The 287496-nt window shown below is 47.8% G+C and overlaps 2 protein-coding genes and 1 non-coding gene across 11 annotated transcripts; 1 reads left to right on the top strand and 2 right to left on the bottom strand.

Annotated features, from left to right (window-relative positions):
* Positions 1-7664: 7664 nt before the first annotated feature.
* Positions 7665-170303, top strand: CTBP2 (C-terminal binding protein 2). 8 transcript variants are annotated; one of them, XM_060098430.1, is made up of 15 exons: positions 7665-7885; positions 8431-8641; positions 57070-57173; positions 113696-113809; positions 117980-118139; positions 155593-155747; positions 156113-156257; positions 161446-161652; positions 164959-165173; positions 165656-165786; positions 166296-166423; positions 166845-166962; positions 168061-168204; positions 168281-168335; positions 168860-170286. In XM_060098430.1, exons 5-15 carry the CDS (start codon positions 118082-118084, stop codon positions 169058-169060), a joined length of 1557 nt encoding a protein of 518 aa, XP_059954413.1. In that variant the 5' UTR covers positions 7665-7885; positions 8431-8641; positions 57070-57173; positions 113696-113809; positions 117980-118081; the 3' UTR covers positions 169061-170286. The 8 variants fall into 8 exon arrangements, with proteins under 8 accessions (XP_059954413.1, XP_059954411.1, XP_059954416.1 ...); XM_060098428.1 differs by lacking the exon at positions 113696-113809; XM_060098433.1 differs by lacking the exons at positions 57070-57173; positions 113696-113809.
* On the bottom strand, positions 104573-104679 carry LOC132501396 (U6 spliceosomal RNA). The gene has a single exon (XR_009534230.1). It is a non-coding gene; the product is annotated as a U6 spliceosomal RNA (small nuclear RNA).
* A 99-nt stretch (positions 170304-170402) lies between the features above and the next one.
* Positions 170403-242569, bottom strand: ZRANB1 (zinc finger RANBP2-type containing 1). 2 transcript variants are annotated; one of them, XM_060098436.1, is made up of 10 exons: positions 217120-217209; positions 201392-201513; positions 197219-197406; positions 191006-191159; positions 188744-188815; positions 186001-186199; positions 177091-177211; positions 175426-175555; positions 175091-175320; positions 170403-173891 (listed from the first exon to the last, which is right to left on the bottom strand). In XM_060098436.1, exons 3-10 carry the CDS (start codon positions 197240-197242, stop codon positions 173673-173675), a joined length of 1149 nt encoding a protein of 382 aa, XP_059954419.1. In that variant the 5' UTR covers positions 197243-197406; positions 201392-201513; positions 217120-217209; the 3' UTR covers positions 170403-173672. The 2 variants fall into 2 exon arrangements, with proteins under 2 accessions (XP_059954419.1, XP_059954418.1); XM_060098435.1 differs by lacking the exon at positions 201392-201513 and adding an exon at positions 242175-242569 and having other exon boundaries at positions 170404-173891; positions 217120-217970.
* Positions 242570-287496: the final 44927 nt, after the last annotated feature.

Raw genomic sequence — 287496 nt, forward strand, 5'->3', positions numbered from 1 at the left:
ATATGTTTGTTTATTTCCTCCGTATGTTACACTACAGATTCACTCACTTGCATGATCAGCACGCTTGTTTTTGTTTTCCTAGGACTGGAGTCACTGTTTTTCAAAGGATTCAGGCAGTGTGTGTGTGTGTGTGTGTCTGTTTAACTAAAAAATAAAAGTGATGGGCTTAAACCCAAATGCCAATTAAATCCTGAAACTGAGAGCTTCAACCACTTCGTTTGGTACCCCTCACTGCATAGGGCGTGAGCATAGGAGTTTTAACACGTGTTTGAAAAAGGCCACAGCATCTGCAAAGGCAAAAATGTACTTGCTGATTAGAATTAATTACGAATCACATCATGATTATATTATAGCCACAATGAGCACAGCTCTTCCACAAAATAGCACGGCCAAATTCCCACCTCCATTCAGGACAGCGACTGAGAGCTTCAGATAATGTGGTTCTGAAGTGAGCTGAACTCTGAGCAACAGAGACAGGCGAGTGACCCAGCAACTCTCGCCACACAGACCCTTGAAATACTCAAGTGCACACGACTAGTCCATTTTATTGCACAAAACAGTTACAATAAAAGAACCCACTATTATCTAGGGCCACTATCTTTTTTCTACAACCGTTGGTTCCTGGGTTCCTAGAAATGAAACAGGAGAGAGATAGGGAGGGGAGAAGTAGGGCCCTCAGTTAGAAGTCTTTGATTAAGGCAGGGCGGAAGCTGCCGCCCTCCAGCAGTGGGTCAGTCCTGGGGGCCTTTTATAGGCCCCGGGTTCCAGAGACATCAAAGCTGCTCTCAGGGAGGTACGAAGCAGGGAAGGAGTTATGCCTTCCTGTTGAAAGGCTGCTAAACGGGAGAAAATAAGTGCCTTTCAGACTCAGCACTTCACACTGCGGCTATGGATTCCATTTTTTCCACTACTTTTTAAAAAACTTTTTATTTGGAAATAATTCTTAAATGCACAGATAAGTGCATACAACCATCGCCCTGATTCACCAGTATTTAACATTTGGCACATTTGCTTTATCTACATATTATTTTTTCTGAACTGTTTGTTGCATACATCATTTCCTTTTGCCCCTTTACTTTTTTTTTTTTTTTACATCTTTATTGGAGTATAACTGCTTTACAATGTTGTGTTCATTTCAGCTGTACAATAAAGTGAATCAGCTGTATGTATACATATATCCCCTCCCTCTTGAGCTTCCCCCCACCCCCTTTTACTTTTTTAAGTTATAAAAATAATAGAATGAAGATAAAAAACCTTTGAAGATAACCCCCAATCCTACCTCCCTTATACTAATACTATGTTCAATTAATAGTTACTTTATTCTCTTTGCCAGTTTACATATATGACTTTTGCACAGCTTGGATCTCTCTCTTTTTTTTTAATTAATTAATTAATTAATTAATTAATTTTTGGCTTCATTGGGTCTTCGTTTCTGCACGCGGGCTTTCTCTAGTTGTGGCGAGCAGGGGCTACTCTTCGTCGTGGTGCTCGGGCTTCTCATTGCAAGTGGCTTCTCGTTGCAGAGCACGGGCTCTAGAGCGCGCAGGCTTCAGTACTTGTGGCATGCAGGCTCAGGTGTTGTGGCGCATGGGCTTAGTTGCTCCAAGGCATGTGGGATCTTCCCCGACCAGGGCTTGAACCCCTCTCCCCTGTATTGGCAGGCGGATTCTTAACCACTGCGCCACCAGGGAAGCCCCAGCTCAGATCTCTTGAAATATATTCACGGAGTGATTCATTCATTCATCCAAGAAGTATTTAACCAAGCACCTCTTACAGTCCAGGGCCTACAAAATGGATCAAACCGTCAGGTAATTTCATGTTACAAAATGTGATAACCGCTATTGAGGGCAATTCGTGCAATTCTCTCCAAAGAAAAAGTCCCTTGCCCCAAGTCAGGGACGTTGATATCGTTGGGACTTTTGTGGTATTTATTAATAATTTCCCACCAACTTCCAAAAAAAAAATTTTAGGTGGTTATAGTAGAAACATATATACAACCCTACAGTTAATCAAAAAGTCAACATGGGAATCAGAAACTTCTTCCAACAGTTTCTCAGACCGGTTTCTCCAAATCCAGGAAGCGATCCTGTGTCATCAGCGCATCATCATCAAGCAAAAAAAATTTTATTGAGCTTCATTTTCCATCATATCTATCATGGAAAATACTATCAAACAACTGGTATTTTGTTGTCCAGGTATAAAATTGTTTGAAAATATTTAATATGCCTTCTCAAACAACACAAACCAGTCCTCTCTCGGAGCAAGTTCACGATCACTTTTCACGGAGGAAGGAAAAAGTTGCTTCCTGGAACACGACAATAGGCTGGTTGGCATCCTTGGACATAACATTTGACTTTGAGCTTCCTATGAGCCAGGCAACAAGGAATCATGGTGGTTTACACTTTTTAATTATCTGTTAAAAAGCAAACCCTCAGATCTTCAGGAAAGATGCCATGTACGTATGTGTGTATTTATAAACAGAACAGAGCAGAGATGACAGAAATTCCCACGCCCTGAGGAAGAATCTGGACCAGCTCTTGTTGCCTGTCCCCTCCCCTCATGTGTGTAGAGGTGGGAGGTGGTGCTGAGGCAAGTGACTGGACTGAAGGCCTGTGGGAGGGGTGCTCGCGCCGCAGTGTGTGACCTGGATGGAACCCATGGCTTCTTGGTGGACACAGAAAGTACCTGAAAGCTAAGAGGTACAGTGCATCCATGGGGGAAGGTGGCCCTGTGGGAGGGGCTGGGGCGGGTCGTGTGTGCTATGGAGGACAAGGCAGCATCTCAAAGGGTCAGCTGTGCCAGGCTTGGTCAGCAGGGAACAGCTGAGTCCACAGGAAGAATGCCCCTGCCCTGTCTGTGCTGAGAGCTATACACTTGCTCCCATACTGCAGTAGTGAGGCTCCGCTGGGCCAGGCCCCCGCCACTGAAGAGAGGACCCCTCCCCGCCACAGCACTGGGGGAAAACGCCCCTTATCCGAATCCCAAATTCATGTACCCAGAAAGGAGAGAGACTTCTTGAACAAGGGGAGAAATCACTCTGCTAAGGAGTTTGAATTTTAGGTGCCAAAGGAGACCTGTTAACCCAGAAGAAACAGAATCAAGCCAGAAGACACAAAGTTGCCTTTCATTGGCAACGTCAAGCCGGACTGGAGGCTCCCAGGCAAGTAAGTTGAGTTCCCAGAATAAAGGAAAAGCCTCTTCTACAGTACATCCCAGGGCAGTGTGTACACTTCAAACTCCTCCCACTTCAGAAGCTTGATTAACAAGAGTACCTGAACAAATGAAGTATTCTGGGTGATTGGATTTTTCTATTTAACCAAGATTATCAGGGAAAAAGTGACTACAGATCTTTTACAAGGCAAAAACAAAAACAAGAAAAACCCAAAAAGCAGTGTTAGATGCAACATTTTTGAACTCTTTATATTACTTCTTCTTCCTTGATATGAAGGTAATATGTGGAACCCTTATTCTCAGTAACCATTTATTTTCTACTTTCATTATCACAGCTTTTGATTGTCGTTCTGAAATTGATCCTCAGGAGCCTTAAAATCCACCATGCCATACCCATCTTTGTTTTTATTTCTTTAACCAGTGTCTGACAGCACATTTATTTGGGGGGCTTTCCTTACTTTTTTCCTTTAAAGATTAGATTGAAGGCTTAGTATTAAACAAACGAGGAAAGAAAAAACTTTCAAATAAGGAGAAGCTAAAAATATGTTTTAAAAGTAACTAATTTCGCTTTTTCTGAATCTATACTAATAATGAAGATATGTGTATGTAAACAGAATCAGGCAGATAGGGATCCAACCCCAGCACCTCACTCACCAGCAGTGTGACCTTGGGGAAGTCACATGAAGTCTTTGAACCTCACTTTCTCTCATTTGTAAAATGGGGATGATAACTAGCATCTCTCTTAAGCAGCTGCTATGAGGATTAAAGATGCATGTCAAGGGCTTAGCCCAGTGCCAGGCACCCTAGTGAGTCATGGACCAACATTTGTTGCTGCTATTATTATTTTTGTGACTCTTCTTTTTTGTGTCTTTCCAAATCCATGTTGGGACACTAGAAATTGAACCTGACCAGTTAAATAGGATTAGATGGGAAGAAGCATGGAGAGTACTGAACAATTAGCATTTCAGTACTATATTCTATAAAGGTAACTGGCAGAGATAAAAATTAGTAAAAGGTATTTATTCTATAAATTATCTGAAATATATTTTAAAACAAAATGTTTTGTCTTTATCTTCATGTTTTTTTCCTTACTGAAAAATACCTTTAGGGACTTCCCTGGCTGTTCAGTGGTTAAGACTCCGTGCTCTGGTCAGGAAACTAACATCCCATATGCTGCGCGACTCGGCCAAAAAAAACCCCAAAACCAACCAACAAACAAAAAAACCCACCTTATATATAGTAGTAAGTATAAACTAAGAGGTTTGTGAGACAAAAGCTACTTTGCAACATTTTTTTTTAATATTCATTTATTTATCTATTTGGCTGTGCGGGGTCTTATTTGCGGCACTCGGGATCTTTAGTTGCAGCATGCGGGCTCTTTTAGTTGTGGCATGTGGGATCTAGTTCCCTGACCAGGAATCGAACCTGGGCCCCCTGCATTGGGAGCGCACAGTCTTAACCACTGGACCACCAGGGAAGTCCCCATTTCTTATATATTGCAGTAAAATATGCATAAGATTTACCCTTTTTAGGTGTATGGTTCTGAGGCATTAAGCACATTCACAATTGTTGTGCAATCCATCACCATCATCCATTTCCAGAACTTTTTCATCACTCCAAACAGAAACTCTGTGCCCATTAAACAACTTCCCTTTTTCCCCTCCTCCCTGCCCTTAGTCATCTCTTTCATTTGTCTCCATGAATTTGCTTATTCTAGGTACCTCATATGAGTGGAAACTTATATTTATCCTTTTGGTTCTGTTTTTCTTTCACTTAGCATAATGTCCTCAAGGTTTGTCCATGTTTAGCATGTGTTGGAATTTCTCCTTTTTAAAGGCTGAATAATATTCCATTGTGTGTATAGACCACATTTTGTTTATCCATTCATCCTTTGATGGATATTTGGGTTATTTCCACCTTTTGGCTGTTATGAACATTGGTGTACAAATATTTGCTTGAGACTCTGCTTTCCATTATTCTGTGTATATACCTAGAATTGGAATTGCTGGATCATATAGTAAATTCTACATTACTTTCTGAGGAACTACCAAACTGTTTTCCACAGTGGCTGCACCAATTTATATTTATACCAGCAACGCACACGTTTTCTGATTTCTGACATCCTTACCAACACTTATTCTTTTCTGTTTTTTTGGGTTTTGTTTTGTTTTGTTTTTTGATAATAGCCATCCCGATGGACATGATGTGGTATCTTTCTGTGGCATTGATTTACATCTCCCTAATAATTAGGGAAATCTTCTCCTGTGCTTGTTCGTCATTTGTATATCTTCCTTTGAGAAATGTCTATTCAAGTCTTTGCTCATTTTAAAATGCAGTTTGAAATAACTCACATGTTGGGGGCAATATATAGGGTATCAAGTTGAAATGAGAAATAATTTTTGGCTCCGAGGATGACTTTTTGGTTTTTTTTTAATAACATTCTCAAAACAAAGAACACAGTATTCTCTAAGGTCAAATTCATAGTAGACATGAGAGTTGAACAAGTGATAGGAAAAGCCAGCTGACTTTCAGTGTTTTCTGGGTGAAAAGAGGGCCACTCAGAACCAAAGATCATCTGTGAAATAAGGAAGCAGAAAATCTTTATGGTTACCATAATGCCTAAGAAACATAGAAAAGCATATAATAGTACCTCAGTAGCCTGGGGGTGGGCGGGGTCAGGGTATAACCGAGAAGTATTTCAGGCGCCATGACTTTGAGGCAAAACTGCTGGGGAGAGGAGAGAGCTGGAGATGCGAGGTCGCCAGAAGACGGAGGTCACTGAGAGTGCGGGTCTGGCAGTTTTTCACCTGAACCGCAGAAGCCACTCAAGAGCCACTCAGCCGGCCTGGCCGGGGCCTATTAGTGCCAAGTAGAAAGCCAGCTTCGGACATTTTAGTAATTTTGTGAATTTTGTGAACTAGCGAGTGTTAATGCCTAGTCCCGCGCTGCCATCACTTCTAGGAGGTCTTCAGTAGGGTTTTAAAATCTGTTGGATGATAAAGCGATCATCCGGAGTCAGGGCCCCCGCAAAGCCGGTCCCGCAGGCTGACCTGGGCGCGCTTCAGCAAACGAGCAGTGCGCATTCCTTCCTGCTGTGAGCCGGCGTAGGAGTTTTTAAAATGTTAACAGACCGAGAGGCCTAGAGCAGCGCTCCTTGGGATGCAGAAAAGGGTTCAGAGATTCGGTGGTCCTTTCTCTGGCCCCCAGGCTCCAGCCTGTTTCCTCTGATTCACAGGGTGTGGTGCACTCCGGGTACGTGGGAGGCCAAACCCAGCGATTCGGTTCTGGGAATGGCAGTCCCTGCGGCCTGCAAAGGCCGGACCTCACACCCCTCCCCACGCCTTTCCTGCTCAACACCTCAATCCAGTTCGTAACATCTCAATATGGTTTTTAAGCAGATCGAGACTAAGGGCTCGGTTCAGCCCACACAGGGGCCCTCGGAGGACGCGCGGCCGATCTCAAGGACGTGAGATGAGAGTTTGGGGGCTTCTGGGGAGCAGGGAGAAGAACCCTCCCACCCCGCAGCCGCTGGCTCCCTTCTGCAGACCGAGTTCCAACGCCGCGGGTCGCGGGCATGGAAGTTAGTCTAGCTGCGGCCGGCGCTCCTCCTGGATTCCAGGTTTGGTGTCCAGACACTAACCTTGGGGCGTCGGAGCTGTGCTCAAGTCCAGGTCCCCGACTCTGGGGCCCCCCCGGCCGCAGATCGCCTCCGTCCCGCGAGGCCCGGAGCTCCCACCCAAGGCAAGGCTTTAAAAATAGCCCCGACGAGATCCAGGCAAGAGGAAGGAACATTTTTTTTTTTAATGTGTAAAAAATGTTTTGCTTCTGGTAGGGAACGCTACCGCTGCAAGTTCCAGCACATAGGGCTCCCTCCGCGCGCACCCACGGCCATCTCCGCCCCTCGGGCCAGGCGCGGGCACTGTCTCCCGGATCCGGATTTGGGGAGCGCAAGTGCCCCCTGTGGTCGGCCCGCGCCTGACCCCACGGGCCTGAGAAGACAGAAGCGGCCGGCGTAGGGGCCCGGGAGGAAGTTGGAGCCGCGGGGCCAGGAAGGGGGCAGGTCGGCGCCGCGGGCCTGGCGGGGGCCCCACTGAGCCAGGGCCACCCCGGGCCCGCGCGGACTCGCGTCCCCCCACGTGGCCGGCCGCCCGGGGCCCCACGTGGAAGGGGCGGAGGAGGAAGGAGGGCGAAGGGAGGGCCGGATTCGCGGCCGCTGCAGCTGGACCCCCAGCCCTGCCCGCGAGGCCCCAGCGCTTCGTTAGGGCCTCCCAGGCGGGGCCAGGCCGGGGAGTGCCGCCGCGCCCGGCCCACTCGCCCGCCCGCCGCGCCTGTGTGCACTTTCGCAGAGCCACTAATCCCCCGAGAGAGGCGATTTGTAGTGAAGAGTATCTGTAGGGGGCGAGGCCGGCCCATGTGGGGTTGTGTCATTGGTTTGCAAAGAGAGACCCCGCCTTTGCCCAAAAAAAAAAAAAAAAAAAAAAAAGCGAGGAGTGAGCGAGCGGCGACCCTCACCTCGCCTCCCGCCTCGCTCCTGCGCAGCCGGCGGCCACCGGGAGACGCGGCCGCGCCGCTTCTTTCCCTTTCCTTTTCTCTCCGTTTTCCTCCTCCTTCCCCGGAGGAGAAAACAAATAAAGAAGAGCAAATAGCCGGGAGGCGCCCGGCTTCCAGGACGCTCCCTCCCCCGATCCAAGTTGGAATTAGCATCCTCTTGGGGGTGAGAGCGGCGCGGGGCGTGTGCGGGCCAGGGACCCCCAGCGCAGCCCCCTCCCTGCGGCCGGGCGCGGGGCCGGGACCAGGCAGGAGACGATCGGGAGCCGGGTGGGCGGAGGAAGGGGGTGGGGTGGGTGGGGAAGTAGGAAGAGGCTCGGCGGCAGGGGGAGGAGGAGGAAGGGAAGGGGAGGGGTGGGTGGGGAGCGGAGATAAGGGGAGGGACGGGACGGGAGGGGAGGGGAGAGGGGAGGGGAGGGGAGAGGGGAGGGAGGGGAGAGAGGGGAGGGGAGGAGGGAGAGGGGAGGAGGGAGGGGAGGGAGGGTAGAGGAGGGAGGGGAGGGAGGGGAGGGGAGAGGAGGGAGGGGAGGGGAGGGGAGAGGAGGGAGGGGAGGGAGGGGAGAGGAGGGAGGGGAGGGAGAGGAGAGAGGGGAGGGGAGGGAGAGGAGAGAGGGGAGGGGAGGGAGGGGAGGGAGGGGAGGGGAGAGGAGGGGATGGGGAGAGATTAAGTTTTTGTGTGTGTGTGTCCTTGTGTGCGTGTGTCATTTTAAGGTGGCCCGGGAGCGGCCCAGAGGAACTGGCAGCGGCCGGAGGAGCGAGGGACGGAGCCGGGAGCCATGCCGCGCTGAGGGGGGGCCGCACAGCCGCCGCCACCGCCGCCACCGCCGCCGGGTGGGGTGGGAGGGGCGGGAGCCGCCGCCGCTGCTGCCGCCGCCTCCCGGGTGGGCGCCCTTCGCCGTGGACGCCGGCGGCCCGGGACGAGGTAAGGGGGGCCCCGGGGGAGGGCTGGGGCCGCCGCCGCCCCCGCCTTACCTGCGGCCGCGGGCCGGGGGCGCCGCGCCCGCGCCTCACTGCGCCACTGGGGGGGAGGAGGAGGAGGGCGAAGGACACCAAGCCGGCATCCGAGGACATCTTTGGTCTGCGTCCCCGGCCCGGTGTCCCCGCTCGGCGCTCGGGAGTGGGCGCCGGCCTGGGGTCCCTGCCTGCCGCCCCCCGCCGCCGATCGTGCCCGCTGGCCGCCGTTAGCGCCAGGATTTTTGTTGTTGTGATGAGAGTTGATGAATGCGAAGTAGGCGGTCACCTTCCTTCCCATCAGGATTGGCAAAAAAAAAAAAAAAAAAAAAAGAAACCCCGAGCACGGCGGCGTCCGGAGGGCAGCGGCGGCGGCGGCGTCTCGGCGACGGTTTCCTAGGCGCCCCCGGCTCCTGTTCCCGGAGGCCGGTGGGTGCGCGCGCGGGGGCCGCCCGCGACCCAGGCCGAGCGCGCGGCGCGCCGCGGGGACAATACGGCCGGATCCCCCGGAACCGGGAGTCCGAGCGCACAGGGCCTTGCGCCTGCGGGGCGGGGGAGGGGAGCGGGGGGTCCGCTGGGAAACCGGGGTGCGCGCGGCTCCGGGTCCCCAGGGGAGCGGCCCCTGCTGGCAGGGGATCCCGCGCGGCGCCCCGGGAGCGCAAGTGAAAGACGGGAAAGGAGGCGAAGTGGAACCCTTTTGTTTTGCCGGCCCCGCATTGTTGGCTCCTCCGGGCAGCCGGGCCACATCTGCCGCCGCCGCCACCACTGCCGTGGCGGGCTCGGCCCGCCAAAGTCGCAGCGGGGCGGGGGCCCGGGGCGAGCCGGGCGGCGGGCGCGGGCGGGGGCCGAGCTGGCTGGGCATTTCCTCTGCCCGGCCGCGCTCCCGCCGGCACCACTTCCTCCTCACACGCCGCCGCCGCCGCCGCCGCGAACCCGGCCCGCCCGCCTCCCCCACCCTGGCCGCACTTTTCGGGTGGGGCGAACCAAAAAGAAAAAGTTTCGCAGGAGGGGCTGGCGAGGGCGCGACCCGGGCGGCGGGGACTCGGCGCGGCGCAGAGGCAGCCGGGCGGCCGCGATCGCCTCTTCCTCCTTGTCCTCCGCGGCGCCGGACGGACCCGCGCGGCCGAGGGGAAGCGCCTTTCTTTCTCTACCTCGCGCTCTTCCCAACGACCCGGGGCAAGTTGGGCAGAGGCGCGCGGGCGCCGAGGCGCGCAGGGTCTTTCACCAGCCGGAGGACCGCGGCGTGGCCGGTCGCCCGCAGCCCACGCAGCGCCCAGGTGCCGGGAGGCCGCGGGCCGGGGAGCTCTGCGCGGTCACCGCCGGCCACGGCGAGACACACACGCGCACACACTCCCTTCGGTGGCTCGCTGGTCACGGACACTGAGTCTGCGTGTGCGCGCGAGTGTGTGTGGTGCGCCCAGCCCCCGAATACTTTTTCCGGAGGCGGCCCAAGCGACAGTTGGCTCCAAGGGCACCCAGGTTTAGTATTTTACAAGGGAAAGGAGGAATTTTTCGTAGAAATCCCCGCTTGGTCTGCGTCCTTGCGGTGGAGGCTGCTGGCAGTGGCCTGCGTCGTCATGCCGGGCTCACTTGCCCTATCCGGGGTAAACAGATCTTTCTGGATTTTTCCCCCTTTTTTCATTTTTAAAGACTGGAGATCGGGTTAAGTTCTTAGAGAGTCAGACGTGAGTGGCTTGAAGGGTAGACAAGAGAATTCTATTCTATAAATATGCATTGGGAATTTAAAATGCTAAGTGCCTTATTTGCAATTCTGTTGGATATTGTAGAGACTGGTATATTTTTATCTGACATGGATAATTTGGAGGGGACGTTTATTTTGGTTAGTTTACTAAGTGATTCTGCCTCCCGACATCGGCGAAATATATCAAACTCTGGTACTACTCTTTCAGAGAAGACACTCTTCTCTGCTAGCTAGGTGCTTGGGCTCAAAGGCAGTTTAAAATTTACCCCGTGTTCGGTACCTAAGACTGCTGTTCTGCCTCTAGGGTTCTCAAAGTAGAACTTTAGTTTTCATGTGCTTAGGAGAATTCCACTGTTTTGATTTTTTTAAAATAAATTTTCTACATTTTGAAGTAATGGGACTTTAAAGCATCTTGTTTTCATAATCATTTGATTTCAAAGCATACTTCTTAGAGCAATTATAAAGCAATATTCAAAATGCTAATTAAAGACTTTCAGAGCAGCTTTAATATAATATTGAAACAGGATTTCTTTTCTCTTTTTTAAGTAAGAGGGACTGTATCCCAGAGTTGAAACACTAAATATCCTTTTGTCTAGCATCAGATCTCTGGGCTGCTCTGACTCTCTGGTAAAAACCCCTGGTGCCCTTTCTACTGCCCCCCCAAAGAAAAGTTAATGAGATGGTAGATTTCAAGCAAAAAAGCAGGCCCTCCTTCTTGCAAAATATGTCCAGTTGCCATTGAAGTTGGATGCTAGCTGTGAATGCACTTGCCTTTAATGAAACCAGTTTAATCGTTCACACTTGATCAAGTATAACAGGAGCAAACAAAGGAAAGAAGCCAGCATATTTCTGTAGAGCATTGAGGGGTTTAGTGTTAAGTGTTGATGTTGGGTCGCCCCCTTCCCCTACTCTGTCCCCAGTACAAGGGAGTGAGGGTTGAAAGCAAAGGGAATTTATGACACTGATTGGTTTTCTGTGCCCGAGGAGTAGGGGACCCCTGTTTGTCCCTGTAGAAAGCAGTTATTAGAGGGAATTTACAAATCTTGGGTTGGGAGCTTGTTTTGGACCTGACATGGTGCTTTTTGGTTTAATTCTTTTTCCTGTTTGGGAAGATAAAGCTAAGGGGTATGTTTTCTCCCTCCTTTCTGATTGTACATTAATAAAGCTAGGTGGAGGGTGCTCTGTGTATCTCTGCAGATTTGAGCTCAGAGCCCTGTTATTTAGGATTTCACTTGGGATCTTTGAACATCCTGAACTGGGTGTTCTCCTGGGGAAGGGGCAGGGCGAATTGCCTTTTCTTAACTGTGATTTAAACAACAATGGCAGCGAAAAAATCTCTTTGTCCCTAAAATGTATTTCTTTGCCAGGCTCGAATTGCAACTTATGTCTGGCAGTTAGTCATTGACTGGGTGAAGAAATATTTGCAAAGTGTGTCACTTTAAAGTTAAAAAAGTAAAAAAGTTTGGCTACTTAAAAACAAACACTACTAGCATTGTAAAAATACACCAGTGACATACTTTGTGAGATATTTTGGCCTTTTAAGACTCGGGGCACACCTGTTCCTGTGGAGTCGAGTTTGCTTTCCCTGGCATTGTTAATCTGGTCGTGTACACAAGACGAAACAGGAAAACTTGCTATTCGTATAATTATTAACTAGCCATCAGTTACCCTTTCAGGGAATAATCAATAACTTTACTCTTGACTTGTAAAACTCCAGAAAGAAATCCTATTCATAAGCCCTGAAAGTGTTTTAATGAGAGACGAAGTGAAACAAACAGCCACAACAACAACGAACAAAACTGCAAAATCAACCTGCAACTTTTTCAGTGTTCTGAGTAGCTAGCGACAAGGTAAATGAAGGATGAGTGTGTAACATATGTACTGAGCAAGCACAGCGCTGGACTAGGAAAGGATGTTATTGCTGGGAACTGTTAAAATGCTAAAGCAAAGAGAGTTCAGGATAACTCGCACCGTTTGAAATCCTTGAGACTCAGAACCAAAAGGGCGGCCCCGCTGAGGTCTAGCACCAGAACGCCATTTGCCAACAATTCTCTTCCATCATGAATCATTTTTGAAGGCAAAGTTATCCCCTTTGCACTTAACACTTTCCCTAAATGGAAAAAATTTAAAGAGTTTACAGCAACAGCAGAATGGCCACCCCAGTTGTCATTTTTCACCACTGTCATTTTAATATAGAAGGGCTGTCATCGTAACATATGTGAGTACAAGCCTGGGTCCCTCTGTCACTGATCTTTCTATCAGTGAAAAGCAGCAGCCCAAGTGTCTCATGTCCCTGATACAGGCCACAAATATATATTCTTATAGTATGTGATTGGGAAAGGAAATTTATCTTTTCAGCAGGGCACGACTCCTGTAATATTTCCACCACCTGGCTGATAGTTCAATTACAGAGGGTGGAACACATTTCTGTAGTAATTGAAAAATGGGAGTGCAGTTTGCTGGACCCTTCAAATCGAAGTTCTTGTACTTAACACCATGTATTGAAATATCGGGGTGTCTTATTCCTCAAGAATGTTCCTGCATTTCACTACCTAAGGAATGCTTGCGTGGACTTCCACTCCTGCAGACTTCTAGTAGGCACATGAAAATGCTGGAATGGATCTGCTCTCGGAGGCTGTACTGCCTGGGCAGTATCAGTTTTCTCCCTTACAGCTGGTGAGCATGTCCTAATTTACACTCCCACGGTTAAAGTTACAGCATCCTGGGAAAGAAGGAAAAATGCAAATCTTCCCCCCCCAATCAATCTTTTGAAGTTAATCTTTATTCAAGTCTGTGTTTGATGGAATATGTATCAAAGACTTACGAAAGGGTATTTTTTTTCTTTTTTTTTTTTAAACACACCTATCTCTGGGTTTGGAAAATTACATTTAATAATTGCTAAAAACTTCAGAACCATTTTTAAGGGGTTCAGTGTTTCTTTTGATCATGATTTAATGGATAGTATCCAAAAGCCATCAATGTGACTCTAATGATCTTCACAAATTAATGTTTGGGCTTCATCTGTCGTTTGCTTTTAGCCATCATTATTAGTATTTCAAACCTAAATTATGGCTGCACTTGGGCCTTCAGGACCGCACCAGTGAAAAGAAGGGCTTTGCACATTGTGCAAAAAAAAAAAAATGGGATTCACAAATGAATACAGAATGTACAATAGGGAGCAAGCCAGGCCATTGTTTGTGTGGAATGTTGACTATGGGAGCCAAGGGGCAGTTTCGCCTTCATTCTCCTAACTGCTCGAGAACACAGAAACTTCAGGAACTGCAGACAGGATGGGAACCAGAGTCACAATCATCTGTCTTTGCCTGGCATGGAAATTGGGGCCACCGGCCTGCTCCCTTTCCAGACTTTTTCTTAGAAGGTGGTCTTTTCTGGACTTCTGGGGAACTCTGTCTGCTGCTTCTTCTCAGTGATCTGCTTTTTGGAGGAAAGATTCCAAAAGCAGATAGTAGGGTTCTTCTAAGAAAGTGTAAACGAAGCACTTCCCCCCCCCGCCCCGAAATGCGATTTTCAGAAATCACATTCAACACTTAGCAGAAACTGAGGCATCTGAAGTCATAGGAAGCAGTTGTGTTTATTTTTATTATTCTCCTCACATTAAAGTCGTTTTTAGTCTGTTTGTGGTGTTAGGGAAAGCGCGGCTAAAACGAGTGTTTGTTGGATTTTCGTATTTTGTTGCACAGGTGCTGCCATTTCTGAAAACGCTCCTCTGTATCGCATCTTCCTCCTCCATTCACAAAGCCTCCTGCTTCCACAGGGGAGCTGAGGTTCCAAAGTGTAGCCAAAACTCTGTTGCTAAAGTGGCAGGCGCTCGTGTTAACTTTCTTTTTTGCCTCTCCAGGAAGTGGGATCAGTGTAGCCCTGGCCCATTGTTGGGGGCTGATGCCCCTTCTGCCTGGAACTTTGGGGGCCGGTTGATGTTTCCATCTGTATCTAGCCTAGTTCCTCCTTGAGTGAATGTTTTAGAAATGATCTGCTTTAACTGTTTCTGTAACGAAATTTAACAGATGGTTGCCTGGGGTGGCTTAATAGTCACAAAAATTGTGATAAAATGGTTGGATTCTTTCTTATTCCTGGAGCAAATGATGCTTTTGCTTTTATGGAGAATTGTGACTTCTATCCTGGGTAATAACAGAGCCTGCATTCTCCCCAAGGTCGGATGGTGTTTAAGGGATGTTAATCCCGTATAGCTGTTGTTTCCTGAACTTGGTGGGCAGCCTCACCTTTGGCTGGTGTTCTCTGAGAGTCCAGAAATGTCCCGGGGCGGTGTGGGGAGGCAGTGCTTTTCAACAAAACGGTGTGGTTCTTAAAATTCATCCCGCTTGTGAGATGAAAACACAAAGAAAACCTTCCTTTACATTGTTGATTTTCTCCCTCTCAAAAGTGCTCAGAAACCTGCTTTTTGCATTAAAATAAATCTTTAATTATGACTTGAAAGACACTATTAACCGGCTGGAAGCTTGGTTGGAAGTAGTGGCAACGTTTCTGTGTCTCATCCCAGCCCAGGTTGTGGCAGAAACTTGGAAGGGCCTTTTTAAGGAATTTGTCACATGGATGATGTGTGGGTCTTTTTCTGCAGCTCTGGGGCTGGCCAAGGGGTTGTAAACTCACTGCTGCGCTCCAGCCATGCCTGAAATCTGGCTTCCAGCACAGGACAAACAAAAACTTCATTATGGAGTCATGGAATCCCAGGAAGTTTCTTTGGAAGGAACTGTAGACCAAGATCATAGAGGTCAGCTCCTCTGGCCTGATGGGATTTCCCCCCCCCCCCACCCCGCTCCAGGTATATGGCAATTTAAAAAGCCTAAAGCCTACCTGATGAGGCTAGCAAAGAATCACTTGTTAGGTGAAAATGACCTGAATCCAACCTGGAAGTGATAGTATTGTAGCTGACCAGGTGTGTGAGTATGTGTGGGGCTGGAGGAGCAGCAGGTGAAGTGAAGTTCCTTTGCTGTAGCGGGTGGAGGCCAGGAAACGGTTTGTGCACCCTTCCTGCTGAATGAACTCTGGCTGGGACTTTATTCTTTTGCTGATGGATGTCTTTAGTGCGGTGGGTCCAGAAGTGCAAATGAAGTTTCTGCTTGTTCAGGCCCAGGTGGGTCTGGGGAAGGGGTAGGGGTCGTGCCTGCACATCCTTTTGGATGGTGGGGAGCCCATAGGGTGTTGCAGCTTCCGGGCCTGCCCACCTGGACTGCAGCCGGAGCCCGCAGCGAGCCGGGAGGGCTCTCAGGGGCTCTGAATACCCTGTCCAAGAATGGTTGCGGGGACTGGAGTGGAGCGGCCTTGCCTGGTCACGTGGGCTTGCTTTGCTGGGAGGGACAGGGTGCTGGTGACACCACGGAGGCCTTGTTGTTGGAGCTGCCAGGCCAGATGGGCTGCCTGGGCTCCTAGCACTGGCTGAGTTTGACTGGCCGGTGGACCCAGGGTGGGAGGGCAGAGCTTTCCGAACAGCAGAGACCCCGATGGTGGCCCACACCTGGGGGCACCTGCCTGCTGAACTGAGGGGTGGGAATGCCGCGTTTTCTTCCCGGGGGTGTGACAAATATTCCAAGTTTCTTTCTGGCTCTTCTTCAGACGTTGAACTGTGGACTGCATTGCTGGCTGATTCCTCCAGCTGCCACTGCAGGCCTGGATGGAGCGGGAGGTTCAGTGTGGCTGCCACGGTTTCTACCCATATTCCTTAGTATCTCAGGAGGACACAGAGATGTACCTGAATCTTTTTTCTCAGTGCTTTCTGCTTATGGGCTAGAAGTCACTCCAGGAGGGCAATCAATAAAGAGTATATTTTGCTGTACAGTTATCAGTATGCACATGTAAGTGCCTATAAGTAAAGTCTCAGAGTGTTTTTGATCTTAAGAACATTTCACAGTCGTTAATCTTCACGATGCTCCTGCCGGCTAGGTAAATAGAGCAATTCCTATTTTATGCGAGGATGAAATATTGAATTGCCTCCCCCGAGTCATAAAGAGGCTGGTCTCCGCCTCCTGTTTCTGTAGCTCGAGTTTGGGGGCCTCGGGCGCCGGGAGCCCCAACGTTCCGCCCAGACTGACCGCAGGGCGACTTCCGGGCTCCTGCACGACCTTCTGCTGCGGGGAGGGCAAAGTTGGGCCTGGGTGAAGGCCAACCGCCCTACCTGGCTGCCCTCTACCTGAGGGGGCGTGGCCTGTGGCTGCACTACCCCGAATGCGCCCCGTCAGCCGGGGTGCTGGGCCTTGCTATAAGGACGGGTTTCCTGGCGTCTGGGGTTCCGGGATTCTAGGACCCCAGGCCCGAAGGTGAGGTCCCCCTGACCCCTGGGCCCCGCGGGCCTGGCGGCTCCGCTCCTCCCCTCCAGGCTGGCTCACCTGGAGGCTCCGCCCCCGAAGGCCGGCTACCTGGCGGCCCCGCCCGCCTTTTCCTTCCCCTGCCCCCCGGCTGGACCCCGCAGGCTCGCGTACTTATCCCCCCCCACCCCATCCCCCGCGCTGTACCGGACTCCGCCGGAAGCGCCCCTCCCCTCGCGCTTTGCCCTTTCACTTGTAAATAGGGAGCTGCTTCCCGCCGCTGGGAATTTGTCGAGAGGTGATAGAAATGGCCTTTACCCCCACCAGTGCCCACTTCCTCCTTCCTCCCGCAGCCCATTGTGCGGGGTCCCGTCCCTCGCCGCCGCCCACCCGCGGGCTCGCCCGCGCCACTCCCAGTCCCCCCGGCCGGGACGTGGAAGGAGCCCCGAGAGGACGCAGGACACCGAGGTGGGTCCCGAACCCGCGGCGAGGCTCGGAGCAGAACCAGGTACCTGGCTGGACCGTGCCCGAGCCACCCCAGCGATTGCAGGCTCCGGGGATCTTAAACCCGAGTCGTGTTGTCCCTGTCTCTACAACCCACTCCCCAGTGGACAGGGAGGTTCGATGGTGGCAGAGATGCGACAAGCGGTAAACGGCCCCATCGCTGTGACTTGGTCGGCTTGGCATCCCGTCCCAGGGGCGGTGTTGAGGCCGCGGTTTCTGCCGCAGCCTTCCAATCTGGCTCTTTCACTTGTACCAGTAGCGCGGTGGTAGTTCCGAGGGCTACCTCCTCCTCCCTCAGAATCTACCTCCTTCTCACGCCGCAGCCCTTCTCCAGGCGTGGAGCTTGATGAGCCATGTGACTAGATAGAGCTTGCAGGGGCAGTAAGTGTAGAGCCAGGATGAAACGGGGCTTTTCCACCCTGCACCCCACTTATCCTTGGTGGAGGAATTTCTGTGTGTTCGGCTCTTTCTGTCCTTGCAAACTTAAATTTGATACTCAAGAAGTCCATGCAGACCATTTAAGTAGTTCTTTTATTTTTGTGAAGGTAACACTGTAACTAGCCTTGATTGATCCTTTACTTAGAATCTTTGTCACTCTCACTGGACGCTTGGCCTGTGTTGCATTTGACCTTTACGACAAGGTGGGTGAGGTGTCAGGCACAGGGGACACTTGGGTGACTTGTCCATCGCCCTGCCTGCCCTCCAAGTGGCCGAGCTGGGATTTGAACAGGCTCTTGGAAGTGAGGACCGGGCAGGATTCCCTGGTGAAGGAGCCGCTCTTCCCGCCACCCTGAGAGCAGAGGGGAGGTGAGGGTTCAGGCTTGCCCTGAATCTGGCATGTTCTCCCCAGGATTCAGATGGCTTCTCAGAAACAATTATCTTTCTCCGTCCCAGGGTTGCTTTCTGGATCACATGGGACTGTGAGAAGTCTGGCTTGTTTTAATTTCCTTCTTTGATTAGTGGTCTTTTGTTGGGATCTCACAATCTAATGCTAAGGAAGGATTTCTAGATAGTTTCCTGGACCAGACCTGTTTTAAATTCACTACACTTTCTGAGTTAATGAACAGCATGGCTCCTGATCTGAAGCCTGAGGCAGGCTCAGGAGTTGGGGGGCCCCATTGGGTGCACAGGGAGAATTCTGCCTCTGGACCACAGACTCACTGTCCCGGCAAAGACCAGACACCGGAAGGACCTCAAGGGCTAGGCACAGTGCTATCGATTGGCCTCTTTGAGGTAGAAGTGGTAGTCACTGTTTCACCAATCAAGAAACAGCGTGGCCGGGGCGGGGGGTGGGGGTGGGGGTGATGGAGCGGGGGTGGGGGAGTTCAGCAACTAAGGGAGCCAGAAGTCAGTTCCACCTGGCTCTGGTTTCTCTGTAATTGATTGAGGCTTTTGGCTTTTGACTGGGACTTGAGTACATTTGGGGATGGCTTTGCTATGCTCGCCAAATCAGACCCCTCTGTCCTCCTGATCTCATTTCCTCCCTTGCCTCTATCTGGGTGTCTCTGGTGTGCACCTCCCCCCCCGCCCCGCCCAGCAAACACACATGTGTGTGTATGAGCACACACATACACACACATGCCCTGAGCTCATGTGGCTAGCTTTCACAGTGTTAGGTTTTTTTGTTTTGTTTTTGTTTTTTTCTGGTAAAATTGGGTTTAGGAGCCAGGTACTCGACAAGTCTGTGGTCTGGTTGAGTGATCTCAGTGGGAGTCTTCTCAAGTGAGCCCCCTCCGTCCTAGCGTGTGCCCCTCACTGGGGGGAGGGGCTGGAGGTGGATGGGGCGCTCTCCCTCCCTCCCTCTGGCTGCTTCTCACTTTCCAGCTGGGTTCATTATGCACATCTTACAGTGGGAGTTGGTTCCTGTGTTCAACATGGGGGAATTTGGGAAAAGAGACAGGGAAGATGGTGAGGATTTCACCTAATTGGAATAGTCTGTTTGCACCACTCCTGTAAAAACTGGCGAGAAACTTGATTCTGCTGGGTAAACCTCCTCTGGGTTGCGGCCCTGCATTTGTGTTGGCCTTGGAAAGGAATTTGAATTAATACTCCCGAACAAAAGGAACAGCTTTCTTTTCAAAGAGGCTATCAGAGAATTGAAAGGGAATGGCACAAAGTTGGGTGTGTCCTGAAATCTGGAGACCGGCCCTGCCTGGGTGATTAACTCACCTGAAAGGCACCCGGAGCAGGTGATGTGGGAGCTCTCCGACTGACCTTGGCTTCCTTTAGGGTAAGGTCCCCGCAAGGTGGAGATTTTCCTGAAAAACAGGCTTTCCTTTAATTACAAGATTATCCTCCTGCCTTACCATGCTTCTCTTCCTTTCGTGAACACGTGTGTGCTTGGGAAATAAATCCCTGAAGTTTTTACTGGTGCTCCAAGGCTCCAGTGGGCCTGGGTGGTGGTGGGGACACTGCAGACTCCCTGTCTCAGCCTTTGGGTTCTGCCCTGTTTCCTGGAGGTTGAGGGCAGTGTGGGGTGCGGGGTCGGGGGCTTTTGACCAGTTAGTCCGGTCCAGCTTGGGTCATGATTATATTCTGCCTATTTTAAGTACCCCCTGCAGTTTTCAAACGGGGTCTCCATTCTGCTTCACTTCCCATGGGAAAGGGTGGTGCATGGGAAGGGTGCAGGCATGCCAGGATTAGCCCTGGGCCAGCTCGTGCCTCTCAGGCCTCAGCGGTGCTCGGTGGGACCTGAGAAGGAGAAGCTGCTGCTTCCATGGGGCCCCTTCTGCCTGGAGGGTGGATGTGGCCGGGTCTGAAGGCATTTAAGCACAGGAATGTTCTCATGGCCCTTATAGTTTTGTTAGCCTTGGCCAGCCGAGAGCCAGGATTATGTGGGTGGTCCCAGAACCTTTTTTGGGTCTGCAGGTGTGTATCGCTGTCCTCTTCCAGGTTTAGGGATCCCTGGCTCTGCAGAAACGCCCCTGGGCTTGGCATCCCGAGTTCCTCCAGAAGGACACGAGGGAAATCTGATAGGTTTCCCCCACGTGCCCTGTAGGTGCCATGGTGAGTACACCAGGTTTCCTGAGACCCTATTTGTCTCGGCCTTGGCCTTGTGCAGAGTTCTGTTTATTCTCCCTGTTCCTCCAAGGTGTCTGCTTTTCTCTCAGGGCTGAGGATTTTTTTTTTTTTTCCCCCACACACAAACATCCTTTCTTCTCATTTCTCAACTAAGCCTGGGATTAAGAATGTGGCTTCATCTGACAAAAGCCAGGAGATTTCAGAATTAACGTTGGAATTCTATCTGTAGTGATGCCTTCCTGAGTATTTAAGGAGGGCTTTGAACAATGCGTAATTTTCTTCTTCCCTAAACTGGCCAGATGCGCTCCAAGTAGTGGGCAAAGAAAGCAGCTCAGAGTAGTTTGAGTGTTCTTTGCGGTAATTGTGAGCTTGCCTTACTTGAGTCTCCTGTGTCCCAGGGGCAGGAAGGGAGAGGGGCTGCGACTAACAGTTGTTTGGGTTGTGCTCTTGATGTGTGTCTCAGACGACCCAAGAGCTTAGATGCCCCTCAGAGCTCGGCAGAACCGCTAGAAATGCACATTGCAAGTATAACTCTGGTTCTTAAAAAGGTTTCTCTGCAAGGGAGATTAACGGGTTTTTTCCTAATTTATTTCATCTTCTGTAGCTGCAGTGGGCAAGCTGGGGTCTTGGAGGGAGAGCGACTGGTGGGAGTTGGGTCTGGGTGCCTTGTCGTTAGTGGGGGAGGAGGGCAGGGTCAGCGCAGGGACCACTTTTTGGCCGTGCTTGTATCTGGGAGTTTTGCAACCTGGTGATTACTTGGCATGTCAGGCTCCAGCTTAGATCCAAAAGCTTTTCTCTGGGCCGCCCTGGAGCACTGGGCTGACCTCAGTGTTACCTGGGGACTCACTCTGACGGTGAGGGAGAGGTCCCACCAAGGCAGTGAATGTCTGCCTCCTTTGCCAGGGCTGAGGCTGGGCCCAAGGAGGGACGGCCCTACCCCCAACAAAGCACGTCCCCACCAGCAGAGGAGGAGGCATCAGATGGGACAGACTGTTCTAGAAAATGTGGGAAAAAGGAGGGGTGGAACGAGACACATGATTGCATTCGGGATTTCACGAGCCCTCGGGCTTCCATTTCTGAATCGGAAGCAAGGGTAAGAATAGGGGCGGGCTACAAGGATTTGACGATGTAATATTTATAAAGAGTTTAGAACAGGCCTGACACATTGTACGTGTTTGTTAAATTTATAAAAATACAAAGTAAATAAACAAGTAAATCAGTTGCTCCTGCTGGGAGGTGCTGTGTGCCAGGTGGAGCAGATTTCCTTGTGCTCCCTGGGCCTTGACTGCCTTGGTTGTGCAGGGTGGGAAATGGGACTTGCTGGTCACAGAGATGGTGAGTGGGCCCTGTCCTAGGGGAATGCGTCCACCAGGGAAGGGGGGTTTTGTCCTTCGCACTTAAACGATGGATGAGTCTGATGGAGTCGGGAAGTGCCAGGTGAAGGGGGCGGGGCCCAGGGAGAAGGGTTTGTGGTGGGAGATCCAGATCCTGATGCTCTTAAAAACGACCTGAGTCTGCCTCACAGGACCGGGAAGGCACCGGCAAGGGACCGGGAAGGGCGGGTGGAGGCCGGCTCGGTTAGGGAGCATCCCGCCTTCTCCTCCATTCCTGGGGCCAAAGTGATGAACTGAAAACCGTTCAGGAGGTTGTTTTTAGACTGTGGAATGTGACTCGGCATTAGGTCACTCTGAGAAATGCCCAGTAAAATATTTACTTTCTATTTAAGATCTGCTTTCCCTTCCCAGAGAAGGAAGAAAAAGCGAGGGGTTGGGTGCTGCCCCCCTTTGCCTGAGGACAGCCAGCACCCTTAACCCGTGGGGGCCTCTGGAGTTCTGTGGCAGTGAACTTGCCTCCCAGAGAACGGTGTGTTGGGTTTGTCTTCCTGGCACGTGGTGGGCACTTGGTCAGCTGCAGCTTTGGTGACTGGCCCGGGTCCAGCTGGGCGGCCAATGTGCTATGGGTGTTTGTATGCCCCGATCTGGGCCTGGGAAATCTCCCCCCCACCCCCACCCCCCGCCCCAGGGCATTCACTCACTCCCAGGGATGGCTTGGGCAACCACATAGGTGTGGGCGTGACCACTCCCACCCCGCCCCCGCCCCCGGCAATGTCACGGCTCCCTGCTGCCTGTGGGCTCCAGATGTGAGTTGTAGGGTCAGGTGAGCATGAAGTGGTGAGGTGGGGCTGGGGGCCTTGTTGGGGAAGGTGTCCTTCCGAAGTCTGTGGAAGAGACCCGATTGTCACCTTCCGGGCGGCTGGTCATTTCATGGACCAGCAGTTTCTTTGGGTTTAATTCATACCATTAAAAAATCTCACTTGGAAAGCGAGATGATCCTTGAAAATGCCCTTGGGAGGCAGCCAGTGGTGGAATGCAAGGGCATTTCGGAGGTCAGGGGCCAGCACGTCCTATTTGCACATGTGCACATGTGCACAGTAGAGAAGAGGCTGATGCAGGTGGGAATGTTCGCGTTAGCTGTTGGTTACTGTTCCCGGCAGCAACAGTGGCTCCGGTGGTGCTGATGTAACAGAGAATAAGTGCCCTCCTGCCCCTGCCCTGCGCGAGCCGTGCACGCTGTGTCTTGCTACATCCCTTGAGAACAGACCATTGGAATTAGGGTCTCTCCGGGAGCAGGGAGAGAGGTCCTTTGTGCCCTGTTGTGTCAGAAGGAAGCAGGTGAGCCCTGCACCCTTCAGCTCACCCCTGAGTTGGGCGCACGTACTTAGTGCATCTAGTGGCAAGAAGCTGGCTGTGGGCTTGGTGGTTTTCACACGAGTGACTCACACAGTCCCCAGGGAGGGCCGGCTGGCTGCCCAGGTGCTTTGACAGGGTGGCCTGTGGAGCAGGTGGAGCCCCAGGGCACCCCTGGCCACGAGTCAGTCTCCTGGGCTCCACCCAGAGTTCCATTGCAGAAGCTCCAGGTGGGGCCAGAACACCTGTATTTTTTGCAAGCTCCTCCGGGTGGTTCTCAGCGCAGCCAGCCCAGAGCCTGCCAACAGCGCGCAGACTGTCTTTCTCTAAAAACAAACCACTCCCCGCCACACACCCACACACTTGAGTCTCGTTATCGAGCATTTGGCACGATCAGTGATTGAAAGATTTTATACTTGAATCCTCTCCCCCCATGTGAATGAATAGATTTGAAAGTGGAAATCTCGAGTTCTGCCTGACCCGGTCTCAGTTTTTGGTTTAAGGCGGGGGTTCTTTCCCCTCATCCAGCACCCGACATTCCTAGGGACTTGAGGGAAGTTTCGTGTGTGCCCATTAAAACTGGAGCTGGTTCTGTATTCGGATGCACTTGACATTTAACTTTTTCTCCTGACCCCAGTCAGCAGTGCTCATTGAGAGGAGGCTGGGCTGTGTCACAGCGCAGTGGCAAAGAGAGAGATTGTTTTTACAGGTCAGACTTTAGTAAACTATGAGCCGCACGCAGTGAAGCACACTTTGAAAATCTGTATATCAAAGTCGAAGACGGGTGCAGTGGAGTTGATTGACTTTCTCCTTGAGTGCAGAGATCAGCACGAGGCGCGTCCACCTCTCTGTGTAGGTGAATGGAATGTACCCCCGGGAGCTCACTTGTGCGTTATTTCATCCGTGTTGCCAAACAGATTTGGGGACGACACCTTCTGTTTTAGAAACGCAGGCAGACACATTCGCTGGCAAATCCTTTTTATCTTGACTGGTGAATTTATTAATTAGTAGGTTTCAGTGAGGCTGGTAGCTTCTGTTGCCATTTAGAGGGCAGCTTACCTTTATTCTGTTTGTAGAAGCACCTTGTCATACACGTGCTTATTTTTTTAGTGACAACCTCTACGGGAGAGAGTGAGGCAGTGTGGATACTTCCCAGTGGTTGGAATCGGCAGTCGGGTCTCAAGCCACATGGACGGGTTGACAGTTAATAAATGATGGCGCAGGGTCTGAACAGGTTCTTTTTCACCGACACCAAAAGCTGCTTAAAGAACGGCTGTGTATTCAGATGACCCAATTCTAGGGATGGGGGTGTGCGTACACATTTAAAAGCGGGGAGGCATGCAGGGTGATGCATCCTTTTTTAAAAAATTTTTGGCTGCATTGGGTCTTCGTTGCTGCACGCGGGCTTTCTCTAGTTGCGGCGAGCCGGGGCTACTCTTCATCGCAGTGCGCGGGCTTCTCATTGCGGTGGCTTCTCTTGTTGCGGAGCACGGGCTCTAGGCACGCAGGCTTCTGTAGTTGTGGCTCGCGGGCTCTGGAGTGCAGGCTCAGTAGCTGTGGCGCTCGGGCTTAGCTGCTCCACGGCATGTGGGTTCTTCCCGGACCAGGACTCAAACCCATGTCCCCTGCATTGGCAGGCGGATTCCCAACCATGGAGCCACCAGGGAAGCCCTAATACATCCATTTTAAGAGTTAGCTTTGGCACATTTCCTGTACTGGTTGAAGGGTGAACTTGAAAGGCCACGCACGGTGTCCTCAGATGAGGATTTAAGGGGTCTCCATCTGCCCCTTGATGTGAGGTTGGCAATTGTGGTCTTGGGCAGAAAGGATTTGCCCTTGCTGGTTTGGGTAACTGCTTTCTGGGGGCAGTTTGGGGGTGCTTTTTGAGTTGCATGCCAAGCCATTTATTGTGAGAGAAATTATAGCCATTACTTAACCTTTACCTGGCAGAGTGGCACAGAGCTAAGTGTTTGGGGCCACATGTTAAAAGGTTTCCAACTGTGCTTGAATGAGAAGTGGGAACCTTTGGGGCCCTAGCGGTTTCTTTTGGGGCTGCTTTTGGACTTGGGTTAGTGAAGAAATGACTTTATGATTTATGGTGTTTATGAAGACTAGCATACCTATCTATTTTCATGTAGACATCTTAATAGAGTTTAAATACAAAATGAAGCAGAATGCATGAACAGAGATATTCCCATAAGCAATGTTGTAGTGTTAGGCAGTGTAATTATGTTTTGTACACTTCCCAATTAAGCAGTTATGCACTACTGGAAAAACCACCTTTAAGAGATTGAGGAAAGCTTTATAACTTAGTAGATCAAATAAAAATAGATATATAATATTTTATGCATAAGGTTTTAAATTTTTACAGTGTATGCTAAGGTAGCTCAATTGGGATTGATTTGTGGAAATGTATGCGGTGACATTGAGATGCATTTGCTTCTTCTGAAAATTGCCTGTTGAACAAAGATCTGCTTCTTCAGCAGATAGAGCTCCTACTGTGTGCCCGATGCCAGGACTGCAAGCAAGAGCGAGGAGGATTTATCCTGAAGTTCAGAGAGCTGGGATGGGGGTAGGGGGCTTCCCAGTGCCGGGGTGGAGGGTGGGTTGTCTCCAGGCTGAGGGGTCCGGGAAGGACTGACGGGTGTTCTCGGTGCTCTCCCTGGTCTGAAGAAGTACTGTGTAGCACCTAAGAGCAGAACCCCCAGAAGTCCACTTCCGGTCCCAGAGCTAATCAGCTGAAGACCTGGGGAAGGTCCCCACCTCCTTGTGTCCTGGGTCCTCACAGCGGGGTGGTGGGCGTTCTTTTTTTTTTTTTTTTTTTTTTAATAATGAGAAGCGTGTTGTGTTTTTTTTTTTAAATTTTTTGTAGATGTTGGGGGTAGGAGTTTATTTATTTATTTATTTATTTATTTATTTTTGCTGTGTTGGGTCTTCCTTTCTGTGCGAGAGCTTTCTCTAGTTGTGGCAAGTGGGGGCCACTCTTCATCGCTGTGCGTGGGCCTCTCACTTTCGTGGCCTCTCTTGTTGCGGAGCGCAGGCTCAGTTGTTGTGGCTCACGGGCCTAGTTGCTCCGCGGCATGTGGGATCTTCCCAGACCAGGACTCAAACCCGTGTCCCCTGCACTAGCAGGCAGATTCTCAACCATTGCGCCACCAGGGAAGCCCGGTGGGCATTCTTTGTATCCACCTCTGGTGTGTGTGAGGGGCCAGTGTGTTAATGCATGACATACCCTCAACACGCACCGCTAGTGAGTTCTCTCCCGTGTGGGCACTATTGTTATTCTCTCTTTACAGGAGTAAAGAGTGGGAGGGGCTGGGACCGGAGAGGCTGAGAGAGGGCCAGAGGGTCACAGGGCGCCCTGAGTTGAGATTTACTGCCGCCAGACGTGGCATTTTAGAGCAGTGGTCGTGGTGCCTGGGAGACCCAACCAGCGGTGGACTCACCGGGTAGGTGACGGAGACAGCGAGGGTGCCGGCTGCTGGAGGAGTGGCTGGGACTCTAACAGGGCCGGGTGCCCGACAGCCTGTGGGGCAGAGAGGAGGCCGGGGCCTGCTCTCGTACATGGGGGTACATGGCTGGGTCAGTTTCAACCCAGCCTGTCTTACTCCAGAGTATGAGTTTCCATCTCACTGTGGAGCCCCTGGGCGTGATCCCTCTGTGTCCCTCCATGGAGAAGGCCAGGTGCAAGGTGGGGCCGAAGGCTGTTGTGTCGCTTTACCCTCTGGCCTCACATAGGTCATCTGTAGGGGCGTGCGTGGTGGCAGTCTCGCTAATGGAAGGGACCAGCCGGGGGAGCTCGGGGTTTCATCCCAGCTGTGCCCTTGGCTTTGCCGCGTGACCTTGGGTGAACTCCAGTGCTGCCTCTGGTTCCCCTTCAGCGCCAGGCCCTGGGTTTTCTGGATCGAGACACAGACCCCTGGGGTCTCAGCACCACCGCACGAGGACAAGGCTGTGTGTGGCCCCTGGGGGGGGGCGCTCAGGGACTCGCCCCTTGCCTGCTGCAGGCCGCAGGATGCCCATGGCAGCGAGGGCAGACGCAACGCCACCGGCTGGTGGGAGCCTGTCCAGTCCCCGCTTGCTGACCAGGAAGTTGGAGTGTGATGATGCTAACGTGATCGGTGGAACCCCAATAAGAGCAGTTAAGGCCTGGTACTGAGCAGAATCTCAGTTCTCATTTCCTGGCCGCTAAACCGCTAGAGGTCCCGAAATGACCTTCCTGACAAAGAACTGAAGTGCCGCTGAATTTCAGGGCGTCTGTGCCAGCGTGTGTTTAACAGGATCCTTCCTGCCGATGTGCAGACTCTTCTGGGTGGTTTCCTGGGGAAAGCTGGAGGGGTGGGGCAGGTGGCAGCAGGTGACAGCCGCCCTGTTTTTGGAAAGACTGCTCTGGCTGCAGTGGGATTGCAGTTTACTGCACAGGGCACGTCATTTGTTTTTCTTATTTGTTTTGGGCTTTTGAGGGGGATCAACTTTTTAAGAATGTTGTATAGATATAATTTATGTACAGTAAAATTCACCCTTTCAGCATGCAATTCTGCACGTTTTGACCAACGCTGTGTAAAAACCACGTGGTTGCAGAACAACTCCGTCACCAAGGAAGGTTCCCGGAGCCCTTTGTGATTATCCCTCCACCCTGCCCACCACTGATGCAGTTTGTCCCCTTCTGATAGTAGAAAGGCCAGCCCGGGGAAGTGTGGAGAAAGTACGTAGATGTTCGTGTGAGGTGCCAGGATTTTCTAGGACGTCTGTCATGTGCAAGGGTTTCGCCTGGCCCAGGAGGACACTCCAGGCCACAGCAGACGGACTTGCCCGAGTGGCACCACCCATGTCATCCCAGGGATGCCCGAGACTTAAGGAAGTTGGCCCAGGCTGGGCAGGTTGGCTCAAAGGCCAGTCACTGTGGCTGGAATCTTATCTGCCCCGTGAATCCACGGGCCCCCAAAGGGGCCCCCCTCCCCCCAGGAGTGGGCAGTTCCACGCCCACACCTTGAGCCTTGGTGCATCTCAGGCCATTGTCCCTGGGCTTTCCGGGGACACACACACCGTAGCTGCTTGCCCTCCTCCACCGTGTTCCTGCAGCCCCTCGTGGTAGGTGCCTGCCTGGGGGCAGGTACCTCCTCTGTCCACCACGGCCACTGGCTCCAGGTCCAGGGGGACTGGAAGTGACCGCCGGGCCACTGGCTCCTTCCTCTTTCCTCCGTGGGGAAGTGGCTTAGGAGAGGGCCAGGCAGTGTGTTTGCTTTCAGCGATCCTGTGCGCCCCACTGATCCGGGTCCCTGTGCCTCCTGGGGCGGCGCAGGGCAGCCCTCAGGTCCCCGCTGGGCTTCCTGCAGGTAGAGGCCGGCCACCGTTCTGTGGTCAAGGGGGGTGGTTTGCCGAAAGCCGGAGGGACCAGTGTGCTTTCCTGTGGGAAGGTCAGTGAGTGCCAAGGCCAGCAGTGGGTCACCTGGGTCAGCGTCCCACCCTAGAGCCGGAGTCCTGGCCTCCACTCCTAGGCTTGCCGGCTCCTACGTGTCACGTAGGATCCTGGTTTCCCGCGGAGCAGGGGCTGCGTGATGAGGGGCTGCCGCTCGCCGCCCAGAGCTCGTGCGTGTGAGTGGTCCCTGTTGCACTTTGGGAAGGAAGTCACCATCGACTCACTCTCTTCCTGGTTTTAAAATATTCTCTTTATTTTCGTTCAGTTGTGGGGAATTTTAGGAAAGGAATCTTGGGATTTTTGAAATTGTTAACTCGGGATCACCGCGTTTATTAATGTTCTGGTTGTTGCTGGACGTGTCTCTTCAGTGCTCAGTATTGCCCCCCTCCCCCCGTTGCCCCGGCACTCGGGGCACGGAGGGCGCCCACCATGCTGAGTGGCTCCTGGTGCATTCTGCCTGCGTTCACTGTGAGGAAACCCTTTGAGGCCTGCGAGAACGCAGACTAACCCTGACCTTGATTCCTGGCCTGAAATTCCTGTCTAAGCATCCTTTGGCCTCTTTGGGGTGGTCGTCTGTGAACTGCCATGCATGCCGGGAGTGCGGTGGAGACGTGGCCACATGCTTAGAAGACTTGGGGGGCTTCTAGATGCAAAGAGATTGGAGCCCAGGGTTAGTCGCACCCAGTGTTGGCACCCCAGTGGGACAAGGGCTGTTTGAACCAGCGTTTTGAGCTGTTTGTATCTTCCGCTCCCTGGCAGTTCTTACTTGGCGGGGTGGGGAACACCACCAGCCAGTGGGAAGACCCGAGTCCTCCTGGCCTGGAGGGGCTGCAGGACCCAGCTGCCGTGCAGTTCTGGGTCCCAGACCTGCTCTGACTACGCTGAGACTGCGTTTCCCTCCCAGTCCTTGCCCAGGGAAGAAAAATGGCCCGAACACTGGAACTTACTACAGAAAAAGTTGAACGCCGGATTTTATTTAAACATCAGAGAGGGGAGTGGTTTATGTCCTGAAGGGCCCTGCAAGCATCTCCAGTAGTGCCGTCCGCAGCAGTAAAGCCCCCGTGGACCTTTTCACCCAGTCTGAGCCCCGTGGAGCCGCAGCTGTGAGCACAGTAGGGCCGTGCTTCTAGGCAGCCCCAGGGCCTGCAGGCGTCCTGCCCTCGGGATGCCTCCCAGCGCCCTCCTGGGGCTCCACTCCCGTCTCCGCAGGGTAACTCCACAGGTTGACACAGGTAACAGGTGGGAAGCCGCTTCCCTTGGGTGCATCCTGAAGTTGCAGCGGACTTGGAGGGAAGGGGGTGGGCAAGCCACTGCTGTGCCCGTGGGGTGAGCAGCTTGCTGATGTGTGCCCGGGCCCAGCTGGCCTTGCTGGGCAAACATGCTTGAAAGGCCTTTGCCTTCATTCGGGAATATTAGAAATACATTAATTTGCTGGGTATATAATAATAATATAGCTACTTTTCCTTGAGTACCAGGAATGTACCAGGAGGGGAGAAGATAAAAACAAATGAATTTGCTGCATCCATAATAGAAACAGCTAAGGTGCCTCTCGGGCTGGAGATTGATCTTCAGCACACGGGGCTCTGGGCAGCTCAGTCACCTGCAGGGACACAGCTCTTTGGTGATGGCTGCTGCACGGGCACCTGGGTGGGACTTGAATCAAAAGCCCATTCCTTTGCACAGCTAACAGACTGAGTGCATCTCTGGTCGTGCAAAGTCTGTTTGGGTTTCGCTAAGTCTTGCATGTCACATCCAAGAATCAAGGTCCTGGGGGGAAGTTTCAAGGCTCCTGAAGCTGCCGGGTCTGCAAGAGGCTTGTCCTTTCTGAAAACATACATTTTCGTTTCTATGTGGGTAGTGGTTTACTGGTTTAAATTTTTTTTTTTTACCCTTTTGGCTTGGAGAAATTTTCTTTTTTTGGTTGTGGTAATTATCCTTTCCTGATATGTAAGTTGATTACACATTTGATTATCCACGAGCCTCCTCCTGCCTCTTATTTAAACTTATTTTTAGCACAGTCCTTGAAACCTCAGCGTGAGACTGTCCATCTTCTGCTGTATCTGAATGTCGTTTTAATCAGTTGCCTCACAAGTCAAGTTAACATGGTGGGAACAAGTCCTGGCCTGCTGGATGAGGTGTGTGTTTGCTCTGGACATCTCCAAGTTCCGAGCTCCTTCCTTCAACTTGGTCAGCATGGGGATGAGTGAACTTGACCAGTAGCCGCCTGGATCCGGAAGCTCCACGACGCTGGGATTACAAGGGCGCCAGGCACTGTCATGGATGCCACGCTAGGTGAGGTGGGAGGAAACCTGAGAGCCTGTGTGCCACCTGGATAGGACCCTGTTTCATAAGGCTTATGCTTTGCTCCAGATAGAATGGATGCCGCATCCCTGGCTCTGTTTGCAAAGCCGATTGCCAGCCTGGGTTTTTGTAAATCAGTGAGAGCAGTGTGGCAGGGTTTGGGGGTGCAGAGGTCTCCCCCATCCAGTCCCAGGGGTCTTCTCTGCGTCTGATTCTTCTCAGAGGCCGCCTAAGTCAGTCAGCAGCCCCGGTGGACTCCCGGATGTTTTCTGAGCCTCACCTCGATAAGAATAAAACGTTTTAGTGCTTGATTTGATTTGTTTGCTAGAAGATTAGTACAAAAGCAGGAAGGAAAAAGAATGTGTGGTGGAGGTGATTGCTGGAGGCTGGCAGAGGGTTATTTACGGATTTTTGCTGACAGTCCTTGTTTAAAGGAATTCCCTGTGAGATTTATGAAGCCTTTCCAATTTATTGTCTTTCCAAGTAAGGTAAGCAAATAAATAGGTTATTCTCTTTTATTATAAACCTAGCCAATGTGAGATTAAAAATAAGAGGAAACGGGGCTCCATTTTTTCCAGCCCAGTGTGTTTTTGGAATTTGGAAAGCGTCTTGGAAAGGCTTTTTGTTTTGTTTTTGGCTTGAGCACATTGTGCATTTCAAAGATAAAGGCTGACCCTTGATATCGTGTGTGCCGGTCCCCATCCTTGAAGAGAGCTGACTGCGGTCTGGCAGATGGTTGGTGGGGGCCACGTGTGGCCTGGTGTTAAGCCCACCACAGCCATCAAGGCCTCACAGGCCCCTTGGGAAACCAGGCCAAGGGGTTCCCAAGACCTGCTCTGAGTTCGGTCACCACTGTAGCACCCAGGAGGGACACTATCTCTGTAGGCCCGTGGTGTAGCCCTTTGTAAAGAGCAAAACCCATCTGGTTAAACCGAACTTTTCCTCCAAGACCTTTCTTCCCATTGTCTTAATTTCCCCATCACTTTCCCTTTTTAATCTCCTCCTCTGAAATTGTGGGCGCTTTTGATATTTCGGTGAATTGTGATTTTGGTGACATCGGTCTGTGAAGATCCAGATGGGAACTTTGTATTTCTAGGTAAAGAAGAAGCAGGAACATGAGACCTTGTAACAAGATAAACATCTCGTTTCCTGGTGGTGAAATCAATGCTGAAGATTTGGATGGGGAACATTTGGTGACCTGTCCCTCCCCTCCCCTCCAGCTGTAGCTCCCCCACCCTTCCCCGCCAAGAGCCCATTTGAAGTCCTGGCTCCTTCCAGGCTGCAGACAGCACCACCGGGGAGACACCCTATTATCATTTTGGGAGAATGTGTTTTAAACCTTTTTTTTTTTTTTTAGTTTTATTTATTTACTTTTGGCTACGTTGGGTCTTCGTTGCTGCGCGCGGGCTTTCTCTAGTTGTGGCGAGTGGGGGCTACTCTTCCGTTGCGGTTCGTGGGCTTCTCATTGCAGCGGCTTCTCTTGTTGCGGAACACGGGCTCCAGGCTCACGGGCTTCAGTAGTTGTGGCACACGGGCTCAGTAGTTGTGGCTGTCAGGCTCTAGAGTGCAGGCTCAGTAGTTGTGGTGCAGGGGCTGAGTTGCTCCGCGGCATGCAGTATCTTCCCAGACCAGCGCTCAAACCCGTGTCCCCTGCATTGGCAGGCGGATTCTTAACCACTGCGCCACCAGGGAAGCCCTGGGAGAATGTGTTTTATGTGTCTGTCCCTAAATGTCTGTGGCCTAGTGATGCTATTTTGGGGGGAATAATGGTCACCGTTTTGGATGGTGTCTTGTTAACAGGCTGTGCGGTCCGAGCCCATCAGCCCCTGGCATGTGGGAGGTGTATGCCGTGGGTTCAGTGGATTAGTTCGGGGGGGGTGGGGTCGCTGGGGTCGGGAGTGATCAGACCTAAGCAGGGAGGTTTGGACGATGCCCAGGGCGTAAATCCTGCAAAATGGACTCCGTGGGCTTTGTCTTCCTTCTGGCTCATGTCCTCCACGGTACCTCCTCTCTCTGATGGACCTTCTATCACCTCGGGGCTAATGAGCTTTGGGGGGATGGCGGAACAGTGTGGTCAGCACTGTGCGCGCCCTGGGGTGGTGGCCTGCACAAGCCTGGCTAGGTCCAGCCTGCAAGGAGCAGACCACGCAACCAGAGGGCACTGGGCACCCAGGGAGGCAGCAGGGGGAGGGGAGCTGGGGTCCCATCCGTACACCCGGAGGTCTGGGAAGTCCTCTTGAAGGAGGTGGGCTGTGGGCTGCGGGCTGCAGGGGGAGGGGCCGCCCTCCAGCTCTTCCTCCCTTGGAGGCTGTCACGCCCTCTTGCCCGGATCCCTCCCGCCCCATGCTTCTCATCCCCCGCCTGGACCTGGGATCACCTGGGGAAGCCTTGAAACTAGATCTAAGCAGAGCCCCACCCTCAGAGGTTGTTCTGAGTCACTGGTCTTGGGGTGGAACCTGCCTGGTAGTTTTAAAAGCTCTCAGATGATTCAAATGGGCAACCAGCTAGAGAACCCCTGCCCAACCCAGCAGCCCTCAGCTGAGGCCACTTGCCCCTTTCTGCCCGTGGGCTAGAAGACACAGGTGCAGTGAGTCAGGCAAATCCTAACTTCCTGCCCCACAGGCTGGGGGCAGCGTGGGAGGGAGACTTCCTGGGAGGTCCAGCTCCTCACGCACATGTCCGCCGTGACAGATGAGCCTCGGTCGCAGGGCCAGGTGCCAGGTGACCAGAGCCGCTCACCGAGGAGTGTCGAGAGCGGGAGGCCCGTGGGGCCTGGTTTCCCGTCAGCAGGTGAGGGTCTGTGGGGCTGCGTCATCTCTTTTGCCAGGCTCTCCTGGAGCGAAAGTGCAATCAGTTTTGCAGGACAGGTGCCCGTGAGCACGGGGAAGAGTGCGGCGGGGAGGAGGCGGAGGAGGGGGACAGCTAGCTGCTGGGGTCCCATCCACCTCAGGGCGCCCCCGCCCAAACCTAAGGAAAGGTGGTGTCGCCCGCCCCTTGAGAAGAAACTCCAGGAGCGGCAGAATTTTCCTGCCTTGGTCAGTGTGCGCCTGCAGGGAGAGAGTGGGTGTTGCCGAGGAAACAAAGCTGGAGGGCCTGCCACAGTCCTGTGGACCTCTTTGGGCTCCGTGCCTGGGAGGGGGTGTGAGCCCCGGGAATGGCACAAGTGGAGGGGGCTGGTGTGGGGAGGGTCCCGAGTGCGTTTTCATAGGGAAAGAATCCAGCGCTCAGCAGTGCCTCATGGGAGTCTAGGATCTAACGCTGCTCAGAGCCCCTGCGTGGGATTTCTTGGCCCGCGAAGGCTGGGCGGGGGACGTGTTCCGTGAGTTCACGGGGAGAGGAGGGAGGGAGGGGACCAGGGGCGCTGGGGTGCGGGGAGGGGCGCTGCTGCAGGGGGAATTGCCTTGCTTACAGTCGGCAGGTTTTTGTGGCAGGGCCTGGGGGAGGGCGGTTGGTGCCCCCAGGTAGGAGGAAGAGAACACCTGCGCGCTATCTGGACCCAGGAAAGGGTCTCTTTGGCCGGGCCACGTGGGCTGGGGGCGCCCCGGGGCCCTTTGTGTGTGTTGCCATCCAGCTGCTGCCTCTTAATTATGAATGGGAACGGGTTTGAGAGTCTGAAAGTCATAAATAAGGTCCCAGCTGACTAAACGTTGGGATGAATCCATTTTGGGGGTTACTGTGCAGGTGGGGAGGGAACGGAGCAGCCCGGCGGGCTGGGCTGAGAGGCCGCAGCTGTGGGTGGAGCGGGACGGGAGGAGAAGCAGACCACGGGGGCTGGGCGCGCCTTGGATTCTGGGTTGCGCAGGTTCAGGTTGAAGGAAGCCGTCCTCTGGTTCTGTTGGCTGGGTCCCTTCCTTGAGCATCTGCAGAGGTGGCATCTGAGGGGTGCTTCGCCTTCATTCCCCGTAGGTGCTCCTTGCTGTACGGATCTGGGCATCTGGACCTGCTGTGGCAGGCGGCACGGTTTTCCAGCCAGGTCTTTCATCACCTCTCCTCTCCCTCGGAGCAGGGATGTCCTCCCTCATGGAGGAGCCCCCAGCAGGGGATGGGACAGTAGGGTTACGGGGCCAAGCAGATTCCCCAGGCCCTTCCTGGGTTGCCTGGATGGTCCCCGAGCTCAGAGCTAGAACCGCGTTGTGATGCCCCCCTCTGCCCACATGGGTGAAGGGAGTGGCAGGAAGCAGAGGGTCCTGAATGCCCCAGGGGGTCTGTCTTGAAGCTTCGTCCCATTTTGCTGAATTCCTCCTCCTGCCTTGTTGGCTTCTGCAGAGTAGGTTACAGGTGGCCTTCCACTGGTGCACGTGAGTTGAATCTCTGCGTTTACTGCTGTGGAGGCTGGCGTGAGGCCCAGAGCCTCGGTCCCCCCACCCGTGAGCTGGGAGTAATAATAGTTACTTGATGGAGTGGCTGTTGGAATGAAAAGAGGGAATGGGTTTAGGAGTTCGGCTGTGTAGGGCTGGTCTTTGGAGGCCCCTTTAGCCTTCGCACGCACAGCGAGTGGGAGCCCCAGGACGTGGCTTTTGAATGCTCGCCTTCCTTCCTTCTGATCATAATGCTTTTAAAATCTCATCTGTAGTCTTTTGTTTCTTTCACATCATACAGGTGTCGTCTTAAATGCCTTTGTGTGCCTTTCTTTTTGAAAGCAAACTTCATTGCCCATGGGAAAAAGAAAGCTGCTTCAGTCTTGGGGCCGTGGCCAGGAAGTGCCCGTTGGACACTCAGAATTCAGTTAAGCACGCTTGGTTCCCACAGGTCAGGCTCAGGGAGGAATACGGTAGGAGGGAGGTGCTTCCTTGTCCCCACGTAGCTTGCAGTCTGGAGAGATGGGTTCACTTGGGTTTGAAGGAAGGTACTAGGCTTTGGGATTCTTTTTTTTTTTTTTTAACATCTTTATTGGAGTATAATTGCTTTACCATGGTATGTTAGTTTCTGCTTTATAACAATGGGATTCTTTTTAAAAACAACTCTGAATGTGTTAATTTTGGTTTATTATTTCAAAGGCAAAAACATCATTTCAAAAGACCAGTCCAGTCTTCTTATAGTGATTTATAGTTTACAGCTGTGTTCCAATATGTTCTAATTACAGCCTCCAAACAACAGCCTTGGTTTACAGATGGAGAAAATGCAGGGCTCAGGTGAAGTGACTCCCCAGATGCCCCTCGGGAGAGATGGCTCTGCCTGCATTCCCTGGGGGTGTCAGTGTATTTCCCTGTCTCTTGGTCATTGCATGCTTGTTTTTGTTTTAAAAAAAACAAAGTGGGAGTAAACTTCACTGCTGAGATTTTACTTGGGTACCATTTAAGAGTGATGACAGGATGGAGACACAGATGAGAGGACGGGTGTGCCTGTGAGCAGGGGTCTGGAGGAGTCTGGGCCCATCTTGGCCTGTATCCTACCATCCCAGACACTTCCCAAGCATCCAGATATTTTCTAGCACTCTTCCCTTGACACTGAGGGCCATAATGAGATGCATAGAGGCGGGAGCCTGCCCTGGGCGAGAAGAATTTGACCAGAAATCCGTGTGCCATCTTTTGTGGGTGTTGACCCACCTGCTGTACACGTATCGGAACACGCCAGGCACCTGGTAGCAGATTGTGCCCGGCAGCTTGAGCAGGATCCAGAGCTCCCCGCCTTGTCGCTTCACTCATAGCCCAAGGAGCTCTGTAGGGAAGCCAGCCCAAGGCCAAGTACAGATCCATGGACCATGAGTGGACCCTTTGAATTAACTCATCCATTCTGATTTTTCTCTTCTTGTGGTATCTGTCACTGGCTGAGAAGAGTTTGTTTTCTGGGGCTGTCATTCAAAGCATCATTTTGCACCATACCATTAAAATGTTCAGAGTGTTTGCTGATTTGTGTTCATTGAAACTAGATTCATTAGGATGATGTGAAAATAGCGCTCAACTGTTTACCAAATCGGATTCTTGTTTTTGATATTTCAGTACATCATCTGTTCTCACTTGAATGTCGTGGAATTTGTTGGTAAAGTGTTATGCAGATAAAAACTCAAATTTTAGTGGAGTTAAAAAAAAATTGAATGCATTTATAAGAGTATTATATCCGAGGTGCTCGATTTGCCATTTGAAGCAGAATCTGTGTGGATGTGAGGAGGTTGGAGCTTGGCTTGGCCTTGGAGAGTTTTCGGACATGCTGATATCTTGACCCAGATCCAGGTGCTGAGTCAAACTGGTTGGAAACCCCCCGCTCCCAACTCTGGCCCTCACTAGCTGGGTGACCTCTGGCAAGTCCCCAGCCCTGGGCTGGGCTCTGTGAAATTGCAATCCCTGTGTTTTTTTACAAGGTTGTTTGAAGGCTTCAACAGGAGCACTGTTGTTTCATTGGTTTTCAACATTTTAACGTCTCTGGGATTGAGTTCTGTCATAAAGTTGATCATATGGCATAGTTTAATTGAGGGTATTTTTTCCCCTTTTTTTCTTAGCGGCTTATAAAACATTGCTGGGTCTAAGGTTTGATGGTATCTTAGAGTTGATGGCCATGAAAGCGTTTTGCAGACTTTAAAGTTTTAGAGTTGAGCATTTTGCAATAAAAGGACAGTTGCTCAACTTTTTAAGTTGATCAGTGAGAGCCCAGTTGTGACCAGATTTCCACTTGAATGCCACGGCTGTGTGGCAACAAGAGAATTTAATAGATGCATTTCCAGAGTTGTTGGCATCTCTTTTCAGATTTGGTTCAGTGGTCAGATAACCTTGGATTATGGTGTTCAGGGAGACCCAGAGGCCTATATTGCTTCCAAAATAAGCCTGTCTGAGACTGAGTTGGAAGGTGAGTGTGGTGGAGATGATCAGAGGTCCAGCAAAGATCTGCGCTTCCCTCCTCCACTGGTGGGGGCTTAACTGCTGCGGTGGTTGCCCTGCCACCAGCCAGGCAGCTACCCGAGGCCCCAGGATAGATGTTGCCAGTGGAACACTGGTGGGAATAGGTGTCACTTCCTGGCAGAAATGGTTAAGAAGCAAGTGTGCTTTGCCCAGTTTTTCTTGCCTGGATTGTCAACTGGGTGTGGCAAGTCCAGCAGAGAAAGCGAGGATCCTGGGCCCCTGAATCGCCATGTGAAGAGCTGCTCACCCATCAGGAGCACTGATCTTTTTGTGATATAGAAATAAGCTTAGGGGCTTCCCTGGTGGCGCAGTGGTTGAGAGTCCGCCTGCCGATGCAGGGGACGCAGGTTCGTGCCCCGGTCCGGGAGGATCCCACGTGCCGCGGAGCGGCTGGACCCATGAGCCATGGCAGCTGGGCCTGCGCGTCCGGAGCCTGTGGTCCACAACGGGAGAGGCCACAGCAGTGAGAGGCCCACGTACCGCGGGGAAAAAAAAAGCTTATATTATGTTGAGCTGATACTTAGTTTTGGGTTCATTTGTTAAAGCAGGTAGTGTTAACTAATACAGTGAGTTTGAGGAGCTGATTGGCTTGATCGCCAACCTCACCAGCCTGTGTGTGCCTCACACTGCCCTTCACTGAGCAGAAGGAGAAGCAGGACCCTCGTCCCGGCCCCCAGCCTCGGCAGCCTGGCTTTCACTTCTCCATCTGCCGTGTCCATTCTTCACTAAGTCCTGGAGATCCCGTTTCCCTCCCTACTCTTGTTGGGGGTCCTCCCTGAAGATGAGCATCCCTGCCGGGCGTCCCTGCCTCACACCAGCCAAATGACAGCCAGTTACGCGTTTTGGGTACAGCCAGGTGGCCCTAGCAGTCTGACTGTCAATCTTTGGAGAAGCTCAGAAGTAAGTCTTGGGTCATAAAAGTGGAGCAGCCACCTGGCATGGTGTGGCAGCCGTGCAAAGGCACCTCTCTGGTCTTTTCCTTCTGGGAAGATAATTGACTGCTGGCGCCAACGATGTTCCACACGTGGAATCCAGCCCCGCATTCACAGAGCCCGCGCTCCCACAGGCCGCTCCCAGCCAGGGCCTGAGCACAGCGGGGTTGCCAGGCTGTCCCTGCGAGGCTTGGGACTCCTCCCAACAGCCCGTGTCCGCTTGGCCCGAAGATTCCCCTGTGGCCTTGAACTGCATGGCAGGCAAAAATCTCTCCTTCCCTGACTCCACTGAAGGGGTCAGGCCCGCATCTCCCTCTGGCTCCTGTGTCGTGTCCCCCCAAGAAGTCTCTCGTACAGTCTCTTACTAATCTTGTCTTGGCATCTGTTTCTGGAGGAACCGAACTAACACATGTTGAATTGAAAATAAAGTGGGTCAAAGGGTCAGGGCCCAGGAATTTCTTCCAGTTTGGGAAGCAAGCCATATTTCCTCTGCCCGGTTGCAGTTTGCCTGCCTCTACAGTGTGAGGTCTGTGCTTGGTGATTTCCAGGCCCTGCCCAGATCTGAGATCTTGGATTCTGTCAAGGGTTTAATTCTGTTACCCTTGCATCATAGCAGTGAGTTTTTTTGGGGGGGTGGGCCACGCCGCGCAGCATGCAGGATCTTAGTTCCCCGACCAGGGATCGAACCCGTGCCCCCTGCAGTGGAAGCAGGGATTCTTAACCACTGGACCGTCAGGGAAGTCCTATAGCAGTGACTTTTTTTTTTTTTTAGCAGTGACTCTTAAATGTGCTTTTTAATGTAGCTTCCCCGCCATCTGAGTGAAGCATCAGTAATGAAACTAGAGTGGATGCCGCGTTGACCTTTGAGAGAGTGCACGCGCTAGATTTTAACTGGGAAGTTGCATGTATTTTCTGCACTTAATACTTTAAAAGCCTCTTGGGTGACATGAGATGCTAGTAGGTGCAGTCTGTGTGTGACCTGCACTGGGAATGCAGCTTTAGGCTGACAGCATCTAACGACAGCCGCCGTGTTAAAAGTCACGTGGCACTTAGCAGTGTGTTTCCAAATGGGCCTGTGTAATCAGTTCGCTCTTTGCGAGCTGCTCCTGGGAGTTCTGCCTCAAAGCACTAGAACCTGCGGGATGCAGATGTGACTGCCCTGGGCGTTTATTCTGACTGGGCAGGGACCTCCTGTTTTATCAGCCTGCGCTGATACACACGATCCTTAGCCTCCTTGAATTCACAGGTCTGTTCACAGAGGAGAGTGGGTGTTGCCTGGACGCACGCTGCTCCCGCGCTCTGGTTTGGAGTGGTGATCCACCTGGGCCGCTGGGGTTTCAGCGCTTGGTGGGGAAATGGCACTGGTCCCGCAGGTGTTTCTGGGGTCCTCATTCTGCGGACGGAGCAGAGTCAGAGGTGCCCTCAGTGGGCACCTTTGTGCAGGGGGTACCCCCGCCCCGCCCCCCAGGCCGGGCTGTCACCTCCCCGCCCATCGGTCCATCTTTATTTCCTCAGCGTTTCTCGGCGGCCTTCAGACCTCACTGAGCTCCACCCCAGAGTCCTTGAGCGTGCATCTCATTACTGAAGCTGACTTTCTGTGGTTTCTTCAGTTTATTTTTCCTTGGAGGTAGGACTTGGGGGAGGTATTCAGGGGGCTGGGGGGGGGCATGAGGTAAAATGAAAAGCGTAGACCCTAGGCATACCAGTCCATTTGTTTTGGCAGATCCATATACCTGGGTACTCCAACTCTATCAAGATATATAGAACATAACCATCATTCCAGAAAAGTTCCCTCGTGGTAGTCCCCATTCCTATCTCCCTGATCATCTCAGGCAACCACGCCCCACCCCCACATGATTAATTTTTCGTGTTCTAGCATTTAATATACTACGTGATAGACATATTCACACGTTATACAGTGTATTATATACCACATACACCTTTTGGGAAAAGCTTTTTAAATTCACCTTTTTAAATGTGTTTGAGATTTTCGGGTGTTTTATCCTGGATCAATTGCTTGTTCCATTTTACTTGCTGTGTAGTATTCCAGTGCAGGAATCCACCAAGTGAGTTTACCCAAGTACCTGTTGATGGACACGTGGGCTGTTCCCAGCTTTTGGCTATTCTGAATAAAGCTGAAGTGAACCATTCTTGTACATGTCTTTTTATGGACGTATGTTTTTGTTTCTCTTGGGTAAATTCCTAGAAGTGGAATTGCTGGGCCATAAAATAGGTGTATGTTTAGTTTTCTAAAGCAGTTATAATGACATTTTACACTGCTACCAATCATGTATGGAAGATGGAGCTGTTTTTTAAACTACTTGGCAGAATGTTGGCTTTCTGCTTGAGGGGTTGGGGTGGGGGAGCACCTTCCTCTTCCCTGTTCCCTCCGCTAGCAGGACAGATGCAGCGTCTGCACCATTTGCTGTGCTGTGGGGTGGGCTATAAGGCTTGCCTGCTCTGGAAGAAGTAACCGTTTTATTTTGTTTAGAGGGGCCTGCTTCTCTTGGCTTTCCCTGGATGTTCAGAACAGTTGTTGATTTTTCCTGGGCACGCCTCTACCTGCTCCAACCCCCAGCTGTCTTCCTGTCCCCTCCCCTCCCCCCTAAACACTGCACCCTCTAGTGAAGCGTGAGGGTCAGGGCCTTTGGTTCCTGGTGTTTTCCTGGCCCTTTGTAACATCCGTGCCCATGTTTCTGCATTTGTAACTGACAGAAGTTCATTTTTGGAGCCCACTGATAATCCCGTGGTAGCACATGCATTTCTAGTTTCCTTCAGTGTGGGGAAACGGGCTGATGCGCAGGTGTTCTCTGCAGCTACCTGGCCACCTGAAGATCAGCCACTGGAAGATCGGCCACCCCGTGAGCTGGGCCACCCAAGAGCTCAGTGGTCAGGGTGTGCTGGCGTCGCTGGCCTTGGGGAGGCTGCTGCCAGCTTTTCCAAGTCTCTTTAGGGTCAGTGCTTCCAGGGATGTGGTTTATAGGACTTGTAATGTGTTCTCATGAATGGATTCTATTTTACTTATTTATATCCTGTCTCTTTGGAGAAAATATTTTGAGGACTCAAAAAAAAAAAAAAAAAGAAACAACAAACCAAAAAAACCCAGGGGGCTTCCCTGGTGGCGCAGTGGTTGAGAGTCCGCCTGCCGATGCAGGGGACACGGGTTTGTGCCTCGGTCCGGGAAGATCCCACATGCCGCGGAGCAGCTGGGCCCGTGGGTCGTGGCCGCTGAGCCTGCGCGTCCGGAGCCTGTGCTCCGCAGCGGGAGAGGCCACAACAGTGAGAGGCCCGCGTACTGCAAAAAAAAAACAACAACAAAAAAAACCCAGGATGCTGTAAGAGGGGATGCGATTGGGGAAGGACCAGAGTTAGTTAAAAAACAAAAAGTGGACATACAGCAACTGCAAATTTCAGGACAGTTGGCTGTGAATAGCTCTCTTCCTGTGAGTGTTGTTGAGCTCATCCTAAAGAGAAATGCTTCCTTAGAGGAAGTTAACAGGGGATAGAGGGTTCTGCCACCAACCAAGGTTTGGTAACACAAGACCTGTTTGCTTGGGCCTGGGTCCACCGGGAAAGTCAGAAGCACAGTGTTGAGGGGACAATTTAGGGGAAGCCATTCTAAGGGTATCATTTAATTTAGAATGGCATTTAAAATACTTCAAGGGCTAGGCCAGTTGTATTGGACTGGGTCATTCTTCCAAAAAGGTATTTATCTCAGCTGGGCTTTTGCTAGGTGTTTTTAGAGATGCTGGGTGGAGTTTCACTTCTTGCCCAGGAATTGGTGTGTGTTGGCCTTCTTTGCCGGCCTCTCAGGTGTGGAGGTGGACAAAAGTAGGGGGCAGGCTTGGCTGGTTCCAGGATCAGGAACTTAAGTCAGGGCAGGGCCTGGGTTTGCTTTGGTTGGAGTCCCGGACTCCACGGGCGTAAAGGAGTGATGTCCATGCCTGTGGATGAGCCAAGTCTGAGGGGTGGGTGGATGGGCAGTCAGAGGGGAGGTGTCTAGAAGGCGGCTGGTGAGGGGCATCTGGAGTTCCTTGGAGGGACCGTCGAAGAAACTGACGTGGAAGCATCTGAGTGGGAGCTGAGGTAGAGTTGCACTCTCTCCCTCTGTCACGTCTGCTTCTCTAGCACTTGGCGTTCTGTTCTTCGTTCCTTGTTGGAACTCCTTGAAGACGAGGTTATGTTTCCTTTATCTCCAAAATCTCCCTCTCAGCAGTACCTGCCCCTCTGTTGGTGCAGTGTCAGAATGGATAGGGTGGTGTGGGTCGGGTGTGTGGTACAGCTGGGAAGGTAGATGGCAGAGGAGAAAGAGCCGTTGGCTTTTACTGTCAGGAGTCCACACCCGAGTTTTTGGATGTGTTGGGCATGTGTGTATAGACAGCTACAGCTGTATGTGTATATATTGGGTTCAGTAACCTTGACAGCAAGTCTCAAACAGCAGCACTGCAGCCAGGAGAGTCCACTGTGCAGCGGGGGAGGCGGCCAGGCTGATGACTTCTGTGGGCCCCAGGCGTGGGGAGATGGGAGCACATGTGGCGTTAACTGGGAAGGCTCCCCTCTTAGTAGGAGGCTGGGGGTGCAGGAACCAAGCCGAAGGTCCCCCACTACACGTTTTGGTTCACCCGCGCTTTCTGCCTTCACTGTTGCTGCCACGGGTCAGTTTGCAGGATCTGGCCTCATGCATGGTGATGACTGGCCCTTCTCATCCATACAGTGGCGTGGAGTTTGTCACCAAGGAAGGGAATGTACATTAATCCAAAGAAAAAGAGAAGTTCCTGTTATAACTCTTCTTTTTCCACACTCTCGTTTTCTTTCAAGCCCCAGTGACTAGAGAATTGGCTCCAAGTCTCATGAGTGCCTGTTTTAAATGGAATTAGAGCTTGAGTTACAGAATCATGGTGTCTGGGTAGCATTCCTCTCCTGTCCCCATGAGAAGTTGGTTTCCCAGGGGCAAAGTGACTTGCCTAAGTTCACACGGTAGGATGAGGCAGGAAGGTGTCTGCAGCTGAGGTTTCCCAGCTCCGGCTTGGATCTGGGCTCTGGTTGTGAAGTGTATCCCGCCCACCCTGGTCCTCTCCCAGGCTGCCCGCTGCACTGTAAGTCTGTCTGCAAGGCTCCCCCCGAGTTGTGCAGGCACGGGCCTGGCCTCTCCTTACCTTCCCTCCTCCAAGGGCAGCTTCCCTTTCCCAGAAGGAAGGCAGCTGGTGCAGAGTTGGGCTGGATTGGGCATCTTCCGTTTGGTCTTTCCAGCCTCTGCCTTGATGCTTCTTCAGATGTTCTTAGGATCCTCCTCCAACACTGGTTGGGGGCAGGGTGGGGTGGAGGGGCTGACTTGCCCACATTTCATCAAGTTTGAGTTAGATACAAAGCGATTGGCAGTGAAAAGTCCCCCTCCCCCGGTCTTAGACTCTGAGAGCTCTCGCTCCTTTTGCTGTCTGTCTCCTCCGCTGGCTCCAAGAGTATTTGGTGTTGGTCCCAGAACGTTTGCGTCTCCTTTGGACACTTGGTATGCGACGTGCTTGTTACCCACCCTTAACTGACTTGAAGTCCTTTGGGCTGTTTGCTTTGTGAGCACTTGCTTTTTGCCGGGCGCTGGGGAGGCAGGCGTCACTCGCTTGTGTTCCAGCAAACATGCCGCTTACCTTTACTTTTTTCAAAAATGACCCTTGGTACCTTCTTAGGAAAACAGTGGAGACACGGACCGTACTGTTCTCTTAAGTTCCCCCAAAAGTTGATGCTGACAAGGTTTGCATTCCTTAAGTTGAGCAGGAGGGCTAGAGTGTAAGCCTGTTCTGTATCTCTAAGCATTTCAGAAGAAAGATATATCTGTGCTCTGTGTTTAAATATAGCATGGTGTTTGCTACTGAGTTGGAGAAGAAGCAATTGAATATGTAGGTCATTGACTTAGGAGAATGAGTTTGGAGTTTTCTTTGCATCTGATTAACGCTGTCTTACAGTTGGGCCGAAATTGGGTTACAGAGAGTTCAACGAGATATCTAGGAGGGAAACCGTAGGGATCATAAGAGGGTACCTTTGCCCCCTTCAGGCATTCAGGGGTGTGACTTGGTGTTGGGCCCGGTAGCCCGGTGCTTGGCAGCCAGCGTGGAGGCAGGAGCCCCTCTGGAGTTGTATGGGTAAGAGACGGGCTGGGTGCCGCTCCCCACCCCGAGCAGATCCGTCAGGAGCAAGGGAAGAGGGCTCTACTTAATCAGGATAAATGCCAGCGGTGTATTTTAATACATGCTTGATTCAGAACGCACTGTTTGGAACTGCATATTTAAAAGGAAACTGCCATCCCCCTTGGAAGGTACGTGACATTTAACAGATCTGTAGCCGGAGATAGGTTTGACAGCTTCGAATTATATTTGAAAGAGTTTTTCTTTTAAGAAAGAAAATGATTACTTCTATTTTAAATGTCATCACAAAGACATAAACATGTTTAATCAAATTATATATGTAATTTATGTAGAATGTAATTTTTATTCCCGTGGAAGAGTCGCTGGTTATTTCTTCATCAGCTTTGAAGCTGGGCAGTGTTTGAAAGCGCTCAGCTTTTTGAGTAAGTGGCTATTTAAGGGTTTATGGAATCTGAAAAAAATAGTATTGTGATTGAAATATTTTTCATCTGTACACTTGTACCTAATGGCACATTTCTGGGGAGAGGGAGGTACTTTCATTATTGTCAGTGGGAGACATTAAGGATAAACTCCTGTTGAATGGGTGGAAAGAAGTGTGACCCTGAAGACAATAAAGGCAAAACGGCAAAGATGCTCCTCCTGTAATTTTCTCCTTCTGGATTCTTTGAATCAGCAGGGAGGTGCCGGGGAGTGTTAGGACTGACTGTGCCAGCTCTCCTTAAAAGGGAGGCAACAGGGGATCTTGGAGGACAGACACAGAACGCCACAAAAGACCTTGAGGTTGATACAGTGTGATTAAGTTTTGTCACAAAAGGCTGATGTGGAGTTCGAGGGCAGCCACAAGGTCCCCAGGCTGCTGGAAAAGCAGGCATGTCTGTCGCTGTGGGTTCTCTCAGACAGGTGGCTCGCTGGCTCTGGTAATCTGCTAGAACACTCCAGCTCCAGAACTTTCTCTGAGCGAGCTGGGTGTTGGAAGGTGGCCAGCCCAGTGTACAGCTGTGTGTGTCAGCCAGGGACGGTCTTGGCCTGTTCCAGCCTGCTGCCTGGGGTTTCGATTTAGCCATGCGGGATCAGGGAGTCCTGGGTTCCCCACCAGTGTGCCCACTCGCCCATACAGACCAGCCCCGGAGGCTGGTTTTCTCTTGTTCCTCTCCAGGGCTGTTCTATCCCATGTGACCTGGGAAGCTCTGGGCGTCTGGCAGCAGCTGGGCGAGAGAAACTGGTCAGTTGTGCCTGCTCCCAGGAAAGAACTTACGTAGCAAGGATCTTTGCCAGCTCCACCGGAGAAGGTCAGGGGTTCAGGAGCCGTGCGCCCTGGCGGCCGGAGGAAGCTGATTCCGGTTCGGAGTATGAGTCCCGTCAGCGGGCTAGGCTGCCGGCAAACAACAATCCACCAAAGAAAGGAAGTGCCCTATTGATTGGTCAACATGCACCAAACTCAACAGGTAGACCAAAAAAAAAAAAAAAAAAAAAAAAAACAGGACAAAGCTACTTGTTATTTTTGTAATTAAACTTGTAGTTGTAAGAGAAATAAGACCCTTTACCTCCTTTCCCCCCAATTGGTAACATCTTGCAAAATGATAGTGACGATTGCATAACCAGGAAATTGATAATGATACAGTCCACAGATACTATCCAGATTTCCCCAGTGTTACATTCATTTGGGTGTATTCCCTTCTGTGCAGTTGTATTGTTTGTGTGGATTCCAGTGTGCCCCACCACAGTCAAGACACACAAGTTTTATTACCCCAAGGATTCCCCCACCCCACTGTTCCCCTTTTATAGCCACACCCACTTTAGGTGGCCCAGACAGTTCATGGCCAACATACATGGTTGTAAACGGGGCTGGCTGACTTCCAAGACCCAGCTCACTCAGAGAAAATTCTAGAGCTGGAGTGTCCTGGCTCCTTCCCTGTCCGTAAACCCTGACAACCAATAGTCTGTTCTCCATCTCTGTAATTTTGTCCCTTAAGAATGTTATAGAAATGGAATCAAATAGTAGGTAGCCTTCTGGGATGGAGTGTTTTCACTCAGCACAGTTCCCTTTGAAATTCATTCAGGTTGTTGTATCACTGGTCTGTTCCCTTTTATTGATGAGGAATATTCCACCCCAGAGATTTTTTTTTTTTGGCTGCGTTGGGTGTTCGTTGCTGCGCGCGAGCTTTCTCTAGTTGCAGCGAGCAGGGGCTACTCTTGGTTGCAGTGTGCGGGCTTCTCATTGCGGTGGCTTCTCTTGTTGCGGAGCATGGGCTCTAGGTGCGCCGGCTTCAGCAGTTGTGGCTTGCGGGCTCAGTAGTTGTGGCTCGCGGGCTCTTGAGCGCAGGCTCAGTAGTTGTGGCACACGGACTTAGTTGCTCCGTGGCATGTGGGATCTTCCCTGCATTGGCAGGAGGATTCTTAACCACTGCTCCACCAGCGAAGTCCCCGCCCCAAAGATTTTTGATTCAGTCTTTGACTGACTGGAATACTGGGTAAGAGGAAACCCGTCATGGAGACCTGGGAGTTGCAAAACAACTCTTCCTTCACGTGGACTCTTTCTCGATGTCTGGAGGAACAAGGCATCTCTGGCCTCTGCTGGCCTGCCCTGTTTCTCAGCAGACGTCCATGGGGTGATGTTTGAAGAAGCTTGTGCCCTGATGGCTTGGCTGGTTGGGGAAACCAGCAGAAGAGCCCCCGCTTCACCTTGTGAGTTTTGTTCACCTGTGTTGTGTGTTTTTTTGCACAGTGCAAATGGATTGAAACAAAACTTGGGATAAAGCTTATTGGATTTTGATGTTTTATTAGCACTCATAACAATAACACAGGGGGTTCTGGGCTGGCGCACGAGGGAAGTAAAGGCTGTGTGAGCATGATTTCCTTAGAGGAAGCCCTAGGCACCTAGGTGGCTTTGGCCTGCCTCTATGAGGACTGTTAAAATGACAAACCCCGAGAAGCTAATTTCACAGTGAGAACTTTGAGCCATTGCTCCTTCCGAAAGCACATTTATTTGCACTGTGTTTTAAACATATATGCGTGTGTATTTACACATGCATCATATCAGTGAGGACAGCATTTATGAAGTATTACTCCCGTGAACATCTGTGCTGAAAGGTTGTCTATACTTTCAAAGTTAATGAAATGCAACTGAGTAATTAGGCAGTGAGGAAGTTAGTTCAGGATTCCCAGTGTTATTTACTTGATAACATATGAATCAGTAGGTAGTATTTGCGTTTTCTTTAGAAACTCTGCGGTTCTTTTTTTCTAGATCAAGCCCGTTAAGCCCTGAAAACTCCACCCGGAGCTCAGGAGGGGCTCACGCAGCTGGCATGGGCTGTAGGCAGGTCTGGCCTTTGGCTTTTCTCTTCTTGTCCTGGATTCCTCTGGGTACAAGGGGGCAGCATCTGTGTCAGGGACCATCACATCCTGGTGGTCTGAACTCTGGTCGGAGGTGAAGGGGCTCTCCTGATGTGGGTGTCAGGCTGTTTGGTGGCGGGGGAGGTTCCCCATTCGTGGATGTGATGCTCTCTGAGGTCCCATCTGGCTCTGGGATTTATTCTTAAGGCTAGAATTTGTTGCCTCTAAGGGGAAAAATACTTTGGACCCATGAGTTTACTTTCCATTACACCTTTGGGGTCTTCACTCACATTAGTGTTTGCGGAGTTTCTCTGTGTATTGTTCTCCGTGACGTGCCTAGCGCTGTAAATGGATTTTCAAAAGTCAAGCCATTCCTTTGGTTGCACGTACAGCAGCTGGTCCATTTGATGGCAGTGATGCGCTTCACTTTAAACTTAAACCTCCCCTGAACCTGTAGGTTCGGCTTTGAGTAAATTTGGTTTGAAATAAAACTGAACCTAATTTCCTTTAGGCCCTTTTTTCTTCCCAGGATTCTGGGTTCTTGAATTCCCCTGGTCTTGTTAGGAAAGCATTTGTTAAACAATAGAATTGTTAGCAAGTTAAACATTTGAGCGCTTCTGGTGCTGAGCTCTTTACCTGCGGCATCACGTGCAGCCCCACATTCGAGGGGAGAATGGTCACATCCTGGGCTCGTCCTCCCCAGCTAGAGGTGAGGGAGCTTTTCTAGGGCCACTTGTGGTCTCAGTCTAACGCTCTTCACTGTTGTTTGGTCTCCAGGTCTAAGGTCAAAATCATATTCTGTCCCTGCTCACAAGGAGCTGACCAACTAAACCAGTGACAAACCTGACGAAGCAGCCGATGCGATGCCTTCTACACATGTAAAGGGCTGGGGATGGAGGTACAGTTACGGAGAGCTAGGGCTTGAGGGGCTGATACTCGGCTGAATGAACTTTCCCCAGCTTCCTCCCTGCTCAATCTTCTGCATTTAGTCCATTGATCCGTAGTGTTGGTATCTAAATCCGGTCACTCTTCTTGTGAGTAGTTTTTCAGGGCGTGCGGACTCGGCCATTTGATTCTCAAGTCACACACACACACACACACGCACGCACGCACGCACGCACACACACACACATTTTCTGCTTCTCTCTACTCATTCTTCTGCAGTCTAACCTGTGGCCGAGAACTTGGCTGGAGCCTGCTAAGTCTGCCTTGCTGCAGTGTCCGTCCCCTCCTGCAGGCCCTGGGGGAGCCAAGGGATCCCCACTGCATGGGTGCCCTCACCGCTGCCCCTCAGGGATTCTCCCAGGTTGATTGGCCACTGGAATTCAGATCTATGCATTGGCATTCCTAAGAGGGACACCCTGTTTCTAGATTAAATTTGCATGAGGTTGGAGGGGATATACCTTACTTCCTTTTAAACCCACCTTGGCAATGCAGCTATTACTTAAGGACTTAGATCCTAAATAGAGCCACTCTGCAGTGATGCTATGGCCCGGAACCAAGGCAGCAGCTGTCTCTCTGCATCCCCAGCTTCAGCTCCCTCTCCTGATGTAGAAGCCCACATAAATTCACTGTACATTTTCCAGATTGTAGGAAATCTGCTCTTTGCAGAAAATGGAGAAATAGAGGAAAATATGAAGATTAATGCACAATTTTTATGATCTGAAAGACTTAAGTTTTAAAAATCACCTTAGCATATGGAGAAATAACTTCTTTTAACAACTTGGCTGTATTTTCTGTCTCCTGCATGGTATGCATACACTAGCAAATGACATTCACCGTTTAAAGAATATTTTTAAATTTATGTTTAAGATTTGGAGTCTTATATTTGTTTTTCCATTTAACCTGTAAATGTTTTTCCTAAGTTGTGAAATATTTTTGAATTTTTAAAACTAAATAATTTGTTGAGATACAGGTATCATAATGTATGTAGGTATAACATGATAGCTATTTGTTTTTCTCTATAGTGTTATCAGGAAAGATAGTTATCCAACTATTTTCTGTTTCAGGGAAGCATCTTAGATGGTTTATTTTTATGTGAATCTTTACTCCTCTAATTACTTCCTCGGGGTAGAATGGGGTGGGGGGAATGAAATCTAACTTTTCAGAAAAGGTGCCCTTTCACACTCCCACTGAAGCGGTGGGGGGCTGTTTGTCTCACCAACCCTTCAACATTTTGCTTTGTCATTCCTGGATTTTATGTTACATATTGTCAGCTTAATAAGTTTTATGTTGCTGTGCTGAGCATCGAGAGACCCTCTGCTTACTGTCTGACCCTGTGCCCCTTGTCAATCAGAGTGTCAATGGGGGGTGCCTAGTGAAAAGGAATTCGGGGGACTTCCCTGGGATTTCGCCTTCCAATGCAGGGGGTGCGGGTTTGATCCCTGGTCTGGGAGCTAGGATCCCCCATGCCTCAGGGCCAAAAAACCAAGGCATAAAGCAGAGGCAGTATTGTAGCAAATTCAATAGAGACTTTGAAAATGGTCCACATCAAAAAAAAAAAAGTCTGTAAAAGAAAAGGAACGCAGCACCTCTTCTGCGCCCTCCTCTCTACCTGGGAGAAAACCGAGGCCAGGGCATTCATTTCAAGATGCCCTACTGGTTCGTGGTTGCTACTAGCTGGGCTGTGTTCTTGGGCCATCTCATCTCTCTTCCACTCCCAGCAGGTTCCGGAACCTCTCCTAGAGGCGCGTGTGCCTGGGCTGATAGCTTTCTTGTTCAGTTACTATTTGAAACCACAAAAGGCCACCTACAGGTGTCTCTGATTTGACTTGTGGGTTTACACCTCTGCTGCCTGATACATTGGGCTGAGACCTCAGGGGCCAGGCTTCCCTTTGAGCCGGGCTGATTGGAAGAGGGTCCTCCCCCAGCGAGGACTCCCCCACTCCTCTGGGCACTTCAAAGTTAACAAGGCGGCTTCCCAGCTTGTCTGACATTGGGACAGACTAGGGGGGGCCCAGACAGGCTTCTGGGAACCGGGAGTCAGACTGCCCAGACCCGCTGCCTGCACTTTCAGGGCCAGCTGGGCAGTTTGGGGTGTGGGAACGCAGCTTGAATTCACAGGATGACGTCGTTGTGTGTGTGGTTGCTGCTCACTGAACCACTTTTTTTTTTCTTTCAAAACTTGGCTCCTGTTGGGCCGTATTTGCAGCACCCGTTTATCGATTTGCTTTCCGTGTCCATTTTTCCAGTTGTTTCCAATTCCCCCCCCCCGCCCTGCCAGTCTGACAGCCTCATGCCCTTGTTTATTTCTCCATTGCTGGAGCCACTGAGAACAGAGCCTTTCCCCAGAGGATTGAAGCCCAGCTAATGCTGCGAGGCTAGGCCGTTCCTGGTCACCTAGCCGGGCTCAAATCTGCCGGCTCTGTAGGGTGGGTGCAAAAGCAGAAAGCTGAAAGGCAGCAAAGGAACGGACACATTAATTGACTACACCTGAGACAACACTGAGAAAATATCCTATTTTGTTTTCCTTAAGAAAGTGGCAGAGTTCCAAGACTTCCCTTACAGTTTTCCACCGCTTCTCCTTATATTTGAAGACAAGAGTTCTGAAATCTTGGCTGTTGGGCCTTTTCATGTTCTTAAAACTTAAATGCAGCTGAACATATTTAATATTACAAAATTTCCATAAACATTCTCTCTACGAAGACTGTATGTAAAGTTTGTGCCCGGAGGGCATTTTTCTTATTGAAGTTGAAACTCTTGCACATGGCGGGGTGGGCAGTAATAATGAAGCGTTGATTTGACCTTAGGTGTCTTGACACCAGTGTGGCTGTATAGGGACATGGAAAGAATTAGCTTTCAGGGTCCTCCTGCCTCAATAAAGGAAAATTGTTTCCAAGCTAATTAATATGGTTTATTCACTATTAGGCAGTAGTATGTGGAATTGGATCCTGGGAAGGAATGATGCAGCTGCGCTAAGGGGAAAGTATGTCAGGTCACACCGTGTTAATTCCGTCTTGTTCAGCGTTTTCCTCTTCAGAGGACGTAGTCTTTTCCTTGGTTTTCCCAATGTGACAAGCACACCAGAATTCCACACTGCTTCGTGCCTGATGGGCTAGGCCTTTCTGGGGGTGCATTAATAATGAGAGGCTGGGCAGGTGCATAAATACACGTGGGGAGGGAAGGGGGGGCCCTTCCCAGGTGACTTGGGCTTGTGCCTTCACTGTGTCAGCCTGAGGTCCTGGTTAGGGGCAGATCACACATGTGTGGCCCCGAGTTCTGAGCGTGGGGAGAGGGCACATCCCAGCAGCTGCAGGCCCCTCCCACTCCCCATGTTGCTCAGAGATGCCCGTCTGTGCCCCCAGCAGCCCCCCAAGCATGCAGCTCTGGTTACCCCGCCCAGTCAGCTGAGGGCAGCCCGAAGCCATCCCTTTGTGGGTCATTATGCATCCCTGGACGTGTGGCAGACCTGCTGAGGGTGGTCAGGTGTGAACCAGGAGCTGGAGCGGGTGGGGAGGGGCCCAGGCTGCTCAGGGGTCCCGTGAAATGTATTCCAGGAGCTACGGCCTGTGGCTTTGACTTGATTTCTGGCACTTCTGTCTGGGCATGTCCCTCTTTGGCCAGAAGGACTTCTTTTTTGCTGATAGGGGCAGGTCGGTTTTAGGGGGCGGACATTTGGTTTCTCTGTGGATTTCTGGGTTCCACATCTACTCGGGACTTTTCCCCACCTGCCACCCTTGAACTTGAGATAGTTGTGAGGCCCTGCTGTGGATACGTGGGCAAGCCCCTGGCACCCGCGTCCCATGTCCTCACATCCTCATCGTGATTCCACCGTGGAGGGTCACCCCCCTTGTACACAGATTGATACCCTGAAATGGTGCTGTGTGGCTAGTGTGTGCAGCAGGAGGAGTGAATAGGTTGACACAGGGCTTGCACGCGGACCTTCAGGTCACCACGGCTCCCTTGAGCTGGGGCTCCAGTTCCGCGTCTGTGGGTCCCTCTTGCAGCAGCCCATGGGCAAGCGGCTCCTTCTGCCCTGAGGCACGGGTGGGCAGCAGGTTGCCCCGAGGTAGCTGTGGGCCCTGCAGCTGTGGGCGGACCAGCATTTCCTGGAAGGCGATACATCATCACTTGAGCAGGGCTCAGTCTGACATTTGGTAACTACAGGTGCCCTCTTGAGAGGGCCAACCAGCAGTGTCCGAGCCAAGAGGACACTGATGAGGGGGAAGGCCGGGGCTTCTGGATGGTTCTTCCCCCAGTCCTTTGTTCCTTTTCTGAGCACAGCCTTGCTGCAGGACTGTCACCAAGGGGAGGGCGAGGCCACCCTGGGTGGGGGAGCGTGTTTATCTCGTGATTTGAGCAGAGATTGGTTTGGTTCTCAGCAGACGCCGATGATGACAAACTTGTCCTGTGTCCTGGAGTCGCGTGCCAAGCCTCATGATGACTGGCGTTTACTGAGTGCTGGCTGTACACGGGCCGAGCGCCGAGCTCCCCGGGCATTACCACTTTGAAGGGACCTGATCACCTGTGAAGCAGACGCTGCCTTCTCCATCTCAGACAGGACAGAGTCCCAGGGCGTTGGTCACCTTGACCCGTGGAGCCTGGGCTGCTTCTCTGCGGTGTCCTGTTAACTCTGTGCTCTCTCCTTTGTCCTTTCCCACTAGCCCCTCTATTGCAGTAAGTCTGTGTGGGCCAAGGGATGATTCTGCGGACTCCTTTCTGGTTCTCTGTTTAAGTAGTAAGTGTGCATGGGGCCCCCTGGATCTGAGGTGAGCCCAGCGTGAAGGAGGGCAGGTTCCAGGTAGGGCCAGTGCTCTCTTCAAGCCTGGGCCGCCTCCTGCTTCTGTCCACAGGTACCACGTGAGGATCTCTCTCCTGCTAATAAATGTCCAAGCCAGGCCTCGCTTTTGCTCACTGGCCAGCCGGGAGGAGAGCAAGCAGAGGCGCTTTCCTTGGAAGCAGCGGGTGAAGGGCCCCACCTGCCATAGCAGGACAGAGGACGGGCGTTTTAAAGCCTAGATGACCCAAATATGAGTCAGGCAGAGCAGAGAATTCAAGTGGGGTTCAGGCAGGCCCCGAGTGGTAACAAGAGCTGACGCATCAAAGCGTTAGAGGCGTTAGAAATAATTCATGCAGAGTAAGTGCAAGTAAGTGGGCACTTGGTGATGCCTGTCGCAGGCTGAGGGGGATGCCGGGGCGCCCACGCTGAGCCTGGGTGCCCCTCTTCTCTCTCTAGAGTTTGGATGATGCAGGGCACAGCAGAGCACAGGAGCCGTTCTGAAAGAGGGCAGCGTTCAAGTGGGGGCCAGACTGGTCCTCCTGGAATGAGCGGGGGCAGAGTCTCTCAGGACCCCCCCACTTCCAGACCTTTTTAGAGCACATCTCATTCAGTTTCAGAAAAGCAGACTTATTATCTGTAGACCTAGAAGGTAATTTTCATGTGCCCGACTCAATATAAGAAGAAACTAAAAATCCAGGTGGTAGGGACCTTTCTAGGCGATGTGTCCTGAATTTATAAGTTTCCTATATGAAAGCCCCAGCCCTGGCTTGGACTCCACCAGGCTCTGGGGACTGCTCTTCCGTGTGTGTGTGTGTGTGTGTGCGTGCGTGTGTGTGTGTGCGTGTGTGCGTGTGTGTGTGCGCGCGCGCGCGCGTGTGTGTGCGTGCGCGCGCGCGCACCGCCCCACCCCCACACCCCCTCATCGTCATCAACTATGGGTGGAACACATTTGCCAAGTGACGTTTAATAGATTCACCGAGGTTGATCATACGGGCCAAAAATAGATGCCCTTTTCCTTGGCCAGAAGCAGCAGAGTGAACCTGGAGCTGCCTGGCATTTACTGGCCGAGGCCGAGTTACTTGGTGGAACAGCCCGCTTAGCTTCCTGGGGTCGCTCGTGTAGGAGCGGTGGTGATTTTAATTAGCTAAGTCATTTCTGTGTCTCGTATCCTCCTAGAAGTTCTTGGAGGAATCCTGCCAAGAACATTTCCCCCGGCAAACCTGCGGGGCACTACTCCCTGTTGCACTGTCGTCAAGTACCTACGGAAACAAGTGTTTTTGAATTTTTAGCCTTTTGAGCCTTTTTCTGTAGCTGCATTCTTTGTAAGTACTTCTTTCCACCCTCACGTCACAATGGGCACTCGCTTTAAAGATTCTGACCGTCTTCCAAGCTTTTTAACGTTCTTAATCCACTAAATAAGCTGTCACCGTTCACTCGGGCAGTCTGCGGCCTCTTCAGAATTTTTGGCTTAAAATTCCGTGAAATGGGGCTTCCCTGGTGGCGCAGTAGTTGAGAGTCCGCCTGCCGATGCAGGGGACGCGGGTTTGTGCCCCGGTCCGGGAAGATCCCACATGCCGCGGAGCGGCTGGGCCCGTGAGCCATGGCCGCTGGGCCTGCGCATCCGGAGTCTGTACTCCGCGGCGGGAGGGACCGCGGCAGTGGGGGGCCCGCGTGCCGCAAAAAAAAAAAAAAAAAAAAAATTCCGTGAAATGTCACCGGCCGAGGTGTCTGTTCCTTGTTTAATTACTTTGACTATGAAGTATCTCAAGGAAAGAACCTGTGCCCACCAGTAAGATTAGGTAGGTGTTAACATGTTGCCTTTGTCTTCAGACCTTAGTTGAAAAGAATGTTACAGACAGGCATATGTGTGTATGTGTGTGTGTGTGTGTGTGTGTGTATATATATATATATATATATATATATATATATATATATATATATATATACACACACACACATATATATATGCAGTTAGTTAGTTCCAGATGTGGAAGACTTTGGAGATGAATAACGCGTGATCGAGGCATTTAAACATTTAGAGACTTGGCGATGGGTAGAGTATGTCACAGCCTGGCCGTCGGGAGTGAAGGTGTCACAGATGTCTAGGGTACGGGTTTTGAAGGGTGGACGAGAGTTTGCTAGGCAAGCTCTTGCTGCCTCCAAAGGCTGGTTCCTTGGCAATAATAGATGCTTAGTCAACATGAAACTACTGTGTCTTTAGAGGCGTGGAACTACTGAGAGCCCGTGCCCGTCCCTCCTTCCTGGCATTTCAGAGGCTGGGATGTCTCTGTTCTCCGCACCCTCCTCCCTTGAATTGGAAAGTTTGGGGTGTAAGGTGGTGTGGAGGCACAGTGGGAGTGAATTACTTCTTGACCTTGGGTATTATGGTAACCCTGACCATGGGGACCACCCTGTTCCTGCTGTGAACTCTTGTAATTGCGAAGTAGGAGCTGGCCGGTGTCAGGACTTGGACCCTTCCTTACATTAGAGAGAACACAGGAGTATGGTTTTCTTTTGAATGGTTTGAAAAGTAGAGTGCAGCTGGGAAACTGGTTACAGTAATTTCATACATTTAAAAGAAATATTAATCAACTATTTGTATCCTGACTGATTGTAAGGTGAGCTTGGAAATGGTCAGGGTTGGCTGCAACGGTTCATTCTCACGGGACTTGAGAAAGGACTACCTTAAAACACAGACACCCCTGGTGCCATAGCAGCTCCAATATTGAAATTGCGTCTGTCCTTCATGGGAAAGGCACAGAAAAGGTACCTGGACACGCCTACCGCCCAGGTGTTTGCCTTTTCTGTCAGCCCCGGGGAGGAGTAACTTCCTTGCCCGCCCCCTCTTACTGCTCTGTGTGCACAGGAAGTGGTTCAGATAATGTGGATGGTCCCATATATTTCCTCTTCGTTCCATGTGTAGTAAAATAAATGTGAGTGCTGTTTAATGCATCACCTCATTTCATATTGCCTTTGCCAAGAAAGTGAAGTTTTATCGAACATTAGGATTGAATTCTTAACTGAGTAATCAATTTCAGTAGTAAGTTAAAGTGGCTTCTCCTAATGACAACTGCAACCGTTCATCAGTTACAGCAGATTAACAGTTGTCAGCATTTATGCTAATAGCACTTATAAACCGTGGGCTTCTGAATTCCATATTTCTCAAACAGTTGGTAAGACTTTTTGCTCGAAGATAATATGATTGTTTTGTCCCTTTGCTTGCTACTTGGAGATGCAAAGAAGTTAAATGACATTTTCACGGCGATGACACAATATCACCTTCTGGTTTTGCACACTTGGCTTCGTGTCAGAATAACGGGAAAGCATTCATTTGTTCTGGTGCCCTACTGTTTAATTTGATCCGGTGTGTGACTAAAGCAAGACAAATAGTATTTTTAATGAAACCATTTAATAACCTCTGGTAGCTTAGAATCGAAGGCATTGGAAAAATGCAATTAAAGGATGGCTAGATGTAAACAAGGAAAAAATCACTGCTTCAGCTTCACTGATCCAATTCATTTTGCTTTCAGGGTTTCATCGCCTTAAATGGTTTTGAACCAATGAAGCTGGATTCTCTTAAAAAGACGGACAGCCCATCGTGTGAACTATAGAGTTTGTGGACAAATTTATATTGGTGAGTTACTGTAAAATATCTCCAGGTAAAAGTTCAGGTTTTTCAAAATCCCCTTTGGAATGTGTTTTCAATTTGTTGATGACTGTGGATCGCCGGCAGCCTCTGGATGTTTCATCGGGACGTCTAAGAGCGGGACCATTTGATTGTCTTTCAATTAATTGCATCTGGTATTTTCATTTATCAAAAGCAAAATACATGTAATTAACTCTGAAGCAATATAGTTCAGTGTAAAGTGATTGTTGCTGCTGCCGCTGCTGCTATAGAGATAAGTCAGTGGAAATTACACCAGGAAACTCGAGTCAGGATGGAGCCGTGTTAGGACTTCTCGACATATTAATTACACAGAATAAAAATGGATTGGGGAAACAGCCCACGCCACCCCGAGTGGCTTGGGCAAAATGGTAGATGGACGTCTTTAGGGAGCCAGCGGCTTGCTGATGGTGGCACACCTTTAATGAGCTAAGATGTTTAGACGTGCCAACCTCTAGGACGTCTTGAACATAGAATGGTTTTTTGTCTGGTGGAAGGGATTAGGGATGTGGGATGTGCGCTGAGGAGAGCCTTCAATTGTCTGCTTATTTGGAGTATGGTTGAGAAAATACCAATGAATAGAGTTCAGTGTTCCCTCCAGAGCAAGGACTTTTGGGGGTCCTGAGTTAATTTCAACATGCCTTTAGCCATTTTCCACAAAACCTAGATCTTAGACTCTCAAAGTGGCAACTTCTCAGAAATGATTGATTTTTATCCTGTTGAAAAAAATCTTTTCTCCTTGAGCTGACAGTGTCATCTTGAAGCCAGAAAAAAGAGTGTGAGTCAAGTTTCTCACTGTTCTTTCTGCCAACCCCCAGGCTTCTTCCCTGCAGTATTGAGTAGGACAGACCCTCAGGTTTGGAGAAAGGTCAAAGGCCCACAAGGAATTTGTACAACAGGATTCCCTGCCTGAGAATCCTGGGCAGATTCCAGCACACACGGTCTGGAATAAATAATAACACAGAAAGAAATGTTGGCCTTAAAATGCAGCCTTAGGCACGGCTTTAGCCGGTGACCGCCAGGGGGCCCGAACTGACCCTCAGTCTCAACCCAACCAGTGGGTGTGGCCCGGGGAAGGGTCTCACTGCCTTTTCCCATGGAGGAGGGTCAGTTGCCAACACCAGGGCTGCTGCTCCAGACCTGGGCTCACGGAGCGCACTCCCCAGCGGGTCCCTCTGCGAGGCCTTATTTGTGACATGAGTAGTTGTACTGGGGTGGTCCCCATGAGCCCCCGCCTTGTAGAAACCCGGAAACCTTTCCCAAGAGTGATCTGAGAAGGCTGCCCAGCCAAAGGCCACAGCAGAGCATGAAGTTCACAGAGGGTTACTTATCAGAGGCGACTCTGTAATCTTTGAACAATTCTAAGAATCTTTGTACTGGGGAGATGAGAAACTAGAAATATCAGTGAACCTTCTTTTGGGGGTGGGACATGGGTGTATCTATTAGTCATGATGGCCACTCTCAACCGTATACACTCAACTTTGCCTTTTAAGGCCAACATTTATTTCTTTTCTGGCTCTCACTCATTCTTCTAAAAGAAACCTTTTTTTAAAGACCCTGTGTGCTGGAGTCTGCCCGGGGTTCTCAGGCAGGGATGTTGTTGTACACATTCTTTGTGGACCTGGGGTTGGTGGGGTGTTAATTCCAGGATTGGGTAACGGCACTGAAGGTGTTTTCAGTGGGTCACAGTGATGGAAATCCATCAGACCCCCGCGGGTGTCCAGTTCCATGTCCAAGCAGTGCCAGTGCCCGATCCTCGAGTCCTTCACAGAAAGTCACCCGAGGTTCACCTGAGGGAGCGTCTTGGCTGGGTGCCAAGACCTGAGAGTGCTGCTTGGTACATTTTGTAGGCACCACGGGGTTGGAAGACTACTTCTCTAAAGATAAGAATGTGGAAATGCACAGTATAAGGATAAAATGGACTTTTTAAATATCAAGAAATGGTTACATAACAGCATTTTCATTGGACTCAACCTAATAATCGAACCACTGCCGGATCCTGTTTATCAATGATCTCTATCTCAGAGAGAGGAACATTAACATTGCATAAATGCATCCAATATCAGAATGAAATTGCAACACCATTCCTGATAGCAAATTTTTCCCTAGCACGCTCACAATTGGCCTTGTACAATGGTTCTCAGCACTTATGTGTTTTGGGCATAATTTGGGGTAGCAGTTTTTGATAGCACTCTGGAAGAGCTTGAGAAGCTCAGTGTAACGTTGGAGTTGGCCCTCATTAGAGCATGGCCACCATGCCTGGAGGATGCCGCGTGGTGTCTGTGACCTCACCCACATTGACTGTGACCCCGATGGCCTGGCTGCTCCCCAGCACTGGGCACCCTGCCAGGGGGTTAACCTTCGTCCCTGACCACCCCCGTGTACACTCCCAGGGTGTGGTTCTCGCGTGTCCCAGAAGCACGTGTTAGTTCTTGGCTCTTTTCTCTGTGGCTTGTCACTGTGCCCAGTACATTGTACCCCACTCGTCGGATGGCTGCTCATTCAGTCCCAACTGCAGCCAATACCTCGCAACACAAGAGGGGTATCTTGAATTGCAGCCAGAGCAAGGGACCACATGTTGATTTCAACCTGGTAGCTTACCTGTTGAGATCTCCTAGACAAATCCTTTTTAATGTAGGCAGAAGAGAAGGAAATAAAAAAACACAAAATTCATGAAAAGTCACAGCCTTGGAACGGCAAACCTGTGTGGTGCTAGAACCATTTATACGTCATTTTTGTCCTCTTAGTATATTTGTGCGTGCCTTCATTTAAAAGCGTTATATTTCTATTATTCTAGACCTGATAGTCTGGTTTGTGGTTTTTTTCTTTTCATAACTTCAAATCAGACATGTCAGCTTTCTCCCCCTGTGCAAAGAGGCTCATTTGGTCATCACTAATGAATGACTACATGCTACATTTAGATCTGTTGCATTTTGTTCTGCTTTTACTATCCATTCTGTACGTCATTGCTTGTTACAGTGAAAACCCAACATGCTCCGTGGTTCGCTGACTTCTGGAACCAGACTTAGTTCTCCAGTGGTTCAGATGGGTCATTGTTTTTCCCTGTGCCATTTTGTTATTAAGCATTAATATTTGTAGCGGTACCGAGTTACCTTGTAATTTTAACGAAAGCGTCAGGGAAAAATAAGCGCTTTTTGTCAAATGTCTACAGCTAAGTGGAAATGCAAATCACAGCCCTTAGCTTTTATTCTGTAAAATGATGGTGGCGTAGCGGTGGCTGTAGTTTGTCAGAGATGTGATAGCGTATCCGGCTGCCTGCACCCAGAGAAGCTTGTGCACTGCTTTATTTTGACAGATTGCGATAATGACGTGGAAGCTTGACCCGCCCCACAAAGCCCCAGGGAAAGGTGATCTGAGGGTCCCCTGGTGCTGGTGACTCAGAGGGGAGGGCCCTGCAAGGTCTGTTGTAGGGTCCAGGCTGCTCCGATCTGCGTGTGGCTTTAGTGGGCCAGTGGGGTTGGGTGAAGTCATCTCTCTAGTCATTAGGGCCTCTGCCCTGTTCTGCCAACACACCTTTCTGCCCCCAAAACAGAAGGGAAAGTATTGCTTTACTCCAGAAAGAAATGCCTACACCTTGACAGCGAGTCTGACTGTTGCTGCTTGAGGGAGGGAGGGAGCTGGCTGTGGTCACGCTGGTCCTCGTGTTGTGGCCTCCAGGGTCCCCTTGAGTTCTTGGCCTGCCCTGGCCGTCACCCGTCCACTGTTTCCATGCAGCCTGCACCAGGGACGTGTGATCCTGCTCCAGTTTTTAGACGAGAGGCACAACTGCCAACATCGGAAAACACAAACCAGAGCAACATACGCTGGGCCTTGCATCTCCAGGGGACCCTCTAGATGAGAAACAGCCAGGAGGCCGAGATGGGGGCGGCAGGGAAGGCGTTGGTGGAGCTTCAGCCCCTGCTGTCTGCGGAGAGGGGAGGAGGGGTCCCAGCCTGAGCTCTGGGGTCTTGGTTCTTGCTTGTGTTTTATCCATGAGCTGCAGATCCAAGTTCCCGTAGGAGCCCTTCTCTGGGAGGTGTTGATTCAGCCCTTGTCTTTTCCTCCAGGGAATTTCCAGATCCCAGCAAGGCTCCTGGGTAGGACCAGAGAGATGAGCCACCTGGTCCCTTTGTTCTGTTTTCACGGTCAGTCCTTGTTCGGTCACGTGAGGGTCAGGCCCCTAGCGCCCCTGCATTCTGGTGGGTCATTTTCTGCTCTCCTGGTGCTGTCCCCACCTCCCAGCCCTCAGGACTGGTTCTAATCAACCAGCGAGGCCAGGGAGGCCCGGAACTCTGTCATCCATGTGTCCGGAATAAGCCAGCCTGCCTGTACTTCCTGGGGTTCCCGGCCAGGGAGGGTCTCTACCCAGCTGTGTTCCTGCTGGAAGGCTGTGCCTGGGAGGGATGGCTCCTTGCGGCCCCAGGAGAGCAGCGGGGCCACGGCCCTGTCTCCTGGTGGAGCAGGACTTGGGTCAATACTGAGCACGCCGTACAGCGTTGTGCGCGGACACACTAGGTACGTGGCCCTCTCTTCCCAAGATCCTATAACCTTGGCTAAGATCCCTGTTTTATTAGTGAAGCACTTGATGCTGAGATCATATACCAGCACATGGGGCCCATGAGTAGACCTGCAGCTCGGACACCGGTGGTGTAACCCCAGGCTCAGGGTTCCCTTGGTCCCTGCTGAAACACTGCAGTCCTGTGACTTGCTTTGCCAGTATGCGGGATCCCTCTGTAGTGATGACTTTGTCGTGATGACTTCTGGGGTCCTCGGCTTTCTAGGAAGTTCACGTTCTCGTGTGCATGGTGGAGTCCATCCCTGCCTCAAGCACGTGGTCCATGGGAAGGGGGGCTGACCATGGGCTGCTCCTTGTCCCCAGGGGTGTGGCTGCGTGCAGGGAAAGCACCTCTAAGGCCAGCCACGATGGGAACCTGAACAGACCCCACACAGAAGCGTTTCTGCCCCTGGCCTCCCAGTAGACAGAGGAACAGCAGCCCCAGGTTCTGGGACAACTAGAGGCCACTGTCACTGGTCTGCTCCGTATCACTTCCCTGGGACTTGGAGCATGTATGTGTGAGAGGGAGGGGGAATGGGAGGAGTGGATGGAGGCGGGAGCCTGCGCAGGGTAGGGGCCAGGCATGTTGAAGGAAATGATAGTTCATGTTTGCTGTAAGCTTCAGACTGAGGATGTACCTGTCACTGTGTGAGTGGGCGGGGAAATGAGCTTTCTCATTTAAAAATGTTTGGGTCTCAATCCAGAGTTCTGGGAGTCATTAATGGGAGAGGAAGAGCTTATTTCTTTGTATAAATATTTTTGTTTAGCATTTGTACGTTACCACTGCCGCTGTAACTACTATTTCTAGAATGCATTGGGCCAATAACATCTTTTTAAAATATAATCTTACTTTTAGGTCATTTTGGTGATCATTCCATCTAGATTTTTGTGGAGGAACACAGCATCTCTCCAGGTTCAAGTGTAAATCTGGCATTACTTTCAACTTAGCCTCAAATTCCTCAGCTGCAAATGCTAAGGAAATACTCCACAGCTCAAGAAAGAGCCCACACGTGATGCGGAAAGAACCGGGGTACTTACAGAGTTCTTCATCATTTGATTTCTGGATCCTGATTTGGTACATTTTCCAAAGTAAGGCTTTAGGAAATGTCTGAGGATTCAGTGGTCCCCGGTGGAGGTTGTCTCCAGGACCGTTGCCTGTGGCTTCCCCCTTCCCTGGCGTCCACCTAACAAGCAGCTCAACACATTTGCTTTATTGATTGATTGATTCCTTTATTTTTGGCAACCTTGGCAACTCCCACCTGGCCCCGCGCTGTTAAAAACAAAGTTTTCCTGGTTAACTGAACACGTTTGCAATTCACTCTTTCTATGTAGCAATTAAGATAATTCCCTTTTTTAAAAAAAAGATAATTCTCTTAGACTGGTACCAGTTAAAGATAAATAGGAGGTTTAAAAAGAAAATGCTTCGTAATTCATTGGTCTGTGTGTGTGCAGGCAGATTGGCAACAGACGAGAATGTCTGCCCTGAGTGGACCCCTGTGCAAGGAGGTAAAATGGAACATTTTTTCTGTACTTCTCTTCAGCAGCAGCCCGAACAGTGACATTTATACATATTTCATAACATGGTTTTTCTTTAGACAGAGGGAGCAAACAAATCAATTTCTCAGCAGTATACTGTTTAAAGGAAACAGCAACAACCTGTGGGGTAAGTTATAGAAGCTGTTAAAATTAATTATATTCGGCAAGAAGTTAGAACGTTAGGGAAAAAATGCTAATGTGTGGGGGTGAAAAACACAAGCCACGGATAAGTAGCAGTTCTGAACATCTGATCCCAGTGTTTAATTTCCATTTCTTCATAGTGTCTACCGATCAACTCCAGTGGCTCCCACCCGGGACCCCCCATTCCGTCTTTTCTCGAGGCTGGTGGATCAGATGTCCTCGTGAGCTTCCAGTTGGATCCGCTTAGCGCAGCCTTGATTTATCGGACAGTATTGTGCTGTCTTTTAATATAGGAGATTTGCAGAAAATGAGTTCGTGGCAAAGATATCTGGTTCCTGTCTCTTGTAACTCAATACCTGGTCTGTGGTCGCCTCCCTTCTTCTGGTTCAGCTATACATTGTTTAACTCAAAGGAAACCTTTGTTGGCCTGGGCAGGGTGTAACCTGCAACTCCTTGAAAAATTCAGCTGAAGCAGCGCAGGGCAGCGATCCATTTCGTCAGGTCCGGGGCAGGGGGGCTGTTTGCTGGGCGGTGCTTTCGTTCTGGATACCAGAGCCTCAAAACAGGCCTTCCCCCCTCTCAGGAGGAGCTTTGGGGCAATACAGGTTTAACTGGGTGCCCCTCGGTTCATCCGGTCACGGCCACCTGTGTCCCACCCCTCCTGCAGACTGAAGACAGGTGTCCACAACCCAGGAATGGAAGTGTGGAAGAAGCAGTGTGGGAGGGTGGGTGCTCATCCTGCAAGATATTGACTCAGGATGCCCTTGGCCTCATCTGCATCTCTTAATCAATATTGATAACCTACTGGGCTTGTCTTTGCTGGGTGCCCATCACCCCCCTAACACATTTGGGTCCTCACTCATGTTCGCCGGTGCAGGAGGGTTGCCCAGTCGTTGTAACACAGAAACCCAGGACTTCAGACTCTTTGATGGTGCTGAGGCTTCTGACTCTATCGGGTGAAAGTAGACAAAGGTTTTGTAAATGGACTCGGATTCAGGAGTAGTACTCTGTTAACATAGAATCTTCCAGAGTGATTTTCACAAGCTCTCTGAGGCAGAGGTCATGTCCGCTGCCTTCATGGTCTCCTTGATTTTCTGTACATGGTCCGCATGTCACAGATGCCACAGGTCTCTTTTTTGAATGAATGAATCCCAGGCTGCAGAGGGACCAGGGAGGTGTGGGATGGCTGGACCTGTGCAGGAACCGTCCCAGCATCTGTCTGGAGGGAAGGGTTGGTTCTGCGTCAGCTGGGAGTGTTTTCTGCTGACGGAAGGCAAGCCAGCATGGTGCACTACCTGTTTGGAGGAGGTGTGTGTGCTCTGAAATAATATGTCCATGTTCCTGAGCTTTCCGCGGCAGGAGAGCATGTCCCTGCCTCCCCTACTTGCAGGTGGGACACAGGTGGGGCGGGGAGTTTGAATTCTGTGTGGCTTGGGGACCCAGCTGTCCTCTCCTGTCCTCTGGGGTGCTGTGCTTGTGGTGGCTTCCTGGGTGAGGGGGAGTTGCGATTCAGCCGCCTTGATTGCATCTGAGCTGGGATTACAAGGACCTGTAGTCCCAGGTCCCTTGGGACTGAAGGACAGATGGAGTGTGTATCAGATTCCTTCATGGACCCATCACGGTGGCTGCGTGCTTTGCCTGCCTTTGGAGATTTGGAAACTGGTATTTTGTGTATGCGTATCTGATGGCCCCAGTCCCATGTTTGTTAAAAACCCTAACTTTGAGAGTACAGGACTCCTGGCCTTTCATAATTCAGACTCACTTCCACTTCCTAATTACAGCAGAAGATGACCTCTAAACCACGACATAGGGTTGCAGCTTCCTCTAGGAAAGAGGGTTCTTGCTGATTTGTACTCTGATCTCCCACAGGCTTCAGTGGCAGCGCTGCAGAGGCCTGTTGAAGGCTGGAAAGCCTTCTGCTTGCGTGTTTAAATAGAGCAGAGTGATGCGGCCTTAGACTTGGCTGGGAAACCGCCCAGCTCTTTAGTCTGGGGTTGCATCATAACAGGCATCCCTCCAGAGCCCCATGGCTTTGGCACCGCCTTCTTGTTTTTTGTTGTTGTTGTTTTTTTTAATAAGTTTATTTATTTTATTTATTTATTTTGGCTGCACTGGGTCTTTGTTGCTGCACACGGGCTTTCTCTAGTTGCGGCGAGCGGGGGCTGCTCTTCATCGCGGTGTGCGGGCTTCTCATTGTGGTGGCTTCTCTTGTTGCGGAGTACAGGCTCTAGGAGCGCGGGCTTCAGTAGTTGTAGCACACGGGCTCAGTAGTTGTGGCTCGTGGGCTCTAGAGCGCAGGCTCAGTAGTTGTGGTGCACGGGCTTAGTTGCTCCGCGGCATGTGAGATCTTCCCAGACCAGGGCTCGAACTGTGTCCCCTGCATTGTCAGGCGGATTCTTAACCACTGCACCACCAGGGAAGCCCACCTCAGTCTTATTTTTGCACAGGGAAGGTAAAGATTCCAGTTGCCAAGGCAAAGACTTGGCCGTGGGCTTGGTGATGGATGGAGGGAAGGATCCTGAAGGCCGAGGTGCTGGTGGCAGGGTACTGTGCCCAGGTGTGACTGGCTCCCTGGATACCTGTCTAATGATGTGTGTCCTTCTCTGGGAGAGGGTCCCCATTCTCCTGTCAATGGCTCAGGTCTCTGCAGTTTGCCTGAACGTTGAGTGTGACCAGCAGGGCTGAGGCCGACTTGGCCTGACCCTCCCCAGTGGTGACCGGGTCAGCCGTGGAGAGGGGCAAGCACATGGGGCTTTATCCTGAGAGCAGCGCTGGGAGAGGCCAGTTAGCACGGCTACTTCACATGAAAGGCTGTTAGATTCAGGTCACCGGGTTTGGACTCCTGCATTTTATGGCAAAGTCTAAAAATGCAGATTTGTAACAACCAATGTTAATGAATTCAGACTGTTTGAATTTCACACTGAATAATGGCTGGAATTATCAGAGCCAGGGGCTTATGAGATCCTTGGATCGGTGTAATCTTTTCTCAAGATTCATTTGATAGATAGCATGATGTAATATCACATTACTTTTATTAACAGGCCTGGCCATAAAAGAAACACACTTATTAGGATAGGAGAATTTAGTAAAAATAGTAGTAATAACAAGACAATTTGGAATGTGTAATCTTATCCAGTAAATTTCAAGATGCCACATCTCATTTAAAATGCAGTGCTGTGCCCATAGATGTTGAACGCAATACCTCTGTACCCTAGGGCTTCCTGGGTTTTTTTTTTACATTAAAAATATTCTATTTAAATGCAGATTTTGATTTGCAATCTAGGAAGAGAAGTATAGGAAGAAGGACAACTGCATCTTTTAAATCAATTTTGGTTTCATGGTTTCTTATTCTGCCTGTCTTTCTCGTTCCCACCTTCTCCTCCCCCAAAGGGTAATCTCTAAACATACAGGTTAGGAAAATGCATAACGTTTCAGAGGATAATAGCATTGTTATAGCCTTGTCTGTCTTAGAATTTTCCTCCACACACATCCCACCACCCCAAGCTGAAGAAACACAAAGGGCTCCAGATTTCCTCACAGGGCAGAAGCTTGAGAATTTCTCTCTCTCTCTCCCTTTCTCTCTTTTTTCCCCCAGTATGTATGTATGTATGTTACGTACGTATTTATTTAGCTAGCCAGCTAGCTAGCTGCGTCAGGCCTTAGTTGTGGCAGGCGGGATATTCGTTGTGGTGCGCGGGCTTAGTTGCTTCGTGGCATGTGGGATCTTAGTTCCCCGACCAGGGATCGAACCCTCACCCCCTGCAGTGGAAGCACGGAGTCTTAACCACTGGACCGCCAGGGAAGTCCTGAGAATTTCTCTCTTTAAATTGAGCTGATTCACAGGAAATGAACACATATCCAAGGATACACATTTGTGGTAGTTAAACTATTTTCCTTTTAGAATTTATTGCTGCTAATTCTGTGTGTGTGCATGTGTATTTATTCCCTCTGAATTCTGTCCTTCCATTGCTTTTCCACATGCATTTCAAGTACCTTAACCTGGAAAACTAATGGAACAGCCATATTGCAGGGCACAAATGTCAGGAATTTGTTAGGGCTTCCTTTCTGAGCGCAGAAGTGACTTGTTTGATGTTGAGCTTCAGTTTCCAAAGAAATGGATTTATAGCTTTTGACATTCTACTCTTAGAATTAATTAGGTGGCTAATCATTATAAATACCACTTTCTTTTGCTGTTGTCTCCATTGCATAGAGCATCTCCTGCTATACGCACTTGTCAGTTTCAAACTGAGAGCTGTGTTTTGGCTTTTATGCTCTGTCAAGGGAAAATGAAAGTAAATTCTTTATAATATGCTAATTGATCTATTTGGGAATTTTTAGATACAGACAACATCTGTGCTTGCCAGTAACACAGTTAATAGCTTCCGATCTTCAACATAAGAAAATGTTTTCACTGTATGTGACCTTGCTGAGACCTGCTGTGTCCTCCCCAGGGCTTGGCCGTGTGCAATTTGGGGTCCTTTCCTTGGGACCTGAGGCCATTTAGAGGATGACCAGCTGTCGTCTTGTGCCCCCGTCCCCACCCCAGCCTAGACCAGACTGGCTGGAGTGAGGGGTTCAGAGCAAGTGACCTTGGGCTCGGGCAGTCCTCAGAATCCTTCTTTCTTCCTTGGAGACGCCGCCTTCTCTGGTAGCTGGGCACCTTTGTGTTTTCCCTTAGGCAGTGATTTTGGCAACTCAAGAGCTTTTTTTCTTGCAGACCTGTAGCTAGGAAGTGTCCTGTCTTTTCCTGTTGGGCCTGAGGGTTCCCTTTAAATGCTGACTCCTGGCAAAGGAGAGTTTCCCCAGCAGTTGGTGGGAAATGCTCCAGGTTGACTTGGGGGAGGGAGGAGGTCCCTTCAGTGTGCCTGGGTGTTGGGGCTTGCGTCACAGGCCTTCCTTGGCCGTGGAGCACAGTCGGAGGGGGGGAGTTTTTATTTATGCTTATTATTTTAATGGATAATGGAGGTTAATTGCCTTCTCTTGGCTCCTGGCAGGAGCAGAGGTGGGGTTTGAACCCAGGTCTGGGTTCGACCTGCACACCCAGCCACCCAGTTGTGCAGCATCCCCATCTCCCAAAACTGTTTGGACGTTGGGTATAAATGTGGCTTTTGCTGTTGAATGTACCTGACCGGCTGATTTGATGGCCATCCTCTCACTGTAGACTCCTAAGTCTCTTTACAAACAGACATCTAAGAGAAGGCTTCCCGACCCAGACGCTCCCAGGCAGGTGAGCTTTTTGCATTCTGTGTGTGGGGTCCAGAGCTCCATTCCCCAAGGGCCTAGCAGGGGGGGTGGCCCCAGACCCATACAAGCCTCTTGGACTTTGCAGTAGCCAAGCCCCCGGGCTGGACCACTGCAGGGAGGGGAGCTCAAACCCCAGAGTGTCCGTCTGTCCTGTTTTAGTCTCTCTGTTCAGCAGAAGCAGCCTCCACGCTGGCTCGCTGGCACTGTGAGGACGAGGCTGGGGTCTGGGCAAGTCGGGGGAGAGGAATGAACAGCAGGGTCTTCTCACCTCCCCTCCTCGGAAGCCTGGCCCTCTGATCCCCCAGGTCCTGGCCTTCCTGCAGGCTGCTGACCACAGAGACTCCAGCCAAGTGATGTATTAAGGGCCGGCCATGCCCTGGACACTGCTCCGTGCTGTTATTGTCCTGTTATCACTAATCCTCGGCCTCCAGTGATGGTGTGTGTGTAGGTGTCATCATTACAAACACAGGTAGGAAATGGGCTGTGCACGCTGAGGGGACCTGCCCAACGTCCCACAGGCCGCTCCCTGGGCCGAACACATCCTGCTTCACACCTGCCCAGTGACGGGCAGCTGAGGAGTCACAGTGACTGTGGCCAGTACTGCTTTTACTGTTGGCCTCTCTTCCCTTTTGTTTGAACCTAGACCCTTTGGCCAGAGGTAATCGCTGTAGAGGGGTAGTCACTGCGTCTGTCGCTGAGTTACCAGCACCCGTGACCTGTTCATCTCTGGCTGAACTTGGACACTCAGGCGCACTTAGATGTACACACAAATGCGCACACCCCTACACACATGCACACATAAATGCACATACTCCTACATGTGCACACTCACACCTGTACACACACACTCCTACATACGCACACGAGGTGGGGCGGGGTGTGGACCTCTTGTGGCATGTGTGCCCTGGGGGCGCCTGCGTCTGGACCGGGTGAGGGGTTTCTCGGACCCCGTCCTCCTGGGTGCTCGCCTTGGCTGCCTCTCGGGACTGGCTTGGATGAGTGCAGACTCTTAGCTCCCACGGTGGAGAGCGGAGGGCTTAGACAAACAGTCATCCGTCTTAACTGTTGGCTGAAATGTTTACAGAAATGGAGTTGGGGGATAATTAGACGGTCCTGCTTCTTTCTCTGTTTTTCCCAGGTGGACAAGTAGGGGCAGTTTAATTTGAGACCAGTAAATTTTCTAATTGGATTTAAAAGAGGAAAACGTGTGAACCTGGCACGCACATTACCTTTCCCTCTGTGGCGACAGGAGCCTCTAGGCGAGTGTGGATCAGATGATTTTATGATGCCAGCGTTAGTACTGGGCGCGCACGTAATCTAGAGTCAGCAGGTTCACACACTATCTCATTAAATTTTCAGGCAAAAGCTGCAAAAATTAATTGGAGGCATGTAATAGTTTAGAATGTGAGCCAGCTTATGGTAATATAAATTATACGAAGAGAAGACAGTTTTATATACTGAGAGGGGGAAAACCGGTTTACTTTAATGAGAAGAGATAGAAATGTAGAGCTATTTTTTCATTACAGATGCACTTGAAAGTGTTTGGACTTAGTTGATGAATAGAGTTAATTCTCTGCTACAGTTCCAGTAATTCATGTTGCACAGTTTAATGACTTCTAGATAAAAACAGGATTGAAATGTTCATTTCTCTGAAGAAATTGGGGCACCCTTGTATATCAGGCTTTCCCCCCTATTAAACCACTAGTTAATTTCACTAAACAAGTCTCCTGGAGATATTTCATGCTACCTAGACTTTTGTATTTCTTACCTGAGTTAGCTTACTGTCTTTCTCTAAGCCATGATGTACGTGACTGTCTTGAATGAGAGGATTTGTTGGGCAGAGCTGTGTCAACGCAACTTGACCCAGTAGAGCTTCCCCCACGTGGAGATTTGTAACCAAGCACAAGATTTCATCCGTATTCTAGTGACTAATAACTTTTATTTTCTTTGCTTTTGTTTGGCTGTGGGTTTGGCTGGGTAGATCTGTTGTCCCTGTTTTTGAGCTGGAAAACAAGAAATCTTGATCAATCAGTATTAGATTCCTGAGGCTTCTGTCCCAAATCATGCAGGAACTTTTCATCATCACCATATTCTTTGGTATTTTTGTTTTCTTTTTCACTTTTCATAATGCTGGGCTTTTTTTTTCCATAGAGCTGATTCAAAACTGAGTCCAGTGTCTTCTCTTCCACTTTAACCTACTCGCAGAAAAAAGATGTGCAGGAAATATTAACTATAATAACAAAAAGTTAAGTAGTAGTGGTGCTGTGTAATTATGGAATATTCAAATTTCTTGTTTATTCCCAGATTTCCTACATGTATTTCTCTATGGGTTTTTTGTTCTTGTTTTGGTTTGGTTCGGTTTTTGATCTGTTTGTTTATTTTACAATGAGAACAAAAAACCCACAAGTATTTAAAAGGGAGGGAAAAGATGACTCCAGCCCTGTTCTCCATTTTTACAGTTTGCCTCTGGATGTGGTGTTTGAAGGGCCTCCTAGAAAGGACTCCTTTAGGGCTGAGCAAGTGAAGACCTGGCAAGACTGACTTAACTCCCAGGGGGGACGCAAGGACCCCTGCCCCCCACTCCACCCCCACCCAGTTAGACCGCTGGGCCCAGAAGAGGCTACATCCCGAGAGTGGGCTGGTGGATGCTGGTTTTTAGGTTCTTGTCTGTTGAACTTGGCTTTCTGAGACCCTCCACCCCTCTCTATGCCTTTGTCAGTTAGGGACCTTCTAACATTTGGGGATTTGGTCTTTTTTCCTGAGATCTGTTTGTAGGTGTGTGTCCCAACTTTTGCTCATGGAGCAGTTAGTGGCACGGCTGGGAAACGTAAGGTGAACTTGGAGCGTGTTGAGAGACTCGCCCTAGGAGGCTGCTCTCATCCTCTGGTCACCAAAGCCCTTTGCTTTCTCAGCTTCTGCTTCAACTGTGCTGAGCTGTGGGTCAGGCACAGGGTCAGATCCTCTCCTCTGAACGCACTTGTTTCAGGACGGCATCACCCGGCCCCGCGCACCTTGGTTCCTTCTCGTGTGGCCGGGAGCTCACACTTGTCCTTCTCTGCTCTCCTCACCGGATGCACTTGGTCGATTCCCTTCTTTTATCCCCACTTGTCCCTTTCATCAGCCGCCTTCACATCAGCAATGTCTCTTCTGTCCCACATTGCAGAAACTTAACTTGTGTACCATCGACCCCAGCCATTCCTAAGCGTTCCTGTTCCTTCGAAAGCTCAGAAACTTCAGTTTAGGATTCCTTTAAGGGAGTTACTCAGCCTTTGGCGCTGTTGACATTTGGGACCCGTCAGTTCCTTTTTGGGGGGTGTCGTGTGTTGGGGGATAAATGTGGCACCCCTGGCCTCCGCCCGTCAGGTACCAGTAAGCACCCTTCCTCCCCGCCCCAGTGCAGCAGCCAAAGTATGTCCGGTGTGTCGCCTGATGTGCCTTGGGTATAAGTGTCCCCACTTGGGAGCACTGGCTTTGGGGGTGCCTGTCGTCACACTGCACTTGAATCGTGGATGTGGCGCCTGGAAATCACCTTATAGCCAGATCTGTACCTTCCGGGAAACACACGGCCTGCACACCTGTGTTGCCTGGCGCTCACTTCCTCGTAGCCTCTTGGTCCTGGTGGTGGAGGAGGCGGCGGCTTCAGCACTGGGGTGGGGGGGCCCTGCGCTGGGGTGCAGTCCTGCCTCCCGCTAACGCCCTCAGACTCACGCGGGCGTTCGCGTGTGCATCCGACAGACAGATTTGTCACCTTGTCACCGTGACATTTCGGGATGGCCCCCCCTGCTCATGTGCCGTTGACGCCGGGCCATCTGAAATTGGGCCAGAGCATCCCTCAGACTGAACTGAAGGAGCCTTATCGGCACCAGGCATAACTTACCGCCTGCTTTTCCCTGTTTCTTTAACTTTTAATTGAAACCATTTAGTTACCACCCCTGCTGCTAGGAATCTGGGGACAATTAGGAAAGTCCCATCTGTCCTTTGAACCACGTTATATTGCCTTTTTCCTCACTATCTCTGGAAGACGGCGGGTTTGAACAGCCCTGTCTTTGCTTCCCACTGGATGGTTGTTATCTCACTTGAATGAGTTACGGCAACTCTTTAATTCAATTCTTTTCTCCGTCGCTGGCTTTGAGATGATTTAGTTGAATCAGACGCCTGGTTTTCCGATGCAAAGCGGTGCCTCCACCGATGCTATAGGTGGATTTTAAAGATTTCATTTAGAGAGGAGCGCCTTCCCTGCTTGCCCCTGAGCTGCTTGGCATGAGCCCCTGTTTACCATTTCAAAACAAAGATTAGAAATGGCAGATGCCATGGGCTTTGCCAGTCTTTCCCCGAGGCGAGGAATTATCTGTCCAGTAATATTAGGTCAGTGAATTCCTACCCAGCTGTGTGTCTGGAAGAAGGGAGGGGGCGGGGCAGCCTGGGTGCTGGTCAGGAAGGACATTTATAAATCTATAAGTGGGCTAAACAGGCCACTCTCCTGCTTTGCTATTTGAGTTTGAATTAAAGCGTCACGAGTGGGAGGTGTATCGTGCAATCATTTTAACCAATTTGCTTTCTAATGCGGAAAATCTGCCTAAAATAAGACCCGCTGCTGTGGTTGTCCATAGACAGAGGATGGGTCAAACGTGCCCGGACCAGAGCAGCACGTGGGGTGACGGAGGACACCGGGGCCTGCGTGGTTTTGGTGAGAACTCTGTTACTGAGCTTGTCTTCTGTTTTGCTCGTGGGCCCCAGGGTCCCTGTGGATGTCACCTCAGAGCACAGGACACAGTGAAGATTTGTTTCTCCCAAATCTTAGGGTGTTTTTAACCCAGTACTAGGGGTGTCAGGTGCTTGCTGAGAAAGCAGGCCAGGTGATGCTGGTTCTGACTTATAGGTTTTTCCAGAAAAAGGCAGGCGCAGGGACACCAAGGCAGGTAAGAGCTGACCAGCTCGGGTCCAGCAGTCCCTGGGTGCAGGGTTCATGCAGCGTCGCCAAGCTCTGGGCACCGGTCATGCCCCACCCAGAGGTCCGAGCTGGGCTGGGGTAGGCCGTGGGCCGCCCTTAAACCTCAGGAGCAGGGGCTGCCGCCGTACCTCTGTGGGGGCCGGTCCGTGTTCCTGTTGTCTCCGCCGCTGGTTTGGTGAGCATCTCACTGAGTGTCAGTCTGGTGTGTGAACGTGGGTGTTTTTCAAGCATCCTGGCTCCTAAACATAGGCCAGCACCCTCATCTGGCGCATGATGGGAGAAACCGGTCTGCTCCAGTCTGTTCCAGTGTGGACTTGTCCAGAGGCTGGCACCTGCCGGTGGTGTTACCACCTCTGCTCTCCTCCAAGGCCACCCAGGGGCCTGACTCTACTTCAGAATTAAACCCAGTGGGACAGGACTCTGTCGTGTGTGTGTGTGTGTGTGTGTGTCCAGGCAGGTGGGCGTGTCCATGTCTGTTGTATCCATGGGAGAAATGGTAATAAGACACCATCAGATATTGTGAGTATGAAGTGATTAGAGTCTTCAGATGTGGAAACCAGTGTCGCCTTCCAAAAATTGAATGCATGCCCTTTGACCTACTAATCTCCCTTCCCCACCCAGTGCCAGAAAAGCTTTAATACACCAAGATGTTCTGCCGTCGTGGTGTGATTTGATGGCAAAAAGACAGATGCCTCTAGCACCCAACAGTGGGAAAATAGCTCATTCTTTTTAAAATGATGCTTTCACAGTTTGAAATAACATAAGTAGAAGGCTTGTCTTAAAGTGGAAAGATCCAATATTGAACGTACATTTATGAATAAAGCCAGAGAAATACTCATGGGGGAATCTGATAATGAATATTTTATAGTGCTTATCTTTAGTTGGTAGAATTTGGGGTTTTTTTTCCCCATTCTCCCATCACTCCAATCAATGTTCTGTAATGCATATATGTTGATTTTTTTTTTTTTAAATAGGGAAAAAATTGCCAGTCATCTTGATGTTTCCAGAAGGGTCAAATGCTTAACGAAGAGGGAAGAAATGCAGTACAAGATTTAGAAAAGCAAAGCTAATTGTTCTAACTCAAGATAACGTCATTATCCTTTCTCCTTGCTTTTCCTAAAAATATGCACGTGTGTGTGAACACACAGGGGTTTTTCTGTTGTCTTACCAAAAGGAGAATCCTGCTATCCCTGTATTCCCGTTTGATACAGCTGACTGTGCACAGACAAATCCAGTATTTCCCTGTGATTGTCTTTGGGCACATGTGTGGACATAGGATTCTATGTCAGTGGGTCTGTGTACTTGCTTTGTTTTTAGATTTTTGTAAACACCCCACCCCCTACCCCACCCCCGGCGCCATTTTTGTCTTTCTTGGCAGCACAGCGTATGCTAGTGTCCAGCTGCCCTTTGGTTGCTGTGTGCCTTTGGGAAAATAGTTGAGCCTCTCTGTGCCTCAGTTTCCCCCTTAAAAAAAACCAGGGGCAGTAGTGCCTATCGATAGGCTTGTAAGGACTCAGTGAGTTAACGCTTGTACGTTGGGTGAACCAGCGCCTGGAGGCCTCGTGGTTGATCACAGGACCAACCTGCTGTCTTTGTTGGTGGGGTCACTCTCCTCATCTTCCCAGTGTTTTCAACAACTGGTATCAGTCCACATTCTCCCCATGTTTGTAATCACATACACACATACAACGCTTTAAAAGCATAGAATTCAGTTCATAATACATATTCTTTGCATTTAGCAGCCCTAATACATTGGCCAAACCCTATCCCTCTCCTCAGAGCCTTTCACAGATTCTCTCTTTAAAGAAAAATCCCGTTTCGGTCGCACCTGTTCCTTCCCTGCCCCACCTCACTGCACCCCGCCCACACAAGCAGATGCTCCTGTCTGTAGCAACCACAGCTTTGGTTGTCATCTTCAAGGACTGTGGCATTGGAACTGCCCCCCGGAATCAGGTGTCCCAGCAGTGGAGAAATGCAGAAGTGGACCCGGCCAGAAGAGTTCCCGGGGACAAAATGAGCGCCGACTTATATGGGGGTGAGGGTGAGGGTCTTGTGAAAACTGAACCAGCAGAGGCCAAGGTGAGAATCCTCCTACGCCTCCATCCCACCCATAATGCGGTTCCTCTGAGCAGCTGATTGCAAGTCGTGATTTCTTTTACTGAGAAGACATTTATTAAGTGCCTGCTGTATGTGTGGGATGGAGCTAGGACGGCAGGAAATGATGTGTAGATCCATTTAGGAGGCAGCCTGGCTTCAGCCTGGTTCAAACCACTGGTTTCCTTCTGTTCTGTTCCCTGAAGGTTTACAGTTTCTCTCTCTTCCTTTGGGCATGGTGGGCCCGCCGGGAGCTGTGCCTGGTCCACACACTTTGTGTAGATTCAGGAATGGGAAGCAACAGAAATGATGACTGGGACAGTTCTAGCGAGACCTTCGGGGTGGGTGACTTGGGGCTCTAGGTTGACGAAATTGTCATTTAATAACCCTGGGTTGACGCCTCCCTGCTGGAGTCAGGCTTTCCCTGGTCAGGCTGTTGCTTTTCAAGTTCACCACATTTGGTCAGATTTTTTGAGAATAATTTCACTGATTCCATTAGACATTTTTGTTGCCCTGATTTAAAATGTTTTTTTGGGGTCAACTTTCTGTTAGGTCAGAATCTCTGGTTGTTTAAAAACAAAATCTTGTTAGTCGTGTTTGCTTTTTCACAAGAGTATTGGAAAGGAAAACAATTTTTTGTTTGTTTTTTTGCGGTACGCGGGCCTCTCACTGCTGTGGCCTCTCCCGTTGAGGAGCACAGGCTCCGGACGCGCAGGCTCAGTGGCCATGGCTCACGGGCCCAGCCTCTTTGTGGCATGTGGGATCCTCCCGGACCGGGGCACAAACCCGCGTCCCCTGCATCGGCAGGCGGACTCTCAACCACTGCACCACCAGGGAAGCCCAAGGAAAACAATTTTTATTCTAGTCTAAAATGTGTTGTCAAGGGCAAATAACTCAAAGTTAAAAAGAGACTGTTTTGCAGCACATTATCATCAGGCTCAGAAATGTTCTCTGCAGGGCTCGGCTTCTTTGGGGACACACATGATAGATACGCTTAGTGAGAGCCGTTATTCATATTCTATTGCATATTTGGGGGGAAGAAATTAGAGTGCGACCTTCGGGTCTCTAATACCAATTTTATATCTCAGGACCCAAATTGATGAACCCCGGCTAGAGTAAAAGGCACATTTGATAGGCTACAAAATTAAAATGTGTTCTCTACAGACTCGGTCGCACATCCGATCAAAAATCGTGTGTCTCTCTTCATACTTTAAACATTGTGTGTATGTGTATGCACACACGTGTGCGTGTTCTAGGCTTTGTGTGTACTGATCACAAGCTGTCACGGAACTTGTGTTCCAGAGGACGGTACACCCTTGATGACTGTCTTCCTGCAAGGTGTGTACGTCAGGCTGGGAATACGGCCTGTCTTGGACAGAGTAGCCAGTTTGGTGGGGCTGTTGAGAGCGGCCTCCGAGGAGGGAGCTGAGAGTGGGTTGGTGGGAGACAGCGGCCTCATGCAGATCTGCTGGAAGGGCCTCTGGGCAGAGCCCCTGGGGCAACAACCAGTGTGGCAGTGGCTGCGGCTGCAGCGAGGGGACAGCACGGGGCCATGAGCGCGTTGGCCGTCATACAGAGTCCTGCTCTTGACCTTCGAGGCAGTGGGAGCAGTGGTTTCAAGGACAGTGTGATACGGTCAGATGTAAGTTCTGAAAAAAGATCCACTCCCCACCCCAAAAAAGAAAGACCACTAGGTGTCTCTGGAAAATGGTTTGGAAAGAGGCAAGAATAGATACAAGGAGACCGTGTACGTGGGCCATAGGGTTGTGGGTCCATATGGTTATTAAGATTACTCATTTTAGCCCAGAATGTCTGAGTTAACCTGGAGGAGTAGATTTCCCTAAGGTTTCCCGCTGGAGGATAACGTGTCCCTGGAATAACTTTTGAGGTTTTGGGGCCCTGATTTCAGGAGTAAAGCTACCAGCTCTGCCTGGAGTGTGAGATGGAATTGTCTCTGGTTAATGGGATCTTTAAAACAGCAGAATCCCCACTGAACACTTTCTGTAACTGCTGGTGACACGGGGTAGCTCCCCTGCCATATGTCCTCAGAGCTTTCTTTCATTGTCATTAAAGAACATTAGACGTGCGTATGGGAAGAGGTGGGAGGCTGCTGTAATGACTTTGTCTTCACCACCGTCTTTTCTCAGCTGCTGAAATTGCTGTCGGGGCCTGTAGGAATCTTAGACGAGGGAGTTTTCTCTGATCTAATTATGCTGTTAGTAAAAATGTTGACGCCTTTTCTCCACTTTCTCTCTTAAGCCACTGAAATAAAACTTTATCTTTTAAAACTTCATCTGGGCAGCTGTTTGCAATCTGCCTCAGGTTTCCTCCTTACGTATTGGTGTCCTGGCTCGGGGGATGGAAGGTGACTTCTGTCCTGGTCCTGGTGGCCAGGAGCCCCAGGGTTCCGGAGCAGCTCCACATCGGCTCACCTTTGGGTTTTGCCTCGCAAGCTGTTGCTAAGGCGAGGGCTTTGTTTGCATGGAGCCTGGGGAATGTTCAAGGGCAAGTGCACTTTGGCGAAGATTTGCAGATTTGCTGACGTGGCGAAGTCAGAGCTCTCTCGGGGCACGTGTGTCCAGCACCGGCAGTAACAGGTGTCAGTAACAGTTGGAGAAGCCGGCACCTCTGGGGGTAGATTGGGGGCAGAAGTGGGGCAGCGTTTTGGGGATCACGAGGTGCCTTGGCGGGAAGGAGCCCTTAGGGTCAGCAAGGCAAGGCTGAAGGAGGGAAGGCAACAGGGAGGGGCAGGCATGAGGGCGTTGCTTCCTGGGGGGGTGGGGGGGCAGGTCAGGACCTGCCCTGTGGCCTCCCACCCTCTGCCAGTGAACAAAGGATGGAAAGGGGGAGAGGGTTGTGGGTGATTCTGAGAACCCCAGTGGCCTGGGAAATGCTGCCAGAGTGGGGCCACCATCACGGGCCCCCAAGACAGAGGTTGTGTGGACCTTGGGTTGGGGAGGTGGCTTCAGGGTACCAACCACTCCCAGTAGCGCCCTCCCTTCTGGGAGGGGAAGGAGGGGGAGGGGAGGGAGGGGAGGGGCAGAGCCTGGGGTGGGGCAGGGCTGGGCCAGGGCTGGGCCAACAGGGCTGCAGGAACACACCCTCAGGCCAGGCTCTTATTCATTAGTCATCTTTCCAAGCTGGAGGCTTCGTGGAGGAGCCTGTGATGGGCCTCAGATGTTTCCCCGAGAGTGTCTCCCTTCCCGTCTCGTCCCACATGTCTGGAGACTCCTTTTGATCCAGAGTCAAATCGAGAGCTTTTTTCTGAGCGATTGGGTATTGTGTGCTGGCCCTGGTGGTCTTACATCTGTGTTTTTGGTGTCAGATGGAAACCTTTAATTCTAAGGTGAAATACTAGTCTAACTTTACTGGTGCTAGTTTTAGCTAATTTTCTTTATTAAATGGTGTTCAGCATCATCCCCCGGGATGCAGGGATGACGGGGTATCCCTGCCGTCCTGGATCACATCTTACAGAATGGTAGGGGTGGCCACCCAGGGAGATGTTCTATGCCCTGGGTCCCAGGCAGGCACTACCCCCCATGTGGTTCAGAGGAATGAACACACAAATCCTGTTTTCTGGGCTCTGGGAAGCCCTCTCCCAGAGAAACAGCTTCTGAGCTGAATTTTCTAGCAGCAAGAACATGAAGAGTAAAAGGTAATGCTGAAGCTGGCTGGCCTTGTCCTTTGAAAACTGGCCGAAGGAAGATTATCATGGACACTTTGCCTGGCCACTGCGATCAGGTCTCGGGGGAGAGGGAAAATTAGCTGAAGATGTTACCTGAGGCAAGAGGTGTATTAAGTTTTTATAAGGATTGATTGAATGTTGGAAAGTCAAGGTTAGTTACAGGAAAAGTTTTCTCCGTGGAAAAGCTACTGACAGTTTTCTGTCCTCTCCAGAGAGTGCCCAGTTGGGCTGAATTTACATGGGGAGGATGTCAGTTAGCTGTGAGGAACGTGGGATTTTTAAGAGGTGGCGTTGCCCGGGGCCTGTGAACTGCTGTCCAGGGTCAGCCCACCCGGCTGTAGCTGGGAGCCTGGCTAGGCCTTGCCCCTGGGCCACCAGGGAGGACATGTTGAGCTCTGGGACCCTCACATCCTGCCTTGAGCCTCAGCCTTGCCCTTGGGCTGGTGCTGGCTTTCACTGTGGCCATGTGGAATCATCCCTGCCCAGTGGAGTTTGAGCGGGGAAGGAGGGTCGGTGAATTCTTGAGCCTTCTCATGCCAAGGGCCTCGCACACCACCTTGAGGTGAAGCCAGAGACCGGACCAGTGGTTGTGGGTCCAGAGACCACCTGAGGGGCAGTGCAGGCCTGGGGTTTGGATGTTTCACAGTCCGGTTACGGGGGGGCAGGTTGCTTGGAGCAGCCTCAGTTCGGACAGAAGACAGGCAGTGAGGAGACGGAGAGCCCTTTTTGCTCCGTCTCTCCAGGCTTTCTCCGAGCACCGCGGTTCACTTGAGGCCACTGAACCCCAGACTGCAGATGGCAGAGTGGGGAGGCCTCTCCTGCCTTTGTCTTAGCCCATCACCTCCGTGATGACAGCCCGCGGTGGGGCAGGTGGAGAACGGGATCCTGGGACCCTCGTTCCCTCTGAATCTACCTGTCTTTCCACCTAAAGCCCCTGACATGCTGTGAAACTTTATTTTGGATGGTTTTATTTTTAAGACTAGTAAAATCACATTGCAATAACTTGGGTCCTATGGGGGAATGTCAATCAACCCTAAAAGTTTATCACAATTGCTGTGGGTATTTATGCCCAGTTCTTCTTTTTTTTTCTCTTTAATTTTATATTTGATATAATTTCAGGCTTACAGAAGAGTTGTAAGAATGGGACAAAGAATTTCTAATTACCTGTCCCCTAGACACCCCCAAATGACATTTTACCATATTTGCTCAGTTCTTCTCTCACCCACACAAACACAGAAGCACTGTTTTTTTGTTTTGGGGGTTCTTTTTTCTCCCCCTGAACTCTCTGAGAATTATTTGCACATATGTTAAATAAGTGTTTAGGGATAAAGAAGTTAATTTTTCCTAAGTACATTCTCTTACAACACAAGTACCAAAATCAGGAAGTTAAAACCGATGATATTATCTAATCTTTAGACCTTTTATAGATTTTGCCAATTATCACAATAATGTCCTTTATGGCAAAAGAAAGTTTAGTTGCCATGCCTCCTTGGTCGTCTTTAATGCGGAGCAGTTCCTCACCTGCCTTTGGTCCATAACGTGGATGTAGTTTTCAAGAACAGACCTGTCATTTTGTAGACTGTCCCTCCATTTGGGTTTGTCTCGGGTTTTCTCCGGATTAGAGTCAATTTATGAACTTTGGGCAGGAATACTTTAGAAGTGATGTGGTGTTCTCCGTGCATTGGCTCAGAAGGCACATGGTGTCAGTTTATCTCATTACCGGTGCGGCTAACTTCAATCACTTGGTTACTGTGCTGTTTCTGTTTTCTCCGCTGTAAAGCTATCCTCCTCCCCTTTGTAATTAATAAGCATGTGGTGGGGAGGTGTTTTGAGACTATGTAGATATGCTGTTGAACTTCACACTTTTTCACCCACTGGTCTCAACGTCCATTGATAATTCTCATCCAAATCAATGATTATGACTGTTTCCAAATGGTAATTTTCCAACGCCATCATTTCTTCTACATACACTTACTTGTTTACTTTCTACTCTTTACAAGAAGCATCCTTTTGTTCCTTACATATAATAAGATAAAGTACTTTATCTCTCTATGTATATATAATGACTCAGGTTCTTACTTCATTTAGTGGGTTACGATCATCATTTATATTGATGTTCAAATTGCTTCGTGTTCAGCCAGCGGGTGGCCGGCTGGCTACAATATTATCTTGTGTTTTTGAAATGTCTCTTTCTTCCTTTGAACATTTCCTTACTTTCTGACTCAGCCTCCTTTTTCTCCCCCAAGTCATCCTGAACATGATTCTGTGTATCTTTCTCCTATATACCACATGTGGGTATGGACTGGAGGGGTAGGCAGTATTGAGTATTTCTAATTTGTGGGTAGGACACATATGTGATTGCGTGCTCGGAACATCGAGGTGTGCTCCTGTGCCCATGAATTCAGAGGCTGCTGTCTTGGGCTTCTCTCGGGCCGGCAGAGTCTCCCAGTATCGACCTTTGGGGTCCAGCTTGAGACCCAAGTCTGGCCCTTCCAGATGGACCACGGCTAGGGTTCCCTCAGTTCAGTAAATAATTTATGACTTCAGCTGCTATAGGCATGGATTTCTTCTTTTTACCACTTTTTAATTTCTTGTGTGCATCTGGAGACCTTTATGGTGTTGGAGTGTGGAGTTCATTTGAGAAAAGATCCAAAGGAGATCGTGTTTCTCATGACGACAATCGATACGGCACAGATGTCAGCCCCCATGCTGTTAGTGGTATTCTGGAGTCATTGGTGGTCAACCCCTGTCCTTCCAGAATGGTCAGGGGGCAGTGACCAGAGGTAGGGGGTGTGCACTCTGACAAGCCAGCCTGTCACTAACCCGCACCTGCCCTGGTCCAGGTGTGCTGCTGGCTACTCATCCTTGGTAAGAAAAGGAAGCAGGTGCCAGAGGTAGACGAATTGGTTGAGGGTGTAGGTGTGTGTGTGTGTTTGTTTACCCCGAAGCCAAGGAGCCTTGTGGGGTGTATTTCTCTTTAGAAGTTTTGACTGCTGTTCCCTTAAGTAGAGTTATATGGAAGCTTGATTTATCTGCTCCAAAAAATATGGGCCCCTCAGAGCAGTTAAGCAAAGGATAAAATGCCTTCATGGTAGTTAAATTTACACTCTGTTAAAATGATTTGTGCACTTTGCAGTAAGCTGTGATATTAAATGCATAAATATACAGCACAGTTAACTCGGAAGAACATTTTATTTGACAAGATCACTCAAATGCTCAGGTGCAGTATTGAAACCTTTTAGCACAGTTACTGGGATTTTAAAATTCTGCCTAAAACATTCAAAAGCAAAGGGAAGGAGTGTAAGCAAGTACTTCTTCACAGGGCGCTCAGTACTGGAAGTGTTTTTTGTCGCAGGAGAAAGGTTGTGGTTTCTAAATCAGTCTCCCTAGGTTCATCTGAGAAAATGCCTTGTAAATAAAATCACCATCGAAATAGTCACTCGTCCTTATTTTGGAACTGATTCTATTCAAATTAACAACTGTTATGGATAGTTTGGGCTTCTTTTGTCAATGAGAATAAGTTTTCCTCTGGGAACAGGCCATTTGGTTCATACTGGGACTTTGCAGAGAATTAATAATTGATGGCATGCGAGTGCATGGCCCACCCTTCTGTTTGGAGCCAGGGCTGACTTAATTTTCTGTCTATAATAAATAGGCTGTTTCAAAATGGTCTTTCCTCATTGTTTCTTAATATCCTATTGAAACCAGTCCACTGTTTGTTTTGGGAGGAAAGCCCGAAGGGTGTGGCATCCACGAGACTGAAGGGCTGTATCCCAAGTTTGGATCAGTTGAGGCTGGGGCACTCCCTTCCTGCGCTCCCTGGAGGGGTGCCTGGCACCGTGGAGGATGCCGGCTGGTGTCACTTAGCAGCCACTGTGGAAGGTGCTGCCTTTCCAGTTTTCCACCTACTAGGGACCAGGTGACCCAACAAACCAGGAGCCCCACTCACAGCGTTTGGACTCTTGGTGGAGGGTGGGGAAAATTGACCCACCTCGGGCTGGAGCTTGGGATGCTTTTCCCCCAATTTTTTGATTGGTCTAGAAGAAATTTTCTGGCCATGACCCATAGTAGGAAAACAGAATTCAAGAAAGAATGTTATCAGTGGTAGGGGTCCAATTAAGTCATGGGGCCCGCTCCCAAGGTATATGGCTTCTCCCGCATGAACTAATGCTGGCTGCAACTCCAGAGTTGCCCCCAATAAAGATGTGCTCCCCCTGCCTCCCTCCTGCCCAGGTAGAGTCACCATTACAGCGTGGCCTGCCTGTGCCCCCGCATCTCCTCAGCCCTTTCCCTTATTCCTGGAACTGACCCTGGTGGAGCTGATCAGGATTTGGCCAGGGCACTCTGGGTTAAAACAGCTGTGGAAACCAGAAGACTTACGGGTTGGCTACAGAATATCTAGTTTGGGGTACGGAGTGTCCTTGTGAACACAGCAGGTTCAGCTGCAAATAATTTATATATTTGATAATAAGACCTTACCTTCCGGCAGGCTAGGGACAAAAAAACTCTTCTCAGGCGATCCTCAAGCTTTGTCCTTGCAGCAGAAAATGAGTCCTAGGTGTTCCCTTGATTGTTGATCTTGGTGCCCACGGGTGACCTTCCTGCTTTGGTTCTTGCAGGCGCTGTGATGATGAGGTCAGAGCAGGGTTCCTCCCTTGGGCTGGGGGACATACAGCATCAGAGTGGCCCCCCTGCCCCCAGCCACACATCCAGGGCTGTCACCTGTGTCTGGATTCAGCCTTGGCCCTCTAAGCAGTAACCCAAGGTAACCAAGTGTTGAAACCGCAGAATTCACAGAAGAAACTCCAGATGGTGGCCTCGTTTAGACAAGTTGCTGTAGAGGCGACCCAATGTGGATGCAGGGTACAAAGCAGTGGTAAGACTGGAATGCAGTTGACTTGGGCACAGCTGTTTCATGGGTGATTTCTGCCACTAACCTGGGTTCCCTTTCTTCCAGGGAGGCTCCCACTTGTCTGCCCCAGAGAGCCCTTTTTCTTGGAAATCCCAAGCACAGAACTTTCCACAACGTGCCTTTGGGCACAGCTTTATTCTTTGAGCCCTTCAGAAAATTAAAAAAACACCTATCAGCGTTGGCTGCCAGGCCTCGTGAAGGAGGCGAATCACTTTGTTCTCTGAGCCCATGGCGCTTGGAGCCAGCGGCAGGGGGTGGTTTTCCTTGCCGGGCTCCGGTTCTGTCCTGTCGCTCTAATCACACCGATCAGGGAAGCGTTCCCTCTCCTACATGTGTCCACTCACCCGCAGGTGCCTTCCTATCCCCGCAGATGCCAGAACACTAAAAACTCCACTTCCTGTCAGCTCACACATGCTAGAAACACTGAACGAACTTTGTACCCTCCATCTCATTCCACGTGTCTTGAAAATGTGGCTTTTCTTTATATGTATATAAACCTACATTCACAGCTTTACACAATCAATTGCTTGTTGTCCCTTTACAATAGCTACATTTTGGTGGTAGCAGTGCCTGACACCCATTTTATTTTTATTTAACTTATAAAGCCTTTGGGGCGGGTGCCTCTGTAAACATATAAAAGCTTTCATGGAGAGCAGGGCCCGTGACTTTGCTGTTTCCAAAATGGAGGCGTGATGCAGCTGGCCTCCAAGCTGACCTGTTGGTTCACCCCAGGAAGTAAAAGTTTGGATGACATCACTGCAGGGTTATTTCTTGTTATTGTAATTAGTGGAGCAGCAGGAAGTAGAGAGACAGATGATTCTTGGCAGAAATGATCATTTAAAGGGGGAAGGATGAGAAGAGGGTCTGGGAAGGAAGAAACCTTTTCTGATGTTCAAACTCTCCTGGGAAGAAATCTAGAAATCCGCAGACAGTCCTGAGAAATCAGCTGTTTCTGGCCAGCAGGGATGTAAGATCCTTAACCCCTGCTACAACTCAATTTCTCTTTTCTCTTCCGTCTCGAAGCCTTGCTGACCTGGCTGGCGTTTGGTTTTGTGAGGTTCATTTGTGCTAAGTGTGCCTTTTACGTGCAGTCATGGGCAGGAGGGCTCGTAAACGTGAGCTGGTGCTTTGTGGAGAGGGTCTGCCTCTCAAGTCCGTGTGCTTCTCTCCTTGCGGACTGGAGGGGAACTGGAAGGATGTGGGTCAGTGACGAAAGGAGGGTAGCAGAGGCTCTGGGAAAGGGGCAACATCATGATGGCGATAGTGGGCAGGGCAGAAGCTTCTAGACCTGGAAGAGAGGTTCCCTCTTCCTCCATGTTAAGCTGCCCATGGTGTGTGAGCTGACCAAGGAGGGATGGCTCTGCTGAGGACACACCAGGGAGCCATGGAGGTGGGGCTGGCACCCATGAGTCCTGCCCATACCATCCTCCCGGGAGCAACCCAGGACTCCAGTCCCCTGAGTGGACGCGGCATGGCCGAGTCCTAGACACACTGGCTCGGGGTCATCCTCTGGGCTGGGGCGGTGGGAAGTGGCCCAAAGGTGGTTGCTGCCACGTGTTGGGGATGGCGTCTGGTAATGGGCATTTGGAGCTTGGGGAGAAGAAAGAAGGCGGCTGTTCGTGGGAGGGAGGGCAGGAGGGTCCAGCATAAGTGGTGAGACTCTTCTTATAAGTGGCTCTTTTGTACGTCTTTTAAAATGTTAGCGAACATAGAATGTACAAACGGTGCACGAATCTTAAGTGTGCACCTGATGAATTTACACGCCAAATATACTATTTAACCCCCACCCCAAGGGCACATTCTAGTGTGTTACCAGCCCCTCCGAGGTCTCCTGTGAAGACCCTTCACCCTCCTGTGAAGACCCTACCTCATAGCTCCCTCTTCCCAAAGCTACTCTTTCCGACTTACCTTAGATGAGCTTTGTTTTTTACTTAAAATGGAATCAGTTTGTACTCTGTGTCTTTTGCATTGTGTCTGTGAGATTCATCTGTGTTTTGTGTGAATGGTAGTTCATTTCTTCCGCCTGCGGTGTAATATTCCACTGTACGAATATACTTCAATTTCTATATCCATCCTATTGCTGCTGGGCATTTGGAACGGTGTAGCCTTGGGCCATCCCTGGGGTGAGAGGCCTCTCGGGTGCAGCTGTAACATCTCACCTAGTTAGCCCTGTCTGCCAACGTGAACCTGTAGCCCCAGGTGATGGGGATGGAGCCAGTTAATATGTAGAAAGGGCCAGGGCAATAAGAAGTACTGCACAGGTGTGCTTCGAGGGACGGGAAAACCACTGGAGGATGAGGATGAACAGATTGCTGTGTTTCAAAATGTACCCCTGGGTCACCCTTACTTCAGTGTCCAAAGGGCAGTGCTCGCCATGGGCTTTATGTCATGCTAGCAAGACTCCAAATCATCCCTCTGGCTGATTGTAGGGAACCCATCATCTCCCTGAGCTCTTCCATTATATTCCTCCCCATGACCACTGTTTTCCTAATGAAACCTCCCCAGCACTGCTGGTGTGTGACTGCTGGTGTGTGCTGTCAGTTACTTTGGCTCGTGGCTATTATAGCCTAAAAACGTTTCCCCCGTATTTATTTATCTATCTGTCCTAAAACTCTTGGCTAGGCAGGGTCTGAGTTATACAGAATATTAGCGATTCTTGCTGTATTCCATCTCATTCAGAATTACAAAGTGGCTCACAGGCTTTAAGAAAGTTACAACCTGTGAGGGCTGGAAGGAACCTTCTGGAGGCCACTGTGTCGCCCTCTTTGTTTTCCAGATGAGAAGACCGAGACCCGAAATGTGGCTTATTTCAAGGGATGCAAAGTATCTGAACTCTTGAGTTATGTGGCTTTACATTGCTTGCTAGATGGCTCTTTTCATTAAGATTCTCAGTGAGTCATTGGGAGGGGTATTTTGGGGAGAACAGTTACCTTCCAGGTTTCCTTTTGGGGGAGTTAGGTGTGGAAAGGGGTGAGTCCATGGTGTATTTGAGGCTAATTCTCCCAAATGGCCAACCCGTCCTCAAGACCACGCCCTGACATCCAGCCCCAACTCTTCCCCACTGTCACCATGGTAGCGAGTGACCTAGGCTGACCCGCATGATGCTTAGATGATGCTACAGTCCCTGGGAGTCATCAGTAGGGGACTTTGTTTTCCTCAGCCTGGGCCAAGGTGGTGTTTTGTAGATTGAACCCTTAGTCCCACGAACAGTGTTGAAGTTGTTTTAGAAGGAAATTCTGTTGGAAGGAAAGATCATCATCTTGCCAAAAAGTTCACAGGGTAGAAGATATCTCTAGACCCTTGGCATTAAAAATACATGTGCGGGAGACTTCCCTGGTGGTGCAGTGGTTAAGAATCCGCCTGCCAGTGAAGGGGACACGGGTTCGAGCCCTGGGCCGGAAAGATCCCACATGCCGCGGAGCAACTAAGCCCGTGAGCCACAACTGCTGAGCCCACGTGCCCCAGCTACTGAGCGCGCCTAGAGCCCGTGCTCCGCAGCAAGAGAAGCCACCGCAATGAGAAGCCCATGCACCGCAGTGAAGAGTAGCCCCCGCTCGCCACAACTAGAGAAAGCCCGCGTGCAGCAACAAAGACCCAACGCAGCCAAAAATAAATAAATAAGTAAATAAAAATACACGTGCGGGTTTTTTATGTAATGCCTTTCTAAGAACAAATGGTCATCAAATTGGACCAAATTTTTCTTTAGTTTAAAGACAGTGCTAAGGAGGAGATGTCCTCCCTTTTCCAGCCAGGTGTGGAGGCGCAGCATCATCACCACGCCCGTCCAGTGGCCTGGTGATTGTGGGAGCCCTGCTGGGCCACGGTGCCGAGAGGATCTCAGATGGGGGGGGCGGGGTTGTCCCACTCTGTCTTGAAGGGTCCTGGATGGAAGGACTAGGCTGGACTTCTGCTTGGTGGGACGCTATCGTCCTCCTGGCCCCATGGAGGAGCCACAAGTGACCCAGCACGTTGGGTGTTGCCTGCCGGCTGCATTCACCTGCCCTGGTGAGAGAGGCTGGTCCCACGATCACCCATTGGTGCTCAGCCTGGACGCTTTAGCCCCTCAGGGTACTGATGCGAGGCCTGGAGACATTTTTGGTTGTTATGTGGGGGTAGGGGTGCCACTGGCATCTAGTGAGTGGAGTCAGGAATGCAGCTAAACATAGTGTGATGCACAGACTGGCGCCCCCCGGGAAAGAATTCCCCTGCCAGACGTGAACAGTGCTAGGGTTGGGAAAGCCTGAAGGTGAACTGTTGATACTCAGCATCCTGTGTTGTTGGACAAGTTTGGGGATTAGGGTCCAGGAGATTCAGGCTGGAGGTTGGACTTAGGCAAGTCCCTGAAAACTCTCTGGAGCTGTTTCCACGAGTGGACTGTGGTTGAGAACAGACTGTCCTGTGACTTGTCCCGTGTCCTGAGTGAGAGGGCACTTGACAGCCTCCCAGCCCGGTGCTCGGCCCTGGCTGGGGCGAGTGTTCCGTCTCGGGTCACTCAGGAGTGTGGACCCATACACCGTGCCAGTAAGCCCGTTGCAGATGTCAAGTCATACTGAACCTGTATTCTAAAAGAAATGTAATCTTATCTTTTGAAAAAAAAAACAAAAAAACCAAAACTGTTGTAGCCATGATATTAGGTAACCCCTGTAGGAGTCAAGGCATTCGACTTGCCACGTAAAAATTGTTTGCCATGTAAAAATTGGTTTCCAGGGCTTCCCTGGTGGCACAGTGGTTGAGGGTCTGCCTGCCGATGCAGGGGACGCGGGTTCGTGCCCCGGTCTGGGAGGATTCCACATGCCGCGGAGCGGCTGGGCCCGTGAGCCATGGCCACTGAGCCTGCGCGTCCGGAGCCTGTGCTCCGCGACGGGAGAGGCCACGGCAGTGAGAGGCCCGCGTACCGCAAAAAAAAAAAAAAAAAAATTGGTTTCCAATTCCATTAATACGTTCACTTTGTGTAAAAGTGCCGATATGAATGAAAGAGATGCGGAAGCCAGTGGAGAAATGCAATGCTTTTGAGCTTCTAAGTGGGTCTCACCAACTTGAGATTAAGGAAAAAAGCGATGCAGTGGCCCCTGTACATGCAGAAATGGGATGGAGTCTTCAGGGTGATTTTTCAGGCAGGGTTTGACTGAAGGCCGGGCAAGCCCATGTGGAGCCGTGTTCTTTTTCTGACACCGTGTTCTCGGGCTCCGGAGGTGGATCTCAGCTGCTCGCCCTTCTGTCCTGACTCTATTTATTGCATCCAACAGTTTAAGTAATAGCTTTAACAGTGATTGCCAAAACTGCAGGCAACGTTTCTGTTCATGTTTGGGGGCCTTGCTTATAAAATAAGTGGTCATGAGGCATCTATCAAGGGGGGGAATTACCAAATCTCTGAGGCCAGCTTTTTATTGATTTGAGCTTTCAGGCCCTTCGAGGCCAGGTGGGAGAGACCTGTCACTCTGTGACTGCTCTGTATGTCCCTTTGGAGACTTCCAGGTGGTCACTTGGCACGAGCAGCTCCACCTGGCAGCTGGTGGTGGGTGGTGGTATTGGGGGGCCTGCTCTGCCCACTTACCATGAAGAGTGGAAGGCTGGTGTGGGACGGACCCAGGAACTGGCATCTGTTACTTTTCTTCTTGAACTCTTCTCCTGGTGCCTTTCCTTGCCGGACATGGGTTCTGTCCTAGTGTCCAGCACCTGGCCATAAAGCCCGTGCCCAGGCCCCAGCACGGTTGTGCGTAATGGTCCCGGTCCAGCCACCCTCGGAGCTTGGAGAGGAGGCGCCTGTCCTGACCGCCCATCTTGCCCCAAGTGCTCCGACTTCTGCATCTGTGCGCAGCCAACTGTTCTGGCTCATTCTCCCCAGTAAATGTTGCCAGATTCCATTTCCCGCTTTCATTCTGAAGTCGCAGCATTGGGTGGACATCTTTGCAAAGGTGTGGTATCTGTTTTGGGAAGCATTTGGCAGGGCAGTGTCCATTTCTGGGTATCTGGGAAGTTGATTTTTGCTGATCGCTTTATTGTTAAAGGAAAAATTATTGGAAAAATATTGGACTGTTCACTCCGGTTTCAGAGATTTATTGTCTGATCTGCTAAGGATTTTATTTTGCCGTTATTTTCCTCATGGCTCTAGTCAGCCTCGCTTCTCTGAAAGACTCTTAAAAACCTGGCCGACCGATCCTTTCTCTGGCTCCTTGGCTGGCTGTCATCTCCATTAGCTCTGTTTTAATTTGCGTCTTGTAAGTTTTTACTGCCATCTTTCTGGTCTTACTTCACTTTTGGGGTGGGCGGGTCCCTTGTTCCAAGAATTGAAATGCAAGTCTTCAGCATGTTGGATTAATTTCCTGCTCCGCATCGGCTCATGCTTACTACACAAATGACCCATTTGTTAGTGGTCTTTGCCACTTCCTCCATCACTGGCGTTCTGCATTCATTTCCTAGTTTTCCCCTTCACTCCCCTGAATCCCTAGTTGGCCCCTCTAGTCCGGCGCCAAGGACTGTCTGTCAGCCTCCTGCAAGCTCTCATGTTTGCGGACACCCCTTGCCCCTCACCTGGGCTCTGCCAGCCTGCCTGCTGTCGCCCCGTTGCTGCCTTATCCCCCCGCCAACCCCTAACACACACACACACACACGCACGCACACACACACACACACACACGGGAGGGTGCTGCCCTGGCACAGCCCACAGAAGCATCTGGATGCTGATGGAACCCTGCTTTAACACACAGAGCGAGTGTGCTCAGGGAGGGGTGGAAGCAGGTGATCGCTGCCAATGTAGGATTCCTCTTCACGGGAATGCAGTGTCAGGGAGAGGGGGTAACTTTTTTTCCCTTTGATTGAAATGTTTTTAAGTCTATTTTGCCTTGATATTTTTTAAAGTTTTAGATTTACAGAGAAACTGAGAAGATACTACAAAGATTCCCATATGCCCTGCAGCCAGTGTTCCCGATCATTATTATAATACCTGACATGGGTGTGCTATGTTTGTTACCATTAATGGACCAATATTGATACATTACTCTTAAGTAAAAGTCCATAGTTCATTAGAGAGGGTAACTTTTTATCTTTCTGTAGCACTCAATTCCTCAGGGTGTTTTGTGTTTGATTTTGTTTTTGTCTATTTTTTTTTTTTTTTTTGCGGTATGCGGGCCTCTCACTGTTGTGGCCTCCCCCGTTGCGGAGCACAGGCTCCGGACGCGCAGGCTCAGCGGCCATGGCTCACGGGCCCAGCCGCTCCGCGGCATATGGGATCCTCCCAGACCGGGGCACGAACCCGTATCCCCTGCATCGGCAGGCGGACTCTCAACCACTTGCGCCACCAGGGAGGCCCTGTTTTTGTCTATTTTTAATAATGCCGTAAAGCAAATACTTACACATCTTTGGTTTCTGTTCAACTTCTGGAGGGGGGTGTGGGTATCAGGGGAGCAGGCAACCAAAATATTCTCTGTGAAAATCTCCGTTAAAAAGGAGGTTTAGTTGGCAAACGTCTCCATTCCCTCATTAAATAGCAAAACAAACAGGAGTGTGACCATGTCGTAGCTTAGGAATTTAATACTGGAAAATAGAATTGCCTACATGGAAACTCTGAGCAAGTACGTGCTGGGTGAAACTCATTGTCGTTGATGCTTTGTAGACGAAGCTCAGCCTGCTTCTGATTTGGGAGTTGAAAACCTTGCAAAGCTGTGACGTCACTGGTCTGCGGTGCTGGTGTTCCCAGCAGAAGGGCCCCGAGCAGGGGACCAGGGAGCCTCGGTCATGGGACAGTTGAGCGGGAGGGACCGTCCTTGCATCCGTTTGCGGGGAGGCTGGTGGGCACCCGCTCTGCCCAGGGGCTTCATGGGCATCATTCCATTTCATTCTCGGGGAACAGAGAGATGAAATGCATCGTCCAGGGTCAAGCAGTGGAGCCCAGAGGAAACCCGAGCCTCGTGCAGAAAGGGACGGGCCTGGTGTGTGTGCTGAGGGGGAACTGGGGTCACAGAGAAGCGCAGGCCCGGGGGCTCCCAAGTGGCGAGGGAGTTGGTGATGTGGTGAACACCTTCCCGCAACCTGGATAGTCCCAGACTTCCTCCTCCTGCAGGGCCTGGGCCCTCGGGGCCCGAGAGCGATGGCTCAGGTCCCCTTCTTTGTGTGTGTGCGTTGTGGGGGCGGGGGGGTGGCTGGTGGCACCCAGCACAGCTCCTCCAGCCAATCTGAGGAGCCAGGATAGCTACGGGGCCAGGGCCCTTGAGCCATGGGAGCCCGCCCTCCTCGGTCCAGGACGCTGGGCATTCTCAGCACCATCTAGAGATGAGCGTGGGACCCTCTGATGCTTACTTCTTACTGTGCTTCATGCGCCATTGAAGCTGACAGCCTGTCTTTTAGGAGGAAAGTTCTCATTTTCATCGATCACTAAACCTTAGTTATTTAGAATGTACGTAACATTTTCTTTGCACCCTAAAGCACCTTATTGTTTTGAGAGAAGGAGGATGGAGGGGTTATATGTGCAAATTAACCGTTTCCTTTGGTTTCTGTTACTCCCTCTGTGCATAGGTTTTTTTGTTGTTTTGTTTTTTGTAAATGCAGGTGAAAGTTCAGATGCCTGAATTTGGGGAGAGTCATTCTGTGGTGCTTGCCCTCTGCCCAGCAGGGGCGCAGGGAACCCTGGTGCACAGGACAGACAGAAATGTCCTCCACGCACCAGGAAGGTCACTGGGACAGGGCCCTGGCTCTGCCATAAAGCAGCCCAGATCACCTGCTGTCGGGTCGGTGGGGCAACCTTGTGGATGACGGCAGCTGTTACCCGCACTTTGTTTTCTGCTGCTTTGCTGAGGTGAGACGCACCTGGTCGTCAGGGGTAGCAGGCGTCCCCCTGCTAGGGTAGCAGCGTCGCTGATGTGTGGGTCCTGAGCGAGTGGGCGGTGTAAGGCCTGACCAGACACCTGTCGGACGCTGATGGGGCCTGTAGCTCGCTGGCTCCTGGGGGCTGACCCTGCACTTGGTGGCTTCCGAGGTGAGGCCAGGGTGACCCGGGACAGGGAAGGCAAGCGGTGCCCCTGCCCAAGGTCTGCTCCGTGTTTTAGGACACGTGCATCGTATTTTGGTGGCTAAAACACGGGGCAAGTGTTGCGATGGTGAGGAATTTGAGACACATATGGAAGCAGCTTTTTTCCTTTTTAAACGAACATTGTTTTTGAGAACGCTTTCAGATTTACAGAAAAGTTGGGGGATGGCATAGAGTTCCCACTTACCCGCACCATTTCCCTATTCCTAACACTTCACGTTAGTATGGTACATTTGTAGCAATTAATGAGCCAGTAGTGATACGTTACTCACTGAGGTCCGACCTTTATCCAGATTACCTGACGTCTGTCTTCCGTCCCAGGGCCCCACCCGGGGCACCACCTGGCATTTAGTCATCGTGGCTGCTTCAGCCCCTCTTGGCTGTGACCGTGTCTCAGACGTTGCTTATTCTTGATGACCGTGGCAGTTTTGAGGTGTGTGCTTGTGTATTTTGTGGAGTTGTCCCTCTGTTGTGGTTTGTCTGATGGTTTTCTCAGGAGTAGACTGGGTTAGCGGTTGTGTGGGAACCATTTCTTGTGTACTTTTTAAATGAAGAATGCTTTAAAGGTAAAACGGTGCCAGCAGGTGATGGGCTGCCCCATGGAGTTGGTGTACTTGGGCACAAAATGCTGTCCCTCAGACCTCGGCGTGGACTGGGTCTGACCTCACCACCGCCTGGGTACGAGGACTTGCAGGAGTTTAATGGCCTTGCTGGTGTTCAGTTCATCACTGACTTTCCATGGAGTCTGAAAGACTGTCCTGGGAGGTAGAGGCCACTCACTGCTTACTGACCATGGACGTTGTTCACAGGCACAGAGTGGTCTCTTCTGGAAGCTTCTGGAATCCCCTCAGGTCACCCTGCGGCCTAAGTGAGGTGTTACCGCAGAGGCCGCTACGGGATATCAGACCCTTCCTTGTCATCTTGTTGAAATCCTGGAGAGGCTGTTCCTTTGATGGGTAAGGAACCAAGGCGTGGATGGCTCAGGAGACAGGGTCCCACAGCTCGCCAGTAAGTGGCGAGAGTCAGGCTTCTCTCCACCTGTGCTCAGGACTCGCCCTCCTCCATCATTCAGACCTCCAGTCGTGGACAGAAGAGGTGCCACCCGGAGGTCGTCCACGATTCTTGCCTGTCCCCCACACCCACACGCACAGCAGCATCGCCACACTTCCTAGGGCCCTTTCCCGCATCTCCCTCCCCCTTGAACTGCACCCCAAGGGCAGGGTGCCCCGCTTCCTCATCCTGTCTACCCGGCACCATCCAGCGCCATGTGTGCACCTGGTAACAACGGACAGGGCAGAGAACATTCTGACATGAGGTCTTGCAGACCGTCGTGCTGGTCCCGGGGGTGCTCGGGTAGGGTCTTGGCCCGTTGCTTGGTAGAGGGGCGGCCAGCTGTGCCCGGCTGCTGCGTGTTCACGCAGGCTGCAGTGCAGGCTCAGGGCTCTGGATGGTAGAGGGAGCTCGGAGTCAGGTGGCTGAGGAGCCTTTTCTGACAGCCTTACTCAGCAGGCCAGGCAGGACCAAATACCTAGAGGAGGAAAAGGACCTCCCCTTCTTCCAATGGAGGCTGAATGAATGTTACCTTGAGTCTTAAGCCTCAGAGGATTTCCTCTCCACTGGGGCTGCCCACAGAGCCAGCAGGTGCTACTGCCGTGCGAGCCCAGTCTACCTTTGCTCCCCCTTTTCTCTGGGCCCCCACTTAGTTCACAGCTCAGGACCCACAGAATTAAAACCCGGGCAACTGGTTGCCCAGGGGCATGGATGTGGCATCCTTTAACTGGATCCAAGCCACCTCCGTTGTTCAGCTCCTCTGGCCTGAGTCTCCCCCTGGGGGCTTCCGGGAAACAGCGGTGAGACCAGTAGCCTCGTGGCAGTGGTTCCTTCTTGTATTTTTGCTGAAGTTACTTGACAGCCAGGCATGAGTGGAATTAAAATGTGGACTCTCCCTTGGATTGTTTTTAACTTTTAAAAAAGTGTGGTTATGCCCACAGAGAAGTGTGTCAATCTGAACTGCCCCCCCCCCCCCCCCCCCCCCGCCCAGTGAATCATCATCGGGGCAGCGGGCCCTGCGGAGTTGTGAGCTCAGCAGAGTCCCACAGCTGCAGGGGTTCCATGTGGGTTCTGATGATGGCTTGGCCTTCCTAGAAGGATCAGACACCAGGGTCAAAGAACATTCCAGATTGTAGTTTCTGGCAGGGAGAGTGGCTTTTCATGTGCATTTTGTTTGTGTTAACGTGAGACCCGGTTTCCCCTGCCAGCCGCTGAATCGGTGAGATCCCTGGGTGTTCTGTGAAGCCGCCTCCTGATTGATCCACAGTTTATGTAGCAAGCGGCTCCCCGCCCATGACACGGGGGACAGCTCGATGTATTTTTGGTGGCGAACATTCCGTCACTGCTCCGAGGTGCCTTCACATCCTCGGAGCATTTCCTGTTGCACATGAAACAGTTGTGGTTAACCTTTGGGGGGTGTTGGACTGGAGGATAATCGCTAGAGACTATCCTCTGCTCAGTGGTAAAACCAGTGAGGTAGGGAAGCTTGTGAAAGTAATACCCTAAATACGCAAAACTTGGCCAAGAAAGAAAAGAACAAAACCAGCTTTGAGCCAAGTGACTGAACCAGAAAGTTTTCATTCTTTTCTTCTTCCTGTGACCTTGACCGCAAACCCGGGCTGCATCCCAGCTTCTTCGCTACATGGGCAAGGAGGGGTTGAGAGTGGCAAGGGGACAAATTGGAGCCGCCAGAAAAGGGAAAAGTCAACAGCTTGGATACTAATAACTTCTCTGATTTTTTGGGAAACCAGCCTCTGCTTTTTTTTTTAAAAAAAAAAAACAACAATAATTTATTTATTTATTTATTTATTGCTGTGTTGGGTCTTCGTTGCTGCACGCGGGCTTTCTCTAGTTGCGGCGAGCGGGGGCTACTCTTGGCTGCGGTGCGCGGGCTTCTCATTGCGGTGGCTTCTCGTTGCGGAGCACGGGCTCTAGGCGCGCGGGCTTCAGTAGTTGTGGCTCGCGGGCTCTAGAACGCAGGCTCAGGAGTTGTGGCGCACGGGCTTAGATGCTCCGCGGCATGTGGGAGCTTCCCGACCAGGCCTTGAACCGTGTGCCCTGCATTGGCAGGTGGATTCTTAACCACTACACCACCAGGGAAGCCCCCAGCCTCTGCTTTTTTGTTTCACCGTCTCCTTAAGAATAAGGTTCTAAAAATGGATTCAGAGCCTCCATTCTGAATGTAGACAGAGATTAAACAAAGCCTGCTTCTTCAGTGGGTTGTGACACAGGTGTGTTTTTTTGTTAGTTAGTTAGTTATTCTTGGCTGCATTGGGTCTTCGTTGCTGCGCACAGGTTTTCTCTAGTTGCGGTGAGTGGGGGCTACTCTTCGTTGCAGTGTGCGGGCTTCTCATTGCGGTGGCTTCTCTTGTTGCGGAGCACGGGCTCTAGGCGCGCGGGCTTCAGTCGTTGCGGCATGTTGGGCTCAGTAGCTGTGGCTCGTAGGCTTAGTTGCCCCGCGGCATGTGGGATCTTCCCGGACCGGAGCTCGAACCCGTGTCCCCTGCATTGGCAGGCGGACTCTCAACCACGGCGCCACCAGGGAAGTTCCGACACTGGTGTTTTTTAATGTAACTTAAATTTTTGAATTTAATTTGGGGTGCTTCTCTCTTGAGAGTGAGAGCTTTCAAGCTCTTTGAAGAAAGATCAGGGACTCTTACAGTGTTCTCCTTGAGAACCCTCTTCCCCCAAGCGTGACCCCAAAGTTGTTTTTCCTCCAAAGGCCTCACTTTGAGTAGTTTGGAAGAAGTGCTTGCATGTTCCACTGATTGTGGAAACTGGAAAGTAATTTACCTGTTTGTGTCTGGCCCGATTCAAATTAGAAGACCAACCCACTGTGGTCCAACAAGTGTGGGATTAGGCGAGAAAGGCAGTAATAATAACCCACAAAGTAGTGGGTATTCCTGGACCCCCCAGGAAGTAACTGAACCTGGAACAAGGAAGAGCCTGGTGTTGCTCCCATGTGGTGTTCGCGGCATTGGTTTGCATCTAATGGTCTGCTGCACCATATAAGCTGTTTATAGATGTATTGCCCCTGCTGAAAATAAAAAAGCAGTCGGCAATGGTGTTTATTTCCATGCATTTTAAATACCTGGGTTCCTACAGTTAGGTGGAGTTGGGTAATGAAATATTACGCTGGGTTCTCAACGTCAGGGTGCTGAGGGTTCAGGGTGCCAGAGGGCAGCACCCCTGGGAGGGGTTGGGGCGTGATCCTGGTTCAGGCGCACACCCTGGGTTCCCGCCCCAAGCCTGTGCTGGGAAAACTGTCCTTCCAGACACCCTCTGGCTTCGGGAATCTGTGTGACACAGCTGCAGGGGGGCTGTGTCTGCTTAGGGCCTTTGTTTACTTTGGAAGTTTGTCCTATGTGAATGAATTTGCAAAACTTTCATTCCCAGTAAAGCTGTCACTGATACAAAACACAGCAATAACTCAGGTGATGTGGTTAAACCACTATTGAGTTGGTGCCATCCAGGAGTTGATAAATCGTAGAGCTTCATTTGGTAGGAATCAGCAATTTTATGCGGCAATTAATTTTTACTACTGGTGGGGCGCTAAGGGCCTAGATTTTTACCCCAGTTTTGTGTGTGTCGAGAGGAACTTAACAGGGTCGCCTCCGTGAGAAAGGATTCCTCTTGCGGGCCGCCCAGGGAGCTGCCGTGCTGGGTGCGCTCACTGCCTCTTACCAGTTCCTTGTGTGGCCAGAGCCAGTCTGCGCACAAACGTTCGCTCCTCATTGGGGCGTGATGGGCCATGTGACGCATGCGTGACGCCCATGCACGTGGCTTCCTGACTGGCAGGTCACATGAATTTCATAGGCACGATGCTTCTACCACTCGAGCAATCCTCCACCCTTGTTCCACATCAGGAATAAAGATGTGCTCGGAGTGACACGTGATTAGCTGTCCGGGTCTCTTCCCAAGGAGGAGAATGATGGGATAATCTGCTCATCGTTCTGTCCGGGTTCAGCCCGTATTGGGCTACAGAGGCCTGTGTGTGTGGCTAGAGCCTGACTGGGCCCAGGGTCCACCGTTCCCACTAGCTGTGGCTCTTGAGCAAAGCTGTTCTCTGCTCTGGGCCTCAACGTTGTCATTTTAGGTCATGCTCATAACGTATTTCCTGCGACTGTTAGGGAGAAGGCGTTCACGCGTGCAGAGCGCCGAGAACAGCACCAGGGGCTTGTGGAGACTGGTCCGGCTCAGCTCCCGGTGACGCTTCTAAGAGTTGCAGTGGCCACGAGGGGCCCAGGACCCGCTGCGGTGCGCGTGCAGCCCGGGTGTGCCAGCCTCCGCTCCTCCTGCACGGCCGGCTCACCACTGCTACTGGCTGGGGGGTGTCGGGCCTCACTGCTCTCCTTTTGTGGGTCGTCTTCTCCTCTCCCACGCCCCTGTCACCAGGTGGCTGAGTTCCAGGCCACCCCGGCAAGGACTGGGGGTGTATCTTCTCCCGCAGACATAAAGAGAATTGGTGTTTGGTTTCAAACACTGGCTGTGCCTTGGGTCTGGGAGCCAGCAGGAGAGGGATCCTTCCCCGCGCTGCTGGGGGTGGCACCGGAACCAGGAACCACCCCCGAGGAACGAGTGGGTGCCCTGCACCCCGCGTCCAGAGTGAGAGCATTTTCCCTGAATGGAGTGTCTGGTCAGACGGTTCCACCAGAGGGGGCCGTTCCACTGGAAGTCCCGGCAGGAAATATTTTTACCCTGCTTGGCTGTCCTAGGAGACAAAAATAAGATGTTTGCTTTAGCAATTTACTTAGTCCTGAAAACATTCCTAGACAATGCCAAGGCCTTAGTTGAAAATAGTATGCTCAGCTTATTGGGATGGTCCCAGGAAGGATGTTTTGAGTGAAAATAAAATGGCACATACCAGGGCTGTTTGCTTCCACAGGAATCCCATGAGAGTTCAGAATTACGAGGGCCTCGGGGAATTTGGATCCAGTAGGGGGCTGGCCATGGGGTGCCCTTGGGCATACCTCTGGGGCAGGCCGGAAGGTTCTAGAACAGGGGAGACACATCTACAGGTGTGAGGCAGAATGTCCTCCCCTTTCACCTTTGCGCACCCCTGCCCGCATTGCTCAAGGGGGTCTCCTGACTGGGCGCCACAGTCCTAGGACTAGACTCTGCCCCCTGGGGTGGGGGAGGGGAGCGTGGTTCACATCCAGGGGCAGCCCTTCCTTGACTGTGAGAAACTTCTTTATCCATCTGAAATCTCTTCTGGCTTCCTCGCCCTCTTGGTCACGGTTCTGCCTACACAGGATACATTCAGTCCTTCTGCATGACTGCCCTGCACATACAGAGATCACGGCTCCAGAACTTTTCCTTTTCCCTAAGCATGGCCACTTCTTTCCACAGGGGAGTTTCAAGTTGGTCACTTGCTCAGAACCCAGTATTGCAGGTGGGCTATGACACACACATACACAGAATATCACAGCCAGTGGTGCTGAGTAAGAAAAACGCATTTCCATTTAAAGGCCACTTGTGACCTTTTCTTCAAAAAAAAGTACTTGAACTCAAATAATTTCAAATGACTTATTTTATGACCTTTGTCTCCGAGAAGGCAGCAGATAGCATGCGTTGCTGGTTCGTTTTGTAAAAGGGTGAAGCCGGAGTAGCCAGAGTGGCTCCAGCGTACTCATTCTCCTTTGTGGATTCCTTTGGCAATGTTTCGGTGGAGTGTAAAAATAGCACACGAGGCCCTAAAATAAATGGCTGCGTGGAAAGCTTGTGTGCATCAGCTGCATGCTGTCACATATGTTCAAATTCTCCATACTGTTCACTCCGCAAAAGAGTGACTTGGGTAAGTGGTTCGCGGCGACCGCCGTACAGCAGCTCTTCAGTCATGAGGAAGAGGCCTCTCTGCCTTTGGCCCCTGGTGAGGAAGGACCCAAGGGTCGGTGGAGCCCAGGCAGTAGAGCGTGTTCAGGGGGGTGACAGCCTTGTGGTTCACCTGTGAGGCCTGGGCAAGCCTGTTTGGATCCGGAACCCCGTTTCATTCTACGTGTCTCCCCCAGGAGTGCAGCAAAGTCAGACCCCACACGGGCTCCCAAGTGCATCGTTTCCTGGTTCTGCAGCTCTCAAGCTGCTGATGAGCCCAGAGGCTGGCAAATTCTCTGACCCCTGGAAACCTCTCCCCAGCTGGCAGGGCAGGACATCAGAGAGGAGGTCCCCTCCCTCGCAGGGTTCCCTCCAGCATCGGTGCCCTCAGGACAGTTGGCTGGCACTGTCTTAGGGTCCAGGATTCTGTGAATCAGGATGGATCCATGGTGGCAAGTCTTGGGTCCAAACTACATTTTATGTAAATCACATTATTTTTTCGAAGTTATGTATTCTGTTTCCCCTCATTTTTCACTACACCTGGCCACATATCTGAGACTGAATTTTTTTTTTTTTTTTTGGCTGCGCCGGGTCTTCGTTGCTGCGCACGGGCTTTCTCTAGTTGCAGTGAGCGGGGGCTACTCTTCGTTGCAGTGCGCGGGCTTCTCATAGTGGTGGCTTCTCTTGTTGCAGAGCACGGGCTTTAGGCGTGCAGCCTTCAGTAGTTGTGGCACATGGGCTCAGTAGTTGTGGCACATGGGCTCAGTTGCTCTGCGGCATGTGGGATCTTCCTGGACCAGGGCTCGAACCCGTGTCCCCTGCACTGGCAGGCAGATTCTTAACCACTGCGCCACCAGGGAAGCCCCGAGACTGAATTTTAAATTCTCATTTTCTTATATGAGATTGCATGCCTCCTAATCTTCATGGAGCAGCAGCGATTTTCCTCTCCATAAACCAACAGAATCCATCAGAATCTCAAAACAACTAGCATTTTCTACTTAAGCCTGGACTTTAAAAAAAAAAAAAAATCTTCTTTGGGTTAGCAACTATGTAGAAAAGTTACTTAATGCAATATACCAGACAGTTTTATATAACTGTAACATGCAGAAACCTTCTGCCTTCCCTAGCAGTAAAGAAACATTTTTGAAGGTTGTAGAAGATCAGCGGACCTTGGGACACAGAGTGTGGTGGTGGTGGTGATGTCTCTAAGAATCTGGCTGACTTGATTCTGTGATCTCTGTATGCATTGTGTGGTTTCGCGTTTTAACAAGGGTGTAGCTATGATACGTGCTCACACTGTGCTGTGTTCATACAGTCCTCCTGGTGCCTGGTGGTTAGTAAAGAAAAGGCAGAAATTAGTGGGAAAGGAATGGAGTTGGCTGTAGTCGGTAAGGCCTGGCATATGGGAGGGGCCTTCTAGACACAGCAGTATGTGTATAAATGTGGGTTTTATTTCACGCATGGGGATAGCTGTATCTGTCCATCGCAAAGCTTTCAGTACATTTCTTTGGAAGTTTTCTTGTGCCTGTACTCTTTAAAGTGGGTGTCTTTGGGAAGAATGGAAGCAGTAAATTCCTGGCTCCTTTTCTGCCTGGTTGGAAGAAGAAAGAGGCTCTATCTTTCAGACATGGATGAAGCCAGGCACCCTCTCTGCCCGCTGCCCAGGGGTTAAGTTCGGGTAATAACCCGGGAGTTTCTGCCCAACAGTCAGGGCTTCTGTGTAACCCAGTTCTGTAACTGACTATAAAGGATGAACGGAACGCTAATTCCAGAAAGCCTCCACATTTTATGTGATTCCGATGAGAAGCCTGAAACGGGCCCCCAGTTCATGAAAAGCACCAGGCCTGGTTCCTGCCAGCGGCCTGGCCGGCAACCGGCTCCTCCCGAGACCCTCCTCGGAGCTTGGGGACAGGAAGCGGGCAGGCCGGCCCGCCCTGTGTGCCCTGTGTCAGAGCAACAAAGGCCAGGCCAGCCTGTCACCCGAGGGAACAGGATGGGGTCCTGAGGAGGAATTGGGGGTATGTTGGATCTGGACAGATCAGACCAAGAGGCTTTGGAGGCTGGGGTTTTGTCAACAAATGGACTTGGCCCTATTTTAAGCCATGTTATGTACCAAGACTTCCTGTTTTTCCAAAGAAACCTCTTGTTTTTGTTTTTGCGATGATGGATTTATTGAAACATTTGCCATTCAACTGACCCACGTTGTTTTCTAACCGAAAAGTAAAACTGGGGATTTTGTAAGAACATCATTCTCTAAAGATGACTGCTTCTTCAGGAATATTTTGGCCTCAGTGGCTGATCAGCGAGTGAACAAAGAGCTAATTGCCAGCCAGGGTCCTGGATGGATTTCAGAGCTCGGGGGTTGGCCTCTTGTTTAGAGGGGGGCGGGGCTGGTCAGAGGACAATTGAAAGGGGCTTTTTGTTCCTCTGGGCTAAGTTAAGCCATGTGCCTCTCTTTCTAGGAGTGTTGGTCTGGCCAATCAGAGCCACGTCAATCCCACTCACTTCCTGCCGACCTTGCGACACCGACAGATGTTTTTTCTTACAAGAGTCATTAGGCCTCTCTACTCGCTGACCTCATCAAATTGTATGGAGGCCATTTTCATAAGTTTTGTTTCTAAAAATCCATTTAACCCTTGCTGAGTTCCCCTCTGAGAATAAGAACACTCCGCCTCCCGTTTCAGCCCCTCTCTCTTCCGTCCCCGACCTGCTGGGGGGAGCTGAGCCCACCCTGGATCCCACAGAGCCTGGCGGATCCACAGAGGGCAGCAATAGCTCCCACCAAAGGGTGTAATGGAGACTCACCAACCAAAAATGCAGGGAAGGACCCAAAACGTCCCTGTGAGGGAGGCTTCCAGAGTCTTCAGGCTTTGCATCAGGGTCTGTGCCATGATCACAGCTCATCAAACTTCAGGGGCCACAATGTGACTGGGAGGAAGGTCCCCAGTAGGTACACCTCACCTTTGTGACCTGGACAAGCCATTCCCTGTGGCGGGGTTGGCAGGGATCAAGCTGGGGGACCCAGGCCCATGGAAGTTTCTGTAGCTGACACCCCTCGTCCAAGATAGCAGACCACCATCTGACCGGAGGCTGGATCTGTTCTGGAGGCAGGAAGGCGGTGTCGGTATTTTGGCCTTTACACAAAACTGACATAGAGAGTGGAGCTGGGAGAGAAGGAGTTTTGAGCCACGGGCCCTAACTTCTTGGAGCCCTGGGTTGTGACTTTGTCTGAAAGGGTTTGGGCTTCCTCTGGGTTCACTCTTCTGAAAGTGCCCGGAGTGAGGGTTGCACCTCTGTCCTGTGAGCACCTGGGGTGTTGGGGGCTTGCTCGAAGCCTCGCCCAGAGCAGGTGTGGTCACCGAGATGAGTAATTATGCGGGGCGTGTTCTCCACGGTGTAGATGCCTTAGTTGTTGAATTCAGGGCAGCAGACCGTGTTTTCGGGCTGTTGGTGTGCATGTTGCGTGAGCACTTGGAGCCGTACCTGCCACGCATCAGGCGCTCTGCGGGTGTAGCTGCTGTTAAACTAACATGTGGCGGTGAAAACCATCCAGTGGGAGGCCCCCCCACTCAGCCCCAGCCCCACTCCTCCGAGGAGCCCTGCCGAGGGCTGGGTCCCTTTTCCTCTGGACTTTGATGAGTGTACCGACCAGCTTTCCTTTCTCTGTTTGGCTCATCTGTGTCTTGGCTTCCTTATGGGGCTGCTTCCTCTTTCAGGTCTGGGGGCTCCCCCGGGAAGGGGCTGGGCGTGTTAGATGTGCTTCAGGACTGGGGGTGTGGCTAAACACCACATAGGCCTGCTTTCTACCTGGCTGGCGTGCCTGGAGCCGGCTCCTGGGCTTCCAGATTTTTGCACCAATAATGCCTCTGTAGAGCAGCTGGGGTGACCTGGGAGTTTAGGGGGTGAGCAGAAATACAAGCTAGGAGTTGAGTCTCGGGCTGTCTATCTGTGAGGGAGGCAGAATGTTCCAGAAGTGCCATGGTTCCAAGAAACCACCACGGGCCACACGAGCCTATGTGGACGTGTGTCTGTGCGCACGTGCGTGTGTTACACCCCATGCCTTTTTTGCCCCTTGGATTCCGGGCAGGCTTGCTGGTATCTTAAGCTCCCCTCTGCCCTTTCACATGGCAGGAAACTCTGAAACTCTTTGCCGACTGCCTTTCATGTTACCTGCCCCCTTTTTCCTCTGATTTGGATAGCTCAACTTAAATAGTAGTTGCAGTTCAAGGACTTTTAAGAATAAAAAAGCAAGAGGGCCTGTTTATCCAGCGCATTCCCATGCAGAGGGTGGCCTTGAAGTCTGCATTCCTTTTTTTCTTTTTTTTCTCTTTATTATTTGACTTGACCCAGAGAAATAGTTTTATTTTTAAAAATATGGAACGCTTCACGAATCTGCGTATCATCCTCACACAGGGGCCATGCCCATCTTCTCTGTATCGTTCCAGTTTTAGTATATGTGCTGCGGAAGTGAGCACGAAGGCTACATTCTTAATGTGGGGCCCTGTCTTAGATAGAGCTTGTTAATGTCCCACATTTATGGATGTGCATGAGTTGGAGTGGAGACCCCAAGGTGGGCACTGAGCACAGCCCTGGAATTTATTGAAGCATCTGGGGTAAGTGGAGATCACAGCAGACTTGCCGTTCTCCAGTGGGCACGGTTGAGCTGCGGAGAACGGAGTTTGCCCCAGAGTTTGCAGAGCTGGATACATCACAGACACACCTCGTGTCAGCATGGGCAGCTGAGGATTTACAGCATTTAGATGGCTTTTTGTTAGCATTCTCTGTCCTGTAGGTAATAGAAGCTTGGCACCATTGCAGTACAAATGTATCACCATTTTTGTCTTTCCTGTTGAACTGACCATATCGGTGACCATGGTAAATTTCTTAGACTGGGTTGTCTATTACTGTGTGACAAACTACCCCAAAACTTAGAGTCTTAGGACAGGAAAACCATGCCTCAGAGTCTCCTAGGGTCAGGAACCCAACACAGCTCAGCTCGGTGCCCTGGCCAGGGTCTCTCATATTGCTGTCAGGGTGTCAGCCTGAGTTGACACCTCCCCTGAGGGCACAACTGGAGGAGGCCATGTATCTGGTTGTTGGTGGCATTTGGTTCCTCAGTTCTTTGGGCCCCTCCACGAAGCAGCCCACAAGATGGCAGCTGGATCCCCGAGGTGGGGGGAGATGCCCAAGATGGCAATGTTGCAGCAATGCCCCCCCACCCCCACCCCACCTGCCTGTCGTTATTATCAGTCTGTTTGTTAGAAACAGAGAGTACACAGGACACAGATACCAGGAGGTGGGGATCGCTGGGGGCCATGTGTGTTGATTCTTTTTCTGGCTTCCATAGCAAGGATGGAATCTGCCCCAAGCAGAGAGGGGGCAGGTCATAGGCCTCTTAGGAACAGTCGTGGCTCTGAAATCCTCCAAGGACCCCTGACACCTCACACCCCCTCCCCACTGTTCCCCGTGTGCCCCTATGCCAACAGTGGGGTGCTGTGCAGAACTGACACGTCACCGGGGTTCTGGGTCTGGGTACCCCCCGCGGGAGCTGGATGGGTCACAGAGACACATCCCTGCTGCCTTGGTGCGAGTCCTGTGCAGCATCACATCCTGTGCTGGGCCCTCGGTTCCTCGTGTTGTTGAGCATGCCTAGGCATGAAAGGCATCCCTGGCCAGCACTCCTGCCCCACGGACAGGGAATCCTCTCGACCGCATGCTGGGTTGTGTGTATTCATAGAGTCAGAAACGACTTCCGTTCAGAATTTCCCAGGACCTTAGGAAGCGTGGAGAGGTACAGGCTGCCCCAACACAGTTTTAACGGAGGCCATTAGAGTCAATGTCCAGCCCGAGTCCAGGATCCCTGACTCTGAAGAAGAAACACATCTTGTCACTGTGGATGGAATTCAGATCCCTAATGGAGCTTTGGGCCAGACTGTTATCCCTCAGACCCTGGTGTTCGAGGCACAGCCTAGTCACCTGCTGGTTGGCATCCCGAGGGGCTGCGCGGATTCCTGGGCAGATTCCCGCCTCCTTGGAAGCATGGTCTGCCGGTGCCTGACCAAGGAGAAGGGACGGGGCAGTGTGGGACCACCCTTCTCCCCACCCCTGGCATCAGGATGGAGACATCGACCCTTTGCTAACACACAGGACACAGCGGCAGTGTGTCCAGAACAGTCTTTGGATTTGGGGAGCAGAACACAGTTTAAAGCTAAGTACGGTTGGGACAGTTTTCTTTGTGTCTCTCCCTTGAAAACACAGGTCTCTCTGTCTCATGGGAGGCCACTCCTCAGGAGTTACAGGAGGTTGGTGTTGGGCCCATAGCCCCTTCCTTCCCCCCTGCAGCCAGGCCCCAGTGCCTGGCAGAGCAGCCCCTGGGGTACAGCCATGGGCATGTCCATATTTGTTGCGTTTTGGGGCACGTGGCTGGGTGTGGTTTGAGTTGGCGCTCTGTAATAAAGCCAGGACCCGTGACAAATCACACCCCGCAGAGGCCGCCTCTTCTCCACAGCCAGGCTTCCCTCCAAGGTGGTCCTGAGCTTCCCTAAGCATCATTGGTGCAAGATCCCAGAGGGGTTTCTGGGAGTGGCCACCCCAATATCATCCGTAGGCGTGACGTGGTTTGCTAGGGCTTCATAACAAAGCACCACCAACTGGGTGGTTTAAACCACAGAAGTATATACTGTCACACAGTTCTGGAGGGCAGAAATCTTGAGACCAAGGTGTCAGGCTTGTTTCTTCTGAGAGCTGGGAGGGAAGGCTCTATTCCAGGTTTCTCTTCTTGGTTTGTAGATGGCCGTCTTCTCCCTGTGCCTTCATGCAGTCTTCTAGCCATATCTCTGTCTAAATTTCCCCTTTTTAGAAGGACCCCCACTCACATTGGATTAGGGCCTTCGTTTAACTTGATTACCTCTATACAGACTCTGGCTCAATAAGGTCACTGAGGTACTGGGGTTTAGGACTTCAACCTAATGGGCAGTGGAGGGGGGCATAATTCAATCCATAACAAGGCAGTATGGCTGTGGGCAGCTAGTAGAAAATGTGTGTTAGGCCTTTGGGGGTCCGTATGCTGACCCTGAGCTCACCGATGAGCAGTTTGGACTCCTAAGGCAGGAAGCACAGTGCTGCAGGGAGGGGGGCAGTCAGGAGCCTGCCTTTCCCCAGAAGGTCATCTTGTGTCATTTCCATGGGTTGTCTGGTCTGGGAACATGAACATAGTGTCCAGATGGCTGACTCCCTGGAGCCTCCTTCCCCTGTCTGTTCTTGGTCCATATCTGTTCTTGGTCTGGTGGGGCCCCCGTATGTCAGCTCAGAGCAGATTTTTAAATGCCCATCGCCTTGTCAGGAGTTCTTTAGTAGGATTTCATGTGAAGTGAGGATCCTTGGGCATTAGCACACGGTCAGCTGTAATTGTCTAAACAGGCAACTGTACTCACAAGTGCCCCGTCCTCCCTGTGACCATCCCAGTGTTTGCCCTGTTGGTGAAGAATCCAGTTGTTCATGACAGGAGTCACACCTAGAAAATTCTCACAGGGAGCTTTGCTGCCTCCTCTCCCCTGTTCCAGCAGCCACTCTGCACCAAGTGAGATTTTAGCCATAGCACAGGACATTTGGGGCTGCAATCAATGCAAAAATGGCATCGTTTACCCACCAAAGCCTTGGAGGCCAGCCAGGAGTCCACAGTAAAACAGGTGAGATAATTCAAGAAGACTGTTTAACCTCAGGAATACCCTGAAATTAACAAAAACAAAAGGAGCTAGTTAGCGGCTCCCTTCTTTAGTTCTCGAATTTGATCAGCAAAGATGAAATCGTGTGACGCACGAGTGTCACCCGCTTCTCCCCCCCCAACCCCCGGCCCGGCTTCCAGCCACCCGCTCCCCTGGGTGGCCGGCGTGGATACAAACAAAGCCTGCCTCCCCCTGGGTTCCGTTATATTCCTCATCCTCCACATTAAGACTGTGTTAAGTGAAATGAATGGCCGCAGTTTGTACTCGTATTGTTAAATAGCTACATAGAAGATTAAGATTTTCCTTTCTATGACTCGGGTTAAAAAGATAAGGTCTGGGAAGAACCGCTCTTCCATCGAAAGACTTTCTGGAGCTCGGGATGTCTGATTCCCGCCTCACATTTCCAGAAAACTCTTGTGTGAGAACTGTGGGCTTCTGAATGCCTCCATGGCTACAGCCCAGTGGCTTTCCTTGTACAGAAACATTACGACGGAATTTGGATATTTGTAAAGACCCAGACGCAGAATATCTGTTGTCATGAAACCAAGTTATTACTCTGTTCCCAAGGCCTGAGTTGGCTTTCCTGCGTGCCTGCCTTTGTGCCAGCGGCACCTCCTTGAAATAAAGGATGCCCCCCCGCCCCCGCACGTGGAGCACTCCTGTCCCTTGCCATGCCCTAGAGTGATGCCCTGGGACCTGGGAGGTGATGAGCTGAGCTGCAGCTGAGTCGTGCCCGGGTCCTCCTGGGAAGTTTTCTCTTCCCAGCCTGTCTGCACACCTCAGGCTAGGCTGCAAGTTTGGAGCAGGGTTGCTCAGAAGCCTTTATTGGGTTTGGTTCTTGACTGGTGACTCTGTGACCTGTCCGGTACTGAACTTGGGAGGCTGGGTCCCTGCTCCCTCAGGCACATGGTCAGGTTTGGAGCGAGCTCTTTTGCCTGTGTTTGAGATCATCCTTCCGCACGCTTGCTTTCTGAAAACAGACACAGAGTCCCAGCCGTCCGTCCTTCGCATTGATGACAACTTTATCTCTACTGGACCAGTGTGAACCCCCTCTCCTGTCAGCCTGACCTGGGCCTTACCTGCTGGCCTCTCTTAGCCTCACCTAGGCCACCAGGTAGCCTGCGTGCCTCACTGGGTTGTCCACCCTGAGGTGGGCTGTACAGAGTTCCCTCCCCCCCACTTGATGGGGTTTGGAACGAGATGGGGAGCGGCTTGTGGTGTCAGCCGCAAGGCAACAAGGGCAGAGCGGCTCATCCAGAAGGCTTCCTGGAGAAGGCAGAATCCCACCCCCGGATCTCTGTGTGGGGTCCTTCCAAAGGTGTCTCCTGCCGTGTCAGGTCAAGACTAAGCCGTGTGGTCCAGTGGCATCTGTTGCTATGGCACCCTTGGCTTTGAAACGGTAGTGAGAAAGGACGCTGGTCCTGTGGAGGCGTGGGGGTTGGATGGGGTGTGTGTGTCCCCTACTTCAGCACTGATGGACTGCACCAGCCCCTCCTTTACTTCTCCAACCTGAACCATTTGGGTGCCCTGCAGGTGTGGAAAAGAGAGCTGATTTACTGCATCAGTGTGTCGGCTTCTTAGAACTTGGTGATCAGAAAAGACTAGACAGGTCAGCTGTCCCTCTGCGGTGGTCAGCCTGGCAGGTAGCCATCCTGGCAGCTGGCAGCCAGCATCCATAAAGGTTGCAACCTTCAGGTTCAGGGGCCCAGAGACAAGGCCCCACCTCCCAGCCAGTGCCACTGGCCAGAATCAGTTCCTGAATAAGGTTGGAAAAATCTGGTTTTTTCCAACTTCTCCAAATTAATGTCTACTGAAAAGGTTGTGTATCCTGAGGTCATACATGTTTCACAACAAACGGATCCCGGGTTGAGGAGAACTGAGCAATCGCCAGTTAACAGGTGTGTGTGGTGCCCTGGGAGCTGTGGTTTGTAATGGAAACCCTGACACCCTTTGCCCAGGCCCACCTCAAGCCTTTCCTCTCTTTATAAATTACGTCTCTGCCAAGTTGTTTTCATCTTTCATCACTGTGGCTCCTTCCTCGTTGATGTATCTCTACACAGGAAGCATGGATATAATGGAAAATCATCCTTCAGGGTGGCCCATGGCCCTTCTTGGATCAGGACCCCAAGCCCATGGCTGAGAGCCTCCCTTCTCTCCCTTCTCCCTTCTCTAAATCTTCTTTACTCCCCACCTGGCACCTCCACCTCCATTCCATAGACTGTTTTAAAGTTTAGCACAAGTTTAACATATAACCTCCAGTTAGCTGTCTCCTGGTGGCTCCTCCTGCCTTGGTGGCCCCCAGGTCCAAGCCCCTAGTGGCCATCAGTTATCCAAGCTTTATTCTGCACTGGACCACAGCAAATGGATGTGGGTGCACAGGCGTTTCACAGTGACCTGCCTCTCCAGCGCCTAAACTTCTGCTCTGAAAGGGCAAACCTCAGTTGCCAGCCTAGGAGATAGACATCAGGAGGGCAGCTGCTGTGTTCCTCTCCCTTGGCTGGTCGTGTTGCTGAAGGCTAAACACCTGTTGCTTTAAGGGAGATTGGAGGTCTCTTCTGTCCCTTTTGCATCCTGAGATTGAGGGGACATGCAGTGTGTCATCCTGAAGCCATCTCAGACCTTTCCTTTTGGGGGTGTCTGGTCTTACTTTCTCCAGGTTCTTGCAGAGTTCAAGCTGGGATTGAGATGAGCAAGGCGAGCCTTGGCAAAGCAGCTCAGGTCTCTGCAGCCTCGGGAAGGCCATGCAGGGTGTGCAGTGCCCTCTGCTGGCCAAAGGGCCCCATCGCTGGGCACCAGGCCTCTTCTGGGTGGACCTGCTCCAAGGAAGGGCTTGAACAGAAGGTGGGCCTCACCGGTGGTTTCCACTGGCTTTGGGAGTGAGTCGAGACTGCAGAGCTCGTGCCGTTGCGCATTTCCAGACTGCACAGTGTCAAGAGACACATGGGCTGGGATCTCACAAGGACAGCAAAGCAGTTGTGTCCCCTAAGGAAAGTGGACACTCCGAGTAGCCAGTCTAGGATTTAGGGCCACCCAGTGGCAAGAAATCAAGAGGCAGACGTCTTCAAAAATCTCAGGGGCTTCCCTGGTGGTGCAGTGGTTAAGAATCCGCCTGCCAATGCAGGGGACACGGGTTCGAGCCCTGGTCCGGGAAGATCCCACATGCCGCGGAGCAGCTGAGCCCGTGCGCCACAACTACTGAGCCTGCGCTCTAGAGCCTGTGAGCCACAACTACTGGGCCCATGTGCTGCAACTACTGAAGCCAGCGTGCCACAACTACTGAAGCCTGCGTGTCTAGAGCCTGTGCTCCAAAACAAGAGACGCTACCGCAGTGAGAAGCCCGCGCACCACAACGAACAGTAGCTCCCACTCGCCGCAACTAGAGAGAGCCCACATGCAACAACGAAGACCCAATGCAGCCAAAAATTAATTAATTAATTAATTTTAAAAATCTCACATCAAGATTTTTAAACATTTAAGATCTCATCATTGCTGTTTGTTTGATAACCAACTAGTTTCTTTAAATACAAGTGCAATTCATATATGTTAGAATAGGCCAGATAATCCAAAGTTGCCTTTAAAATGTTAAATCTTCTTTACTCCCCACCTGGCACCTCCACCTCCATTCCATAGACTGTTTTAAAGTTTAGCACAAGTTTAACATATAACCTCCAGTTAGCTGTCTCCTGGTGGCTCCTCCTGCCTTGGTGGCCCCCAGGTCCAAGCCCCTAGTGGCCATCAGTTATCCAAGCTTTATTCTGCACTGGACCACAGCAAATGGATGTGGGTGCACAGGCGTTTCACAGCCTGCAGACATCACCTTTGGGGTGACCTTTGGGGCAGAGTGGCCACCCCAAAAACCTCACCATGGCCAGTGCTCCTCTGCAGGCATTTTATGAGACCTTTCCAAAATTTCTGACATTCTGGATTCTTCCTCTGTATGGTGTTCACTTTTACTTGCTCAGATATAAACTTGTTATAATAATTTCTTGCATGTAATATGTAAAAAAGGATGAGTCATCTGGTCAGGATGGAACTTCCTCTGTCCACACAGAAGTTGAGGATGCTCATCCCTTCACCCTATTCAATCAAACTTAGCTACAGATCAAAATTGCCAAAGGAGGAAAGGGTCAGAAAATTGGGAAAGGAAAAATTCATCCGTGTTTCTATGATTCCTCAGTCTCAACACAATGGAAATAAAAGGTGTCATTTGACACCTCTTAATTTGGATGAAAGTTTGCTTATTTGCCTTTACCTCTTTGTTTCATTTTGTTTTGCTTTTATTTTTAAAGAATGCTGTAGTATTAGAAAGAATATATTTATTTTTAAAGCATATTTGTAAGTCAGGTGCTTTAAAAATGTGTGAAAATCCTTACCACAGAAGCATCTTATTTTCTTCACCAACACTTAATTTTCATTATGACACAAATAAAACAGCCAATTAGGAAAATCATGAATTGTTTCTGCTCGAGTCCTCTGTTCTTGATGAAAGCTTTTAGCAAGTGAAAATATTTAGAATTCTTGAGTTTTGCATTTAACACCAGGAGATGTATTTTCTAAATCTAAACCAGGCAGAAGGATTCACTCAGAAATTATTTACTGGCCGAGGAGGTCGTCCCAGGAAGCGTGGTTTTCACTTTGGCAGCCTCAAACCTCACAGGACGCTCCTCCACCAGCACTGGGATTCCACCTGCTAAAAGACTTGCTTTCTATGTTTCGTGGCTGTCACATTCTCAACATAGATTACAGAGTCTTTATTTTTCATTTCTTTGTCTCCTTCAGAGCCCCAGAGAATATTTTGGTGGGGGTTAGATGGAAAAAGATAAAGTCGCAGGCCCACAATTCCTTAACTTCACATCCAAACTGTAAAAGGCTTTGAAAGCTTTAATTCTTTGTAACCCATTTGGTGGCAGATTTTGACCTGGCCTGAGCTGTTGAATTGTATATTGTGTGTGTGTGTGTGTGCGCGTGTGTGTGTGTGTGTGTGTATAATTATTTTTAATCTTCTGTATATTAATCCAGTTGGGAAAGCATGTTCATATGTCCTAGTATAGAAATGTCATTGCTTGGTTTCGGGGTCCGTCATAACATGGTGTAAACACTGGCTTGCCTTCTTCAAATTCCATCTGAGTTCTGAAGCCGGCCTGACCTCTGCTGTTGGAAAGGGCGGTGGCCCGGTGTAATAGCTCGAGCTATCTGCACTTTTCTCTGGGACACTGGTGTTGCATCAGCCCCAGGGGATCAGAGGGTGGGGCCCGTGGATCAGATGGAGGGCATGTGACCAGGGTGTGACCTTGTCACCCTAGGGTCGGGCTGCTGGGCATTCCCTGGGGAAATATGAGCCGCCTTGCCCAACTGGGGAGGCTCCAGGAACCAGAGTGAAGCTCCGGTGTGTATCGAAGGGTCTTGCTGGTAACCCCTGGGGTGGGGGAGGGGAGCCGTCCCTGTGCACTTTTTAATGCCACTAGATGCCTGAACCATATGTTTCTCCTCCTCCCCCCAAAACCTAAATATGCCCCCAAAGCTACTGAGTTATAATTAGGGAGCAGTAGTTGTTTTGGGACATTGACTTCAGTAAATTCATTTCCCACAACAGATCTTCCCCCAAAGCTTCTTTTTCTTCTTTAAAGTGTAGTTTTAATTATTTTGTTATTAACTGGGGTATTATGTCAACCATTTCACCAAAGGCTAAGCCCGTGTTTTTCCCACTGATCCCTCACCCCTGTGGAACGTTTCTTTTGTTCCATCTGGATTTTAATTGGTCCTTCAGGTATAGTTGACGAAACAAAACCTACATCCACCTGTTCAGAGGATTCTACCCAGCTTGTCATCTGTTGTTCACCTTTGTTTGGCTTCTGAAGATTCTGGAAGAAGTTCTTTTCAGGTAGGCTGAAGCCCTGTGGCTTTCTTTGGGACTAGATGAAGAATCAAGAGGGTTTTTTGGTCATTGGTGGGCCAGCGTTCTCAAGGCACTATGAAAAAACCCTGTGGATCCGCTGGATGGCACCCCACCTGCAGGGTCCTTGCCTGTGGCAGCAAGTGCTTGGTGTTGCCTTAACCTGATGGTGCCTCCCTGCTGGGTCATTCAGAAGTTGGTAAATGGCCCTGTTGCCACATCAGGAGAGCCTTGTAGGCCGTGGTAGAGGAGACCCAAGGAGTTATGTCATTCCTTTAGGGATCCCAGGCTTGGAAAGTTGGGAGACCTCGTGCACCAATGCTGCTGGGGCTGCAGGAGCTTCTTCTACTTGCCTTGGGTCACGGGGCAACCTCTCAGACTTTAAATCTCCCCCTGACCCCCACTTGCAGGTTTAACAATGGAACGTATTCTGAAGACTCCTGGGGTTCACTCGGAGAACTTCGGCAATACTTGCTTAACTACAATAATATTAATTTATTATCATATCGTAAAACTTGGTTTCTCTATTGACATAGTGTTTAAGTAGATTTCCTTAAAAGAATTGAAGGCTGTCCTCATGTTTCACTGGTTTTAGGGGAATTTTCATTTTGAAAGACATCGTTGAAGACATCATTTACTTTGTGTAAATTCCTCCCTCTGCCTAATCTTTACAAAGACTAGGAACCAGAATAAAGAAACTGAGGGAGTCTTAAAAACTTATTTGAGATGTTAAGAATGTAAATTAGTGATGGCTGTGTTTCCATGCGCTGTAGTGCTTTGGTCCTGGCAGGCGGGGCTGCTAACGGTCATTCAGTAAAGATAATCTGCCCAGATTTTAGACCGTGATTGATGAGGCGGAATCTTTTGTTTTTCACGACCTCACTTTGGGTGTTTTGCATTTGTTTGTAAAATGAAGTCTTCCCTTTTGTTCTCCCTTTTCTTATCTCTCAGGCTTCTTTTTGAAGCCCACAAGTGGACAAATCCTCCATACCTGTATCTTCTTTCTAGTAATCAAGAATCTCTAAGTAGCTTTCTTATGCAAGCATCTTTCCCCTTCTGAAATAAGTTGAATTCCCTGACACCAAATCTTTCAGCCCTAGATCACACCGCTCATTTCAAGCTAACAGAACTTTAGGTAGACCTTTCTGTGGTTTGCCCTGTGATTTTAGTATCTCTCTTTTGGGAGAGAAGGTAGTGTTTTTTTCTTGTCAGGTTGGTCAGCGGTACACCCTTCCTGCTTGTGAAAAGACCTGAATTGCCTTTTGACCTTTCCTGAGTTTCCCCGGAGGTTTACCTCCAGCCTCGGCAGGAGGGTTGCTCCTGTGTGACCGGCGCCCGCATCCAAGGGGGCCTCTCACCAGAGGAGGGCACGAGTGGTTCTTAGAGGCCTGCTGTCGGGCACCAGACGTTTTCCTGCGTGTTCTCCTCTGATCCTCAGGGCCGCTTTGGAACGTAAGCACCATCATCTGCATTGTACAGACATGGAGCCTGCTAAGGCACAGTCATTTTGCACGTAGGTTCTAGAACTCTCTTGCCGCCCACAAAGATGGTGTGGAGGTTTACAATTTCAGTCAAAGTGAGACAGTGTAACACATCCCCCTCTGCTTTTTCTTCCCTGTGTGGACCTTTATCTATTTGTGGTTAAACACTGACCAGATAGTGTCAATGGATGATAGTAGTGATAATTTCAGTGGCAAAAAGTTCGTGATTTATGAGTGGAGACTGGTGTAAAGTAAAGGCAGAGGTGGGCTTCCGCTAGGGGGCCCCGCTGAGGGCTCCCAGGGCCAGTGTGGATAGCAGGGTGCCGGCATTCTCGGCGTGGACACCAGCCATGGACGCTGCGTGCAGCTCAGCTCTGAGAAGGGCCTGTCCCTGTGTCATGTTAATTAAGTCCTGGTAAACAGCTCGCTCCTTCAGAGGACCAAGGAGGAAAATGTCACATACATGGACACATTCTTGCTTAAAAAGAAATATTGGGGCGGGGAAGGATCGATTGAGGGGAGGGCATTGAGACTACATGAATTAGTCCGTGGTCACTGCTGTAAAGTCCAAACCAGGCTCCGCCCGGTGACCTCACGACTCTGGATGCTCTGTCAGCATGTCCAGTCTGAGACAGGGGTGGGTGCCGCAGCTGGAGGGGACCCCGTGGAAGGGCCAGCCACAGAGAGACCCCAGCCCACTCCCCAAAGTCACACATACAAGTCAGTTGCCTTTTTTTTTTTAAATAATAGGACGCAGACAATTTGTGTAAGCTGATGCCTGATCTTTCCTTTGATTGCATAATCGAGATTCTACTTATCAATTTTTCAGGAAGCCATCTAATTATACAAATTAAAATTCAAAGGAAAGCAAAAAGAATGATTATGCCTCACTTGGGGAATTGGAGGAGGAGGGTGTGAAGCCCGTCTTGCCTCGGATGATAATGCTGTCATTTCTCATCTCCAAGGCACTTCACAAATATTAACTAATTAATTCTCTCTCCCCGGATGTGGCGGCTAACACGGGGTCTGTCTCCACGCCAGAACCAAGGAGGGGCCGTCCGCTGATCAGAGCCCGGGACCCAAGCAAATCAAAATTGCCAGCCAGCCTCTGAGGGTCTCTCTTGGACAGAAACCCTTGGATCAGAGGTCCTGCTCCTCTGTGTGTCTGTCTCAAGTTGACCAGTAAGAAACCACCTTCCCCCCTTTGCATGATTACCTTTTATAAAGCCCAGCAAAAGTGAAACCAGAGTTTTAGAAATCTGCCTACCCTACCCCATCAACCCGCTGCTGCTCTGGCTTGCTTTAGGACGGCCTTCATCTCCTCGCTTGTCCAATAGGGTCATTCCAGGTGTGGGGAACATCCCAGGTTTGGAAAGGGTTTGGTGTCTCTTGGATGTTGCATTAATTATTTCTGTGATTAGAAATTGTGCTTTTTTTTTTGTCCCTAGCTCTTTTTAAAAAAATCACATAATTATTGCCATAAATCTTTTCAGCCTCATTGCTGAGAAATTAGTCATTAACTTCCAGGAAGTTGCCTACCTTTTCATAGTCGGACCTGCATTCCGGACCGTTGATAAAGTAACTCCCAGCGTTTTGCGTAACTGATGATCATACATAATAATCCTCATTATTAACCCTGGAGCCTCGCTCGCATTTGTCTCCTAACCCCCTCCTCATTTGCTGGATAACTGAGGACAACTTTCTGTGTGTGGGTGTGGGTGTGGGTGTGGTAGTAGAAGTAGCAGTAGTTGTTGTTGTTAGAATAACTGCAGTAATGAGTCAAAAGCTGTGGGACTTTTGGGGGTCACAGGTGATGATTTGTGGCTTCAACTGGTACATTGGCTGAACAGGAAATGAAGGTCAGGGTCTCCCAAACACGCAGCCCCGACTTTCTCCACGAATTGGGCTCCCCAGTTCTCAGGTGGCGTGGCATGTGGATTTCCCTCTGGAGAGGCCCAAGTACCCCAACCCCAATGGGAGACCCTTCCTCCTCTGCCTGAAACACCACGGGTGTGGGGCAGCCGATGCCAGCCGTGGCTCCCTCTGGATGCAAGGAAGGCTCCGGGAGGTGGCCCTGGTCAAACCTTGGTTAGGTGGTGCATGCCTTCCTGCCCCGTTCTCAGGCGGTGGGGCAAGGGGCTTGTGTGGTGCTGAGCAGTGGCCAAAGGGCAGTTTTGAAAGGTTTTGTGAACCTCCAGGCAGAAGGCCTTGAGAGAGTAGTGGCAGCTGGGTGTCTGCATCTCGGTCCAGAGGCCCCTGGGATGTGCTCCTAGGACGTGTGGGTTGATCTGTGACTCTGCCCCTCCCCTCTGCGTTTCACAGAAGTACAGGACCAGCCCCACTGGCTATAGCTTGGTCTCTGGCATTCGAGTACAAAGTATTATGACTCAGGCTGGTCCGTAATTGGTGTTTACAGCCCCGAAGTCAAAAGCAAGAGATCCAGATGCTTCCATTTACCACTTTCAGGAACCAAACACAGTTGTGCGTGTTGGCGTGCTTCCCTCAGAGGCGGGAGACTGTCCCATGGACTGGAGCAAATCCATCTCCAGCATTTGAGGAGGAGAGCAAGCGCCCAAGGGCAGGTCCCCTTGTAGCAAGTGGCAGCCAAGCCCGAATGACCTGTCGTCCTTGCCCCCAGGGTGTCCAGAGAGTAAGGCTTCTTTTCTCCTCGTTTCAGGGCGCGTAGTGGCGTAATGCCCGCAGACTCCTGCGAGGGCCCCTAAGTTCTTAGAGGACCGCTTTGCCTTTTGAATCAGAGAGGTGCAAAGTTCGATAAAGAATGGCCCTTGTGGATAAGCACAAAGTCAAGCGACAGCGATTGGACAGAATTTGTGAAGGTAAGAGCCAGCGTGATTGGCGGTTTTTCACCAAAGACGCGTAGACCCGCCCTGGAATCCTGCACCTGGTCTCCTAGCCAGGCTGCGACCCACACCCCACCCCCAGCACCTCCCACCGTCCCACACCCTCTGCCAGTGTCCTTGGTGGTGTCCTTGGCGTGGTCAGTACGCCTGACCTTCAAGTAGGCTGAGGCCCGCTTCCAGGGCAGGGGTGGGGCTAGGACGGAAGTTGGGGGAAGCAGGCCCTGAGGTCCATTTTGTCCCAGGATCATTTTGCACAAGAAAGACACTGCATATTAGGACCATCCTTTTTTTTATTTTTCCTTAACTTGCGGAAGTTTCTGGACTTTATCTGTTTCGAATTAAAAGATTTACCAGCAATTCTGAGATATTCCTCAGGAGCCCTGCGTAGCCCGTCATGATCTGTTCACGTCCCTGGTATCTTTGAAAAATGTCTGGAAGTGTTTTATTCATGAAAGGAAAAATAAACAATTAAAATCTAGTGGAAACCTGGGGACAAAACTCTGAGATGTGGATTGAGCACCGTCCTCTCCTCGTTAGGGAGTGGTTAGAAATCCAGCGCCAGTGGACCTGGGCTTGGCGTGAAGTGCTCCTAGCCGGCTGGTGTCCGTGCTGTTGGCTGGGTTTGGCTTGGCGTGGTTACCCGTGACCTCACTGCAGGGTTTCTCTCAGGAGGGGAGCCGCTGGGCGGGGTGGGGCTCAGCAGCCCGCCCCCGACCCCCGAATATGCTAGCACACCAGTTGGCCAGCTCACTCAGGCCCAGGAAAACATCTCCCAGGAGCTGTCCATATGGAATTGTTTGTAGATGTGGCTCAAGCTAGCAGTGTGGAGGCATTAAAGGCGTGTTCTACTGTGTGACTGTCTGCCCTGCAACAGCTCCGACCTAAAAGAATTTAGGAGCACTGACTGTCCCTCCACATCCCTGGGATTCTACTGCAGTGTATAACGGGTTTGGGATTCAAGGATTTATTATTTTTTTAATATTAAAAAAATTTCAAACCTACAGAAAGACTGATAGAATAGTACAACGGACACTGACATTCCCATCGGCTGTATTTACCAGTTGATAACATTTGTTATCGCTTGCTTTCTTTTTATAGAGATACGTGTGTATGAATGGATGGAGGATGGATGGATGGACTTTCCCAGAACCATCTGAAAGAAATGTGTAGTGCAGCAGTTTATTCTTAAGTACCTATGGCATGTATTAGAGGCTCCTTTCCTGCCTAAACACACCACCATCATCACCCCCAGGAAACTGGACCTCATTACAGCATTATCTAACATAGATGGCACATGCACATCTCCCCCACACGTCTGTTTTAGCTGGTTTGTTTGCCTGTGTGCAGAAACCAGTCAAGGGGTATAGGTGGCATTTAGTGTCATGTCTCTTTGGTCTCCTTAGTCTAAAATAATTCCCTGGTCCTTTTGACTTTCAGAAGCATTGACATCATTGAAGAGCCCAAGCCAGTAGGTTTGTACCATGTCCCACAACCTGGGGTCACCTGATTGTTTGGGGTTTTTTTAATTGTACTTCTGCCCTCCTGTGGAAAGGTGCTTCATTTCTGGTACTGAGTCCCCATTCCAGAAAGCCCTAGTGGATCAACTTTCCAAGGTTAGTATCAGGAATGTCTATGGGGCCCCACCCCCAACCCCAGTATTTATCTAGAGGTAGCACATCTGAGACGAGAATGGGATTGAAGCACCAGGGGCCTTTCCTCTCCTTGTCCAGGGTGGTTGGTGACAGCAAAACCATTGGCGGTTCTTTCGCACCCTCTCTCCCAGGCATGGTTCACCAGTCCCCAGCGTAGTTTTTATAACAAATTCCAGCATCTCCTTTATCCATGAACGGTGTTCCTGAGACAGTTTCAGTGGTTTGTTTTATCTTTAATTTCTCAATAGCCACTATCAAGCTACACGCATGACATAAAGTTACTCAAGTGTAATTTATAATCCAAAGTTACTCAAGTGTAATTTACAATCCATGATCCCAAACATTCACTTGGTGTCCCATGACGTCTAACAGCTGTTCCAAGATGCTTCATTGGTGCTCCTTGTATTTATAAGCTGGTTTAGTGCCTTTCATGGTCAGGACATCCGTTTCCCAGGTGCTACCAGCGAGGTACAGAGCGGTCGGTGATTTGCACCCAGGCACCCAGGCAGTCTGCTCTTCGGTATTTGGGCTTGCCCTTGAATCGGCACGTGGATTCCGTTATTTCTCCCTCCTGAAAGCCTCACACACCTCCATCCCTGGCTTTGGATGCTCACCAGTCTCTGTTCTGTAAACCTGAACTAACTGTTCTTGAATGTTCTCCTTGGAAGTCCAGCAAGCTCAGCAAACACTTCTCTCCTTCCCACCGCCCACACCCCCAGGACTTCCTGTCTCTCTCTCTCTCTCTTTTTGTTTCTGTTTTATGATTAAAAGCATGAAGCTGCCCTGCTCCGCTCCAGGCTTGTAGGAAATCTGTCTTCGTGCTCTTGGGTTGGTGGGAACACATGTTCCTTCAAGTTCTTCCCTCCCGCCTGCTGCTAACCCCAGTGCAAATCCCTGGCTTTGGGTCCCAAGCCAGACAAGGCTTCTGATGCCCTCCAGGGTCTACTCCCCCACCCCACCCCAAAAATGAACCTTTTTTCTCCAGCTGAGCCAGTGTGGTGGGATCTGGGCATCACCCCTGTGCCAGGACTGCTTCCAGAATCCCTACCTGCCTCCCAAGGCCCAGTCCCTTCCTCGCTGAAACCTTCCACAGCAGCCCTTGGGGTCTCTTCCTTCTGAACCGCAGTCCCCTTGTGACCCGGTCAATCAATCTTCATGTGCCCAGAATCTGTCTGCACCTTTGCGCCTCTAAGGGGATGTTTCTGCTCGAGATTAAGCAAAGTACAGAGGATAGCTTTGCTTCTCGCCCCCCGAAGTCTTCGGGACTCCATCCAACTCCGTCAGAATAATGGTCTTTCAAGCTGACTTAAAAGCCAGATTTTTTTCTTAAAGCAATTCTTCTGTTTTGATATTTGTGTTTGTTCTCTGCTCTTTCCTGATGGCTGATCTAAAATAATCCTAGAGTGCTGTTGTGTAAAGGTTTTATGGAGCACAGTCTGCTGATAGACTGGTCAGACCAAATGGCAGTCTCTTCTTTTTGTTGTACGATGTAGGTCTTGGTTTTCCCCTGTGTTTAGTTTGCTGGCATAATTGAAATATTGCATTTATGAGTTGCACCAGTCAGAGAGTTTTAATACGTAACTGCATCATGGCAGCGCTGGTTTGATTTGCCCCAAGTATTTGTTGGCCAGAGAAGAGGGCTTGCTATCCCTCATCACTGCGAAAGTAACCCAGAAAAGCTTTTTCTGGAGCCTAGGTTTGTAGAACTGTAATATACCACAATGGGCTTGCTGATGACTTTTTGTTACAACACCTTATTGTGTGTTATGGTACAATCAATCACTAAACACCATCCTTTCCTGTTGCTTTTGAAAAGGTAATTTGGAAAAAAAGTAGATATTTCATCTTACTTCATTTTGTTTGAATGTCTCATATGTGTGGGAAAATGGTCCTGAGGATTATATCAGCTGAGCTGTAATCAGTCCCCTTCAGCACATAATTCAGGAGAGGACTTCTTTCCTCTGCAGGAAAAAAAGAAATGATATGAACCTCCTTTTAAATAAACAGTCGAATTCAACATTCCTTACCTTCGGGATGTTCTCATGAGAACAGGGAATAAAAGGGGGTGAGGAAGATGGAGCGGGTTGGTTGGATGGATGTGGGAGAAATAGAGGCCAACCTCTATTGTCAATTAAATTGTCTAATAAACCGGTGTCTATTAAACACATAGTTATAAATCCTGGGAATCTTTGTCCCCAAGAGGGCGAGAAAAGTCAGAAAATGCTGCAGGGCTGAGGTGGAAGAAAACTTTTTTCCCAGTGTCATTGTGCTCTTCTTAATGGGATGAGCTTGCCATTGTGAAAGTATGTCTCAGTGGACCGTTCCCCCAACAAAGTTCATTCGTGGTCCCAGAATATTCAAGAAGCAAAGTTGCTGTCTAAGAGCTTCTAGGTCGTCGAGGTGGTGGGAGTGGGGAGGGTGTCCAGGCCAGCTGAATGCTCCCTGCTGGGAGGACTGGGGTTGGGGGGCGGATCTCATTGCCTGGCTCACACCCATCAGAGCCCACAGGGCAGGATTGAACTGTATTTCCCCACGGGAAGAGCATAATCTATAGACTCAGGCCAGAATAATTTTGTCTTTTATTTGTATGCTTTTTGTTTCACCTGTCTTAAAAGAAAATGCATTATAGAATCACTACTTGTTTTGTTTTCTAAAGCACTCGGAGCACCTTACCAAGAAACAGCGTCGAGACCATCTATAGGCAGTCCACGATTATTTCTAATAAATGTCTTTAAATAGCCCCAAAATGTAGATCTTAAAAATGGGATTCATAATGTTGCTATACATTATAATTATATGTTTGGATCAGGCAATTATGTACATTTCCAGTAATTATGTGATTAGTGATAATTACATTAGCTATGTAAATATACAATAGTCAACCAGACATGACTTAAAAACTCTGTAGTATAAATGAATATAATGAAGCTACGTTGTGCTCAGGCAAAGGATCAGAAAAGGCAGGGGGAATGGTCAAGTTGAAACTTCATAGACATTGTTTGTGAGGGATAAATATCCATATTTTGTCTTATCGGGCCCTGGTTTTAAGATAAATTTGGAGAGCGGCCCCTCCCCTGGGGTTCCCGCTGTCACCTAGGGATTGGGTCCATCGAGTACCCACACCTGGCCTTCAGCTTTCTGCAGATGAGAGTCAGGTTCCATGTTGTATTATTTCTCCATTGTTCCTCATCTGTGAAATGCAGATTCTTTGCACTTGTTGATTTGCCGATGGGCTCTCACCTCAGTTGGTGGATTTTTTTAAACTCCCCACATTTTTAAAAGCAGCCTGTTAAGGCTGCTCTGTTTCCACTTTGGGGTTTGGGGTGTGGTGACTTTACTCCATGGCTGGGTGTGGGTGTTTGTCAGTGTCTGGGTTTTGTTTTGCGGCTGTTGCTCTGGCTCTCGCGCCCACCGGGGAGCGCCCACTGGGGAGGGTCATGCTCTCCCCCAGGTGGGTGACACCTGTCTCTGTGGCCTTTGGGATCACGCCTCCCGAGTGTGAGCTGCCTGCCTCGTCTGCCTTGCTCTGGGTGCGTTTCATTTTGGTCATTTGCAACCTTGAGGAAAGAGGTCTGCTCCAGGCCTAACGAACACCTCACAGGAACCAGGGTTCCAACACCTCCAGGCCAAGCCTCCTTTGTCAGAGTAGGTCTGAGGACAGCAGAGCGACCTGGCTTTGCAGAGCTGGAGGCCCGCAAATGGTGCCCCACGTGAATTCAGAGGCTGTCCCACACAGCTCAACCTAATCACAAGCGTTTGGGGTGACTGTGTTGCCAGAACTCCAAGATGCACTTTGCTGCCAGCTTCCCGCCCTCTGATCCCTTTTCCAGAACCTTACAGATGACAGGCGTGGAGTGAGCCTCCTGTCCTGACTGATTTATACTCAGCTCGCCAAACCATTTTTTGATGAGCATCCTGAACATTGATTAACTCCCTTGCTCTGGAGCTCAGGCGTGCCCTCCGTCTCCAGAGAGGCCTCGGGCAGCCCTTTTGAAATGCGGGCTCCCCTTCCAGGTCCGGGGAATAACCTCCTGGGTACCAGCAGTGGGGCTGTGCAGTAGCCGGGGGAGCATGTTTTGGGCATCGCTGCGCACCTCCTCACTGCCGTCTCCACACTTCCTGTCCTTCTTGCGTGGGCATCAGAGGGTCTGGAACACCCATCAGCTTGTTTCCCAAGTCCTGGTTGGAAAGATGTATGTGCCCAGAGGGTCCTCCCTTCCTGTTCGCACCCTGGAATGGGTGAAACAGACAGCGTGGACCATCAGTCCTTTCTTATCCTCAGAAGGTCTTTAAAGCCCATCTTCTTACTGTACGATCAGGGCCCAGGTGAGAAGCAGCGCTGTGGGCCGGGACAGTGTGGGTCCCTGCCAGGCAGTGTCGGACGTTGGGGGCTGTCCTCTTCCTCTGCTGTCTCTGCTGAATGCCCACTGTGCCCAGGTCCTTGCAAGTGAGGGCTGTGCTTGCTTCGGCCTGGACCTGGGCTCAGAGGCTGGGGCGGCCGTGGGTCGGGGCTCCCTGGTGGTCGTGTGCACCCCTGTCCTTTTCTCCATCACAACATACTCTCCTTGAGGGCGAAGATTGGTTGTTGCCACCAAGTCCTGTTCCTTGTACAGAGTCCTGTTCTACAGGTCAGTGTTTACAACCCGTGAGTCAAACAGATGAGCACATGATGAATGCAGGGAGGACATGTCAGGAGGGGACAGGGCCCTGCCACCTTAGTGAGAAAACCATGGGACGTCTCTGCAAGTGGATTCATGCCCTGGATTTTTGGGTACTCTCACCTTTGATAGGTGGCAGATTTCTTTGGACTGGGGACAGAGAGACAGCGGGGGATTGAGGAAGCTTCCTGGAGGTGGGTTATTTGAGGTGGACCCTGGCGGGTGGAAATGACTGGGGCGTCAACCAAGGTGAGAGGAATCCATTCCTGATATTCGGAACCCAACAGAGATGAGGGGTCATGACACAGGAGTGTGTTGGGGTGAGAGTGGCAACGTCAAGGGGGAGTCAGGGGTCACCTGAGATGCTGAGACTTTGCAGGAAGAGCTGTTATTGGAGGGAAGCAGAGGTCACTGAGCACCAGCCGGAGGCGGACTTTGTGCCCAGTGCTGTCAAGGATCCAGGAAAGCCTTTGCAGGTAGATTCTGCCCTGTGCTTTGCCCAGGCCCTGCGTCCGACCTGGGGTCTCAGCTCACACTTTCTGCTTCACCGGCACATTCAAAACATGCCATTAAAGAGACTTTTTAATCCCATAACATGTGGGAATCAAGCCTGATTTTCATAATGCGGCTCTCATTAAGTTTTATCATCTAGTCAAGAAATCAAGTCAGGAGCGATGCGCAAGCCTTTGTTTTCACTGAAAATGGCTAAATCGTGAGTTATGGGAGGCCTGGGACTGTTCAGAGGGCAGCCCATTTGGTTGCAAGGCCCCACCTCGCGGCTTGGGTTTTCTCTGGAGGGTTGTGCTGATGAGGTAAATCCTCCCGCTCCAGGTTGGAAACTAGGAGTCCAAAGCCTGCATCCGAGAGCCTCTGATGCTGCGTCGATCCTGGGATCCCTGAAATACCTGGTCGGTTATGCTAATGTTGTTTCTGTACTCACGTCACTTAGATAGACGGAGGCTGTCTTAAAGCCCTGCCAGACCCTATTTGCTGTTTTACTAGTGTACTTGGGGTTTATGTCCCCCTCTCTGATTCAGACTAGCCAAGTAAGTTGCTTTGGTAGGGGACACTGTGGGGACAGGAGGAAGGAAAACTTTTTTAAAGGCAGAAAGCTGTTTTTAAACATAAATTCTAAAGCACTTGACAGAAACAAAAACCCAACACAGCCTGTACACATTTAAAAGTAGGAAGTGGGATGTCATGGGCCTATTTTTGGCCGTCTCTGCCGGAAAACAGAGTATAACCCACTAACCTCAGCAGTGTCCCCCAGGAGATGCTGCCCCGTGGGGGGCAGAGGGCGAGGGCGCTGCAGCGGCTTCATCCTGGCAAACAGCAGGCGCAGGGAGGCATCTCAGGGGCTTTCTTATTTCCGCCTTTGCTTTCAGAGCTGCCTTGGGCTCTTGGCCCCAAGGACTGGAGAGCCAGGGGATGGAAAACCTCAGACTAGTGTTGGTCCGGCACAGGGAAGGCCGGCCAAGTAATGCTCCAGTCTCCTCCTAAGAAAGGGGTAAGTATCCCTTGCCACCAGGCCGGCAGAAACAACACAGCTGTCAGGGGACAGGCAGTTAGACCCAGTGACCTTCATGTGAGTCTGGCCTTGAGATTTGCTGAGTCCACCATATGCCTGATTGTTGTTATTATTTTGTTTGTTTTAAAGAAAGAAGTGAGGACTAGACCCCAGAGCAGTCCTTCTATTTCCCATTCTTTTCAGGCAATTTCCCAGGTCATCGTGTTGATCAGAACATGAAATGCTTGTGGGCAATCTGCCCGAGGACTGCTCGGTGGAAGGGATGGATGGTCGTCCGCCTCCTGGATTTCCTTCCCTGCTTTTCTGGAACTGTCTAGGTCATCTCAGAGTTTTCAGGTCTCTACAGTTGTGAATTGATGCCTTATGTTGCCCAGGGAATTCAACCATCGGCTTTGGGGGGATGTTGCTTATAGCCTTGTGGTTCCCGTTCAGATGATTCTATAGGATCAGCTTTACCTTGGGTTTATTTTGTCTGCAAGAGAATTTGGATTGCCTGTTCCTCAGTTTTCAGAAGATGGCTTTTTCCTTTATGCAATTTTCTGTAGTGAGACTCTTTGCAGGATTAAAAAGTTAAGTCTGAGAGACTCATTAATCTTTCAGAAATTGGTCCCATCTCGCTTTATTTAGTCAACACGAGATTTTTCAGAAAATCAGCCCTTTCCTAAAGACTGCATGAGCTTTAAAAAAAAAAAAAAAATCTGCCAGTGTGTTTAGAAAAGTGCAAGTCCAGTTACAGGTGTTTTTACCTAACACAGGAAAACATCTGTCATAATATTTGGCGGATTGCAAAGCTGAGGCTGCGTGAGTTTGGGTGGCTTCCAAGCAGAATGGGTCGGAAATTGATGGAAACGAGCCTGGGCCTCCTGGTTCTGGGGTGGAGGGTGACGCCTCCCTGAAGCTTCTTCTGCTCACTGCTGTTCTGCCCTGGCATTACACCTTCTCACCTTCTCAAAAACCTGCTCCTCGTTTCTTAGGGGCCATGCTCTTAGGTAGTCCTGCTGAAGTGGAGGGCTCGAACTGCTTCAGTTCATCCGTACTCTGGGTGAGTTACCAACAGCCACCCCGCTGCAAAAAGATTCGGCACAGATAACTTCTGAAGGGACACGTCTGCACCACAAGTGACGTTTTGTAGCATTAACTCCACCCCATGTTGTGTTTCTTTATGACAGGAAGGAAGAAAAAGGAAGCATCGAGATGGTATAATACTGATGACGCCTTAGGCTGGTGCCATCTGTTGGCTCAAGTCTGGGGGCCCTGACTCTGGCAAGGGCCCACTGCACCTCGTTTCGAGAAGTTGAGGCAATTGTCTATTTAGGAGTTACTTTCTGATACTCAAGTGGTTAATTTTATAAGTGACCTTTATATTGGGGGTTTGGGGAAACCTTAGGAAAATAACAGAATTACTTTGTTAAAGAGGTTCCCCTTGTCCAGCACCAGCAGGACTGTTACTCCAGGTCGGCGCAGGGAATTCCAGAAAGCAGAGCGTTGGCTTTTGGAGTTTGAGCTGGGTCCTGTGCACCGTGGCCCTGGGCCCGGTACCTAAGCTCTGCATCCCAGCACCTGGGATGTGACATAATCATTCCTGCCTGTAGAATCGTTTATGGCCAAAACACCCAGAACAAGGCCTGGTACAGACTGAACAAATGTTGGAGCCCTCTAATGAGGATCCTGCAAGGAAAAGATGATGTCAAAGGTGCCCTGTTTTCTGGTCACCTCGAAGGGTCAGGCAGGACCGCTGCAGCCCTGCCTGCCCAGCTAGCCGTGTTCTCTGACCAGTGGTGGAAGGAGGGAGGTGGCAGGGAAAGCGACAATGGGATGGAACCCCCACTAGGAGGCCTCAAAGGCCCCTCTTGGCCAAAAGAGCCAAGACCGGCAGGAGGGGGGGTGACAAGGCCAGCGTGGGCTGGAGCTGCCGGAGAGGTCATCAGGTTAGTGTCTTTTCTGGGGTGAAGGTGTGTCCCGCCTGATGCGTAGACCAGACTTGTTCTCACACAGTCTTGTCTGCTTGTCGTCCTTTTTAGAAGGGTTACCGCCGAGACTGCCCCATCTTTCTCCACCCTCCCCTTTCCGGAGGCGAGGAAGCTGCGCCTGGCTCTGAACAGTGCCCCAAAGAGAAAACCCGTCTGCCCAAGAGAGCCGGGAAGGGATCTGCTGTAACCAGATAGTGCTGTTTCCATTGAGTTTGGGGCTCTAACGTTTTCCTGTCCTTCTTGATGTATCTTCTAAGTGAACACATCCTCAGGCTATCGGTGGGACGTGTAAATATTGTCTTGTTTGTGGCCAGGCCCGTTGCCTCTGTCACCTCTGCCTGGGCCTTTCAGCCCATGATGGCAAATGTGCCAGCAGAGGAATTAGAGAAATTGGCACCAGCAGGCTGCTTTCATACATGGAAACCCAGCGTTTTGCAGTGTGGCTCGTTCATTTTTCTCTTTTTTTCCTGTCATGCATCCTAGGAGACGGAGGGGACTGGGGGAGGATTTGAGTCTCTTTGCCATCTGCCAGGGCTTTTTCCCAGTTCACTTGAGGCCCTATTGGCATTTTGGGGTCAGAAATAGAGGCCATGGTTTGTGTTCCAGCAGCAGACTGGGGTCCCTGTGCTGTGTCCCCAGGCAGTGCCTGGGCCAGTTCCTCCTCAGTAGTCAGTTGGGGGTCACAGAGCTCTGGCTTTTGGGGACCAGTGCTCTTTGGGGAGTAACATTGGTTTAAACAGAGCTTGTCCCAAAGTTTAATATGTACTGCTCAGGATGAGGGGGCACTGCCCTTTTAAACTGTCTTGCGTTACCGTGTGCCTCTAGTTCCCGGAAATGGATTTGTACCCACTTTCCTCCTCACAGTAAATTTTCAGTATTCCTCATTCAAAAAAAAAAATTCTTCTTTAAACAGTTAATTCTCTTTAGCTAAGGATTCTAGTTGCATCTTAGGTTGAGGGACATATGGGTGAAGACGAAACACTCAAGTTTAATGGCTGCAAATATGCAAATTGTCCCATTTTTTAACGTTCTAACTGCACACAGCCCTTGTAGCCTCACGATTCCCAGCTTTTGTTTTCGTTGTGAATTCTTTGTCATGGAACCTGCAGTTGGAAGATACCGGTCCAATCTGTGGTGGTGCTTCTCGGGGACCTGTCTGTATGTTTAAGAAAATATTTTAATGCTCCTATGTGGAGCTTTCCTCTATCTAAATAACTTCTGTTCTTTGCATTATTGCACCTAAAGTCCCCGGAGGGCTATGTAAAATCTTAATCCATGGGTACATGGAAAATGATCCACGAGATCTGAGCCAGGCCAAGCTTGCTAGAATTCTGCTTTCCTTGCAGACAGATTTAAAGGAAGACATGCCTCAGATGCAGCCTCCTCCCTCCCAGCTTTGCTTCATAATGTTGGGGTTTAGTTGTTGACCTCTGCTGCAGTCTTAAAATGATAAATTCCAGATTACACGCATGGGTTGTTTTTCACCGTTGTTGTTTTTCCGGGCAGTATGAAAGGATCCGTGTTTTACGATAATACGGTAAAGAATCCATTTGGACTTGAGCAATGTAATAACTCGTTTGATTTGTAACCAGAGTCATCTCAGAGCCAGATTTCAATATTGGCAAAGCATCGGGCTGCAGACCTGGCCCATCTCTTGGGGAATCTCATGCTCTAGAACTGTGCGAGACTTTTTCTTTTTATCCCGCCTGCCTGTTCACATTTAATTTGTTCTTAGCCGTGTGCTATGGATTAACATTTCATCAGGGTAGATTAAGAGTGAATCGACATTAAAGCAGTCTTTTTCTGTTTTCCTCCTGTCACTGTTAGGCGATCAGAGGCCGGGGTGGGGGCCCCTTCGGGATGGGGAGGGAGCACCCGTCCAAAAAGTGCCCTGGTGAGGACGGGGGAGATAAGCCGGAGCTTCCGTGTGAAAATAAGTCCCAGTTGCGGGTCGGGAGGCCTGGTTGGAGCCCGCAGCCGGTTTCATCAGTCTAACGAGATGTCACATGGAACAAAAGCTTTCGGGGTTTTATTTAGCTCCTAATCCGCACGCTGAGAGAGCCGAGGTCCATGTGAGCGCACCAGCCGGGAGGGGGGCCCGGCGGGCTGGATGTAGCCTCCTTTCTGGGACTGAGCCGTAAAGAAAAGACCTGGCGCTACCATTGGAGAGTGAGGCAAAGTTACCGTGAGTGTTGTGTTTTGTCTACTAAGGTTTCGGAGGATTAATAATTTAGGCCATACTTTGAAACAGAAAACCCACAGTTGGTTGTTCCTGCTGTCTTGGAAGGGATAGAATACAGCCAGGTCTGGTTTTGATGTATGTAATTGAAGATTTGTAAAGAAAGGCTTCCTCCTCTGCCTTGGCCGCAGTCATTTTTTTTTTCCAATGCCGGTTCCCAGCAGGCATATAAATATCGGTCGATCTCAGAGCTGGGATGCTGCCGGGTGGTACGAGGACCCCTGGGAGATCAATGAGGCTCCGGGGAGGAGAAGCTCCCTGACAGACAGAGGCGGAGAGGGACCTTGGTACGAGCGGCCGAACCCTGGGCTGCAGGATGTCACCATGCCCGGGGCCGCCGAGCCTGGCCGCTACCGGGAGGCCTTCTACAACTCGGTGGCCGGAAGGAAGAGCTCCGTTCCCGACTTCGCCTTTTACGACAGCAGACAGGCGGTGATGTCAGCTCGCAGGGCCCTGCTGCCGCGGGATTACTACAGCGACCCGGCCAGAGCCGCCCGGGCCCCCAGAGAGCCTCAGCACCATCACGACCCGGGAGCTGGCCAGCTGCTGCCCGATTATGGAGCCCTGGGCAGCAGGATGACATGGGAGCCAGTGCAAGGCCGGGCCCCTGTCCTGCACGACACCGGTCACCTGTACCGCGATCCCAGAGGTAAAATGATCCCTCAGGGGCAGCGATCGCAGAGCGAGGCCCCATCGCCTGCGCGGTACTCGGGGGAGCTGGCCGACAGCAGGTTTGGGGCGGAGGCGCCCGCCTACCCTGCCAGCCAGGTCTACAGCGATGTGGGCGAGAGGCCTGTGGATCCTGCCACCGCTACCAGGCAGGCGGCCCCCACGTGCCTGGTCGTGGACCCTGGAGCGGCTGCTGCTTCCGAGGCCAGCCTGGGAACAGCCCCGGGCGCCCTGAACCGAGGCTACGGACCTGCCCGGGAAAGCGTCTACCCTAGGACGCCTTATGAGAATTGCGAGGCCGACCTGTCCGCCTTCCGGGGGCCCGGCAGCAGCAAGAGGAGTGCGATGCCCGAGTTCCTGGCCTTCCTGAGGGCGGAGGGCGTGGCCGAGGCCACGCTGGTGGCCCTGCTGCAGCAGGGCTTCGACTCCCCGGCCGTCCTGTCCACAATGGAGGATGCGGACATCAAGTGTGTGGCGCCCAACCTGGGCCAGGCCCGCGTCCTGAGCCGCCTGGCCAGCAGCTGCAGGACGGAGATGCAGCTGCGCAGGCAGGGCCGGGGAGGCTCCCTGCCCCGGGCGCGCTCCAGCAGCTTGAGCCACCGAAGCGAGCTCCACGGTGACTTGTCTGGTCTGGACGCCTCGGCCCTGCGGCCCCAGCCGGCGGGGCCCCTGCAGGCGACCTCCCCCCAGGCTGCAGATCCTGCTCGCCGCCCCTCCAGTGCGCCATCCCAGCATCTCCTGGAGACCGCGGCTACCTACTCTGCCCCGGGGGTGGGCGCCCAAGTCCCCCACCTTCCCTCCAACTCTGGGTACAGTTCTCCCACCCCTTGCGCCCTGACGGCGCGGCTGAGCCCTACATACCCCCCGCAGGCTGGGGTGGCCTTGACTAACCCGGGTCCCAGAACTGCCTACTCCACGGCGTACACGGTGCCCATGGAGCTGCTGAAGCGTGAGCGCGGGGCAGTGGCGTCTCCCCTGCCGAGCTCCCACAGCAGCCCCCAGCTCCTGCGGAAGCCCAGCGTCCCCCCGGAGCCCTCCACCTTGCCGCCAGCCAGCCAGAGCCTCCACACGCCCCACCCGCCCTACCAGAAGGTGGCCCGGCGGACGGGGGCCCCCATCATTGTGTCCACCATGCTTGCACCGGAACCAAGTAATGCACCCCCTCCCTGCCTTTCCTCATTTGGGACGTGGAGGGGACGGTGGGGGCAGAGATTTGAGCACAGGACAGTAGGTCCTCGTGTTCCTGTTGCTCTCTGGCCAAGCGCGGAGAGACCAACCCTCCCCTGGACTTGCTCACGCTTACACGCACACTCCACCGAACCGGGCACCACGGCCAGCTAGCCAACTGGCGAGGGTTCTCTTGGGTGAAATAGATTTGTGGTTCAGGCTGACCCACTGGGTTGGCATTGCCTCCCCTTTTCTCTAGTTGAGCTCAAGCCGATTTGTGGATTTCCCTTTCCAGTAAGGAAACACAACTAACTGTGTTTATGGGAGAAACCCAGAAATCATTCAGAACAGGATGAAACCCTCAGCTCACGAGCGGTGGCAGTTTCTCTCCAGTTCACATTCAGTGGCTTTGGAGAAGGTGGGATATTTGTCCAACGCCTCCCGTAAATTGTTCATCGTTCACTTGCCGTTAGAAGTGCATGATAGCATGGAAACGCACCTCTGAAGGGTCTACCCAGCATCAGAGGTAGAATTAATCACTGCAGAGCTAAAAACGGGTGTGCTTCCAGAATTGTGTGTTAAACAAAGCAAGATGTTGAAATCCCTTAGAACTCCCTGTTTCAAAAACAGACTTAGCCTCACATATTGGAAAACACGGTTGGGAATTCTGCTTACTTGTAGGGAAGAATATATTTCCAAGTTGAGGAAAGAGAGAAGGATCCTAGCTGTTCTCTTCAGAACACGAGACACGTGTAATTGAATGCATGTGTTTCCCTGGGCGTCTGGATAAAGTTCCAGGTGGGCATCCTCTGAGCAACACTTAAGAGTTTTTATTTTGACTCTAGAATCTTTCCTGGCCATTGAAGCTGTAAATCAGCTTTCTTCCTTTCTTTCCCCTGTCCTCCCCAACATAGTTTAGAAAACTGAATCTTTTAAATGAAATTTTTTTTTCCTGAATAACTAGCATTATAGGGTGGAGATAGTGGGACGAAAATCGTGGTAAAAATAAGATGTACCTGTTTGAAAATACCCCTTAAATAGCCATGGGTGGGGACTGGGAGCCTGATCTTGCAGCTCTGAGATATTGCATTAGGGTTATCTGTTATATTGGTGAAGCCGCTGATGATTTGGCTACTCATAGACTGAAATGGCTGTTGCTTTACATGCTGACCTCCACACACGTTTCTTTCTTATTTCCAAAGGGACGCTGGTTGGAGTTTTCTGTTGTCTCTCCCTGTAGGTTGTGGTTTTGTCTCATGTATGGATTTTCTTTTTAAGTCTTATCATAAAATTTATTTGACTTTTTTTTTTAAAATCAGTGTGTGACAGGAGGAAAGTCAGACAATATTTCCCAGGCCCTGTGTCTTCCCTTTCACAGTCGAACATTCTTTCTTTGCAACCAACTAATTTGCATGGCGATGACATTTGTTGCTTCAGTAATTTCATCTGATAATGGCTGGGCTTGCAAAGCGGATCTGAAAACATTTCCTTAATTATGTGTTGCTAAGCAACGGGAGGGTTTGGTCATAATCACAGAAAGATTATCTCCACGCTGAAGTCCTGGAAAGGTTTTGCTTAAGGAGGACCTGTTAAATTGCCTTCTTTTCTTTTTTTCTGTTTATTTTGCACTGCCTTCTAACAAAAACAGTCGCTGTTATTTGGGTACGGGGGTGAGGGATCTTATTTAAGTTGTTTGGAGTGTGATCGTTAACACACGGTTTTGCAGACCGAGGGATATTGATTTTTGTTTCATTTGCATGGCAGCAAGCCAGTGCCAAGAAGTCTGCAGTCGGAAGTCTGCCAGCCAAAAAATTTCTCTGTCAGATGATCTGTCCCGTAGCAGTGGTTCCTCTCATTCCTTCTCGAACGTTCAGTGTGTCATCATAGCCCTCCCCCAAAAACAGTGTGTCAGGGACCGGGGTAGGAGCTTGGCTTCCCCGGGAGCTTTGAGCCTGGATACATGGCATTTTGTGTGGCAGATTTCATGACGTCAATAGCCAGGTTGGGATCTGTCGGAACCTACAGTCCATAACATTCATGGTTAAGGAAACCACTGCAGACCTCGGGTCTAGAAACCTGAAGCTCACAGGGGCAGCCCTACCGCTGCGGCTGCTGAGCTGAAACGGGAGACTGCGATCTTTAAATCCAGATCGAGCCGCCTTGGACATTTGCGGCACAACCAGCGCGAATAAATCTTCATTCTGGTTTTCGCTTAACTCACGTGTTTCCCTCTGATCTGGAGGGGCAGGGGATGCCAGGAGTTGGGCTTATCTCCTCTCTCCCTTTGGAGGGGTGATCTGAGTGTTTGCAGTGGGTGGGTTGTTTGTTTTTAAGTGCTTGGTTTTATTTTTATATGCTTTGGATATTTTAATTTTTTCATCTTTCGTACATTTTTAAAAGTGACTTTCCAGTTACAGTTATTACAAAATATTGGCTATATTCCCTGTGTTGTACAACACATCCTGGAGTAGATATTTTAATTTATATTTGCTTTTCTCGGTCCATGAACTACCTGCTTCATCTTGGTTGGCTTTGTTGCTCTAAGTACCAGGCTCCTGTTTGCTAGTGCATGGACCGGGCAGTGGAGGGTGACCAGGTGAGGACGGGCCCCAGGGCAGCCCCCAGCCCCCGTGACGCGGGATGAGTGGGGCCACGTGTCAGACCCACGGGAGGATCGGTACCCAGTGGATCTGCTGTCGTTTACACACTGACCTGCTCGACTGGGTCACAAGCTGCGGAACCTTCTGGCAGCGGCTCTAACCCAGCAATGCCCCCTCCCCCCCACATCACATGGTGTCAACCTCGGCCAAGGATTTGCCGTCGCCCGAGTCCCCCCTGTGCCGGGTGCAGCGGGTGCGTCGTGTGAACAGCAGTGCTGCAGCCATCTTCACGGCTTTGTCCTCCGAATACAGCGCCACACACGGGCTGCAGGGGCCTCAGAGCTTCCAACGTGAGAGATGCAGCCCCAGCCCGCTCTCTTTCTGGCCCTTTTCAGTTTCCTTCCAGGCATTTTTCTCCATTAAGTGCATCCGTGACCCCCATCTAGTTGCCGGGGGCACTGCCCAAAGACCCTTCAGGACAGGACAAGACGGGGGTGTCTGCAGCCCATTTATACTGGGGGTGTGGGAGAGGCTGGTGGTGCCACAGTGTTATCTGTCACCAGAGCTGGTCACTTGCGTGGCAGTGTTTGATGTGATACTGATATCTTGGCACTGGTTTCCAGCACCGTGGGAGTGCATGCCGGGTCTCCTGGGTAGGAAGTCCCATCAGAATCAGAATGGAGGATTGTTCCTGTCAGGCCCACGCACGCCTGGTGGTTCCGCCCGCGTCCTTGCCTTTGTTTTTGAAGGTCCCTCTGCACGTGAAGATCTGTGCTGGGGAATGGGGTCCAGACGATTCACTGGTTCTGAGGGTGATGACCCTCAAACCATCAGCCTGGAGGAGACCACCATGAGGCCCCAAAGACACCCTCCTGCCAAGCCAGTTGATCACACCCATTCCCCACCCCCAAAGCAGAGCCAGCCCAAGAAGGGTGGGCTCAGCCAGACCCCTGCATGTCAGTATGTGGGGACCGTGCCCCTGAGCTGGCCCCGCAGAGCAACGGGACGGTGACACCAGCTCTTCCGTTGTCAAGACCCTGCAGCCTGCCCAGGGAGATGTGTAAAGGAAGTAGACCTCTCCCGGGCCGCGGTCCAGGGCAGGGTTCCTGAGCACAGACCCCTGGGGGCTGGTCCCCTCAGCACTGCTCCAGCCCCTGCTGTGTTCCGGGCTTGGGGTCAGATGTTTGGTGCTCACAAGTGGATGCACCCCAGCCTGGGCTTCAGGTGCATCCCCCCACCCTCCGCCCAGTTAATACATAAAAGAACAGTTACTGCAGTGTGAAACAAGGGCCAGGATAGGGACACACGTGGGGAGCCTGCAACACTCGGGGAAGCATCCCCGAGGAGCGTGAGTGCGCTGGCAGGGGAGGCTGAGGGCAGGGGTCAAACACCAGAATGACCGTCAAACTGCAAACGTTGTGGTGGGGCTAAGGGAGAGGACGCTGCCCAAACCAGCACGAGGGTGGGTGTATGTGTAGGTGTAGCCCGAGAAGGCTGTCGCGGTCCTGGCTGTTGCCCAGTGACTCCCTGGAACGGGCTTTCTTGAAGAGTGATACACCTCCATGGTCAGGAAATCCTAGCCACGTGTAGCTGGCAGGGGACTCGTCCAGGGTCACCTAGCAGGGCTCGCCGCCTCCTCTGGCTGGGGCCCCTCTCCCCAACGGTCTCCCTTCCAGATGGAGCCCGGGAAGGATCCATGTACTTCCAAGATGCTGACAGCTAGGCCATTCCAAGTAAAACACCTGAAATAAGTCCAAGGTCGATAAAATCGACAGGCTTTTGTTTTGCTTTTGCACTTGGAGGGTCTTTCGGGCTGGCCACAGGGTGCGTGGGTTTAGCGTCCAAGGTCGCCCTTTGGTTGGTTCACTCTTCTTCCCTTCCTCACTCAGGGTGCCCCCCTTTGCTGGGCCAGCTTTGAAAGTGGTGCTTTTATCATTGTCATTGTTCCTTGGTTACTTCTCAGGCCGGGAGGCAGGACTCTGGCTTTGGCGCACTCGGCTCAGAGACTGGGCTTATCCCACAGCGACCTGTCCCTCAAAACAGCCTGCTCTGACCTTTTGGGTGTGGACTTGGTCCTTCTGTCCGTGGAGGACAGCGTCTAGGTAAGCTGTGGTCTGGTGGCCTGGAGGCGTCCCAGCTGCTATCTGTGCCAGGGCAGAGGGCCACGCTGGCAGGCCTGAGTCACAGAAAAGCTTAACGGGCCTTTCACAGAACTGGGTATCTGGATCCTTCTGTCAGTTCACCTCTTCTGTGGCACCCCACCCCTAACCCTGGTGGCTCAGACCCCCTCTGCAGGGGTGTGTATCAGTGATCGTACAAGGAGTGTGATCTGTGGGAACTTGGGTTTGGACCCCAGTTCTCTGCCTAATAATCTGGGAATACCCCCCACCCTCCCCCTTACTGGTGAAATGGGCTCCCGGCCACTTGGAGGCTCTGAGGTCATTGTAGGTTTTCTGCCTAATGTGATGGGAGACACAGAGAAGGTGGTTAATGAAGCTGTTCCTTGCTGTGCTTTCCTGCGAGTTAGTTTAAGGGAACTGATCTGTGTTCTCTCAGAGGAAGATGGGGCTAAGACTATTGCTGGACACCAGGCAGCTGTGCCCGAGCTCCTGTCACCAGACCCTCTTCGTGTGGCCTGAGCAGCACCAAGTTGCCCGGCACAGGCTGGCCATGCCTTCTCATCTCTAGATGGGCGTTTGGTCTTCCAGTTTTACAGAGTGGCCCTGAGTAATAGAGATCGGGGCCTCACTGGCCTCTGCCTTCAGAAAGTGGCCTGACGTGGCTTTGGTCTCTAGGTAACAGTTCTGTGTATTAGTATCTCTTTCCAACCCCAGACTCCTCCAGGGACGATTGCCTCTCTGAAATGCTTAGAAGAGGTGGCAGTCTCGTCCACGGCGCCACTTAGATTTTCCAGGGGACACAAGTGCCTGAGCCCGATGCACAGATGGGGTGAGCCTCGGTGCATTTATCTGCCCAAGAAAAGGCAAAACCAACAGACCCCCTCGCCACATTACTTCTTTACATGACCCTTGCCCTTGAGAGTCCAGTGTCCACTGGACACTGGGCTTCTCTAACCTACATTCTACTGGGTGGACCTGGGTGGGCCATGGGGCCCAGGAAGCAAAACTCAAAGTCCTCACTGGCTTTTGGTACCAGATACCTGATTGGCAAATATTTTCTCCCATTCTGCAGTTGTCTTTCTACTTTCTTGATACTGTCGTTGAAGCACAGAAGTTTTCATTGTGATGAAGTCCAGTTTATTTTTTTCCCCCTCTGGTTGCTGTGGTTTTGGTGTCGTCATCCAAGTTCATGAAGATTTGTGCCTCAGTTTTCTTCCTGAGAGTTTTGTGTACTGTTAGCTCTTACATTTAGGTCCTTTTGAACCATCCTGAGTTGACTTGAATCTGGAGTAAGGTAGGGGTCCCACCGCATTCTGCTGCCTGTGGATACTCAGTTGTCCCAACACCATTTTTAAAAGAGAAAAACCAACATACACTAACATGGAAGATTTTCAGGTGTTTGGAACCTATTTCTTGCCCCTAAGATTACACAAGGCAAGAATTCTGAAGCTGTTTGATAGGCTCTTTGCTAGTACATGGGTTTTGTTTTGTTTTTTTTTTAAGTTTATGAAAGGGAAATGATGCTTTAATCCATAACTGATTAGCCCTTGTTAGCAATATAGAAGCTAAATGTACTTAAGTTAATGTGCTGCTGGGTGTGTTTTACCCACCTCTGAGGCTGGCTTACACAAAGGACTTTTCTAGTTGTTTTCCATGTAAAGGGGAAAAAAACCCAAGACTGTTGACTTTTATTTGCTCCGTCCTGCTCAGGGAACAGGAAGGTACATGGCAGTTAAATTTAGCCAAACAGTGGTGCTTGGTATATGAATAAAACACCCTTTGCCAAATTGTTAGGAGAGCATAAAATCAAACCTGTAAACACTGGTCCCCACTGAGAGGGTGGGCGGTTCCTGGGGATGCGTTCTGAGTGCGGTTGAGAACTGATCCCAAGAAGAGTTTGCAAATGTGAGCGGAACAGCTTCTTGTTTAAACGTGGGAGAGCTGGGTGAGAAAACTCTGGTGCAGAGTTTGTGCTAGTAAATGAGGTCTCTGGGCTGTGCTCCCGGGGACGGGAGGAGAGCCCGAACTCACTCTGATGCCTGTGTTCCAAGTGCCGCTGTGTGCGGTGCTGGTGAGGCCGATGGGGAGCGAGTCCTCCCGATACCGGCTTGGTAGGAAAACGTCGCCCCCCGCAGGGCTCAGAGGGAGTCCCTGGCCCCAAGTTGCCCCTGATACGCCTCTTGCTCTCTACCAGGACTGGGGCTGGAGAAGCCAGCCTTGAGTGCATCTAGGGCATACGCAGCCCAATAAATAAGAGTAAATGTCACCATTCTGCAGCATTTGACCACAGTTATCTCATCTGAATTCCCAGGAAGACTGTAGGCATTTCCCCTTTCAAGATGAAAATTCTGAGGCTCAGAGAGGTTAGCACTCTTCCCCAGGTCACACAGCAGGACAGGGATTTTGGGCCAGCCTGACTCCAAACTTGTGCTTGGTCGCTGTGTCGTGATGAACCACCAAGCACAGCACGTTAGGACAGCAGGGGAAATCCAACAGTGGTATGAAGTCAGGGAAGGGCGGGGGACACCAGCCCATGCTGGAAACCAAGGTCCATGTCAGCAAGAGAAAGTGAAGAGGGTGATTCCAGAGTAGGAGTCCCAGGGTGCTCTGAGGCTCACTTCCCCAAGTGTGGCATCGACAAGATGGACCTACTCACCCCTCGGAGAGCTCTGAGGACCACGTCACGTGGGCTGGCCCAGGCTTTGCACACGCGTAAGCTCAGTGCTCGTGTGGCCCCAGGGGCACCTACTGGCGCTTGCCTGTCCCTAGCTGGTGCCCGGCAGGACTGCACTTGGGTCCACGCTGTTCTGTTGCAGAGCCAAACCCCTTTCCTCTGTACTGTGCTGCCCTCTGGGAGAGTCAAGGAAATGAATTCTTCTGTGTGATTAAGTGGAATGTAAAATGTCCTTTGGTCCTAAGAGGATTTAAGCCTGGCTATCAGGAAGAGCTCTCACACACACAAGGGTAAAACTGAGTGGATGGGAAAGTAAGCGCAGGAAAAGATGAAGCTGGGTGATAAGGCCAGAACTCAGCACTCTGTGGTCCTGTGCGCAAGGACAGGTGAGAATTTCACTCTGAGCTTCCTAGCAACCAAAGTAAAGAGGGAAATGAGATCTCTCGAAAGATTCACGTTGCTCCTAAGATGGGACCAATGAGCCCTTTGCTCAAAAAAATCCTTTTTCTGAGCAATCACGAGCTGAATTTCTCCCACCCTCGACAACATGTCCAAAGAACCAGCGTCCACTCTGGATGGGCAGTGTTCCCGCCCCATCGTGCCTCAACCTACACCCTCCCATTCACAGGCTCTACTACCTTGGGACAACTTCCTGCATCTCATCTAAAAATTTTGTTAAAATTTTTACCAGGGCCTTATCCAGTCGAAGTTGATAAGCTCACAGGCGCAGGCTTGGGGCCTGGCTGGGCTTCTCCTGCAGCAGACAGCTGACTTCCTCTCCAGGGTGTCTGCTGCTTCCTTAGCCCAGCCCTCGGTGGGCATTGCCAAGTCCACAGGGAAGTGGCGATTCTTCTCAGTTGAGGGGGCTCTGCCTGGGGAGCTGAATGCTGTCGCCAGCAGCCCAGCCTGAGCCGGTCTCTTCCCCCTCCATCTTCGGTGCTTAAAGCTCACCTCTCAACCTAACCGGCTTTTCTGCTGGGGAGTTGTCTATTAAATGCTTTATATTTGAAGGAATAAATAGGACTTCGTGATGGGTTCTAGTGTTTTCCTATGTCCTGGGCTTTGAGCCTGGATCGCTTTAGACATAAAGTTACAGAGGAAAAGCGCAGGGCGGGGACGTCCCACCAGCTGTTGCACTTGGGAGAATTAGCTTCCTGGCTGCTCTGGGGCCTAAGGGCAGCACGCTTGGCCTCTGGCCTGCCGGACAGCAAGCCTGTTAAAGGGTCCTTAAGAATCACTTTCCTTTTGGGTTTTGGAGCCACAGGAAAAACTTACGTTATCTGAAAGCCTTGTGCTTCTTCCGTCTCCATCCCGGCCTTGGTGGCTGCCATAGCTAAGAAGCAGGGGGGTATTTTGTTCTTATGGGCCCTCGGTCCAGGCGGTACAGTTAGAAAACTAAGCCTGAGTCTGCTAGGCTCGTCCAGTGGCCTTTAGGGAGAAGGACATCTTGTCTGTTCCTCAGGGGCCCTGGTGGAGTCGGTCCATCTGATTCCAGGTGGCTAGCCAACCAGAGAAGCAGCAGCCCAGGAGGGCTCGGGGCGCGGGGCACGCGGGGGCCGACCTGCTCTCTAGTGACGCAGCTGCTGTGGCCCCCTGTCGACCTCGGCCAGGCGAGCCTGGAGGGCCCGTGTGGTTCCACTGCTGCTTCCCGGGCTTTGGAGGAAAGGGCCCTTCCAGGCACCAAGAAGAGTGGGGTGTCCTCCGCCTGGTTGGGGACCCCCTCCAAGGGGTTCCCTGGCCCCAGTCTGTCCCGACAGTGCTGTAGCCCACCTGCTGGGTGCCAGGCCCCTCCACACGCTCGCCTGGAGAGGGGTCGGGGCAGGTGACTTCTGCTGTCGGTGCGTCGGCTGCAGCCTGCCCTGGTCACACCAGCCCGGCATGAGCCCGTCACAGACAAGCTGGTGGCACTCAGGCCAGTGTGTGGGCCTGCGGCGCCTGCCTCCGCCAGACTCCTGGCGTCCGTTGGTTCTTTGCTCATCTTTATTTCACTTAATTTGTCTTAAACATCCCCTTCTGTTGTTGCCATGGACACATTTTTAGAACTTGAGAAATAACTCAAGTGAAATACCCAGTGGCCTCCGCTGGCGGTCCCCACGCCGTGGGCAAGGCCTTCCTGGAAGTCCCCGAGGCTCAGAGGCTCAGCCCATCCCTTCTCAGCCCCCGGCCAGGGGGAGACACCGGTCTGGGCTGCTCGGCTTCCCCGCCCAGTGTCGGGGCTCCAGGCAGGGCGCGGATTTCTGAACACCTCCCGCTTGAGGGAGGCTCTGGGTGGAGAACAGACTTCGTGTGCCTCGCATGTGGTCCTTGGAGTTGCTGCTGAGTTTGGCGTTGATAAGAGAACCAGCGATTGCTCCCCCATCCGGGACGATGCTCTCAAGGCGGCAAAGCACAATTCCGAGAGGAGACGGTGACCCAGCGGTGCCAGCATGGGTGGCTTTTCCTTTGGTGTTGGCCACACACTCACGAGGACGGTCTCCCACCGCAAAGCCCTGGCATCCGGCACCATTAATGAGCTAATTGTTAAATGAATCTCTGCGCAGTAATGGAAGAAGGTGGCCGAGGAGGCTCTCTGGGCAGGGCTCTGGGCGCAAGCCTAGCGAGGTCGCCCAGCACTTGTGGCAAAGGGCGTGGACCGGGTTTTTCCCCAGGCTGATTGAAACCTCAAGGAAACAGACATGGTAACTCGCTACACACTGCGGGTATTTTCTAGCAAGATGCTGCCGTGAGGAGCTCTGTCCTCCGACGAGGCCTGGTGGCCCGGCCGTCTCTGCAGCTACTGTTTAGAAGGGACGGACCGTGTCCTCCCGCCGTCTGAGGCGGTGACTGGGTGTGAGAGGCCCGTGACACCGAACAGCTGTGGGTCACCTGGGCCCCGGCTCTGTCTTGTCCACATGGCCCAGAGCTGGTCAAAGCTCAGTCCTCTGAGCTCATCCAGCCCCGAGGCCCTGGGGCTCCAGTGCCTCAGCAAGCCCTGCCTGGCCAGAGGCCGCCTCCAGGTTGCTCCTCGTAAGGACGGTCCTGGAAGGCACAGGCACGTGAAGTCCTGGCTTAATCCTTTTAGGGGCGGAGCAGAGGTCAAGGGCCAAGCTGACCTCTTCTGGACCAGGTTTCTTATCAGCCGGGCCCATGGGTGTAGCTGGGTCTTAGGACTTTGCGAAGTGAGTACGCGTCCCTGAGAGTGGCTGGGCGAGGGGCCGTGTACTCATGGGTCACTTCCCCCCGCCCCCCCCGCCGTGGGCGCTTTGACTTGCCTGGATGCAGCCTTCTGAGGGCTCCAGGGGCAAGCAGCAGACCAGAGGGACTTGGGGTGGGCCCTGGGCACGTCTCAACTTGGGAGGAATGAATGCAGGATGGAGGGGCTGTGTCTCTCCCCTGGCGCCACAGGATTTCATTGCATGGCAGTTACCACCCCAGTGATGGACCCTTCAGGCCTCAAACTCCAGAGTGACCCCAAAGGGAAAGGTCTGTCTCTACCATGAGAAACAGCAGACGATGGTTCTTGATTTATGAATTCCCAGCCGAGCATCTGTAATGGGTAGGCAAGCCAGTGCTGGGGTCGGAGGGGGGACCTGGAGACCTGCCTGGCTCAGCCTACTGAGGTGAGAGCACCTGTCTGCCCTCAGAGTGGGTGGGTCCCAGGGCCGGGCGGGTGGCATCTGTCGTTCTGTCAATGTCAGGCGTGTGCAGTTTGATCCCCAGGGAGATGTAGGAGTGACGTGATCGTCCCCGATTGTCCGCGGTGAGCCCTGGGGTTGAGGCTGGCCGACCACGTGGTCACTCTGTGACCTTGGATGAGCTTCTCTCACCGCACAGTCTCTGCTTCCTCGTTGGCAGCACAGCAACAGCTCTCAAGGAGTTTGTCTAACACAGGGTTTGAATGAGAAAGTGCAGGAGAAGCACCCAGCACAGCAGCCCTTCTAAACAGGCGAGAACCAACGGGACTGGCTTTATCTCTTCGTCCTGGTGCCCCGTGGACAGTGTCCTCATACCTGCTTGCCGTCTCCCAGCTACCCAAACCTTGGGTTGCCTGCGTGGGCTGGTTTGGGCTGTGTAGGTGACTTTTTTGATGCAATGAAAGATTGCAAGTCAATTAAGGGAAAATGTCTGAGGGCAGCGGTGCCAGCTGCGTGACTTTACTTTACAACTTGAGGCTGGTCTCAGGTGTTTCCCAGCTCCCAGGCACGTCACCGTCCAGTCTGGTCTGATTACTGTGGTGGAGGGACCCCTGGGCTGCAGAGAGCCGTTTGAATCTACAGGTGACGCTGAGCCGGGGTGGGGTCTCTCCAGCGAGCTCCAGAGCAGCTCAGGACTTGGAAAGCCGCCCTTGAGTTCAGAATCTCAAGGTTCCTGGCTCGTAAGCTGGGACCAGAGTGGAGCCGCCACCACGGGGGGAGAGCAGGCCCTGGACGCCCACCTCACGGCCAGTCTCCGCCTCCTGCTGTGGCGCCGCTGGCCAGTGGCTGAGGGTAAGGCGGGCCCTGACCGAGGAGCAGTGGGTGAGCTTGGCTGGCTGAGCCCTGGCTTTGGGTCAGCGCCCTTGAGGGACACTGAGACACACAACGTTGGGGACCCTGTCAGTGAGTGGCCTGGGAGCCCCCTTTTGCCCTTGAGAAGTTCATGCCCTATTAGCTGTGGTCTAGGGCGAGGTCCTGAGGCTCATCTCTTCGACAGGCTTGGAGGAGATGCCATAAGGAAGGAGGGCCTGGGGAAGGCGCAGGCCACTGGGCTGCCTTCTGACCCCTGGCAGTCCCGGCGGAGACAGGGCAGTCCCGTAAGAGAACGAGCGCCAGGGGACTCCATCGGAGCTGTTTGTTGGAAAAGAGGTGCCGAGCATGTGTGCTCCCGGCCAGAAGGGGCAGCTGAGGTTGTCCCCCGCCCCAGGCATAAGCTACCGGTCACTTGCCCCTCCAGGGACTGTCCCCCGTGTTGAGAAGCATGCAGAGGTTTGTCCTCACCTGGACGGGAAGCCAGTGGGTCCTCGCACCTGGGAATCTGCTGTTCCCCAAGCCCAGAGCCTCCAGCCCTTGCACCCAGGCCACGTCCCTTTATCCCTCCTCCGGTTCTGCAGGGCCACCCACGTGAGGCTGGGCCTTTGGGGGAAAGCAGACCATATATCACGTTTCCCCCCAAGTAGAAGCAGGGCCGAGCGTCCTCAGCTGCTTTGAAATGTGCTCCTTGGCGGTGTATTTGCTTTTCAGTGATGCCCTGCATGGTTCTTTCTAGCCCGGTCAGTTGGGAGGGTCTTTCCCACCTGGTCTGAGTGGGTGCTGTTTGCCTTGCCCCCAGTGGGAAGCACCAGCTTTCCAGACAGAACATCAGGTGCTTCTTCCGGGCAGAGGGATTCACCAGGAACACAAGAGGCTCCCTTGGGACTCGGGAGGGTGAAGGAGCCCAAACACTGAAGACCAGGAGCCACCCGGGAAAGGGTGTGTCCAGCACAGCACGGCGGGGGCGTGTGGACTCCAGACACGCCCACCTGGCCAGCGTGTGAGTGTCTAAGAGAATGAGTTTAAACAAGTGATAAAGGGTTCTGGTTTTGTTTTTAAGCTCTGCTGGGCAAAGGAAAAGTATCTGTCACTTTTCTCTGTTGCGGTTCCCCGGTGAGGTACGGAGCCTGCACCGTTCGGGCTGCCGGGACAGTTCCCCCGGGCAGCCCTAAGGAGTCAAAGGACAACAAATGCTTGTCTTTCTGGAGGTACAGAAGTTGTACTTTTTTTTTTTTTTTAACTAGCTGATGTGCGTCCCACAAGTCTAGACCCCTGCTTAAAGGACACACCTCATGCGTGCACACTGGGTTAGCAGCGTTCACCCAGCAAGGCTTGAGTGGGGAGGGGGCAGTGGCCTGGGCTCCCGGGAGCCTGGGAGCTGCCTGCTCGGCCTGCTGTCTGCCCAGCTCTTACCTGAGCTACATGGCCTGAGAGCATCTTACTTGGAGGCCGTGACTCGTTAAGATCCATGTTGTATTTAAGAAACTAATCTACTTGTCAGGGCACTCTGTAGCCATCTGTGGACCGAGCCGCCGGCTGCTTTTGCAGAGAACACTAAAATCAGGGCTGAGGAGTGGCTTCAAACCAGCCGCCCCCCAGCCCCCGCCCCCATGGAGCACACCCAGCCTTCCGGGAGCCCACTTAGTGTGGGTCACCCCCAACAGCCCAGCCCCTGGGTGCTCAGAGGGCCTGGTGAGGCCACATTTCCCCACACTTGTGTTTTTTCTTAATAGCTTTATTGAGAGATATAAACTCAAACGCCTATACCATTCATCTCTCAACGTGCCAGTGTAGTGGTGATTAGTATATTCACAGCTGAGTAGAGGCGCCCGGCTTCCAAAGACCAAGTAGCATTCAAGTTGCTGATAGTCCTAGTGAGGAGAGGGCTGCGTGTGCAGTGACCGCTGGGCTTCCTTCCTACCTGGCTGCACCGCTCATCACGGGGGCCTGTGGGCAGTGCCCTCACAGGCATACTTCAGAGATAACTTGGGTTCTGTGCTGGACCACCACGATAAAGCAAATATCGCAAACAAAGCAAGTTATATGAACTTTTTGGTTTCCCAGTGCATATACAAGTTATGTTTACACTACACTGTAGTCTGGAAAGTGTGCAACAGTGTTATCTTTAAAAACAGTGTTCGCACCGTAATTTAAAAATACGCAGGGAATGGTGACAATAGACTCACTCAACACAGGGTTACCACAAACCTTCAGTTTGTTTTTTTTTTAAAAAAGAAAGAAAAACAACACGGTACCTGCAAAGTGCAATGAAACGAGATGTGCCAGTAGTTGCTGATACACACAGTGATGGCACGGCCATCTGCACTTTCGTTAAAAAATAGTTCACTCCTTTTTATTCCCCAGTGCTAGTTTTAAGCCAGGTTGTTCTGTCTTCAACCTTTAATCCTGCTGTTTTTCTAGTACTTGACTTGGGGCTAGCGCTCAGTCAGGCTCGAGTGAAAGTTTTCTGCTGGGCAAGGTTCTAGATGGCTGGGTGTGTGGACACTGCAGAGCTCAGGTTAGCTGGCCTGTGCTCACCCCTCGGGCGCCCCAGGAACCCTGTCACCTTCCCCGACCTTGGTGCCCTACGTGCGGAGTGAAGAATAGAAAACTTCCTTCCAGAGAGGGAGAGACTGACACGAGACTCCCAGTGACCAGGCCCTCTGGTTCACATCAGATAGGGCTTCTAGGGTGTTCCTGGGAGAAGTCTGAGAGCTGGGGGTTCATTCAGGAAAGTGAGGAGAGAGCTGTTTCAAAAGGCCGCATTTCAAAAGGCTGCACCAGAATCCTGAAACCTACAGTTGGCCAGGCCTTGGAGAAGGGCCCTTGCGAGTGCCGTGGGGAAGAAGCAGCCTAACCCATCACTGGGGGAAGGAGAGGGGGGCTCCAGCCCTGACATAAGGATGCCTGTGACAGTGAATTCATCATTACTGACCTGTCCACAGCTTGATCCCTGCTTGGGGCACCTGCCCTGCAGAAGTCCATCCCCTCTGGGATCTCTCACCTTGATCTGTCCTGGCAAGGCCTGGGGACAAGCCTCGGGGGGTTTCTGCAGCACTGGCGATGCGTCCCTGCTGGTGGAGGACAGGTGGGCTCCCCGCCTTGGCCTTGCCTTGCTGGGCACGTCAGCCAGCTATTGCTGTGTGGCCGATTGCTCCAGAACTTCCTGGCTTCTAGGCAGCTGAGCTCAGCTGGGACTGGACAGTCTGTGGTGGCCTCCCCACCTCAGCTGGGACGGCTGGGCCCCGGCCCCAGGGTCCTTCCTCCCAATGCCTCCCATTCCTCCCCAGCTAGTCTCAGGTTCCTGTGTGAATTTGGATGGTGTGACGCTGACCCCGGAGGCCCAGCCTTGGAAGAGGTGCCGCAGCACCTCTGTCACTCGGTGTGGCTCAGACTGAAGCGCGAGGCCAGCACGTTTCCTGGGGCTGGGGAAGCGGACCCTCCTCTTGGCGGGGGGAGCAGCAGAGTCACATTGGGAAGGGGGCAGGTGTCACAGGCCATCGGGAACAGTGCCAGGTACAGGTGAGGTCCTTGCTGTGTGTGTGGGGTGCAAACCCAGGCACCTGCCGCAGGGCCGAGCCCCACTCGGGGGTCTCTCTCCCCTTCCCCCCCAGAAGCCCACCCTTCTCAGCAGAACAGAGGGCTGTCCCGGAGTGACTGAGGAGGTCTGCGGTCTGCTCCTGGCTGCGGGGACCTTGCGTCCTTCCCCTGGGGCCTCCCTACATCTCCCCGCTTCTTTCCACACTCACAGTATTGGTGGAATGTGTGGAACATTGACCTTCACCTTGCTTTACCCATTCCAAGAGGAGGTTGAGGGCACGTAAGCTTGGCCAGCAAGATGTCAGCTAGCCTTGCAGGGCAGCCCTCAGGGCATTGTGGTCAACAGGGACTCTGAGGCCAAGAGTGCTGGGATCAATTAGTGATGCCTGCCATGAGCACAGAAGAAGAGTGGTTGTGTATCTGCATCCGTCGTCCGGGTTTGCTTCACTTCCTCCTCTTCCTCAGCCCTGAACACACCAAGGTTCGTCATGGCCATTCAGCTCCAGCCTGCACTGAATTTCAGGGTGTTCCGATTTCACTTGTACTGTATTAGACAAGTTGACTTCCACATCTCGGCCCTGATTGAAACGGACTTCACACTCCTGACTTTGTTTGAATTTTAATTTAATTCTATTTTTTGGCCGTGCCGCGTGGTTTGTGAGATCTTAGTTCCCCGACCAGGGATTGAACCTGGGCCCCCGGCAGTGAAAGCGCCAAGTCCTAACCACTGGGCTGCCGGGGTATTCCCTCATGTTCCAGATTTGAAGTACCTTGACGAGAGCTGTTTCTTCCATAAGCCAGATTCCCTGTGTGTTTAGAGGGCCCTGAGGGAGCGTCCACGTCCGGTTACTCTTTGGGTCCCTAGAACCAGGCCAGGCTCTCACATGTCAGAGCTTGGAGGTAAGGAAATGAGAAGGAATGAGGATGGATGGGGTCTAGAGGGTCCAGCCTCAGCCTACACAGCTGATGAGCAGCTGAAAGCCCGTGGGCCGACGTCCACTTCAGTAACTGCCCTTTACTTCCGCCTTGGCCAGGAACCACGCTGTGTTCTATCAGGTCCCGAAGCCAGAAACTGCTCTTGGTCCTCAGCCTCCGGGCTGGAGGTACACTGTTCCTTGGTCATCACCTCCATTCGGAGATGTTTCTGCCCAAGATCCTGGGCCAGCAAGAAAAGGCTCACTCCCCCTCGGGCCAGGCAGGGCACAGGCAGGAGGACACCTCCTGGAGCGGGGAGCTCTTGGGTGCAAAACAAGACGTGAAAAGCGAGGCAACCTGAGAAAAATCGGGTTCTCTGCTGTGGGGGGAGAGGATATCTGCACTTGACCGAGTTTTCAAAACCAAACTGCGGCCTGGCTGCATCCCAGACTGGCCCGGAGGTGTGGGGGGCGGGGAAGTGGACGCAGCTCTCTCGGCCTGGGAGAGCTGCCCAGGGACACCGCAGAGAGGAGACAGTTTGTCAAATGAAAAGGCAGATAGCAGTGTGGGAACAAAGATGAGATTTCCAACGGTAGCTGCATTTTTTTTTAACCTTAAAATAGTGCCACACTTAGCACACTTTTTAAAAAAAAATCTTTATTGGAGTATAATTGCTTTACAATGGTGTGTTAGTTTCTGCTGTATAACAAAGCGAATCAGCTATACATATACATACATCCCCATATCCCCTCCCTCTTGCGTCTCCCTCCCACCCTCCTTATCCTGCCCCTCTAGGTGCTCACAGAGCATCGAGCTGATCTCCCTGTGCTATGCGGCTGCTTCCCACTAGCCATCTATTTTACATTTGGTAGTGTGTATATGTCCGTGCCACTCTCTCACCTCATCCCAGCTTACCCTTCCCCCCCTGCACCCCGTGTCCTCACCTCCATTCTCTACATCTGCCTCTTTATTCCTGCCTTGCCACTAGGTTCATCAGTACTGCTTTTTTAAGATTCCACATGTGTGTGAGCAACACACATCGTGTTGCGAATCACCGCCTTGGGGCCGCTCTCTAGACCACCCGTTCCCCTTCGCCTGCTCACATCGCCCCTCCTGTGAAAGGCGAGGGGAGCTGCTGTGGGGTGGGCACCTCCCCGGGGTGTCTGGGACAGTCATTGCCCTCCCTCACTTTCCAGAACTGCTTTCTGAATCAACTCCAGCCAACTGCAGAACATTTGTTGTTGACAGTTTAGAACAGTTTTTATAACATGGATAAACATGTTTACAAAGCAAGGGAGATGTCCCACTCCAACGTGAGGCTCCGCAGCCTCCTTTCCCAGGCAGGATTCTGCCACCGCAGGCCCTGGGTGGTTGGGTAGACCCCTCAACACAGCCACGTTTCTGAGTTGAAAGCCGAGTCTCAGACAGCGGCTCATTTATGTCCCAAGGTCAGCGTCTGGTTCCCAGTTTGGCCCCAGTCACGAGTTGCAGCTCTAGGTCGTGGAAATGCAAGCATGTGAAATATGCTGCTTATCGGACCCCAGATCTGGTTCTGTGTCTGGCCTTCTGGAGATCAGACTGCTGAGCCCAGCCAGTAAGGGTTGAGCGGTGCTGCTTTGCAGGAAGTGGCCTTTTAATTGGGGGAGCAGCTGCATTCAAGGGGAAGCTGTTCTTTGGGTGGCAGGAGACACGATCAGACCCTTGGGAAGTGGTTCAGGCTAGAGGGCTGCCGGTGTGGGCCTGGTGGGTCCTTCCCTGCCCACTCCAGACCACGCTGGGCTTTGTTGTGGCTGCGTCTCCTCTGCCCGTGTGGCCACCTGCACGTGAGGATGGGAGCTGTGCATGCTGCCTTCCAGGACACCACGCCGGTCCCAGGAGCTGAGAATCCGTTTGATTGATTGCTTCCAGAGGCTCGTGCTAAGTGTGCAGGGCAATTTGCCGTTGGTCTCAGGTCTTCCTAAGGCCTGCACGGGTCTCCCATCTGTGGACCTTTCCAGGTACTTGTTCTGGCGTCAGCTGTCCAGACGACTGCTGCTGCCCAGAGGATCCTGGCAACTGCCCTTGGGCAGCAGTGAAGATCTTTGGGTGGACTTGGGCTGTGTGGTGGGAGGTCCTTTTTCCTCAGTGGTCCCAGCCCCACGTGTGTGTCCTTTGGGGGCCTCAAGGGGTAGTCCCGCTGTACTTGGCCAACCCGTCAGGTGAGCAAGGAGGTGACCCTGCACAGGTGTGGCCATCCGCACATGTGACCGTCATCCCGTTATCGTAGCCAGGCTAGCGTGGGCGTTTGGAGGCTGCTGTGTTGTTGGGATGCTTCATAAAATCTGGTCCGTTGTTAAAGGAGGGCTCCCTGGGGACCTCCCTGGCGGTCCAGTAGTTAAGACTTTGCCTTCCAGTGTGCAGGGGGTGCCGGTTCGATCCCTGGTCAGCGAGCTAAGATCCCACGTGCCTCGTGGCCAAAAAACCAAAACATAAAAACAGAAGCAATATTGTAATAAATTCAATAAAGACTTCAAAAATGGTCCACATCAAAAATATCTTAAAAACAAAAAACCACAAAAAACAAAAGAGGCCTTCCTGCCTGCTGGGTCAAACACGATTATTGCAGCCATTTTCCTTTGGGTAAAACTGCTCAATAACTGAAATCTGAAAGCAGCAAAATCATGTCCCTGAGACAGTTCGGTTCTTGAGTTGCAAGCAACAGAAACAGACTCAGACCTTAGAAATGACGCATGGCTCTGTAGAAAGGATGTCAGCTGAACTCACACGGTGTCCAGAAAGGCCAGAAAGTGGGTCTCGGAAACACCACAGGGCAGCTTTGCGTGGCAGGAGTACGTCATCCCTTTTAGCCAACAGCAGCCCTTTCAGCCTGTGTCGCCTAGGGAAGGAGCAGTTCCAAGAAGAAATCTGGTGCTGTTATCCAAATAAGGTGGCATCAAGGCTGGGTGGCCAGAAAGTTACCGAAGTCCTCCCTGGGGCCCACCCCTTTCCACCTTGGAATTCATGAGGCCTTTGCACTTGGCATTCACTGGACCGCTGGCCACTCTTAACAAAACTCCGGCATCTCAGCCCGGCGTCGTCTTTGTTTTCCACTGAGTGTGTCTAATTGCACAATTATTTGTGTGCAGCTGCAGCTCTAAGCAATACCAGGTCCGGGGCAGACGTCAGAGCTGGCCTCGAGCTGGGGCTCTGCGTCCCTGCTTGTGCCAGAGGGAGCCTGAAACCAGCAAGTAATTGACACCAGGGGAGTCGGCTGAGCTCTCTGCCCTGCAAAGTCAATGCTGGACAAGTTGTTGAAAGCAGTGCACTGGTACACTTTCCCAGGTGTGTCCAGTTGCAGCTGGAATTAGTCTGAAATGGATAGACCGAGTTCATCACTGGAAAGGGGATTGTAGAAAGGGAATGGTCATCTTGACTACAGGGCCACCAGGACCCTCTGACCCTCATTGGCAGGTGTTTCCTCGGCCTCTGCGGGGTCCCTGGTGCTGTTTGAGGCAGTTCTCCTTGTTCCCTTAGCTTGTCTCCTTGACTGTAAAATGGGAATAAGATCAATCAGCGTTGTGTGATTCTTACCAGTCTTGGAGTTTGTGGGGCTTGTTTCTTGGGGTCCTAGCAGTGTCTAGTAGTTGGCAGCCTAGCTTTTGATCACAGACCCGTTTTTCATGACTTCTCATTAAACGTTGTGCCTTGCCTTTCTCCCCTAAATTCCCTTGACCGTAGAGGAAATAGGGCTTCTCCCTCCAGCCTGAGAGCCAGCCCCTAGGTTGGTACCCCATTTTCCATAGTCTCTGAAAGGGTCATTTGCCATCTTAATACCTACAGCTCTTAATCCATAATGTGTCAATTCTGTTGTGATACACTAAAATTTTTTCAAATTGTTAGAAGCACGTTGATTAACGTGAAATGAGATAAAAAGTCTAATTGCACCTTCACCTTCCCAGCATTTCCTGGGGTCTTCTGGGTACCTCTGTCCCCGACTCCAGCAAGACTCTAGGGGCAGAGGGTGCTGGGCACGGTGGCTTGAAAGTAATTGGATTCCAAGGTGTGCAGGTGGCTGAGCCCCTCCTGGAACTGAAGGAGCATGTATGTACGGTATGGCCTCTTTCTTTGCAGAAGCAGACCTTGGCAGTGACCTGGCTAAGCTGTCTCTCATCCTCAGGGCTGGGGGTCCCACGTGGTCCCCGTAAAGCCTAATCCTCAGCATACCCACACTATAGTCCCTGCACCTCATGCAAAACACCTGTGAATCTCGCCCACTCCCACCACCCACCGAGCTGTCCCCTACTCAGCATCCTTCCCCAGCCTGAGCACCTCTGAGCAGCATGATCCCCGTTTGTATCTCCATCTCCTGCCTTACCATAAAGAGCTTGCAGCCGGTATCCAGGCCTCGGGCCTCAGGAACCTTGGGGTCTTGTGGACCAGCCTCAGCTGCATTCTGCATGCCCAGCCTGAACAAGGGCAAAGGGTGGGTTTCGCCAAAGAGAAAGGCGACCCAAGTCCGGGAGGGAGGCGATCGCTAGGCAACCCGGAGTTTGTTTCCCAGGTAACGGGATGCGTGCATTGATGCTGTGGATGGACATGTTGTGGTGAAGGCCCCTCAGCCTCTCCAGACGCCTGCCTTGTGCCCACTGTTGTTTTCCCATGTGGTTGCTTTTTAATTAACAACTCGGATTTCCAGTCGTGATCATGAACTTTAGAAACGTTGTCTGATTAACCCTCCTGCCAGCAACCCCCAGAGTGAAGTCAGGGTGTTCTTCACCCTGTGGGAGGGGCAGCCCGGGGCAGGCGAGCACATCTGCTCACGGTGCCCTGCGGGAGCCCAACCTTGGGCTCCGTAGGAGGTGTGTGGGGCGGGGGGCAGAATCCGGAGGAGGAAAGGGGTCCTTGGGGGCGTGGGCATCTCACTTGGCAGAGAAGGCAGGCGTAGGAGCTTTTGTGCGTCGACCCCGAGTTGGCACCAGCCGCCCCACCTTCCAGCTGCTTCCTCCGGTGAAGGACTTGCCACCTTGTGCCTCCGTTTCCTCTTCTCTAAGGGGGACGGTGGTGCTGTGTCAAGGGTGAAGTGAGAAGGTGTGGGACCCATGCGAAATTACTGCTCCCCCCTTCTCCCTCCGTGGGGGTCTCCGGGGCTCCTGTCCGAAGCTGTCAGCCTTGGTCTTTGGGGGAACCTTCTCTCCTGTGCACACAGCACCTCAGCTCTCGTGGCCCTGTCGGGCAAAGCTGGATGCTAGCAGGGCACTCGCCAGGCCCCCAGCAGCCCTCCGGCCTCGGTGCCTGCTCCCCGCCTGCCGTGTGAGTTGAGGGCTGGTGAGGATGCGGGGTGGGGGATCCCTGTTCCCACTCAGGACAGAGAATGTGGAGGCTCAGCTCCACTTGGGGATCCAGGCCCTGAGGAGGCGGTCGGGCTTTGGCTGCCGCTCGCGGGCTGGGAGGGACCGTGATCACTCGCGAGGCCCAGCCCGGGGCCGCCCAGAGGTGCCGTGCTCACCCCTGGCCACCCCAGCCTGTTCTTCGGAGGCCAGGACAAAAGCCTCTTCTCTGCTCCACATTCAAAGAGATGATTGTCCCCCGATGCTGCAGCTGTGGCGTGGGAGCGCCGTCTGGGGGCATGCGGGATGCCCACCCCCTGCCCTGTGCAGCTCCAGTGGTACTGTGGCCACAGCACCAGACGGGGTGGGGGCTCCTCTTTCAGCATCTAGCCCAAGCGTGTGGCTGACTGGGTCCCGAGCCCTGGTGGCTAAGGAGGGGGCCCCACCCAGTCTCAGGGCTGCCAGTGGGGGGAGCCCTTGCCAGCCGTTCTGAGCTGGGAGGCAGAGGTTCCGCAGATAAGCGTGTCAGCGGCTCCCGCTTTGGCCTGCAGGAGCTCGATCAAGCCCAGTGGCCAAGGTGGCCACCAGAGGAGAGGATAAATAGATTCTGTGTGTGGGGAAGGAGACAAGATGGGCTGAGCTGGGCGTGGTGCAGTGGCCGTGATCAGAGTTTATCTGAACATCTGAAAACCTCGGATGCGTGGAAAGCTGTCTTCTTGTGACTTGTGCTCCGTGACATCAAACACTTGTGATTTGATGAGAAAACGGGAGGTGCCCTGTCCTGGCCACCTCAGTGCTGCAGTTCCTCCCGAAGCCCAGGGGTGTTTCTCCCATGCCCAGGGCGGGGGGGTCATGGTGATTCAACATCGGGGCGCCAAAATCCAAGGCCTTCCCGTGTGAACTTGAAAGGAATGGTTTTGTGGAGAGGAGGAATCGCCCTGGGCTGGTGCGTGTGCCGCTCACATGCCCCTTGTGACGGGTCCCCATGGCGGAGGGCGGACACTCCTCCCTCGTCTGGGTTGCAGGCGCTGCAGCTGCGCTGGGCCGGAGACCCAGCACTTAGGCAGCGCGTACGGAGGCCCACCCCTAGCCTGTGCCCCCCGAGCTATGGGGTCGAGCATCCTTTGTCTCCATCAGAAGCACCAAGACGTGAGACGGCTCTGGCTGGCCTAGGCTGCCTACAAACCATGCTTACTCTGTGGTCCTTTGAGAAATTCTGTTTGGTCTTTTGAGTCCCCGGCAAGCCGCTTGGCCTCACACGCACAGCTTCTCCAGCATCTTGGACGGGCCTCCTCTCCTCACTTGGCCCAGGTGAGAGGGCCCTTGAGCCGTGCCCAGGGCGCCTGTCCCCCGAGGGGTTTCCTCCAGGAAGCTCCCGTGGGATGCCGGTGCCTCTATCGTCTCGTTTCAGTTTGGACCCTCTGGTGCGTGTGTGAAAGGGCAGTGGGAACGGGAGGCACCGCGGAGGGAGGGGCCGAGAGGCGGAGCCTGCTCCGGCCCGGGGAGCCGTGGGCCAGGCCCCCCCTCCCGTGTCCCAAAGGCCTCTGGGCCTTGGTGGTCTAGGGGCATACGGGTAGCCACCGTGCTGTCCGTGGTGGTAGAGGCAGGTGTGGGCCTGACCGGGCCCCTGGGCCCGAGTTCCACGTGGCTGTAGAGCTTGCGCCGCAGTGCTGCCTGTTGGCTACACGTGTGCTCGCGAATGGAGGCATCTCAGCTCCTGCGGCAAGGGAGCTGCACACATGTTGCCGCTCGGTTTCCTTGTCTTATCCCAGCATCCTCCCCGGAGGGGGAGGCACATGGACGGGGGGGGGTGCGGTACCTCATTGGGAAGCACGGTCGCTGCGCTGCCCCGTGGGACGGCCACTTCCCTCACCCACCCCTCCCGTCCTGTCCCCACCTCCCAGGTATCCGCCCCCAGATCATGAACGGCCCCCTGCACCCGCGCCCCCTGGTGGCGCTGCTCGACGGCAGAGACTGCACCGTGGAGATGCCCATCCTGAAGGATCTGGCCACCGTGGCCTTCTGTGACGCACAGTCCACTCAGGAGATCCACGAGAAGGTGGGCCCCCTCCTCACCCAGCCCGCCGCTCTGGTTCCCCCAGGCCGGGTGGCGGCAGCTGGCATTCCGCGGGCAGGTGCTTGGTGCCGCCGCCGCCCTGCCGGGTCCCCCGCCTTTCCACCCTCAGGTCCCTGCTGGCCAGTCCCTCTCACCTCCGTGGGCCCCCCTGACCACGCCTCCACTCCCCCCACTCCCCTGGCGTCCCCGAGCAGGGCCCTGAGCAGCACAGCCGGGGTCCCCTCGCCTGCGGGAAGCTGGCAACACCCAGGCCGCGTCCTAGCTGCCCGTTTTCCCGCTGGAATCCTCTCTTGCGTGTTCGAGGGCGACGGGGGCCTCCAACCTGTGCTCTGCTCGCCCCGTCACAGGTTCTGAATGAGGCTGTCGGTGCCATGATGTACCACACCATCACCCTCACCAGGGAGGACCTGGAGAAGTTCAAGGCCCTGAGAGTGATCGTGCGGATAGGCAGCGGGTACGACAACGTCGACATCAAGGCTGCAGGCGAGCTCGGTAAGTGCCCGGCGGGCGCCCGGCGAGTGCCCGGTGAGGAGTGCCCGGTGAGCGCCCGGTGAGTGCCCGGTGAGTGCCCAGCGGGCGCCCGGCGAGTGCCCGGTGAGTGCCCGGCGAGTGCCCGGTGAGTGCCCGGTGAGTGCCCGGCGGGCGCCCGGCGAGTGCCTGGTAAGTGCCCGGCGGGCGCCCGGTGAGTGCCCGGCGGGCGCCCGGCGGGCGCCCGGCGAGTGCCCGGCGAGCGCCCGGTGAGCGCCCGGCGAGTGCCCGGTGAGCGCCCGGCGAGTGCCCGGCGGGCGCCCGGTGAGTGCCCGGTGAGTGCCCGGCGGGCGCCCGGTGAGCGCCCGGCGAGTGCCCGGTGAGTGCCCGGTGAGTGCCTGCTGGGGCAGAGGCGAGCCAGAACAGAGAGCGCACAGTGCCTGCTTCCGGCTGGAGCGAGGGGGCTGGTTCCACAGGGAACCTGGCCAGGCACACCTCCAAATACGCAGGAAGAAGCGTCCTGCTGGGTTCAGAGGCCTCACCTTGGGACCTGTGGGGCTGGGCCGGGCTGTGTCACTTGGGAAGGATGCTAAGCCAGACAAGCCACAGGCCCTTCCCTGCAGAGGGGATGGTGAGTTGCCGCACCTCCGTGTTGACTGGCCAGGACCCATCAACCTGAAGTTAACTTGGGCTGGGTGCACAGCTCAGGGTTTCTGGGTCTCCTCCAGTGCTGGGAAGGCACTGTCTCCCCAAGGGCTGCTGTCCACACAGGAACCTTCCTAGGTCAGGACCAGTGCAGGTGGACCACTGCACATCCCCTCCTGCCCATCCCTTGCCTGCAGAGGCGGCAGATGGACACCCAAAGGCAGGGCTCCCAGCCGCTTTCCAGACCCCGGGCTGCAGGCGCCCCGAGGGGCGGGCCTTGGCGTGGCGGCCTCCCTGTCCCGGCACCTGGCGTGGGCTCTGAGCGTTCGCAGAGGCTCAAGGGGCCACGCTTTGACAGCAGGAGTCCCCAGGCTGTCCTGCTGTCTTTGGAGGAGCCAGAAGGGTCCTTCTAGACTAGCCCCTGTCTGGTGACTGTCCTTCCTGTTTTTGAAACATGCCGGCCAGGCACCCAGTGTGTGGGGCTGAGGTCTGCCTGGTGCCCTGCAGCCATGAGGCTGAGAAGGGGTACCTCAAAATGGTCAGGAACCCAGGCCTTTATGCCCCTGCCTGCTCCCACCCCAAGCCAGCCTCTCAGCCCCACGGAGCCAGTGCTCCAAAAGCAGGCCAAGTGTATGCAGTGCCTTGCCTGGTCAGCTCAGCACCATACCTGAGTGTGAACGCCCACAAGCGTGTGGTGTGACGGCTCCGGCCGCAGCCCACAGACACCCACCCGCCTGCTGCTGCTTCAGCCCAGGGCACCCCAGTGGGCTGCAGCCTTCCCTCCACCCCTTGAGGGCCCAGCCTGAGGGTGTGAGTGAGGGCTGCAGATTTGTTTTAGCAGTTAGTTCCCCTGCTTGCATCGGGGCTGCACCCAGTTCCTGAACCACGGGGTAGGTAAGTCTTGTGGGTGCGCGTGGCGGCGGGCGGGGCGGGGCGGGGTGTGCAGGCCTCGGGGGGCCTGTTCTGAGTGGCGCTGGGTCTGGTCTGATTCTTCGTGATGGCGCCGGGCTGCTCTGCAGAGCGGCGGGTGGCCTGGGAGTTGTGGCTACGGCAGGTTGGGCTTGCCTCCCAGGGTGAAGCCCACGGATAAGGCAGGAGGTGGTCACGGCCCCGCAGGTGCTGTTCTCCCCCTCCCGTCCCGAATGGGGCGCTGGGCGGTGGTGGCTCCGAAGATTGATCCTGGTTTTCCTGGGTCACCCCTGGCCAGTCTCCATCATCTCACCCCCTTCCTTGTGGGGGTCACTTGACCCTGCACAAGAGGAGAAGGGGTTTGGACAGCGGTGGCTTCCCACATGCACCCCAAGCCTTTGCTTCCAGCCTCAGCATCACTCTGAGTCCCTCTTTGTCGCCACGGAGAAACTTGGGAGGATGCGAGTCTTCAGAAGCATGTCTACTGTAAACTGACATTTTCCCGTTTTCCCTGGCCCTGAGAAGAATGTTTTTGTTTGAAAACAAATGTTTTTTGTACTCTTGATGGAGCTGAAATCTCGAGTTCGAGCGGTGACAGAGAATGTGGCCCGACACCCCAGGTGGCTCGCGGTCCTTTCCCTTCACCTACCTCCCGTCTCTGCAGCATCTGCCCCTCGTGACACCACCACCCGCAATGTGTGCGACACTGGGCTTCCTTGCCAGGTCCCGGCCACTTCTCTCTGGGGGGCGGGGGAGGGGGAGAGATGGGATCGGAGGTGCCCGCAAGGGAACGTCCCATCTCCGCAGTTGTAGAAGCTGCCTCGCGGGCAGACTCGGGGCCCGGGTAGGGCGGCCGTGTCCCCAGAGTCCCCCCAACAGAGGCCTGCCGGGGGCCTGCGATGTTGAAAGATGTAAACAGCATGTCCGCGGTGGCCTTTTCATTGATCCTGGTCCAATTTGATAAGGGAGCTGCTTCGGGGACATCTGCTGGGCCGTTTTGAAGGCAGTTTTCAAACGTGGACTCTGCAGAAGGAAAATGGGCCCCTGTCCAGCCGTCCTTTGTCTCCAAATGCACTTGGCAGCTCACTCCGTCAGCTGGCCTGTAGTGAGGACACAAGAGCAGGCGGCTCAGGTCTCTGCCCCTCCTGGTGACGTCCGGGCCCACGGCCTGTGTCCCCGGGAGGGCAGCTCCCCTCCAGCGTTCCCTGGAGGCCATTCCTGAAGGCTTCGGGGCCCAGGGCACCTCGCCTCCGGCCCTGACACGATGGGTGAGGTGCTTCCTGTTCAGAGCAGGGAGGGGCTGTGGGCCGCCCGCCTCAGGCGAGGACAGCACCTGGGCAAGTAGAGGGGTCCCCCCCATCTGTAGTGTCACCCCAAGGTCCAGGAGGAAGCAGTGGGAGGTTGGAAGGTTGCTGGAGGGAGCTATAGGGCCCAGACTGAGCACCGAGCACTGTCACTCTGGGAGCCTTTCTGGCCAAGCTCGTTAATCTGGCGTCCAGCCTGGTCCAGTTCAGAAGGCGTTAGAGCAAAGAGCAAAAGCATCAGCTGAGGGGAAAAGCAGCTCAGCTCTTGGGCTCGGACTTTGGGTCCACGAGGGCTGCAGTCTTGCTCTGTGGGTGCCAGCAGCTGGTCCTGATGGCATTTGGAGAATCACCCTGAAGGTATGAAGAACAGATTAGAAGGAGTTTCCCCTCAAGAGGGTGGTCAAGGCTGTAGAGTTTCAGCCATCAGGGCAGGAGGTCTCAGGGGATGCCAGCAGCACCTCCTCCCAGGCCTTGGGGCACCCCAAGCCCATGTATCCGCTTTCCCAGACCTTGGTCTGGGCTCTCCATACAGGCACAAGAGCCAAGGAGCTAAATTTCAAAGTTGTAGTGCAGAGGCGGAGAGATGGCCCCACTGCAGTCCCTTGTCCCCTGGGTGGGCTGGTGCGGTGCTTTATCTCTCACGGACACACAGATTCTCTCCTCCAGCCTCATCACATCTCGTCCCACCTCCCAGGGCGCAGGGGGGCCCCTGGGCCTGGGCAGTTGACTGCGTCTGCAGCAGAAGGTCCACACTCGGCTGTTCTTCTGCTGGACCTTCCCCCTGGGCTTCAGGCAGAACAGATCAAGCCCCACGAGGAATGGAAATTGTCCCAGCTGCCAAAAGATTTTCTTATACCACTGGCATCTGCCTCCGCCTCTCCAGACTGCAGTAATCCCGACTTCTAGTCTAGCCCCAGATCCTGTGCTTGGTTATTTCAAATGAAGTGGGTGCTGCAAGACGATTGACTTGCAGCTCGTGGAAGGTTTGTCAGCCTGGATCTCAAAACCTCATCCCCTGGCAGGTGGGGCAGCACATGGATGCTTTCACCCTGGGGGCTGTCTGTCCTCCTGAAGGGGTCACTGAGACCCCGGACCTCAGGGCAGCCCTCCTGGGGTGGCGACCCAGCTGCTGGTAAGGGTTGCTCCACGCATTTGGTCCCGTTTTCTGTCCGGTGGAGCTGCAGGTGCTCTCTGCTCACGCTCCTGACCCGAGAAGATAGAGGAATGCAGGCGCCTTACAGGTGGCCTGGCCCTGCATCCCTGGCTGTGACTCCTGGGGTCCCAAAAGGGACGTTTTGAGCTGGGCCAGCATGCTCCCTGGCCACCTATGTCCCTCCTTGGAAAGCGGCTTGACTGGCAGACCCCAGGCCTCGCCAGGGGAGCGGGGCTGGATCTAGGCCCGCCGGCCGTCTGTGTGGCCGCCCCTCCCACATCTGGCAAACATTCTTCCCCCAAACGCCCTCCCACTGAGGAAGGTCAGTGCCGGGGTCCTTCCTGCCTGAGACTTGGGGTAGTTCTCCCTGCGGTCCTCAGCTGCTGGCTTCCTGGTGCTGGGAGACGCTAACCCTTCATCTCTGTTCCTCACACAGCCTGAGGGACCATCTTCACCAGCTGCCCTCAGCCCTGAAAGCTCTTTCAGAAAGCAGGGCGGGCACCTGTCTGCTCTGTTGTCTTTCTGTCAGAGCGGGAGGGTGACTAGAGTCCACTGAGCGAATGTGGGGCTGGATTCAGACATAGGCTCCATCCTGCCCCAGCCCACGGGCCTGGAAGGTGTTAACTTTCTAATTCTTCTGTCTGGCCTTTAAAAAACAAACAAAAAAACAAGTAATAACATGTTCATTGCATTAGACTCTTAAAATACCATAAAACAAAAGGCCGGTCTCCATTACCCCAGCCCCAGCCTGGGAGAAGGATCCAGGAGGTTGCATTGCCAAGAGCCTCTGGTCTCCTGGACCCCAGAGACCGTCAGGACGCTAGCTTCCTGGCGCTGGACGGGGATGGTGGATGGAGCTGGACCACTGCTCGCTTCCCAGGGACGTGGGGCCTGGAAGCACTGGGTGGGCCGGACATGGGGTCAGCAGGGGGCTGGGGGGTTGAGCCAAGCCCCGGACAGAAGTCCTCCTGGGATGGCTACGGGGCTGGAGGTCCCTGGGCCTCAGAGCAAGACGGTCTGTGTGCTCTAGATGACAAGCAGGCCTCGGAGAGCCTCACCTGCCCGGGGCCATACACGTAGTCAGTGGCTGAATGGGCCACCTTTGCCACCCCAGCCCCTCAGCTGGGTGGACTGGGAGCCCTGGTGCTCCCCCACAGAGCTTGGGGTTCTCATCCCAGTGCCTGGCTCTTGTCGTTTCCAGGGATCGCCGTATGCAACATCCCATCCGCGGCAGTGGAAGAGACGGCCGACTCCACCATCTGCCACATCCTGAACCTGTACCGGCGGAACACGTGGCTGTACCAGGCGCTGCGGGAAGGCACGCGGGTGCAGAGCGTCGAGCAGATCCGGGAGGTTGCCTCGGGGGCAGCCCGCATCCGCGGGGAGACGCTGGGCCTCATCGGCTTCGGTACGTGCACCTGCTCCGCAGGGACCGCCTGGGGGAGGCAGGCCTGGCCCTGGAAGTCGGGGTGCCTGTGGGAGGGGCTCGCTCGGGCCGGAGGAGGTCCCTTGCCCTTGGCCGAGCTGCCTGGGGTGGGAGGTCAGAGGTCAAGACTGACCAGGGAACTCGCCCGGAGGTAAGATCTGGGCTGCTTCTGGAAGAATGGGTCTGACGTCGGCGGGAGGGCGCCCCCAGGAAGGCGCGTAACTGCCCCGGGGGGGTAGAGGGTGAGGGGCTGGTAGCTGAGTGTAGACCCAGGCAGTGGGCAAGGCCCACCTGCAGGTGCCAGGTGGGGGTGGCAGTGGAGTCACTGAAGGATTTTTGCGCCGGAAGGTGGCGCGGTCAGGTCAGCAGCTTGGAAAGCTCCCCCAAGAGAGGGGGCATGGTAAGGCCTCTGTCCGCGGTGACACGGCGGGCGGCCCTGGGAGTGCCTGGGGCCGGTTCCTCAGGAGGAGGTGCGCCGCGGTGGAAAGCAGCCTGGCTGCCACGGCTGTTGGCAGCACTGGGCCCTGAGTCAAGCCCCGACTCGGCAATCGGGAGCTGGCCGGGTGGGCTTGCTCGTTGCTGAATCTCAGTCCCACCGCTCACCGGCTCTGCGACCCTGAGGACAGGGCTCGACCTCTCTGCGTCAGTTTCCGATCTGTAAATCGGGAATGAGTGTTACACGGTTGCTGCCTGGAAGCACACGGGGTGCATTGTGGCTGCAGGGCTTGGCTTCCAGAAGGCCCCCCAAGCTGCCAGTCAGCTGTCAGCTTGGAGCTCTGTTTCCGAATAACTGAGCGCAGGACCTCTGGGACGGCCACAGCGCCTCCTCGTCCCGCAAGCTCGTCCAGGAGGCCCGGGTACCGGCTGGAACAAGTAGAAGGAGCTGGGCTTCTTCCAGGAGCGCACATCTTTCCAGCACCCGGGTCTGAGTGCTAAGAGCCCAGGTTTCAGGGGTGATCACACTCAGGAAGCTAATCCTTTCGCAAAAGAGTCTGTCTTCATTTTTCTGGAGCGGAAGATACAATATGACTCAGACATGCTGGTGCTCTGTGAGCCGCAGCGCCCTCTGCTGGTGCCCGCGGGGCTTCCCACCGCTCTGGGAAGTGGGTCTTGGAGGCGGTTCTTGGAACAACGTGCGTTCTTAAGCCGATGCAGAGGCCTCAGGTGGGCCCTGGCCAGGGTGCAGAGCCTCACCTTGCGAGTGGCCCGGCCACGTGGTAGAACACTTGTTTCCAGGGCGTCTGACCGCAGCCATCACAGCAAGTTCTTACGGGGGACGTTGCTTCGGCTGAACCCTTTGCCATCCATGTTTTGAAGGCCAGTCCCGTGATTCCAGCCCTGTTTACTCAAGACTGTAAGCAAGGCACTGCCACCGCCCCGGTGCCCCCCTGCACACTGGGTTCTTCCTTGCTACCTTTCCTGGTCTCTCTGGAGCCTCCCAGAACTGTGCGCAGAGCTGAGGCAGGAGGCGGCACGGTCATAGGCGGCCTCACGCCCCTGCTGCCGCCCTGACTGTTTGGGGCTGAAAGCCTCCGCTTGCCTAAGAGTCGGCCGAGAAGCAGCAGCAGAGCCTGGGGTGTGCAGCAAGTTCCCCCAAAGCCAGCTCATGCTGCCGTGCGGGGGCCTGGACGGGGCGCTGTCGCGAGCTTGACCCCAGCCCGGGCTGGCGGTGGGTACTGCTCAAGGCCAGCCTCCGGGTTGGGAACAAGCATGAAAACTCTGAAGGGAAAGCCTGCCAACAGTGACAGTATTTTTATTTTACCTTTTTAAGGCCAAGGCAACTGGGTTCTCCTCTCTGAGGCTGGGTTGTGATCAAGTCAGTCAGAGAATTCATCATCAGGTCTTGCAAAATTTAGTCAGGAAAACCCCATGGCTGAAGGAGAGCCAGTGGAAAGATGGGGGTTCGTGAATTGATGAAAAGCCGAGCCACGGGGAAGGCGGTGGTGACTGGCCGTGGCTCTCCGCCCCGGGCAGTGCCGCCGGGACCCCATCGCCCGTGAAAGTGTGTTAGGACGCGGGGGCGAGGAGGGCAGCTAAGGGCCGGCAAAGCGGGGGGTGGCGGGTATGCTGGTGCTGGCCGCGAGCCCCCGCCGCCGCGTGGTGGGGCGCTTGGTTCCGAACCTCGGGTACATCAGAGCGGGGTCATTGGGTCCCTTCCCGCCCCTGCCATCGTGCTGACTCCTCTGCAGTGTGGCTCTGCTTCCTGGCTCCCCGTGTCCAAGTGGTGACACTGAAGAGGGATGGCACGAGGGGTGTGACCGCGGGCGACCCTGCAGCTGTCCCTCCTGATCAGAACGGCCTTATCAGAGCTTTGCCTCCAGACCATGGCGGTGGTGGAAGTGCCGCCCACTTGGATTGCAGTTTCAGCAGGAGGCGGTGGCGGTCCGCCACCCCACCGCCCTCCCTCCCGCGGGCTTCCCGTCTTCCCATCTTCCTCCTGCACATTTGAGCGATGGTTTTCGAGCCAGGTTTACTCTGCACTCTCCCCAAATCAGCCCCTCCAGGTTATCATTCACACCGTTTTGTGTTCAAGCTGAAAACTGCTCTGGGAAGCAAGAGGCGCCGTCCACGGGGGTCAGCGGGTTTGCGCAAATGACGGCCACTCAGGAGTCAGGGAAGCCTTCGCGTCCTGTTAGGCGACGTCGCTGTCTAACTTGCTGGAGGCCTGACCCGCGCTCCACGCGTGCTCAGAGCCCCACCTCTCAGCCAGAGCACTTCCCCACATCCATCGGTGCTCAGGCCAGACTGCAGTGGTCCGTTTCGATCACGGGTCGTGAGCAAACCTCGTGGCAGTTACACAAGAGAACAGTCCCTGTTCGACACAGCAGTAAAGAGATGAAGCTCAGGTTAAGAAGCCCCCTACGTAAGCAAACAAGTAGGGGAAAGAGAAATAGGAAGGAGATACATCGGCGATGGCTGGGAGCCGGCACGTGGAGTTCACTAGGTTGTTCTCTCTAGTTATGTCTATGTTTGAAAATGTGCATAATAGGAACTTGAAAAAAAAACCAACTACTCTGGTAGCAAGTACAGGTGATAAGCGCCGCCCTGCTCACCCAGGAGCGTTGGCCCGGCTCCGGCCCCCGTGACCTGGGGAGAAGTGCTGGCCTCAGGGGGCACCAGGCCCTGGGCGTTCGGTTCTCCCAGCACCACCACAGATTGGGTCCAACTGCCAGAAGTGCTGGGGGCAGCAGAGCTGCGGCTGGGCGCCACGCAAGGTCCCGGCCTCGGGACGCGCGTCGGCCGGAGGCGCGGGGGCCTCGCTCACCTGGACGCTCTCTCTCTGCACAGGTCGCACGGGGCAGGCGGTTGCTGTTCGAGCCAAGGCCTTTGGATTCAGCGTCATATTTTATGACCCCTACTTGCAGGATGGGATAGAGCGGTCCCTGGGCGTGCAGAGGGTCTACACCCTGCAGGACTTACTGTATCAGAGCGACTGCGTCTCCTTGCACTGTAATCTCAACGAACATAACCACCACCTCATCAATGACTTTACTATAAAGCAGGTAAATTGAAATAAATGGTCCCAGACCCTGGAAACTTCTGTCAGAACCAAAGGGGGAATGGGAAACAGTCCATGGACACACCAGTGAGCGGGGAAGAAAGTCCCCCGAGACATCAGCAAGGAGCTGGGCGGGGCCCCCTCCGTGAGATGGGCCGTGGTGAGCGGGGAGGGGCAGGACCCGGCCCAGGACCCAGCAGGGCCCTGCTCTGACCAGGCCTGGCCTCCAAGACAGCCAGTCGACAGGTCACGGCTCCCGCCGCCCCAGCTTGCAGCCCTCTCTCGGGGTCATCGGGAGCGGCCCCCTGGCCCCACGCTGTCACCGAGGCTCCGCACTCCCTTCCCCCGCAGCCGCCGCGCGCGCATCGAACACCCAGACCCGCTACCAGCCACTGCCGCGGCTCTTCTTCAAACCTGGGTGCAGGCTCCTCCCAAGGCGGCGGCGGCGGCGGCACCCGTTGACCAGCTTTTCCCTCCCCCTCACAGATGAGGCAAGGAGCATTCCTAGTGAACGCGGCCCGCGGCGGACTGGTGGATGAGAAAGCCTTAGCCCAAGCCCTCAAGGAAGGCAGGATACGAGGGGCAGCCCTCGACGTGCACGAATCGGAGCCTTTCAGGCAGGTTTGGTAGCTCGGGGCTCGCGCAGGAACTTGCAGGAGCCCCACTGTGAACTCGGGGCAGCTTTCCAGACGGGTCCTGGGTGGGCGCCTGGAGACCAGGTGTACAGCCTCTGCTCTTCTGAGGTCTGGGCTGTATTCTCACCAAGTATAAAAGGGCCAGAAGTTCCCCCAAAGATGATCAGAAAGGGGAGAGGCAGAAAGAAAAATGGTGGTGGCCAAGAGCAGGCTTTTTCTGTCCCCTGGATCACTCTGGCCGGAGGCAGGCTAGTCGGCCCTCCCTAGAATTGTTCCTTCTTTCCGAGTCCCTGATGACGCCTGACGCTAATTACAGTTTTACGAGTATGTTCTTAAAGTCCCAACCCTTAGGACACAGACTGCAGAATCCCACTCTGTTTTATCTGTGTAGCCAGCATTCCACACGGCCAAGGGCTCCCTTTGGACGAGCAGGGCAGAGAGTGACGTGCGTTGTTTTTCTCACCTACTGTGTTTTTTGTATACTCATCTAGCTTTGCTCAGGGTCCCCTGAAAGACGCGCCGAATCTCATTTGTACGCCCCACACGGCCTGGTACAGTGAGCAAGCCTCACTGGAGATGAGGGAGGCGGCCGCCACCGAGATCCGCCGGGCCATCACAGGTGAGCCCTCCGCCGCGCTGGCCGCCTCCGATCCCGGTGACGGACACGCGGAAGGGGGCGTGGGGCTTTGCTGCGGGCAGAGGTGGTCTCTAGGTGTCAAGTTGAAGAAATTCGGAATGAGTTGGGCCCCGTTTCTTTCAGGGGAAGCCAATTCCCTTTTGTATTAGCCAGTGCGAGTCTCGCAAACCTGGACGGGGAGCCCCAGGGGGAGCCGTGGGCAGCTCCCTTGTTTGGCCGAAGCCCAGTGTGGTTCAGGCCCTGGAACAAGTCATATGTTGTGGAAGTACAAGGGCCGGCCCTTCCTATCAAAGAGTAAGAGACTTGTGTTGTAGCTTGTTCCCGCATAACAGAGGAGTATAACATTTAAGTCATTGTGACCTTGAAAAATACGTAGGATTACTTTTAATCATTCTTATTCCAGGTCGCATCCCAGAGAGCTTAAGAAACTGTGTGAACAAGGAATTCTTTGTCACAACAGCTCCCTGGTCAGTAATAGATCAGCAAGCAATTCATCCAGAGCTCAATGGTGCCACATACAGGTGAGGCGAGGAATGGGCTGAGCCCTGCTCCCTGGGGGAGGGCGGAGACGGGGGACTTGGGGACGTTAAGCCAAGCTGAGCGCTAGTGGGAATGACACACTGTCCCCTACTCTCGGTTCTCCCCTTCCTCATTTCCGTGGAACAATCATAGTTTGGGGACCGAGCAGAGAAGTGGAATTCCTGTTTTGAAGGGGGTGAGGGGTACGGTGGGTTGTGCATTCCCCAGCGGGTCTGAATCACTGTTCATTCCGAAGCCTCTTGAAAACCAGAGGGGGTTTCTAGGCGAAAGGGTTCAGAAAAGGTCATCAAGGAAGAGGGCCTGATTTTGTTTTCTAACTTGAACCTTCTGTCCAAGGAGAGCATTCTGGCCAAAGTCCAGTCCATTTGATGGGGGCGGGGCGGGGCGGGGGGGGGGCTTGTTTCTCTGTGAAGCAGGAAGTTTGACCCCAGGGGCACGTGACAGTGACAGAGTTTGGGTGTGACTGAGGCAAGAGAACCTGCACTGGGGACACGAGCCAGGACCCTTGGAAGGGACCAGGGGTTTTGTCTGTGGTCGTTTTCCATGGTTCTCTGGCCGGTTGCAGGGAAATAGCTCCTCCCCCATAAAGGAGAGAAGCTGCAGCGTAGAGTTCCAGAAGGGAACTTTTGTTTTGCTTACTCTGACCCAGGATTGCCTCACCTTGGCAGTACCGGGCCAGATGTCCCGTGCCTTGTAGGATGTATAGTGCAGCCCTGGCCCCCACCCGCTAGATGCCGATAGCACCTCCCACTCCCAATGGTGACAACTAAAACCGCCCCCCAGACACTGCCCGAGGTCCCTGGTTTTGAACCGCTGCTCTAGGGGGTGATTAAATATAGTCTGTGTAAAAGGACCCATACATGAAAGCTCCTACTCTGGGCAAAGCAGCTAAGCGGTTTCTTCCCAAGTCACATGGCTTTATTTACATGCAGCACGTTCTGTTAAAGTCCCACTTGTGTTTTACCCTCATACGCATTTTCAAGCATCACTCGAGCCCAGCACAGCACCAGATTGGACTCCCCTGTTTGTCCGTGTTGGTGGCCTCCCCTTTAAGGGCCACGTCCTAATTATTCCTCTAGACAGAGCAAGGCTCCTTGGCCCCTTGGAAAACTGCTTGTGCTGGAGGGTTGCAGCTCACAGGGATCCGGTTCATCACAGTCCTCCGGGCCAGTCCCTGACCAGCGTCACTGTAACAGGCCGAGACACCGTCCCCCTTACCACAGGTTTGAAGGGTCTTATAACTTGGCGAGGAAGGACTGATTCCAAAGCCCCTGCTTCATAAGTATGTTTTGTCCTCAGTGTTCAGATACAGAGTCCCATCTGTGCACAGCCATTCCCGTGCCTGCAGGATAAGGTGAGGCCACGTCCAGGTGCCCTCCAGGTACCCTCGGAGGGCAGGCGTCCTGCCCGTCACCAGCTCACCATCTCCCCTGCTGCTGCCTTGTCCCCTCCCACATCTAAGTTTACGGGAGCCGGTAACTAACCAGTCTAGGAAGTCACACTTCGCAAGCGTACCTCATGCCGTGTGTTAGGAAATCATCAAAGCCTTTGATATAACGGATGAATACTTTCTAACGCAGCCAGAAAACTTGGGAGTTTATTCTGTCCAAAACGTTTTCCAAATGCGACACGGTTTCCCCACACACAATTAGTACAGTCTACTGCTGTTGCCTAAAAGCTACAAAATTAGTGCTTTGATTGGACTAAATAGGCTTTGTTGTTTATGAATTAGATGTCCATGTTTAAATTTTCTATGTAGATTTCTCCTTGCTTTGGAGGTAGGAAGTATGACAACCCATTCCATAAAAAAAGGCAGAGCTTGGCAGCTTCTGGGGCCTGAACTTAACCGGCCCTTTCTCTTGTGCCCGCCCTCCCTAGATACCCGCCAGGCATCGTGGGCGTGGCTCCGGGAGGACTTCCTGCAGCCATGGAAGGGATCATCCCCGGAGGCATCCCAGTAACCCACAACCTCCCCACGGTGGCACACCCTTCCCAAGCTCCCTCTCCCAACCAGCCCACAAAACACGGGGACAATCGCGAGCACCCCAACGAGCAATAGCAGAGAGTGACGGAAGGTAACCGTTCAGATACACCTGGGACCAAGAGACAGTGGAAAATAGATGAACTAAGAGAAAAGGAAGTTGACAGTCTTTTTAACTGATCCTGGACATACGCATCATTGACGTTGCAGTGTTAAAACTACAAGAGCTCGAAGCCGAGACGTGGGAAAACTGAAGATGTCGTCTGCTTGCCGAGGCGCTGAGAGAGACTAGGACGTGATTTATTAACGACCAACTTCTGTTATTGTGTGTTAAGTTTTTCATCTGTGCATCAAATCACAAAGAATAAATAGATCTTTTTCCTTTATCAGTCCCTTGGACACAGCAGGTCCTGAACACCTTGCTCTAGAATGTTGCATCAGGAGTTCCAAACATCAAAATAAAAAATATTAAGAGGAAATCCCCATCCTATGACTCTAGTCCCTTCGGTCCACGGGGGCTGGTTACCTCTTTTGCTAATAGGAAGATTAAATTACTACAAAATGGGGAGAAAACTGTTTGCCTGTGTTACACAACCGCGAGCATAGGATTGAAGACAGTACAGGCTCCTGTACAGAGAAGTCTCTCCCATCTGAACTGCATACTGAGCGGGCAAGTTGGTTGTGAGTTCAGTAAAAACCCTCTGATGATGCAAAAAAAAAAAAAAAAAAAAAGTATTAAGTTTCACAAGCTGTTTGTACTCAAATATATTTTCTCAGTTTCAGATCCTCAGCTATTTTATTGAGTGGAAAGTCTTGAACTGAAAGGGTTCAAGAAGAATAATGTTGCATTTCCTTATGTCTCAGGAAACACTTTTTATGGTAACTTGTCAGATTGTCTATGAACAAACCCACTTTTTTAGACATTGATAAAGTCTTCTTTTCTTCACGTGATATTTTATACAAGAACACTTCAGGTGTGTTATTAGATGTGACTGATTTTAACAAATCCTATTAGATTTGTATCAACTAGTTACATGTTATATTCATAGTCTTTTGTGAATCATCGCCTTTTTGTTTAAAAAGATGGCCTATTTTGAGCCTTTGTATAGGTACATTCCTGTTTTTGTGACAAAAGAAACCTTTAAAACTGTCCCAAACAGAAAAATAATGGCTATCAGAAATATGTTTTGTTTTAGTGTGAGTTACCGTTACTGTATTTGTTTATTGTAAAGGTGGACATTTAGCGTTCAGTGCAGTTTTCAATAAAAAGTAATAAAAATTTCTGTTAAGCTCTGAAATTCAAGTACAACTCACCAATGTAAAAGTTCTCTCCTTGAGATGTTTAAAGGCAACTGCATTTTCAATTAGCCAGTTTCCCAACCCTTGTTATTCCGAGGCTCCACGGTTTACAGTACTTTTCTATCATCCACCTATTCCATAACCAGATGCAAGAATGCTGATAATTACTTCATGTGATAGTTTAATTGAAAAAAATCAAAACTTCACATAAGTCCATCCTTATCAAATCATGCCATCCTTAAGACAAAATAGTGGGTTAGAACTAAGTCAATTCAAGAAACAAAATTGGTCAAGTTTTAGAATTTTGATTTTAATTTACCCAAAAGCAAAATTATCTGGCTCAAGCATTAATGCAGGAAGGGAGGTGAATCTCAAAAAAAAATTTTTTTAATGATATTTACAAAGAAATGTTGCAAAATAATTAACATCAGCCATTTCCATAGGTTAGGAACTTTCCGTTGATTTTATGGGTCTTCCTTCTCAAATAGCATTAAACCCCTTACTACTAGCGATATCTGCACATGTCAGTCACGTCCAACAATTCCAGGTACCGAACTCCTTTTCAGCCGCCTCCCCCGATCCTTTCCCATTTAGAAAAAGAGTCACGGCCACTTAAAGCATCAACCTCCTCACTCATTTTAAGGTGGTGGTCCCATCCCAACTCTCCCATGAAAAATTACACTGAAGCCACCTGACACGGATAGAGAGATCCTGGACAGAGACGGAGCAAATGGTTACTGACCTATCACTCCGGGCAGCAGAGCGGCAGCTCAAGATCATCTTCACAACCACGTGTCAACCACTTGTCAAACAGGCAATCAGTGAGGGGGTGACGTATGCACAAAAAGGAGACCCCAACCGCCTATGCACAGCAATAGTCCCTTAACACAGATTAAGTCTGTGACACGATGAGCCTAAAAGCCAAAAACATAAAAAGGTCCAAATCCATGGTGCACCTGGGTTGTAACTGACAGAAAACACCACACTGTATTCTCCCTAGAAAAAGAACTATGAAGTCCATACAGTTAAAGGTATTACTGTCCGGAGTCAACCAAAAGACATACAGTATCTGTCACCCTGCCATATATAATCTGAGAAAGGACTGCAAACTCTATCTTAGGACAACAGTTATGGCTGTTTGATAGTTCAAGAGCTTAACATAGCATTGATTCACCAAAATGTTGGCCTTTACCAGCCAATCTGCTGTGAAAACCATTTAAAGCCCCATCCCTGTCTGGAGCCTAAGAAATGGAGTCATATATATATATATATATATATATATAATTCTTTCCCACAGGGAAGAATGCTGTACCTGTTAAACTAGATGTGGTCAGGGTCACTGATCTATAAATAAATAAATAAAGAGGCACCTCAGGGGACACACCACGCAGCAAACACAACACACGGAGGCTAAGGCTAAAGACCAAGCCTGCAGTTTCCTAAACAGCACTGACTGTAACGTAGACCCTAAGCAACTAGACGCTTTTCCCTCAAACATTTCTCTTCGGCTTCTTCAACTGGGAGAGCAGTTTTTGCTTAACAGCAACTAGAACAGGACGTCTGGCCACTAAAGAATTCTCTCCCTATATATGGAGAAAAGTTTATAGGGATGCTGTGCTATGTAATCAGAATGGCAGCTTTCTCAAAAATTAATTCTGTCCAAAATGAAAGCAAACCATAGAATCAATTTGTAAGAAAACATGAACCATTTGAAACAGTAACATACACCATTATTACATCAAAATTCATTCATATGGAATCAAATTGCAAATATTTTTCCTGCAAGTTCTAGCATGCAGCAAAAGCGATCATCCTGGGAACACGTTTCAAGGAGTGTTCAGAGAGGGAAGAAAGAACTGAAGAGATGACATCTCATAGGTAATTTTCTATTTTTAGTATTCCAGCATCAAATCTGAGGTTGTGCACATTTCAACGGCATCTAAACAGAACTTAGAAGAAAACAAGAAAATATTTCAAGGTTTTCACAGCCTTTTCATCAAAGGGAAGGAAAATTGTGTGTGTGTGTGTGTGTGTGTGGCTTCTTTCCAAATTCCTTGCCACATCAATAGTCTACAAAGTGCTTACCAGGACACTAAAGTCTTTTTGTGTTCCTGAGATAGGTCTGAAATTTTTACCCAGTTTTGAATGTATACCTGAAGTGGTCAAATAATACTTTTTGTAGAAAGTTTTCCTAACTAAGATTATAGTCTTAACTTTAAGTAAGAATGGCCACAATTAACCAACATGCAAAAATTCTCAGACTACTCACTGAGAAATTCATTATACAATGCATTTACCACCTTACTGCGTTCTTAAATCTTTATTCTATACTGAACTGATATTCCCAATTAGCCCAAGCAAAGGCATGCCTTTCTAACACAATTTGCTTAAAGCAGAGTTGATGATAAAAGACAGTTAAGAATCCACAGACCCTGTGCATGGCACCCTGGGAGAGTATAACATTGTCAACAGAGTCAAGTGGGCAAATTTCACACAATTCATTCAGTTACATACGAGTGGGCCGGCTCCCCCGAGCACTCCCCCGCCAGCACTCCCCTCACTTACATCCACCAAATAACTATTCACAAAGAGACTGCTGCCCAGAGTCTGGTAGAAGAAGCCCCAGCTTAAGGGCACTCTTCCAAACAAATAAATACCTAAACACTGAAAAGGGGCATATCAGAAACTTTAAAAAAGACAAAATAATAGAAACCAAAACCCTTTCCAAAACAAGGGAACGATGTCTATGCAAAGTTTGCTCAATAAAAAATCCTTACTTTTCTTACAGTTTGTTCCTTAAAGATTTGATTTTATTTTATTGGGCACAACAGGAACTAAATTATTAATAAAAATAAAAGCTTGTTTTTATTTTTATGTTTTGCTGTGGATAATTTGTACAAAAAGTTTCCAAATCTCTAACGAGCTCTGGTGAGAAATCATGTAAAATGGATCTTTTAAGATGCAAGTAGAACGCCAGGTTCTACTTAAAAAAGAATTCTCTCAAAGGAACAAAGACTGATCTGCCATGTGCTTTTGGAGGTGCCCATGCTGGAAAAAACTTCTCAATACTATGAAGATGCTGGTACAACTTTTCCTATTACACAACTTCTTACACAACCACATGCGTTACATTTATAGACAGATTTACAATTTGAAAGGAAAAAAGTTCTGTCTTAATAAAATTCATTTTTTTACAAACTGCAGTCCAAAGTTCTGTCTCCTCACACAGCAGACGCATCATCTCCGTTGGGTGTGGATCAGAAAAACCCTTCCAAGCAGATCCTGCCAGATTCGCTTCATTCCGTGCCATGCGCTCTGCCTGGAGCACCACGGTAACCCGGAGGTCACCACGGTAACCCGGAGGTCACCACAGAGCCGGTACCTTGCTCTTCTTCTGCTCTTTGATTCTTTTCATTCATCTTCATCATCTTCGTCTTCCTCCCCATCAGACAGGGATGTACAAGGCCGGATCTGTCGGTAGCGGTCAAGCCATTTTTCTACCATTTGCGTGACCAGAGGGTGATTTCGCCGCCGAGAGCTCTTCTGCATGGCCACGAGGACTCCTCCCTCAGTCACACAGCAGTCCAGCCACTCCCTGAGCAGCTTTTCTTGCTGTTCCTCATTACCTAGCTTTTAGAGGAATGTGAAGAAGACGGAAAATAATACAACAGATCAGAGACTTGACAGGAAAAATTTAACAGAAACCTACAGCTGGTATGATTAATGAAAAAGGCCAGAGCAACGAAGTGCTTCAACATGGTTTCCACCTCTCATCAATTTTATGTTTAAAACCCAGTTTCCTATGGTTAAATAGAAAAAAACATCAGTGGGAAAATTCACAGGAAAACCTAGAGGGAAGAATAGCCTAGTAATAAGTTAATTTGTTTGATATAATAGCAAAAAGCAAATGTTATCTAATAAGCTGATCCTGGCAAAGAAAAAGCTAGAAAGAGAAAGTTGCAGCTTCAGACAGAACAAGGTAAGTTTACTCAATGTACAGACGCCTAAGTTACAAAAATTATCTATGAACTTTTTTCTTAATATCACGGTTATAAAAAGTTTATAATTATTACTAGTATATGAAATAAAAGACCAATAATTTTATAAGAATTTGGGCTTTCTGAGAGCGCTCTTTTACACATTCTCGCCACCCCCCCCCGCCGGGCGCGCACCACCCTCTCCCCCGCAGCTCCAGTGACCTCCCACCTGGCGTCCTGCTCCTGTTCCCACCACTGCCCAGGTATCTAGTCTCAACCGAGTTGCCAGTATTCCTCTTCTGGGCAAACTGGCTGTTGGCTCCCCAGCTTACCCAGAATAAAGCCAAAGATTTAAAAGACCGCTGACGACCCCATGCCACCCCTTAACCTCTCAGCCTTGTCTCTCCCCGCTTGCCCAATCCCCACAAACCACACTGGCTTGAACTTCCCTCTACCTACAACTCTCTTCCCCCAGATTCCGCAAGACTCCTTCCTCTTTCAGGTCTCAATTCAGGCGTCACCTCCTCAGTGATGCCTTACCTTGGGCCCCTGGTGGCCCCCTCATCCCCCTCACCCCATCTTTTTACTTTTTCTCCTCAGCACTCAGCACTACCTGAGGGCTAGGACTTTGGTCTTCACTGCTTTATCTCTGCACAGCACATCCTACACAGCCGTTCTGAAAAGATAAATTTCAAAGTCTGTCTGACCAGGATTTATAGACAGGGACAACTACTACGACCAAATTCAAAATTGTCAGTGGTAGTACAGATAATACCGCACCTGAAAGACACACTACGCTGGGTTCCGGTACACTGCTGCTACCTTAAGTAATACAAGAAACAGGCTTCTTACCTCCTGAGCAGAAAGAAAGTGCACATGGAGTAACTTCCTTTCACTGTCAACCAGAGGCAGAAATGTAATGGTGACGTCGTCATCGGTGTTCAGGTTAGCACCAGCACCTCGGTTACCATAGCCATCATTTTCCATGGCAACCAAAGCAGAGAAGTGGCCCCTTGTATAGCCCAGAGCAATCGGACTTTTCCAACAAAAACTCTGTTCCCACAACAAAGGCAAATACACACCTGGAAAGAGGGAAGAAAGTCACAATGAGATTTTCAGGATGTGACTGCAATGTGCATTAAAATAATAAACAAGAAAGTTCCAAAATACTCATGATAATGGCTTACCTTGAAACCGAGTATATCCCAAAGTTTCTCCCCGGAAACTTTTATAATATTTTACTCCATAAACTATAATTGGTCGTCTAAGAATATGTGCAAGTACAAAAATGTGGGTCTGTTCCAAACTTGCTCCAGGCTGTACAGAACAAAATAAAAGAAAGCAAATTCTCTTTAAAACATTTATTACCACCCCGGAAAACCGATGTGTGTAACACAACGCTACCCTCCTTCATTACACTATCTCAATTCATTTAAAAAATATAGTAATACTACTGTCAAACTAAAGAGTTTGATTCCTCAAATAGCAAAGTCCAATAAAAGAAATCTGCCAAGTTTATGTACAGGTATCCTTCATTATCCAAACTCAAGAACTGAACACATTTGGTTAAATATTGATTTCAGAAACAAGAGATTCAGACAGCAAAGGAAGGTTGATTTATATAACTGCCTTCTGGTTAAGTTACTTGTGAAAGTACTACCTACAGCAAGGTCCACCCGAAGTAAGCTTCGTTATTTGACATAAATAATAATGAGCTTCGTTATTTCACACAAACATAAATGGCTGCATCACCTAAGGCAAGAACATGCAACAGGTCTCCCTTCCCCCTATGATGATTCCAACGGCACCTTTACAGGAGGTACATGTCTCAGGTGTAAAAGTCACTGTGAACCCTGCCCAAATGGCCCAAAGACAGAAGGTACTTCCCTCAGAGGGTACTAATGAATTATGATGCTTTCTGCCAAGAGAAGAAGTGGTTTGTTGTGCATATATTTGAAGTTTACAGTTAAGTATATTAATATGCTTCATAAAATAAAACTAGCATGAGCGTGAGGGACAGCCCTACACAATACATCCATAAAAGTTCATCCCCAAGTTAGTTGCTCATTCCTGTCCACGGCACCTTCTCCTTGGCCTACGTCACGTGGACAGGGGCCCCTCACCTGGGGAGCCTTATGAAGATCACAACTTGATCCTCAGGGGCCTGACAGCTCAGCATCAGCACCCACTACTAGCACAGTGATCTTGGGGAAGGGTCCCCTCGGACACAGAATGGGAGCTAACCTGCAGGTAGGTAAAACAGGCATAAAGCCACCACTTTTAAAATTTTTAATTTATTATTTTTTAAAAGTTTTATTGGAGTCGAGTTGATTTACAATGTCGTGTTAGTTTCTGCTGTACAGCAAAGTGAATTGTTATACATATACCTATATCCACTCTTTTTTAGATTCTTTTCCCATATAGGTCATTACAGAGTATTGAGTAGAGTTCCCTGTGCTACACAGTAGGTCCTTATTAGCTATCTATTTTATATATAATAGTGTGTGTATGTCAATCCCAAAAAGTCACCTTTCTGTGAGGACAATATAACTGAAGAGTAATCTGAGGAAATGTTTAAGAGGTTAGAATCACCAAGTACAACTTTTATTTGGACAGTTTTTTAATCACTTAATATAAGAAACATGTTGCCTGCCCTGTTCTGCAGGGAGGACCTGCCTATGGTCCCAGAGCTGATAAACAGCAGTCACTAGAGCCCACGTCACCTGCTGCCAAGTCAAGCGCTCTTCCCTTCACGCCACACTGCCTCCCACACGGTCTGCATGTAAACCAAGGCATTCAGAGCAGCCGCCCCACTCTTCTCATAGGAGCGACGCGCCCTGAAGCACTCTTACCTGACTAGCCAGAGAGAGTATAAATGCCCAGTCTTCTTGCCACTGTTCTTCTCTCAAGGAAAAATGTAAACCAAAGCTCTGAGAATACCAGGACTCCCAGTCTTTCCAACGTGTATAAAACCTAAAAGCAACAGAGTAACAAAGAAGCCTTTCTATAAACAGTTCGTTTAATGTTCCAATCATTTATTTAATGTGGTCTTTAAGCAATTCAAATGCAGAGATTAATAATTAATTTTACCTGGCTTGCAGTGTATTTTTCCAATTAAAAATGCCTCCTTTCTGCTAGCAGACATCTTTTAACATATCCTCAGACATAATTTGATTCACCACCCACCAAATTTTCATCAAAACTACAAACACTAGTGATGAGAACAGTTGATTTCAATTGTCTACTACTGGTTTACAAATTAAAAATAAAAACACTCAAAATTGTCTGAGAGGTTGGATAAAAACCAAAGACACTACATTTCTCCATTAATGAATAGTATCCACTACTTGGTCACAGACTAGAAATAGCCCATGTGTTTACAAGAATATCAAAATCACTTCCTTGAGATTTCATTAAATAAAATTGTTTGATTATCACATGACAATCAAAAAATCACTGTAACTACAAGAACAATCCCTTCTTCATGCTTAATACCTCTTTAAATACTTCAGCCTAATAAATTATGAAGACTAAAAATTAAATTAGGCCACTGGTAGACTGAATTACTAAAAGCAAAACATTCTTTTTTTTTTAGATCTAGTATACAAATTAAATAAAGCCAGATATAATTATGCTCAAAACTGTGATCCACTGTCTTACAAAACTAACCAGCAAAGACCTCTGAAGACATTTAACCTGTTTGTAACATTACATTCCTCTCACATGTAGTGAACTATCAGAAACCCCCAATACTTTTATGTATTTGAATTCTAGGTAAAAGAATCAAAAGATCAGAAAACATTCTTTTGCTGTTGTTGAAAAGTGAAGGTATTAAATGTCTTAGTGTCACACGTTTCTTTAGAGTAACTTAATGCAGGGCTCTGTAAAAAGTAAATTAATATATTTTAGATTTAAAAAAGAATGTTACTGAGGCTTAACTCTTGTTTGATTAGAAAAAAAAACTTTTCTATGCCAGATAACCATAGGTTTTTTCTTTTTAAATCAAGAATGTAAGTTTCAATGCCAAATGTTTAAAAATAAAATATGGATATTCCTCTTTTAAAATACCTAAGATACACAGAAATATATTTCAATGCACCAATGACAAAATACATTGTTTTAATAAGTTCGAGGAGAAATATCATGAAACACAGAAAGTTGCTGCAGTTAAGAAATTTCTTGGTTGCTGCCTAGGATCATTTTATGAATGAGATACCTAAATTTGCCAGAAATCAAATGATGACTTCACTCAAAACTCAAGACGGGGCCTCCCTGGTGGCGCAAGTGGTTGAGAGTCCGCCTGCCGATGCAGGGGATACGGGTTCGTGCCCTGGTCTGGGAGGATCCCATATGCCGCGGAGCGGCTGGGCCCGTGAGCCATGGCCGCTGAGCCTGCGCGTCCGGAGCCTGCGCGTCCGGAGCCTGTGCTCCGCAACGGGGGAGGCCACAACAGTGAGAGGCCCGCATACCGAAAAAAAAAAAAAAAAAAAAAAAAAAAAAAAAAAAACTCAAGACGACTGCAGAAAAAGGGTGTTCAAAGAATATATTTTAAAAATAAGCATGTTCAAATAATCACACCCACCACACAAAGACCTAAACACTCAAGCTACCTGGCTCACTGAGAACAGACAAGAAAACCAAATCCAGGAATACAAGACCAAGCGGGACAGCAAGTTTGGCTTTAACATTCAGAAGTCAAGTCTGGGCCTCCCTGGTGGCGCAGTGGTTAAGAATCTGCCTGCCAATGCAGGGGACACGGGTTTGAGCCCTGGTCCAGGAAGATCCCACATGCCACAGAGCAACTAAGCCCATGCGCCACAACTACTGAGCCTGCGCTCTAGAGCCCGCGTGCCACAACTAATGAAGCCCGTAGCCCCCGCTCACCACAACTAGAGAAAGCCCGCGAGCAGCAACGAAGACCCAATGCAGCCAAAAATAAATAAATTTATTTTTTTAAAAAGTCAATTCCACATTCATGGATGAATTCCACATTCAGTGCAATCTCTATCAAAATCTCAGAGGACTTTTCTGCAGAAGCTAGAACCTAAAATTTATCTAGAAATCCAAAGAATTCAGAATAGCAAAAAGAATCTTGAAAAAGAAGTATAAAGTTGGAAGACTTATACTCCAGATTTCAAAACCTACCACAAAGCTACAATCATCAAGAAGGTCTAATGTTGGCATCAGAACAGACATACGTATCAACAGGAAAACATTGAGAGTCCAGAAATAAACTTTTACTTTTATGGTCAAATACTTTTTGACAAAAGTACCAAGGCATTTGAATGGGAAAAAAAAATAAACAGTACTGGGACAACTGGATATCCATGCAAAACAGATGATTTTAGATCTTTACCTCACACCTTCAATACAAATTAGCTCAAAATGGGTCACAGACTTTAAATGTAAAAGCTAAAACTATGAAATTCCTAGATGAAAACACAGGAATAAAACTTTAAAATTTAAAAACTGTAAACAACTATAATAAATATGCTAAGGTATCTAATGGAAAAAGAGAGCATGCAAGAACAGATGGGCAATGTAAGAAGAAAGATGGAAATCCTAAGAAAGAGCAAAAAAGAAATGCTAGAGATCAAAAACACCAACAGAAATGAAGAACATTTTTGATAGGCTTATAGTGGACTGGATACAGTTAAGCAAAGAACCTCATGAAGATACATCAATACAAACCCCAAAATCTAAAAAGGCAAATATAACACATATAGGGGAAAAAAAGTGAATTTCAAATAACCATGGGACAACTACAAAAGGTATAACATACAAATGACAATAATAGAGGGAGAAAAAAGAAAGTAACGGAAGAAATATTTGAAACAATAATGACTGAGAATCTCACCAAATTAATGTCAGACACCATACCACAGATCCAGGAAGCTCAGAGAACACCAAGAAGCAAAAATGTCAGAAAAACTACACCTAGGCATATCATATTCAAACAACAGAAAACTAAAGAAAAAAGTCCTGAAAGAAGACAGAGTATAAAAAACACCTACCTGGGACTACCCTGGTGGCACAGTGGTTAAGAATCCACCTGGCAATGCAGGGAACACAGGTTCGAGCCCTGATCCGGGAAGATCCCACATGCCACAGAGCAACTAAGCCCGTGCGCCACAACTACGGAGCCTGTGCTCTAGAGCCCATGAGCCACAACCACTGAGCCTACGTGCTACAACTACTGAAGCCCGTGTGCCTAGAGTTCGTGCTCCACAACAAGAAAAGCCACTGCAATGAGACACCTGCACACCGCAATGAAGAGTAGCCCCCGCTCGCCACAACTAGAGAAAGCCCGCGCACAGCAACCAAGACCCAATGCAGCCAAAAGTAAATAAATAAATAAATTTATTTTAAAAACCCAAAAAACAAAAAACACCTGCCTATGCAGAAACAAAAGATAAGAATTATATCCGAGTTTCTCAGAAACCATGCAAGCAAGAAGAGAACGAAGTGAAATATTTTAAAAGTTGAGACCAAAAAAACACCAACCTAGAATTCTATATCCTGTGAAATTATCCTTCAAAAGTAAAAGAGAAATAAAGTCTTTCTCAGACAACTAAAAATGGAGGGAATTTGTTGCCAGAGACCCGGTTCACAAGAAATGTTAAAAGAAGTTCTTTAGAAAGAAGGAAAATAACATAGATCAAAAATTTTGATCTAGGGCTTCCCTGGTGGCGCAGTGGTTGAGAGTCCGCCTGCCGATGCAGGGGACATGGGTTCGTGCCCCGATCCCGGAAGATCCCACATGCCACGGAGCGGCTGGGCCCGCGAGCCATGGCCGCGGAGCCTGCGTGTCCGGAGCCTGTGCTCCGCAATGGGAGAGGCCACAGCAGTGAGAGGCCCGCGTACAGAAAAAAAAAAAAAAAAAAAAAAAAAAAATTTTGATCTACATAAAAAAAGGAAGAGCATTAAGAAATAAATTGAAGATAAAACTAAAACTTTTTATTTTTATTCTTAATTGATCTAACAGATAATAGTTTATTCAAAATAATCATATATTTGATTATGCATGCTTATGTATATATATATATTGTGTGTGTGTGCGCACATGAGCATGTATGCAGGTATGTGCTTATGTATGCTTACATGTAAGTGAAATGAATGACAATAAAGATACAAGGGACAGAAAGGAGGAATTAGGATTATTTTGTTATTATGAGGTAATGACACAACCCAGGAAGTGGTACAGTGTTATGTGAAAGAGGACTTGGATTAACTGTAAAACCATACTGCAAACTCTAGGGCAACCACTAGTAAAAGTCAAAAAAAGAAGTATAACTGATATGCTAAGAAAGTAGAGAAAACAGAATCATAAAATGCTCAACTAGAAACATGAAAGAAAAAGAGTGAAAGACAGAAACAGGAACACAGAACAGGGCAACAGAGAGAAAACAGTTACAAACATGGCAGTTATGAATCCAACTATGTCAATAGCCACTTTGCATGTCCATGATCTAAATGTACTAATGCTGACCACATCAAATGCTGGCAAGGATATGGAGCAACAGGAATGCTCATTCATTGCTGGTGGGAATGCAAGACAGTACTGCCACCTTGGAAGAGCGACTGGCACCTTCTCACAAAACTAAACACATACTCTTATTAGATAATCCAGCTATTATGAACTTTGGTGTTTACCCAAAGGAACTGAAAATCTATGAACACACAAAGCCCTGCATATGGAAGTTTACAGCAGCTTTATTCATAACTGCCAAAACGTGCAAGCAAAGTGTCCTTCAGAATGGATAAAATGGGTACATCCAGACAATCAAGTACTTTTCAGCATTACAAAGAGATGAGCTATCTACGCCATGAAAAAACAGAGGAACCCTAAATGCATATTACGAAGTGAAAGCAGCTGATGTGAAATGGCTACATGTTATATGACTCCAACCACATGACAGTGTGGAAAAGGCAAAAACAACAGAGACAGTAAAAAGACCAGTGGTTGCCAGAGTTAGGGAGGAGGAAAGGATGCACTCTGGCAGAGCACAGAGGATTTGGGGGCATTGAAAATACTCTCTCTGGGCCTCCCTGGTGGCGCAAGTGGTTGAGAGTCCGCCTGCCGATGCAGGGGATACGGGTTCGTGCCCCGGTCTGGGAGGATCCCATATGCCGCGGAGCGGCTGGGCCCGTGAGCCATGGCCGCTGAGCCTGCGCGTCCGGAGCGTGCGCGTCCGGAGCCTGTGCTCCGCAACGGGGGAGGCCACAACAGTGAGAGGCCCGCATACCGCAAAAAAAAAAAAAAAAAAAAAAAAAAAAAAAAAAAAAAAAAAAAAAAAGAAAATACTCTCTCTGACACTATAATTGTAATTCTCTGTTCAATACTATCAATATAATGGTGGACACATGTCACTACACATTTGTCGAAAATCGCAGAATGTATACTAAGATGAACCCTAATGTGAACTACGGACTTTCGGTAATAAGAATATTGTCAGTGTCGGTTCATCACTTGTCACAAACATACCACTTTGTGGGGGATGTTCGGAATGGGCGGTTATGCATAGGGGGACATGGCAAACAACGGTGCCTTCCCTTCCGTTGTGCTGTGAACTAAAACTGCTCTCAACAAATTAAGGTCTAAAAATGTATATAGAGAGGCACAATAATAAGTTATCCAAAGATGATATTTCTAAAAGAACTGATTTTTCCCCCTATTTATATTAATTACTCCCATTTGGCTCTCTATTTGGATTGACATGTCAATCAAAGGCAACTACAATATTCCATCTTGAGCACTTGAGCCGGTTCAAATCATAGGCACCCAACGGAACAGCACAGCTACCACCACAAAAAGAATGTCCTCTCTTGAAGTGACAGGAGGAAGGGCTTAAATAAAAGTTACTTTCTCAGTTCTCATTTAGATATTTTATGACTTAAAAAAAGTCTCATCCCACCTGATTTGGATTATGAGCAAAGGAAACCCTAGCAAAAAGCTGATTTAAAAGGAGACTGCACAAGTGATATACTGGCTGCTCCTCTCCTGACCTAGGACAGGGCCCTCTCATTCTATCTTCTAATAGTCATATAAGAGCCCAGTCAACAAACCTGTCACAACTCAAAATAGTCAACAATTTAACCGTTATTCAGTAAGGCTAATATATTTGACCCACATCACGGATGCCTTGAATCTACGGCAACAATGCTTCCTCTCTCCCCACTTGATAATCTTCATCCCCTCTCCACCCCAAGACAGTGAAAAGGATGTCTATGTGATCACTACAATCCTTGCAGCTTCCTATGCCTTAACTGTAAAACATCACGTGAAGGCCCTGTATGGCAGGGACTGGAGGAGGTGGCTCCAAGGTGCTCTTCATTTTAGAAAGCCTGTTCATACGCCAGCAAAGCATCCTTTTAGAACCAAGGCCTCCACTACCAAACCATCTGCTACAACAGCACTTACCAGTGGCTGCACTCATACAACCTAGGTCCTTCTCACTCTTAATAGCCATCTAGCCCATTTTCTACCTCAGATTATGGCCATCTTTTTCTTTTTCTCCCTACTTCCACATTGGACTTTTGAGACTTCAAATGACTCAAAACTAGAATTTCAGTCCTAATACAAATATAAGTGACAACTCCAATCCAGAAGATCACCCACTGCCAGCTTTGAGAAACAGGTAGCATAAGGTTCCCAAACTATTAATAGCCACCAATGTCTTTTTCTTTTTAAAGCCCTCGCAGCTAGGAAAAGTAGGTATCACCTGCTGAAATTTACAGTACACTTTCAACCTTACAACAGGGTCAGAATATTACTGTCAGAGGAAAGGCTGGAGCTGCCTTTTAAAAAGGACTTGCAAAATGGTAGATTTACCAAGGTCCAGATCTAGTTTCCAGGCTGAGCAGCTAGACTTCATCCACACCCAGAGGACAGATCTATCTTTCCAAGGGCAGAGTCACATTAACTAAACCTACAAGACAGACCTGTAAAACCACAATATCCAAAACGACTCTCATCCTCTCGGTGTGGGCAGGCCCACACAAACAGCCACATCATCATTAGGATGTTGTTTGATGAGCACGTAATCCAATCTAGAGGTCAGACAGAGTGAACATTTAATGACATCAGGCTTACCTGGCCTGATGAACCCGCATCACAAAAGGAATGGTACTGCCCACACTACCAGATCAATCCAGAGCAGTCACCCTCCACTAAAAGGCACAAAGTCCTCACCCCAGGACAAGGGCGGAATGTCTAAACCATCAGTTCTGACACATCCTCTCTGTAGCTATCCAATCAGGTTACCATCTGAATGTACAGTTCAAGACTAGTCATATACTTGATTGACTATTGGATGTTTTTTAAAAAAACAGATATTTTTGAGACAAGCTGAAAGTGTGATTTGGACTGTATGCTAGATAACTGAGTCAATGCTGATTTTCTTAGATGTGGTGATGACGATGTGGTTGGGTAGGACAATGTCCTTGTTTTTTTTTTTTTTTTTACAACTTTATTGGAGTATAACTGCTTTACAATGGTGTATTAGTTTCTGCTTTATAACAAAGTGAATCAGTTATACATATACATCTGTTCCCATACCCCTTCCCTCTTGAGTCTCCCTCCCTCCCACCCTCCCTATCCCACCCCTCTAGGTGGTCACAAAGCACGGAGCTGATCTCCCTGTGCGCTGTGGCTGCTTCCCACTATCTATCTACCTTACGTTTGGTAGTGTATATATGTCCATGCCTCTCTCGCTTTGTCACAGCTTACCCTTCCCCCTTCCCATATCCTCAAGTCCATTCTCTAGTAGGTCTGTGTCTTTCTTCCCATCTTACCCCTAGGTTCTTCATGTCATTTTTTTTCTTAAATTCCATATATATGTGTCAGCATACGGTATTTGTCTTTCTCTTTCTGACTTACTTCACTCTGTATGACAGACTCTAGGTCTATCCACCTCATTACAAATAGCTCAATTTCATTTCTTTTTATGGCTGAGTAATATTCCATTGTATATATGTGCCACATCTTCTTTATCCATTTATCAGATGATGGACACTCAGGTTGTTTCCATCTCCGGGCTATTGTAAATAGAGCTGCAATGAACATTTTGGTACATGATCCTTGTTCTTAAAAGATGTATGCTGAAACACTGAAGGGTAAAGCATCAGGATGCCTAAAACTAACTGGCAAAGGGGAGTGTTTAGGTACACAGAGATGGAGCACCTGTGGCAAAATGTTAACAATTAACAACTGGTCAATCCAATGAAGGAGATGTTGGGGTCCCTCGCACTGATTTTTTTTTTTTTTAACTTTTCTGTGGATTTGAAAATTTGCAAAATAAAACATGGTCTTAAGACTACCTGTCTCAGGAAGAAAAACTCGTAATACACAATCAATATAATCTCTTAAAGTTGAACAGAAATACGAAATCAAAGCTACTTTAAAATATGAGCACCAGAGCTGACCAACAGACATGAAATACAGTGTACATATATGTAGTTTACAATTTTCCACTAGCCACACTAAAAATAAATACACAGGTGAAACCAAAAAAAAATAAAATATGAGCAAAGACCTTTCTATATTTAAGACCACTACTACAACTTCAAATGTTTCTATTTTAAAGCTTAGCAAAAAGATATAAAAACCACTGAGATGTTCAAAGTGTCTCAGTGTCGAAAACCGAAGTTTTTTTCCCCTAGCTTCCACAGAAAATATAACAGACAAAAAGTATCCCACCACTGTAAGGAAATGATTCAGCCAGTGCACTCCTGGATTTAAAAAGGGAAGGATGTCAGCTCACCAATGTGAACAGTCATGTAGGCTGTCATGCAGGGCTTTCCGAAGCACCGAGTCCTTGTCATAAATGCCCCAGGTAGCTTGTAGTACTGAATCAAGTAAGCAGTCTCCTGCAGTTCGGTTCCAAAGTGCATACAGTCGACTGTCCAAACGTGTAGCCAATTCCAAGGACCAGTTTATAATTGGAGATTCTTCTTCTAACTCTATATGAAGAATTTAAATAACATGTTCATATAAAACATTAATAAAGGAAACTGAAGATGATTCAAAGAAATGGGAAGAGATCCCATGCTCTTGGATTGGAAGAATTAATATTGTTAAAGTGGCCACACTACCCAAAGCAATCTACAGATTTAACACGATCCCTATCAAATTACCCATGACATCTTTCACAGAACTAAAACAAATAATCCTAAAATTTACATGGAACCATAAAAGAACCAGGACTGCCAAAGCAATCCTGAGGAAAAAGAATAAAGCAGGAGGTCTAACCTTCCCAAACTTCAGACAATTACTACAGTAATCAAAACAGCATGGTATTGGCACAAAAACAGACATACTGATCAATGGAACAGAATAGAAAGTCCAGAAATAAACCCGCACACCTATGGTCAATTAATCTTCAACAAAGGAGGCAAGAATATACAACGGGAAAAAGACAGTCTCTTCAGCAAGTAGTGTTGGGAAAGTTGGACAGATGCATGTAATAAAGTTAGAACACACCCTCACACCACACACAAAAATAAACTCAAAATGACTTAAAAGACTCAAATACAAGACATCACACCATAAAACTTCTAGAAAAGGACACAGGCAAAACATTCGCTGATACAAATCGTACCATTTTTTTCCTTAGGTCAGTCTCCCAAAGCAATAGAAATACAAACAAAAATAAACAAATGGGACCTAATCAAACGTAACAAGCTTTTACACAGCAAAGGAAACCGTAAACAAAACAAAAAATCAACCTATGGAATGGGAGAAAATATTTGCAAACGATTTGACTGACAAGGGCTTAATTTCCAAAATATACAAACAGCTCATACAACTCAACAACAGAAAAACAAACAACCCAATTGAAAAATGGGTAGAAGACCTAAACAGACATTTCACCAAAGACATACACATGGCCAACAGGCACATGAAAAGGTGCCCAACATCGCTAATTACTGGAGAAATGCAAATCAAAACTAGAATGATATACCACCTCACGCTGGTCAGAGTGACCATTATTAAAAAGTCTACAAATAACAAATGCTGGAGAGGGTGTGGAGAAAAGGGAACCCTCCTACACTGTTGGTGGAAATGTAAGCTGGTACAGCCATTATGGAAAACAGTATGGAGATTGCTCAAAAAACTAAAAATAGAGTTGCCATACGATCCAGCAATCCCACTCCTGGGCACATATCTGGACAAAACTATAATTCAGAAAGATAAATGCTCCCCTATGTTCAAAGCAGCACTACTCACAACAGCCAAGACATGGAAACAACCTAAATGTCCATCAACAGATGAATGGATAAAAAGATGTGGTACGGGCCTCCCTGGTGGCGCAAGTGGTTAAGAGTCCGCCTGCCGATGCAGGGGATACGGGTTCGTGCCCCGGTCTGGGAGGATCCCATATGCCGCGGAGCGGCTGGGCCCGTGAGCCATGGCCGCTGGGCCTGCGCATCCGGAGCCTGTGCTCCGCAACGGGAGAGGCCACAACAGTGAGAGGCCCACATACCGCAAAAAGAAAAAAAAAAAATAAATAAAATAAATAAATAAAAAAAAAAGATGTGGTACAATGGAATACTACTCAGCCATAAAAGAAAATGAAATAATGTCATTTGCAGCAACATGGATGGACCTAGAGATTATCATACTAAGTGGAGTAAGTCAGAAAGACAAATACCGTATGATATCACTTATATGTGGAATCTAAAACACGACACAAATGAACTTATCTACGAAACAGAAACAGACTCACAGACATAGATAACAGACTTGTGGTTGCTAATGGGGAAGGTGGGGGTGGGAGTTTGGGGTAAGCAGATGCAAACTAGTATATACAGGATGGATAGATAACAAGGTCCTACTGTATAGCACAGGGAACTATATTCAATATCCTGTGATAAACCATAATGAAAAAGAACATAAAAAAGAATGTACGTATAACTGAATCACTTTGTTATACAGTAGAAATTAACACAATATTGTAAATCAACTATACTTCAACATAAATAAGTAAATAAATAAATAAAATGTTCATTTTCATGCTTCTGCAATTAAGAAATATTCAGTGGAAGAAAGAACCTGTTCTCTAGAAGTTAATATTTATTATGTAATTTACTAATAAACACCAAAATAATTCTGATCAATTGAAATATAAACCTTTTGAGTAGCTGAAACACCTTAAGGCTCTAGAATAATCACCTTAAGGCTCTAGAATAATTTACTCCATTTTTAAATTCTTCATGATCTATTTTCTAAAATATTTTAATATGAAAATATACTCATTCTAGAATAGGAAACAGAAAACCAAGGTTTAAAAATGTTTATACCTTTATCCACTCTACCACAGTTAAGAGCTATGAATGAGCACTTCTAAGAGCACAATACAACACTGTTCTTAAGGACATTACATTTTCAATTTAAAGTGGATACAAAATATGTTGACCATACACCAAACTATTCCAAACCTTACAAAGCAAAAAGTTTATTGAAATCAATAAAAGATAAATTATACTCATTAATTCCATGCTTACCTTTTTGAACATCTCTATCAAGCACCTCATCAAATAATTTTTCTTGGACTGTTGGAGGCAAGTCTTCAATATCTACAAAGAAACACCAGATTTAAAAAATCTTTATATGTCTCATAACATTAAAAATTTGACGCCAGCATCTAACAGTAACTTCCTCTAAAATAACTCCCTTTCCACTGAAGCCTGTCGAATAGCTTCTTTTAAAAAACATGCATGTATCTCGTGTGTGTGTGTGTGTGTGTGTGTGTTTATGAGGTGTAAAATATTTCCTTTCTGTACTTCATTATCAAAACTGTGATCTATCTACAAACAATAAAAAGAAAATCATTTGGACCAGTAATTATATACAGCTATTATCAAAACAACAAGAGATAACAAATGTTGATGAGAATGTGGAGAAAAGGGAACCCTTGCGCACCAGTGGTGGGAATGTAAACTGGTGCAGTCACTATGCCAAACAGTATGAAGTATCCTCAAAAACTTAAAACTATCATATGATCCAGCAATCTCACTTTTGGGTACACAGCCAAAGGATATGACAACAGGGTATAGAAAAGGTATTTGTACCCCCATGTTGGTTGCAGCATTACTCGCAATAGCCAATATATGAAAACAACCTACGTGTCTATCAATGGGTGAATAAATAAAGTAGATGTGATATATCTATACAATGCATTATTATTAAGCCATGAGAAAGAAGAAAATCATGCCATTTGCAACATACAGAAGGGCCTTGGAGACATTATGCTAAGTGAAATCAGCTCAACAGAGAAAGACCAATATTGTAATGGTATTACTTACATATGGAATCTTAAAAAAAAAAAAGTCAAACTCATAGAAACAGAGAGTAGAAAAGCAGCTGCCAGGGGCAAGGCAGGAAGGGAGAGGGAGAAATTGCTAAAAGAGTACCAACTATAAGCCATAAAATGAAGACAGCTAGGATTAAATGCAAAACATAGTAACAATAGTCAGTAACGCTGTATTGTACAATTGAAATTCACTAAGAGAACAAAACTTAATGTTCTCACCCAAAATATAAATAAATAGATAAATAAATGTGAGGTGATGAATGTGTTAATTAACTAGATGGGGGGATTCTAGTTAATTAACAGTTAACTTTCACAATGTACGTATAAATCAAATCACCACAAAGTACACTTTAAATATTTTACAATTTTCTATGTCAATGATAACTTAATAAAGTTGAAATAAAAGAAAAAAGAACAGAGCTATCTAATATTCAAGTTAAAATAACAACAACAACAAACAAACAAATTTTTGTCTGTTGTCTTCCCTCCATACTCTCAACCTCTGCTCAGGACTGTTATTTTCAGACTTTAGAATCTCCTTATACAAGTTACTGAGCCATTCATTTTGGCACGCAGATTTCTGTTTTCCTCACCTTCTCAAATTCTCTATGCCCTGTTCAGTTTACTAATTGAGTAGTCTAGAGTAAGAAGCATTACCCTTACAAAAAATGTTTTAAACTTAGAACTATTTTCAACTTAAAATCTAATCATCACTTGAAGTACTAAGTTTAAATATACAGAGTGCATTTCAAATGAAATTTGTCTGATTTTTAAAAGCTTAGTTGTTATTTTCTACCATTTTGTAAATACCTCTGTTCATATCTCAATATAAAAAAAGCTCAAAACACTCAAAACCAAAATGTAAGTTTTATTTAGAACCTTTTGGTGTTTACTGCATTTATTCAATGCCAACTGACAAAAACAGCCTGGAAGACATTTCCACTTGTCATGGAACTGAAAAATAAAAAGTTGCTTCACACATATAGTAGAAATTAACGTAGTAAGTGAAGAAAGTAATGACACTTTCAAAAGAATGCCAGTATCTTTGACTCAAATAACTTGACTCTACCCATCAAAAACTCATGTCCTGATCTTATCTCCTAATATCAGGTAACCAACAGTTATCTATGAAAAGAAAAAGAAAAAAAGCAGACTGATAATATTCTAAAGTAAAAACAAAGAGAAAAATAAATGGATAAAACAGACTTTTTAAAATATCTGAGGCCCACAAAGAAGTCACTTATTATCAGCTGCTGTCTTCCTGTCAGCTCTAAGGCATTACTTTATAAATGGCCCTTGTACTGGTCACTTCCAGTAAAACAGGGTAATCAAGTAATTTAAGATCCACATATAGTAGCTAAGTTATCTGTTTTCTAACAGAAACATTTTCATTCAGACATCAAAAAATTATAATAAAGTGGAAATTTATTTTCACACCGAGATTTGGAGTTACCTGCTGGCAACGTAAATGTTACAAGGTCAGTTAGGAAATAGCAAGCAAAATCCCCCTTTCTCTGATGAAGAGAGGCAGCTATCTCACGCCGGATTTGCTCTGTCAGTTCAGGACACACCATTGCTGGAATACACTTTGCGGCTTGTTGAGACACCTTAAATACAAAAGAAACTTTCCTCTACATCTCATTTATCATCAGTGGAAGCAGAAAACAATAGTGTGTAAAAGAAATTACCAAAATTTCCCAGGAACTCAAGGTGCTTTTGTTTTTGTTTTAAATATATGAGGTACTGGGTGTTATTTCCTCAATAGTATAAGTATATATCAGTACAACTTCCCTGGAAAACAGTGATAAAAATGCTTTACCCTCTCAACTCAGTAGTTCTACCTTCTAGTGGAGTTTATCCCAAGGAAATACACAAAGATGCATATAAAAATTTATGTAAAATGATGTTGTTCACAAATGTTCATCACAGGAGCGGGAGGGAGGACAGAAAACAAAGCAAGAATAACCGTCGAGCCCCTAATAAAAACATTCTTAATAAACGGAATTCTAGCTCACGGAGAAAGAGGCAAGTACACACACTCTTCTCCTGCTCTGTTAAGAATAGTTCAAATACCTTGACTTACAATAAAGAAACGCATGATTTTTAAAAATAAATTTATTTATTTTTAGTTATTTTGGGCTGTGTTGGGTCTTCATTGCTATGTGCGGGCTTGCTCTAGTTGCAGCAAATGGGGGCTACTCTTCATTGCAGTGCGCGGGCTTCTCATTGCGGTGGCTTCTCCTGTTGCGGAGCACGGGCTCCAGGCGCGCGGGCTTCAGTAGTTGTGGCTTGCGGGATCTAGAGCACAGGTTCAGCAGTTGTGGCGCACGGGCTTAGTTGCTCTGCGGCATGTGGGATCTCCCTGGATCAGGGATCAAACCCGTGTCCCCTGCACTGGCAGGTGGATTCCTAACCTTTAAACGGTTAGTTCCCAATGACTTCAAATCCCTCCCCACTTGTTACAATTCTGATTTTTTTTTTTTTTCTGTTTTTGGCCGCACCACACAGCACGCGGGATCTTAGTTCCCCGACCAGGGATCAAACCCGCAGCCCCTGCTGTGGAAGCACGGCATCTTAACCACTGGACCGCCAGGGAAGTCCCTATAATTCTTAATTTTTTAAAAAAGCATCTGGCTTTTTTTTAAAAAAAGAAAAGTGTAGAAGTGTAGAACAGACAACAAATCTCTGCAGCAGTACAATTCGATGGGAATGAAATCTGAGCCCCGGTGTAGTGAGCACTACCACAGAGAACCTCTAAACAAGGAGGTGGCTAGAACTTTCCTGACCTTTTTAAATGATGAATAACAACAAACGATGAAAAGGCATTATCTTACATTTACCTTGTACTCCTTTTCTGGAGCTCAAGAAATCTATATACAGAGAATTCTGAAATCCAAGGTGAGTATCTGCTAAAGAGGAAATGAGTCTGGTGTGACCCTGAGCGACCCAGTTAGCTCTGTTCTCTGCTGTCACTACAGATGCAGCCACTAACCTGGATGACCTTCCTGAATGCAGACTTCCGGTCACAAGTGGGGCTTGGAGCAGCAGATCTTCCAACAAGCCACACAAAGAATAAGTTTTACTGATAATGTCATCTACATAACACACGTGGACAGCTTAATTGTAATTACTATTAAGGTAAGTAACAGTATTTCAAAAACCCTGCATACCCAACACAACCATTAGACATCCTATTCTGAAAACTACACAAAAATTCAATTCTCCTAAACTTTACTAGCCAGGATTACCAGTAACAATGAAATTGTCACCACATCTTATCTCCATGAGCCCAATCTAAGCAACACTAAAAACTGTGGAAAACCAAATATTAAATATTTTCAGAATATAACGGACTATTTCTCAAGTCAAAGTATTAAAATGCATCTCAAAAGTAAATTCAAAAATAGCTTATCCCAATGTGCTAACCCTCGGCCCCTTTCCAAAATCCCGGTAAGATTTTTTTCAAAAACAACTTGGACTGAAACCTGAATATTGCAAACACCCCAAGAGAAACCTTACAGCTGGTGAATGGCCTCTAAGTTTCCTTCTCCCGCCACCATCCTTAAGCATATGTCCCTGAGGCCTGCCTCTCATCTTCTAGCCCAGGGGTCCCCAACCCCGGGGCCATGGACCGGTACCGGTCTGCGGCCTGTTAGGAACCGGGCCGCAGAGCAGGACCGGAGCAGCAAGCCAGCGGTGCTTCATCTGCCGCTCCACATCGCTCTCATGACCGCCTGAACCATCCCCCACTCCCGCCTCCCCTCCCCACCGTCTGTGGAAAAACTGTCTTCAACGAAACCGGTCCCTGGTGCCAAAAAGGTTGGGGACCGCTGTTCTAGCCTCTTCAGCCTCATGAGTCTCAACCATCTCCTTAGGCTACTGGTTAACTTAGGGTCCATGAACTTGGGAAGGGACCATGAATTAGAATAGGAATTTCAATTAAATTTAAATCCTTCATTTTCACTAACCTCTTGCCTACATTTAAAATGCATTTTCTTTTTTTTTTTTTTTCCGCTACGCGGGCCTCTCACTGTTGTGGCCTCTCCCGTTGCGGAGCACAGGCTCCGGACGCCCAGGCTCAGCGGCCATGGCTCACGGGCCCAGCCGCTCTGCGGCATATGGGATCTTCCCGGACCAGGGCACGAACCTGTGTCCCCTGCATCGGCAGGCGGATTCTCAACCACTACACCACCAGGGAAGCCCAAAATGCATTTTCTTATACATCACATATATTTAATATTCTGGTAACTATTTCAATAGAACTGATTTCCTTTGTAATCCTATTTTTTATTTTATACATTTAAAAACAGTATTTTGAAAAGAAGTCCATAGGTTCCACCAGACTACAAACAGCATCCATTATCTAAAATCCAAGTAAACCCCCTGGCCCAGACACATATTCCCAAAATATAATGTTCTCCTGTTGCCATCCCAAAAGTACTTATGGCTCTGTGCCCTGTCTGCAGACACATCCCTTCGTCCAGACTCACGCTCTCCCCCCTCCAGTCTCCCTACTGGCCCCTTCAGCTCTGTCCTGTAGAGTGCCGACTCCACTGAGACTAAATTCCATCACTGATTTTGTTCTTTCCCTAGAACAAGCCTCCTTTCCACCTCCCCCATCTTGCACCAGGGTGGTCTATGTGTACCACAGAATATAGCAAAAATTATAGTATATCGCTCCCTACATGAGGTTATATAGAAAAGTCACTACAGTTTCCACTTGAATCATTCTCTCATGCTCTCTCCCTCTCTTGGATCACTTGCTCTAGGTGAAACCAGCTGCCACATCACAAGCAGCCCTACTGAGGGGCCCACGTAACAAGGATTTGAAGCCTCCTGCCAACAACCAGGTGAGTGTACTTGGAACCAGATCCTCTAGTCCCCGTCGGGCCCCTGGCAGTTTGTAACCTCATGAGACCTTGAGCCAAAATCATTCAGCTAAGCTGCTCTGGACTCCTTACTCTCAGAAACTGTGATAACAAGTGTTTGTTGTCTTAAGCTGCTCAGTTTTGAGGGGATTTGTTACACAGCAGTCAATAATAAATACACTGGGGTTCTACTGTCTTCCTGCTGTTAGTCCCCAGAATGCTCTCAGGAGGCCAGTGACTTATACCAGTCCCTCCAGAACCTTCTCAGAGTCCTCTACCAGCCTGAGAGAAACCTATGTCTCCCCTAAAGACTTGGGCCTTGGTTCACACAGCTGCCTCCTTTCCCCTGTCTCCAGCCACCACCAGCAACTATAACTCCACATGCCAGCCCTTCCTGTACACAACTGGGCGCCACAACACAAATGCAGCCAGACCTCAGACACTACAGGGACTACTTCTTAGTGTTCCATCCCAGGTTCCAGAACTCTGGTCTCTCTAATCACACAGCTGCTTTTCAAACAGTCCCCTTCTCCCTTATCCTCAGTAAGCCTGCCCTTTGTTTTCAGCATGGCGGCCTCTCAAGCCCTCCTTTGCTCTATCAGGTGGCCCCTGGTTACACTGGACTCTTACCAAACTAAAGATATGGCTAGCCATCTCAATCATGCTTTCATCTAACGTTCATATTTATTAATCCCCTCACCCCATGCTTTGTATATAAATGTTCCCAGATATTGGCGAACTTAAATGTGCAAGTATACACAGGAGTATACTGACCAAACTGGATCTGAATCCACAACTGATCTAACTCTCTGCACTTTTACCCTATTTCTCTTATCATTAAAAAAAAAAAATTACCTGGGGACTTCCCTGGTGGTCCAATGGGTGAGACTCTGCACTCCCAAGGCAGGGGGCCTGGGTTTGATCCCTGGTCAGGGAACGATATCCCACATGCATGCTGCAACTAAGAGTCCGCGTGCCGCAACTAAGAGTCCGCATGCCACAACTAAAAAGTCCACATGCCGCAACTAAGATCCCACATGCCACAAATAAGATGTAGAGCTGCATAAATAAATATATGAATAAATAAATATATTTTTTAAAAATTACCCGGATAATAGAGTCACGTCCTAATTCATCTGCAACCTCTGTCATTTGTAACAGGCACCTAGTTACCTAATCCAGAAACCCCAGAATCAACTCTGACCCCTACCTCCCCATTACTCCCCACGGCCAATCTACCCACTTAGCTCCGCCTACATCACCGGCATCTCTCTCAAACCAGCCACTTCTTTCCTTTGCTGTTGCCACTACCGTCCCAGCAGAGTTCCTGCCAGCATCACTGCAGTGTCCTGCTAACCAGGCTTGCCCCTCTCTAAAGTGAGCAGCCAAAGCACACTCTGATCTTGTCACCCCCCTGCCCCCTACCTAACCCTTTTTAAAGGCTTATTCTGCCCTCAGAATAATTTTCAAACTCTTTGGCCTAGAAGAGCCTTCACACTGCGTCCCCTATTTGCCTCTCTCACTTCCCCTTCGCCATCACAACCCTGCTGAGCCACCTGCAAGTTCCAAATTTGCCACAAATACCAAATACCAACACCCTTGCCTCAACTCCCTTCTCTACACCTACTGTTTGGGCTAATTCCTCCTACGCCTTCCTTCATTTTACTCTCAGCTAAAATGTTACCTGCTACAGGTAAGAAGGTAAGATAACCCAAAACACTTTCTCAAGCACTCTCCACAGCACCTGGCATTTACATCTCTGAAACTGCACTCCGGGGATTTCCCTGGTGGTGCAGTGGTTAAGAATCTGCCTTCCAATCCAGGGGATATGGGTTTGAGCCCTGGTCCAGGAAGATCCTACATGCCGCAGAGCAACTAAGCCCATGCACCACAACTACTGAGCCTACACTCTAGAGCCCGCGAGCCACAACTACTGAGCCTGTGTGCCACAACTACTGAAGCCCGCGTGCCTAGAGTCCGTACTCCGCAACAAGAGAAGCCACCGCAACAAGAAGCCCGCACACCGCAACGAAGAGTAGTCCCCGTTCACCACAACTAGAGAAAGCCCGCTCGCAGCAACGAAGATCCGAGGGAGAGAGGGAGAGAGGGAGAGAGGGAGAGAAAGAAAAAGGGAGAGAGAGAGAAAGAGAGAGAGAAAGAGAGAAAGAAAGAAAGAAAGAAATTTTTTTCGAAAAAAAACTGCACTCTCTACAGAATAACTGTACCTAGAGATTCACTGAAGGAAGAGCCAATGTCTTCACAATTATACCCCTTTTATGCACAGTGCCTAGCACATAGTAGGTACTCAATAAACGTTAGTTGAATGAATGACAGATACATCCCTTTTTTTTTTTTTTTTGCGGTACGTGGGAGCCTCTCACTGTTGTGGCCTCTCCCATTGCGGAGCACAGGCTCTGGACGTGCAGGCTCAGCGGCCATGGCTCATGGGCCCAGCCGCTCCATGGCATGTGGGATCTTCCTGGACCGGGGCACGAACCCGTGTCCCCTGCATCGGCAGGTGGACTCTCAACCACTGCGCCACCAGGGAAGCCCACATCCCATTTTTTAAATCAAACATATGACTCAAATATTGTAGCAAAATGTCCTGTTTTAAAAACACATATCCTTAAAAATTATTTACTTCTGTTGAAGTCTAAGCTTCATGTCATTTTTAAAAGAGGATAGAAGATTGAATCTAAAACATTTAAGAACTGAGAAACATTATAACATCAAAAATGAAAACTAAAGAACGCATTTCCTTCATATAAAAGAATGTTTAATCAAAATGTCACACTCACCTCTGTAAGCAATATTGCTAGCATATCCTGCCTCTGAAAACGTATAGCCAGATGTACCAGGGTATAGCCAACATCGAAAGCAGAAGGACGGTTCAGCAAGCGCACTTCATCTGCAGTGAGCTGACGGGCAATGTCCCCTCCTGATGATTTGTATGCTTCTATAGCAGCTAAATCACCTTCTACAACCCCTAAAACAAGCATCAAGACAGAAAAAAGTTCAATTTTATTTTTCTTCAAAAAGCATAAACCTGTAGCATTCACTCTAAACTCTGATTCTCTGTGCTTCCTGGATCCCGGGGCATCATTTAAATGTCCTATAGAATATAAGGAAAATTATAGTGTATCCCTTTCCCTTTCATTTCCTTCCAGAAGTAGAACTGCCTAGTTAGGCACTTACTATCACATTAGTGCTGGTTCCATGCTCTGGTAATGTTTAGAGAAATTATTAGAATATATTAATTGGATCAAAGATCAACAATCTAGTGTGAGTAACTAGACTTCACAAAAGACACTAAGTTCCTGTTCTGGTCCTGGCTCTGCAGAAACCAAGGAGACAGGGATGTGCTTCCCGTTGGTGCTGGGCTGCTTTTGCCCTTTATTCTGTCTTTTTTTTTTTTTTTTTTTTTTTTTTTTTTTTGGCGCACTGGGCAGCTTTGCGGGATCTTAGTTCCCCGACCAGGGATCAAACCCAGGCCCACAGCAGTGAAAGCGCCAAGTCCTAACCACTGGACTGCCAGGGAATTCCCTATGCTGCATTTTTAAAGCTGGATCAAAACAAATGCTGAGCCTTCCACACTACTGTTTTGTTAGCTTGGAGACAATTTAGAGCAGTCAAAACCATTTTTAATGTAAGTAAAAGTTAGTAATATTTGGATTTCAGAATTTCTCTTAGCCAAGTCTTCCTTACACCCATTAAGAATTATTAATACAGTAAAACTTGAGCTAGATGATTCTGAACAGAAACAGGCTAAAATAAAACACTATAAACCAGTTGGGGAGTAGAGATACAAAACAAGTATCAATTTTTCCAAACCTATAAAGAACCTTCCATTCCCATTAAACCATGCTATTATTCTTAACACAAATTAATGTTAGGTAATAACAAAAATCCTATTTACTAAGCAGTACAGTACATCTATGGATAATAAACAGCCTTGGCAAAAAATGAAGGTATAGGTTAGCTTCAAATTTACCACAAATAGTATTAAACACACATACAAACACACACGACTGTAAGACTAAATAACTTTGTTTCCTAAATTACATCAAGAAAAATTTGTTACACAAAATGCTACTACCAGCTAGAAATATTCTTAGGGTACTTTAAAAGAAGCATTTTAAGCTGCTATCTTGAATTAGGAATTAGATAAATAAGACCTATTCCTTAGAGTATTACAGATTGGTACAATGCAACAAGTTCCCCTGTTATTAAAAATAACAAAGCTTTAAAATGATGATCTCCACATTCACTGAATGCCCATGACACATAAAGCAATATGCTGGGCACTGTGAAGAAACATAAAGACAGTAAAAACATGATTCCTATACTCAAAACAGTCCTTCATCACATTTGTGAGCCATAAAAAGCCAGCTTCCAAGTTTTCCAACTCTGGGATCAAAGATCCCTTCTGCAAAACTAGATCCTCTCGCCAGAAAAATGACCCTCTCCCCCTGAAACATATATTTTTCAGGTTTAACAATCCATGATTTCAAATGAGAATACCTTATAGAAATTTTTATTTTCACAGCAACGTAGGTTAATACATTTCTCAATATAAACACCTAAGGACAGCTATAGCCCCCACTACAATACATAAACGACTTCAACACACCCTTACAACGCTTAGTGCCCTGGAGAAATCATCAAGGCTAAAATGTAATATAGTTGGCATGAGATAAGGGGAGGTGAACCTCCTCAAAAGGGCAAACCTGAAGAACAGACACACATATCTAAAATCTGCTTAACTTGTTTTAATGAACAGATGAGAATCATCTAGTAGAGCTCGTAACTTTTTGAATAATTTAATGCTGTATATTTTTTTCAAACTGAACATGCCTTACTCCATTTCCTTTTGTGTGTAGATATTTCCTTATGAAGGCAACTACTGTTCACTTCAGTTCTATCGAAGCTATTAATAACTATTTCTAGGTGTGTGCAGTATCACCACACCTTTTACAGTTTTTAGCTTCAACCTAAAAATATATATTTATAAAATTTCTTTGTATGATGTAAGAAATGTTCTAGGCACCTCCAAAAGCAACACAAGGACCAAAAAGTCTGATCAATTTACCTGAAAAGATAAAGAGGAAGACCTGCAGAGTACATGTATATGCGTGTGTGTGTGTGTAAATACACACATATATTTTTTTGTTTCCCAAAGACAAAGATGAAGTAGTCTAAAGGTAAACGTCAACTAACTTTGTTCTTTTGGTTGGAGGAACGGGAGACCTTCTAAATCACTGTCTTCACTATTTTTAGCGAACTCATCAAATAGCTGATGTCTGAAAGAATCTCATCTTAGAAATACTTGCTTAAGAATTCATTTCCTCTCTAATGTTTCTGAAGGATTTCTGTAATTAGAAACTAATTAGCTAGCCAAAGGTGGGGAGGGTTACAGACCAGACAGCACAACAAAGTCAGCAACTGTGCTTTGGAATTATGATTTACAGTCTGCCTTCAAACTAAATGTTTTTAATAAAAACAGAACTTCAAATGATGAACTGCATGGTACGTGAATTGTATCTCAATAAAGCTGACATATACACACACAAACTGGACTTCTATTTGGCCTAATCCAAGACATAAAAAACAATTATTTCCCCTGACCACAAGCTCTGCACTAAACTGCAAATAGGGAATCCTGCCGCCCCTAGCATGGAATATACACAGGAGGGCAGAAAATGAGGGTGAACAGAATAGAGATTCTGTTCTCTATTCATCACAGCATAAAAAACCTCCAAACGTTCCAGAACATGAAAAAACACAAATTTAAGTATAGGGACAAAATAATATTTAAAAGAAAACTATTTTATTGTCTAATGTTTGGGAATATATAACTCCGTTCTTTTCATTACCATAATTAAAAGCTCCCAGTTTCAGTTACTGGTGAGTTTCTGGCTACAAAGATGAGTAAATTTATTACAAATCAAATTTCATGAGAATGTCAATGAACTGTCCTAATTTTTGTTGTATCTCTATTACACACTGCTCAAGAGGAGCCAGTGATTAAAGTTTCTTCACAGATGGGTTTTCACTGTAAACATGGTGTCTAAAGAATGTGGCCTATACTGAGATAATTTAAGTTTTAGCTACCACGTGTTTTCTACTTGGCGGGGGGAAGCATCAGATTATATGCAAAACAACTTAGAAAATGTCTTTGACTTCTTCACATAACATTACGTTTTTAGCACCTTTTAAGATTACGGAATAAAACGGAAAGCAGAAAAAAAGTAAAAGAGTTGGTAGGTAGGAAAATACAGTAAATAAATCTAAGTGGTAAAACCTCACTTAATGTAACAAAGATCAGGAAAAAGCGGGAAAGTTCCAGCAGAAGAGAAAGAGGTGACGTACACATGCTTTCTAGGTTACTGACATATCACACTATCTCCAAGAGTAACTAAAGCATCTTAATATGTTGTTTTGAAAATTTAACAAACGTTAAATATTACATGTTCTGTCTCTTCCTCTTCCATGTTATGAAGGCAAATTAAAAAGACAGCTGAAGGCACTCTAAGAAGATTAACTGTATAAAACTAACCTGCAGTATCAATATACATTCAACATTGAGTGAAATACACAACTAGCTAAGTGGTGGTGCATAATTACAGATAAAGGGAAGTTAATATACTTTAAAAGCATAAAGACCTGAGAGTAAGTGAAATTAAAAAAAAAAAAAAAAAAAGCTCATATTGTTCTGTAAGCTGGGCCAGGAGTAGAATGTAACCTCTTTTGAAGTCACGGGTCACAACTCACTGGGGACACTTCACAGCTACTATGGAACTCCGTTGGTTAGAATATGGAGCTGGCTCATAGATGTTTAGAAAAGAGACTTATTTTTTCCCCCATATATGGCACCGTTTTCAAAGTTTTGCCTTGTTTCTTTTGACATAAAACCATCATGGTAACTAACTTTGAAAAGAATGCCAAATGGTAAAAAAAAAGCCAGGACTTACCTGAGCCCACAGGGGCCAGCTCAACACTACCCTGGAGTTCTATGGTAGCTGTGACATCACAGCATGGTTTATGCTGTGGGGTCAGGGTGGACTTGGAGTCAGCTGGCACAATTGCAGGAGCCCTTAAAGAGAAAAGTTAGTTTTAAGTGGTAATGTTCAGAACGTCCTTTACCATGGTCAGCAGAAAGATGCAGATGTGGGCAGCTGCGAGGTCTGGGTAGTTCGCCTCTACTCAGAGTTTAATTCACGTAACTGTCTTTGCATATTAAAAAGGCAACTCTACCACCCAGTTATACTTTTTCTTCATATTCCTAACCATTTGGCTACAGTTCGAAGACAAACTTGGCTTAGACAGACACAGCAATCTCTTTCAATACTCAAACATGACCTTCTTTTTAAATAAAATGACCTCAATATTTTTAAATGTATCTTAAGTAGACACAAGCTGTGGCAATCCCAAAAATAGTTTGAGCAGACCAAACAAGTCACGTCCCAGATGCATTTTTTTACATAATAACCAAAGGCAACAAGTTAAAATCTACCGTTTCTATAGTCCTAGAATAGTGCTATTGAACAATAATCTTTTCAAAAAAACCGAGATGAAAATCACAAATTGGAAATAAATTCTTAATCTAATCTATACTTTATCACGATGGGTTTTTATTCAATTCATTCAATAAACTTACTCCATTATGAAAACATTTATTGATTGACTGATTGATGGCCACACCATGCGGCTTGCAGGATCTCAGTTCCCCAACCAGGGATTGAAAGCAGTGAAAGCCCAGAATCCTAACCACTAGGCCACCAGGGAACTCCTGAAAATATCCTCTTCAGAAAAATTAAAAACTCAAATTATAGGGGAGTCAAAATAATCTCTAAAGAAGGCCTTTAAATGTTCTATTATTAACCATGACAAACTATGCCAAATGTAGCTTATACTTTGGTGCTCTTACCTCCTTAAATCTTTGATCAGATTGTTAACAACCAAACTGCTGTGAAAATATAGATCCCCAAAGTCATGAAAAAAATACCTGAATTGATAGAGTACCTTCATAAGAAAGAAGATCTTGCCATGCAGGAAGAATTACTGCTAAAAGCACAATGGAAGGATATAAAGGAACATGTCACAAAGTTATCTTTGGGAAGGTGATCAGAGATGAGGACCAGTGTTAATGGGTTAAAGATGAATGTGAGTTACAATCCGAAAGGTTACTTAAAATATTGCCAAAAAGTCAACTGAAGGGATATTAAAGTTCTTAAAATCTGAGGTTCTGGTCAAATAAAATAGTATATGTCAAAACCACATTCTGCACTGAAACCAAGTCCCAAAAGTTTTTGACTTCAGGTAAAAATTTCATCTGTCAAGTTATCCTGGCCAAATTTGAAACCAAATATTAGACTTTTAGAATTATGTTATTTTAGATTGGCCTTCTAAGAGGAACTGAATAGTCTAGCCACTCTCTTTTACCAGTGAGAAAATCAGAGGGTAAATAAGCATTTTAAAAGGGACGGACAGATAAAAAGAAAACCACTCATAACTTTATACTATTCAGATTATGTCCATATAACTCTTCTTCTAGCCAAAAATACTGACAGAATTAAGACAGAGAATCATCAAATTAGAAGAGATATTTAAAAGTTAGCGCATCTTGATGTGGTCCCCAAGCAGAAGCACAAAACAAGAAAGTCCCTATAATTCACTACTGCAGAAGGTTCCACAGCTTCCATTAATGATCATGGCCCCACAACTATCCACATAAAACTATGGATCTACCACCGAATGGCAGATGTTTCCCCAAAGAGTTTCAGGCCCATACCAACAACCCATCAGAATCTTCACTATGGCATGTCTAAAACTGATCTTCATGTTTTCTACGTTTAGGAAAAAATGATACTGCTATCCAACCCAAGTGTCCAAACAAAAAACCTGGGTATCTTTCTTAACTCTCCCCTCAGCCCCAATATCAATTCTTCCAAGTTTTATCCATCCTACCTTTTTAAAGTCTCTCTCAAATACATCCTCCTTGCCCCATTTTCCACTGCCTCCACCTTAGGTCAAGGCCGTACTCTTTCTCACCTGGATTGCTATAATTTCCTCCTTAAAAGATCTGCTTGCCTCCCCTGCTGCCCCCTCCCAATCTAGTCTCTAGGCTATGACCAGAGTGAGCTTCCCAAACCACAAATCAGATTAAGGCAGTCTCCTTCCAAATGTTTACCACTGCCCTTACATTACGAGTGAAAATCTTCAACCAGATTAACAGGCCTTGAAAGGTCCAGCATTATCCTGCAGCTATTTCTCACAGCTCCCATTCTATACTCCAGCCCTGTAGACTTCTTTCAGTTGAATGGATGGATGGGCCATGCTCTCTTCCCTCTGGAGTCTTAACAAATGCAATTCCTTCTGACAGAAGCACTCTTTCCCCTCTCCTAAGGTTTTGGCTTAGATGTCACTTCTTCCTGAAAGCCCTCTCCAAATGTCCAAATGAGATTAGGGTACATACTCCTCCTCTAACACCCTATACTTCCTTCTCCTGAACTTATCACACTATTATTGACCTGTTAAATTATTTCTTCACTGGACCACAAGCTCACTGAGCCCCCTGACTTCTTTCCCGGTGCTTGGAAGCACACTCAATGATCGTCTGAATGCATAAATGAATGGACGAACAAACAAATAAAAGGTGAAAATGAAGACAATTCTGAAAAGCAAGTGGAGGGTGGAGCAGGTTGGACATTTGCCTTTTGAGATGTTAAGATATCTAATAAAGCCATAATTGTTTAAGCAAAAGTGTGATACTGATGTAAAAAAAAAATCAAAATAAAGAGCCTCAAAACAAATGAAGCAGAATCATTTTATTATATATGACAGAAGCACCCAAATCAATGGGGAAAGAATTTATTTAATAAATCATATTAACGGAAATTATCTGTAAAAACTATTTTAATCCTTAGTTCAATCCAAAAAACTGTTGAAAAACAAAGATAAAATGTTATAACTCTCCCCACAAAAAAAAGGTAAAGAAAATGTGCAACAAATATGTCTGGTATATATCTGTAATATATACATTATTTATATTCATATAGACTTCATACAACTTGATAAAATCACAAAGGAAAATGGACAAAAGACATAAATCAACAATTCACAGAAAAAAATACAAATGACTAATTAAATGAGATAGCTTGCCTCCCTTAATAACAAACATCAGCAAAGATACAGCTACACGGGTACTCTCTTACACTAACAATGAGAATATAATCAGTACAGTCCTTCCAGGCAGCAATTTACCAACATGCACAAAATACCTTTGACACGTTTCCATCATTTGATCCTGTTACCCCATTTCTGGGAACCTAAGAAAATCATTAGAAATGCTGACGATTTTGTTCATCAAAACACTATCAGAATAAAAAATTTTCAAATAACCCAAAGGCCAATAATAAGGGCTATGTTAAAGTACAGCAACTCGAAGTCGTATTACACATTCATTTTTTTAAAGATGAAAATATTTTAATTACTTCAAAATGTAAAATTCAACAAAAAGAATGTACATTATTTCAGTTACATAAAAATAAATATTAAAAAACTGAAAATACAAATATGAGATTTCCTCTAGACAGTGATATTATAAACTATATTTTTTCATAGCTTTTCTTACCTCTGACATACTCTGCAATGAGTATGCTCTGCTTTTATTATTTAGAAATGAATTAAACCCTTATATACTGTTATAGGAAGTCAGTATATAATGCCAAATTTGGTAAAACAAGAAATACTGCTATGTCCATCAACAGATGAATGGATAAACAAAATGTGGCATATAAATAAAATGGAACATTATTCACACTTAAAAAAAGGAAGGAAATTCTGACAGTTACAACATGAATAAACCTTGAAGACACTACACTAAATGAAATAAATAAGCCGGTCACAAAAGGACAAACACCACCGTATGATTCCACTTATATGAGGTACCCAGAGTAGTCAAATTCACAGAGACAGAAAAAAGAATGGTGGCTGCCAGGAGCCAGGAAAGGGGGACTGGGGTGTTACTGTTACTGTATACAGTTTCAGTTCTGCAACGTGGAAAAAGTTCTGCACACAGATGGTTGTTATTGATGGTTACACAACAATGTGAATGTACCAAAGCCACTGAACTGTACATTTAAAAACAGTTAAGATGCCAAATTTTGTTATGTATGCTTTACCACAATTAATTTTTTAAAAGGAAAAAATGATAAAAGGACATTATTCAGAGATATTAGAGGTCCTGCTTCAAATATCACCTATGTAGTACTCCTCCCTCCCACGAAAAAGTAAATGTTTAAATTTCATCTAATCACATCCAAATTGAGACTTATTCTGTAAAACGAATGGCCTGGCCTCTGAAAATGTTAATGACATGAAGAGTAAACAGGAAAAAAAACAAAACCCCACCTGAGGCACTATTTAGATTAGAAGAGACTAAACAGATAAAACAACTAAATAAAATGGATAATCCTTGATTGAATGGGGTTGGAGCAATAGCTATTAGTGAAACTTGGTGAAACTGAATATGGACTTCAAATATTAGAGTTTCTGGATAATTATATTGTGTGAATATGTAGGGAAAATGTGTTTTTAAAACATACAATGCTGAAATATTTAGGGGCAAAATGTCATGACATCTGTAGCTAACTCTCAAATAGTTCAGGAAAAACTCATACAGAAAGACAAATAGAGCTCGCAAATGTGGCCAAGTACTAACAATCGGAAAATCTAGGTCAAAAGCATTTGGTGTTCAATGTATTATATTTGTAACTTCTCTACTGGTTTTGAAATTTCTCAGAATGAAAGGCTGATGGATGGGGAACAGCGTGGTTACCTCCACAGATAAGGACTGAAGGTGGAGGGAAGAAAAAGAAACTTGCTTTTCTTTATAAACTCCTTCTATAACTGCTTGATTTTTATAACCCCGTGCATAGTTTACTTAATTAATGTTTAAAATTAAAGTTATTTTATGGTAAACAGTAAAGGTCTCTGGAGTCTAAATACATCTTTTTATACTTAATATTTAAATGATACTTTTGGATTTCATAATTCAATGTGTTCATTTAATATAGTGCTTTTAAAAAATGAAAGCCTTTACTCAATCAATGATGCATATTCAAATGTCACTGTCATACAATCGAGACTCACCAGACATATTCCCTTTCTCAGCATGAGGAGGCACATTATTAGCTGGCAGGCCTGTGTAATCAATCATTTATAAAAGCCGGGAATTATGTCTCAGGCAGACTAAAGGCAACCAGAAGGATACTGCAGGGGCTCTATGTCTGCCACTGCTATCCATTTGCCTTGACACACTCATTCCTGGAAGCTTCCTTGTTTTCATATCCCAGATGTCAGGAAGCACTTTGAAAAGCCAGACTAAACTGGCCAGGGGGAATAAAATGTGTGTGTATTCTCTACAGATTAGAATCTTACATCGCTGAGAATTCCCACAATTCACTTAAAAACCATGACATAAAATGTTATTTTAAATCCAGAGTTCCAAAAGCACAAGAGGAAATCCTTTGAAACTTGAAAACAAGATAGAACTAGCTGAAGATAATACTCCTTTCACAGTGCTAAACATAATTCTATTACCTGTAATATCAACTACCTTGGACAGGAAGGAGATTCACAACTAAGAATGTGTATGGAGTGAAAAGGCACCGTAGTTTTTAGAGCTACAAGTACACATCCCACCCACGTTAAGAGCATCACACAAGGTTAACCAAGGACATACAAGGCATTGCCAGCATTCTAGCAGCTTACTTTCCTTTTATGGATGCAGTGCCAAAGATCTGCTGCAGGAGTCCACATATATTTTGGATTCTATTAAAAGCTTTTAATAGACTATTTTAACTCAAACCATTTTTTTTAATGTTTTTAAAAAGTGCGATGGTTTTAAATGTCAAAGACTAAGAAGACTTTTCTCAGGCTCCACCTTCATTTATATGTAAAGCAATATATGAAGGGAAAAGGGACACTAAATATGAGTATCTTTTAGAACAGTCTGGTGTCAATATAAAATCAAATTCATAATCAAACAAAATGGCCCAGCATACAACCATAACTTAAAATGAAGCAATTCTACAGGGCAGGAAAAATTCTGAAGGTGGAAACTATTGTCCAAACAGCTAAGGTATACCAAGTATAAGCAAACACAAGTAAAGCAAACAGAACAAATACTAGAGAAATGCCATACTAAAAATCAAGCCCAAATAATGTGGCTTAGCTATGGAATGATGAGAAATATTAGCAAGTGATAGATTACCTTGGGACACAGCAATCAACTTCACATAGGCATACTTATTTAGTTGACTAGGAAAAAAGGACTGAAAACATTAATATTCATAGGCATCAAACATCATTCAAAAGTTCCAGTAAGAGTATCCCTTTCAACCATATCAAGCAAGAAAAAACACTGTGAATAAGAAATACATGGTTTTCATCTACTGTTCCTGGCACATACCTCCTAAAACCCTTGTAATTTCCTATATAAGAGCCATAAGGGTGTCTTTTGTTGTAATATTTAGTTTTGTTCTCAGTTCCTAAATAGCTCCAGAATGATAAAGATGAAATAAATAGGAGTCTTTGGTTGTTCATAGAGCAAGCCCCCTTCAAGCACCTCTGAGTTTATGTTAATGAGGTAACTTTTGGAAAGCCCCTAAGGATGGAGGCTGGTTACCAGGGGAACAAACCCAGTGATTAGAAGGTTGTAACTTTCAGCCCCACACCACCCTCACCTCCTGGGAGGGGAGAGGGGCTTGAGGCTCAAACAATCACCAATGTCCAGTGATTTAATCCATCTTGCCCCCATAAAAATCCCCGATACGGGGTCTGGAGAGCTTCCAGGTTGGTGAACCCGTAGAGGTGCTGCGAGAGTAGCGGCCCAGAGAGGACACGGAAAGCCTGCCCTATGCACCTCTTCCACCTGGTTGATCCTGGGGCATATCCTTTTATAATAAACCAGTAATCTAGTAAGTAAAATGTTTTCCCAGGTTCTGAAAGCTGTTCCACCAAATTATTTGAACCCAAGGAGGTGACTGTGGGAACCTACAATTTATAGCCTACAATCAGAAACACAGGTGACAACCTGGACTAGCAACTGGCATCTGAAGGGGGTAGGGAGGAAGGGAGGCAGTATTGTGGGACTGAGCCCTTAACCTGTGGGATCTGATGCTACTTCCAGGTAGAGTCAGAATTGAGTTAAATTGTAAAATGCCCTGCTGGTGTCTGGAGAATCTGAGAATAGCTTGGTTTGGGAATCTGCTCCCACCTTGCCCCCACCGACACACACACATACATTTGGTGGCCATTACTGCTATGAATGTAGTGTAAGGCTAGAGACACAAAGAAGTGAGCTTTTACTTACAAACACACCTATATACCACCTTTGTCTAGAGAAGGATAACAACACGGCTGCATCGCACTGCGTCAGTAAGCCTCTCTGTGCCTCAGTTTCTCCCACTGTATAAAATAACAAAACAATGACTCTTGTTTTGTCACAGAACCAGTGAAGGTTAAGTTAAATTTTTCTGAAATTGTCAAATTAAGATGCTATTTGTAATTTTTTTAATGTTATTTGTATTAATTTCCTATTGCTGCTTCAAACAAATTACTACAAATTTAGTGACTTAAAACAATACAAATTTTTTATCTTAAAATTTGGGAGAGGTCAGAAGTTCCACATGGGTCTCACTGGGCTAAAATCAAGGTGCACTCCACAGGGAGGCTCTAAGGGAGTTTTGCCTTTTCCAGCTTCTAGAGGTTGCCCACATTCCTTAGCTAAGGGCCCCCGCATCACTAAAACCTCTGCTTTTCCACCGTCACATCTCATTCTCCCATCTCTCTCCTTTGCTGATTAAGGACCCATATTACACTGGGCCCACCTGGATAACCTGGGATAATCTCTCCATCTCAAGGCCCTTAATTACATCTGCAAAATCCCTTTTGCCAAGTAAAGTAACATATTCATAGGTTCTGGGGATTAGGATTTAGACATTTTGGGGGGCTGGAGTGCAATATTCTACCTGTCACACTATTTAAATCAGTCATGTATATCAGAGAAAACCCAAAGGGGGTGGGGAGAAGCGCCCACAAGGAAGTCAAGTACTGGGCAAGTAAAAAATACAAATTTGGACACTACCTCATCATTAATATTGTATTTTTCAAGATACCTAATGTTTTGTGTTTTTAGACAAGTCATCGATAAAATACCTCTGTGGAGCAAAATAATAATTTTTAAGGCTAAAGGAGTACTTACTGAACTAGAAAACAAGTTTCTTCTAATTTTTTCTTTACAATAACTTATATGCCCTGAGTTACCTTTAGAGTTAAAAAGTCAGCCACAAAGATATCTGAATAAATGGATAAAATCACCATTGTGTCTTATGTCAAGAAATTCCTTTTCTGTTTTGTTCTGACGTGGTAGTTTTCTTGGTCTAAACCAACTTATCATCACGCCAGCACACAGCACCACTTATCTCTCAAAAACTCACCTTCTACGACTTTTTCTTCCATTGATGTTAATCTGATTCTGTTTGGGTTAGTGCACAACACTCCTTTCATCTGACCAGACACTGTATCTCAAAACTAGGAATTTAAAAAGTCATCGTAGGGCCTCCCTGGTGGCGCAAGTGGTTGAGAGTCCGCCTGCCGATGCAGGGGATACGGGTTCGTGCCCCGGTCTGGGAGGATCCCATATGCCGCGGAGCGGCTGGGCCCGTGAGCCATGGCCGCTGAGCCTGCGCGTCCGGAGCCTGTGCTCCGCAACGGGGGAGGCCACAACAGTGAGAGGCCCGCATACCGCAAAAAAAAAAAAAAAAAAAAAAAAAAAAGTCATCGTAGAAGGTTACACACTCCAACAGATTTTTCTAGATGCAATATTGTGATTTATAGGAAAAATTATCATTCAGATGACTAAATATATATGTTTGATCTTCATCCACAATTCCTGGCTCACAGTTTCCCCAAACCCTTAGAATTTCCTGAGTGATAAAAGTAGTGGGATAGTATCTGGTTTCTGGTCCTCAGCTCCTGAAAACACTTCAGGGAAGGTGACTTTTGGATCCCACCCCCAGGGTGGGAGCTGGTTGCCAGGGGATTAGAGGGTTGGGACTTTCAGTCCCACCCACTATGCCACCCTGACCTCCAGAGAGGGGAGAGAGGCCAGAGATCGCCAGTGACCAATGATTTAATCAACGATGCCTATGTAATGAGGCCTCCATAAACCCCCAAAAGGACAGGGTCTGGAGAGTTTTCAGGCTGGTGAACACACAGAGATGTGAGGAGAGTGGCACGCTTGGGAAGAGCACCATGGAAGCTCCACGCCCTTCTCCAGACCTTGCCCTCTGTACATCTCTTCCATCTAGATGTTCATCTGTATCCTTTATCATATACCCTTTTATAATAAACCAGTAACCTAGTAAGTAAACTGTTTCTCTGAGTTACGTGGGGCGTTCCAGCAAATTAATCAAACCCAAGGTGGGGGGTCGTGGGAGCCTCTGATTTATAGCCAATTGGTCAGAAGTACAGGTCAACAACCTGGGCTTGTGACTGGCATCTGGCATCTGAAGTGGAGGGAGGTCCTGTGGGGCTGAGCCCTTCACCTGCAGAATCTGATTCTACCTCTGGGTAGACAGTGTCAGAACTGAGCTGAATTCTTGGACACCCTGCTGGTGTCTGAGAATTGCCTGTTGACGTATGAGGAAGCTCCCCACCACACAGACACAGAGACACACACACACACGCTGGAACTGGGCCTGGGAACCCTTTTCACCAGAGGAGGAAAAATAACACTAATACAACCTTAAAAATTTACTTCCTTGAGAAAAACCATCCATATACATGATTTTCTTTTTTTTTTTTTTTTTTTTGCGGTACGCGGGCCTCTCACTGTTGTGGCCTCTCCCGTTGCGGAGCACAGGCTCTGGACGCGCAGGCTCAGCGACCATGGCTCATGGGTCCAGCCGCTCTGCGGCACGTGGGATCTTCCCGGACCGGGGCACGAACCCCTGTCCCCTGCATCGGCAGGCGGACTCTCAACCACTGCGCCACCAAGGAAGCCCATATATACATGATTTTTAATACCAATACCAAAGTAAACTGAAAAGAACATTTTAAAATGTAATAAGCCTATACACTGCTAATTTTGGTTAAAATGAAAAAAGTGTTAATGAAACCAAATACACAAATATCAATACATTCTGACATGTTTAACACCATGCAAGTTTTAGATACTTCAACAGTTACATCTGACACTCTGGAGTGGACACCTATACATAACACTGTATACAGCTTTCCAGTAAGGGGGCCAAAATACAGTTGGCATCAATACAGAAAACAACTGCCACAAATATTAATTTTCAACAGTTATGAGAAAGGGGGAAACATTAGATCAAATATAACAATATTTTTGTAGACCACGAGCAAGAAAAAGTTAATTCTAATGTACTGCCTACGTTTTAAGAATCATATAAATTTTTAGACACATCAAAACCTTGCTCAGTAAGAAGACTACAAAATCCTCATGACTCCATTTCAACATATGCTCCTTGATAAGGAGATTCTGGTTAAGCTCGTAAGTCAGTGATTCTCAACAGGCTACACCAGTACATACTGCGGGCCCCCCCAAAGCTTGGGAGCAACGGCAATGTTACTAATTCATATGTTCTCCATAATGCCATTGCCATGGGGCAAACTGAACATTTCAGCATAAAAATTCCAGTTTCAACGTGTACCTGTTACATGAGCACGATTCTTTTCCCCCCGACGCCTTCAACAGCACTCCCTCCCGCTGCCTCCCAATCTCAAACCCTTCCCATCTTTGTTAGCAGGATCACTAGACAAGCTAAATGGAAGAAAGATGCAGCTATTTAAGGCAAAATGCCAAATAGGAAGCAACACATCCAATGGCAACTGAAGAAAAACTTTTCAAGTAAAAACTTTGATTTAGGACTCTAGGTATAGAAAACACTACGATTTTTTTCCTTATATATTCACCAAGTTATCAAATATTCATCAGGAAGACGGAGAAATTAAATATAAAGAAAACTGACTTTAGACTCTTCATATCCACAGACTGCCTAGTGATAAACTGAGGCCTCTCTACTCTTTCCAAAACAACCCTATGACAGGACCTACATGCTCTGTCTTCACCTGACAGGAAGAAGCCAAGTTGGCTCCCAGCGGGTTGAGCTCCAGGTAGTCTGTAAGGTGAAAAGTGCAGAAAGCTAGGAAGAAGGCAAAGAATTAAGAAATTCAGGAGAAAAGCAAAAACGTTTATTTGCTTTGGAAGGTCTATTTGTCCAGATTCCAGTTTCCACAAATGTTTATTCACTCATTAACCAAAATTTCAATGCCTGCTATGTATCAGGCAATGTTTTAGGTACTAGCAAACAGACAAACAAAACAGACAAAATTCCTGGCCTTCAGAAAGCTTAAGTTCTAAGCAAGAGAGAGACACATAAGGTGACTTCTAACATGTGTATTAGGAGGTAACAAGTGTTGTGAAGAAAATTAAAGTTGGGGGAAGAGAGGACAGGACAGGGCTGAAACGTGAGGCCTCACAGAGAAGGTGACGTGAGAAAACACCTGAAAGAAGTAAATTAGCTAAGCCTGCAATCTAGAGAAAGCAATCCGGGCAGAGGAAGGAGCAAGTACGAAGCTTGAGGCTTATTTGCAGACAAGAAAGGTGGCTAGAGGGCAGGAGTGAATGAGCGAGGTTGAGAGTAATAGATAAGGTTAGAGGGAAACGTGTGTTTGTATAAAAGTGGGGAAAGCAGGTGTGGCACAGAAAGCAGAGAGAGCCCATAAAACTGGCTTTTACTCTGAGCAACACAGCGAGAATCACTGGAGCGTTCTGAGCAAAGTTTACAAGAGCAGCTCCTCTTCAGAGAACAGTGTGTAAAGGAGGACACAGACAGAGAGGGGACCCTGGCCTGGACCAGTGTAGCGCGAGGCGGCCAGATTCTGGGTGTATTTTGAAGACAAAGCCAGTGAGAATGGAGTATAAGAGAAAAAGAAGAAAACCAAGGATGACCAAGGCTCTGGACGCAGCAAGTAAAACGATGAACTTGCCATCAACTGAGATGGGGGGAGCGAGAGAATAGATTTGAGAGACCAGTTCAGTTTTTTAGCCTCACTGAGTTTGAAATATTACATATTCAAGAGAAGATGTTGTATAGGCGGCTGCTGGATATGAGAGTCCAGGGCTCAGGCATACAAAAGTTATTATACAGATTTAATTTGAGATTCTTACCTGACCCTGTAACTTTTCAAGGGATCAACTTGGGATCACAAATTTAGATGTTCTTCTAAAGGGCAACTGATTCAATACAACAGCAGAACTAAAACGGTACGTTAGATAGTGCTGCCTTATCTCTAGAGACATTATCATCTGTCCAGTGGGAAAGGTAGACCATGATTAGCACTGACATGACCTCCCAGAAAATAACCTGGCACCAAACTGCTTACACTCCAGAGACAAGAGCACATTTAAATTCACACCTCTGCCGTTACCATTTCACTCCCACTCCCAGATTCCATTTTTACTGGTGTCAGGTTTGGGCACCAGTAAAACGTTGGACGTTGGACATCCCCAACCTCCTCTCATCACATAAGATAATGTGACCTATGTGAAACTTATACCCAACAGTCATGTAAAAGATACTTACTTAATACCGTGGAAGCTTTAGCTTTACCCTTTTCAATACTGAATCTTCCTCATTCCCATTTTACCAGGTACAAAGCTGAGGCTGAGATATTTTTTACTTCAATTTCAAATGGTAAAGTCTCACATTTTATACTTAGTATAAATTTCATGCACAGTATACATTTTATACTTAGTGTATGTACTTTGGAGATGATTTTTTAAGTATATGTGCTGCCAGAGCAAACACTAAGATAGTTTTCTTAAATGCCTAACATCCATAAACCATAATATACCATATCTAATGAAATCTGGAGAGCAAAAGACAGGCAGAAAGGGAGAAATAAAGAATACTTTTCGGAGACTTCCCCAGCGGTCCAGTGGTTAAGACTCCGCCTTCCACTGCAGGGGGCGCGGGTTCGATCCCTGATCGGGGAACTAAGATCCCGCATGCCATACAGTGTGGCCAAAAAAACAAAAAAAAAGATTAATTTTCAATACTTGTGGACTTCCGTTAACCCAACACAATGTAAACAACTAAAAGTTTTTAACCTATTTCAAGGATATTTACAAATCAGGATATGACTACCCAATAAAGACAGAGCCATAATCTTTCTACATCAGTTGAGAACCATATTATGAAGTGAATAGTCAAAAATATTTGCTGATAGGAAAGACAGAATCCACATTACCAAGAACCAATTACAATCAATCCTTGGCCCTAAGAACCTAGAAACTCTGGAGTATGTGGGAATGCGGATTTAATGACAAAGAAACTGTTTTATAAATGAAATAAGACCAAATTTAATATTGGTCCTACTGGGAGAAGTTTTTGTTCAGCTGTAAGAATGCAAAGAGGTACAAGGATGGTTACCCAAAAGAAGTAGATATATGTAAAGAAATAAAGGCAGCACCAAGAAGACACAACAGTCACAAAGACAAGAAATAATAATCATAAAGACAAAGATATATTGATTGGTCTAACGTGTGTGTCAAGGGGAGAAAATAATTCAAAGCAAGAGTTCTTATCATACGATACACTAACTTGAAGAAACAGTGACCCCAAAAGAGATTAAAAATCACTGCAGTGTAGTTCATTACCATCTATAAATTTACATGTACTATAACACCACCTTGTAGTTACCATTTACATAGTACGCTACTGCCTGCAAAAATAATTTTAAGAGTGTTCCAAAAGGCATACAGGTAATTAAAGGACAATCACACCTAGATAAAAAAGATCACATAATGTAAGATTCCATTTATATGGAACATTCAGAATAGGTATATCCACTGAAACAGAAAGCAGACTGGTGATTACCAGGGACTTGGGGGAGGAGAAAATGTGGAGTAACTGTTTAAATGGGTATAGAGTTTCCTTTGGGGTGATGAAAATGTTTCAGAACTAGACAGAGGTTGTGGTTGTACAACACTGTGGATACACTAAATGCCACTGAATTGTTCATTTTCAAAATGATGAATTTTATGTTATGTGAATTTGACCTCAATTTTTAAAAATTCATAATAAATAAAACCCTTTTGTAGCTTCTGGTTTAAAAAAAAAAAAGACATTCACACCATCTGTGGTACCTCAATTTGGAGAGAGAAAAAAATCAATGGGATGTAATGGGACAGCACAGATGGCTGAAGACAGCTCAGTGTGCTTTCATCCCTCGTCCTCAGGACAGGAGAACACTGGAGCTAACAGTTACTAAGTGCCTGCTGTGTCTGGCGTTCAGAAGGGCTCATCAGCTGGGACTTTTTTTTTTTTTGGCCAGGACAAAACTAAAATTAAAAAACTGAGATTTCTTGAAATCTACTCTTAGGACTTGCAGGTTCATATAGTTATGTATTCCATGTTCTTGGGGCTATATTCAGGGTGATAAACAAAAGAAATTAGTACTGAAAAAATATATATACACAGCTAAGCCATGTTGAAGGCTTAGCTATTGTTCCACACAGATTTAACTTTAGTAGTTACTCAAAATTTTCTTTACAAAACTTAATGTCAGGGCTTCCCTGGTGGCGCAGTGGTTGAGAGTCCGCCTGCCGATGCAGGGGACACGGGTTCGTGCCCCGGGAAGATCCCACATGCCGCAGAGCGGCTGGTCCTGTGAGCCATGGCCGCTAAGCCTGCGCGTCCAGAGCCTGTGCTCCACAACGGGAGAGGCCACAACAGTGAGAGGCCCGCGTACCGCAAAAAAAAAACAACTTAATGTCAAAGTAAGCACCCCATCCAAATAATTTAAGTCACATAATTCAAATAGCTAACCTATTCAAAAAAAAGAGAGGGGGAAGGAAAAAAATACAGAGGAGTCCAGCAACTGCTTTTGTGAAGTACATCACGAATAACTAACTCACAAGGTCAACATCTGGAGGAAACCTTACTCTCTCAACACGTCTCTGTCCCTGAACAGCTCTGAGCCAGAGACTGAGACCAATATCCAGAGTTTCCTTAGGAAAGCACTAAAACATAAAACACACAAATCATAATTTGAACTATGGAATCAGCTGGCCACGTGAAATCAGTTCCATAAAGTTTGCAAATATTCACTACATGACATTCATGTTAAATTAACATCAGTATTTTCAAGGTCAATATTATGTTTGTTCAACTTCTTGGAGTCACACATTTTTGTGATATTTTTAACATCTGACTAAAGCTTCTATCATCACAAGACGCTCTCACTGTTTACAAACACTCTGAAGCAGCAGCTGGTGTTCCTCAGTCACATCTTGTTACAATAAACAGAGTAGCAGTTTTAAACTCCAGGTATACGGTTTACTACTGATATGTAAAAATCTTTGCTATAACTTAGAAGTTTTTCTCTCTAATGATGGAAAGACACATGCACAATGAAATGGGAGGCAATTTAAGACAACGTTATGACAAGATCACAAATACAGAGATTCTTATGCATGCATACTGGGAGTATAGCTATCATGCTGAATGAACTAAATACTAAATAATACTGACCTTCCTTATATCTTTCATGTCATTTTTAATATCTTTCCCCATTCCATTCAAAAAATGAAGAAACTTACCCACACAAGCATTGAGGAATAGCCAATCAGTCTTTTTCATCCTGTTTTTAATTTGCTTTAGTTTTTTGAAGTCCACTTCAAGTTCCTCCTTGCTGCCAACAGCACCAGCCAACTCAATCCTCTGAAAATCCATTTTCATCTCAGAGTCCCGTTTCGTAGTCGGCGGTGATCTTCTTTGGCTGTTGCCACTGCTACAGCTTCCTCTCCATCGAGCTCTGTCTTGCTCATTTATTATTGAAGAAGCCTCTTCTGTCTCTGCCAGCTCGATTGCTTCAATATTATTAGGTCTGGGATGATCGCAAACAACACATTTTTTAGCTTTGGCCCAGTTTTCATATGTGCAAATAGAACAAGTCCAATGCTGGGTCCTTGTGTTCAGTTTATTTCTATCATTGTATTCCTCGCAAGGGTCAACAGAAAAAGCAACTGGTCTTGAGCCAGATCCTGAGGATTGAGGAGATTCTGTGGGGCTCCTGGTCCTACGCTGGGATAAACACTGAGTGCATCTGATTGCTCTTGGCCAGTTCAAATATGTGCACATGTGGCATGACCATTTATTTGCATTTTCCATGCTGTACGAAGACTTAACCCTTGGTCTTGCACTAGAGTCTGGACATATCAAAGGACTACTTCCTCCTTCGGTGCCGGAAGGATCCCAATCTCTACCGACATCACTTGAACCACTTTTAAATGGATCTTCTGTAATAATTGTTCCACTAGGTCTTTGGGCACGACACATAGTACACTTGATTGCAGATGGCCAGTTTTCATACGTACAGTATTCACAAGCCCACTTAATTCCACGTTCTGACATTGTGCACTTCTTGAAGTGAGTTATGTCAGGCAGGAAGCTATAAATAATTAGGACATGGTTATTAAAACAATAACTACATAATCCCACCCCTGAAAACATGCCCAAAATATAAAAGTACCCTTCAACTTATAAAACTTCAATTTCTCAAAAGATGCATGTAACATTTCACACTCAACTACCTTTTCTTAACATTTCCAGAGAGATACTGGACGTAAGTTCCCAAAGAAAAGTCTTAGACCTGGGGATTTAATGAAACTGTACTTTGGAACGCAAGAGGAAAGGCAGAAGATAAAAGGAGGTTTACTCTAAGAGGGAATGAGGTTAAATCAGGAATCCTCTAACAGAAATGTTTAATCTCAGCCAGGTCATCACCATCAATTTAGAAAAATAACCAATCGTTAAAAGATTCAAAGGGAAGGGACAAAACACAAACCAAATATCTTAAACACATAACCATTCTCAAATTATGAGCCACATAGACTATTATGCTTTCTAGGTATATAGTACCACAATGTTTGATTCACTAAAGAATTCAGAAAATCAAACAGTCAACTCTATCATTCTTGCTAAAGGAGAAAAGCAGCCTAAACGTGCTGATTATCCACTGCTCTTAATAAGCACAGGTACGAAAGAAAGATGTTAAGTAGTAAGCCTTACAATTAACAAAGTAACACTGTGACACAGAGATAAAGTTCCTTGATAGCCTATATCCTCAAAATCTTGTTCTGTCTAGAGTGCAGAAAATTAAAACTGCACATCACCTATACTTGGGACAATCAACTGAGGAAACATCCCTGACAGAACTAGCATAATCGCTCCAATATAATTTTGAATATTTATACTCAAAATATTCAATATTTAAAATATACTCAAAATTCAATTCATATTAAAAACATATTAACTATTTAAAAGGCTCCTAGGATTCTACACTGGGCTTCCTAACACTGCAATACAATGAAGACTATTATTTAATGACAATAATTTATAAATGAAGCAACTTGCACAGCAAATATAATAATAATTTTTTTAAATGGCCTGAATTTAGACACTGGCCACTAAAGCCAGCCTCTCCATTTTCTTAAATCCCTTCTCAACTAAATTAGTATCATCCTGCCACCTATTTGTAACCAGAAAAGTGAAAGAAATTCTAGGCAGAGTAATAGAAGCTTCTCCTTCTCATACTCAGGGATTTTTCCTGAACCTGGAAAGCAAAATCTTTCACTTTATAAGTGTAGTATTATGTCCCTGCTTGCCAAGTCCTCACCCCTTTTACAGTGTAAACTTTGTTAAGAGGACAAATTCACTGTAAGAGAGGCTACTATTTAATAGCTAAAATAAAAATCACACTTACTAAGATTTTAGTTTCCATGCTATAGCCTCCACCTTGCACATGGTCAGAATAAAAATACAGCTTATAAATCAGACCAAAGACAAGATTCAGTCGTCATGCTGGCTCAGATTCTGACTTCCTCAGGAGATACTGCAAAACGTGATAAGTAGTTCTGTATGACTGTGAATAGCTATTCCTGTAAAGGAGACCAAAACTGCATTTCACTTGAAGCCTGTTACTTTATCCAAAAGTATTTATTTTTTTAAAAGGCTTTATTTTGATAAATTCTCAATTTTAATCCTACTCATTTATTTTAATAATGGACTACTATATTCAGAGTTTTAATTTAACACAGCAATAAAATCAGCTGATTGGGCTGGTCAGTCAAATCAGACATAGGAAAGATATCTTCCCCTAAAACCTTAAACATATGTGTGTGTGCACTATTATTATCATTAATCTTAAATTGGTAGTCCTAATAAGTTAATTCCTACTGAATTACTTGTTATTATTGAAGGGGGAAAGGGGGCATAAACCAAGTAAATAGAAAAAGCAAAAATATATAGCTTATATTTAACTTTGAAGTCTTCTTCTCCTTCAGCAACTTTATCTTCCTCTAACCCAGGTAATTTATATTTATCTGCTTAGATTTTTCACTTTAGTTTGTACATACTGATTAAACACCATTTGACAGCAATCCAAAGGTGTGTTGAAGGGCAAAGACTATAATCATAAAAGCATCCATAAAATGGACAATTGAGATTTAATGGCAACTTTCATATTCATTAGGCAGTTTCTTCCTTTGGTTTCTCAGGAATTAAATATAAATAAATTACTTGCTCATGCTATTGTAAACTAAAATGAGCAAGCAGAAACTTATGACAAAAACATGACATAATGAACATATCCAAGGCTATAAGTAATTTCAGTATTTCATTTAAAATATTCACATTCCAAAATTCATGCTTGCTTTGTTAAGTCTTACTTTGATGTAGGCTCAACTAAATACTCTGTGGCCTTACATTAACTAATCTTCATGGAATTCATGTGCCAGCATAACATACTGAAATGTTCATGTCTGACAAAAAACAAACAAAAAAGAAACCTGTCGTTAAAAAATAAAGAATCATTGTCATATATGCCTGGTAAATAGCCTACCCCTCCCAAAAATTCAGGTAACTAAGCAATACCAAAACCAAGCTCAAGAGTTTTGGGACTTCCCTGGCGGTCCAGTGGTTAAGACCATGCGCTTCCAATGCAGGGGGCACGGGTTCGATCCCTGGTGGGGGAACTAAGATCACACATGCTGCGTGCTGCGGCCAAAAGATTAAAAAAGAGTTTTAAGATAAGTGCATTATATTAGATGACGATGTACACGGTACCAACTCTATGGAGAATTAAGACGTTGTCTTAGGATTACTGTTTTTTCATAACCAAAAGCTAAAATTCATTGGAGAGGATTATCTGAGAGAGTCATCTGTACCTGTGGTAACAGTAAATGGAATGGAAGAGTAAAGATAACATCAGTTCAACTATGTGATTTTGCATTATTGAGGTGAAATTAACACTAAGTACACTTTTTCTACCAGATGTCAAAAAGAACATGAAATAATTTTTAATAGCAAACAGCTCTGAGAGTTAATAATGTGCATTGAAATAAAACAATTACTAAATATCTTTCAAGTTAACATATATTCATATACTCAAGTAAATTTAATTTACAAGTCTACTTCTGCATAAAATACAGATTTCCAAATTCTAGCCAGTGAATCATACTTCAATTAATCGGTACACAAAGCAACAATAAAATCTGTATAACATGGATCTTCTTTAAGCAGAGCTAGACACAAGTGCTACTCTTAAAACAAATATTCCTTGGTTCAAATGCAGTATCAGCAGTTCCCATCTTGTGGATCAAAGAGTCCATGAATCTATTTATACATCAACCTCTACCTGTAGACAGACTGAATAACGTCTCCAAGTATAGCAACCATTTTCTAGTATTAAATTCATAACTGCTTTTGATTATATACTTCCCAGTTCAAACAATAAGAAAAGCATGAGCATTATGATGTATGGGTTAATGGCTAGGGAAAGGGAGGGGCTCATAACTGAACATTTTTTATACTGTCATGCTTAGTAGTGAATTAACTAGACGATACGTGTGAAGCATTACTAAACAATGTAGAATAAATCTACCTATTTTGAAGTCAATTACTCAAAATTGTAGCTACACTACAAATTCCCCCAACCATCTACTAAAACCCTATGAGAGAGAACTAGAGAAGTGAAATGATCCACACCAAGCACAAACTCCTTGTGAAACAAACTGAGAGAAGTTCAGTTGTCAGTTAGTGTCAAATGATGAGCAGTTATCCAAAGGAAGGACTAACAGTCTTTCAGTTTTATATTAGCTTTATTAATATTAAGTCTATATTTAGTAATATAAATATTAATTCATTAATATAAATTGTTGATATAAATATTAATTAACATAAATCTGTGAAGATTTAAAAATGCTCAGAAAGCATTTTAGGGGAATAAAGATGAAAGCTAAAACTAGAAGCGGGGCTTCCCTGGTGGCACAGAGGTTGAGAGTCCGCCTGCCGATGCAGGGGACACGGGTTCGTGCCCCGGTCCGGGAAGATCCCACATGCCGCAGAGCGGCTGGGCCCGTGAGCCATGGCTGCTGAGCCTGCGCATCCAGAGCCTGTGCTCCGAAACGGAAGAGGCCACAACAGTGAGAGGCCCACGTATCGGAAAAAAAAAAAAGAATCCGCCTGCCAATGCAGGGGACACGGGTTTGAACCTTGGTCCGGGAAGATCCCACATGCTGCGGAGCAACTAAGCCCGTGCGCCACAACTACTGAGCCTGCGCTCTAGAGCCCACGCACCACAACTACTGAAGCCCGCGCGCCTAGAGCCCGTGCTCCGCAAGGAGAGAAGCCACCGCAATGAGAAGCCCGCGCACCGCAACGAAGAGTAGCCCCTGCTCGCCGCAACTAGAGAAAGCCCACGTGCAGCAACAAAGACCCAATGCAGCCAAAAATAAATAAATAAAATAAATAAATTTACTTTTTTAAAAAAGAGCTAAAACTAGAAGCACTGGTGAACCCTCTATCTACAAATCTCACCTCATTTCCGGGCTCCAATATCTTGTCACATCCTTTATTAAAATCCTCTTATCTTCCTCTCACAACAAACCCCTAGCCTGACTTCTCTCTCCAGTTTCCATTAAGGACACCACTAATACTACTGCACCCAGCACAGAAACTCAGACTCATCTTGAATTCTGCCTTCTCCCCATAGATTCTTTCTAGTGGTTTCTGTCCAATCAGTCCTTTTCTTTCCATTTCAGCTGCCATCAACCCTTCTGCAGTTCAGTTCAGAACTACTATAATAGCCTCCTAAGCGCCTTCCCTTTCTAAATCCATCCAGCTCACCGTTACCAAAATAATCCTCCTAATAACAAGACCCTCTTTCTGAAGCTCTTCTGTAACAGAATAAACTCTCAACTCCTTACCAGCATACAAACACACCACACACACCCCAGACTCATTCAGGCACCACCATTCCTCCACAATACACACGTGAAGGCACTACCTTAGAAAAGCAAGCACAACAGGCACACGCTCAGTTCTGGCGAATCCTACCCATCCTTTAAAGTTCAGTTCTAATTCATCTCTCTCGTAAAGGTTTTTCAAATCATTTCAAGTACACTCCAAGCAACCACACTTCTATCGACATTTGGCACCTACTGTATGTCTTCTTGGGGCTAGTTTCTGGAACACTGACTTGTGTGTCTTCCCCATATCATTTCCTCCCCTCAATTTTCAATCAGGTAGTCAAGCTTTCAAAAACTTTGGCTCAGGGATTTCCCTGGTGGCACAGTGGTTGAGAATCAGCCTGCCAATGCAGGGGAAAACAGGTTCGAGCCCTGGCCCGGGAAGATCCCACGTGCCGTGGAGCAACTAAGCCCGTGCGCCACAACTACTGCGCCTGCACTCTAGAGCCCGCGAGCCACAACTACTGAGCCCAACACGCCACAATGACTGAAGGCCGCGCACCTACAGCCCGTGCTCCGCAACAAGAGAAGCCCCCGCAATGAGAAGCCCGCGCACCGCAACGAAGAGTAGCCCCCACTCGCCACAACTAGAGAAGTTCGTGTGCAGCAACGAAGACCCAACAGCCATAAATAAATAAATACACACATACATACATACATACTTTGGCTCAGGGATTCTAGTGGCATGGAATGTGGACCAGCCCTATGTTTAGTAAAATCCAGAGAAGAGACCATGTTGAGTGACCTGAACAAAGAAAGGAGTGGAGCTTTTGAGCAATTTCAAGAAAAAGGAGAAATTCTAGAGGATGGGATCCACTCCTGTGGTAAGACCTCAGTACAAAGTGTCTGCCTCTAACACCTAGGTACCAAGCCAAGGCACGCATGAGCTGGTTAACTATTCAAGTCCTGTGGTGTTAAGGGCACAAGTGCACAAACCTTTGTGATCACTAAATGTCCTCTGAAAGTCCTAAATCTTTGTGAAATTATGTATACATGGTTAAGCATCAGTGAGACCCAAAAATATGCTGACCTTCCTCCCATACAGAGATCACTGTTATCTGTGTCATCTGCATCTAATGAGATTTGCTAAGAAGGCCCCTTCCAAGGAATGTGTGGACAAGCTAGACAAAATTAATCTGGTTAAAATAATAGTTAAAATAACAACAGTTAAATAACACCTGTCATGGTGACCTTGGCCTCACTACGCCTTAATTAACTAAGGCAATTACCAGTACATCTAACTTCAGTCCACCAAACCTAAGTCCTTAAAATGTAACAAAAAACACAAAGTTTACATTTCAGTAAGTCAACATGGTGTTAATTAGGAAAACTAATAACAGCTACAATGCTAATGGTTTTTCTTTAAACTGCTGGATACTTAGTAATCCACTGATTAGAATGGAAGATATATAGACACAAAATTAACTTACAGTGTGTCGAATCTTACACAAAACAATAGTAATGCTCCTTTTAAAAAATCTATCTTCTAGTCATTTCTGGAGGAATTCTACCTCTTTATATACTAGGGCTTTATCTGTAATTTCATCAACTTCCTCTGTACTCTCCAGTTCCTAGACAGTAACTAGAAAGAAAGGAGAAGTAACAGATAGATACATAGATAGATAGATCCATCTTGAGCTACTGTAGAACCCATCTTAGCATGATTCCTTTACACAGTTTCAGAGACATCAGAGGTCAATCACGTAACCCAAATTATAATTCCAAACAAAACTAATTGAACGTTAACAACCTATGACAAGTTACTGAAGGTCTACTACGCACTCAGAAACGTGGAGAGATATAACCACGTAGACAAAATACTGTCCTTGTACTCAGGACACCTGCAATTTAAGTAGATGAAAGATGACTACGGCCTTCTTAAACGTACATGGAAATGGGGAGATTATCTCCAAGACTGCATATAAAGCCAGCATTTAAAATATAATAAAACAACTTTCGCAAAAGCGGTGAACATGCTACTTCGTTCAGAAGTTGATTTCTTTTATCATCGCATCTATTCTCTGTTCACACTGAACAAATTATTACCAATTAACAATATCCACAGGAACCAACCAACAGTCACTACTAAACCTAGTCCAACTAAAGGCCACCTTTTTAACCAAACATTATGTTATCTATGTGACAGAGAAAGGAGGGGTAGAAATTTTTAAATAATCACTGAGTTCTAATACAAAAGAAAGAAAACGATTTGAAAAGCAGGCACAAACGAATGAAATGTCCCAAGGCAACACCAACTCAGAGCTACTGTCTTGTCCAAAAACATCTTGTTCCCAACGCCTCGACTCTATTCAAATTTCTTTGTCATTTTCCCTAACATCTAATCCCCTAAAGTTAGTTGAATTAAAACAGTTATTTTATAAAGACAAATTATTGACAAGTGTTACTTATTAACAGTGCGAAGTCATTCAATCAGATTACTTTTTTCACAATTCCTACTGTAATGAATAACAGGAAAGTAGGCTGGGGATTTTGTGAGTTGGATTTTCATTGCAGAGACAGGGAGAATAAGTAGGCAAAAGTTTAGCAAAGGGCAACCTGGGAAGGAATGCCAAAGACAGCAGCAGGTTGGAAGGACTGCTTACCCAACCATTAGAGATGGATGTATGTCCAGGCCAACTCTGTCTACTTCACAACCTTGCCAGGGTCAGCCTTGTCCAACTAAGAAAAGAAAAGAGCTAACACTTAAGCATTATACTGTAGGCCAGACACTGTTCTAAGCACTGTACCTATACGTCAGGTAATCTAACCTTCAGAACCCTATGAAACAGGTACTAACTACTATTATCTCCAATTTTAAAGACTGGAAACAGGAAAAGAGAAGTTAAGTAACTTGCCCAAAAGTCACAAAGCTACTAAGTGGCAGAGCCAGGATTTGAACCTGGGCATTCTGGCTCCAAAGTCTGTACCAGACAGACAATGTACTAAAAGTACATTTACACTGCAGCCCATAGTCACTTATTCCCATTATCCAGAATCTGGACAATTAATAAACTGCATGTAGTGCCTCACTAAACAGTCTTTCCTAGACAACCAATAACGTACAATATCTAAACAAGCAAACTTAAAAAAATAAAAAAACTTGTTCACACCCATTTTGCTCACATTTTAGCTTTTCAAAATTACAGAGAATCTTCCCAAAGCTTACCTAGATTGAGAACTACTGCAAAATGCCTAAAAAGTTAAGTAAGTAGGACCTAAAAAGTTATTTATAAAACGAGATATACTAAATTTTCCATGTAAAATTGAGTGGAAAAAAACCCCCACCAATCTGAGGTATTTATCACGACTTTAGACTGTAAAATGCCTTAAGTATTTTTTATTTTGGAGGCAATCCCTGGGGAAGAAAATATTATTAATAAAAGTCAGCCTGACTTCTCTTAAACCAATACACTAATCCAGATTACTAAAGAAACCACTGTACGTCAGTTAAAATAATAAAGCCCTCCATTTGCATTGAGACAACTGAAAAAGGGAAAAGTCTCCCCAAATGACAGGTGTGTATTAATCACACTACCTATACATGACCTTGTGTTAAAGAAAAGCAAAGGGCTTCCCTGGTGGCGCAGTGGTTGAGAGTCCGCCTGCCGATGCAGGGGACACGGGTTCGTGCCCCGGTCTGGGAAGATCCCACATGCTGCAGAGCGGCTGGGCCCGTGAGCCATGGCCGCTGAGCCTGCGCGTCCGGAGCCTGTGCTCCGCAACGGGAGAGGCCACAACAGTGAGAGGCCCGCGTACCGGAAAAAAAAAAAAAAAGCAAAGAATGACTATCTGTGAGATAGTTAATAAGTCATTTTTATCTCTAAGAGCTTCCATTTTCCCATCTGTGAAAAAATAAATGAGTTAAACAAGATGACCTCCAGAATCTCCAAAGTCTCACATTCTTCTATGTAAAGACTCACTTTAAGGGGGACGATAAATTGGGAGGTTGGGATTTATATATAAAATAGATAAGAACCTACTGTATAGCACAGGGAACTCTACTCAATACTCTTTAATGGCATATATGGGAAAAGAATCTAAAAAAGAGTGGATATATGTATAATTGATTCACTTTGCTGTACACCTGAAACTAACACAACATTGCAAATCAACTATACTCCAATAAAATTTTTTTTAAAAAGACTCACTTTAAAATCTTGTTTATTCAATTTATTTTGCAAATACTCTATTTCCAAAGTTAATTAAAACATTTTTTAACTTTTCCCTGCTCCATCTGTGACAAGTGACAAGCTCAAATTTTAAAATATATACTTAATATTAAGGATCACTTAATGTATCTAAGCAGTAACAAAATCCTATTTCTAAAACAAAGCTATATCATACATCCATACATCATACCACCTATGAATTATCTGTGCCAAATAAAAGTAACAGTTATCACACCTGAATGTGATCAAGCTTCTAGATCTAACTACCAGTTCACAGGATCACAGGGGATAGAGGAACGAACTGATTTCCGTGGAGATGCAATCAGCAAATTCCTATGGGTGTGTGTATATTAAAACTTATATACATGTTAAAAATTAATTTGAACACTGATTTGATATTAAGAAGTTATTAAAATGTTAAGGTGTGATTAATAGTATGGTACCTATTTTTCTAAAAGAGTACTTTTCCCTTAAGAGACACATCCTGAATTATTTACAATGTTATAAAATGGCTTGAATTTGCTTTAAAATAATTCACTGGGAAGAAGCAAGAAGAATATAAATGAAACAAGACTGGCCATATGTTGTTAACTGGGTGATGGATACATGAGAATTCATTCTCCTAGTCTCTCTATATGTGTATATGTTTGGAATTTTTCATAATGAAAAGTTTTAAAACTCTATCAAGAAGGTAACAAATGCTATTATAGACTAAGAATTAAGGCTTAGATTGCTAAGACTAGAAAAGGAGCAAGAAGCAGTATACTGTATATTGTTAACAGTCCAGGGCCCTGTGCTATTCTACACACTGTTTACTAGTCTGTAGAGAAACTGAGAGTAAGCATTTACAAACTTTTATAGCAATTTTACAGAATAATTTTATGACTGCTGAAACTACTAGTAAAACATCTGAGCTTGTATTTGAGACGCAATGTTAAAACATTTGGAAAACTTATGAATATAGCTTCTTTTTACCAGTTGCAGGTATGGTTCACTAAACAGAGGAAATATATCAAAATATGAACCAAAGTTTCTTTCATGCTAAACTTGAAAATGAATATCACACATCAGAAACCAAGACAGACTTAAACTGAAGTGATAAAAATCTGTCTTTTCAATGTCTCTCATGAACACAGAGGCAAAAACCCTCAACAAAATATTAGCAAATTAAATCCAACGATGTATAAAAAGAATTCTATACCACAACCAAGTGGGGTTTATTCCAGATATGCAAGGCTAAGGTTAGTTCAATGTTCAAAAATCAATTAACGTAACCCATCCTATCAACAGGCTGAAGAAGAAAAAAACAAAAAAGAAAATCACAGGATCACATGCATACATGCAGAAAAGGCATTTGACAAAATCCAACATGATTTTAAAGAAAAAAAAACCTCTCAGCAGGTTTCACGGGAACCTTCTCAATGTGATAAAGGGCATGTACAAAATACCTACACCTAACTTAATGGTGAGAAACGAGAAACTTTCCAGCTGATATTAGTAATAAAGCAATAAGTAATAATAAGCAATAAGTAATTAGTAATAAGGCAATTAGTAATCTCACTACTCCTTTCCAGGGTCAAACTGGAAATTCCTGCTAATACTGTAAAACAAGAAAAGAAAATAAAAAGAATACAGATTGGAAAGTAACAAATAAAATTGTTTTTATTCGCAGATGACATGATTGTCTGTGAAGAAAATCCAAAACAATCGACAAAACTCCTGCAGCTAATACAGGATTATAACAAGGTTGCAGGATACAGGTTAAATAAGTAAATTGCTTTCCTATATACCAGCAATGAACAAAGGAATTTGAAATTTAAAACACATCGCCATTTACAGTAGCACTCCCAAAACTGAATTACATAAGTATAAATCTAACAAAATATGTACAAGATCTATATCAGGAAAACTACAAAACTCTGATGAAAGAAATCCGAGAACTAGGGCTTCCCTGGTGGCGCAGTGGTTGAGAGTCCGCCTGCCGATGCAGGGGACGCGGGTTCGTGCCCCGGTCTGGGAAGATCCCACATGCCGCGGAGCGGCTGGGCCCGTGAGCCATGGCCACTGAGCCTGCGCGTCCGGAGCCTGTGCTCCGCAACGGGAGAGGCCACAACAGTGAGAGGCCCGCGTACCGCGAAAAAAAAAAATTCCGAGAACTAAATAAATGGAGAGATACTTCACGTTCATGGATAAGAAGACTCAATATTGTCAAAATCTCAGTTCACGTTCATGGATAAGAAGACTCAATATTGTCAAAATCTCAGTTCTCCCCAGCTTGATCAAAAGATTCAATGCGACCCCAATCAAAATTCCAGCAAGTTTGTGGGTACCGACAAACTGATTCTAAAGTTTATATGGAGAAGCATAATATCCAGAATAACCAAACAGTAAGAATAACCAACACAGTACTGAAGGAAAAAAAAAAAAAAAAAGTCAGAGGACTAACTACCCTGACTTCTACACGTACTATACAACTACAGTAATCAAAACACTGGCGAAAGAACGGAAAAACAGATCAATGGAATAGAACAGAGAGCCCAGAAATACACCCACATATATAGAGTCAACTGATATTTGACAAAGAAGTAAAGGCAATACAATGGAAAAAAGAAAGTCTTTTCAAAAAATGGTGCTGAAACCACTGGACATCCACATGCAAAAACAAAAAACGAAAAAAAAAAGACTCTTAGACATAGACCTCATACCCTTCACAAAAATTAACTCAAAATGGATCATAGACCTAAACGGGAAATCTAGATGACCTTGACTATGCCAATGACTTTTTTTTTTTTTTTTTCTTTTTGCGGTATGCGGGCCTCTCACTGTTGTGGCCTCTCCCGTTGCGGAGCACAGGCTCCGGATGCGCAGGCCCAGCGGCCATGGCTCACGGGCCCAGCCGCTCCGCGGCATGTGGGATCCTCCCAGACCGGGGCACGAACCCATATCCCATGCATCGGCAGGCGGACTCTTAACCACTGCGCCACCAGGGAGGCCCCCAATGACTTTTTAGATAAAACACCAAAGACACAATCCATGAAAAATATACTTGATAAACTAGATTTGTTAAAATTAAAAAGTTCTGTTCTACAAAAGACATTGTCAAGAGAATGACAAAAGATAAGCCAAAAAAATAGGAGAAAATATTTGCAAAACACATATCTGATAAAGGACTGTTATCCAAACTATACAAAGAACTCTTGAAACTCAACAATAAAAAAAAAAACTAATTAAAACGTGGGCAAAGACCTGAACAGACACTTCAAGGAAGATATACAGATGGCAAACAACACCTCATTAGAGAACTGCAAATTAAAACAGCAACGAGATACCACTTTACACCTATTAGATTGGCCAAAATCCAGAACACTGACAACATCAAATGCTGACAAGGATATAGATCAACAAGACATCTCATGCATTGCTGACAGGAATGCAAAGTGGTATAGCCAAGTTAGGAAGAGAGTTCTGCAGTTTCTTACAAAACTAAACATACTCTTACCACATGTCCTAGCAATTGTGCATCTTGTATTTACTCAAAGGAGTTGAAATTTTAAGTCCACACAAAAACCTGCACATGGATGCAGCTTTATTCATAACTGCCAAAACTTGCAAGCAACCAAAGTTCAGTATAAGTGAATGGATAAATAAACTGTGGTACATCCAGAAAAGGAAATATTATTCAGCACTAAAGAGAAACGAGCCAGCAAGCCATGAAGAGACATGGAGGAACCTTAAATGCATATTACTAAGTGAAAGAAGCCCATCTGAAATGGCTATATACTGTTTGATTCCAACTATATAACATTCTGGAAAAGGCAAAACTATGGAGACAAAGATCACTGGTTGCCAGGGGTTGGTGAGGGAGAGGGATGCATAGGCAGAATACAGAGGATTTTTAGGGCAGTGAAACTATTCCGTACGATACTATAATGCTAGATACATGTCATTATACATTTGTCAAAACCCATAAAGTGTACATACCAAGAACAAACCTTAATGTAAACTATGGACTCTGGTTGATAATTATGTGTCATGGTAGATTCATCAACATAACAAATGTACCACTCAGTTGCAGGATGTTGATAGTGGGAGAGGTTATGCATGTGTGGAGGCGGAGAGGGTATAAGAACTCTCTGTACTTTCTGCTCAATTTTGCTGTGAACCTAAACTGCTCTAAAAACTAAAGATTATTTTTAAAAATCTACTTCTCAACAATGTTTTTTAGTCACTAATATCCAGGAAACATTTTTTAAAAAAATCAGTTCTCAAAGAATGATGGGAAGTTTTTAAAAAAGGACACAAGAACTTTTGGTGTGAACCTAAAACTGCTCTAAAAAATTAAAATCAAATCTGAAAAAAAAAAAAAAAGACATAGAAATTAGCATGGAGGGCTCACACTGGCCAAATCTGGATTAACTCAAGCATCCACATAAATAATAACAGTAAAGGATTTTTTTTTTTTTTTTTTTTTTGCGGTACGTGGGCCTCTCACTGTTGCGGCCTCTGCCGTTGCGGGGCACAGGCTCCGGACACGCAGGCTCAGCGGCCATGGCTCACGGGCCCAGCCGCTCTGCGGCATGTGGGATCTTCCCGGACCGGGGCACGAACCCGTGTCCCCTGCATCGGCAGGCGGACTCTCAACCACTGCGCCACCAGGGAAGCCCAACAGTAAAGGATTTTTAAAGCACTGACTAAAACAAATATACAAAACTCTACACACAAACTAACAAATAATGGAGAAGAAAGTTCTTCCTTAGAATAGAAATCAAACTAATAAATGCAAAATGAATAACTGGATTAGAAATTCACCATTTGGCAATCTCTACAACAGATTCAGAAAAGAATCATCAATGAATGTTAAAACTAGTGGGTGAAAATTTGAGAATTAACAGGATATTTAAATAGTCTCCAAGTATCTCCCAACAATAACTGGTATGTTACAAAACCTGGTAGACACCTTAACCAAGTAATCAAAGTTAACCATACCAGTAATGACATCATCATTTGCCTCTTGATATGTTGTACTAAGAACAAAACATCACCTCTGTGGTGTTCTTGCTAAAAAGTACATACTCTGACTCTGATCACGAGAAAATATCAGAAATGCCAATATTAAGAGACCTTCTACGAAATTACTAGTCTTATATTCTTCAAGAACATCAATATCATGAAACAAGGACTTTTTTGTTCCAGTTAAAGGAACCTATAAAAAACATGGCAACAGACTGCAACTCATGATCTGAGGTTTTCTGTTGTCTTTATAAAGAATATTAATGGAACTGACAAAATTTAAATAAGATTTATAGAATCTTATTATAAGAATTAATCATGCAATGTTAATTTCCTGAGTTTGATAACTCTATTGTGGTTACATAAGAGAAAGACCTTGTTTTTAGGAAATACACACTGAAATATTTAGAGCTTAAGGGGTATCAAGTCTGCAATTTACTTTCAAACAGTTCTGGGGGAAAAATATATTTGTACTTATATATGTCCACATCACACAATAAACCTTATAATTTAAAAAATACTTCCACATACATCACTGTTATTCTGACAAAAACCACGAAATAGGTACACAACAGTCCTTTTATGTGAGAGTAGATGTGGCCTCCTATATCTAAAAATTTCTCAAGAATTGTCTGTTTTTTCTACCCCTACAACCAAGCCCTAGTTCATTTCTCTCAAATATTTTATTTATTATTCTAACTGGTCTTCCAACCTTCATACTCCACATCTCTGCCAGAGTAATCTGTCCAAAAAAAAAAAACTCTGGTGGTGTTATTCAGCAGCTTTAAAAATTTCAACACCCCAACACTAAGGTGAAAAATCCTAAACAGGACATAACCTTCCAAACACAAACACATGTGTGTGTCAAGAATATCCTACAGGGGCTTCCCTGGTGGCGCAGTGGTTGAGCATCCGCCTGCCAATGCAGGGGACACAGGTTCGTGTCCCGGTCCAGGAAGATCCCATATGCCGTGGAGCGGCTGGGCCTGTGAGCCATGGCCGCTGAGCCTGCGTGTCCGGAGCCTGTGCTCCGCAACGGGAGAGGCCGCAGCGGTGAGAGGCCCGTGTACCGCAAAAAAAAAAAAAAAAAAAAGAATATCCTACAATATTTCCCTTCAGCGATTTACTGCCTTTCACCAAAGCATTATTAAGGGGAAATCTACTTTATTTCACTATGGGAAGATCAGTTCCATCTCTTGTTATTTCATAAAGAGAAAAATGCAGTGCACTTTTTAAGATGTGAGTTCACGTCCCTCTCCACCTCTTACTAAGTCAGGGATATTGGCCAAACCCTTAAGATCCAAGCCTCTTCATCTGAAAAAATTATGGTAATGCCTTACCTGTCCTTACACAGGGGCTAACACCAATACTGTCAAGATCCACATCCAATAATTAATATTATGAACAAATGTCAGCGTGAAATAACACCACCTTAAATTTTACATGAAGCTTTAGGTCACAGAACACTTCTACTATTTCACTTCACCTTCGGAACCCTCAGGTCCTTTCCTGGAAGGTACCCCAGAATCCTTCTGAAGTACAAGCATCTTCATTTTAATGACAAGGAATCTGTGGCTTCAGGAAAGGTGAAATGACTTGTCCACAGTTACAAAGATTTAGGAAGTAAAGCCCAGATTCTGACTCCTGTTTTCTCTCACAAACGCATCACAGCCTTCCAGAGTTACAAAAACTTATTTCCCTAGAACGAAATGTGAATATTAGGTTACAAGATGGACTGACTGTATAGTTACTGTCTCTAGCTACAAGACATTGACACTACCTCCAAAACAAATCCCAAAATCTGAATTTTTCTCCAGATTACCCTACCATACCCCTAGACCAAGCCACCATCAACTCCCACATGGATTACTACATAACCTCCCCACTAATCCTGCTGCTTCTATTCTATCCACCATCCTCGCATGGAAGCCAGGTGGATCCTTTAGAAACAAAAACCAGGTCACAACACAAGGACTTAAAATCCTCTAATGGCTTCCCAACCCACTCAGAATAAAATTAAAATTCCCCAGTCTTTCTTGCAAATCTTTACATAAAAGCGGGTTTTGTTCTGTTCCTTTTACAAGCACGCTCATCCTCACCGTAGGAGTTTTGTATTAGAGATCTCCTCTGCCTAGAATTCTCTTTCCCCATATTTTCACATGGCCAGCTCTTGTCATCAAAAGCTAGGTTTAAATAACACCTCAGAAAGATCTTCCCTCACCAGACTGATGTCATTCTCCACCACATCACCCTACTTTCATTATATTATCTGCAGGGCACTTATCACTACCTGGGTTTGGTTTGGGTTTTTTTGTTTTTATTTTTGTTTTTCCTTGTTTGCTCTCTCTCTATACTAGAATGTAAATACAAGTAACAGAGACTTTGCCTTGTTTGTAGGGTTATCTGAACATCCAGTACAATTACTTTCTAAAATGCTTAACACTGAACAAGTTGTTACTAAATGTTTTAACTTGGTAGTCTTTGTAACAGTATTTTATGTAATCTACTTTTCTGAAAATCCTAAACAACCTCAGATCACACAGCAGGTGCCCAACAATTATTAACTTAATTTGAATGAATTTCTATAAAAACAAGGCTTTCAGATTTTAAGCTTAATACAACAAATATCCTCAAACAAATCCCCCTACACACACACACACACACACAAACACACACACACACACACGGAGACAGAACCCTTCCCTCTTCCCACCTGTAAAGATGATCCACACTGAAGAGGATCACTTCTCCATTCTATTTCCCAGCTCCTTGACAATACGAGCTCAAGGGGAAAAGGAGGATCAGGGACCGGAGAAGGAATAAGGTGTTCATATCCAGGTGCTATGAGCGCCATTCCAACCTCATCCACATGCTTTAGCCATACTGTACCCTCTGCTGGTCCTTATATGTGGCATGTAATTTTCATGTCTCCATGCCTTCACCTATGATTGCTTCTGCACATGATGCTCTCCCACTCCCACCTCCCATTCTTACCTGGTTCTATATATACCTAGAAACTTGTCACTCCTTCTTCAAAGACTAGCTCAAATGTTCCCACTTCTGTAAAACCCTTCTTGACCCAATCCTAATCTTGTGCTAATTTAGTCACTTCTTTACCACTTCATAGTACTTAGTTTAGTGGAATAAGGTTTGTTTCTAATGATCAACTGTGAAAAATTCACTTTTACATCTCTATAAACAGTGTTTGCTATAAAACAGTTGCTCACTAATCACTTAGACAATAAAAAGCAATTCAATATTCTCCTGGTATCAACGGATAGTATTCCAAACAGATTTGTCTAAAGTTCTACAAATTCCTGTCGGTCCCCTGTTTAAAAACAAACTTTAATTTCATTAAATACCAAAAAGTGAAGTTAATTACCCACCACAACCAGAAAAGGATTTAAAAGTGGTTTGTTAGGGGCCTCCCTGGTGGCGCAAGTGGTTAAGAGTCCGCCTGCCGATGCAGGGGACGCGGGTTCGTGCCCCGGTCCGGGAAGATCCCACATGCCGCGGAGCGGCTGGGCCCGTGAGCCATGGCTGCTGGGCCTGCGCGTCCGGAGCCTGTGCTCCGCAACGGGAGAGGCCACAACAGTGAGAGGCCCGCATACCGCAAAAAGAAAAAAAAAAAAAAAAAAAAAAAAAAGTGGTTTGTTAAAAAATTACAGAAGGGCTTCCCTGGTGGCGCAGTGGTTGAGAGTCCGCCTGCCGATGCAGGGGACACGGGTTCGTGCCCCGATCCCGGAAGATCCCACATGCCGCGGAGCGGCTGGGCCCGCGAGCCATGGCCGCGGAGCCTGTGTGTCCGGAGCCTGTGCTCCGCAACGGGAGAGGCCACAGCAGTGAGAGGCCCGCGTACAGCAAAAAAAAAAAAAAATTACAGAAATGATAGGCCTCACGGCAAGGCCAAAAAAAAAAAAAAAAATTACAGAAATGATGTCTTGCCTTCAGAATTCCAGTCACAAGCATACTGCTGCAACTTAATGAGCAACACTCAGTAGAAATCCTTTTCTCCATCTGCAAAGTAAGAATAATTTCTTCATACATCCAGGGAATGCTGTCTTGCAATAATCAATTTATGGCTGAGAATAATTATGTTTCTAAAGCTAACTAAATTTCAGCAAATGATGCTGGGACAACTAGACAACCCTCTGCAAAAGAATAAATTTGGATCCCTATCTCATACTATATACAAAACTTAACTCAAAATTATCAACGACCTAAATGTAAGAGCTAAGAACTGTAAAATTCTTAGAAGAAATGCAAATCTTCTTGACCTTGGATTACACAGTGGCTTCTTAGAGATGCACCAAAAGCACAAGTGACAAAAGAAAACAGATAAATTGGACATCAAAATTAAAATCTTTTGCGTTTCAAAGGACACCATCAAGAAAGTAAAGAGATAACCTACAGAACAGGAGAAAGTATTTGCAAATTATTTGCAAGTCATCTGACTTGCATGCAGAATATATAAAAAACTCTCACAACTCAACAATAAAAAGACAAATAACCCAATTGAAAAATGGGCAAAGGATTGGAGTAGACATTCTCTAAAGATACACAAACGACCAATAAGCACGTGAAAAGATACTCAATACCACCAGCCATTAGGGAAATGCAAATAAAAACTAGGAGATTCCACTTCACTGAGACGGTTATAATAAAAAAGACAGCTAATAAGAAGTGTTGGTGAGGATGTAGAGAAATGGAACCCTCATACGTTGCTGGATAAATGCAAAAATGGTACAACCACTTTAGAGAACAGTCACAAAGTTCCTCAAAGGCTAAACACAGAGTTACCATATGAACCGGCAATTCCACTCCTAGGTATCAATATATACCCCCCCAAAAAGAAAACTTATGTCCACACACAAGTTTGTACACAAATGTTCACAGCAGCATATTTCATAAAAAGCCAAAAAGTGGAAACTACTTAAATGCCCATCAATCAATGAATAGATAAATATAAACAAAATGTGGTATGTACCCATACATGGAATATTATTCAGCCATAAAAAGGAATGAAGTATAGATACATGCTACAAGATGGATAAACCTTGAAAACGATAAGTTAAGCGAACAAAGCCAGATACCAAAGGTCATATACAGAAAGTTCCAAAAAGCAAAACTTGAATTTTCACACACTGACAACTATTTACATAGCATTTATATTGTATTAGGTATTATAAGTAATATAGATATGATTTAAAGTATACAGGAGGTTGTGCGTAGGTTATATGCAAATACTTTGCCATTTTATATAAGGGAATTGAGTATCCCTGGATTTGGGGATCCAACAGGGATCCTGGAACCAATCCCCCACAGATACCAAAGGACAACAATATTGTCTGATTCCATTTATATGAAATGTACAGAACAGGCAAATCCATAAAGACAGAAGTAGATTACTGGTTGTCAGGAACTGGGGCAAAGAGGGAATGACTGCTAATGGGTAGAAGCTCTCTTTTGGGGGTGATGAACATGTTCTGAATAGTGGTGATGGTTACAAAACTTTGTAAATACACTAAAAACCGATGAATTCCAAACTTTAAAAGGGTGAATTTTTTGTTTTATGAAATAAACCTCAATTAAGCTGTTATTGTTAAAAATTTTTAAAAAGACGGACATATATGCAACTGATTTCCAACAATGCCTCATCCACTCGAATATTTTTTATTTATGTAAATTCAATCCACATAAAAATCTGACTTGCCAAGGGCTTCCCTGGTGGCGCAGTGGTTGAGAGTCCGCCTGCCGATGCAGGGGACACGGGTTCGTGCCCTGGTCCGGGAAGATCCCACGTGCCGTGGAGCGGCTGGGCCCGTGAGCTATGGCCGCTGAGCCTGCGCGTCCGGAGCCTGTGCTCCGCAACGGGAGAGGCCACAACAGTGAGAGGCTTGTGTAGTGCAAAAAAAAAAAAAAAAAAAAAATCTGACTTGCCAAACAGTACAAAATAAAAAGCCAGAAGTGTGCTGTGCTGGCTGATAGGGGGTAGGGCAATTTTCCCTCAATAAATAAACTAAAAAAATAAAAGAAATTCGTTTTTTCATTACTAAAAAGTTCAATTCACTAGGCACCTGAAAAATTAATTTTATGTTCCTGACCAACCTCCACTTTAAAATTCAAACTAATGACTCTTTTCAAAAATTTAATCTTAACCAAAATACCACCCTCCCAGAGAGCAAAGAATGCTTACTGATCCAGATTTCTCAAGTGGTGAAATTACTGATGTAATTCTGTGAAAGTCCCTTTTACAAATGCAAGTAGCCTAAGTAAAAATGCTTAGTATTTCTGGAAAGTTAACAGATTAATTTTAGCTTCAATTATGCTAAAAAGGTTTCTGAAGCTTAAAAAAAAAGTTTTTATGTAAACTAGTTTCTAAAAACCAGTCAATTTCAGGGGAAAAAATATTTTGATGAACTGGAGGAAGAACACAAGTTTCCACAAAGATGCAGTGGATCAATCAAGATGATTCACTGGGGCTTCCCTGGTGGCGCAGTGGTTGAGAGTCCGCCTGCCGATGCAGGGGACACGGGTTCGTGCCCCGATCCCGGAAGATCCCACATGCCGCGGAGCGGCTGGGCCCGCGAGCCATGGCCGCGGAGCCTGTGTGTCCGGAGCCTGTGCTCCGCAACGGGAGAGGCCACAGCAGTGAGAGGCCCGCGTACAGCAAAAAAAAAAAAAAAAAAAAAAAGATGATTCACTGCTAGGAGACTATGTATCCATAAAACATCAGGCCTCCCACTCACACATACAACTCAACAGGAACGTACACACCTGTTTTCCAACTACATCGGCAACCACCCATGTGCTACATAATTACACGTAATTATCCTTGGGATACAAAAGTACTATGGATGGGCTTGTTTGTGTTTCTTCCAACAGTGCTGACAGGTAGCAGTGGATCACACATTCTCCTGAGTCTCATCTGCCTCATGATCAATGACACATGCTGCCAACATTTGAGGTTAAGGATGCAAACTGAGACTGCAGATTACTGTCTCCTGCCCATGATGCTAAATGTTACCTACGTATAAATATGGAATGATAACAGTGCCACTGGTGCCAAACTCAAACCAAAGTAACCGCCCCAAACTCCAATCTGAAGTAAACTACAGACCCGCAGTACTTATACCATTATCTAAATGTTGAGCATCCTCTACAGAAACAGAACCATGCTGATCATAGATATAAACGTACTGGCCAAAAAAAACTTCTTAGAGACAGCCATGGTTTCAAATATTTTGTCTCATTAAATCATCAAAGCCCAGGCTTCCCTGGTGCGCAGTGGTTAAGAATCCGCCTGCCAATGCAGGGGACACGGGTTCGAGCCCTGGTCCGGGAAGATCCCACATTCCACGGAGCAGCTAAGCCCGTGCGCCACAACTACTGAGCCTGAGCTCTAGAGCCCGCGAGCCGCAACTACTAAGCCCGCGTGCCACAACTACTGAAGCCCACACGCCTATAGCCCGTGCTCCGCAACAAGAGAAGCCACTGCAATGAGAAGCCCGTGCACCGCAACGAAGAGTAGCCCCCGCTCGCCACAACTTGAAAGCCTGGGCGCAGCAACGAAGACCAAACGCAGCCAAAAATAAATAAATAAGTAATTTTTTAAAAAAAAACCATCAAAGTCCAACTTTGAAATCAGCAACTCCAATACTCAGAGGAGTACAAACTTCATATTCTAGAACAACTCTATAACCAAAATACTTTTTCAATGTATTCATATCTTCAGTGCTTAATATATGATCTCCACAGATACATGGTTTAGGGTTCATACCCACTCCTCAAAGGTCTTAAAAATCTAATTGGGAAGCCGAATAAAAACATAAAAAGATAAACTGAAATCCAGGCTAGCATATGCTAAGGAAAAAAAAAAGAAGAAGAAGAAAACAGTCCCACACAGGAGAGGTATGAAGAGATCCCTTGGGGTTGAACTAGTCAAAAAGGTTTCTCAAGAGACAGGACTGGGACTCGACTGGGCCCAGAGTAAAGGGAGTATCCGTGAATACAAGCAGAAAAAGAGTTTCAAACAGAAAGAAAAGCACAAAGAAAGGCCAAGAGGAGGGACTTCACAGGAACAACAAACAAGTTAGTTTGGCTGGAACTAAAGATTCACAAAGGGAAGAAATGAGTTAAGACTGAAGAATGCATCAGGGCCAGATTACAGAGAAACCTGAAAACCACACCAAGGAGCTTAAACCTTACTTTGCATGTAACAAGGAGAGTTCCGGAACTTTTTATGTTGTGATGTGAGAAGGTGAGTGTTAACATGTGCAAGATATTATTTACCCAAGGCATTAGCAGAGCACAAATATTCCAGGTGAAACACATCACTGGGAGAAAACGTATTCAAAGCCCAGGTGCAAAAGCTTATTATTGGGGAAGGAGGGAAGTGAGCGGCAATGCTCAAATAATAACACTGAACCAAGTTAAATAAAAAGCTACAGTGGTCTACTTTTGCAGCTCCCGTTTATTTAAAGCCTCCATCTACTATAAAAGCGATATAAGTATAAAGCACATTGAAGAGCTCTCACTATATCAGTTACACACAGGAGGCAATTTACCTCAAACATCCTACATCTGGATCATGAGTTCCAAAACTATGCTAATCCTCAGACTTTAAATGCAATATGCCAAACCCTTATCAGCATACAGAGCTGGATCAAGGCCATAAGCTACCATGAATGAGTTCATCATACTAACCCAAACACATTTCAAGAGTAAATAAATGGGTGTCTCAATGTTCTGAAGCATTAACAAAAGGTGCTGAAGCATCAACAGAAACAAAAATCCCTCATGACATTCAAATATCCTCCCCAAAGATTAAAATGTGCCATTACTGTCCTCTCAGTCCCCCTGACAGCCTATAAAAATAATGTTAGGAAACTTTAGTATAAGAAGGTGACTGCATATCATAAGATCCAAAAATCAAGGGGGAATCAGGATTCTAGATTTCTTTACAATTGCCTCATTTAATTAATAATATTAATAAACCAGGAGGAGAGATCCAGCTTAATTTTTCACAAACCTAGTTTAATGACTTTCCTAAGACCCCTGGCACAAACCAAGATCAATATTCCTTATGGTTTCCCCTGGCTTATGGTTTGAATACTGAGTCATCCACGTTTGATCAAAACATGGGTACCCTTGAGGTCGCACAAGTGATAAAGAAGTCAACTAAAAAAAGAGACTTCAGATAGAAAAAACACTCATTATATAACGTTTCCAAGAGGTAAAGATCTCTCTTCAACTGTACATTAAATTTACTGACAACAACATAACAGATCATACGGTGAGCAAATAGACCAAAATATTGGATAGAGGGGACGGCGTTTAACCTGATAGCCTACGGAGTTATGGAATCAATTGACTGAAATACCAAATTCTCAGCCAGAGTTTCAAAACATCAGTGTTATCTCAAAGATAATGGGCCGGTTCAAACTTCCAGGCTGAACCTAAACTGCTGGTCCCTTGTGCTTAACGCAAGTATTCATTACAGTCCTTTTGTCTGTGAAACGACCCACACCAAACCACAGCGGAGAAAATAATAGAGAGTTGCACGGAACCATCGTTATCGAGAGCGAGAGGGCTAGACGATCTTGCCACGAGTTCCAGCTCCTCCTCCCCAGCCCACCCCCGTCGCCCCCCATCTTTATTTTCTTAGAAAAGGCAACAACGGAAGGCCACCGCGGGAGGCGAAGAGGAAGCGGCCAAGGGACCAAAGTTTGGGGACCAGCACCAACTTGTGGCGATGGACCCAAGTATTTTGGGCCTACCGCAGAATGCGAGCGAAACCCCACTCCCCAGCCCGCAGGTGGCAGGAAAAGAAGTCGGGGGGAAGGGGGGTAATCTGGCGGAGGAGAGGTGGCAGGGCAGGCGGCGCGTCCAGCCGCGGCTGATCCATGGTCGGTAAACAAGCCGAGCGGACCCACCCTCCCACAGCCCCGGGCCTGTCCCCGCATCGGGAAAGCCCAAGATGGAAGCGCGGCGGGGCCAGACCTTACCGCCTCCCCTCTCCTCGCCTCCGACGCCTCCCCGGGGGTCGCTGGCGGACGGCCCGGGAGACCCAGCGGCCTGGGCGCCATCAGGGAGCGAGGGGTCCGGGCAGGCCGCGGCGGAGCCGCGAGGGGCCTGCAGCGGGGCGCCCTCCCGGGGCCCGGTTACCTGGCGGCGGCGGTGGCTCTTCCTCCAGCTCCTGATCCTCCTCCCCGTCCGACGCTCGGCGCCCGGCGGCCGCGGCGGCGGCGGCGACTCCCCGAGCAGCCCGCGGCGACGAGCCGAGCCCGGCCCCTCTCCGCCTCCCTCCGCGCCGCCGCCCGCCCCGCTGCTGCCGCCTCCGCCCTCTCCCCTCAGTCAGGACATGGTCACCGCGGGCCCGCGCGCGACTCCCGCTGCCGGAGGCGGGGGCAGAGGGGCGGAGAGCAGGCACGGAGGCGGGGGGATACAGGGGGGGAGGGGGAGAGAGGAGGGGGGGTGGCCTCGGGCGCAGCGGGCTCCTAATGGCGGCGGTGAAGGGCCCCGGAGCCAAAAAAACCCACGGCAAGCAGCACAACGTCAAGGCAGACCCCGCCGCTCGTCGCCTTGTCATTGGCCCCGAGGCCGCCAGCGGCGCAGCCAATGGTCGACCGCCTCTTTCCGGGCGCAGAAGGCGGGCCGCGGAAGGGGGACGTCACGCCGGCGCCGGGCACCGATTGTGAGGCGGCGGCGCGCGCCGGCCCCCGGGTCCCGCCCCCTGTGCGGCGGCCGGTTGGCTGGGGCTGCGGGACTTCGGCGACGTTCGGGGCACGCCGGGAGGCGGTGGCGCGGCGTGCGCGGGTCACGGGGACGCAGCCGGGGCGGCCGGGAGGGCGTACTTGTGGCTGCACATCTAGTGGTCGGTCTCTGTTGCTCCCATAGCCGACTTCTAAGTCAACCCCCAAGTCTCACCAAGTGAACTACTTAGTGACGGATTCTGCATCACTTTTTCTTATACAGCTTCAAACTCTTGATAAGACACCAGGGAAGATAAATGTTTAGGTTGAGACAATTTCATTTTCATATATCGTTTTTTTACGTCTTTTTTTATTCCTGTCTTCGAGGCAGCTATTCATTTATATTTGTGAATGTGTAAATTTATAATGTATGTATTACCTGAGTACATGCATATATTCATGATGAAAAGCCATAGAGTTGTATGCCAATTATATTTCAATAAAATTAATTTTTTAAAAAAGCCATGGATACCTTGCTTTTCGCTCTCTTTTACTACTTTCTACCTCTAGTATTGGGTAAACCTAATTTTCTAATGGTTTGCTTTTACTGTAAATTGTAAATGTAAGGGAGAGATTAAATCATAGCTATGGGGAAAAAATAAACTGCTGGGAGAATTACATGAGCCAAAGTTCCAAAGAGAATATGTTATATGGTGATGTTTTGTATATTTCTTTTTTTAATGTAAATATAGCCAAATAGTCTAAGTCATTTACCCAATTACTAAAACCCCATGAGTGTGTCATATTTTTCCGGCTGGAGAGCTTTGCTTTTCTCAATGAGACTTTGCCTTGCATTTTTCATACTTCAAATTTTATTTCAAGAATTCGAATGACCGTAAAAACACAGAGAGTCTTTAAAAGTTGTAAACCTCTTAGAACTGTCAAAAAGCACTGAGGCGTCTGAAGTTTCGGATGCCTCAGCTTCAACAGAAAGAATGTATTATTCAGAGTTTAACTGGATTTTTAAAACTCGGATGGTGACTTCATTTAGTAAAACTATGCCTGGTATTCTCATAGCTTCACTATGGCCACTGAAGAGAAATACCTTATATAGCTTCCTCACATCAACAACCTCTTTCCTAATCAGTGGTATATTTTACCCTTGCAGCCATTCCTGTGATGTAGAGATTTTTAATAACCACCATCTTCCCAGAGCAACATTATTTGCTAAAGGACTCATCAATAGAGTTTAAACTGCAACGGTCATTTGCCTACAAAACTTAACACACATTCTCAAACATATAATTAACACAATTGTAGATAAAATTAAACCACGTTATTATGTAAGAACAAATGGTTCCACCAACATTTCACTTTGAAAATATTTTAAGAGCCTCTGAGAACCCTCAGCTTGCCCTTCCTGAAGCTCACCAGCAAGTTACCAAGAACCACAGAATCAGGTGTTTTTGTTTAGTTTGAGTTGTAATTCATTTTGTTAAGAAAAAGGGATATTGTTTAAGTAAGCTTATTAACTTCATGAAGTTTAGCAAACTTAAAGTCCAGGTGTCAAGGAATAACAGGCACACAAAGATGAGTAAGACACATTCTGTGTTTGCGGGAACTAAAGCATAGGAAACAGGACAAAAATAACCATAATTACAATAGGAGGTAGAATGTGCTGAGTAAATTCAAATGAAAACCATCTTGTAATTGAGAGGAAGAGCAAATCCAAGAGTGACTCTATGTTAAAGCTGAAAAGGCACTTGTTACCAAGCCAGTGGTTCTCAGCCCTGGCTACACATGAGGAGCTTTTCAAAATATACCTATCTGGGCCCTAACCAGACCTACTGAAACCATCCCCAGGAGGAGAGTTTGCACCGGCTATGTTTTAAACACACTCCCCAGGTGATTGTAATGTGCAGCCAGATATTGACATTGTCCCGGACCTGCAGTTTGCAGATGTGGAAACTAATGCCTAGAGATTTTAAGTGACTTACCAAAAGCCAGACCATCTAGGTCTAAAATTAGAACACAAAGCTCTTGATTCCCCAGTCAAATCTCCTTCCCAATGCACCACATTTGAGTAAAAAGGATGTCAGCAAATGCAGCAGACAGCACTGTCACAAAGAAGGATCTAATTCGTGCTGTTTGGCACAGAGATTAAATTATCATTCTCCTTACATATATTTCTGAGAAATATTTCATTTGGGAAAAAAGTATCCACTGTTTCAAAAAAAAAGTGTTCTTTTTCTTACAACCCTTTTACTAAAGTGTAGGGACATTATAGTTTTGTTGACAACTAGTTTGTTTGAAGTTTTATTTCAGGTGTTTTTCAAACTACCTAGAGAACATAAAATTCCATTTTACTTTTCCTGCCTTGCTGTGAAGGCCTTGAATGCCAAACTGTGGCTCTGTACTTAACTCCTTCACTAGTAGAAAGCCATGGAAAGGTTCTGAGCGGGCAAGAGCCAGGACTTATACCTTAACCTGGAACACCTGTGGGACAAACCAGGGTAGAACTAGAATCAGGGAAAGAGAAACCAATTAAGAGTCAAGAACCCAAAACCAAAGCAGCTATGGGAATGGAAGGGAGGGATCAGAAGTGAAATAGGGTTACCATAGAACTTCAGGGTTTTCCGGTGTCTGAATCTGGGTCAGATGAAAGAATTGAAAGTCAGAATCAAAGCACAGGAGAGGAACTAAATAAGAGGCGATGTTGACCGCTGGACAAGGTATGTTGAGATGCTGGGCTCAGGAGGAGATGTGCAGTAAGCAGGGGGAAATGCTAAAAATTTAATAGGCTGGACCTGGAGATAAACATCAGAGAGTTATCTATGTAGAAGTTGCCACTGAAGCCACAGGAGTGGGATAGAAAAAAGAGAAACTCCCAAAGGGAGAGAAAAAGATCGGCCAGAAAGCCAGGAGATGAAAAGGTGTTCTGGAAGCCCAGGGGGTGGTGAGCCTCAAGAACATGGTAACAAACAGTGTCAGATTCCACAGACTTAGGAATTAGAACAGAGAAAAGGTCACTGGATTTGACAAACAAGGGTCTTAGTGACCTTCCAGAGAACAGGTCTCAGTAGGATGGTGGAGACTGAAGCCAGATTCCAAAAGCTGAAGGCACGTGTGGGCACTGAAGCAGTGATTACAGACCAGTCCAAGACGTTTGACAATGAAGGGAAGGCAGGAGATATAAGAATAGACACAGGGAGGGCTTCCCTGGTGGTGCAGTGGTTGGGAGTCCACCTGCCGATGAGGGGGACGCGGGTTCGTGCCCCGGTCCGGGAAGATCCCACATGACGCGGAGCGGCCGGGGCCGTGAGCCATGGCCACTGGGCCTGCGCATCCAGAGCCTGTGCTCCGCAACGGGAGAGGCCACAGCAGTGAGAGGCTCGCGTACACACACACACAAAGCTAACATTGTTATTAGAATCTAATTAAAATTATTTTTTAAAAAAAAGAATAGACACAGGGAGTAACAAGAAAGAGGGAAAGGTTTTGTTTTCTTTTACATACTTTTTTAAATGAGCGTATCTGAGCACTTCTATAAACAGAGGAGAGAGGATGGAGAGGGGAAAAAATAAAGGATTGAAATCCAGGAGGAAGGTAATCCAGAGCAGACTGATGCGTCTTAGCTAGCTAAGGGAATGGGGAGGGGGCGATTTCTTTCCCAGAAACAGGAGAAAAGGAAGATGTGAAAAATAGTGTTGCAGAGAAATTCTGATGGGAGAACAGGTGATGGAGTGGACTTCATACCCTTTCTCCTCCTGGGGGAGTCAAGTGCAGGTCACCTGCTAAGGGCTGGGCTGGGAGCTGGAGGATAACAGAGGGACTTTGGGACAAAGGTTGTGGGGAAGCAAACCAAGAAGAGTGAAGAAAGAAAAGCAAAAGGAGTCACTTTTTCCAACATGGTTCAGCGGCCCAGAGTCAGGCCTGGAACAGGTGGGCCAGATAGCAGAGGCAACCTAGAGGCGGACATTTCCAAATCAGGGAAGTTAAAAGCACTTAGCTGAAGGAAATAATGACAGGTCCAGCTTTCCCAGGGACTGCTGGGGGAATCTGTGCTTTTATGACACAAGTTGTACAAAATTGGTGAGCTTCCCTCAAAAGAAAGGCTAGAAACTTCAGTTGTTACGAGAACAAATTCTCAGCTGTATTGCAGAAAATGTCAGTTCTATAAACTACAAAATATCTTCCACTTACTGTACATGATTATACATGATTCCTCCATGGATAAACCTCTTTGCAGCAGAAAACGCAATATGATAATGTTGCAGGCTTCCCTGGTGGCGCAGTGGTTAAGAATCCACCTGCCAACGCAGGGGACACAGGTTTGAGGCCTGGTCCGAGAAGATCCCACATGCCGCGGAGCAAGTAAGCCCATGAGCCACAACTACTGAGCCCACACACCTAGAGCCCGTGCTCCGCAACAAGAGAAGCCACTGCAATGAGAAGCCCGCGCACTGCTATGAAGAGTAGCCCCCGCTCGTTGCAACTAGAGAAAGCCCATGCACAGCAATGAAGACCCAACACAGCCAAAAAAAAAAAAAAATGATAATGTTGCCTGATCCATTCTTGTGCCATAAATGCCACTGTTTTGTGGAATATAGGATCCTCCTGTGACCCCCATTAAGGCCAACACAACCGCAAACCTGCCTGGGACAAAATCTCACGAAAGGGCAAGGTATGGGTGTTAAGGCATCAGACAGAATACAGCTTGCTTGACTTACCCAAGAACTTACCTAGAACAGACCGTTCTAGGACAGTCTTGCCTGGATGGGTAAGAATTTATGCTCATAGTAACAAGATCATATAGATTAAGACATTGTCACAAAACTTCAACAAGATATCCCTATAAAGTAGACTTGCTGAGTTATGAGAGAATTGTTGAAATTCTACTGAGTCCTTTTAAGAAGTTTGGAGACAACAACTATCTGAAATAACCTCATCTGTGTTATTCTCTGGACCCAGACAAGTTTTGTAAGAGACAAAAATATGAGGTGGAAACGACGCGGACTTTGGAGTCAAACAGACCTGAGTTTAAATTCTGCTCTGCCGCATAGCTATCCTCTGAGTCCCAGTTTCCTCATCTGAGAAAGGTAATATTTCCCTGGCAGTTAACTGAAGATTCACTGAGATAAGAGGTGACGAGCCCTGGCAATAATCATAAGTTGGTTTCCTTGCTTTGCGTTTCACTTAATTCAGATGTTTGTTGAGGAATTATTCTATGTCAGACACTGTGCTAAGTGCTGGCTGTGCAGGGACAAAAAAAAAAAAAGCCTGTCTCTGCATCAAGGGGCTTGCAGTCTAGTGGGGGACAGTACTTAATATGGGGTCTCCATACCCTCTAGGGGTCTGTGAACTCAGATAGGAAAAAATACATCTTTATTTCCACTAACTTTTAACTGAAATGTAGCATTTACATCAATTATCAACACAGTCAACAAACCACAGAAGTATTAACAGACCTGGTGGCTTTGGCACCCACAGAAATCACAGATTTATTAGAACACATTACAGTTGTAGCTATCTCAAAATATGGCTTATCTTCATCATGACTACAAAATCATTGTGGCCGTTAGACCTGCCACTAAGTTGTTATTTCATGTGTTATTTTGAAAGTACTTAAATGAATATTATAGATTTTTAAATATTTTGAGAACTATATTTCAATTTAATTGGTGTCCTTATAATCTCATTCATTTTATGCACTTAAAAAATTATTCCAAAACGACCACAACACACACACAAAGATTGAGACCCTAATCTAATTAGTGGAAGGTTGAATTCTGTTCATTTCTCAGGACAAAAATGCAAATTTCATGTAAGAAAATCAGATTACTAATGTTGCAATACAGAGCACAAGGTAGCAAGTGATGCAATTCCCTTGGAAAGTAGGAATGGGAAATAACGGTGCGTTTTGCAGGTAAATATGATTAGCTGAGCAAGGAGAGAAGAAAAAAAGAGGCAGGAGGTAGCGGGAAAGATGGGTGATTCAGTGAGAGATAAAATGTCTCAACTAGGAAACCCTGAAAAAGTGAAAAGCAGGGCTGATACCCAATCAACCCCAAATATTCTTTAAGCCTAACTCCATGTGAACAACCTCAAAAGGGATATTTACCCTATTTATTGTTTTTAATAAATACACCTCTTCCCATTTCAGTGCTGACAAGGTGACACCTCCACTACTACCCCCAACACACACACATACACCCACACACACATACACAAACTCTCACACACAGGAAAAAAAACATTCTGACCTAGATTCTAATACTTTACTACATGTCTTATTATATAATGCTCATGGAATTGAAAATATTCTGACTTTTTGCCAAACACTAAAATGATAAATAACCCACAAAGTTAGGAAGGCCACAATACTTTTCATTCCTTTCCTTCCAGTCATTTCAGAGACACATAGTCTAAAAATATTTCAAAATGTTTGAAAGTATTCATGTCATTCAGGTATTTCTCAAGTTAATGAGAGTGATTCATGCAAATGATTTCATTTGCTTCAAAAACAATATGTAAATTCTAACTGTGGACCAAAGACAGTAATCTGTGTGGTAGCTTCATACCTGGGATGAAACCATTAAGTTCACAATATTTTGTTACTTTCAATGTGGAAGATTTATAGTAGTTATAAATTTATTTTTAAATTTTTTTTGTTTATTTATTTTTGGCTGCATAGGGTCTTCGTTGCTGTGCAGGGGCCTTCTCTAGCTGCGGTGAGCAGGGGCTACTCTACGTTGCAGTGCGTGGGCTTCTCATTGTGGTGGCTTCTCTTGTTGCAGAGCATGGGCTCTAGGTGCATGGGCTCAGTAGTTGTGGTGCACGGGCTTAGTTGCTCCGCGGCATGTGAGATCTTCCCGGACCAGGAATCAAACCCATGTCCCCTGTATTGGCAGGCAGATTCTTAACCATTGCGCCACCAGGGAAGTCCCAAGCTATAAATTTAAAACATGCAAACTAAATGTTAAGAGAGGGATGACCAGACAGAAATGTAGTTTTATGACCAATACAAAGTTATTCAGTTGTTCCACATAAGGAGTAAAGCATGAATTGTGCAACTAATGAACTCATTAGCTGCCAGGATTCATACATTACCTGGAGCTTTAACAGCTTTAGCAATGAACAGAAGGTACCACCTCTGTATTTTAGATATTCTGACTGTGTGATTCACCAGGGTATCCTGAGGCCTTAGAATGTCCCTTGACACATACAGGTGCTCAAGAAATATTTATTGAATGAATTAATTAACTTAGCTTTCTTGATTTTATACTTCAGGATCTTTTCAACCATCATTATTCTAGCTCAATAACCTAATGCATTTAAATTTTGTTCAAGAACTTAAAATAGTTTGATACTTCCTTTTGATTCTTTTTCTTTTGGTTTGTAATTTATATATCTTGTGAAGAATTTTAAATGTCAAGTGTTATAAATGAATGCTGATGAAAATCATATCTAACACATTAACTTTTGCATTTAGCAATCTTTAAAAAGAAAATAAGATGTATTTTATGAAATTGTTCCAAGGATTGATGGGCTTCAGAAGATCCATGGATGCCTTGAAATTGTAAAAGAAAATCCTCTGATGGCTTGTACTTTTCTGGAGAGAGGATCTGTAGCTTTCATCAAGTCTCTAAAGGCATTAATCACCCAAAAAAGGTTAAAAACCACTGTTTTAGACTATATATTTTTAGGCAACAACAATAATTGGTGTTTTTAGAATCTTTAAATTTTCAAAGCACTTTACTATCCTCTATCTCATTGTATTCTTATCAGTTTTGTCAGGTAGGTGTTACCTCCAATGATTGAAGGGAAAGCCAAGGGACAGAGAAGTTACAGGACTTTCCTTTTAGGAATCAGGACACAGGCTCTCAGTGTCAATGTAACCCATTGACCCTTTCCCCAGGTTTTTCCATCTATCTATCTGGGACCCAGAATACACACAACTTACAGATGTTTCTATAAAAAGATGTGTGGAATAAGCCTAAATATCAATGCTTTCTCTAATTTTATGATTTGTTTTTTCAAGAAGTGGTCCTTGCTAATAGAATTTATCAGAAGATCACAATTTACTGACCTCATCACACTCGCAAAATAAGAGTCATCCATCCCAATTATGGGGGAAAAGAGAAATAGCGTAAGTAACCAACTTGAAGCCAAACTCTTTCAGTGATGAACCTGAAAAAAGACAGTGCTCAAAATGAGTGAATTTCTCACCCCACCTTTTAGGACAGGTGATTAGAATCAGCTTCAGAGCACTTTGTTTCAGGAACTTTGCCTGAGTTCTCTTGAAGTGTTAGAGTCAGCACTCAGGAGGGTAATGGGGTAAGGAAGCAAGCAGGTAAGGGAATTAGCAGGCATCCATGCTCCCTGCAGCACAGGTGGCTCCAGGAAAGAAGATACTGCCGAGATGAGGGCCCACTCGGTACCACATTCATCTGACCCTGGGCCACGGTGGTAAAACCATCACGTGACAAGCCTCTGGGAGCTCTAGCAAGATGTCAGCAGCCCGGCTTGAGAACTGGTTGAATTGTACATATACGTTACAAAACTGCATCCTTCCTCTTTTACATTCTGTGAGAATGTAAACAATTTACAACTCTAGTAGTGAAAGACAAACAGCAGGGAGTGCTTAAATGGTCCACAGCCTTGCTGTAAATTCTGTTCATGATGAAAACATTTCCAAAAACAAGTCTGAGGCCAAATAACCACTCTCGCCATAGAGGTTGTCATAAGAAGACTTGCATATCGGTGTCCCAGGCAGAAATACATAGCACGCACAAATGGGAACATTGCAATTCTTTACACAGGTGTGGGCGGAAGAAAACCAACAAGGATGGCGAAACAGCCCTGAGCTGGCAATAACTGAGAGCCATTACCAAATCCTGGAGAGAGAGGAGTTGCTGTAGGGAGGGCCACCTGGCAGGAGCTAGAGAACAAGGCAGAGTAAACATCCTGAGCCCACTGTCCTCCCTGCAGTCTCTGCCAGGACCTCCCACTGACCAAACCAAGCTGGTGACCATAAGGCTAGGCAGACACTGAAGCAATCCCTACAGGTCAGTCTGCCCCAGGGGCACAGAGCAAGGGGATAACAGGTCTGGAGGGACAAATGGAGGTTCTCCAGCCAACAGAAACTCCAGCAGAACAAAAGTAAAAGAATGGATATTTCCAGAGCTTTACTTGGAGGCAACAACTATTGCCGTTTTGAATCCCTTTGCCTAAGTAAAGACTACTCAACCCAAAGATAATGTATTTTGAGAAAATCTGTATTTTCCTTTTTCTACTACAACACATTTTTATGCCAATAAGAAGGAATTATACTAATCCGTTCTATAGCAAAACTCAGAAAAGATGGATGTCAGAGGTGGTACAGAAACATTCCAGTGAAATAATGGAGCATCATCAAGAAAAGTCTTCCTAAAGCGATAGGAAAAAAATTTAAGTCCATAAACTGATAGGTTATCTCTTTCACAGTGTCTCTTTGGAATGAAGTGATTTATTACAAAAGGGAAGATTTGTTGGAGCCCAGATTGAATCTAATGCCAGTCATCCTCATACGTTAAACAATTAAACTATATTGCCCCAGCTGGGAGATATAATAGACTTTTCTTTTATGATTTTGTCAGATGGTATAGTTTTGAGCCTGCAGGATTTCTGGCACTGAAATCAGGATTAGAGACAAGGAATCTTTTATATTATCAAGTAGGAAAGAATTATGTTAAGAAGCCAGCTCTAACTCAGTGATAAATACATTTTAATAAAGCAGAGAGATTCACAAATGACATGTAGCTTTGTTTAACACAATATTCCTGAAAGCTTCTCTAATTATAAAGGAACCCCCCCATGAATAAAATATTAGCGGTCTAATCCCTGCGTCACCATGCACAAAGGAAAACTGACTTCGTAGTGGCCCAGAGTCATTGGAACTGAAACATGACGTTTTTCTTGTGTTGCTGTGCTAGCAGACAAAGTCTGTCACCGTTAGAAGGAAAGAAAATGACTCTTCAAGAGGAAGGCGTATTCTTGCTCAAGGGCTCACAAAATAGACCTCCTTTTTTTTTTAAGCAAAAATACATTAGCTTTCCATCAGAAAGCCACTCATACTGTATAAAAACTGCCTGAGCCGATACTGCATTTTGGTATTGGTCAACAAGAGAAAGATGTTTTCTTTGTTGGCAATTATTTTCAACAGAAAAAAAAAAAAAAACATAAGATGTCCACTTGGAAATATTTTCTTTATAGTGCAGAACTTAAACTCATACCATGACAATCGACCCAGTACTATTATTTTCTTTCTCAAATGCAAGTTTTAAAAAATTATTTTGCCCTATAAAGCACAACAGTGTAATCTTCTTTAATTTGCCTGCTTATCTGTGCAATTCCAAAGCAGGTGAAATGGTAGACTATTGAAGTACACATAAAAAAATAATAAAGATGACAGAGTCTAATTCCCCATTGGAGTTTTTCATCTGAATTTTAAAAAGTTAGGGTGAGAACACCCAAGAAAGTAGCTTTTCAAGGCCCTAGGACTTAGGTATTATTTTCCTGAGAGTTATAGCTTTCATTAACTTAAAAAGAAAATGAAGCTGGTGAGTGTGGCAGAACTTGCTAGAAACTCTCCCCAACATCTATTCTCTTCTCCCTCCCAAGCAACAAAACGTCAGTTTCTAACAAAACTGTTACCCAGCTCAATGTTTTTATTGATTTTCCAAGTCTCCGTTATAGTTGGATGTGGCCATGTGACTAAGTTCCAGCCCATAATGTTATAATGTTATATACGGATATAACATTATATATATATGTGTGTGTGTGTGTGTGTGTGTGTGTGTGTGTTGTGAGGGATTTTATGGAAATTTTCCTTAAAAGGCAGGGAATGGGTCATTCTGCTCATCTATCTCCCTTCCTAGTGTATGGATGTGATGGCTGAAGCTCCTGTGGCCATCCTGAACCATGAGGTGATTTTGAGGATGGTAGAGCAGAAGGTTGGGAGCCTGAAGCCCTGATGATAGCCTGGAGCCATTACACAGGCCGTGCATGGACTGCCTTACCCCCGACATCTTGTACATGGGAAAGATACATCTGTCTTATTTCAGCCATTGTTATTTGGGGATTTTCTTTTTCAAATACCCTGTTAAAGTAACACTCCACTTCCTGACGTGGAGGAATTGCTTTTTCTTTCTCCTCATCCTGTGGCTTTACATTTTTATTACTTAACACTCTGCTTTTGTGAGAAGAAACCCTGCTGAGCAACCAAAAGAATGAGGGGGGAAAAAAATCATTGCAGGATGATGCTAATCCTAATCCTCAGGAGATGCCAAAGATAACTTTCCCAAGTCTCTAAAAATATGACAGTCAATGAAGTATCTGCTTCAAAGAAAACTGAGTTCCTAAAGATTACAAGGAAAAAAAGGGTTTCTAACGAGCATATTTCTTTTTAATTAATTTATTTATTTTCGGCTGTGTTGGGTCTTCGTTGCTGCGCATGGGCTGTTCTCTAGTTGCGGCGAGCGGGGGCTACTCTTCGTTGCGGTGCGCGGGCTTCTCATTGCGGTGGCTTCTCTTGCTGCGGAGCACGAGCTCTAGGCGCGCGGGCTTCAGTAGTTGCGGCACAGGGGCTTACTTGCTCCGCGGCATGTGGGATCTTCCGGGGTCAGGACTCAAACCCGTGTCCCCTGCATTGGCAGGCGGATTCTTAACCACTGCGCCACCAGGGAAGTCCCAGCATATTTTTAGTATGACATTTCCAATGTTTAAAACGACTTTTACTAAAATTGAATGTTATGCAGGCAAATTCTAACTGAAAAGATGGTGTTGCAAAATACTTACAAATCCTTAGGACCGTGATTGGTCCTTAGGTAGTATTTATAAGGAAGAGAACACAGAGTGAAGGACAAGTGTATTACCTAGTCTCTCCCTCCCTCACCTCAGGTGAGGTAACCTGCTCACTTTCCCAAACCCCAGCATCTAAAATTCTAACTCTAATTCATCCATCCTCTGTCTGTGCCACCCCTACTGACACTTTGTCCCCCTCTTCAATCTCTCTTCTTACCACCTACCACTAACATTCCATATTTTTTTTTAACTTATGCCTCTTATTAGTTGCCTATGTCCTGTGCCAGATGGTAAGCTCCATGAGGGCAGGGAGCTTTTTTTGTGTTTGTAACCCTTATATGTAGCAGAGTGCCCAGCCCATAGCATTTGCTCAATAAATATACGGTGTGCTATAAAAAGGAGGACTATGAAAACAAACCAGCTCTCTAACCAGATTGTAAGTGGATTGTAATCCCCATGATGGGTAGAACATCTAGGTTCATACAGCTCCAGCCCAGGGAGGCTTCAGCTGCAAAGGGACTTGGTGGCCTGGGTGCTGCCTGGCCTCAGGGTGAGCTTCAGAGCGTGCAGCCGAGGCATCACCAAGGGCCACACACTCAGGAGGTCCCATACTTGGGGTCCAGCGCTCCACGGTTGCTTGCTCTCTTGAATTTATTTCTTAGTAATTTTATCTTTGAATTTCTGTTTTGTAAGTGAAGTTTGATGGGTCAATGGAGCATGCACCAGGGCATCAGAGCCTGGGTTCACCCAGGCTGTCACCACCCACCACCTCCCTGCCCCCCCGCCCCCAGAATGGAGGCTCAGCTGCCCACTCCCGTGCTGCGATGCAGTGACCACAGTTGCCCTTGCTCTGGGAGGCCTCCTGGGCACAGGCATCTGGGTGGGTCATGCACACCCGTGTGTCAAGTCACCAGGCAAGATCCAAGACAACACTGGGATATTGCGTTCATCCCACAAATATCCTCAAGTCTGAGAGAACATGACATCAAATAGCAAATAAAGAACGCCATGACAGATGGAGAAATCTCAGGTGAAGAAAGGAAAGGCTTTTTTTTCTTGCTTTTGAACAAGGATCCCCATATTTTCATGTTACACTGGGTCCCACACCTGACACAGAAATGAAAGAGGCCAAGGAAGAGACTCTACCCCAGGACCTGTGTCCAAGCCTACCTCACCTTGCTGCAGGAATGCCAGGTTCTCCTAGATGCCCTTGAGGCACTGCCCACCCCACCCCTGCTGAGTACTGGAAACAGAGCCATTAAGCCCTTTCTGGTCCCAGTTTCAAGTCAAGGGACCCCTCCATCATCCATGCCTCAGGTTCACCTTGATGCTGTTTTGAGCCAGGCCATGTGTAGATATAAATGCTTGGAGGCAGTGGTGATCAGGTAACAACAAAGTCTCTGGGGATGGGTGCCCTGCTGTGTAATGTTTGCTGATTGCTGTGGTGTACACATTCCCACCAGGGCCAATGTTGAGCTACCAATATTTGGTAACCAGTTGGCAAAATTCTAGAAAATGGAACAATTGGCTCTCATAAGCAAATGCAAGTAGGCTGCTGCCCATTACTGCTTGGAGGGAAGAGGAACGAGAAATCGCTGTGATTTCATCTGTCATCTGGAACAACAGGTAACACGCAATTCACAGGAAAAACCTGAAGAACCAGAAAATGTGGAAAACATGCTCAAAGTGATTAGGATAATGCAAATGAAAGCAAAGAGGAGATATACCACTTTAAAAAAAATCAGATTGATAAAAATGTTAATTCTCGGGCTTCCCTGGTGGTGCAGTGGTTGAGAGTCTGCCTGCCGATGCAGGGGACACGGGTTCGTGCCCCGGTCCGGGAAGATCCCACATGCCGCAGAGCAGCTAGGCCCGTGAGCCATGGCCGCTGAGCCTGCGCGTCTGGAGCCTGTGCTCTGCAACGGGAGAGGCCACAACAGTGAGAGGCCCGCGTACCACCAAAAAAAAAAAAAAAAAGTTAACTCTCAAGTTTTGGTGAGACTGGGGGGAATGTCACTTTGTTCAGGCACTTTGGAGAGAAATTTGATAGTATTCAGTAAAACTTAAATGGATATAAGCCCAGCAGTTCCTCTTGTGGGTAGCTGAGGGCAGTTCCCACGTGTGTGCAGGATGTTCCCTGCAGGATTATGATCTTGAGCTCCAGGACCATCCCCAGCTTCAACAATTACCAGCTCATGGCCAGTCTTGTTTCCATTTTATCCCTCTCTGCTTCTCTACTTCCCATATTACTTTTTTTTTTTTTTTCTTTGCGGTACGCGGGCCTCTCACTGCTGTGGCCTCTCCCTTAGCGGAGCACAGGCTCCGGACGCGCAGGCCCAGCGGCCATGGCTCATGGGCCCAGCCGCTCCACGGCACCCGGGATCCTCCCGGACCAGGGCACGAACCCGTGCCCCCTGCATCGGCAGGCGGACTCTCAACCACTGCGCCACCAGGGGAGCCCTCCCATATTACTTTGAAGTAAATCCCAGACATCATATCATTTCATCCATAAATATTTCTGTATCTCTGAAAGTTAAAAAACAAAACAAAGAAAAAGCCTGGAGTAGGCTTTTGTTGGGTATGGGGAGAGAAATCCCAGCAGAGTAACCAAGGAAGGGCAGATAAAAAGGCAAACGTACTTTTATGAGCCCTCTGGAGTCTGGTTAGTTTAAAAATAATGTTTCAAGTACGTTCCCTGAGGAAATTGTCCCTGTTCCCTACCAGAAACAGCAGGCTGAAGGGACAGCCTTCTGGTGCTTGGCAGATTTTGAGGTCAAATTGAATCTGTGCTAGCTAATCAGCTTACTGGATAATAAACTAAGAACTGACATTTGCATCATACTTACAAATCTCCAGTGCAGGGGGTTGGTTCATATTTCCCTAGTGGCTCCCTTGAATATTCACTTTATCATCATTATTTAAAAATATGTGCCTGATTAGTTATACCCAGTAAATAAAAATATCAAATGTGTAAATAACCACATGAGAGATGTTTAAAATGACAGTGGCCTTGCTAAATTCACTCTCAGCTCTAAAATTTTGTCTCAATATATTATTTCAGACTGACAAAAAGTCATGCTAATAGCAATGATTTTTCCAGGTTGTTTACCAACATTAATCAGAATAATTCCCCTTTCCAAGTTGCTGCTTTGGTCTGTGCTTTGTAGAAGGACCTTTAGAATTTTGTTTTAATCTGAAAATAAATTGGCCAGAGGTTGAAAAGTAGAAAAGGAAACATAGGAGACACTTTTACATTTTAAGAGACACTGTATCAAAATCTTAGTAAAATGCTCTATACATTGTTTCAGTTAAGGGCTAGAAAATGTCCAGAATACAATAGAAAACACTATCTCCACATGGAATATGGTTTTATAATTCCTACACATTACAGGTACTTCCCCCAAATTGTTTCCTTACTCACTTTCACTCAGTAAGAATCATTACTCATTAGATTTGACTCATTCGATTTTTTTAAATTTTTTTTTATTTTACAAATTTAATCAGTTATACATATACATATGTTCCCATATCCCCTCCCTTTTGCGTCTCCCTCCCACCCTCCCTATCCCACCCCTCCAGGCGGTCACAAAGAACCGAGCTGATCTCCCTGTGCTATGCGGCTGCTTCCCACTAGCTATCTACCTTACGTTTGGTAGTGTATATATGTCCATGACTCTCTTTCGCTTTGTCACAGCTTACCCTTCCCCCTCCCCATATCCTCAAGTCCATTCTCTACTAGCTCTGTGTCTTTATTCCTGTCTTACCCCTAGGTTCTTCATGACATTTTTTTTCTTCTTAAATTCCATATATATGTGTTAGCATACAGTATCTGTCTTTCTCTTTCTGACTTATTTCACTCTGTATGACAGACTCTAGGTCTATCCACCTCATTACAAATAGCTCAATTTCATTTCTTTTTATGGCTGAGTAATATTCCATTGTATATATGTGCCACATCTTCTTTATCCATTCATCCGACGATGGACACTTAGGTTGTTTCCAACTCCAGGCTATTGTGAGTAGAGCTGCAATGAACATTTTGGTACATGTCTCTTTTTGAATTATGGTTTTCTCAGGATATATGCCCAGTAGTGGGATTGCTGGGTCATATGGTAGTTCTATTTGTAGATTTTTAAGGAACCTCCATACTGTTCTCCATAGTCACTGTACCAATTCACATTCCCACCAGCAGTGCAAGAGTGTTCCCTTTTTCCAACACCCTCTCCAGCATTTATTGTTTCTAGATTTTTTGATGATGGCCATTCTGACTGGTGTGAGATGATATCTCATTGTAGTTTTGATTTACATTTCTCTAATGATTAAAGATATTGAGCATTCCTTCATGTGTTTGAAGGCAGTCTGTATATCTCCTGTGGAGAAATGTCTATTTAGGTCTTCTGCCCATTTTTGGATTGGGTTGTTTGTTTTTTTGTTATTGAGCTGCATGAGCTGCTTATAAATTTTGGAGATTTAATCCTTTGTCAGTTGCTTCATTTGCAAATATTTTCTCCCGTTCTGAGGGTTGTCTTTTGGTCTTGTTTATGGTTTCCTTTGCTGTGCAGAAGCTTTTAAGTTTCATTAGGTCCCATGTGTTTATATTTGTCTTTATTTCCATTTCTCTAGGAGGTGGGTCCAAAAGGATCTTGCTGTGAGTTATGTCATAGAGTGTTCTGCCTATGTTTTCCTCTAAGAGTTTGATAGTTTCTGGCCTTACATTTAGGTCTTTAATCCATTTTGAGCTTATTTTTGTGTATGGTGTTAGGGAGTGATCTAATCTCATACTTTTACATGTCCCTGTCCAGTTTTCCCAGCACCACTTATTGAAGAGACTGTCCTTTCTCCACTGTACATTCCTGCCTCCTTTATCAAAGATAAGGTGACCATATGTGCGTGGGTTTATCTCTGGGCTTTCTATCCTGTTCCATTGATCTATCTTTCTGTTTTTGTGCCAGTACCATACTGTCTTGATTACTGTAGCTTTGTAGTATAGTCTGAAGTCAGGGAGCCTGATTCCTCCGGCTCCATTTTTCATTCTCAAAATTGCTTTGGCTCTTCGGGGTCTTTTGTGTTTCCAGACAAATTATGAAATTTTTTGTTCTAGTTCTTTGGAAAATGCCAGTGGTAGTTTGATAGGGATTGCATTGAATCTGTAGATTGCTTTGGGTAGTAGAGTCATTTTCACAATGTTGGTTCTTCCAATCCAAGAACATGGTATATCTCTCCATCTATTTGTATCATCTTTAATTTCTTTCATCAGTGTCTTATAATTTTCTGCATACAGGTCTTTTGTCTCCTTAGGTAGGTTTATTCCTAGATATTTTATTCTTTTTGTTGCAATGGTAAATAGGAGTGTTTTCTTGATTTCACTTTCAGATTTTTCATCATTAGTATATAGGAATGCAAGAGATTTCTGTGCATTAGTTTTGTATCCTGCTACTTTACCAAATTCATTGATTAGCTCTAGTAGTTTTCTGGTAGCATCTTTCGCATTCTCTATGTATAGTATCATGTCATCTGCAAACAGTGACAGCTTTACTTCTTCTTTTCCAATTTGGATTCCTTTTATTTCCTTTTCTTCTCTGATTGCTGTGGCTAAAACTTCCAAAACTAGGTTGAATAAGAGTGGTGAGAGTGGGCAACCTTGTCTTGTTCCTGATCTTAGTGGAAATGGTTTCAGTTTTTCACCATTGAGGATGATGTTGGCTATGAGTTTGTCATATATGGCCTTTATTATGTTGAGGAAAGTTCCCTCTACACCTACTTTCTGCAGGGTTTTGGCCTGTAGTTTTCTTTCTTTGTGACATCCTTGTCTGGTTTTGGTATCAAGGTGATGGTGGCCTCGTAGAATGAGTTTGGGAGTGTTCCTCCCTCTGCTATATTTTGGAAGAGTTTGAGAAGGATAGGTGTTAGGTCTTCTCTAAATGTTTGATAGAATTCGCCTGTGAAGCCATCTGGTCCTGGGCTTTTGTTTGTTGGAAGATTTTTTATCACAGTTTCAATTTCAGTGCTTGTAATTGGTCTGTTCATATTTTCTGTTTCTTCCTGAGTCAGTCTTGGCAGGTTGTGCATTTCTAAGAATTTGTCCATTTCTTCCAGGTTGTCCATTTTATTGGCATAGAGTTGCTTGTAGTAATCTCTCATGATCTTTTGTATTTCTGCAGTGTCAGTTGTTACTTCTCCTTTTTCATTTCTAATTCTATTGATTTGAGTCTTCTCCCTTTTTTTCTTGATGAGTCTGGCTAATGGTTTATCAATTTTGTTTATCTTCTCAAAGAACCAGCTTTTAGTTTTATTGATCTTTGCTATCATTTCCTTCATTTCTTTTTCATTTATTTCTGGTCTGATCTTTATGATTTCTTTCCTTCTGCTAACTTTGGGGTGTTTTTGTTCTTCTTTCTCTAATTGCTTTAGGTGCAAGGTTAGGTTGTTTATTCGAGATGTTTCTTGTTTCTTAAGGTGGGATTGTATTGCTATAAACTTCCCTCATAGAACTGCTTTTGCTGCATCCCATAGGTTTTGGGTCGTCGTGTCTCCATTGTCATTTGTTTCTAGGTATTTTTTTATTTCCTCTTTGATTTCTTCAGTGATCACTTCGTTATTAAGTAGTGTATTGTTTAGCCTCCATGTGTTTGTATTTTTTACAGATCTTTTCCTGTAATTGATATCTAGTCTCATAGCGTTGTGGTCGGAAAAGATACTTGATACAATTTCAATTTTCTTAAATTTACCAAGGCTTGATTTGTGACCCAAGGTATGATCTATCCTGGAGAATGTTCCATGAGCACTTGAGAAAAATGTGTATTCTGTTGTTTTTGGATGGAATGTCCTATAAATATCAATTAAGTCCATCTTGTTTAATGTATCATTTAAAGCTTGTGTTTCCTTATTTATTTTCATTTTGGATGATCTGTCCATTGGTGAAAGTGGGGTGTTAAAGTCCCCGACTATGATTGTGTTACTGTCGATTTCCCCTTTTATGGCTGTTAGTATTTGCCTTATGTACTGAGGTGCTCCTATGTTGGGTGCATAAATATTTACCATCGTTATATCTTCTTCTTGGGTCGACCCCTTGATCATTATGTAGTGTCCTTCTTTGTCTCTTCTAGTAGTCTTTATTTTAAAGTCTATTTTGTCTGATATGAGAATTGCTACTCCAGCTTTCTTTTGGTTTCCATTTGCATGGAATATCTTTTTCCATCCCCTTACTTTCAATCTGTATGTGTCTCTAGGTCTGAAGTGGGTCTCTTGTAGACAGCATATATATGGGTCTTGTTTTTGTATCCATTCAGCCAATCTGTGTCTTTTGGTGGGAGCATTTAGTCCATTTACATTTAAGGTAATTATCGATATGTATGTTCCTATTCCCAGTTTCTTAATTGTTTTGCGTTTATTATTGTAGGTCTTTTCCTTCTGTTGTGTTTCTTGCCTTGAGAAGTTCCTTTAGCATTTGTTGTAAAGCTGGTTTGGTGGTGCTGAACTCTCTCAGCTTTTGCTTGTCTATAAACATTTTAATTTCTCCATCAAATCTGAATGAGATCCTTGCTGGGTAGAGTAATCTTGGTTGCAGGTTCTTCTCCTTCATCACTTTAAATATGTCCTGCCAGTCCCTTCTGGCTTGCAGAGTTTCTGCTGAAAGATCAGCTGTCAACCTTATGGGGATTCCCTTGTGTGTTATTTGTTGTTTTCCCCTTGCTGCTTTTAATATGTTTTCTTTGTATTTAATTTTTGACAGTTTGATTAATATGTGTTTTGGCATATTACTCTTTGGATTTAACCTGTATGGGACTCTCTGTGCCTCCTGGACTTGATTAACTATTTCCTTTCCCATATTAGGGAAGTTTTCAACTATAATCTCTTCAAATATTTTCTCAGTCCCTTTCTTTTTCTCTTCTTCTTCTGGAACCCCTATAATTCAAATGTTGGTGCATTTAATGTTGTCCCAGAGGTCTCTGAGACTGTCCTTAGTTCTTTTCATTCTTTTTTCTTTCTTCTGCTTTGCAGTAGTTATTTCCACTATTTTATCTTCCACGTCACTTATCCGTTCTTCTGCCTCAGTTATTCTGCTATTGATCCCATCTAGAGTATTTTTAATTTCATTTTTGTGTTTCTAATCGTTGCTTGATTCATCTTTAGTTCTTCTAGGTCCTTGTTAACTGTTTCTTGCATTTTGTCTATTCTATTTCCAAGATTTTGGGTCATCTTTACTATCATTATTCTGAATTCTTTTTCAGGTAGACTGCCTATTTCCTCTTCATTTGTTAGGTCTGGTGGGTTTTTATCTTGCTCCTTCATCTGCTGTGTGTTTTTCTGTCTTCTCATTTTGCTTATCTTACTGTGTTTGGGGTCTCCTTTTTGCAGGCTGCAGGTTCGTAGTTCCCATTGTTTTTGGTGTCTGTCCCCAGTGGCCAAGTTTGGTTCAGTGGGTTGTGTAGGCTTCCTGGTGGAGGGAACTAGTGCCTGTGTTCTGGTGGATGAGGCTGGATCTTGTCTTTCTGGTGGGCAGGTCCACATCTGATGGTGTGTTTTGGGGTGTCTGTGGACTTTTTATGATTTTAGGCAGCCTCTCTGCTAATGGGTGGCGTTGTGTTCCTGTCTTGCTAGTTGTTTGGCATAGGTTGTCCAGCACTGTAGCTTGCTGGTCATTGAGTGAAGCTGAGTGCTGGTGTTGAGATGGAGATCTCTGGAAGATTTTTGCCGTTTGATATTATGTGGAGCTGGGAGGTCTCTTGTGGACCAATGTCCTGAAGTTGGCTCTCCCACCTCAGAGGCACAGCACCGAGTCCTGGCTACAACACCAAGAACCTTTCATCCACACGGCTCCTCAACTTGGGATGATTCGTTGTCTATTCATGTATTCCACAGATGCAGGGTACATCGAGTTGATTGTGGAGCTTTAATCTGCTGCTTCTGAGGAGTTTGAAAACAGGACGTCCGTGGACACAGCGGCAAGTCGGAGTCTGCTTGGAAGTGCCGAGAAGTTCCTCTGCACTACGTGGGGACAACAATGGACACCCAGAAGGACGTTCAACCCCCAAAGCAGCAGCCAATGATATATACTTGTACATTTAATATGGTCTCTCTTATGAAAACAAGGCTGGAAGAGGTTAGAGATGACCTATTCACTCTCATTTCCTCGTAAATAATACCCTTTATTCTCATTTAAAGTTTTAAGCGCTGGCAGAGTAGCTCCAGCCTCTTCCTCCACAGGGGAGCACCCAGGGGAACCTGTCCCTCCAGCCTCCACCGCCACCACCATGTCCAAGGGGCACGGCTGAGGAGAACCTGGGCGCGGCAGAGTGACCTCGGCTGTTTTAATAATTGATTTTATCTCAGTCAATTGACAGAGTCAAGAGGGTGATCAGATTAGGATCTAAAGCTGATACAAACAACCAAATCACAACTTAGATGTCACCGAAGAGCTTAATCAACACATGACTCAAATCTACACATAACACATCACCCTCTCTCTCAGGCACCAGGGAAATCTCAGGATTTCATCATTTACAAGCCATTTCCAGCTCCACGGCAACCCAGATTACACAACACAGGACGGCATCTGGAGATTCTAAACCCTGAGCCTGAGACTTAAAGAAAAAAAGTGGCTGCAGCATTTTGATGACAAGCTCATTCACTGAAAGAATGAAAATTAAGAATTTAAGACACAAAGGCTTGATAAATAATTGACTTGACAATTTTCTCTCATGTATTCTAGCAGAGGACACAAAAGGGAACTAACTCTGGTCTCCATTTTGACCAACAGTAGGGACTAACCAGTGGCAGAGAAGAAACAGCAGCATCATGCATGTGCGAGAGAGGGCCCCTTCAGGGCGGCCAAAGACACAAAGTCACGACCCAGATGTGAATCCTGGACCCTTAAGAAAGTGTCTTTTGGACTTCCCTGGTGGCGCAGTGGTTGAGAATCTGCCTGCTAATGCAGGGGACACGGGTTCGAGCCCTGGTCTGGGAAGATCCCACATGTCGCGGAGCAACTAGGTCCATGAGCCACAACTACTGAGCCTGCGCATCTGGAGCCTGTGCTCTGCAGCAAGAGAGGCCGCGATAGTGAGAGGCCCGTGCACCGCGATGAGGAGTGGCCCCCACTTGCTGCAACTAGAGAAAGCCCTCGCACAGAAACGAAGACCCAACACAGCCAAAAATAAATAAATAAATAAATAAATAAATTAAAAGAAAGTGGCTGTCAAAAGGTGTAGAGAAGGGACTTCCCTGGTGGCGCAGTGGTTAATACTCTGTGCTCCCAATGCAGGGGGCCTGGGTTTGATCCCTGGGCAGGGAACTAAATCCCATATGCGTGCCGCAACTAAGGAACCTGAGTGCCTCAACTAAGGAGCCCTCGAGCTGCAGCTAAGGAGCCCGTCTGCCAGAACTAAGACCCAGTGCAACCAAATAAGTAAATAAATAATTTTTTAAAAAGATATAGAGAAAAGGTGCATGTGTCTCCAAGGTCTGGAAAATTCTGACTCTGCTCTTACATCATTCTCATGAGGAATGGTGGAGTCCAGCAGCAACAAGGCCACACCGGGACTTAAGGATGAGAGCTGTTGCCAGGAGGAGGGGGGCCAAGGAGGTCAGAGGAGTTGTGACATGGCCCTGTGTGCCTGGGCCGCATCAGTCTTGGGCCACCACGGGGCAGAGGGAAACCGCAGCAGTCCGACTCTGAGCTGCCGGCTGGAAGAGGCCCACTCCCCAGATCATCTCTCTTCCTTGGCCCTGGGTGGCTCATGCCTTTCCCTTGCAGCTACTGCCTCTGCCTTCCCCTTCTCTGACGGTGACTTGGTGACCTTGAACTTGTGCTTCCTGTATCCCTCTAGGCTGTGGCTCTTTGAGGCTCTGGCTTCTGCTTTTCTCACTGTTGTGGGTCCCAGGGATTACAGAAGGGTTTGCCAAGATGACTGTATACGGCCCTGTACAAGGCAGCAGGCAGAGGAGCCTGTCGTGCTGAGAGAGGCGACAGAGACATACATAGAGAAGGTGACCCAAGGCAATGTTATCGCTACCGTGACTGTGTTTTCCAGTGTGTCTGTGATTGTAAAGCTTGACCCCATGGGACTGGCACACTAATGACTCCAATCCTGTCCGTACATGAGGCTCAGGCTCTCTCAATAAAGCCCTGCTGCTTCCCTCTTGTCTGCCCACGGCACTGCTACACCCTCCACCCCCGATGTTTAGACCTCATCTGGTGCTTTGAATTTGCCCAATTGTCTCTCTTGTTGGCTTCTTCTGGCATTGGAAAGATTATCTGGCTTTCCGCTGTGACATTTCCCTACCATCCTGCCTTTCAGATTGTTTTTCGGGGTCCAGGTGGACAGCCCACCGAACCCTGGCTTCTCAGGGAGCACCCCCTGGTTCTCTAGGAAGAGCGAAGCAAACAGAGCTAATATTTATTTCTTACAGAAGACATGGAAAATACAGGAAGGAATAAAGAAAAAAATTAAAATTACCCATATACCCTAAACCAAGAGAGCTAATCACAGATAACATTTTAAAGAATTTCCAGAGATATATAATTTGAATATATCATTACTGAATTCGGTGTATATGTATGTGTGCATATTTAAGTATATATATATATATATATATATATATATTCTTTACTCACAGTTATCATTTCCCTCTGTAATTATATATGTATATATGAATGTGCACACAACATCACATAGCATACAAATTCTTAGAAGACGTTTTATTAAATAACTATATTAGATTCTGTTTTATGAACATACCGTAAGTTAGCCGTTCCCCTACTGCTGGACTTTTAGATTGTGTCTGAATGCTGCCACGTGTAGGAAGAAAGAACATCTACGTCCCCTCCCGTGTTCTTGCCTCAACAGCGCAGGAGGGAGCCTCCCCCGAGCTCTCCCTCCACTCCCGGCACCTCCACAGGGAGATCAAGTGGCTAATCCCGCTGCCAGAGTTTGACCCTAACCTGGATCAGCGTTTCACTAATGGTCAGGGTTACCATGCCTCCCAAGTGGGCAATTCCTCTTTCCCAGCCTGGTTCAAACATAGGGGGTCATGTTGCCTGTGCTGCTCCACCCCATCCCCTGATGGAAAGACACCAGCAAACTGTCATCCGTGTAGTAGTTGCAAGAGTGGACATCAGGTCGGTTCTACCCTATCTTCCTGCACAGCGTGGCTGAGCCTGCAGAGCTCCGCACCTGGATTTGACATAGTGGGAAGGAAGAGGCCTCCTTCGTCGCAGGTCTAGACAAGATATTAGCAGAAAGCTCTGCCTTGGGGTTATGGGCGCCCGCTGTCCCCGGCTGGCAGCCCTTCCCGGCGCATCCTCTCTCTGGGGGTGGGGTGGGCGGGGGATGGTGGCAGGACAAGCTTGCCGAGCTAGCTGGCCCCTCTCTTTGCTGCTGCTGCGATGCATCCCATTCCTTCCTCTAGAATGTGGGGACGCTTGTCACTCACCAACCTCACTTCCTAGACGGAAAAATCTGCACAAGCACATGAGACTACATATCGATCAACGGCTGAGAATCACTTGACAGAATTTGTCCCAGAAAGAGGCTTTGTTTTGTTGTCGTCGTTGAGGTTGTTTTAATAGCTGGATAAATAAAATGCAGAGGAAAGTGGCCCAAAGTGGACATTCCACATAAGCTTCTGTGACTACAGAGTTCTGTTCTCAGCAGTAAGGGAGGGGAAGGAGTCAAGTGGGCAAAGCTGAGCAGGAGACCTGTCCCACAGGTCCAGCTGGATGGGAGGGCTGGCTGGAAGTGACCAGGAAGCTTTGTGCCAGGACTCCCTGGAGCAGGGAGCTGCGGTGAGGCCCTGCTGGGCCTGTCCCAGGACTGAGGCGGCAGGTGGAAGTGCTCTGTCTGTGCTGAAACCTCACTGGACAGTCCTGGGTCAGGCCTGGTATACAGCAGGTGTTGGAGAATTCTTTGAGTCCCACATTAACATTACTTTTCAGACAAGAGAAATTTCTGTACTATGTGTTGTTTCTAAGAAACTTCATACAATCACTATGACGACAAAACAAGACTTTTTTTCAACCCTCAACATGAATTTTGAAGCAAGAGCATTAAAAATTCTTGGGCTTCCCTGGTGGCGAAGTGGTTGAGAGTCCACCTGCCGCTGCAGGGGACACGGGTTCGTGCCCCCGTCCGGGAGGATCCCACATGCCGTGGAGCGGCTGGGCCCGTGAGCCATGGCCGCTGAGCCTGCGCGTCCAGAGCCTGTGCTCCGCAACGGGAGAGGCCACAACAGTGAGAGGCCCGCGTACCGCAAAAAAAAAAAAAAAAAAAAAAAAAAAAAAAAAAAAAAAAAAAAATTCAGCAATGTTGGGATAATATTTTACAACTCAGGGGGCAAACTTTATGTTTAAAAATTCTGCTAGGTTTGCCATATAAGCATAGAAGAAGAATCGGGACATCATTTTATTCAGTTCTTCATTAAATAAGTAAAAGAGGGACTTCCCTGGTGGCGCAGTGGTTAAGACTCTGTGCTCCCAACGCAGGGGGCTCGGGTTCGATCCCTGGTCTGGGAACTAGATCCCACATGCCTGCCACAACTAAGCGTTCGCATGCTGCAACTAAGGAGCCAGTGAGCTGCAACTAAGGAACCCACGTGCTGCAACTAAGAAGCCGGTGAGCTGCAACTAAGGAGCCTGCCTGCCGCAACTAAGACCCAATGCAACTAACTAACTAACTAAATAAATATTTTTAAAAAAAACAAGTAAAAGATATTAGGAGCACTTGTGGGTTGAAATGGCGAATTGAACTCATGCATCTAACTTCACTTCCTTCTGAAATCTACAATGAAATGATGAAACAAACACAAAAATAGAAACCAACAAGGACCGAGGGAACCAGAGAGGAAAATACCAACAACATTTTGGAAACTGGAAATCCAATGAACTGGTGGTAACTGATTAGGAGACCCAAGAAAGTCAGTTCCTACACCAGCAGTGAGGAAAGCTGGGAGCCCTTGGTTAACGCTGCAGAACCTTGAAAAGACACAGGAGCTGGCAACACCCAGTCCTCCCTTGTATACTCAGTCACAAAACTACTGGTCACCATGGATGAATAAAGTGTGGTACAACCAGACAATGGAATATTATTCAGCACTGAAAAAAAATGAGCTCTCAAGCCCTGAAAAGACTTGGAGGAAACTTAAATGCATATTACTAAGGGAAAGAAGCCAATTTGACAAGGCCACATACTGTATGGTTCCAACTAATGTGACATCCTGGAAAAGGCAAAACTATGGAGGCATTAAAAAGATCAGTGGTTGCCCAGGGTTGTGAAAGAGGGTAAGAATGAAAATGGGGCACACAGGAGATTTTTAGGGTGGTGAAACTACTCTGAATGATACTATAATTGTGGAGACGTGTCATTCCACATTTGTTCCAACCCACAGCATGCACAACACTAAGAGTGAACCCTGACATAAACTATGGACTTTGGTTGATAATGTGTCAGTGCTGGTTCATTGATTGTAATAAATGTACCACACTGCTGCAGGGTTGTTGATGGTGAGGAAGGGGAGGGAGGGGAGAGAGGGAGGAGGGAGGAGAGGTTGATCGGAAACTGTACTTTTTTCTCAGGTTTTCTGTGAACCTAAGACTGATCTAAAAACTAAAGTTTATTAGTTAAAAAAAATGCCATAATATGTTCTATGTAGGCAGTCCTTTCCCCACTTTGAATGTCCTCCTAGTATTTTTATGGTTTTAATTTTTACATGGTAACCTTTTAGGAATTTATTTTGGTTCATAGAAATCAGCACAGTGATTCTGTAAGGGATTCTGTAAGGGAGGGGGAGGGGCAGGAGATCAGCTAGAAAGGGGCAGTAAGAATTTACTAGGATGACGGAAATGTATACACATCTTCTAGGGTGGTGGATATGCACCTTTATAAAAAATTTATCAAGCTGTACATTTAAAATCTATGCATTTTATTTTATGTAAATTATACTTTAAAAATTACATTAAAGACATTTAATAGAAGGTTTAGAAGATAAAATTGAAATAATTTTCTAGAAAGTCAAGTAAAAGACAAAGAAATAAAGCCTAGTCCAAAAAGGATTAGAAAATCAGAGGCCCAGTCCAAGAGGTACCACTTACAAATAACACAGGTTCCCCCAGAAAAAGAGAACCAAGAAGATAAAGGGGACAGAATCACCAGACAAATAATTTAAGAAAAATTTCCTGAAAATATTCTATATATGCATTGTAAATCTTGACTTTTTACTTAACCTCACTGCTTGGGGATCACCCCTAATGTCAGTACTTAAAAACCTGCCTCACTATAACCACCACGCGGTGTTCCCTTATGGGAGAGCTCATAATTACTAACGGTCTTCTAACGGCTGTCAGTTTTGCAGCTTCCAATCTTTTGACATTATAAGCAATGCTGCTAATACCATCCTTGTACCTTCATCATTTCCTATGTAAGAGTGTGTCTCTAGGAGAAATTCCTGGAAGTGAAATTGCTCAGCCTAAGAATATATGCAGTTTAATTCTAATTGGTGTTGCCAGACTGCCCTCCCTAGAAGTGGTACAATCCCACCTTGATATGAGTACCATTTCCCTTAATCTCACTATTATCCTGTACGTTAGCTTTTTCATCTTAGTCAGTCTAATTGGTGAAAAACACTATATCCCACTGTATTTTAATTTTCATTTCCCAAATGGAAGTTTTTAAAAGGTGTTTAATATTTGGGAACCACATGAGCAATAAACTAATTAATATTGGATTATAATCCAAAGAATGAAATAAAGAGCCATGAGTCCATATTGATATAAATGATTAACTGAATAAGTAAATACGTGGGAGAGAAGTGACCGCATTTCCTTACAGAAGAATCCCAATTAATAAATGTAGAAGGAATGGGAGACTGGTAATAGACAATCACCATTAAAACATGAGAATAATAACAGCTGCAGGCAAAATTCACTCATGGATGTTAAAATTGGTGGGTAAAAGTTTAAGAGCAAACAGGATATTGCATAGTCTCAAAAAATATCTCACCAGGGCTTCCCTGGTGGCGCAGTGGTTGAGAGTCCGCCTGCCGATGCAGGGGACACAGGTTCATGTCCCGGTCCGGGAAGATCCCACATGCCGCAGAGCAGCTGGGCCCGTGAGCCATGGCTGCGGAGCTTGCGCGTCCGGAGCCTGTGCTCCGCAACAGGAGAGGCCACAACAGGGAGAGGCCCACGTACCGCAAAAAAAAAAAAAAAAAATCTCACCCAAGGTATTTAATAACTTCAAAGGGGAAAATAGTAACTTTACAGTGAACAAACGGTGGACACAACTTCAGCCAAGCCATCAAGGTTAACACATCAACATCATGGACTCCGGATGATGCACTGGGAAGGTACCTCACCCCTGAATCTAATCAGGGGAAAATACCAGACAAACCCGCACTGAGGGACATTCTACAAAATATCTGGTCAGTACTCTTTAAAAGCGTCAAGGGCATGAAAGACAAGGAACTACCTTGTGAGGAACTATCGGAGATGAGGAACGAGACTAAGGAGACAAGATACTAAACGCAAAGAGGGGCCCTGAATCAGATCCTGGACCCGAAAAAGTACTAGTGGGGAACTAGTGAAACACGAAGAAACTCTGTACTTTAGTTAATAGTATTGTATCACATTTAACTAGTTTTGATAATTGTGCTATGGTTATGTAAGAAGTTAATATTAGAGGAATCTAGGTGGAGGGTACCTGGAAACTGTATTACCTTTGCAACTCTTCTGCAATGCTACAATTATCTCAAAATAAGTTTTTTTTGTTTTTCTAATTAATTTAATTTTATTTTTTTGGCCGTGCGTGGCATGTGGGATCTTAGTTCCCTGACCAGGGATTTACCAGAGCCCCCTGCAGTGGAAATGCAGGTTCTTAACCACTGGACCACCAGGGAAGCTTTTTTTGGCTGCTTTGGGTCCTCGTTGTTGCGCGTGGGCTTTCTCTAGTTGCGGCGAGCAGGGGCTACTCTTCGTTGAGGTGTGCGGGCTTCTCATTACAGTGGCTTCTCTTGTTGCCGGAGCACAGGCTCTAGGTGAGCGGGCTTCAGTAGTTATGGCACGCAGGCTCAGTAGTTGTGGTGCACGGGCTTAGTTGCTCCGCGGCATGTGGGATCTTCCCGGACCAGGGCTCGAACCCGTGTCCCTTGCATTGGCAGGCGGATTCTTAACCACTGCACCACCAGGGAAGTCCCCAAGGCTTTTTTAGTAGATTTTTTTTTTTTTTTTTTTTATGGTACGCAGGCCTCTCACTGTTGTGGCCTCTCCCGTTGCAGAGCACAGGCTCTGGACACACAGGCTCCAGATGCACAGGCTCAGCAGCCATGGCTCACGGGCCCAGCCGCTCCACGGCATGTGGGATCTTCCCGGACCGGGACACGAACCCGTGTCCCCTGCATCAGCAGGCAGACTCTCAACCACTGCGCCACTGGGGAAGCCCCCCAAGGCTTTTTAAAAAAGGTATTTTTATTCTCTTTTCTGTAAACTATCTGCTCATGTATTATACATTCATTTTTTAATTTGATTTTTTGTCTTTTACATAGAGATTTCTAGGAATTCTTTCATACATTAAAGAAAATGGGCTTTTGTCATATGTGCTACAAATACTTTTTTCCTGTCATATGTCTCTGATTTTGTTTCTGATAAATTTTAAGGCCAAAAAATTGTTTCATTTGTACATGGACAAATTGATTAGCCTTTCCTTTATGGTTTCCTTTATGGTGTCATATCTAGAAAGTTTTTCCCCCTCGGAAAATTTTCTTCTAATATTTTTATGGTTTTATTTTTTGACATTTAAACCTTTTTTCCTTCTGAAATTTATTTTGGGATTTTTTTGGCTACCTAGTTTTTTCAATATTTTTACTAAATTATCCACCTTTTTCTCACTGATTTGAAATACTAGCTATATTATGCATATATAGTCATACCAAATGCTGATTTTTTCAAAATTAGATAAACTGCTTCTGAGGCTTCTATAAGTAAACAGTCAAGAATAGTCAGGAAAATTCAGAGAAGGAAGAATTAGGAGGGCAGAACTAATCCAACCAGGTATCAAAGTGTGTTACAAAGCTACTAGTAATCCTAATAATTTGTTTACTAGGCTGTTAGCTCATGGACTGCCGGACTGATTCATCTCTGTGTGTAGCACAGTCCTGGTGAGAGCAGGGAATCAATAAATGTTTGTTGAATGACTAACTGACTGAACGAATGAGCGACACGATTAGGAGAGGTGAAAGAAACAATGTTGCTGAGAGCCTACTCTGTCTCAGGTGCTTTACATTTGTGTTCTCCTTTTACCTCCCTTTTTTACCCCCAGTCTACTCCTGAGCAAACAGGCTCAGAATAGTTGGGCCAGGATACTCAGCTGCGGATGAGGGGTGGAGCTAAGATTTGACCTTGACTAATCGCCCCCCAAGCTCCCCAGAGCCTTGGAGGGGCCTCACCTGCAGCTTCCTCTAGCCTGGTCCAGACCTAACAAAAACCAGTGCCTGTTTGGAGCTGGGTCCCCACCTCCAGAGTTGCTGCCCACCCTGTTGCAGAGTATGACATGGGCCAAGTCCCAGCTCTGCTGACAGGGGCTGGACTCTAACCCAGGAGCCTGAGGCCCCAGCTGTCAAGGGGTGTAGCTGCCATGCCCCAGGGGGGGACCCAGGAATTTATGTGGCTGCACAGAAACCTCATGGGTCAGTTCTGGGAGCCAGGAGACACCAGGTCTCAGATGGGCATGGACTAGGGGCTGGGCAGGTAGGGTTCTAACCCAAGCCCAACTGCTGTGTATCTCAAGCAAACTGTTAACCTCTCTGAGCCTTATCTATATGAAGGGGATGTTTTCCTTTACTGAGGGAAAATTTACAAACTGTGAAATGCACAGACTCTTCAACACAATTCAGTGAGTTTTGACAAAGTATAACCAAAACCTAAATCAAGATATAGAACATTTCCATAACTGCAGTAAACTTTCTCACTCAGTTCCCTGACCCTCAACCGCTTAGACACTCACTGTCACCAGAGATTCATTTTGCCTTCTTGGACTTCCTATTAATGGAATCATACAATATGTACTCTTTGTGTCTGGCTTCTTTCAGCGTAATATATTTTCAAGATTCACCCACATTGTTGCATGCACCAGCACTTCATTCCTTTTGATTCATAGCCGTTATTGTATGGACATACCACCCATATTCAACCATCCACCCATCTGTGGATGGTTGGGTTGTTTCTAGGTGGTGATTGTAATAAAGGCGCCAAGAGCATTTTCGCTTAAGTTTTGGTGGACGTATAATTTCCTTTTCTCGAGTACGCACTTATGTGCCACAGAAACACACTGCTTGTATCTCCTCTGAGAGAACATACAGCTGGGGGCCAGATGACCAACACTTCAGCACTGCCCCCCGAGACCCACATCTGCCAGCTGCTCCCAGCTGGCAGATGCACAGAAGGTGGGGGGCCATCTGTGTCTGCCCATTCCTGCAGGACGCAGGGCTCCCCCCCGTACACTGGGTTCAGGGCGTCCCGTCAGCCTGGCCCAGACTCTTCTAAAGCTATGCTGAGGCCTAAGGCTCTTCCTATCTCTTATGGGCTGCATTGTGTCCCCCGGAATCCCTACGTTGAAGTCTGAACCCCCTCTACCCCAGGATGTGACTGTATTTGGAGACAGGGCCTTTAAAGGGGTGATTTAATTAAAATAAGGTTATTAGCATGGGCCCTAATACAATCTGACTGGTATCCTCATAAGAAGAGGCGACTAGGGCGCGCAGATGCCTGCACATGGGAAAAGCTACGTGAGGACACAGCAAAAAGGTGGCCATCTGCAAGCCAAGGAGAGAGGCCTCAGAAGAAACCCAGACTGCCAGCACGTTGATGGTGGACTGGTAGCCTCCAGAACTGTGAGCAAACAGATTTCTGCTGTGGAGCCCGCAGTGCGTGGCATTTCGTCTGGGCGGGCCTAGCAGACAAAGACACCATCAAACCCTCCTCCCCGGCCCTCTTGGTGCTGATCACTGAGGGCTCCTCCCCCTCTACCGCCCTCCCCCTCATCCTTCCAATAAATCTCTGCAAGTCTGACCCGGTCCTGGGTCTGCTTCTAGTGTCTTACACAACCGGGGTCAGGTGCTACCCACATTTTGGGGAGGTCGGGGAGCGGGGCAGTGCCTGGCACACAGTGGGTCCTCTATGCGGTCTGCCACTTAGAGGGGATTCTGGTCCAGCAGGGGAGGGAGGGGGTCCACGATGCTCCTCTGCAGCCGGAGGGGAGCCCAGATCCTTCCCCTCCTGCTGAGGCCACGCCACCCAGGAAGGAGCAGGAAAGCCCTGATTTGAGGGGTTCTCCTTCCCTCAGCCCAGGACTTGCCCCAGCAGCAGGGCAAGAGCAGCAGTTCCAGAGCAGGAAAGGGCCTCAGGGGAGTCTCTGAAACGTGGGGAAACCGGGGCCAGGGTGGTGGCTCTGTGATCCAGGTCACACGGGCCCCGACGGGTGCCTCAGCGGGCCCAGCCTTGGCCGACACAGGGACAGACGTCACACCCCCAGCAGCACCTCCCGCCTGCCTTTGAGGTGGCCCTGCGGGGATGTTCTGCCCCCGGCCAGGCTGCCCGAGCGGGGCCTCACCCCACCCGCCGGCCGCGACCCCGAAGCCTCGAAGCCTCCGGGGGCTGGTCCCCAAGCAGGAAGGCGCTGCCGTGGGTGAGCCATGATCCAGACTGCAGTGCTGGTTCAGGGCTTCTCCGAGCTGCCATTGGGAGAGAAAGATGGAGAAGCAGCGGCCTCTCCCGGGGGGGGGTCAGAGGCGTTGCTCTCAAGAGGGCAGGACGGGCAGGAGGGCGAGGTCTGAGGGGATTTAATGCAAGACAGAAGGAAGGAGGAATGAGGGAGGGAGGAAACGCTGACAAATCATCTGCTCTTTACAGGTTATGAAACGCTTTCCCACACATTCGCTTTCTGATCTCACAACCACCCCATGAAGAAGGCAGATAATCATCCCTGTTTAGCAGGTGGGAAGCTGGGGCTCTGGGGCGAAAGGTTTGGCAGCCTGGGCGGATCACACGGCCTCACCTCAGCCTTCAGACTCGGGCCTCCGGCCTGTCCTGGCTCTGACCTGGCCTCTGTCACCCATACCCCGCCCCCCACCCCAAGCTGGCTTTTCCCACCGCTGTGGGCTCGCTGGGAGCTCCTAGTCCCCACTGTCCGCGTTTCCCAGCCTTGCTTCAGAGCCCTCGTGTTCTGGGCTGGCCCCAGCTTTACAGAGGAGCCCGGACACCGTGGGCGTTGAGGCTGTTCTGAGCAAGCGGTTTGCTCCCAGCATCCCACGGCCCCGTCCGGGGGACTGCGGTTTCCAGGGCTGTGGCCCAGCGTCTCACCCTGGCCATTCGTTCAGTCGTTCCTCTCGAGTTCTCACTGTGCACCAGGCATTGTGCTCGGCCCTCGGAACCTGTGGTGACCGAGACCGGGGTCCTGCTGGACAGGATGAGGGAGCTGGGCCCGCTGCACAGGACCCAGAGTCAGCACCACACAGCTGCCTCCCTCTGGTCAGCCTTCTCCAGACAGACTGCACCGTCGACCCTTGCACAACACGGGTTTGAATTGCAAGCGCCCACTAAGAGGCAGATTTTTTCCAAGAGATATATTGGAAATTTTTCTGGAGATTTGTGACAATTTGAAAAGACTGACAAACAGCGCAGCCTAGAAATATACCACCCCCAAAAAAGAAAATATGTGGGATCTAGAAAAATGGTATATACTTTAATTGCCAAGCAGAAATAGAGACGCAGACATAGAGAACAAATGTATGGATACCAAGAGGGAAAGGGGTGGGGTGGGAGAAATTGGGAGATGGGGACTGACACATATACACTTTAAAAAAAAATTTTTTTTTAATTTTTATTTTTTGGCTGTGTTGGGTCTTGGTTGCTGTACGTGGGCTTTCTCTAGTTGTGGTGAGTGGGGACTACTGTTGCGGTTCGCAGGCTTCTCATTGCGGTGGCTTCTCTCGTTGTGGAGCATGGGCTCCAGGCGCGTGGGCTTCAGTAGTTGTGGCACGCTGGCTCGGTAGTTGTGGCTCACAGGCTCTAGAGCACTGGCTCAGTAGTCATGGCGCACGGGCTTAGTTGCTCCGCAGCATGTGGGATCTTCCCAGACCAGGGATCGAACCTGTGTACCCTGCCTTGGCAGGCAGATTCTTAACCACTGCACCACCAGGGAAGTCCCTAATTGATGTAATTTTTTAACCAACTAATCATACCACATTTGTTTCATTTGCTGGTATTCTTAAGGAAGTGTTCATAAAGTCCTGAGCTTTTATTTAGCAATTTTTAAAAGCTTCATTTATCAAAATGACACGTTTATTATAAAAAAATAAAGAAACATTCCAAGAAAAATGTGGAAATTATCCAGAATTCCATACCCAGTGATAACCTCAATGATCATTTTGGCAAGTATCTTTGGTTTGCACAAACCCAGTTATTTTTTAATTGATTTTATTATATTTTTAGTGAATTATTTTTTGAATTGGCTATATAGTCATAAGGTTCAAAATCAAATTTCAAAATATGCAAAAGGATATATGTGTAAAAACTGAAAAGTGCCTCTCCGTTAATAATCGGTCTTGCTGCTTTTCGGTAAATATGTAAATATGCCTAGTTCTTTAGAAAGGTGGGACCATATTCCATGGTACAGAGGTACCATAATTTATTTAATGCATCCTGGCTGAAGGACGCTTTGTTGAAGTAGTTACACTACCCTCACTCTGTGAAAGTACACAGCCCATGCGGAGCTCTACACCACCCAGACCTTTGCTTTTAAACTTTCCTGAAAGGGAACCCCTCCCTGTCCACTTTCAGTCCCCCTTTGCTTCATCAAGCCTGGCTTCATGCCTTTCAGTGAAATGCTATCTTTTGTAGGACCTTGATATCTGCTTTCCAATTTAGTACAATGTTTGAGAAATAAGTTGACGAGAAAGAAAAGTTCAGGTCTACACATTTCAAAGGTTTTTTTTTCTCTCAATGTCTTGCCTCCCCACGAGGTCAAGGCCCTTACAGTGTAAGTCCCAGTGAGCAGCACCTCTCACTGGCCTTACAGACGGTAAGACACACACTTGCATCTTGCAAGCTCATGACAAATTGGATGGGGAAAAATCCAGCTGGGCCTGGGTGTGCCTGAAATTGTTCAGACATCTAGCACCTTAGTAATGATCTTTTCTGGAATGTTGGCTTCCCTGGTTCAAAAGAGTAATCACTGGCATGTTGTGTTGTGGTTTTGCCCTTTCTTTACCACCCCCTTCCCCGAAGCAGCAATCTTGTCTGTTTCCTTGACTAAATGTTTCTTCCTGTCTTCCTCAAGGGCACGTGTGTCCACACACATTTGTATTTGCAGGCCACTCCTATGCCCAGGCTGGATTGACTGGGGTTTGGAAAGATCCAATAAGAAAAAAATAATGTGCACATCAAAGATTCCTTGAACATTCTGGAGCTGTTGGAAGAGCTGACGGGGCCTTGGATAATAGATAAGGCCTCCTGTGTGGCTGGCACAGGAGAGGTGTCCTCAAGCCCATGATAGGACCAAGGGCAGGGATAGAGCTGAGCAACAAGTGCCCGGCTGAGAGATAGGAGATGACAGTCACTCATCCATGTCTGCTGACACTGGTGATGTGCCCACGCTCCCATCACTCACATTTTCCACCCACACAGCGGCCGTTTTCCAGAACAATCTCTCCCAGAGTCACGGGAGAAGGACAGCGCATGGATGATCCACCCATTTCAGAAGGAACTGGGTGTTCAGGGAATTAGTCATTGTACCCTTTTAGGAAGGCAGTAAAACAGAAGTCAGGGGACACCTGGCCTAAGGGAGGGCCCTGCATGCTGCTTTGGGGAAGGCCATGTCCCAGCTTGGATCACCTTGTATTTCTCGGGGCGGCCCCATGACTTGGATTGAACGACAGAGCGGTTAAGGCCACAGGCTTGGAGCCAAGCTGCCCGAGTCAGCTGCCTGACTCCACCCTCCATTTAGAGGTCCTATAGCCTAAATTCACGCCAGTTACCTAATCTCTTGGTTTCCTTAGCTGTACAGAGAGTTAATGATAGTAGCTGTCTCCTAGGCTGTTCTGAGGGTTAAAGGAGAAAACCACGTGCAGCCGGTGTCCGACTCTCCATAAGGCTTGACAGATGTTAGCAGTGGTTATCAGCCCAAGAGCACCACCAGGGACTGGCCAGACCTGTCATCATCACAGTATGCCAGGCGTAAGTGGGCAAGAGATCTCAGGTCAAGTGTGTGCTGTGCAGCCCAGGGCACTGCTGCTGTCCCTCCAGACACAGAATGTCAGAGCCAGAGGGCCTTGGTGGTCAGCTGGCCAGGAGTTCCGAAGAGACTGAAGAACTTCAAAGGCCAACAGACCCAGAAGCTCTCCAGGTGCTCCTGATGGGTGGCCAGGCTTGTGGACAACAAAGCTACTTCAATCACCTCCCTTCACAGCTGGGGGACTGGAGACTCAGGGTGGGGAAGTAGCCAGTCCAAGGTCCTGCAGCCAGTCAGCGGCCAGGCTGGGGCTGCGATCTGGTCCTCAGAGCCCTCAGTTCTCTCCTTTCCCACAGGGGCTCCCTGCAGCCATGAGGCCACATGGGAAAACCAATCAGGATGCCTCATGTTCTTTGAAGCATTTTTTTTTAACCCAAAAGAAAGACGAGTGCATTCCCTGCCAATATACTGAAACAGTTTCCTTTCAAAGAAAGCAGACTCCGTGATGTTCAGATGTACCTGAATCTGAGTGGGCGTCTTCATCTCACTAGTGGACAGAGGACCCGCTGGTTGGTGGGCTGGGTAGAGACCTGTTTAGTTTAGAGAACCCTTTCTCTGCAAATCAGGATGTGTACTCAGCTGTCTGTTTAAGAATTCACTCTTTTCAGAAGATAAATATCAGTCTGTCGTTTTGAAAGGGAGCATATGGGCATCAAATGACCACCATTATCTTTTAATGGCAGACATGTGTTAATGAATATGTAAACGTCAAGAGGTGAGGCTGGGAAAGCTTGGCTGCCACTGGGCAGGATTTTGTGGAAACATTTTTTGTGTGAGGACCAGATGGTGTTTGGGCTTCCAGAGACTAAGGATCAGAGGAGCAGTCTTCACACCTCTCTCCTCAGCCTCCGGGGGGCAGCCTCAGGGAGGGGGCTCATTATCCAACTTCTGTGCTCATGGGCCTCCTTGGGAGGGGGTGTTAAGGGGACACACGCAGGCCTCCATGTTGGGATGATTCCTCCCCGCATGGCCTCAGCCAAGTGGACCTCACTTTCATCACCACGGAGCATGGATGATGCCACCGGTGTGATGTGTAAAGTGCCCAGAGCCTGGCAGACAGCGGGCGTGCCGTGGGTGACAGTGACTATGGTCACCCAGGCCTGGACTCCACCCACCGGCCTGACCTGGTTTGGGCCGAGGTGCTCGCTCACTGCCATGCTCTGCTCTACAAAGGGAATGTAGGGCTTCCCTGGGGGCGCAGTGGTTGGGAGTCCGCCTGCCGATGCAGGGGACGCGGGTTCGTGCCCTGGTCCGGGAAGATCCCACATGCCGTGGAGCGGCTGGACCTGTGAGCCATGGCCGCTCGGCCTGCGCGTCCAGAGCCTGTGGTCCGCAACGGGAGAGGCCACAGTGGTGAGAGGCCCGCGTACCGCAAAAAAAAAAAGGTGGGGGGGGACTGTAGTCAGGCCACATCGCAGTGTGGCCAGGGCAGGAAATGGAGCCTCTTCGCCGCCCTGTCATTACCAGTCCAGGAGCTCCTCCTCGGTCTGGACCGAGGTGCCCCGGGGCCCCCCCTGCCTCAGTGGATTCACACATGGATGGCTGTGCAGACTGCTTGTTACAATCACCAGGTGAGCTCTTTAACTCTACCAGTGGCCCCAGTCCAGACCAGTTAGATGAGAGCCCCAGCAGTGGGGCCTGGGTGTTGGTACTGCTAATACTCCCCAGGGGATTATAAAGTGCAGCCAGGGTGGAGAACCACTGATGGAACTGATAGTTTGGACTCACAGATCCAAGGCCAATGGTGTTCAGGTGTGAATTTGGCACAGCTGAGCCAACTAGCCCCATCCCTGCCACGGGGCCAAGTTACAGGCTGTTACACTAAGGAAGGACTTCAAAGCCCAGCCAGCAGGGCCTGCCCTGCTACCCTAGTCTGGACGAGGTGGGACACTTGCCCAGGTGTCTACTGAGGTCAGAGGTCGAGCATAGCCTGGGCTGTGACCCTGGTGGGGCTGCCTTGCACATGCCCACAGGCTGCCCCGAAAGGGTCCTGGTCCAACAGCACACCTACCGATGGTCTGGGAAAGGTAGCCCACTGGGGGATGGGCCCAGCCTCTTTCTGGCATCTGGGCCAGCCAGGCAGCAGCCTTACCCCTTCCAGATCCTTGGTGGTTTGCAAAATGCTAAGGACTGAGGTTCAGTGATTTGAACAATAACAACTTCATTACCATCTGTTTCTTGAGGACTGCTCCAGGTTCTGGCTAGTCCTACTTACTTCACATGCATTAGCCAAACTCTAATCCCCACAGCATCCCAGTGAGGAAGGGGGTATGGTCCCAATTTCACAGATAAAGAAGAAAGTTTGGTAACTAGCGCAAGGTCTTACCAAGAGTAAGCTTGCTACCTGGAATTCACTTCCTCGTCTGATGGGCCCAATTGCCCCTGGTTCTTCCGCCAAACCACCCTGCCCCCTGCTCCCAGGCGGGCCTGAGACTGCGGGGTAGGCAAGCCCACTGCCCAGACTTGCATCTTGTCAGTACACGTCAAGCTGGGGTTCAGGCTCTTCACATTTCATTCTTTCAGCCGCTTGTAGCAAAGCTCAGTTTAAGAGACTGTCAGAGAATTCTGCTTCCAGCTATAAGGCAGTAGCGTTTTCTCCACTGAAAACAACTAGAAAAACTGGGTAAAATTCTCTCTCTCTCTCTCTCTCTCCAGGTACATATGGCTTCATCAGACAATTCTTTCAAACAATTTAGGAAAATAATTCCAGTCTTACACAAACTCTTCCAGAAAATAGAAATAAATGGAACACTGCCCAACTCATCTTGTAAAGTCAACATAACCTTGATTTCAAAACCAGATAAGAACTTAACAAGAAAGGAAAATTACAAGTGAATCTCTTTCACGAACACTGATGCAAAATCCCTTAGCAAACTATTAGCAAATTAAATCCAGCGATTTATGAAAAGGATAATACCACACAAGAAAGTTTATTCTACAAATGATTGGTTTTTTTTTTTTTTTCTTTTTTTTGCGGTATGCGGGCCTCTCACTGTTGTGGCCTCTCCCGTTGCGGAGCACAGGCTCCGGATGCGCAGGCCCAGCGGCCATGGCTCACGGGCCCAGCCGCTCCGCGGCATATGGGATCCTCCCAGACCGGGGCACGAACCCGTATCCCCTGCATCGGCAGGCGGACTCTTAACCACTGCGCCACCAGGGAGGCCCCAAATGATTGTTTTAACATTCAAAAAAATCAATGTATTTTACTATTACATTTAATAAGGGGTAAAATCATATGCTTTTGATCAAATCCAATATTCATTCATAGTAATAAAAAGAAGCTCTCAGAAAACTAGGAAAGAAGATTACAGAAAGGTAACAAAACTTCCTCAGTCTGATAGAATATCTGCAAAAAAGCTTCTTACTAAATGTGAAATATTGAAAGCTTTCTCCCTGAGATCAGGAATGAGACAGGATGTGCCCTATCAACACTTCTATGTAACATTATATGGAGGTACCAGCAAGAACAAAAGGTCAGAAGAGGAGTAGCAGGTATAAAGAATGGAAGGGAAGAAATAAGACTGTCATTGTTCAAGGAAACATGATTGTATGCATAGAATATCAAAATAATCTGTAGTTAAACTCTTAGAATTAAATGATTTAGCAAGATTGCTGAGTACAGGGTCAATATCACCAAAAATTAATTGTATTTCAATATACTACTGACAAATCAGTAAAAAATGACATTTATAAATATTAATATTTATAATATTATATGTGTGCTTGCACACACCTCCCACACACACACACTTGCACACACACCCCACATTAAATGCCTTGGAATAAAACGAATGAAAGGGGCTTCCCTGGTGGCGCAGTGGTTGAGAGTCCGCTTGCCGGTGCAGGGGACACGGGTTTGTGCCCCGGTCTGGGAAGATCCCACATGCTGCGGAGAGGCTGGGCCCGTGAGCCATGGCCGCTGAGCCTGCGCGTCCAGAGCCTGTGCTCCGCAACGAGAGACGCCACAACAGTGAGAGGCCTGCGTACTGGAAAATAATAATAATAATAATAATAGTAATAATGAAAGATATGAGAGGTCTCTACACAAAACACAAGTCAGTATTGCAAGAAATTAATAAAGCCTTAAATAAATGGACAGATATATCTGATTTATGGATTAGAAGACTCAATATTGTAAAGATGTCAATTCTTCCCAATTGATCTATGGAGTCAATGCAATTGAAATCCCAGGAAGATTATTTGGGGAATGTGGAAATTGACAATCTGATTCTAAAGTTTGTATGGAAATGCAAAGAGCCAAGAATGCCCAAGAACAAAGCTTGAAGATTTACACTGCCAGATATCAATAGTTATTATACACTTACATTACAATAAATAGGTCACTGGAACAAAAGAATTCAGAAACAGACCTGCATTTGATTTATGACAAATGTGACAATGGGGTGCTATGGGGGAAAGGATTATCTTTAACAACTGGTGCCGAGTCAACTGGATATTCATAGAGAAAAGACAAATTTTGACCCTTAGGTCATATAACATAAAAAATTTTGACCCTTATTTCACAACATATGCAAAAATCAAAATATGAAAAGTAAAACAATAAAGCTTCTAGAAAAAAAACTCATCAGAAAATTTTCATGACATTGTAACAGGTTAAGATTTCTTGAGAATTCCCTGGCAGTCCAGTGGTTAGGAATCTGCGCTTTCACTGCCGAGGCTCAGGTTCAATCCCTGGTGGGAGAACTAAGATCCTGCAAGCCATGTGACACAGCCAAAAACGAAAAGAAATATTTCTTAAACCAAATGCAAAAAGACTTAACCATAAAGGAAAACAATTCGTAAGTTATATTAGATGAAAATTTTAAATTTCTGTTCAGCAAAAAACACCTTTAAGAGAATAAAAAAAGTTAAGCCATTGAACTGGGAAAAGAATATATTTTGGGCTACATAGATATGTGTATATGCATATATACAACACACATAGTTATACACATACACACATATATATTTTTATTACTGTCTAGAATATATATGAACTCTTACAAACCAAAGAGAAAAAGGCAGGGATTTCCCTGGTGGCGTAATTGTTTTTCTTTTTTGTTTGTTTTTTTAAATAATATTTTTTTCTTTAAACCCCACATTTGTTTATTTATTTATTTTTGGCTGTGTTGCGTCTTCATTTCTGTGCAAGGACTTTCTCTAATTGTGGCAAGCGGGGGCCACTCTTCATCGCGGTGTGCGGGCCTCTCACTATCGCGGCCTCCTGTTGCGGAGCACAGGCTCCAGACGCGTAGGCTCAGTAGTTGTGGCTCACGGGCCTAGTTGCTCCATGGCATGTGGGATCTTCCCAGACCAGGGCTCGAACCTGTGTCCCCTGCATTAGCAGGCAGATTCTCAACCACTGCGCCACCAGGGAAGCCCAGGTGGCATAATTGCTAAGAATCCACCTGCCAGTGCAGGGGACATGGGTTTGAGCCCTGGTCCGGGAAGATCCCACATGTCGTGGAGCAATTAAGCCCATGCGCCACAACTACTGAAGCCCACGCACCTAGAGCCTGTGCTCCGCAACAAGAGAAGCCACCGCAATGAGAAGCCCGTGCACCCCAATGAAGGGTAGCCCCCGCTCGCTGCAACTAGAGAAAGCCTGTGTGCAGAAACGAAGATGCAACGCAGCCAAAAATAAATTTTAAAATCTATTTTTTTTTTTTTTTTTTTTTTTTGCAGTACGCGAGCCTCTCACTGTTGTGGCCTCTCCCATTGCGGAGCACAGGCTCCGGACACGCAGGCTCAGCGGCCGTGGCTCACGGGCCCAGCTGCTCTGCGGCATGTGGGATCCTCTCAGACCGGGGCACGAACCTGTGTCCCCTGCATCGGCAGGCGGACTCTCAACAACCGCACCACCAGGGAAGCCCTAAAAATCTATTTTAAAAAAGTGTTTCTGTATCTATTGGATGATCATGTATTTCATGTATTTAAAAAAAAAAAAGAAAAAGGAAAAAGCAGACAACATAACAGAAAAAACTTCACAAAAGGAGTTATTCAAATGGCCAATAAACACAGAGAAAGGTGCTCAACATCTCTAGTTTGCAGGCAAGCAGAACTTCAAACCACAGTGATCGCCACTCACACTAACCACAATGGCTAAAACATTTTACACTGACCATACCAGGTGCGGGTAAGGATGGAGCTCCTGCAACTCTTATATCCGGCTATTGGGTGTATGAATTGGGGTGACAACAATGGAAAAGTGTTGGCTGTATCTACCAAAGCTGAACAATTACACACAGTATGACCAGCAATGCACTCAGATATGTACCCAAAAGAAACATGGACGTAGGTTTACCAAAACCCATGATGAGAATATTCCGACCTGTGTTATTTGCTGCCCCACTCCCAGAAAAGTCTCAAACGCCCATCCACAGTTAGACAATCGCTGCCCTCAACAACATGGATGAATCTCACAAACATAATGTTGAGTGAAAAAAGCAGACATGTTTGTAAACAGACAAAATTAACTTATGGTGAGTGTCTTAGCTTGGGCTGCTATAAAAGACTGCCATAGACTGGGGGGTTTATAAACAACAGAAGTGTATTCCTCACAGTTCTGGAGCCTGACATCTGAGATCAGGGCTCTGCTGAGGATCCTCTTCATGGTTTACAAGATCTCTCCCGTCTGCTCGTATAAAGACCCTAATTCCATCATGAGCGCTCCACCCTTATGACCTAATCTAATCTTAATGCTTCTTAAAGAGCCCACCTCCAAATACCACCTCACTGGGGATTAGCGTTTCAACATATGAGTTTTGAGAGGACACAAACATTCAGTCTATAACAATGAGAAGTCAGGAGAGTGGGAGTAATACGGAGAGGGGACATGAAGGGGTGTTCTAAGGCACATTTTCTTAAAGACTATTTATTCTTTTTTTTTTTAAGACCATACTTCATTCAGATTTCTTTTGTTTTTTTAAAATTTTTTATTTATTTATTTATGGCTGTGTTGGGTCTTCGTTTCTGTGCGAGGGCTTTCTCTAGTTGCGGCAAGTGGGGGCCGCTCCTCATCCTGGTGCGTGGGCCTCTCATTATCGCGGCCTCTCTTGTTGCGGAGCACAGGCTCCAGACGCGCAGGCTCAGTGATTGTGGCTCACGGGGCTAGCTGCTCTGCGGCATGTGGAATCTTCCCAGACCAGGGCTCGAACCCATGTCCCCTGCATTGGCAGGCAGATTCTCAACCACTGCACCACCAGGGAAGCCCCCACATTTTCTTAATTGAGATAAAATTGACATATAACATTATATTAGTTTCAGCTGTACACATCATGATTCGATATATGTACATATTGGGAAGTGATCACCACAATATGAGTATTTCTTGACCTTTGTGCTGATTTCATAGGTACGTTTGCTTTGTCAAAAATTCAACAATCTATGCATTTATAATTGTGTCCTTTTCTGTATATACGTTACGCTTTGATTAAAAATTTAGTCAAATAGGGCTTCCCTGGTGGTGCAGTGGTTGAGAGTCCGCCTGCCGATGCAGGGGGCACGGGTTCGTGCCCCGGTCCAGGAGGATCCCACGTGCCGTGGAGCGGCTGGGCCCGTGAGCCATGGCCACTGAGCCTGTGCGTCCGGAGCCTGTGCTCCGCAACAGGAGAAGCCACAACAGTGAGAGGCCCGCATACCGCAAAAAAAAAAAAAAAAAAAAAAAAAAAAAAAAATTTAGTCAAACAATAGAGAAGGGAAGGGGAAAGCGCAAGGGGAGTGTAGAATAGAAAAAGAGGGAGGGAGGGAGGGAGGAGAGAAGATGCCACATCCTCCCCAAGGAAATGGGGCTGACAGTTGGTCCCGCCAGGTCTCCAGGAGCCCAGAGCACAATTTCCCAGCATTGGCTGTGGCAAAGCGCACTCAGGCTGGATTTGGTAGGGAACAGATGGCTAGAGAAAGGTGCCAGCGATCTTGCGCCATCCTCCTACTCCTGAGGGCTTGGATGTCACGCAGCCTCAGTCAACACTCTGTGCCCACTCTCCCTAGGTGGGTGGAGATTTGAGTGCCAAACTCTGGATAAAGAACAGGGATTAATTTGATCCTCCACCTGGGTACCTCTGAGTGGGCAGGCCTAGGGGAATGGGGAGGCGGGGTGTGTGCGTGACCTGCGATGTCGCTGACCTCCACCTTGGTTCCACTCTTCCAGTCTGAGCTGGGGCAGGGGAGGGTGTGTGAGGATCAGGAAAGGGGTCACTGAGATTGCAGCTGCCCAGGAGAGGTCTCCTGACCCCTGCCCGGCTCTGGCTGGGACACCACAAGGGGCATTGCAGGCTGAGCCAAAGACAGCCAAGCCTCCTGAGCTGGGTGCCAAACTCCACAGAGGCTCCAGAGTGAATGTTCCAGCCTGTTCTTTGTTTCCTTCAATCTGGGACATATGTTGCCCGAGATGATCCCTACTGGGCTGACATTCTGAGTCTGCAATGGTCTGGAGCAGACCGGCTGAAGGAGAAGGCAGGAGGCCTGGGCTCTGGTCCTCTTACTGGCTTTGTGGCCGGGGGCACATCACAAGGCTGCCCTTGCCTCGGCTCCCTCCACATAGTGGGTGAGCGTCCTGTGCCGCCCATTATGGTAGCCACTGATCACATGGCATGTGGCTGTTTAAATCTAGATTCAAATTAGTTAAAATTGAATAAAATGAAAACCTCAGTTTTTCCACCGTGCTAGCCCACAGCG

The sequence above is a fragment of the Mesoplodon densirostris genome, chromosome 1, assembly GCF_025265405.1.
Source record: "Mesoplodon densirostris isolate mMesDen1 chromosome 1, mMesDen1 primary haplotype, whole genome shotgun sequence".
Classification (NCBI taxonomy): domain Eukaryota; kingdom Metazoa; phylum Chordata; class Mammalia; order Artiodactyla; family Ziphiidae; genus Mesoplodon; species Mesoplodon densirostris.

Excerpts from the sequence above, each read along its gene's own strand:
- CTBP2 (XM_060098427.1), top strand. The coding sequence starts at position 130,358 with ATGCCGGTTCCCAGCAGGCATATAAATATCGGTCGATCTCAGAGCTGG. Across the intron at positions 155,748-156,112 it reads CTCAGGAGATCCACGAGAAG|GTTCTGAATGAGGCTGTCGG; the intron begins GTGGGCCCCCTC and ends GCCCCGTCACAG. Across the intron at positions 165,174-165,655 it reads ATGACTTTACTATAAAGCAG|ATGAGGCAAGGAGCATTCCT; the intron begins GTAAATTGAAAT and ends TCCCCCTCACAG.
- ZRANB1 (XM_060098435.1), bottom strand. The coding sequence starts at position 217,933 with ATGTCAGAACGTGGAATTAAGTGGGCTTGTGAATACTGTACGTATGAA. Across the intron at positions 191,160-197,218 it reads TAGCAATATTGCTTACAGAG|GTGTCTCAACAAGCCGCAAA; the intron begins GTGAGTGTGACA and ends TTTGTATTTAAG. Across the intron at positions 188,816-191,005 it reads AACATTTACGTTGCCAGCAG|ATATTGAAGACTTGCCTCCA; the intron begins GTAACTCCAAAT and ends GTTTCTTTGTAG.